Below are 288,358 nucleotides of genomic sequence, written 5' to 3'. Positions count from 1 at the left end.
AAAAGCTTATTCCGAAGAGTCAAGATAGGGTAAATAAAGTACCTGACATACACTAGGTACTCAGTAAAAATAGTTTTTAGTGCTCCTCAAACTTTATGCCTATGTTTCAATTGACCATATTTGGGGCATTCTGGGCCCAATCACCCGTTGACCAGGCACGGGTGCCGAAGCATTCTTTTGTCCCCTGACGATAGGATCCCACCCCAACTCCCACCAGTGTGCAGGACGGGGGAAGTACTCCGTATTATGTGGTATCTTAACTAAGAGTCCCATATTCTGATGAATACAGATCACGGAGGTCACTAGTAAGTGAAACAGTATGAAACAGGTAGTGATGGGAACTGGAGGTAAACCTGCCACTTGGTTCCAGCAAATTATTGCCCACAAAAATCAAAGATTTGGAGCATAGGACTTGCCTTACGCAAGTCCTATGCTCCAAATCTTTGATTTTTGAAAAGTGGGAATTGCAGATGTTTATGGGACACTTTTCTAGTTGAAGAATGTGTCCAAGAAACACCTCCATAGCGACACTCACAGGCACATACGTGGTCTGCAAGCACATGGGGAATGCACGAATTGCAAAGATGCAGTCAAGTGATCCCACGGGGTACGTGAGCACCTTCTATCTTCCCTCAGACAGGGAATTTCTACTAAAATTGTGTGTGCAAATGGGCATACATACGGTCACGCACAGCAGGTGGCTGTTAGGGTTCCATTTGTCTGACCAACAGTCCTCGGGCCAGCCTTCAGACCTCAGTCCTACAATCACCACCATCAAAGAAATGGCTTCAGGGACTGTGGCAAGGACTGGGGTAGGTATTTGTGTCATAATTTCAATGGTAGCATCAGCAGCAACAGAGAACATCGCCCCAACAGATCCCAGCTGACAGAGCAGAGGAGCAAACAGTGTGTGAGTTCACAGAACACATGTACACAAAGGATATGCTACTTCAAAGTCTGGGCACTTCCAAGTAAGAAATTTTAGGTGAGGGCAGAGCTAGAGAAGTCAAACTCTGAGTAAAACACACGTCACATTTTTAAAACATGCAAAATACACTATATAAATGATAATTACGTACATGTGGAGTAAAATCTCATGCATGGCCAAAGAAGATACAAACTTCAGGCTAGTGGTGTGACAAAGAAAAATGTGCTCAGGGAAGGGCATAAAGGAGACTTCCGTTATTATTTTTCATGACTTGCTCCTTAAAAGAAACCAAAAGACCTAAACAGAAAAATTAAGATCTCGGGAAACCTCTGTAATAAAAACAATAAAATCTAAACAAATGGGGAAAGACACCACCATTCTACAGCCACAACAGTCCCTCCCATCCCCACACTACTATGACATGGGAACACATTATGCAAAGGTAAAATCTCATTATCTAGTGGCATCTGCAATACACCTTTCTGGAGTTAAGAGATCAAGTATGGGATGGAAAGGGTTACTTACATATTTGAAAAAGTGTTGGAGACATTTATACCATTTACTACCTCAACAAAACGCACCAACATTACAAGACTCATACTCAGTAACAGGAGCCATCCTCTCTTATCACATCACTATGCAAACATTAGGATGAAGACACAAATTTTTAGCACTTTTAGTGTATAGTCCAATATACTTATCTCCCTGAAATTCCCATTCCACCCACAACTTATTTTACAAAGGAACCACCTTACCCAATTAATGTTAAAATACTTAAAATCCTTGTGATAGTGTAAAATCTTGCTAAGAAATGTCTTAAAACATATATAATGAAATTCTTCAACTGACAAATTTCATGGGAGTCTCAACGTGCAAGAGCATTTTTCCCTTGGGGAGATAATTCACTTATTTGATACACTAAATACCGTCAGTAAACTTCTAAAAGAAAATCTATTCTTAAGTTTTATTATTTAAGCAATCTCTACACCCCACGTGGGGCTTGAACTCATGACCCCAGTACCAAGAGTCGCACGTTCTTCTGACTGAGCCAGGTAGGAACCCCTAAAAGAAAACCTAAATTTTATTTCAATATGTTGTAAAATTTGCTTGATAGTAAACAAAAAGCATCCAAAATACTTTGCAACAAAATTTTCCTTTGATTCTTACAAGTTGAATTTCCCAAGCGAACAGCTTCCTAAATTTAATTCAAAGTAGCATGATACACACCCAACACCTTTATATTTATCTACATATTATACATTTAAGGATATACTTTCAATTAAAGTAACACAGAAGGAGCAAGTTTACACCCCCCCAAAAAAACCCATATTAACACCTTCATATGACTCCTAACAAATCTCTACTTCCTAAAACACGCAACATACTACAATAAGGGATTCTCATTGCTCAGGTAATGTAAAATAGATGTCAGTCCCTTGCAATTACAACTCACCACACTCTTTTAGAACATAGGTGTAACTTCTCACCCTCAAAAACATTTGGATTTCCCTCAGGAGTCTTAAGTATCTATATTACTTGACACCCTTTGTTCCTTGTAGAACAGCATTAAGAATTTATATAATTTATCAAAATTCAGATACTGAAATAATGGTTAAATCTCTTTTTTAAATAATGGTAAGGATCATATACAAGAGTGAAGTCATACTGTTCTCCAGCCTTGGTTACATAAACCATTCCTATAAATTCCTATAAATTCTATAGCCTCCTTCTTTAATGCATTGTTTAATAATGTTTCTATTGATTTTGAGTTGAGACTGTCAATGGGCAGACATTTTCTCTGCACTTCTTTGAGAGGTAAAGGCAAGAAAAGTCTTTGAATATTTAAGATCAAATGTTTTCACAAGGAAAGGTTAAGTACAGCCTTTAAAAAGGATCAAATGCATCACATAATTACCATATGAATTTTCTGTGGAGACAATATTGGACTTGGACCAGGGTACAAGTCGCTCCCTTTCCTTCTAAATTAACAATGGTTGAAAGAATGGGCTCTAGGATCAGACCCTCAGGATCGATGTCCTGTGCTGTTAAAGCTGTGTAAACCTCTCTGCAAACCTGTCTGCCCCAGCACACGATGCAGATATGAACAGTACCCTCTTCAAAGGTCCTGAGGACTTAATGAATTGACACACAGTACCTGGCACATATTCATAAGCACCTTGAAAACCATCTCATACTTCGAGAAATATAGGACAGGCAGAATCAACTTCCTAGTGAGTAAAGATAACCACTTGGGGTTATAAGCAAAGTGGTAATTAAAAATAATCCCATAAAATTTCTCAAATCATCTTTGCAGACAGCTCACATGTATTTACAGAATATTTGCTGGCATTTTACAATCCTAACTTCTACAAAGACAGTTCTCGCATTAAGCAATACCTAAAGGTGACTCCTGCAACTTAACTTTTTTAAGAGAAGTGGGGTTGGAAGAGCAGAGGGAGAGAGAGAATCAAGTAGGCTCCACACCCAGCATGTAAGCCCATGCAGGGTTCAATCTCACAACCTTGAGATCACGATCTGAGCCCAAATCAAGAGTTGGGACACTTAAACAACTGAGCCACCCAGAGATCCCCGCAACCTGTTTAAGATTAATATACAAAGAATCCTGAAAATACAACTGCCCTATATTTTAAGACTTAAATCTTACTTAAACATAATCTGTACCTGGCTTTGGCATATAAAAGCCTATGAAACAGCTGTCTGGCTGCTAATTAAAATGACTAGAGCTTTAAACAAATGACCATGCCAGGTATCTCCACTCCCGACCAATTAAGCCAGTATTGCAGTTCAAGCATCAGTATCTTTATTTTTTTAAGCTCTTCACATGAGTTAATGTACTACTGTAGTTGAATACCAATGCTATAAACAGAATAGTTATCTTAGTATTTCCCTGCACCTTTTTCCAAGATGCGCATTATATACCTCTTACACTGTTGGTAGGAATGCAAACTGCCGCAGCCACTCTGGAAGTTCCTCAAACTTAAAAACAAAACTACTCTACAACCCAGAACTACCCTACAACCCAAGAAGTGCACCAGTAGGTATTCACCCAAAGAATACAAAAAGATTCCAAGGGGTACATGCACCCAGATGTCTATAGCATTATCAATAGCCCAAACTACGGGAAGAGCCCAAATATCCATCTACTGACGGAATAGAGTGTGGTTTGTGTGTGTGTGTGTGTGTGTGTGTGTGTGTGTGTGTGTGTGTGTGATGGAATATTAGTCAGCCACCAAAAAGAATGAAATCTTATATCTGCAACGATGTGAATGGAGCTAGTGTATTACGCTAAGCCAAGGAAGACAAGAGAAAGACAAATACTATGATTTCACTCACGTGAAATTTAAGAAACAAAATAAATGAACATATCGGAAGGGGGTAAAAGAAACAAAGGAAAGGGAAGCAAACCTTAAGAGACTCTCAATGATAGCAAAGAGTTGTTTGCTACAAAGAGGATGGCCTAAATGAGTGATGGGCATTAAGGGCACTTGTTATGATGAGCAGTGGGTGTTGTGTCTATTTAAGTTATGAATTACTAAATCCTTCTAACTGAATAATATGCTGTATTATTAACTAGAATCTAAATAAAAATTCAAAAAGAAAAAGGATGGGTGATATATTAAGGAGCAACTGGAAAACAAGAGAGAGTTCTAGAACAAAGGAAATGAGGTAAGTAGGAGGACGTGCCTAACTAGAAGAGTAATCACCTGACCAATCAAGCTTTCTGTTACACATAAAACGTTCATCACCTTGTGGTCAAGAAAGTGATCGTAAACAAAGAAATCTGTCAACAACTTCTACTTGGTTTTCAATATACCACAAATGATTTTGTGACAACTATAGGATACAAAGTTGTATGCAAAATTATGCTTAAAAAGTATTATTAGAGGGAAATAAATCAAATGTTCATATAAACTGATAATGCTGGATGCATGATTTGCCATTACTTATCTTTTTATAATTTTATTTCTAAATTCCCTAAAAATTAACATATGAACATTCCTATAATCAGAAATGTGGAACGATAAAATTTCCTTTCCTTTAAGGATATTAATGTTCAAACTTCTTCACACCAATGCCTATCAGGCTGAGCATTTCCAAGAGGCCACTGCTCCAGCACAGAACTCTCCAGAAGCATGGCTTCTAACAGTGGGCTATCAAATGTGGAACTGAAAGACCCAGCTGTTCCCACTTCCATGCAAAGTACTTTACATCTAGGTCATTAAGCAAAAGACTAGAGCTGGTGAGTGACTGATTACTACTATTTAACCTAAACACACAAACCATCATAATCTGTTGAAATCAAATTCCTTTTTTTGTTTCTTGGAAAGGAAAATGACACTTCACCACATTTTTAAACAGTTTATTTATTCACGCAATAGTTTGATTTCCTTTGAAAGCTAGAAAATAAAGATCATTTATTTACCTTCTTATTTTTGTTGTTTTTCCATACGGTAAACATTGATCTTTCCCTAACTTCATAAAGGTGAATTTTTTAAAAATCTATGCACACACCAAAATCACTGAAAAGGAATGTGCAAAACTCTAGGAAAACTCACTTGAATGTTTTTAAAGTGGCAGAAGATCACAATTTGGGGATCTACCCTATTAAGAACTTTTTTTTTTAATCTTACCGATAGAACTTGTTTTCAAAGTGGCATATTTTGAATTATTATTATCCAAAAATAATCCCCACAACAGAAAATCTCAATTTTAGGAGAATTTCTGAGCTAATATACTTAAATGAGAAAATAAAAATACTGTTTTTCTTTGACCAGAACTTTTAAATTTGATACATACTTTTTTCCAAGTGTCATTTTTTTTTCTTTTTTTAAAGGTAACAAACCACACACTCAGAATACAATTCTTAAATTTGTTTCTTGTAAACACAAGAATGGGCAAAGTTAAGGTACATCAGTTATAGAATGAAATAAGGTAGTGCATTTAGCGTCACATATGAACTTAAGGCCTTAGTAACTTGATTGTGATTTCAGTATTAGCAACAGTGTATTTCCCTCATGCTTACATACACGAGTAAGCAGGCAGACAAAGCAAAAATTTCTAAACATGTAAGGAACGAAGACAAACAATTTAATCTATATATTATCAGTCAATTAATACAGTTGGACTCTTTCAAAGTAACCGCTGGTAGTAAAATAATCTGACCACATTTGATACAGCAATTAAAAGAATAGAAATTAGGTCTCCTATACAATCAGAGCACCTCCCGACGTGTAAAGCAGTTAAAAAGCCCATGTATACTTTATTTTGCAGATACTGCCCAGACTACAATCTACCCCAAAACCAACCTTTGCATAATGCATTTTGTAAAATGCCTACCTAAAAATACATTGTATTTCATAATATTACCAATACAGGGGGAGGGTTCTAACCTAAAACACTAAAACCAAATATACATGAGACTATTCAACAGTAGCCTGTGATACAATCTTAGGATAAGAAATTTCACATACATCTATTAAATAGCATCTTGTGTTCATAATTTCAGTCATGCCAAATTAGACTATTTTTTTTTCTACAAAGTTACCAAAAAAGACACTAAGCTAGAGTCAGGAGAGCAGATCTTCCTGTTCTAGCTCTACCTCTACCTGTAAAACACAGGACAAGTTCCCTTAATTCTCAGAAAGGCCTCAGATTCCTGAACTATAAAAAAAGGGGGCTGAAATAAATGAGTTCTAAGGAGCATTCCCATAAAACGGGATTCTGGTAAATTTTTGAGAACTCAAAATTTTCAAAAAATTTTAGCTATGAAATATCAAGCCTTGATACTTATCATCAATAATGCTGACTTTTATAGAGAGCTTTAAGCCAAGGAATTACTGATTTTGCATTTATGGGACAAAATGCAAGATATTTTTTCAGCATGCTTTTCCAGTTACCAGAAAGGGAGGGAAATTTTACGATGACTGTAAAGCATTGGAACAACAACAGTGAAAACACTACTTGTAATAGCATGCTAGTCATGGATAGGCATTACTTGTTTGCTTTTAGGAACTTTTGTGCACAAGGCAAGAGGTTTTATAAGATACCACAGAATACAATGACACACTACATGTGGCCTGACAAACTCAAAACACAGTCAAAATGAAAAGGCAACCAAAATAACTTTAAGGAGTATTTCACTTGTTTATAAAATGTATACAGAGACCTGGGCCTAACACACTTCACCGCATCAAGTCCCAAAGTCTAGTTTCCCTTTCAGAAAGAAGTGCATCTTTTACAAAACTAACACCTATTTTCAGGAATCAAGAGTCACTTACACTGGACTGCCCTTAGTAGAAAAACTGAATATACTGTCTCTGATTCCAAAGTTTTCTATGCTAGTACAAGTGAAATAAATGAAGACATAAGACCAAGTGCAAGAAAGAATCAGACCTCAAAATGCGTATTTATACTGAAAATGTTTCACATTAATAGGTAGATCTGCAAAGGATAAAGTCATTTTCCACAAAGAAAATTCCTAAGACTTACTTACTAATTCCAAATTTCCATAATAGAAATTTACTTTGAATGTCAGATTGAGCAGGAAAAACACCTACTTTTAAACTATTATTATGAAATGTCCTAAAATAAAAGTTCTTAGGCTGGTTAAAAAGCACTGGACTAGAACCAAGGAGAGTAAGTCTTCCTTGAGAATATACTAGAAGAATCAAATGCAACAGAGCCATAAGGCATACATATAAATGGACTAAAATTATAGTCTTTGTATTCTCATGGGATTTCTTTATATTATCTTGAAGACAAACTGTGATCTTCCAAAATATCAAAAGTAGCTTAAAATTTTATCAATCCCTTTCCTTAACAGAATGAGGATTTTTGGCTATAAATACTGTAACATATGAAAGGGTTTCAATGCAAAATAAAATTATGCATCAAAAATTTCAAATTACCATTCAGTGGACTCCCTGGAACCCCCGCCTAATGACACGACACACAAACAAGCTATCGAGCAAGAATCTGTTAACAGTTTTATTTTTTTTTTTATGTTAAATACCATGGGACAGGATTGTAAGGATGAAAAACTCAGTCAACTGCCTCACAAGGGATAAGAAAAATTCTGCCATGATATTAGCAAAGGTAAAGGAGAAAATTTACACTGTAAGAGGCACCATTTCCCCCACAGAATACCTCTTGGCATTTCCTGAATGAGTGGGATTAGCAATCTAAATAAATCATATTTCAAGAGGAAACAGCAACAGATAAAATTTAAAGGGATTATTAAAATAACATTTACAAGACTCTGAACAATTCTTGAACTCTTATTAAAACCACAAAGAAAGAACAATTCTTTATTTATGAATTTCATAAAGGACTGAATGTGCAACTGACATCTGCTAGTGATGATCTGGTAATATACAATTTGTCCAGGAGCCGAACAGTTTGTTTTATTGTGTTTTCTAACCGTAAGAGATCATTAAAGGCAAAGCCTATATGACGCTGTACACACAAAAAAAATGGTCACCGTGGGCCATACTACCAATGAAATGGTAGGTAAACAAATCTTTTTCTGGTCAAGAGAAAAAAAAAGAAATAGCACTCTGCATGCTTCACTCTACAAGATGAACTTCCCTAGAAAGAACCCGATGAAAATGGCTGCAATTACGACAAGAAGGGAAGGAAGAGGACTGGCGACATTATCTCTGAAGGATGCAGCTGAGGTTGATCCAGGTTTATCCGAATGTGCTACCTTTCTGAGCCTTAAGCCTTCATCCTGAAAAAAATATATGCACAAAAAGGTTTTAAAAACAAATATGCATACAGTCAAACTGCCAAGCTACAGCTCTATGGCCAGAAAGCAGATCAGCATGCACATGGCTGCAGTGGGAACAGGGATTAACTGCTAACCAGCATTAAGATGACTTTCTAGGCTGATGGAAACATTCAAACACTGGAGTCTAGTAATGGCTGCATGAGTCTACAAATTTACTAAAAATGACTGAATTGTACACTCACAATGGGTGCTTCAATGGAATATAAATTATACCTCAATGTCGATTCTAAAAACTAGAGCTGAAAAATGTACTCCTAAAAAAGTGAAAAATTGGATACAGATATAGTGACACAGAAGGGGAAAATGTCACTAAACTATATTAAGGAAGAGCTCTATGCATGCACTTATTTCCGTGGTGGCCCGTGGTATCTTTACACTGTTACCAAAGACCACCAGGAGCAAAGCTGTGGTCCAACAGGGTTATGGACACACTGCAACCAGGGTGCCCACACAGCACAGGCACAGGGAGTATCTGGCCTAAGGAAAAGACAGGAATTTTACAGGATCTGGAAGAAAAGGGAATTTCAGGATAAAATTTAAAAAGCAAGCGTATTGATGAGTTCAAAGCAGGAGGTCCATGTGTGGAAGGGTCGCACTGGGTCTCGACTACAAAGGAGATGCCTAATCCTACTTCTTCAGAAAAACAACAAACTACAACAGCTATAGAATGTTGTATACAGAAACTAGCCTCCCCACCCCCCCACCCCCCATCAGAGGCTATGCCCCTGGACTGGAAAGGGAGGCTGCTTCTCTGTGTCAGTGACTCAGATCCTCTAGACAAGAGTGGGCTGCTGCTCAGTTCTTACCAGTATGATTTCACACAGCAAAGTTTCTGACAGTGTGATTTTACGGGACAAAGTTTCTCAGTAAGAAAGCAATAGTCACTCAAAATAGAAGGTTGTTATGACACTTTACCAGTCACAGTGTGATCCTGGGGGAAATACAGATACCTATTACCTAGGCAACTGGCTTTACCTATGTCCAACATCCCAACCAGATGAAATGACAAGACAGATTTTTACTTCCTTAGTGCAAGCTCATTTTTATTTTCTCACACTGATTTCTCTAGTATGCTTCTAATGCCAAATGAATTAAAGAATCCACCTCAGGTCATACTTTTTTATTTCCAATTACTGGATTTTCTGAGGGTTGGTGGGGTTTTTTAGTCTCATTTTCCATTAGTCCTATGTGAAGGAAAAATTATTCTCAATCCCATCGAGAACTTTAAACAATACTCCTAGTGATTCTGATTTGCTGGGTCTGGAGAGGACCCGTATTTTTAAAAAGCTCACTAGGAGATTCAGATGAACAGTCTGAATTAAGAAACACAGGACTAAAGGAATAAAAAGGAACAGTGATAATTTATTATGGGTCTTGTGCATGAAATGTTAATAAAGCACCTGAAATTGATCCTATAGGCCAGTGGCCTTCAAGGTTCTTTTGTTTTTGTCTTGTAAATAGCAAAACACTCTTTCAAATAGTATCTCCTACAAAACATCAGCCAATAAATAAAAAGGAGATACCTGCACCCAAATCTCACCTCTCTCCCTGTCCACTCTTCTATATTCCAGCCCTGCCCTACTTACATCATTCCTACCATTTCCACTTCTCCCCCTCCTGCCAAGAAACAAACAGTGGCTTTTTGTCATGCTAAGAAGCCCATCTTTATCAAAGAACAGAACTGTGCCATGAAAGTCATGGTAGATAAAGTAGAAGTAACAAAAAGAGCATCCTTAAAAATCTATGGTGGATGGATATTAGTGTGAAATGAAGATAATCTTTCCACTATCCCAAGAGGTGCTGAGGGCCTCTGAGGGGTACTGTGAAATAGGAAGAGATAAACAATTTTTTCAACACAGATCAACTCAAGATACAGTGCCTGTGATTCAGAGTATATGTAGTTTCTACATACATTTAACAGATGGAAGAATCAAATGTAGATTAAGCCCCTTAATTTAGGTTATTTACTCATGTATATTTTTGTATCATCTACTTTGACGGCACTTTAAAGGTATTCGGGGTCTTGAAATAATTACTGTCAAGACAAATTATTAATAAACCCCACACGTATTCAATTAGTCCTCATTCACCAGTTCATCCATTTATTCACCCAAATGTATGAATGACTACTATACGCATGTACTATGAATGCAAAGATGAATGAGCACAGGTCCCTGCCTCTAAAGAACTACCGCCCACTAGAGGGAGAAAGACCTCCAACAGACAGGAGCAGTTAAGATGACAGAGGTTTCATGGAAACTAAGGAGAGAGCATTCCAAAACCATATTTCTTTTCTTCTGGGAGGAGAGAGCCCTAGAAAAGGTTATATTGAAAAGATGACAAGAACCAAGGAACCAAGAGACAATCATATATGTATAATGGGTTTATAAGGGTAGGAATGGGATTTCAAAGCGATCCAGTCAGAAGGAAGAACTCAAACTAAAGCAAAAAGAGATCATTAACAGAGGCCTCTTCAGGATACTCTAGTCCAAAACTGTCCAATATAAAAATAAGCTTCCAATGTGAGCCACCCATTTACTTTGAAATTTTCAAATAACACATTAAAAAGGTAAAAAGAAAATGGTAAAATTAATTCTAATAATAAAATTCAATCCAATATAACCAAAATATTATTTCAATATGTAATAATACAAAAAAAAGTATTTTTTTTGTACTGAGTCTAAGCAATCAATCGGGTGTTTTGCACTCACAATACATGTCACTTCAAACTTACATTTCAAGTGCTCAACAGCCACGTATGTCCCTACGCTATATAGGATAGCACCATTTAAGGCAAGACATATGACTAGGGCACAAAATGTAAAGGCTATAAAAATGTAAAAAATAAGAGAGGAAGCTAGCAATGCCACCAGCTAGCTCACAAAAAACTAGGGCATCTACTAGGAAAGGAACTTGCAGGCAAAGACATATCTTATGCCTTCATTTAAATCAACTTATCTTCAAAAACAACTTACTCTCAGGTGTCGATTTTCTTCTGATAGTTTCATCATTTCTCCCTGAAGTCTTTTACATTCTTCCATGAGTTTCCTTGTTTCGGTATCGTTGAGTGAAACACTATGTGGTTTTGGCATGGGTCCATCTTGTTTAGAGGCATTCAGTGGAACAGTTTTGCTAGGTTCCAGATCATTCTGTATTACAAAGATAGTGGCACTTTTTTAACTGATCAAATCTCCTTTAGATTTTAAACAAATTCAAGTTGAAACTCCATACCCTTCTTTTCCAAAAAATCATTTAAATAGAAATTTCTGAGGTTGTGATTTCATTAATAAGAACTTTTTAAAACTACCCAAGGTTACAGTCATCTGTGAACAATTTTAGCAGGACTAAATCAATAAAGGTCAGAAAGAGAAGTCAAAAAAAGCACCCCACTCCCTCTACTCCCAAAACCCTTCACACTTACCTCTACCATAGCACTTATCATATATCATACAATAATGTATTTCTGACGTTCTTTCCTACAGTATTTCAAATTCTGGGAAAGCAACAGTCATTCCTTTCTGTATTTATGGTTTGTGGATATAGGTGTGCTAAAAATCAGTGCCAAAACCCAGCACTTTGGCCAAGAGTAGTTATTCAATGAAAGTATGCTGAATGACACCAACCAAAATCCAAATATGATGGTCATTTTCAGTGCTCTGATTCTGTAATTCAAATGAGATTCTGTGGGGGTAGGGGGATATTATAGTAATAATTCCAATGATATTACAAGACTACCTAAGAAAAACTTAAAACCTAACTTCTATTAATGGGGAAAAATACCCAGGATATAAACATAGAAGGGAAATAATAAACATAAACATATCATGGTTTAAAAAAAAAAAAAAAAAGGAGGTGGTAAGGGAGTTAATTACATGTTCTTCAACTCATACATAAATAATTCTTTCAAATCACCAACACTGTTTGCTTTAATTCATGAAATTCCATAGAGAATCATGGTAATACTTGGACCCTTTTAAAATTGTGAGCCTTAAAACTGCAATTCTTACCAATACCCACCCAATATAGATAAATATCTAGGGCAGTGCCTAAGTAAGTGTCCCAGGGCCTGTGGTCTAAAGTGCTTCAATGTCCTTACCTGAATGTCATTTATACCAGCAACTACACCTTAACAGTATTAGTGCAACAAGTCATCTCTTCAACTAAAAATTTACTTGCTAGAAATTTAATGCTATTTTTAACTGCTTTATTCAGATATAAACTTCTAACAAAAACATTTCCAAAATCAACCTCATGGCATTCCACAGTACTCAATAATAGGTTACACATCTACCACACCATCTCAGGTCCCAAATTTATATTAAGTGTAAATAATTGTTAGTTCAAGGGGCAAAACTAGTACCTCTTATGAAGGGAATGTGATTTCATCATTATGCTTACACCCATGTAAAAACAGTAATGTTATAATGAGGTTCTAATGTACAACACTACACTATTTGACTGTCAACATTCAGATTTTTTCATTTTTCTTCAGAAGCTTCTCAGCTGTGAAGAGTTTTAAGAAGCCTGCTTCTAATTTCTTTCTCTGAGTTGTCCTCTTACTAGCTTTCTTGTTCTTCACCCTATCTTCCCCTATTCTGAGCAATTCCATCTCTATCCGTAAAGATCTGTTTCAAATATATTTTGCTCTCCATTAATATTCTTTCTTAATCCTTCTCTTAACAGTAATTAGAATTCATTTCAAAATGATTTTTCAAGTGTGTCCAATTCCAACCTAGAACAAGTCCAAATTTGTAAAAAAAGAGAGCAGCTCACGGTCTTTCTCTATAAAGATGAAAGCAGCAGTCAACAATATGGCAACTAAGGAATCCTCAGGTTCTGCTTATGAAATTGGAAAAAATATATACTCAAAACCAGAAAGCTGACTAAAAAATCAAGAGGCGATACATGAGGCCAACAAGTGAAGATAAAAAAAAACAAAAATGAAAAATCATCAAACTCCTCACAATTAGCTTATCTTTAAATGAACTCTTGAAATTCCAGAAAATTCAGAATTATCAGAGGGAAACTACCCATCTCATCAACCCAACCCAAGTGTTACTTATGTATTACTTTCAATATTTTCTCATATGCACATTTTATAAAATCAGCATACACTAACATTTTCTTCTTTATCCATTTGTATGTTCATCTTTTAATTATCATTTTAAGTGACATGGTATGTCATTAAATATTCTATTCTGTGTGTAAACAAAACTACTTAACAATCTCACTCTTTTTAGACATTTCATGGGTAGCTTCCCACTCTTTGGGATTTTAAATAACATGTCAACAAATCTTATGGTTGACAGAATTAGATTTTTCTTTTTCACTGAAATTTTTCTTAATGTTATATTCTTTATAACAAAAAGGAAATGTCATAACCAATTTGTGAAGCATAAACATAAATAAAGGCTAGAATGCAAAAGATACAGTGAAGCTTAAAAACACATTTCAACAGTGAGTCAAGCAAACATGAAACAAGTTACTTGGGAGTACACTTCTGTCAAGTACTATTTAGGCTCCCTACAAACCAGCCAACATACATAGCAGATGCAATGAAATCTAATTTATTTGTGTATATTTAAAGTATAAGCATATATAACCTAACTTAACTGGGGGATAAAAGAGGGAGTTCGGCAGGGGGCTGAGTCATGCATATAGTAACCATCTTTAAGTCTGCAGGGAACACTAAGGCTGCTAGGACTTTAAATGCATACTTCCATTCAGGAGCTCCGTTATTGGGGTTTGGCTCCAGGAAAACAGCTCCTTCTTGAGAGCTGCTTTAGGCTGGTCCAGAAAGAGGAAAGCAGTCGTTCTGAGAACCATGAAATAAGCAAACTGGAGGGATTCAACATGCTGTGACTCTTAAGAAAGTGATGAATAGTAACACTGTATTACATTAAATTTACACTGCAACTAGAGTAAATGGGAAGGTCAAGGCCACAATATCAATACAAAAAAATATTTCACAACTTGTACATTTTCCACTATTTTATATTATTTAGCCTATCTGCAATAATCCCTTTCCATCCATAAACTGAACTTACTTCTTTATTCTTCTTTAACAACCATCAGAATTTCAATTCCAATATTCTAAATTATCCCTGTTGGGGGTAATTAGGAAACAGAGCAAGGGATTGAAAACAGAAGGGACAAAGCAAAATGTAAGGCAAAACAGGTTTTTGCAATAATGTCTTGTGAAGGACAAGCCTTGAGCTAAGGAACAGAAGTATGAGGCTACATTCCTGTGACTATAATGAGTAAAGGATATAAATGAACATGAAGGCAGAGCAGCACCTGGTTGGCTCAGTCAGTGGAGCGTACTACTCTTGATCTTAAGACTGTGAGTTCAAGCCCCAAATTGGGTGGTAACTCAAAAATAAAATCTTCAAAAAAGATGTTTTAAAGTCTATAAAGGAAATTATGACTAAAACTAAGGGCTGCAGCATGAAATTTTTATAGGCATAATTAAGGCCTTGACCTGGGAAGAGATAGTATTTGAAAAACAAGGTTACTAGAGACTTCATTTCACTCTTAAAAAACCAATTTACTGTTTCTGTAGAATCATGAGTCCCAGAAATAAGTAACTAAAATGAAAGTATCAGACATTTAGATAAAGATCAAATTTTTTTAACCCTCAGTTACATATTCTCTGGAACACTAAATCAAAGTATAAGCAAACTGTTCAAACTGTAGGGTTCCTCAAGTATATAGTAAGCAAAAAAATGGTAAAGGGAATCATACAGCACCCATTACACCACCCAGAAGTCATTACTGACATGCTGTCATCTTAAGTGAATGTTAAGCACACACATGTACACGCATGTGCACATACATGCACATGCATATGCACTCACAAGTTCAACTATGACCTAAGACCTTTAGAGTTTAACCACATATTCTCCTACCCTGGGGCACTGTAAATAATAATTATAGTTAAAGAGGGGTTACCATTATCTGTGTTTGATAACAAAATAATAATTCCATTTATCTTTTTTAAAATATATATTAACAAATACTTGCCTGGAGATCAATGTTTGCCAGCTCCTACCTTTATTGCTATACCTGCTACTCTATTCAAATAAGCTCTTAACTCCTTTTTTAAAGAATGCTCCCAAAATCCCAATGACAGAAAAAAATCATACAAACTTCATAATGTTCACTCTTAATTTGTCCTGCTCACTGCTGAAATTTTTAAGTGCTCAATTTGCTTTTTTAGAACAGAGAATAGTGTCTGTGCCTGATTTTTAAGTGATCTGTGTTCTACTGTATTTTTTAAACACAGCTGAAAATTTCAATTCTATCTACTTCATATAATATACTCATAATATATGTGCTAGGTAAACTACATTAATATAACCAGTAACACTAGAAAACTCCTATAGCTGTTAGCTCCCTAAAACAAACCTTCTGCTTCTCCTGTTTGAACACACTGAGTCCCCTGGGATCATTCTTCGTATTAAAACTGCCAGTTGTTGGAACTGTGTTGTTGATGCTGCTTATTGAAGTGACAGCTGGAGAAGTCCCTGGTGGAGTTATACCCTGAGATGGCATGGGAAACATATTCTCAGATTCACATCAAACTGATTTCTCCTGCATGTACTGGGAATGACTAACATAGAAATCATTAGGCTCTTAGACATTCACATTTTATTCTATAAAAATATATTATATATAAGATATAACACTAATAATAACTATGTTAAAGCAAAAAGTACAAAAGTTTTCATAGCTTTTTATATTATTTCCCAAACAATATGCACTATGGTCAATTTGCATTATGCTAATTAATGTATAAATCTTATTAAATTTATGCTCACCTCATGCTGTCCTAAAATGAACATGTTCTAATTTTGTAGCTCTAATTTCTGTTGCTAATCAATGCTTGTCAATATCTAAAAGCAAGCACTTCATATTTTCTTACCTTTGGTAATACTCAACCTGAACAATTTTAAGTTAAATGAATTTTTCTCTCTTGAGATTCAACAAATACATTACTTTATAAGCCTCTCCTATACTCAACAACACCCACCCCCAAATGCAGACACACACCCACACACACACCACACACACACCACACACACAGACACCCTTTCCCAGGACCAATAAACTTAAAGATGCATGTAACATTCTAGTGTATCAGTTTCTCCATAGTTCTCTTCCTATCTTCGCAAATTCCTTTAATACAGGTGAAAATAATTGGATACCAAAATGTTGATACACCCTTTAAAATAACACTTAGTGATATTCAGGTCAATGTATATAAATTATGAGAACTCCATTTCACTTAATAAGGCACTGTCCCCAATCTGCTCCTTGTCTCAACACAAAACAATGCATATATTTAATCATAAAGGTTCTTTGTATACATAAGACCACTGAAATTCCTTGTTGACAACCCATCAATTAAGATAAATTGGTATTTTTTTCCTAGAAAATATGTCATCAACACACATTAGGATGGAGGGCATAAATGAAATGCAATATATTTTAAGAAATATGGAAAATTTCAAGTAGAACCGGAGGCCTCAAAATAAACCAAAAAAAAATTTTTTTAATTGAACACAAAGAATTAAACAGGTGATAAAACACCATAAAATAACAAGTTAATTAAAACCACATTCAATCCTGGAAAAAAACACTATCACTAAATACACATTAGATTTCATAATACAGAGTTGATAGTAACTAAAAAGAGCTAATAATTCCAAGAATACAACTTTGCAAAAATAGAGCAGTCAACACTTCAGTATCATCTGCCTCCAGCTCTCAACAGCCTAGGCAACACACTGAGCGGCACTTGTTACTAGTGCTGAACACAACTCAACTGAAGACTCTATAGGCCATTAATTTACTGACATATATCCAAAGATCTGCTGCTTCCCTAGGACAAGAGTGACCACGAATTTTAGTATGCTTAAGAACAGTATTAGTTAATGTTTGCTGTCTTGGAATAATTATTAATAGTACCTCCATTTATTTAAAAAAGGGGGGGGCTCCTGGAATCCTAGATCACTCCATCTATGATGCAAATCAAAGAATTATTTCCCAAAAAGAGCCCGCTCTAATGACAATTCAAAATGTTAGAACTGTTTTGGAAAAAAAAAAAAAGATTTCTTTAAATTATAAAAATTTTAAAAGAACTCAACCACTATACTTCTAGACCTGGCATCCTTTTTACCCTGACAACCACAAAACTTCAATGTTTTCTTTATATGTTCAGTATCAAGGTCCTGAAAACTTGAAGAATCAACAAAATAGTAACATATCCTTTTCTACAGTTCTTAAGGACATGTAAATACCTCAACACTAACAGCATACCTAAAAAGATCCAGAACCTCAAATAGGTTAAGATACACTTACCTAATGTAATTGAGTAACATGCCTATCTACTCCTTTTGTGGGGAAGATGGGTAAAGGAGGACCTGGGAGCAGGAGTGAGAGAGTGGGATGGGTGGTTAACATAAGCCCAATTTCTCTCAACACAAACATTATACCTAATAAACGTAAGAATGACAAAATAACATTACTCAATCCTAAATAAATTAATGAATCTAAACTACAGTTTCTCAGTTTTGACTGTATTGATGTTTGGGGCATATAATTCTTTATTGTGAGGGTTGTCTTACCCACTGCCAGTGCTGAGCAATATTCCTGGCCTCTACCAACCAGATGCCTTTAGAACCTCTCCCTCCTAGTTGTCACAACCAAAAATGTCCCCAGACGTTGACAAATGTACCCTCAAGGGCAAAATTACCCCTGGTTGACAACCACTCATTCACACACTGCACACCAATGATCACTAACTTCACCAAAAAAAAAAAACAAAAAGAAACAAAACAAAACAAAACAAAAAAAACCTTAACATCATATATTGAAAAGAATTTATCACCACCTACAAAGCAGTCTTGCCTCTCCCCTGCCTCCAGTGAAAATAAATCAAAATCTAATCCAACTTCTAGATCCAACTTTAGAATATACCAAAACAAAAAAAAATTAAATGACACCACAAGGATGTAATCAGCAAATCTAGTCTACAGGGAAAGTCTACAGGACAAACTTAGTTTCTTCAATAAAAATCTGAAAGAGAAAAACAGGGAATCTATCGATTAAGAGATTCAGGAAATGTATCATCCAAAAAGCAGTATGTGGACTTTATTCTGATCTCAATTCAAACGAACTGCAAAAAAAATCTTTAAATGACATCTGTGAGACAAATCTGAATCTGCCTACATAGTTTGATATTAATATTATAAGCTTTTAAAAGCTTGTTGGCAAGGATGCAGAGAAAGGGGAACCCTCTTACACTGTTGGTAGGAATGCAAAGTGCTACTGCCACTCTGGAAAACAGTACAGAGGTTCCTCAGAAAGTTAAAAATAGAGCTACCCTATGACCCAGCAATTGCACTACTGGGTATTTACCCTAAAGATACAAATGTAGTGATTCAAAAGGGCACATGCACCCCAATGTTCATAGCAGCAATGTCCACAACAGCCAAACAATAAAAAGAGCCCAGATGTCTATCGATAGATGAATGGATAAAGAAGATGTGGTGTATACACACACACACACACACACACACACACACACACACAAATGGACTATTACTCAGTCATCAAAAAAAAATAAAATAAAATCTTGCCATTTGCAACAACATGGATGGAACTAGAGGGTATTATGCTGAGCAAAATACGTCAATCAGAGAAAGACAATTATATGATTTCATTTATATGTGGCATTTAAGAAACAAAACAGAGGAGCACTGAGGAAGGGAAGGAAAAATAAAACCAAATGCAATCAGAGAGAGGGCCAAACTAAAAGAGACTATTAACCACAGGCAACAAACTGAAGGTTGCTGGAGGGAAGAAGGGGTAGACAGACGGGGCAACTGAGTGATGGGCATGAAGAGCACGTGGTGGAATGAGCACTTGGGAGTTATATAAACTGATGATTCACTGAAATCTGCCTCTCAAACTAATGATACACCATATGCTAATTAATTGAATGTAAATTAAAAATAAAAGGCTTAATTATAGTATTGTCAGTAATTTTTTCCTTTTTTCAAAGTTCTTATCTTTGAGTAATATATATCAAAACAATTCCAGATAAAATTGTATCTTGTTTTGCCTTACAACAATAAGTGAGATGAAAAGTGAGGGGGCTGGTTAGATGAATTAAGATTAACCATAAACTGATCATTATTAAAACTGGTCATGGGTTCACAGGAGTTCACTGTACTTTCCTAAGTGTTTAAAGGTCCTCCACATAAAATGTTTTTAAAAAATCATTATCTTTATTATATGTTTATAAAAAATAAAAATTTTTTAAAAATCATTATCTTTAACATTTATTCCTTACCATTTAATCAGGTAGTAACTACACCACAAGCCCAAGTAGTTCAATTAATGGAAATACACTCTGTAACTCGTTCATCTAGGCTCAGAATCAGTCTCTGGTGTACTCTGAAATTATACTGAACAGACTTTGGCTTCCTAATAATACTTGCTCTGAAAAGATTCCAGGGCCAAACTATTTCTGCTCATGCTCCATGGTATAGGACTCCAGAAACTCCATTCAGTATTTATTCAAGCCCGTCAGCAGACCCAAAACCGCTTTCATGGATTACTAGGTGCCATACCTGTATGTAGACACACCTGCTACTCTCCTCTATGGGGTGTTTAAAATGGCCAGGCACAACTATCATAGCAATATCATTTCCATAGACTTCCAGTTTGGTTTTTTTACTCTTAATCAATAATATCAGATACTTGGGTGAACCCTTTTCAGAGTATAATCTCAAATTGTCTGCTACACGGAGTATAACAGAAGTCCAGATGAAAGACAGTCACAGCTCTATCCATGTTAATTAAAGAAACGCAAAAGATGACATAACCCTAAGTGAGAAAACATCCAGATGTATTTCTACTCAATTTTACTTCACAGAATATATCCAAAGAAAATGAAAACACTACATCAAAGAGTTATCTGCATCCCCATATTCACCGCAGCACTATTTATAATAACCAAGACAAGGAAACAGCCTAAGTGGCCATGGACCAATGAATAAATACAGAAGTTCCGTTTTAGGAAATCCTGCCATCTGCGCCAATATGGATGAACCCCCAAAGGCACTATGCTAAATGAAGTTAAGTCAGAGAAAGACAAATACTGACAATCTCATTTATATGCAGAACCTAAAAAAAAAAAAAATAAATAAAAACAAACCCATGGAAAAGGAGATCAGATCTGTGGTTACCAGAGGCAAAGGAAAAGAACATGGGGGAACCGGCTGAAGGTGGTCAAAAGGTGTAATACTTCCAATCATGACACAAATTAAGTCCTGGGGATATAATGTACAACATGATACCTAACACAGGTATACGGTATATTTGAAAGTTAAGACAGTAAATACTCAGAGTTCGCATGCCAAGGAAAAAAAACATTTTTTCCCTTTTTTATATCTAAATGGCATACTTAACTAAACTAAGCAAGCTATTAGCTTTCTGGCAGCACAGGCAAAAGAGAAAGTAAACTCCAATTGGGAAGCATCAATATGCCAATGAACTCTCACTTTCTAGTAAGAACATATGCATTCACATTTTTTATTTTTGGCAAATTATTTCAACATTCCTTTAAAAGGGGATTGAAAGACACAATAAAAATTACCACTCAGGGACTCTTTCATTTCAGCTTATTCTAAAAGAATAACAAAATAATTGAGCACAGGTATTTATCTAATCTGTGAATTTCTTTTTCAACAGGGCAAATGGCTTCCAGATCAAGGCAACAGTCATGTCAGTGTAACCTAACTGTACTCACCATTTCTATTTACCTGTATTATTTTATATGTTAAGTCACCAAAAGGAAAAACCTACTTAGCTTTTTCAAGTCCCTCCAACAAACCATACAAAGATTAAAATCTGCATTGCAAAATAGGGTAAGTGACCACAACTCATTCTACACATTCACAGGCAACTTTCTGAACTGTACACATATATTCCTCAGTCTTCCAAATTGTATTTGCCTGACATTAATCAAAAAGCAACATAGAAATTATTTACTAAGAAATAAAATCAGATGGATTTTGACCAAAATCAACAGTAAACAAAATACCTGGGAATAGGCAAACTTGGAATAAACTGCTTATCTATGTAAATTAAATCTTTTGTCCCCAGGCTATGGGTATACAGTTGTCAAAAAGTGGTTTATGCCTATTATTTAATTATATTTATGCATGTGTGTGTCTCATTCTAAACAACTTGAACTTACTTAAAAGTGGCAAAAAAACTGGGAGAATTAAATAGTTCTTCTCCATCATGAAGACTGTATCTGAAAGTATTTTTCTTCTTGAGTGGACAAAATATTCTCAAATGAAGAAAGCACATCAAGTTTTTTTTTTTTAAACCTAAGTAAGCACTGTCTTAAAATGTGGAACAGCATTTTCACACATTCCCAAAAGGCCAAAAACAGAAGCAAAATTAATCTCAAAGTAAATGAGAACTTAATAGCTCCAATCTTCTCCCATTTTCCTACTTACCAATTTATCATTTTCATTGGGCATTTCAAATACACATCTCAATTTAGAATCCATTAATTCATCAGGTTTTGCCTCTTTCCACTAAAAACAAACAAAACCAACATGAGACAGAGAAAGTTTAACTGTGACAAATAGGTTTCACACCTCAAGGGACAACCAATAGGTTTCAATCAGGGGACTCTGAGGCTGTTTGGAGCAGAGGTGAAGTCTGTGGCTCAGGCAGGACACAGAGCAGCACTCTGAACTGACAACCCTACCCCTCTTATCTGGCAATACCACAGAACTTCGTATATAATCCTCAAGAAACCTACTATCACCATCTGTTAAAATCACACTAACATCTCTAGAGACTGAGGGCTTTCTTCCTCACAGCAGCATTTCTAAACTGTTTCTAAGAAATACTATTTCAAAATTCTTTCAATCTTGAAATTAAGTCAGAATTATCTATAATTAACAGATTGACATATTTTTTAATTAAAAATTAGCTTTCTCAAATAAGGACTGTACAAAACCCACATTTTCAACAACATCCCTCAAAATAAATTCCATTCCACCGCTATACTTACCACAGCTTCCATATCTGAAGTGTTTGGTGGAGCAAAAATTGTCTGTACCATAAACTTATGTTTACTCTTCTCATTGGGATCATAGTCAAAAGGCTGTAGCATTACTAAATAAGAAGAAAAAAACACATTGCTTTGTTTCTTCTGCATTTGCTTATCATCCCTACTGCTTAATTGACTAATATGCAAACTTATTAAAAATCCAGGATGGGTTCAAGAAACCTAATCCTGGACTGGTTACATTAAGGATCCAGAATCAACTTTATGGTTTCCAACTATTTTAACAACCCACAAAATAAACAGCTACTTAAAAAATAAATATAAATCTATGACTGCCTCCTCTAAATTAAAGTTTGGGAAAATTTTCAAAATGTTGCCAACATTAACTATTATCATACCTATAAACTCAGATTAAAATCTAGTAAACTATCTATTAAAACCAGTTATAAATACAAGGCTTCATTTGGTATTTAGTGATAATATCTTTTAGAATGACAACAGGGATACATAAAGGAGAATTTAAAAGTTAACTTCAAAACTCACTACATTTTAGTGTTCTAATAAAACTAACTTTTCAAAAATAGATTTTAAGTATTTATTCAAGAAGCTTATCAATCTGTTTAAATCTCATTCTAAGAAAACAAAGTATAGGGGCGCCTGAGTGGCTCCAGCTGTCAAGCATCTGCCTTCAGCTCAGGTCATGACCCCAGGATCCTGGGATCAAGCCCCACATTAGGCTCCCTGCTCAGCGGGAAGCCTGCTTCTCTCTCTCCCACTCCAGCTGTTCCCTCTCTCACTGTGTCTCTCTGTCAAATAAATAAATAAAATCTTTAAAAAAAAAATATATATATATATACAAGGAAGAGGTATACTCTGATCATTTCCAGAAATTTTCTAGCATCCCAGTAATTACATTCAAATTCTTCTAAGCACTCAAGATTTTCAGTAGCCTTTAAAAGAGGATTTTTAGGGGTTCCTTGTAACTAGAGGGGATACAAAACTTTTATTAAATTTATATTACAAAGACTATAAGAACAAATCTACAGTTACACAAAATATATATACATATGGTATTGTACAAATTATTCCCCTGCTAATACGTAAATTATTTCTAAGATATATCTTTTATACATGTACATCAACACTTTCAAAAAGACAAATGCAATTAAGCAAATGTGAGAAATAGCAATTACGTAAGAAAATCCTATTCTAAGTGTATCTGAGATGTCCATAACTCCCATCATGGCTAAAAAGATTTCTGAAGGGGCAAATACAAAGCAGAAAAAAATGCACAGGATAAATACTTCGGAATCCAAATGAAGGCCAGTGAATGTCCATTAATGCCCTTCACTAAGCCATCACTGCAGGGTCATCAGTAGGAATTGAATAAGAAGAAAAATTAAAACATGACTGATTGTGATTTTATGACAATTATATTCTAAGTTATTGCAGACCATGTAAGAATTAAACAATCTTAAAAATATATATAAATATGCCAAATTTAAAGAACCCACAAAACTAAGTGCTAAAGAGAGAAAGTTAAAAAGAAAGGAGTATGTAATAGAAAGTCAATCAAGGAAAAGTTGCTAGAGAAAGGAAGCACAGTTTGAGTGACTACTTATAAAGAAACTCAATACACTAAAAACTGAAGAGCTAAATGCTAACTGGAGAAGCATCTGTAGGCCGGCTATGGAAACAGTAACTAATGTGTCTGGGGATTTTAATATGGCAGATGCTCAACAAAAGGGATTTATGGAAGACAGTTTTGGAAAGTACAGGTTGACCTCTGTCCAACACAGGGACTTAACATGTAACATGCAGTTGAAAATCCACATGTAACTTCTGGCTCCCCCAAAACTTAAGTACTAATAGCCTATTGCTGACCAGAAGCCTTAATGATAACACAGACCACAGATTAACACATATTTTCCATACTGTACATATTACATACTGTGTTCTTACAATAAAGTAAGCTGAAAAGAAAATGTTAAGAAAATCATAAGAGAGACCATCTGGATGCCTCAGTTGGTTGACTGTCCAACTCTTGATTTGGGCTCAGATGTGCTCTCAGGGTCATGAGATCAAGCCCCATGTTGGGCTCCAGGCTCAGCAGGCAGTCTGCTCCTCTCTCTCCCTCTGCCCTTCTTCCCACCCACACACGTGCTCTCAAATAAATAAATCTTAAAAAACAAAAAAATAATGGAGAAGGGTGCCTGGATGGCTCAGTTGGCTGAGGTTCTTGGTTTCAGCTCAGGCCCTGATCTCAGAGTCTTAAGATCAAACCCTGCATTGGGCTCTGCACTCAGCAGGAATTCTGCTTGAGATTCTCTCCCTCCCCTGCTCAGGTACTCTCTTTCAAATTAATAAATAAATCTTTTAAAAAGAGAGAGAGAGGGGCACCTGGGTGGCTCAATCAGTTAAGTATCTGCCTTTGGCTCAGGTCATGATCCTGGGGGTCCTGGGATCGAGTTCCCTGCTCAGTGGGGAGTCTGCTTTTCCCTCTCCCTCTGCCCCCTCCTACCCCTGCTCATGTACATGCTAATAAAAAAATGAAAATAAATTTTAAAAATCGTAAGAGAAAATACACTTACAGTACTGTATAGTCTTTATCCCAAAAAAACCCACATCTAAGTGAACCTGCACAATTCAAACTTTTAAGAAATAATAATACAACAGAACTTCAGCAGTTTAGAAACTTCCAAGATAATGTCATTCTGAATAGTTTTATGGATTCCTAAGGGTCAAACTAGATGCACCAAGAAACTATTTTTAACCACACGGATAGAAATAATTCTATTTTCTTCCAACTTAGCTAAAAGGCTTAAAGATTTAGAAGGCAACTTCCAGAATGCATGTACTCATTGCTTTATCTTCCTTCCCATCCATCTTTCCCATGAACTTGGACAAACACAAACACATTCCTACCCGGCCACCATATCACGTTACTCACTAAAAACATCTCTTCTAGGGCCAACTAGCTCTCAGTTTTTGGCTAATCCTACTGACCCTGAGGATTCAGGGTCACAGAGAATCTTACAGTAAGTCCCTCAATACCTTTGCAGTCAAGTTCTGCTTCTAAGTACTCTCCCTGGGCTTGCTATAGGTTCTCACTCTTTATATAATTGTTTTTAATCTGCTGTGGATTTAAAAGCCACAAAACTGATAAAGAATTAGTTTCTTAGGAATACTTATCAGGATCATCCAGGCATTTTTTGTTGTTGTTGCTGTTGTTGTTTTAAACATATACATGGCTGGGGCCATGCCCCTAGAGATTCTGAGCTGAGAGAAGTCCATGTGTGTTCCTGCTCCACCTGTTATCAGGACATACAGTGAGTGGGAGATAAGAACAACTGCTAGAAAATTAAGAGTAAATGGTCTCTGTGGGAAGCCTAAGAAGTTCTCCCATAATTAAGATATGTTCTCATATGTGGTTGCTATTTCTCAGCTATATCAGAATATTGTTAAGAAGTACTGTCTTGGGAAGTGTGATGAAGAAAGAAGTTTATAGAGGGCATTAACTACAGCAACAGCACAGACCCCACAGCAGGGGTAAGCAATCCATACACAGAGTGAACCAAGCATATTCCCTGGACTACAAGTAAACCAAAAGGGAGCCAAAAAGCTAAACTTTGGCATTTATAATGAAAGGTAGAAACACTCATCTAATTTGCTACAATCAGCAAAAAATAGGCATTGTACATTTTTAAGACTTGGAATACACTTGTCTAGCTGCATGCAACATGTAACAATAGCTAGAGATCTGAAAAGAATGATCCATCACAAAAATGATGTCATATTTCAAAGATAAAATAATAAGGGCAGAGAATATGGTACTGAGTGGTAGAAATAAAGGATATAAAATATTTAAAATAACAACTATTGTTTACAAATTGACCACAGATACCCTCAACCACAAGATAAGGGTATGAAATGTTCTGCAACAGCTGGCATACAGGAAAAGAAAACCGAAGGACAGGACTAAGGCAAGCCAGAATAACTTAAAAACTATTTCCCTCCCTCCAGATGAAAACCTATTAATTAAAACCAAATTCAACATAAACATAAAAAGATCAGAATCCAATACCATTCAAATTCAGAACATGATTTGCTACCTGAAACAGTCACAGTCAACCCCGGGTCAATAATTCCACTGTTGGGCCTCACGCAGTACCGACGAGGTGCTGTAGTCTTCACTTTGAAACACACTTTTCTATCAGATGGATTTCGCAACTTAAGATTTGTAGTGACTACATCTGTGAAGGGGCCTGTAAGGTTTAAAAAACAAAAACAGAAAAAAATGTTAATTGGATTCACACATACAAACCAGGATTCAAAACTGAATATATATACCCTCAATTTTATTTAAAGTATATACTGAAGTCTGTGCCCCTAACTGTATCAAAAACTAACAGTATTTTTTTTTCAGGTGGTAGACTTACAAATAACTGTCATTTTCTTCTTCATTCCTTCTTATATTGTATAAAATTTCTATATGAACACGTATTATTGCTATCAAATAAAAAGTATTTTCAAAGTTTTGATTTATGAAGTAAGCCCACAACTATATTCTTAGAGTGTGCTTTTACGACATTATTGAAGAGAGGAGATTTTTCCAGTGGTCTGCAAACCAGTGCAGGTCTTCAAATCGATTTTACCAAGCAAATTCCATTTTACAGCAAAAATCTCTTTATCTAAAGATACTACATCTAGTGACAATAGTGTTCTTGCTTCACACCTCAATTAGGTCTAATTCATTCACTCATATATTTGTTAAGTGTTTCTTATAAGCACTATATCAAATGTTCTAGATACAAACTTTCTAAACTTTGGTGATATACCCAAACATGAGATTACGAAACAAAAAATCCAGAAGGATAATCTACTCCTACTTGAATTAAATCAGTCCTAACTAGTATAACCTCATTTTTTTTTAAAAGAGGGTAAAAGAAAGATTACAGCCACTTTTTATCTTGGCTGAAGAAAAGCCTGTAAGACATTATGTAAATTACTTTAGACAATAAAATTAGTATCTTTTACTTTGGGCAAAATACAAATTTAAAGGTATGCACCAAGAGGAAGCAGGGACTACACACTTCTAACTAACCCAAAAGCAATTTTAAATGGCTTTCAAAGCAATCAGTTTCAAGTTATATTTTTTAAAAGCAAAAAGGGTAAAATCAAAGACATTATAGAAACTATCTTTATTTAAATAAACAAAAATAAGCATGACTATAAGCAAACCTTACAGCATGGAACCCAGATTGAGAATATTCTTCAACTCTACCAGATAGTTTCCCATTTACCTGAATACTGGAAAATCGTCTAAGACAAAGATTTAGAAGGGGAAAAACAAATAACAGTCAAATGAAAAGAGGCATTCAGAAGAGTGCAGGAGATGAAAACAGATCTGCCAAGGAAAAAAGATTTCAAAGTTAAGGTCGTTAAAAGGTAATTATTCCAAGTCCTAAGGAATGAAATGATCTTACTCTACACTCAAAATTTAAATTGTGAAGTATTTTCCAACAAAGATTTGGAACTCTTAAGAGGGAGAAAACAACAGTAGAAAACACAAAGGCAGAGAAACCGCTACAAAAAAAACTAACGAAAAATAGCTGTTTAAATCAACAGGTGTGCATTTTTTTTAAAATATATATACAAAGTATGATCTTCTGAACAGGTTGCTTTAATTATATGGTAACATTAATCACTCAATTTGTGTATTATTTTACCCCCTTTACTTCTTCAATACCAAATGCTTGCATTTTTCCACAAGCGGCTAATTAGCAACCCCACCAATACAACAGCATAGGAGGTAAAAGGAACAGGGTAATCTGTTCATTCTGTACTCGAACCCACAATATCATTGGGTAGAGACATTATTTTAAACTACTGATGAAACTAGGAGTCTTAAAAGATATACAGATTCCATTTCTTAACATTCTCAAAATTCATAAATTACTAGAGATATTTAAGAACATGTAAATTTTTATAGGGCTATTTCAACATTAGCAGGAAGCATGGATAAGAAAACAGTTTCTTAGAAACATTACAAAAGAAACCTTTCTCAATACTTTAATTCTGAACAATCCTATTTTTCATAACATACTTATGTAAGATTTTTTAAATTCAATTTTTTAAATCACCTCAATTTGAGGAAAATACCAATTTTCCAAAATAAGGTAAAATAACAGACTTTTAAAAGTGATTTAGAAAATTACCATGTGTCAATTTCCAACAACATATGAATTCTGAAGTAGTACTTAAAATTTATATTGCCTGAGCTTATAAATCTTTAATAACAGATTGTGGCTGTGACACAAAAATGCGAACTATCTAAAAAAAAAGATAAAAGAGGCTTTTTTATTTAGCCTCTGATGAATATGTAAAGATATCTTTATTTTATATCTAATATCTAAATATCTAAAAAAGATATTTTTTAGCCTCTGATGAATACATAAAGATGAAGATATAAAAGGCTTTTTTTCTAAAGAAAAAAGCCCACAAATTTAAAACAAAGTTCTTAACTGAATATATTGACCTGACCAGTAAAATGTGAAACTACCCACCTAACAAATGAGTAGTAGCCCACCTAACATCTGAATTTGAAATTTTCAGCTCCATTGTGTCCCTCTACCAAAGCATCGTATGCGCTGCTATCCCAGCAAACAGCTCAGAGTCTGGGTCTATTTTCCAGGTTAAAATGGAAACTTAGCTCACACTTAAAGCATTCGCTTTAAGAATAACCAGATTTAACTGTTATAAGAAATCATGGAAAGAAACGTCTGATCCACTTCTGTGAGTCACAGAACCCCTTGAGAATCTGATGAAAGCTATATACTATACCTCAAAATAGCCAAATAATCACAAAAAATTTACATGGAATTGGGGGGGGCAAGGGTACAATAGAGAGGTTAGGACCGGTGTGGGGGGGCGGGTAGGCAGCGCAGGCTTTGTGAAGAAACCATTCATGACAAGAGTCTACCGGAACCTGGACAATGAAAGGAGCCTGGGCAAGCACTGTACAGTAAGATGCACACAGCTTCACCTTTACTTGATCAAGTCTCATCCGAGAGAGACTAGAGATCCTGTCTTCACTTTAAGAGCTCTTTATCAAGAATCTGGGTGGGAAAAGGAAGAATGGGTTGTCAAAGGGTTTGAAATTTTCTGCAGTATTAAGCTGACGTTTAATATAATAATATAATAAAGCTGGCGCTTGTTATTACTGAATAAGTAATAATAAAGAAAAATCTAACAACAGCAACAAAAAAGCTACCATATATCATAGATCCCTGAATCCTCAGGTTAAGAAGACCTGGCAAGGGGCACCTGGGTGGCTCAGTTGGTTAAGTGACTGCCTTGGGCTCAGGTCATGCTCCTGGAGTCCCAGGATCAAATCCCACATCAGGTTCCCTCCTGGGGGGTTGGGGGAAACAGACATTGGGGGGGGGGGTGCAGGGATGAACAGGATGTTAGACATTCTGCAATGCCTGGGCAGTCACATACAAGTAAGTATCATGCCCTCATCCTACGGAATTTTCAAATAACCCCTCCCAGGAATTCATATGAATGAAAATCTTTCCAGAAATATATCTATTGTGTGAAAAAGGAAAAATCTGTTTTCTTTCCTCCAAAACTTGAAAAGGTTAAGTTTACCATCACAGAAAATTACTGTACAAACTGCAATGCCACTCATGATACTTGAATCACAACACACTTCTATCAAGATTTGTGACACACACAATTCTACCCATATGCATAAACTTTCTTATTTTGCTCTTATTAAGTCAAAATGTTAAAGAAAACCAGTCAGCCCTATTCAGATAACTGTTGTGTTCTACTAAATCCAAACTTACTTGTTATTAGGAAGGTTACAAGTATCTGGCTACTTCATTCCCTCTTGTTGTAGTGATGCCCAAATATTTACACTGAAATGCTTATGTCATTAACAGTTTTCTTTTTATTTCTCCTTTATGTTATAATTAAGACATTATATTAAAATTTTAAAACCATATGCTGACAGGCAATATCATATATGAACTTTGACATAGTAAAGTGGGCATTAAAGAATTGGGACATCCTGTCCAATAGGGTTAAAAACCACTGCATTATATCAGTAATCTCCTGCTTGACTTAATGAAAACTTATCCTTTGCAAAGCTCTGGTTGTTAAACCATTAAGAAAAACAAGGAACTGTATAGGGACCAACTTTGCAGGGAAAGAGAGAGTAACTGGGAGGGTACAAGGAAGATTTTCAAAGATTTTATTTATTTGTCAGAGAGAGAGAGCGCGCAGAAACAGGCAGAGCGGCAGACAGAAATGGGGAAGCAGGCTCCATACTGAGCAAGGAGCCCGATGTGGGACTCAATCCCAGGACTCTGGGATCATGACCCCAGCCAAAGGCAGCAGCTTAACCGACTGAGCCACCCAGGCGCCCCTAAGGAAGATTTTTAAAATGATTAGCCAAGCTCTAGTTCTTGTCCCAGGCAGTGATTACATCGATATTTAACTTTTTGGTAACTCTATAAACCGTACACATTTTTCATTTATGCAAAACAACAATTTTTAGAAAAGCTGATTCTTCATGTATCCTTAAAAAAAAAAAAAAACCTGAAAAAAAGTGAGAAGCAGTTTTGATGAGAAAGTAAGTATCTGAAGCAATTTATATAAAAAACAAGTACTTTTTGAGGACATCTAAACCTTAATCCCTCTAAGCAGAGGAAAATCCTGCCAGCTGTCTAACGCAAATGCTTAATTTAACATTTAGAAACAATCACTGAAATAGTCCATTTTAAGATTACCTAATAGTATACTAGTCACCAGTTACCATTTCATACATACTTCCTAGGTTAGAGATGAAATCTCACTGTTTGTATATAATAGTATTCCACATAAGATAAGAAAATTCCATATGATACTTACTGTACTCATCAACAACAAAAAAACTATAATCAAACTAATCCTACCTTTTATAATTACATGGGTTGTTTCTTCCTTTAGCCTCACTTTTAGGCAGCCATAACATTTCCTGTCACTAAGTATTGTGTCCTAATTCCAACACAACTGCTATTGCCAATAAGCCAAAATCCCTATGCCCTGCCCCAAATTCGGAAAATCAGAAATGTAACAGACACAAATATGGTCTCTGTGGGAAAAAAAAAAAAAATCTGGACATAAATTTTAAAAAGCCTGCAAACTAAAATTTCAGAAATGTAGTAAAAGTTTAGGACAGCTACCTAGAAGGATGTGCCAGGTGGGACTAGTCTGCTTCCTTTATCTAAAAAATTTTCCTGCATGAAATGCCTTTTATACTCAGGCTATATACCTAAAATGCTAGCAAGCAGAAAAATGATTTCCTTCTAAAATCATTGGCTCACCTTCTAAAAATGGGATCCTTAATCTCCAAATCCCCAATTTTTTTTTTAAGACTTTATTTATCCATTTGACAGAGAGAGATCACAAGTAGGCAGAGAGGCAGGCAGAGAGAGAGAGAGAGAAGCAGGCTCCCTGCTGAGCAGAGAGCCCGATGCGGGCCTCCATCCCAGGACCCTGAGATCATGACCTGAGCGAAAGGCAGCGGCTTAACCCACTGAGCCACCCAGGCGCCCCGCAAATCCCCAATTTTAAAAAGAAGCTCATAACGCTTAAAAGAGCTGAAAGTAGAACCACACTGACAAGTTTTTGAAATGTTGTCATCTATCTACATTTTTATATGAATTGACACTCAAGTTTTCTTGAAATGCCAAGGTGAGTCTAGTTACAAAAACTGAGTTGGGAGAGAGAATAGAAGACAGCTGTTGGCTTGGCTTTTCCCCCAACATTTTATTGCAAATTTTCATACAAAGAAATTGAAATTGGGGCGCCGGGGTGGCTCAGCCCTTAAGCATCTGCCTTTGGCTCAGCTGGGGTAATGATCCCAGGGTTCTGGGATTGAGCCCCACATCAGGCTCCCTGCTCCATGGGAAGCTTGAATGAAGCAGGAATGCTCCTACTTCTCCCTCTCCCACTCCCCCTGCTTGTGTTCCCTTTCTCATTGTGTCTGTCAAATAAATAAATAAAATCCTTTAAAAAAAAAAAAAGAAAGAAATTGAAATCATTGTAAACAATCACGTATCTATTACCTAGATTGGACAATTAACATTTTGTTGTATTTGAGACTATCAACCTATTTATCCATCTCTGTCCATCCACCTTATTTTTGATGCAAAATAAGCTGAAGACATCAGTACACCCACTCCTAAACACCCCAACATGCATATCAATTTGAGTTCAGTATTTGCTTACTCTTAAAATCAAGTTTTAATTCACAATAAGCAGTAGTCTACAGCATAGAGCATTTCAGAAACTGAACAGGCCTCTGAGATGCAGCTTTAAGAATAAAAAGGCAATGTACATGAACATTAATTCATGAACTCTGAGACATCCATTTAGGCTAGCTACTCCGAGTCCAAATGGGAGATAATTCTCTACAGGTCTCCAGCATTTCTGCATGTTTTCAACGTGGAGGCACTGGAGCTTTCATCCAGATTATCTTGTCAAGGATGTATTTAAAGAGTGAATAGTCTTGGAAAACAATGCCTCTCTCCTGAGGAGAGAGCAGGCTTCTTACTGTCCTTTATAATAAAGATAAGGTCTTCCTCTAGGAAAAAAAGGACAAGTAAGTTTCCATGCAGCCCACTAGCAAAGACTCAGATTTCCTACACTCAACAGCTTCTCAGCTATGATGCAAACCCACTACATGAGAAGCATCTGTCTGAACTAAATCCATGTGTTGCCCCTGGAGGGGGCAAAGGAAATCAATGCAAATACAAAGCTCATGTTACATACACTGTCATGCATAATAAAGTCCTCGGTCTCTGAACCCAGGAATCTCATATATTCTACCAATATTCATAAAATTATAGTACACTCAATTTTCAGACCTTCAGTTCTTGACAAGGTCTTTCTGAGTTCTTGGCTATGGGGAACAGACTCAGTTAGTGGCCTCTGAATAATTAATAGTAGACAGTGCAATGAGCCAAGGCATGAACCTTGGAGAAGAAAGATGGCTGACCATACCATTCCCACAGCACATACTCTATACCTCTCTCAGAACACTTCTCACTTACTTTATTATGTACATGTTTTATCTCATCCAACTAAACTATACACTCCCTAAGAAGAAATAGTCAATTCATTCCTGAATGAAATGGAGTAATTAACACAGACTGTAAGTCATAACAGCTGCTTAATACTACTTGTTCGCTATACATGCAGTGAAGTATGCTTGAATAATCATCTGGATTCTTTCTAATGAACATGTAACAAAATAAAAAATATCAGAAATATGTATGAAATAACATTTTTACTCCTTCATCCTACCTTTATTGAAAGAGAATAGTAAAAATTCTAAAGAGGAAGACTGGATGCTTAGCTCAAACACATAAATAATGCAGCTGTAGCAAAGCAGGTGATGACTACACTTCCATGTTTCCATAGGTTTTAGCAAATTAACAGCTATATCAGATTATACAGTATTCTAGTTAGATAAAGATTACGATGGCTGAATACATGTCCTATTAAAATAATCATGCATGTGGAATATACACTGTACAGTATACAGAATATCTACTAAGATTCTCCACAATTATAGTAGCATGGCAGTAGCAGTAATAGTAGAAATAGTGCTAACAAGTGTTCATAACAGCAAGCCTTTATTGGACACTATGTATCAAGAACGCTGAACGAATTACGTCCCTCATAACAAGTTTACAAGTTAGACACTTTATTATCCCCATTTTACTGATAAGTCAACTCAGACTCAGAAAGGTTAAAATACTTGCCCAAGGCCATAAACTACCAAGCAGTGGAAGGTGGGGAAGTCAAATCAGGTGTGACTCCAGAGCTTGAACTCTCTTAAGTTCTGTATATATTTTATGCAAACTACCTAGCTACAGTTGTTTCCTAATTCATAAGCATTCCAGGCAGATTTCTAATAAGCCATGAAATGGCAGTCAAATCATAATATATGAAACAGATTTTTTTTTTAAAGATTTTATTTATTTATTTGACAGAGAGAGAGAGATCACAAGTAGGCAGAGAGGCAGGCAGAAAGAGAGGGGGAAGCAGGCTCCCCGCTGAGCAGAGAGCCCGATGCGGGGCTCAATCCCAGGACCCTGGGATCATGAGCTGAAGGCAGAGGCTTAACCCACTGAGCCACCCAGGCGCCCCTGAAACAGATTTTTCAATGGATATTTTATTTCCCTTTTTCCCCATACATAGGTCAACTTAGTATTTTCTTAAGTAAGCATCATAAACAGTAAAATAATATCTTATGTTTTACATCCAAGAAAGTCCTAACATTTTCATTAGAATTTTTAAAAACGAAGTCACCTTAATTTATTTGTGTTTTTTATTTTTATTTTTTCCAAATACACTGAAATTTCAGGCTTGAATGCAAGGTTCATGAAGACTGGGTCTTCGTTCTGTTTTCTACTGTATCCCCAACAGCTACAAAGAATCCCTGGCAAAGCAAGTAGTGAACATATATTGTATAAATGTATCTGTACAAATAAACAGAGTACTACTTTCTAGAAAATAAAAATGAGTCAATTCTACTCAAGGTTTCAAAAATACTAAACATACCTTGTTTTAAAGCTTCACTAACATTACTTATAAAAATATGGATCCTGAATCATGAATACATGATGAGAATATAGATAAAAAATCTCCAGGGGCGCCTGGGTGGCTCAGTGGGTTAAAGCCTCTGCTTTTGGCTCAGGTCATGATCCCAGGGTCCTGGGATCAAGCCCCGCATTGGGCTCTGCTCGGCAGGAAGCCTGCTTCCCTTCCTCTCTCTCTGCCTGCCCCTCTGCCTAACGTGATCTCTGTCAAATAAATAAATAAAATCTTTAAAAAAAAAAAATCTCCAAAATCCACTTAATACAGTAGTGTGTAGTCTTTCAAAACCAAAAAAAAAAAAAAAAAAAAAAACCAACTACTTTTCTCATCTAGAATGGGGCTTAAAGTCATAGTTAACAGAAGTTACCGACAGGCAGTAACCCTGTCTTATTTCTTTTGTACCAGTTTCAAAAAACGTAGTAGGGTTTTGATCATATAATATAGTTAAATACTCATCCATTAACTTTACATTGAAAAGCACCTAAGTCAAAAGTCAAAATATCTATTCTCTTCATTCCTTTAGAAGCCTTTTGGAGAGGGAGGGGCCAGTTTCTGTTATTGATGATATAATATGACATTTGTAAAAACTATAAAGTAGCACACTGAATTAGAGGTTTCAAATCTAAAACCATTTAGCTAGGTGAGTGACCTTGACCAAACCACCTGACTCTTCCAAGGACAGTCTAACTCCATGCATTTTAGCATCAGTAGACCAAAATGACCTCCAATGTTCCTCTGTGCTCTAAACTTATGTGACATTATGATCAACTTCACCTGCTTATGGCTTTAATTAAAGAATATCTTCTACTCTACGGCAAGATAGCAGAAAACTCAATCTTAAATTTTCACAGCTTTATTAACATTTTGTATTAAGTTACTGTAAACATTTTATAAGTGCTTTTTTAGAACTTCTGACACTCACTCTGCTAAACAATCCCATGACCGTCTTGAAAACATTAGGGAGAGAATAAAAAATAAACTGTCTTTTCACAGAAACAAAACATTTTGATTTGTAACTTTATATAAACTACATCCTTCCATTGTGTAACCTTCTACTAAAGAAAAATAAGACGTACACACACCTAAAAAACTATTTGAAGAACATTTCCATTCAAAGCTAAACATGAAGGATGCCTGATACTTAATTTAACATCTTTATTAAAACAGAGGTGGCTCCATATCTTAAGAGTTTAGGTGACTTTTTAAAATCTAATTAAGAAGGATGGTAGGGGGTGGGGGCGCTTGGGTGGCTCAGGTCATGATCGCAGGGTCCTGGGATCAAGCCCCCCACCAGGCTCTCTTCTCAGCAGGGAGCCTGCTTCCTTCTCTCTCTCTCTCTCTGCCTACTTGTGATCTCTGTCAAATAAATAAAATCTTAAAAAAAAAAAAAAAGGATGGTAGGAAACAAAAAAGGAAATGGTATTTGGGGAGAAATGGAAATAAGTTCTTAGCACCATTTACATATCTAAAACTTGTTAGATTAGAAGAAAATGATCATATTCCTAAGAAAATGATCACAATAATATTAACAAAAATACAGGAAAAAAGTGTGTACAATTATAGACAGAAAACATAAGACATACATCAAATGTTAACAGTCGTTATTTCTAGATGGTAACATTTCAGTAATTTTTATTTGCTTTACACCTTTCCATCCTTTTTCAATTCACTACATTAAGTATTCCAAACTTAGTGTCCAGAATTTTATGATCAGGAGGGCTTTTTAACATGTATACCTATTAGCTCAATTTGTTCATAAAGCCTTTTATTTGCGGGGGGGGGGGGTACTGAAATTTTTCAGAAAAACACACCTTCTGAGGATCAACTGTTAGTGAACGTTTTGGTTGTGGGAACAGTACTCAGAAAACAAGACCAAGTGCTTCACCTTCCCCCGTGTTATAAAAGTATCTCTGATTTTATAGAGAAAACAACTAAAGAGGAAACAAAGATACCCTATACCTTTAAGGCTATGGCAGTCACTCCAACTCATCAGATTATCCAAGTACCGGGGTAAATATTTCACACACATATATGTGTGTATATATATACACGCACACACACAGCTTCAAAATAAAAGCTGTCAAAATGTAGGGCCCTAAGAAACCTATCGAATTACACTGCAAGCTAAGTATTTTAAAGTCCTCTCATATTACCAATTCTTTTTAATTAACAACTCTATTTTTAAGAATGTTAACTGAATCCTTAGAAAGCTCTTTAAAATACACATTAACTAGACTCATTCGTTTAACCTGAATTTTGAAAATAGCACAAAATGTTCATGATTACTCTAAAGAACATTCCAAATTCCAAATAGAACAGCAGCTAAGCAAACTATGGTATATTAATGACAAGTAAGTCATCAAAAATAACTATGTGGATGTTTTTTCCATAAAAATTTAAGACACTGATCTAGATTATTTTCATAAAGTGAAATGTGTGACCATCACAAAGTTGAAAATGTTTTCACAAATTATGCAGTCCAATCTTGTTTAAGCAACGAATTGATTATGAAGAACAAAATCATACTTAAGAGTTTATTATAAAGATATAAGAAGTCTCAATGACACAGGAAATGAAGTATAACTGGCCTTAAAACACGAGGCCGCAGGGCACTGGGTGGCTTGGTTGAGCTATCCAACTGATCTCATGGATCAAGGGATTGAGCCTGGCAGTGTAGGTATCCCGCTCAGCAGGGCATCTGCTTGAGTCTCTCCCTCTGACCCTACTCCCACTCATGCACATGCTCTCTCCCTCCACTCATGCGCTCTCTAAAATAAGTAAATAAATATTAAAAAAAAAAAAAAAAAAAAAGGAGGCTTCATTCAAGAGAAACCGATTCCTGGGACTACCAGATCTCTGGCCAGCTTTTCTCCCCCTCTTCTCTCTCAACTAGTTGCTTCTGCTTAAGACTTGGCACAAATCAGCCTACTTTAAAGACCTAAAGCCTATCATCTACCTTTATGTGTGCTTAAAGGGGTGGTATCAAAATTCTCGCTGGTCAGTCATCAGCACATATATTGGCTGGCCTTGGGTTAGGTGCTTGCCACTGGACCAGTCAACACTGGGGGACAAGGGATCCTAAAAATTTACCTGCAGGAGCCTTTCTCAGATAAATAAATATCCCCAAACAAATCTCACTTTTCATATTTCTCACAAGAGAATATCAACCGATGCCAATAGTAAGAACTCAAAGAAACAACACATTTAATATACAGTTATGATTTGTAAATTATTACAGGATAGCTATAAATTAGATTTACTTTCAGATGCACATGGTTTTCTCTTTGTCTTTATATAACTTCATTTGTGAAATGTTACTGGAAGGTTGCAAACATACTTGTTTACCTATTTACCTTCCTATAACTTAACGTATTTTTTAAAAAAAATAAGACCTCAGACTGTAAAAGACTTAAATTAACAATTAAAAATAAAAGGAAGTAATACAGGAAGAACAAATGAGGACTTTGGGATCTAATCTTCTAAAGGTATTAAGACTGGTAAAATAATTTTGAGTTTTTCTCACTTATGAAAAGCAACACAGGGGAACCTGGGTGGCTCAGCCTGTTAAGGATCTGCTTTGGGCTCAGGTCATGACCTCAGGCTTCTGGGATCAAGCCCTGCTTTGGGCTCTCTGCTCAGCAGGGAGCCTGCTTCCCCCTCTCTCTCTGCCTGCCTCCCTACCTACTTGTGATCTCTCTCTGTTTATCAAATAAATAAATAAAATCTTTTTTTTTTTTTTTTTTTAAATGGCAATGCATGTTCAATGTGAAGTCCTGGAAAACAGAGAAAAGTAAAAATATAAAAACAAGACACCTGAATCCTAAAGCAGAGCTAACTGACAGTTAACATTTTCTTTCCAACCTCTTTTTTTGCACATATTACCAGAAACAGGCTCATATCTACGCAACTTTTCTATGAAGGCTGTTACCACAAATGAGCATCACTAAAACTGGGATAACCAGACATTATACCTGATGTGACAGAATTCCATCCAAGAAGTATTTTTACCAATAAATACTGAAACCTAAATCTAATCAAGCCTTCAAATCTAAATCCAAATTTACAGGAAACACATTTCAGACATATCTAGAATATCAGAAATTCTACTGAACAACCTGATCTTTCTCAATGAGTAAATAGTATGACAAGAAAAAGAAAAAAAAAGAGGTGGGAGAGGTGGTGTTTAAAAGTAAGACTTGGATACATGACAACCAAATGCAATACACAGAAGAATGAACAGCTAAAAACAAAAGTACAATTAGGGAAATTTCAACAGATTAAATATTAAATGGTATTAAATAATTATTTTTGGTTTTAAGATAATGACATTATAATTATGTAAAGAAAATGTCCCTTTATTAAAAAAGCAAGCTCAGGTACTTAGGTTTGAAATGTTTGACATCCACAATCCATTTAAAACCCAGTAGCAAACATACAAAAAATAAACAAACGTGATAAACTGCTGTGATTATTAAATTTAAGGATATGAAGTTATTAGATTTAAGTATAAAGGTTCATTACAGTATTTTTATGAATATTTGAAAGCTTTCATAAGAAGTTTTAAACTTTTGGGGCGCCTGGGTGGCTCAGTGGGTTAAGCCGCTGCCTTCGGCTCAGGTCATGATCTCAGGGTCCTGGGATCGAGTCCCGCGTCGGGTTCTCTGCTCAGCGGGGAGCCTGCTTCCCTTCCTCTCTCTCTCTGCCTGCCTCTCTGCCTACTTGTGATCTCTCTCTGTCGAATAAATAAATAAATCTTTAAAAAAAAAAAAAAGAAGTTTTAAACTTTTTATCTAGTAATTTGAGTCACATTTCAGTTAAAATAAACAAGCTTTTGCAAGTAAGAGCAACCCTCTTACATTTAATCTTCTTTTAAAACAACTTTTAACAGTTGAAAAGTAAGATTCATTCCATATTAACATTAACCACCCTCTCCTCTGAAAGGCAGCTAGCTAGGACTCCAATGAATAGTCCGTCAAGGTTAAGATCCAAAAGCACAGGAAAAAGAGAGGGCAGCAAGTGCCTCTGAGAAAATAAAAGGGTGCTTGCTAACAGACTCTCCTCACAGAACACCTCTGCATGGTGAAGGAAAGTCTTACCTAAAGGAAATTAAAAGGTAACTAATACAGTAAGCCAACAAAAAAATTACCAGCACTAACAATCACAAAATACCAAACTTCAAGAACAAATCAAGTTTTCCCAATTCCTTATATATATTTGTCCACTTACAGAAACATCTTGTTTTCTTTTTGTTCTCAGCTGTCACACATATTCAAAACCTTTAAGGCCAGAAAAACTATCCAGGAAATCACCTAGTCCTGCTTCACACTTCACAAACAAAAAAGGGTAAAGCACAATGATGAGAAAGATTCATGGTTAGTCAGCTTTTAACAAAATACCCTACAATCTCTTTTGGAACTAAAAAAAATTTGAAAACACAACTACCTGCAAAGACAGATGAAAACCCCACTGAAGAGATCCAAGATGAAAACCATGGAATTATAGGAGAAATCATCAGAGTCCTATAAACGCAATCAACATTTATTGGGCCATCATCCATGCCAGATCTTGTTACCATGGACATAAAAATAAAACAAGTATATCCTCAAGTAGTTAACCCTACAGTCTGGAAGAGAAAAAATACACAAGCATAAATACTATGTAATGTGATATTACAGATAAGCACAAGGTTCAATAGTGGCCTGCAGAAGAAGGAAGGTGACGACCAACATGGACCTCAAAATCAAAGACTTCACAAAGTGAAGACTGGACTGGAGACTGCTTGACAAATGTGAGGGAGAACAATACTCTGGACAGAGCCTTTACAAAGTCTTGCAACAGCTTAAAATGTTTGTTTCATGTAACCAGAGCTACGAAGAGAAATGAAGAGGTAGGCATTGGATTTTGGACTTTTTAATCTACATAATGGGAAAACATGCCAGGTTCTTTAACCAAAGGAGCAATAATACCGGGTTTGCATTTTACAAAGGGTAGTTCTAGCAGCAGTGTGACACTAGTGAAAAGCAGGCCTATTTACAGACTAGTAGAAAAAAGACAAGAGCTCATCACCCAAAATAAAGTAATTATCCAAACCCCAGACCTCTCCCTCAGTAACATATCCATATAACCAAAACCTACTAAGTTACCTTTTATTAATTATCTTGAAAGGACCTGAAAACATCTAACATACCTAATGAAATCAGGATCCTCCTCCTATCACTCTCCCAAACACCCCAAGTAAAACACATGTGGTCCTCATTCAAATATCCAGAGTTTCTTTTTTTAGCTCAGCACACAGCAACACCATTCCTCCAGTTACATAAGTCAGAAATCTTAGAGACATCCAAGATACCTTTACTCTGCATAAGCTTATCTAATAGACCACCAAGTCTCATTGGCTTGACCCTCTAACTTTTCACCATCTCCAATACCTCAGACCAAGCTGTCACTTCTTTCCTGGACCGGAACAATTGCCTAATTCATCTCTGTTTCCCCTCTAATATTATCTGATGTTGTCGCCAGAATTATGTCGGGCTTTTTTTAAAAAAATATGTATGTGATTATCACTCCATTCCCTCTACCTCTACCATTCCTCCCACTTAAAGTCCCTCAGTGGGTTAGGATAAAAACAAAACTCCTTACTCAACCAACAAACCAGCACAACACTCATGAAATGTTAGTTTAACATGTTAAGTAACATTAAATGTTTCATCCTCCCTCCTGCCACAGGATCTTTGCAAATACATGCAACTCCTACTGCATTTTCCTTTCTTCTTCACCCAGGAAACCGCTCATTCTTAGAAAATCTTAGACAATTATTCTCTTTCCAGACCAAAGTCTTCTATTTCACATTTTCATAGCACTACACACTACTTCATAGCTACATCTCCTGGTTCTGATAAACAGATTGGTGTCTATCTCTCCCACTGGAATTGCCTCATGAATAACAAAGATTCTGTTTTATTCAAAACTGTAGTTCTAACACTAATTCAACACTTATGACACATAGCAAAAACTCAAATCTTTACTGTATAATTTAATGAATTAAAATGAATATATTTAAAAGCAGAGTTGTTTTAAAAGAGATTCAAGAGTTATCTCTGGGATGCAGAAATACAGATTTTAATTAAAAGATATACAGAGTATCTCTGGTATAAGCAATCATGATACCACAGAATATTAAAAATATGGGAAGACTAGTAGGCTTGGGTTATAAAAAATCCATTTGGGATATAAAACTTTGATATGTCTGAGTTAAGGAGTGCCTGGGTGGCTCAGTCAGTTAAGAGCCCAACTCTTGATTTTGGCTCAGCTCGTCATCTCAGGGCTGTGAGATGAGCCCTGTGTAGGGCTCCTAGCCTACTTAAGATTCTCTCTCCCTCTGCCCCTCCCCCGCAAAAAGTCTTGAGTTAAAATTCAAATCCAGACAGTCAATAAGCAATTCTAAAACTGACTACTGTAAAGTCTCAATTAAAATATAAATTTGGGTGTGAACCAACATGGGAAAGAGAGAGCAAGGAAGAGAAGTCATCAAAACAATGAGACTGAACAAGGAGTTCAGAGATAAAAACCAAATCAGAATCTCAGAAACATTAGCAATTCAGAAAAAGCCCACAAATGAGACAATAAAGACAGCAAAGAAAATTAGAAGACAATTACACAGAAGTCAAAAGACTTAAATTTTTAAAAAGAAAAATTGTTAATAATGTCAAGTGCCAAAAAGAGAAGCACTGGAAATGCTCAATGCGATCAGCAATCAATAAGCAGTGAGGACAGAAGCAGTACTACAGTGGACAAAAGGTGAGAAAGTGGACAGTGAACAGGGACAATTTTCCAAGTCTGACTGCAAAGGAAATGAGGGAGAGAAAGGGACAAATATCAGAAGGAGCCAGGAGTCAAAGAAGTTATTTTGTTTGCTTATTTGTTTTTAAAATGAAAGACTTATGTGTATTTGTATGTTTTAAAGGAAGAAGCCAGTGGTTGAAATCATGAGAGGGAAAACGAGGAAACACGGTCTAAGTATGAGTCATGAGGGATTTTACCTTAACCAACAAAAAGAACAAACAAGCTTGAATATGAGAAGGGTTTTTCTTTCTCAGGGTGAAAAGTATGGATATGTGCAGATGAACAGGTGTTACAAGAGGAGACAGCATATCACCAAAGGGATTAAATGCCACACTAAAAAACAAAAAACAAAACAAAACAAAAAAACGGACTTTTATCCAGGGGGCAATCAAGAGCTACTCGAAAGCTTTTAAGGCATGAAGTAATAAGATGTCTGTAGCCCAGGAAAAGGCTGGGGAAATCATCCCTGGGATCTAATGAAGCCACTGCGAAACAGGAGCTGATCTGAAAGACCTAAAAGTGTGCCAAGAGTAGAACTCTACATCCTCACTTGGACTTCTTAGTAATGTGCTGCTAGTCAAAGATGCTCTGGCGGACACATAACAGTTTCTTGGTTCCTAAGAGAGCTTAATTTTCTTCATTGGCTCAATACTGCTATGGACCACCATCAACACAATGGTTTTAGTCTACTGTCCTTTCTCTGATTATTATGAGGAAGAATACTCTGACTTTATTTTAGCATTTTCTAAATTTCTTTCTTCCAACTACTCTCCAAAAGTACAATACTACTCTACAAATAAACTGTATAAATACAACTGGAAAAAATTTAATTATAATAAATTATAATGGGACAAAAAAAAATCTCAGATATAATATCAAATTTCAAATCTGAATTCTAGGTCAAATTACTGCCATGATTTAAACAGAATTTGAAAATATCTACCTCTTTTTCTTTACCAAAGCAACAAAAGAGCTACCTTAGAATTCATTACACCCTTATAAAACAACCTTCATATGCTGACAACTGTATAAAACAAAAAATTTTAATTAAAGTACTTATAAAAATGTATTAAACTGGTATCTGTTTCTCCATAGTTGTGCAAAGTGCTGATAATTCCTATCAAGATGACTGTTACGCATAGGACAGAAAAATTCACTACCTATTCTCAGAATGATTAAATGAGTCTCTCTTGGAGAAACCATCTTAGTCAAATGTTGAGTTCAAAAGAATTCAAATAAGCCTACTGAAAGGTAAGAGAATTTTGAAAACTATCCTTTAACAGACTTAAACTAAAATTACAGATGATTTAGGGCAAGTGAGTATGAAATGACTTTACATCATCATCAAACTAAGCATATGGAGTTTGTGGATTCTAAATGAGTCTCCTTACCTAGTGCTGAACGGTGCACTGGAATAGAGAGAGCTTTCCATCAAAGCAAATTATTTACCCTTGACTAGAAAAATAACATAAAGGAAGGAAGCAATCAAATGACACCAAAGGGCACCTCTCCTAATTCATCCTACCCTCCTGTTTCCCAATCCTCCCCATTATCCCCTCCTTAGAACAGAAGCACACAGCAAACCACTGAAGTATAAGCCACACATTCTTTTACATCAGTGGTTGAGTAAACTACCACTCCCTTGCCCAACCCTTTTCTCCTACTCCCTAAATGAAAATTGGCCTCTTTCAAGAAACGGGGGGGGGGGGGGGGGGGGGGGGGGCCGCGTCCTCTCTTCATACCAATCTGCCTCTGTTATAGCACCTACAAGCCTTTTAGGTCTCCCTCACTAGTCTCAAGAGCTCCTCAAGGGCAAAGCTAAAACCTAACTAAAATGTTTCACTGTTTTACTGGGTACTTTCCCCATTAAACTACAAACTGTAAATCTTTTCCCCCACCTTGTTTAGCACTGAATCCCCAAATATAAACCTATGATTGCTGAGTTACTCAGCTGTATAATCTTAATACAGGGATGGCATAAAGCTTTCAGTAAGTGTTCACTAAATAAGTGGCCCAACTGAGTATATCTCTATAAATTTTCAATGAATTATTTTTTGAAGTCAATTTTAAAAAGTGGTTATTGATGTCCAAACTTTTAAAAATGGTCCTTGGGAATTACTTTCATCCGTAACACAGGAAAAACCTGTTCTATAATCATGACTAATAACTCTACAATACCTAAAATAAGTGAAACATATGAATGTTATTGCGTAGGGTTCTGAGTTTTTTTTAGCTCGCTTCTCCACTACTATTAGTCTCTTACTCTGGCAACATCACAACTTTTCTAGGATGAAAACTTCAAGTTCCGTGGACATTTCCTGGCCTAAAACTGGTTTTAAAGGCTTCTAAGTCCCTAACGGCAATATACATACGGTTATCCAGTAGAGAAATTTCCTCTGTAAACTCAAGCTGTCAAAAAGTAAAAGTTCTTTTAACTTCTCAAAAGAACACAACCCATTATAGGGGTTACATTAAATTCCTCCAACCAAAGATCACGGCTATCTAAGGTAACTTCATGATTCCCCAAAGGTGTTTTTTTTTTTCCTTTCAGCTAAAACGATAATGAAATGCCACACACACAAACTTGTTACAATAAAATACATTTAGTGCCTCTCAAAATATCTGAGTTGTCTTAAAACTAAATCCTTACTGAAAAAGCAGGTCCCATTTCCATTCAAAGAATTTTGCAAATGTACTAAAAAGCTTGCAAAATAAACTATACACTATTACTCTAATGCCAGAAAACGGTATTTTAAAATTCCTAAAAACTATTTAAAACGTTGCCTATGGAAGGCAATGGTTTCTCCTTTGGACTCAATCTTCTACAACGATAAAGGATTTATTTTGTTGTAAAAGCACTGAAATGGTTACACATTTCACAAAAACTGCTCTCATCGTTAACTGCTGAAAATGAAATACAAGATAAGGAACCTTCCAAAAAGCGAATCATTTTACACTTGAAATGAAGACAGGAAGGATTCTTTCCATTCTGGATCGCCACACGCTTTCGGTATTCGTAAAAAGAAGCCAGTTTAACTCTCTTCCCTAAGGTACCCTACATACTGAAAAACAAATGGGCCAAAGAGCCCTTCAGGATTCCTGAGGGATCACCAAATCGGACTTATAATTTATCAGAGGCACTGCTACAAAGTAAATTAAGGGCGCTCGAGAGCTGAGTGACACCTCATCAACCTTCTCCGAAACCGCAAACGTAGAGGCAAAAGTCCTCAACACTGAAGATTCCGCAGCCAAAGAGCTAACTAAGCTCAAGAGCTAAACAAGAGCAAACACCAGGTCCGCCCGGCGCGGAAGGTGAGCTGAAATGTCATACGGGAGGACCAGGAAGACGTCTACTATTAACCTACTACTATCAATTCCCGGGCTGACGCATAGCTTTCCTGCCCGCACGCGCTTGGGTCTCTGCCAACACAACCGGGTAAGTCATAACCAGAGGACTTCACGGGCTTCTCCGCCTCCCTAACGCTCCTCGTACCTGACAGCCGAATTCTAAAACAAGGCAAAAAGGTAGGCAGCAACCCCCTCCGCAAGGGCCGGGGGCCGGCTCCACCCAGCCCCTGCTCGAGGCGGAGGGGTGGCTCGCGCTCGGAACCCAGTCCGGGGCCGCCGCACCGCCGCCTCGCCTTGCCTTGCCTCCCACCGCCGCTGACAGCCGGCTCCGGCGACCGACGCACTTGCGCCACCCCCAGACCCCCCCCCCCTTCCCGTCGCAGACCCGAGCACACGCTCTAAGGTCACCGCCCACCCACACCCTCTCAGACAACGCCCGACGGCCCCCGGGGGCCAAGGACGAGAGCCAGGCGCGGGCAGCAGCGCGGGCAGCACCCGGGAGGCGCCCCCGCGGGACCGCAAGATGGCGGCGGCGGCGCCAGGGCCGGGCCCCTCCGCCTCGCCTCGGCCGGCGCGCGCATCGAGCCGCCAGCGGGCGAGGGAGAGCCGGCCGGACGCGGGGCAGGCAGGCCGAGGGCCGGAGCGGGGAGCCGGGGCAGAATGGAAAGTGCCGGGGCGTGGGGGAGGGGACGTTCACTCGCGGCCCGCCGCCGACCTTCCCTCAGACCCCCCCCCACCCACCCTAAATCACGCCGTCCGCCCGCCCCACCGGGGCAGCAGCCCTCTCCCAGCCCACCTTTGAATTTGAGGTCTGTGGGCGGGTCGAGGACCAGGATCTGCTCGTGCTTCGCCATGGCCCCGGAGGCGGACGCCATCGGAGAGACAGCGCAGAGCGGGGGCGCGCCCGCGGCGGCGGTTTGCTGGCTGGGGGCGGGGAACGACGGCGGCGCCGGCTCGGCGGAGCTCTATGATGGGGCCAGCTCACGGCTCCCGAACCCCCGACGCCTGCCGCTCTGTGGCCGGGCCACTGGGCCGCCCGCTGGGTCAGCAGCTCTGGGTCTCACAACTGACTCAACCTCACACCAGCCGCCGCGGCCACGCGCACTGCGATCCTCGGCACCCCACGTGACGGCCTCTGCGTGCCTACGTGCGCGCCCCGGCGGCCGGGAGCCTCTTGCGCTCGTCCCGCCCTCGAGAGCTACCCTGCGCGGCGCCGGCTGCTGCGCCTGCGCGCTCCGGGCCTCGCGACCCCTCGGAGCTCGAGCTGTCAAGGGAAGGGGCGTGCACAGAGGGCGGAGCGAAGCTCGGTGGCACCGATGCGGTACGCACCGCAGGGCAGAAGGGCACAATCCTCGGTCACGTTTAGCTCCGACTACGAAACTGGAGAGCCTGCTGTAGCAGCGCATTACCGTCTTCCGAGTGGGAATGCCTAACAGAAGGAAAGAGTAGTCGAGCTCACTCACTACAACTCCCAGCATGCCAGTGGGACCTGGCCCTCTTGCGGCCCTGCGCGATGCTTGCTGGGAATTGTAGTAGTGACTGTTTGTGGGCGGGAAGGCTAATGAGGTCCGTTGAAGGCGAATGGGGTGGGGCGCGCTGACACTCCTTTTTGGCTTTCAGAGAGCGTCTTTTCTGCGCTGAAAAGGAAAAAAAAAAAAAAAAAACTTTTGAAAACTGACCTGAGGTCGCCCGCCTATATAAAATACACCCTGTGGAAAACAGGCCGGGATTTGGTCAATTTATTCTCCATCTAAAACTACCCATCCCTCTATTGGCAGGGCAGCATTCTCGGTCGTATTCCAATCCAACGTCTACTGCTTCCTGAATTCAATCCAGTGATGCAAAAGCAGATGAGGAAACACCCCTCGTTTAGGAAGCAAACCCGCCGTTGGGGAAATCTGACGAGCTGAAAATAGAAACCAAAATCTACCGCGTCTGTTCTTCGGCTTTATTAATGATAGACCCAAACCGAAACCGTTGTCACGTTCCCGTGTCGGACCTGAACCCCATCTGCATCATTTATGGATAGCGTGTAGTAAACCGAGCCGAATGAGGAAGATCTGTGAGCAAAGGTGCTGACAGACCTTTAACCGAGTGCCAGGGTACTCGGGGACAGGAACATCGAATGAAACAAATGAATGTGCCGTAAATAAACCTGTACCGTACTACTTGCATTTTAGTCCCTAGGACACACCACAAAAGGAAGGACATGCTGAGGCTGCTGCCATAAAGGAGCAGCGCGGTTTGTCTAGAAAATAAATGAGCAAGTGAACAGTAATCTAAGTGTAGGCACAAAGTCCCAAGTTCTCAAGCTCAGTCCATGCATGTCTCAGGGCCCATCTGGGGAGAGGTCTCCAGAACAGCTAACCCAGCGTCAGGGGAAGATTGTACTACACCGGAAGAATGTATCTCAAGCCGTGAAAAACCTCGGGGGATAGGAGTGCTTAAATAGTCGGGAAAAGTCGTTTCTAAATTTGTCTTTCCTTTGGTTTATTTTTATTCACAAAATTTATTTTGAAATTTCAATCACCATCAAAGGAGAATACAAAAACCGTATGCTTGTCAAGAGACGGCTTAAGGTTTAAAAAAAAAAAAAAAAAGTTAAGATTGACAGTCACTCCACAGGATAGTGTCTCACACATTCTTAGCTGTGAACTGACAGCCCTAAAGCTGTCACAAACTGCAATTTCTTTTTGCTTTTTTACTTGCCTAAGAACTGTTATCCATGGGCAAATTAATTAGCCTTGGCTGAATTGACTCCTCCACAGCTAGATGGACATTTCTCTTACCGGAAAGCATTTGGGAATCCCCAGTGAGGGGACAGCAATTAGCAAGTACAGCATGCTGGCGAAGTTCTCCCTCACTCCCAAACAGGACAATGGCTAGCCATTCACTATGAATTCAGTGGGAAGTCTGAACTGGATGTATTCCAGTTTTCCAGTCTATACAATGAAGAAACTTCTGCCCATCTTAAGTCATTACCTTTGAAATGTACTTTTTGTCTTTTCAATATTGCTTCAAATATCATATTGTCTTAGAACTATAGGAGAATTTAAATATCTGGTAATCTAAGAATCCATGAAACATCTTTGGAATAATTCCTCCATTACTGTTTTAGAACATCGCCTTAATAATGACTCAGAATTCTCCTGAATCATCTATTCCTCATTAAATAGTATGCTATTTTATGCTTTGGTATTTATTAATATCTTTCTTCTAGCAGTTCAGAGATCTTTACAAACATCATCACACTCTTCTCAGGACTACCAAATAACAGCAAGTTTTATTTTTGTTGTTAAATATGGGAAAGAAAAGACAGATGAGAGCATCTCATAGCAGGAACAGAGCTAAACTTTGGGGGATAGTTGCCCAGTTTTCCATCCCATGCATTTTTGTTTTTCCCAAAGCCACAATGAAATGATAACTAGAAGTGATTAAGACAATCTAAAATGTAATTGACTTAGGTATTGTTTAACATTTAAGTTAGGAATGGAGAAACATGGAGCCGAATATTCATTCTTCTTCCTATGCTGTATTAACAAATACACAGAGTACATATATACATATACAGTCATACACAGTGTGTGTGTATATATAGATATACATATATACATATATATTCATATATAAGTACATATATATCTATATACATATATATTCATATATATGTACATATATATCGATATACATATATCCATATATATGTACATATATATCTATATATAATCAAGCATATTTTTGTGGTTACTAAAAAGTTTTTATGAGTCTAAGAAGTATGAAGTCCTTGAATATTGTGTCAACCCACTGAATCACTAATACTATTCACCTTTGGACAGATTATCTCACAGGTTTGGCAAGGATTAAAAAAAAAGCTACCAGTACAAATGGTAACAAAGTATAACCATCTCCATAGTTAAACATGTTAAGCTTTCCTCTATAAAAGTACTCTGTAGTTTAGATGAATTTGTAGGGGATTAATCCACTGTGTAATACAACTCAGTCAACGTTGAAATGGGCATACTTGAAATAAACATTGAGGCAATAAAGCATATTGAGTAAGAGTCTGAACGCTGGGTTCAAGTCCTCTTTACCACTGTACAGTCTTAGCAAACTTACTTCACCTCTCTGTGCCTGTTCTACATCTGTAAACTAGGGAGAGTAATAATACCTACATCTGAGGTTTGTTGGGAGAATTCAATGAGTTAATGCACATGAAGAGCTTGGGGTAGTGCCCAGAGCCAGCACCATTTCCATGCACGTGTTGAACGTTAGATTATTGCTGTGTGCCTGGTACTGTGGAAGCTGCAGGTGGTTTAGTGAGGAGCCAATAGGCATGTTCTCTGCTCCCACAGGGCTACATTCAAGCAGGAGAGACAAACAGGAACTCTCTCCTTTGCAGTTAGGATTCTGTTCTTGAGAGTTTGAGTAGTGAGATACACTCAGATGAGACTTAAAAGTTAGACGCAAGACGGAGATCAACTTTCTGCACCTTCTGACTATTTTTATGTTGAGGCAAAATCCCCAAGACTTGAAGTTTTCAGCACCAGCATTCCAGCATCCATTTACTAGGTTCCTGGATATCAAGAGACATTCAGTTGTTGGAGGTCAACGAAAGCAGTGGCCCTTTCTTGGGTCCAGCTTCCTGACTCCTGGGTTGGAGGCAAGAGGTGCAGCCTCCAAGGTGGCAGCTGCCCAGGTGGGCCAGTTCAGTCCTGCCCTGGAGTCATTCCTGGGGAGCCTAGTCTAGAGCCTGCTCATCCACCCCTCCCCCCAATGTTATAAACACCTCATTCCCTTCATTGTGTTCTTGCAGCTTATGACGTCAGAGTACTGCAGAGTGAGGCATCAGGGAAGCCAAGAGTGGCTCAGGAAGGAAGTCGATAGGGCACAAATCTGCTGAGCTGTTCTAGAAGGCAAGGACTGCAAACCATTCTCCTGCCCGAGTAACAAGGATGCTGGGGGTCAAACAGGAATGAAGCAGAGTCACTGCACACCAAGAGATCTGTCTAAAACAGAGAGACACAACGGAGACTGATAACTCACTAAAAAATGGACGAGGCCAGGAGGTATCACAGGGATGCAACGTCACGTAAAGGGGGATTTGTAGGTGGCGCTTATTGAATGTAGCACATTTGTAAGACTTCAGTGAGAAATATAGATTCCAACAGAAAGCAGATGGGAGCTTCACCAGATAAAATCAAGGCTGGAAGAAGAGTTAGGAAAAAAAAAAAAAAAAAGACTTATCCTGGGGATTTTTCTTTTTATAACCATTTAAAGCAGTTAAAACTGTAAAATTAATCATCTTTGTTTACAAAGAATCATTTGAAGAATATGTGTTTTCTCAATTAATCTTTTATACTGTAAAAGCAATCTGTGCCATTGTAGCAGATGACATAATCCAAAAAAAGCAGATGGTCCAAAAGTTTCTTCCTACACCTCCCAATTTCTACTCCACTTAGGGTAACCAGTTTAACTGCCTGAGCTATGTATCACTCTCTAACCTTATCCATACTTACAAAAACAGAGCTAGTTGGCTTTTTGGGTTGTTTTGTTGTTGTTGTTGTTTTTAACACGAATTCTAACACATTACCAGACCATTGCTTGATTCACAGTATATTAACAATATCTGGCCAGGTCAATTGGTAAAAATCCAATTCAGTTTTTTAACAACTAAATCCATAGAATAGATAACCCTACTACAGAACCATTTGTCCCCTTATTGACGAACATGTAAATTGATCTAAGCTTTTCTCTCAACCAATAGCACTGAAATAAACATCCTTACACATGTATATTTATCATAGAATGCTTTTATTTCCAAAGGGAGATTTCCAGTGCTGGGACCACTGGATCAAAGATATTTCCTATTTCAGTATATATTGCATTCTTTTTTAATTGTAAGGTATTTATTTATTTTATTTTTAAAAATTGTATTTATTTATTTATTTCTCAGAGAGAGAGGGAGAGTACAAGCAGGGAAAGAAGCAGGCAGAGGGAGAAGTAGACTCCCGGATGAGCAAGGAGCCTGACACGAGGCTTGATCCCAGGACCCTAGAATTATGACCAGAGCCGAAGACAGATGCTTAAGCAAATGAGCCCCTGCAGGCATTGCTATATTGTGTACTTCTTGTCCAGTGGGTTGTAACAATTTAAACCTCCATCAGGAACATATTGAGGACATCTGTCTCCCTCATTGTCGTCAAGGGCTAGATTCCACTCCATGTCAGCTGCTGAAGACAATGCATATCTAAGTATCCTTGTACTGTTTGGATCAGTAATTTGGCCTCCAATATTGTACATTTTCATTAACTCCATTCTTGCTTACTGAACCATTTTCTTCTCTTGCTCATTTCATTTTCCTTCTCTAGATTGCAAAGGTGAGAGCACCTGTAAGCAACCAGATTCTTAGCAGTTCTGAATGTGTTTTCTCTCACAGATATAGTTATCCTTAAAGGCAACCACACAAGTAGAAATTAAAAGATGCCTGTGAACATAGAATCCACATTTGATACCTTGCCCGATTCTCATAGTCTCTGAACACACAGGCTTCTTCGTATAGTCCTAACAAAACCCAGAGTAGATGTGGGGTGAAGAACACAGATTTGGACATTAGACTGACTGGAATTTAGACTACATCACTGTGCAGTTAAACACTATAGCCTTGTCTATAGAATGGCAACAATACATCCTATATTTAATATTGTCTCTGAGTACTAATAATAGTACTGAGTACTAATAGTACTAATGATAGTACTGAGTTCTAATCGTCTCTGAGTACTGATAATCTGTATAAAGTGTTTAGCATAGTGTTTGGCATTTATTGATTATTATATGATTGTTCACAAAATTTGACATCTCCTTTGAAATATAAACCATAGAAATGTAAGTTGTTAAACATTTAAACCCATAGCCAAATGCCACGTTTGCCCAGTGACCCAACTGTTTATATGCATCTCACACTAGTTAATGTTAATAAAAACATTTTAATTAATAAATAAGTAAACCCACAGCCAAATGTTATCTTCTTAATGAAAAACTTGAAATTTAAACTGGAAATAATTTTTTCTTTTCCCTTTTTCCAGGTGTTGGTTGATGGCTTCTTTGGGGCCAAGTTCTGTGGTGTAGGCTTGGGCAGACACAAAGAAGGCTAATACTTAACTTCAGCCCTGAAGAAGTTAACAGTCTAAAACTTAAAAAAATTAAAAACTTAGACTTAAAAACTTAAACAAGTTAGACTTAAACAAGTCTAAAACTTAAAAACTTCAGCATAATCCAAGTGACATGTTTTAAGAGAAGGAACTGAAAGGAATTATGGAAGAATTGTAACAGGAGTGATTAAGTCCTGGAGAGTGGGGAAGTGCTTTGCAGATACCTGGCCATTTCAAGGTATCTTTTCACGTCCAGGTGCATATAAAGATACACACACACACACACACACACACACACACACACACCCCTTTCCAAGATTTTCTACTAAAACATTAATTTTTTCTTTTTTTTTAAAGATTTTATGTATTTATTTGAGAAAGAGAGAGAGAGCACGAGCAGTGGGGCAGGGAGCAGAAGGAGAGGGAGAAACAGACTCCCCACTGAGCAGGGATCTGTCAGGAGGCTTGATCCCAAGCCCTAGGATCATGACGTTTAACCCACTTTGTTTAACCCAGGTTGAGCCCCCCCAGGCGCCCCAACATTTGTTTTTTCTGAAGGCTGTTTTTTTGTTTTGGGGTAGATACCCACAGCAGAATATTATTCGGCCTTCATAAGGAAATTCTGACCACGTGCTACAATACGAATGAATCTGGAAGGCATTTTTTGCTAAGTGAAATAAAACAAACACAAAAGAACCAATACAGGGCGATTCTGCTTCTGTGAAGCCCCATTTCGTTAAGTGGTGAAAATCACAAAGACAGAAAGTAGGAAGGTGGTGGCTAGGGGCTGGGGGACGGCAGAATGGGGAGTCCGCGCTCTATGAGCACAGAGTTTCCACTTGCGAAGATGAAAAACTTCTGTGGATGGATGATGGTGACTGCGGAAAAACAGGGCGAATGTGCTTAATGTCCCTGAACTAGACCCTTAAAAATGGTTCAAATGGCAAATTTAATGGGAGGTATATTTTACCACAATGAAATAAAAGAATAAAAACATTTCTTTTTAGCACAGATGGTTGCTCATTGCATTCCATCACCATGTTCTTGCTGTCTCCTTGCATTTCGATAGCTTTTCTGACCTTACTTGTCATGGGCATTTTAAGCACTAGCTCAGGGATCAGAGCTCTGGCTTCCTCAAATCTGGGCTCAATTTTGTATCAACCATTTACATGGGGATAATAAAGCCATTTACCTCACAGGACTGCAGTGAAGCTAAATGAGATAATACTTGTAAATACCTGAACACAATATCTGACACATGTAAGTGCTCAATAAATTTTACAATTACGGGACGCCTGGGTGATTCAGTCGGTTAAGCATCTGCCTTTGGCTCGGGTCATGGTCTCAGAGTCCTGGGGTCAAGCCTGTGTCCAGCTCCCTGCTCAGGAGGGAATCTGATTCTCCCTCTCCTTCTCCCTCTGCTCCTCCCCTGCTCATTTTCTCTCCCATGCACTCACTCTCTCAAATAAATAAATAAATAAAATCTTTAACAAAAATAAATAAATTTTACCATTACTGTTCCCTCCTTCATAATGGCTTATTCATAGGCAGGCATGAATATCCATTTTTGGCTCCTTTTTTGGAAATTATATAGCTTGGGATAACTAGGATCGGACTTTGAAGAAAATAATGAATCGAGCAGTTGAATTGTCCCCCTGGAAACTCAATGAACAATCTGACAAATTACCGCCCCCGCTCAAAATTCTCTTGAGGCATTCCATTGAACTTGCTGCTGGTGCTGTCACATAAGTCTGGATTAAATTAAGTAAGCTCCTAATCAATATATTACAAAATAGAAATATTAATCTATTGGGGGATCCCTTTTCTGGTTGCAGAGGTTAAGGAAAACCAGTAGTTTAAACCCAGGGGCTGAAGGAAGGAGGGGGACCCAGTGATTAAATAGACACCCAACCTGAGACCTCCCAGGTCACCGGTCAGGAATCTGGAAGGTTCGTTATCAAGGCAACTATGATGTGTTCACTCAGTGCAACTGCTGCTAGCGTGAGGTGGAGAGAGGGGTGGCAGGCACGGAGTAAACAGTTCATTCAAGTCAGCCCAGAGGTGTGCCTGGACTTCACAGATTCATTCATTTAGACAGTTTGAGCCAAGAAATATGTCAGTCAAGCAGACAGTAGGATGTCTGTAGGGGAACTGTTCCATGCTGTAAATATCCTAGTGGTTTACTCAGGAGACTTTGTCAGTTTGCAACATGTCTGAAAGAAGTTGAAGCCAAGTATGCAGATTTCATTTCATTTAGCTGTAATTACATGGCCGAGGAAACTTGTTGAAGAAATTCATTGAGCTCCTTCCTTACCTTGAGTGCTCTATTTAGAATTAAAGGTAGTTCACCTGATTTTACTTTCTCCCTGGTGTGGTGAAAATGCTAGAACCCTTGGAAAAACACACACAATGCCCAATTTCTTTTCACATTCTATTTCTCTCCTCCCAGCTCCCTTTACATGACCGACCCACTGATGCTGGCACGTGCTGGGAAAGAATAAATCACATAAATATCAGAGCTCTGATTCCATCCTCATTTTTGGCCAGTTTCACTTTGGGGGTTTCCTCTAATCTCCCCACAATTGCAATCTGTGGTCAGGAACAAGAGTCAGCATTAGAACTGACCCACCGGGCTGCCCCCTGTCCTGTTTCCTCACCAAGGGATGGTGATTTGACACAATTCGGACAAATAAATTCAGCACAAAACTTCTGGGATAGAATTTATCCTATTTTTAATCTGGTTGAAAATCAACAGAATGACAGATTTCGAAAAACTGTAAAGCCAAAGGATGGAAATGAAGTCGAAATTCAGATGCAAGCCATGGATTTTAACATGTATGAATTGTTCTTGATGTTTCTATAGTGACACGAAGTACAATCCAGATAATGTGTGTTATATCACACATCAATCTTACCAGAGTGATTCAATTTCAGAAGAAATACATTAAACTGAAATTGGGCTGTGATCACCAAGAAGATGTAGTAATAATGCCATTATGGAAAGGAGTCTATCAGTTCCAGAACTGTTTGGCAATGTGGTAAACAACGCTTGGTCCTCGATTTTACATTCGCTTTTACAAAACCATTGTTCACTACTGTATCTTCAGCATCTGGAACAGGGCCTGGGATCCAGAAGGTACTCAATCTACATTTATTGCTTTCTAATTTTTACTTAATTTTACTTAATTAATTTTACTTTATTAATAATTACTTATGTAATTATTAATAATTATTTAATAATTTTAGACTTACAGAAAAGTTGCAAAAAGAGGTCAGAGAGTTCCACTTACACCTAGCTCTCCCCCAGCTTCCCCTGAAGTTAGTATCTTACAGAACCCTAGAACAATTACCCAAAACGGGAAAACGATATTGATTCAATATTGTTAACTAGCCCATAGACCTTAGAATTTCTCCAGTTTCCCCACTAATGTCCTCTGACTTGTCCAGGATACAATTAAGATCCCCAGCTTGCATTTAGTTGTGCTCTCTCCCTCGTCTAGGACAGTTTCTCAGTCTTTTTGTCTTTCATGGCCTTGATATTTTTGAAGGGCATTGGCCAGTTATATTACAATGCTCCACATTTGGGGTTTGTCCGATGTTTTCTCCCAATTGGATGGAGCTTCTGCATTTTTAGCAAGGATCCCACAGCGGTGATGTCTGGTTCTTCTCAATGCATTCTGTCAGATGTGCACAATGCCAATTTATTTCTGGTTTTGATAGCTTTGCTCACGTGGTTAAGGTGGTGTCTGCCAGGTTCCTTCCTGTAAAGTTGCTATCTTGTTATGAGATGCTTTGAGACACTGCAGATGCCGTTTCTAATCAAGCTCTCACTCAGGACCCTGGGACAGTGACCTAAGCCGAAGGCAGAGGCTTTAATCCACTGAGCCACCAATGTACCCGTCTATCTACTATCTTAAAAACAATGAGTTCATACTGATACCTTTCATTCCAATCTAACACCACAGAGTTCATTCTAGCCTTCTTCTCCCTTATTTGCAACTTCGTTCTCATGGGATAGTACGAAACCTTACTCTCATTACCCACAATAAATGTGCTTATTTGCTCAATCCTACAGTGCACATAGAGTAATCTCAGAATTGCTAACCCATACCTCTGTGAAAAACAGATTTACTGACCAGAGGTGGATATTTGTGACAGTTCATTTTGCCTTTTACTTTACAGATACAGTCAAAATACTGATTTTCAAGGTTACTTACCTAAGTGCTTTCCTTTCCCACTCCCTTCACTATGGTTATACTGTTCACTTGGAATACAATTAAATTCATTTTTTACTGTTTGTTTTCCATTTTGCTCCTCCTCTTTGCTTTATTTATTTATTTGGGGGCATATGTGAAACATTGATATGGTTCTAAGAGTCAAAAACATTCTTTTTCCCTCCTTGGCATAATGAACAGATGTATGTATACTTTCTTAGATCACCCTCATTTTTACTTGAAGGGTTACATATTATATTCTTTTTTGTACTTTGTTGTTTTCCACTTAACATATCCTGGAAATTACTCCATATTGGCTTCCTCACTCTTTTTTATAGCTGAATAGTACTCCAAATAATTCTGAAGAAATATTTTGCAATAAGCAACCAAGGCTTCAGTGAATAATCATTCATACATATACAGATAGATAGATACAGATATATAGATAGGGTATAGATATATTTTATATGTATGTTTATCTATATCTATATCTATATCTATATCTATATCTATATCTATATCTATCTATACCAGAAACCAAGGAGACATGCCAGGCACTGTTTCTCTCTTTGTGGGATGCAAAAACGAGAATTCATCTTTTATTTTATTTTTTATTTTTTTTATTTATTTTTATTTTTTTTAAATATTTTATTTATTTATTTGACAGACAGAGATCACAAGTAGACAGAGAGGCAGGCAGAGAGAGAGGGAGAAGCAGGCTCCCTGCTGAGCAGAGAGCCCGATGTGGGGCTCGATCCCAGGACCCTGAGATCATGACCTGAGCTGAAGGCAGAGGCTTAACCCACTGAGCCACCCAGGTGCCCCTATTTTATTTTTTTAAAGATTTTATTTATTTATTTGTCAGAGAGAGAGAGCGAGAGCGAGCACAGGCAGACAGAGTGGAAGGCAGAGTCAGAGAGAGAAGCAGGCTCCCCGCGGAGCAAGGAACCCGATGTGGGACTCGATGCCAGGACGCTGGAATCATGACCTGAGCCGAAGGCAGCCGCTCAACCAACTGAGCCACCCAGGGGTCCCGAGAATTCATCTTTTAATTTGGAGAAAGCATCTCAGCACACATCTGATCACTGGATCCCTGACATGTTTCCTGAACGGCAGGTCCCTGAATTTCCGCCATCCTGCCAAGGATACCGCTGTACTCTAGCTTCTGCTGTCCTCCTCGATTGTGTGATATCAAGTAATGTATCACTGTTACACAGGAGGTCCAGACGGTTCCTATTTTCTTCATACTATGTGATAACAAAAGATGGAAAATTTCGAAACACCTTGGAGCAAAACAGTAAGTGATTGTCGTTGTCTCTTCCGCCCGAAGACCAATTGTTTCTTTTCAGAATGGAAAAGAACATATTTGCCAAATCACTGGCCCCATAATATGTACCTGAAGCCTTATTAATCTGCTTTAGCAACCATATGGCTCTGTCCAGCAATTGCAAAGGGACTACAGCTTAGTTTAGCTTGTGACGTTCTACCATCCGTTTCCTGCAAGTGCCAGAACGGCTATTCAAATGAAGATGTGATAGGAGGGACCACGATCCTGTATCCTTTCAAGCTTTAAAGCCCAGTGAGCTACACTACTATACAGAGATATAGTAAGTGTACTGCTAGGGTGGCACTTAAACACTAAGATCTTGTCCATACTTGCCATGGCTCTTGAAGTCAAGGGGACCCAACTCTGCACTGCACCTCAGCCCCATTCACCAGTGGGTGTCCCAGGTGACCTCTTCCTCCATTTCCCACACCTTCCGCACATCGTCTCCCCTGAGCCCCCCCTTGTCTCCTTGCCAGGTAACCAGAGTCTGACTTTTACAACCACTGATCACCATCACTCCTACGGTTGAGGCAACTTCCATGGTCCCCTTCTGGCTTCTTGGGTCTCATTCTCAGTGCTTCATTTTTTGCTGTGTAGTCACATCTGCTGCCTGCACAAGAGACCCCTGCTCTCAGCCCTTGACTTTCAAGGAACTCCAACTCCCTATTGCTTTGCTGTTCAGCTCAAGTCCTTTTCCTCCCAGAGAGGGGCCATTTGGACATATTTCACTTGGACTGTGGGAAAGGTATCTCCTCTCCATCCAAGAGGAGAGACGAGGATCATCAAAAGCTCATATTTGAGCAAGTCAGTAAAGGATAGAAGAATCCTAAGAATTAAAAATCAGTTTGTTGATTTTAATTAAAAACAGGCATTTTCAGTTTCACAAGCACCTCTAAACTGTCTTCTCACAAGACAGCCTCTGGGCTCTGAATATTCCCTGCATCGAAAGCAGTTTATCTATTGGCTGTGGATAGAGTTCATTACTAACATGTGAACCTATCTTCCTGCTTTCAACTTCAATACCAGTGATAAACATGTATAGTATCTGACCTTCACATAATAAATCTCGGAGTGTGTGTGTGTGTGTGTGTGTGTGTGTGTTTTAAACCACAAAAAGAAAACAATCAGTACATGGATGGGTCCTGAGGAGGATGAGGGAAGGCAGTTGGTATCCAACCGATACAGCCACCAAATTTATTTTAGCATTTTTCTCTCAATAAACATACATGAAACTTGCAATCACAAATGAAGTAGGATTATAATTTAGACTTATAAATCCTTTTTTAAAAAAAACCTCAGGTGCCAAAGCAGAGATATTTGAAAGTAAGCATCTTTATCCTATGAGCAATTTCAAACTCACAGAAAGAGATCGAAATTATTCGGGAAATGAACATAGGGAGATTTAAGAAAGAACATTAATGCTGAATTGTTACACTGTTGCTGTACTAGCCGTTTCGTTGTTTCTGACAGCATGATAACACACTGTAGTCTTGCCAGTGTTAACTGGCCTGATTTAAGGGAAATCTTCTTTAAAGCTTTCCCTGGGAGGCTAGCCTCATTTGCCATTTCTAAACTAAGAATCATTGCAAACTGGTGAATTTCTTCTGTATCTTCCTAATGTCTGTAAAAGATATTGATCTATGAGTCATTACACTTGCATCTAGCTTTGCCTTTCAAACACCAAGGTTTTGTGGCCTTCCTGGGGCATGGGAGAGAGAAGCAGTCCTTCCCACCTTCTTCAAATTGCACTAGTGAGGTGGCTCTTAGAGGCCAGAGACCCTTCAGGAACATTTAGGGAAAACCAGCAATAAAGACTTGCAGAACTGTTCTGTGGGAGAACGGCCATGCCCTTCTCTGCTCCTCCCCAAGCCATGGTCCCCTTCTGGTTTCTTGGGTCTCATTCTCAGTGCTTCATTTGAAGCACTCTTTTTTTTTTTTTTTTTTTTTTGACAGACAGAGATCACAAGTAGGCAGAGAGGCAGGCAGAGAGAGGGGGGAAGCAGGCTCCCTGCTGAGCAGGGGCTCCATCCCAGGACCCTGGGATCATGACCTAAGCCAAAGGCAGAGGCTTTAACCCACTGAACCACCCAGGCGCCCCCTGAAATCACCATCTTAAGAGATGACTCTCAACTTGTATGAATAAAAGTAACACACTTCCAATCAATATATAATAGAATGATCATGTTTTTCTTTAGTGCTCACAATTCGCCTTTCTTCATTTCAATCACTGTTTGTCTTTACCACCCTTAACTTCTTCATGTTTATCATTTTCTAACATTGGCCCTTTCATTTTCAAATAAATCATCTTTTTTTTTCCACTCTGGAATTTGAAAATCCTGATTTTCCTAAACCTTGAAGCTACAGCCGTGGGCTTTCTCAGGCTCCCTGCTATCTGGATTCCACTATTTTTCATTGTTGCAATGGGTGACAACCTTGGCTATTGAAGGATCTCCTGATTAAAGTGCCACTATTTTAAAAAAAAATGTTTTTAAAGATTTTATTTATTTATTTATTTGAGAGAGAGAAAGAGAATGAGAGAGAGAACACAAGCAAGGGGAGCGGCAGAGGGAGAAGCAGACTTCCCTTCAATCAGGGAACCTATGTGGGGCTCAATCCCAGGACCCTGATATCATGACCCAGGCTGAAGGCAGATGCTTAACCGACTGAATCGGTTAAGAATCAAGCCACCCACCAACTTTTTTTTTTTTTTTTTTTTTTTTTTAAAGAGGGAGTGGTGGGTAGCTGAGTTGAGAGGTGGAAAACATCAGTGTCTTGGTGATATTCGTTGAACCTCCAAATACCCCTGAAACACTTTGTCCCCTTAGAATTTCCAGTCTCAAGATCCAACACATTCTCCATTTTTGCTGGATCAGGTTTGAGTTGGGTCTCTGTCCCTTGCCACCAAAACACAATTATACTGCCTTCCTTACAGCTTCTTCGACCACTTAGGCACTTCATCCTCAAGCAGAAGAACTTAGAGGATTTTGTCTCTAACACTATGGGTAACACAAAGTCAGGAAGGCCCAGAATGCTCAACCAGAACACAAAGCCTCAGGTGAAGTTCCACAGTTGAAGCATCCTTGGCCAGAAGCATCCTTGACCCTGAGCCATATGCTTGCTCCCTCTTATTTCAGTCCTCGCAGATTCTGTTTTAGCAGCTGGGTTCTCCCAAAACATTTCATTAACTGCTTTTGCTTTTCACTGTCTATGTAAGCAGCAAAAACAAACAAAAACAAGAATAGAATGAAAAAAAAAATATCCATACACAGAGAGCCAACAATACTTTATTCAATTTTTACAGAAAATAGGAATCATTCTGTTTTTAGTATTTTGACCATTTTACTCTTATTTTATTTTATTTTTTGATTGGTGAATCTAGAAGAGGAAACCACTCTTCTCATTCCCACCTGCTCTTCCATTGACAGGAGAAGGAGGACCATCCTTATAATAAGTGAAGCTCAGAAATTTGGCCAGTCTATTAAGAGGCGTTTAACAGAGTGACCTCACACCTCTGCTCTAGAATTCAGTGGGCTGAATTCCAGCCTTTGTTTAATTAATTAAATAGGGAGGCCTTTAGCCTGAGGTGACTCAAACTATGTAAACAATCGAAAATCTAAGCCTATAAATGCCTCAAGGTTAAGAAATCAAAACCTAAGGACAGGCGATCTCAAACAGCCCATTAGGCTTAAAGCTCTAGCCAATCAAATAATGTCCTTTCTTTGCTCACACACCTTGTCTACACCAAGTCTTCCCCTGACTCTTGTGGGCAGAACACATAGCCATTTTTGGTTTGGTACCTCCCTGAAGGAATCAATTTTTACTCAAATAAACTCACAGAAATTTTAATATGCCTCAGTTTATCTGATAATGCCCTGTAAACATGACTCGGCAACGAGCCTATTTTCTTATTCCTGTTAGAACCCATTATGTTCCTGTGGAACCAATCTGAGAGAGTGTGAAGGAAGGATGTTTGGTCTAATAATGTGAAGTCCTAATCCACTGGAAAAGAAGCAGCCTTGCAAATTATGGGGACAGGAAGAGGTTTCTGGGGAGCAAGTCCCTTGTGGGGTTAGGCAATTCAGTCACTGAGGTGGGATTATGTAGTGGAAACGTGTTTGTTCCAACAGTGATGTTCTGGATTATCAGAAAAATAAGGGGCATGCTAGTGAGGATTCCTGCCAACGGGGACATCTCCAAGGAGACTGAACCTGCTCAAGCCTAGCCTCTTGTATGGAACCTGGACAGCAAGGATCCCCCTTCTGTCCCCACCCCCTGACAGGGGTAGGGGCACAGGCCTCTCTCTAGCAGTGGTTTCCCAAACTGAATAACCGGACCTCAGGAAGGAAATGCTCTGGGAAGGGAACCCATCTGGGGATAAGACAACCCTACGGTGCACACAGGATGGGAGCTTGGGGGTGGGGTCGAGACTGAACTTGGACTATGGGGAGAGATTCCTGGACCCCGCCTACAACTACTGAAACTGATTTTACAAGTATGGAGGCCTAGAAACCTAATGTGGGTTTGTTTTTGTTTTTGTTTTTTAAAGATATATTTATTTATTTATTTGACACAGAGAAAGAAAGAGAGCGTGAACACTAGCAGGAGAAGCGGCAGAAGGAGAGAAAAAAGCAGGCTCCCCACTGAGCAGGGAGCCTGATGTGGGGCTGGATCCCAGGACCCTGGGATCATGACCTGAGCCGAAGGCAAGACTGAGCCACCCAGGGGTCCCAAGACACCTAATGTTTAACAATTTTTTTTAAATTACCCACTCACATTTGATCAAAGTGAAACATTTCTTTATTGATATATTACGATTTACATACTGAAGTCTGATTTTTGGTTACTGTTATGTTTCCTCTCTCTTCTTTCTCCATCAATACTTCTATTGGTATCCCTACACTTACTGTACACTTACTATACAGTTACTGGACTAATTATACATTCTACTATCTGATAGAGCAAATATCTCTTCATTACTTCTTAAAACTTTTTCCTATCTTTGAATTTTTAAGTATTTTGTCAGATTCTCCCAATGATCTCAACGAGATACTGCTTCGGATCACATTAAGTCTACTCAGGCGGAAAGACTCAACATTTTTCAATCTTTCTTTCCAATGCGGAAAGTAGACTGTGTCTCGCTTTATTCAGATCTATTTGTTGTTGTTGTTGTTTTAAAAAGATTTTATTTATTTATTTGACAGAGAGAGAGATCACAAGTAGGCAGAGAGTCAGGCAGAGAGAGAGGGGGAAGCAGGCTCTCTGCTCAGCAGGGATGCTGAGGCAGATGCGGGGCTCGATTCCAGGACCCTGAGATCATGACCTGAGCCAAAGGCAGCGGCTTAATCCACTGATCCACCCAGGCGCCTCTATTCAGATCTATTTGTATATGTCTCAAAATGTTTAGCGTTAGTCTTAAAAATCCTTACTGTTGTTAGGACTATTGCTAGGTGTTCTATTTTTTTTGTCACTGTTGTAAATGGAGACCTTTTTCCATAATGATTCTTAATCACTTATCAATGAATCAAAAGGAAGCTATTGATTTTTTTTGCAGATTACTTAGAATACTGCCGCTTTGTTAAGTTCTGGTTTTGCTTTGTTTGGTGTTTTTTTTTTTTTTCATTTTGGTTTTAAGAGAGAGAACATGCGTGCAGGGGGAGAGGGGCAAAGAGGAAGGAAGAGAGAGAATCTTAAGCAGGCCCAACGCCACAACCCTGAGATTGTGACCTGAGCCGAAAGCAAGAGTCAGACACTCAACTGACTGAGCCACCCAGGCGCCCCTGTTGAGTTTTCTTATCAAAGCAAACAGGTATTCTATTGATTCTGGTTAGGGCTCCTGTTAGATTATCATCATGCACAGCCAATCTGATTATCTGGAATCTTCTTTCTCATTAGACATGATTCTTATTTCTCCTTCATGTTCAATCTTAGAGGTGATGACAATTGCTTGGTTCATTTTTTCTAAGTGCATGATTCTTTTTTTTTTATACATTTTTTTTCATATATCTATTATTTTATTTGACAGAGAGAGAGAGAGATCACAAGTAGGCAGAGAGGCAGGCGGAGAGAGAGGAGGAAGCAGTCTCCCTGCCGAGCAGAGAGCCCGATGTGGGGCTCGATCCCAGGACCCTGAGACCATGACCTGAGCCAAAAGCAGAGGCTTTAACCCACTGAGCCACCCAGGCGCCCCTAAGTGCATGATTCTTAACCAGCAAAACAGAATGCCTATACTTATGCTTTATGCCAGAGAACGTAACTTTGACCTGGCTACTGTTTAACCATTATCCAAACAGTCCAAAGAAATGGTGGGTAGTCTGAAGGACATGAATCAATTCTCTGCTTGTTTAGATTTTAATCCCTGGATCGAATTAGATTGTCAGAGAGCCCCACATTTTCTCTGCATTGTGTTGGCCCTACAGAACTACCTTTGCAAAGCTGTGCTTTGCCTTCCTCCCTTGATTTACATCAGGAATGGCTTAAAATCACCTGAAAAATCTATCATGACTGTTTTCAGGGGTTTTCTTTAGGTCATCATCCATGTTATCACTTAGTAACCTCAACATAAAGAAAGACCTATGATAAAAAAAAAAAAAAAGACACCTACAATACTACAGTCCCAGAAATAGCTATTGGTGTAACTCACTAATATTAGATTTTGGGGTCCCTTGTCCTCCAAATTACAGAGTCTAAAGTGGTGTGGGGCTAGGCTGTCCAAATGGGGCTCTGGTGCCAGAAGGGTTGGGTTCATTCTTAAATGTCTAAGCAGATAAAGTTATATTAAAACCAGCCTGTTCAATATGGAAAACAAGAACACAGCAGAGTGAAAAAAGTCAGAGGAAGGTCTCTCTACAGAGGAAAAGAACAGGTATATGGATCATTAATGGAAGTCCATTTATATGAAAATCAAGAGCTACATACTTGTACACCCTGAATCCCAAATCCTCTCATTGAAGAGTGGCTTATGATCGTAGCTTTGGTTTTTATGAGAGATTATTACTAGAAATAGCTATATGAGAATTGTTTCTGAATTTCTCATAAAAAATACTGTCAAGGACCTCATCCAGAAGTGTCCAGATGAAAATTTCCTTTCAAGAATTTAGTTACAAGAAATCATGGGCTCGTTTTTCCAATTCCAGCGTTTTCTCCTCTTAGGGTAATGACATCTGGTTATTATGGGGTTTCCCCTTCTCTCACACCAGCACCCTCACCCTCCGCCCCATCCAGACTGCTGAGAAACTCAGAACAAAATGTGCCACTGAAACAGAGTGATTATATGAGCCTCAGTTGATATCTTACTCATTTTCACGAATTTGTTAGCCTTATCATTAATACTTCACGTAGGTCATCCCAAATGTTTTTGGACGAAAGTCCAGGTATGCATGGCATTTTGTTTCTATTCTTAGGTGGTTATTTTTCCTGGCTCAGACGAGGTCTATCATTGAGCTAGAGCACACAGTAGGAGTCCCTGGTGCAGCCCCCTCCTGCGGTTAACTGAGGCATTACAACTCAGCTGCGTGAAAGTGGTCAGCCCGGTTTCTCACCACCAATGGGAGGCAGTGCCACGGAGCCTCTAAGATTAGACTGGTTTCTTGAGGGGATGCAAGCCCAGATCGCCCAGTTTTACAGTTTTTCAAGAAAAGCTGGAATTCAAGGTTTTAAAGGGAATCCTGTTCTTTGAAATGTTGACAACTAGTTCAAATTCTTTAAAAGACTGGACCAGCAGAAGACAGGATGATGGCTGACCAAGGAATAGGGCGGGAAATGAAGAGTCGTTGCTCATTGGGTACAGGTTTCGGTTCTCTGGAATGGCTGTCTTAGAGATTTGCTGTACAACAGAGTTGGCCTGTCATTGGCAACACAGTATTGTGTGTTTAAAATGTTAAGAGGTCAGATCTCCAGTGAAGTGCTCTTACCACTGCCACCACCACCACAATGACAAAAGAGAGGACATACAAGGAAACTCTGGAGATGACGGGTATGGTTTATTACCTTGACTGTGGTAATGATGGGTGTATGCATATGTCCAAATTCATCAAACTGCATACATTAGACACATGCTGTTATACGTGCGTGTATCACATATACATTTTTTTTTTTTAATGCAAAAGCTCTGGACCAAGCCACCATCTGTGACCCTGACCTAAGCCTTTGGGATCTGAGACATCTGGGAGCAGGTTTCAGAAACCCCATTACCAGAAGACAAAGTAGGAGCTCTGTCACCAGGGAGCTGATGTCATAATGGCATTGAAGATCACCCTGACTTTGACCTGAATCATAAAGCTCTTGATTTGAGAAATCAGAAGCTGGGAGCTCTGTATCAGATTTTGTGGGCATGATTAGTAGAAAGAGGCCTGCACTTGAGATCTGGGAACACAGCCTTGATCTCGGCTCTGCCACCAAGGAATTCCATGCGGGCTTGGTGAGCCCATGGGATGTTCTGAGGCCTCCAGAGCATTCCCTGCACTTAGAGAAGGTTAGGTAGGTTATGAGAATCTTTCCAATTCTTTATTTCCCAAAACATCTTATCAGAAACCCCAAATGAGAAAAGAAGTCTCCACTCATCTATAAATCCTATGCTTTTACAAAACTGTCTAAACGTCCAACGTTGCCACTAACACCAAGTGAACTGAATTTTCAAGGGTGAGTTCCAAAAAAGATCATCATCAAAAAAATAGGAGACAAAAAAAAAAAAATAGGAGACAGGTGCGCTCTCAAACTCCACCAAAGGAAATTCTAATATCACACTTTCTACCAAGGAGAACATGGTCACAAGATGCTTTAGTGCTTTACTGATTTTTGAGAAGGTGGAGTTAATACTTGATCACTTATGAGCAGACACTTTATGTCTCATCTCTTGATAAATAAATTAAAAAAAAAACCCATAGACTATAACCAGGTGACTGTTAACAGTGCTTTCAGAGTCCACAATTACTTTAATTCTGCAATGATTGCTTCGAGTTTTTCCTTAACGGCACCACAAAATTCTCCCACCTTTTCTTTGTTTTTATAAAACTGGAAGGTTGGGATGCAAATGATCTCCAGGTCCCTCAGCAGCTCCTCACACTCATCAGCATCCACTTCCAGGAACACCACATCCTCATACTTCAATGACAGGGACCGGAAAAGGGGCTTGATGGTCCTGCAAGGCCCACACCAGGTGGCAGAGAAGTCCACGGCTACCAGTCTCTCCCCAGCCTCCTTGAGTGCCAACTCAAATTCCTCCTTGCTCAGGATCGCTTTCACCAAGTCCACCTCCAGGAGTTCCATTGTCTGTGACAGCTCCAAGACATTACCTTCTGTGGGCTGGATGGCTTCTTGTGAGGGCTTGGGAATGTCATCCTCCTTGGACAGGATGGTTTCTTTTGAGGACTGGACGAGGTCACCCTCCTTGGGGTGGATGGTGTTTTCTGAGGACTTGATGTCAACCTGTCTGGGCAGGATGCTTTCCTCTAAGGACATAAGGATGTCTCCCTCCTTGGGGTGGATGGTATCTTCTGATGACTTGGTGTCACTATCCCTAAGCAGGATGCTTTCATCTGAGGACTTGGAAGTGTGGCTGTGCTTGGACAGGATGGATTTTGCTAAGACCTTGGGGCTGATGACCTGCTTAGACTGGGAAGTTCTTGCTGACAACTTGGGGGCGTTGGCCCCTTTGGGCAAAATGGATTTTGCTAAGAACTTGTGGCTACTGGCCTGCTTAGGCAGGATGGATTTTGCTGGGGAATTGGTGTCACCCTTCTTGGGTGGAATGTGTTGTTCTGAAGAAGTAGACATGCCATCCTCCTTTGGCAGGATGATTTTTTCTGAGGAATTGGGGAGGTCATCTTGCTTGGGTGGGATATTTTTTTCTGAAGAATGGAGGGTGTCAGCCTGCTTGGGTGGGATGATTTTTGCTGAAAAATTAGGGGTGTCAGACTTCTTGAGTGGGATGGTTTTTGCTGGGGAATTGAGGCTATCAGTCTGTTTGTATGGGGTGGTTTTAGTTGGGGAATTGAGTGTATTGCCCTGCTTGGGTGGGGTGATTTTTGCTAAGAAACTGGAAGTTTCAACATGTTTGGGTGATATGGGTTTTGTTGAGGAATTGAAGATGTCCGTCTGCTTGAGCGGGATAATTTTTTCTGGGGAGTTGGGGGTATCAGCCTGCTTGGGTGGCATTGTTGCTGCTGAAAAACTGGGGATGTCGGCCTGCTTGGGCTGTATGGTTTTTGCTGAAAAATTGGAGATGTTACTGCCCCGTTCAGGTGGGAATATGTCCTTGGGCTGTGGACCTTTGGGCTCCACTGCAGGCAAGTATTGTATATTGTTGTCCTCTTGGGCCAAGGCCTCCTCCTGGATATGTGCTGGATCCAAAAATTCTGGGACCAACGGAGTCACATGGCTGGACAGACCCTGTATTAGTGGACTTTCTGAACAAAAAAATAAATAAATAAAAATACAGAAGAAACACACACACAAACACACACACACACACACACACACACACACACACACAAATTCTTATCACATACTCCAGGGAAGACTCACGTCGTTCGCAGAGCTCACAAATGTAGTTTTATGAATGATGTATCAACTTGCATAATCACATTCAACAGAAGGCCGGCAGTATGTGATTACACATATCTTTATATAAAGCTGTTTTTCTTTAAACACTACAACTTTTCTCTGCTTCAATCCTGTTGCCTCCTCCCTAAGCATGTGGATGCCTAAGGTGACCCTCCTTCCTCCCACTCACCATTAGCATCACCTTGACTGGCTTCTTCTTGTTTCTCCGGACTCATTTCTGGTTCTTCCGGGGCTCCCGCTCTATCACTTTCCACTTCCAGCTCCTTGTCCATACCCACTCATACTTCACGCATGCCTCACAGTGAAGACGAGGTGGTACCCTTCAACTTCTTCCAACCTCGCCAGCCTACATCACACAACGAGGAACAACTTACAGGCGGATGGCGCTTACAACTGGTCTTCCCTAGTAGTTGAGAGTTTCATGACAGCCTTGGTTCTGGAGGCCGAGCTGGGTGTTGGCCTTGCCCGGTGCCTGCTGTGTGTTCACAGGCATTATTTCCTATAACACACCACTGAGGTAAGTACCATTATGATCCTCACTTTACAAATAAGAAAGCTGAGCCTTGAGCAAGTTATGTAACTTGCTCAAGCTCACAAAGCCAGTAGATGGGTGGGTTCCAAGCATGCCCTCTGCATACTACACTGAACTCTTCTGTTTGCCAAAGGATTGTAACTCAAAACCAACTTTCCTACAGCCTCCCTCTAGGATTCTTCAGCCCCAGCTTTCTTTCTGACTCATCACTCTAACCATCATAGTGTCTCCTCCTAATCATGTTACTCTCCTCTACAAAGTCCTGCCTGCCTGTCAGGTGTCCTATTGAGCTATTTGGAAGGGAGTAGATGATAACATGGAGAGATTCCCTAACTGAGAAGAAGTGAAAACATCACACCTTCCATCCAAATAGATGGGAATCTGAGAGAACAGGTACCTGTGTCCTGGACTCCCCTCTGCAAGAATGAAACCTCAGCATGGACCCAGGTTAGATGTGTTCAGAGGAAAGCTGACAGCAGAGGAGTATTTGCCTGGGTTCCATTTTGGAGGCCAGGAAGAGCTCACGTCTTTGTGGACTCCAAACCAACATGGCAGCTATGGGCCCCTGGCAGAGGGCATGACTGGGTTCTTTGGCCTGGGGCAGGCTCCTGGCCGCATAGCCTGCTATGTGCAAGCCAAAGATCTGGAAATCCTGCACAGCCTGGAGTGGGGCTGTGAGAGTCCTGGGAAGACCAGCTGACCTACAGAGACCTCAAGGAAGAAGAAAGAAGCCACCATGAAAGGGGATTTTGGACCAGAGGCAAGAACTGGAATCGCAAGCTCAACCAGTGGGTAAGATTATGGCGGCCCACCTCCTCGATGGGACCAGTGGTCTTCAGCAGTCCTCAGTCTAGGGACCAGGCAAGACTAGCCACTTGACATGGGAAACAAGAGGCAGATGGCTGGGCCACAACCAGGCCCCATGACCCTGTGCACCCAAATATTATGGAGAAAGTGGAGGAATCGGAAAGACTGAGCTGCTACCAGAATGAGAAAGTGTTCTTCAGGCTGAAATTTAACAAATAGGCAGATTAAATCCCACCCCTCAACATTCCCGCACAAATTCCCTAGACCTAGGGCTCATGGAGAAAGTAGATCCACTGTAGAACAATTTTTTTTTTTTAAGATTTTATTTATTTGACAGACAAATCACAAGGAGGCAGAGAGGCAGACGGGGGGCGGGGGGAAGCAGGCTCCCGGCTGAGCAGAGAGCCCAATGCGGGGCTCAATCCCAGGACCCCGAGATCACGACCCGAGCTGAAGGCAGAGGCATCAACCCACTGAGCCACCCAGGCACCCCCACTGTAGAACAGTTTTAAAGCCACATTCTATTTGCACATCTTCATAAAAGTGAGGGAATCTATGACCCTGTTGTGCTTAAATCTGGGGGATCTAAGCTATGTTTTAGATTTGGCAGAATGGTTCCAGTCATTTCTACTCTTCATTCTGCAATTCAGATGCATTTCAAGCAACCTGAAATATCGATGCCTCTGAATAGTCTTCATTCGACTTGTCATAAAATTATATTCTCTTGAAAATACCTTTTTTCCCCTTTTAGCACAAGCCTGTCCCCAAATTGCTCACAAACCCTTATGTCAGTTGTGGCTCTGTAATGGAGACAATAAGTCAGCAATTTTTAGGCATAGAAGGATTCATCTAATTATAAAATAGCTGGAAAGCCCACCTTTGGGCTAGGTGTCCTGGAATAATTTTTAGAACAATGAGCAGCATCACAGAACTGGGCTGCCAGAAGGTTGCAGTCTGCATGATATCAGGAAGGCAGGGAATCAGAAAGTTGTTGACTCCAAGAACTTCCTGCTCTAGCTGCAGTCCAGGAGGGAGAAAACCACTACCCCAAACCCCCTCTTAGCTCAGAGCTAGAGCTGAACTCTGGCAGAGAGGGATGAATCTGCAAGGTGATGGCTTTCTTCTCATCCAGGTCCATCTACTGGTACAATCTATTTTGAACTCAAAACCCCTGGAGGGTAGGGGAAAGGTGCACAAAAAGTATGGCTTTCAGGTTTCCAGACTCTGCAATGCAGGGAAACACACAAGAAGTTGGAATAAATCCCGTGTGGAAATTCATTTCTACCCTGAGCTTACAAAGACAACATGGTGGTCTAATCTTTTCACACATTATGCTGGTGTAAGTTTTTTGGTTTTATAATTACAAAAATAATACATGTTCATAATAGAAACATTAGGAACAGAAGTTGAGAGAAAATAAGGATTATTCCAAGTGCCCGTCTTCAAGGATCACCACTATTAATATGGTGATGTATATCCTTTGCTTTTCTCATATTTACACACAGATATTTTCAAATGAGATAATTTTCCAGAAGGTACTTTTGCAATCCTTTTCACTGAGGAGTATATTCTGAATCTTCTCCACAGCAAAACCTATAGCAGGGGTTTGCAAACTTCTGCTGAAAAGGGACAGCTTTAGACATTGCAGATCTCATGGTCTTGGTCACAGCCACTCAACTCTCCATTTGTAGCTTGCTAACAGCTGTTGCAGATTGAACGATGTCCTCCCAAAATTCCCATGCTGCCATCTTAACCCCTAATACCTCCAAATGTGACCTTTTCTGGAAATAGGGTCATTGCAGATGTAATTAGTTAAGATGAGGTCATGCTGGATTAGGATGGGCTCCTCATCAAATCTCACTAGCCTTCTTAGAGAAAGGGGGCATTTGGACACAGACAAGTATAGAGATAAGACACTGCAAAGATGCAGAAGATGGACATCGACAAAGCAAGGAGAGAGGCCTGAAACAGATCTTTTCCTCATGGTGTTCAGAAAAAACATCCCCTGTGGACACCTTGACTTTGGATTTTTAACATCCAGAACAGTGAGAAAATACATTTCTGTGGTTTAAGTCACCCAGTCAGTTGTATGACAGCTCTAGCAAGCTAATATGGCAGCCATACAAATGGGCATGGCTATGTCCTAATAAAACTTTATTTACAAAAACAGGCAGCTGGCCAATGGACACAGTTAGCCAATCCCGGACCTACATAATCATTTTAATGACTGATGAATGTTCCTTTAAATGGACAACCTACAATTTAGACAGTTTCCTATCGATGGACATAAAGGCTATTTTTATTATTTGCTGTTATAACCAATATAAAAAGAAACATTTATGGATAAATGTCTTCAATTAATTTTTTTATTTTTTTATTTCTTTTCAGTGTAACACTATTCATTGTTTTTGCACCACACCCAGTGCTCCATGCAATATGTGCCCTCCTTAATACCCACCACCTGGTTCCCCCAACCTCCCACCCCCCCACCCCTTCAAAACCCCCAGGTTGTTTTTCAGAGTCTTCAATTATTCTTAATTATTTTCTTAGAATAAAATTCTAGAAATTGAATCCCTAAATCAACTGGTAGACATTTTAAAGACTTCTGTTTCAATCTGTAACTATCAGCAAGGTATGAAAGTACAATTTGATGGACAAAGAAAGTGTTCAGAAAAAACATCCCCTGTGGACACCTTGACTTTGGATTTTTAACATCCAGAACAGTGAGAAAATACATTTCTGTGGTTTAAGTCACCCAGTCAGTTGTATGACAGCTCTAGCAAGCTGTCATAGTATCTTAATTTGCATTTCCTTGAATTTGTGTACGTTTTTATCATTAACTTACATTTCTTCCTTTGCAAACTGTGGTATCACAGCCTCCAGCCTTACTTAATCATTCTTTTTTTTTTTTAATTTTTTAATACTTAATCATTCTTAATGGGGAGGTCACTCCATACATGCCCATTCCCTTAACATTTTGCCAGTTATCACAGTCTTTCTCTGTGTGTCTTTTAAATGTTTTTGTGATTTTTTTGGAACAACATATAGGTGCTTCCATTTTTGTGTGGTTAAATCCATCAGTTTTGTCTTTTATGATTTTCACTTCTCGTGGTATATTTGTTTATAAAATACTGAGCGCCTGATTCTAAGACTGCCTCCTCCACAGTCTCAAATGATAATAACAATATTACCCATAACAATAATAGTGCTAAAAACTTTCCAAGATTTAATTCAATGAGAATCCCAATAATTTGGAGAGAAGTCAGTCTGTAGGTCATTCCTTTGGCTAACTTATTGAAAAGTTAGCCATCTCAGACAGATGGTAAAAAGAATCATGTATAAACACTTAGAGCTATAATTTTTCTTCCTTCCTTTTTTTTTCTTTTCCTTTTCTTTTCTTTTTTCTTTCTTTTTTTTTTTTTTTTGAGAAAGTAGTGAGGTATGGAGGGAGAAGGAGAGAATATTAAGCAGGCTCCACACCCAGTGGAGCCAGATGCAGAGTTCAATCTCACGGCCTTGAGATCATGACCTGAGCTGAAATCAAGAGTCAGACGCTTAACCGACTGAGCCACCCAGGTGTGCCAGAGTTTTAATTTTTTTATACACTGCATGTATCAAACTGACCACCAACTTACTATGGAATAATAAAAAACATTTTCCCTATATTCAGACTCTTTTAGTTATTTATCATATCATTAATGGATAGGTGACAGAAAGTGAGGAAATTTAGTATGAATCAACACTAAAACATCATAAGATCCAAAATAAGATGTTTTGTGCAATTTTGGAAGAACTGCTAGAAATCATATTTTCAATATAAGATTTGGATGTAAAAGATTCTCTCTATTAATCACAAGATCTCTATACAATCACAGTAAAAACTGGAGCATGAGAGGGTTCTCTGTGTCTTTTTTTTCCCCCCCCAAAGATCCTATTTATTTATTTATTTATTTAAGACAGAGAGACAGACAGAGATAACGAGAGAGAGCGGGAGCAGGAAGGAGAGGGAAAAGCAATTTCCCCACAGGAGAGGGAACCTGATGTGGGGCTCGATCCCAGGACCCTTGGGATCATGACAGGGCCCAAAGGCGGATGCTCAACCTACTGAGCCATCCAGGAGCCCCAGTTCTCTGCATCTTTACCTCTTATATACTTTCTGATTTTTATTCCAGGAGAGAAGACAGTCTTCTCACACAAGAATGCATTTTTATATAAATTTTAAATTTTATAATAGATTTATATCTTTAGAAAACTTGCCAAGGTTGTGCAGAGGGTTCTCACATACTCCACACCAAGTTTCCCTTATTAACCTCTTACATGACCTTTGTCACAACTAAGAACAAATACTGATATGTTATTGTTAACTAAAGGGCTATGCTTGATTCAGATTTCATTGGCTTTTCCCTCCTTTTCTATGCTCTGGGATCCCACAGTGCATTTGGTTGTCATGTCCCCTTGGGCTCCTCTGGGCTGTAACAGTTTCTCAGACTTTCTTTTTCTTCATGACCTTGGAAGGTTTGAGGAAGTACTGGTCATGTATTTTGGACAATGTCCCTCAATCTGGGATTTGTCTAGAGTTCTTCTCAGACCAGGGTTATATGTTTTGGCTTGGAAAGGAAGACCACAGAGGTAAAGTACCATTTTAATCACTTTATTATTAATTAAGCATATCTAGGGATAATATTTCAAAGTGTTATCAGGGTGACATATCACTGATGATGTTAACCTTGATTGCCTGGCTAAGGTAGTGATTGTCAGGTTCCTCTGCTATAAAATTACTCTCTCTCCACTTTCCTTAGTGTACTCTTGCGGAAGAAAGTCACTGTGTAAAGCCCAAACTCAAGGCATGCCCCATCTCCTTGAGGGAGGAGAATCTATATAAATTATTGAGAATTTTTCTGTTTGAGAGATTTGTCTCTCTCATCCTCCATTTATTTGTTCAATCATTTATTTATACTAGTATGGACTCATGGACATTTATTTTATTTTTATTTATTTATTTTGTTGAGAGGCAGTGGGCAGGGGAGGGACAGAGGTAAGGAAGAGAGAGAATCTTAAGCAGGCTCAACACCCAGCGAGAGCCCACCGCAGGGCTCAACTTCACGACCCTGAAATACTGACCTGAACTGAAATCAGGAGTTGGAAGCTTAACCTACCGAGCCACCCAGGTGCCCTGGACACTTATTTTATACTTGGATCATAACTAAGTACTATGAAATTTATTTTTTGCTCAAATCGTTCCAGCTTTGGCCATTGAGAACTCTTTCAGATGGCTCCTGTGTCCTTTTATTATACACATGCCTGTGGTTTGGTCTGTTGAGCACTTCCTTACTTTGGGGCACTACAAGATGCTCTGGCTCATTCTATAGATTCCCAGCCATAACCCTAGAATCACCCATTTATGTAATAAGCCCTGCTTCCTCTTTTTGGAGAATGGTATTTAGAAAACAAAATCTGAGCCAAGTGTGCTCATTGATACTGGGTGCTATTACCTTTAGAGTTAGTGAGCATAACTAGGAACTATATACAGATATAGCTAACCTGTACATACACACACATATGCAGTTATTTCTATGTCAGTATCTGTATTAAGCTAAATATGAGTTGACTTTGATTCAGTCCCACATGGTCCACTGTAGCATTTCCTCCAAGCTTGTCTGTTAACTTCTCTTCCAAAAGCTACTTGGTTCCTACTGGCTGTTATTCATTTACTTGTTCGTTCAGTTCCAGCACATAGGTAGAATGGTTTCAGATAATTAACCTGTCCCTCCACGATTAATAACTGCATCACCTTGAGCACATTCCTTACATACAGTTCTTTTTGTCTTTGGGCTTATTATTTCTAGTCATTTCTGAAGTTATTTAGGTCAAGTCTCTCTGTTCCCCCATCCCTTTAGTGAAATTATACCATACATTTGTAATAGGTAATAGGTATATTCTTTTGTCACATTCTGCATTTCACTCTGGGATCCCCTGCCATCTGAGTCGTTGTCCCCCCCCCCAAATTTGCATACATTAAGTTCGCTCTGTGCTGCGAAGTCCTATAGGTTTGACAAATGGGTAGTATTATTATTCATCCCTACAGTACCATACAGAATAGCTTCACAGCTCTAAAAAAAAGTCCTGTGCTTCACCTAGTCAACTCCCACCCTACTGCAAATTCCTGGCAGTCACTGACTTGTCTCTATAGTCTTGCCTTTTTCAGAATATCATATAAATGGGATCCTATCATATACAGCTTTCTCAGATCGACTCCTTTCACTTAGCAATATACATGTAAGATCCCCCATGTTGATTTTTGTGTCAAAGGTTCCTTTTGATCACTGAATAGATAATAATACATTTTGACAAAACTGTGAGAAGCAGATCTAAGACTTTGACTGCAGGTAGCTTATTTGGAAGGTGAACTCAGGAGACACTGGTGGGGCGGTGGGGAGGGAATTAAGCCAGCTGTCACTGTGACCATTAAGGGTCACTCCCTCTGGGGACTCCCTCTGGGGACTGGAGGAGATCACAGACCATATCTCAAGGGATAATTCCTTCATTCCTTCTGAGTACTTTTTCCAGGGGCATTAAGTCAGCACTTCTCCTTTCCATGTGCACCTGCTTCACCTGTCCCTGAGAGAAAAGCAGGTGTTTGTAGGAAGTGGTCATTTGAGAATAGAGGTGGGTGTTGACAGGCTGTGGGTGGAGCCTGGTGTCAGCAGTGTCTCTTACAAGAGATGATAGGTTTGAGCAGAAGAAAGTTTTGTTTGTAGAGTCTTCAGTCCTAACCAAGGGTTGCCCTGGGCACCCCTCTGGGATGGAGTTAGGAGCACTGGTCTACACTGACTTCGTGACTGTTTTTGCAAGAAAGAACTGGTAATCTGGGGAAGTGAGACAGGAAGAAAGACCCCTTCCACTCTCCTGTACAGCTGGAAGGGGACCCTGCACAAAGCAGCTTAACTGAGGAATCAACAGGAAGGAGTAGGGAGACGGAGTTTTCCTCTACAGTGGGGTTCACGCTGTCTTTTCTGAGCATTTAGAGCTCCAGAGAGTGGGCACTCAGAAAGAATCAGCTAGATGGTCTTACCACGGTGCCTCTGGGGGCCATAATGGTAGAAGGCAATCTTGGCAGACTCCCAAGGGTCTTAGGTGCCTAGGCTCAGATGGTCAGAGGGGGCTAGAACAAGACAAGGGAGGGGAAAAGTGGATAGGCATGTGAAAGGGACAGGGCATATAGAAGTAGGAAGGAAGGAGCTAGAAGAAGGAGCTCCGTGGCCAGAGAAATGTTATTTGAACTCTTCTGGGGATCTGGGTGCATGCGTGTGTGTGCGTGTGTGTGTGTGTGTGTGTGTGTGTGCATGCACGCGCGCCTGTGTGTGTGCATGTGTGTGTACCTACCATAGTGAAAATACCAATGAATGCCACTTCATAATATTTCATAATATACCGGCAGATACTAGTCAGTTCAACAACATTTGTTGAATATTTACACAGGATACAAATGAGGTTACACATCGGGGATAAAAAGGTGAGCAGACCCTGTGGCTACCTCCTTAGGGCTTTTATCGTAAGGAGGAAAACACATGCCATAAAATGGGCTTTCCAGTCCAAGATGGAAGCAATACAATTTATTTAGATAGACAGACATATCTGTATACATGCATTTATATGTGCAAATGTACAAAATAAAGGGAAAACTTGGCTCACAGGCTATCTACAACACTCACTATACTAATTGCTTTGAGTGGGTGAAAGGAGAAGGGAAATAGGTCTGGAAAGATTAAAAGGGACTTGAGCTTTTCTTGTTATATTCAATTTCATTTTACTTAATTAAATATGTGTGAGCGTGTCTATCACCAATGCTTATAAATAAAGTGTTAATATTTGCTAACTCTGGATGGTGGGCACACACACATGGGTTTGCTGCATAAATCTTTGAGATGTTCTATATTTGTAAGACTTTACATAAAAGAGGTGGGACAGCGACTGGACGAGGGCCTCGGTGGGTGGTGACAATGGCGTCCCTGGTGCAGGTGTCTCATGCTGCACTGACATGTCAGCCCCTGAAGAACAGACACCTCTGCAGGGATTTAACTGGAAGCTTCAACTACAGTTTTATGTGGTTCTAATAACGTACTTATTAACTGATAGAGAATATCGCTTTAAGAGAGAAGTGTTCGTCACAGAGTCACTCTTCATTAAGAGACAAACCATGAGAGACTGTGAACTCTGAGAAACAAACTGGGGGTTTTGGAGGGGAGATGGGTGGGGGGTTGGGTGAGCCTGGTGGTGGGTATTAAGGAGGGCACCTATTGCATGGAGCATGGGGTGTGGTGCACAAACAATGAATTTTGGAACACACACACAAAAATTAAATTAAATTCGAAAAATAAAATATGTCAAACAGTCCCCCCAAAAAGAATTTTTTTAAAGATTTTATTTATTTATTTGACAGAGAAAGGGAGAGAGAGAGTCCAAGTAGGGGGAATGGTAGAAAGAGGGAGAGGGAGAAGCAGACTCCCTGCTGAGTAGGGAGCCTGATGCAGGGCTGGATCCCAGGACCCCGAGATCATGACCTGAGCCAAAAGCAGATGCTTAACTGACTGAACCACCCAGGTGCCCAAAGAATTATTTTGTAATCAGATCAACAGAGTGTGGTTGTGGGCTCACCACTAAAATTTAAGAATACTTATCTTCATAGAAGCCTTTATTTCAGCACGGATTGCTCTGAGTGTAAAGTTATCTACATTTCACATTTCCATCCTATTTTTTTTTTTTTTTTGTCATTGATGTGACCACCGTTTAAGTATTTTTTACGACGGAGATCAGAAATCAATCAGTTGGGCAAGTCATTACACAGAGCTAGACTCAGTTTCTCTTCAGTTTCATTAGGTTCAGCTACCATATCCTACTTTCCTTTAGACAATCCCCCCAAATCTGAAAGATGTTATTGTGGACTCACGTAAAACAAATAGAGCCATAAATCCATTTGAACATCTATTAGAAAATTATTTTTTACCTAGCTTGTCAGTGACATAATAAAAAACACTAACAAACTCCTAAAACATACTAAGTGCTTTGGGGGCGCCTGGCTGGCTCAGTATGAGCTGGCTCAGTGGAGTATGTGACGCTGGATCTCAGGTTGTGAGATCAACACCCACTTTGGGTGTAAAGATTACATAGAAAAATAAAATCTTAAAAAAAAAGTTCTAAGTGACTTGAATGTCTTGCTAGACTGATAAATTGCTCACAATACCTTCTACTTCTCTAGATTACCCAAAAAGCCAAGAATGGACATTTTTAATGGGAAAAAGCTTTATTTTTTAAAAAAATTCAATGTGAATGCTCTTCTTTTCCACCTCCAAATGACTGGTCACACAGAGGTTCTGTCACGAACAATCAGAATTTTATCTAAGTTGTGGATCTCATGCCCTTGTACCTGGTTCTCTGAGTTCAGTACGCTACTCATTCCTCATCAGCTCTAAGCACATTGATACCAATGTTTTGCTCACAGAAGAGTGGGTTAGTGACTTCACTCAGTCCCTTTGTCCTAATATTTAACCTCCAACATTTTTTGTGGTTAGAAAGACTTCTGGTATAATATTTAAAGCTCTCCTGTATGAATATTTACTAGAAAAGTGTTCAGAGATGTTTTGGTAAGATTCAGGTGAGTTGTCAATTTGATGGTGTTTTTAACAATCGGTTGCTAAAGAAATTTTAAAAATGCACATGACCCAGCTCCTCACTCATAGTGCAGGAACTTTGCTCTCTGCCCTTGGTTCCTTGACTCTCCCAACGCCCACCTGCTAGAGACAAGCAGGTTAGCAGACCCCAGAGCATAGCTGTAAAAATAACACCCCCAGCATAACAGAGCAAAGCAACCATTTCCATTGAACATGTCTTGGCACATGAATTGTGGCTTTGATGCTCAGGGTCACAGCGCTGACCTTCCTGGGAAGGACTGAAGCTCATTGTCACCATACGTGACTGTGGCATTCCAGGGGCACTCAGTGAATGGATGTATAAAAGCACGAATGGATTTCAGCATGTATAGTAAGAAACCACTGAAGAAGGTTTTACATGAAAACCATTAACTTAAAAAAAAGATTTTTGCTAAAATTATCTTTACTAGCAACTGGCAGACCATCATCCTTGCCTTGGCCTCTGAATAAAGAAACAGGAGAGTGGTAAAAGGAACTATTCCTATAAGACTTTCCCAAACCATCCATACCACATACAAAATCAAAACCTGGAAAATAAATGTTTAAATGAAAAAAGATTTAGAATGTCACACCCCACACTTTATCCTGGCCACCCAGCCCTTCCTGTCAGCACCACACATTGAGTGAAATGATGTCATGTGGCATAAATCCATAAATCCTGCCTAATCCAAGTGTAAACTTCTTAAAGATAAGAGAGATTGCCTTGGCCTCTCCTGTCTTTGGCCTGGTGTGCAATGTACCAAACACTCAAGGAAAACTCGCCTGTGAGTTTATCTCCTTTCCCTTTTTTTTTTTTTTTAAATTTTTAAAAATCTTATTTAAATTCAATTAATCATCAAACAGTGTATCATGAGTTTCAGAGGCAGAGTTCAGAGATTGATCAGTTGCATATAATACAGAGTGATCATTATACCATGTGTTTACCAAGAGCAAGCACAGCTTGACTTTAACTTACAGGCTAACCTGGTACCCCAAACTCCAGAGAGAAGAAGGGCTGTTACTCGCTGGTGGGGGAGCTGAGAGAAAGCTCCTAGAAGCCAGGAGAGAGGAGCAGATGGGGATTCCCCCACCCCCCAGGAGAGCCACCCAGCAACCATGTAGTGAAGCAGGAGGGAGCCACCCCAGCCCCTGCTGGGGAGAAACTGAGGCCCAGCTCAAACAGAGCACTATTTCAGCACAGCTCACACACTAGGGATTTTCATTGTATTTGCAGTAGGGACTTACAGAAAGTTCTGAGGGGATGCCGTAATCTGATCTGTACTTCAGCAAATTCTCAGTCAGCATCTTCAACAACAGACCTGTGGGCCAAAGACCTCAGTGATCAGCTAAGGAGCCATGTCAATAGTTAAGACAGAATATATCAAAAGCCCCCCACCCCCAGAGGGGAAAGAGGGTTCAAAATGTTCGAGAAATTCCAGAAATAGAATTTCCATCCTTTGACAAATGCCTAGGAGAAGCTGACACATTTCTCACATTTGAAGTCTGAGCCCCCGAGGGACTGCAGCTTGGGCAGCGACAGGCAACCAGGCTGAGGACACTCCTGGCGGCCCGATGGGGGTGAGGGGGAGGGACCTGGGGCGGGGCACCCACCTGTGCCCCCACCTGGCCGCTGGGAGTCAAGTTCCCGTCTCCGGAAAGAAGCCAGGCCAGACCACAGTTTGAAAGTCCGACACCTAGAAGCAGTAGTCGAAATCATCAGACTGGATGAGATCATAAAAAGGGGGATGATCTGAGAGGTATCGGGAGCCTGTTTGCAGGACCTACCTGCAGTTAAGCAGCTAGGAGTCTAAAAAGATTGAGCAAAGGGAAATGAACAGGTGCGTGAAGGAAGTTACCGGAAGCACAGAGCCCAGGCAGGAGAAGGAGGGAACCGCAGGAGGGGGGCAAGGGGACGAAGCCTCAAGTTCCTGCAGGGATGCAGGGAGAGAATGAGGAGATAGAGGCAAGTAGGGAGGTGGCCCCTCCGTATACCTATCCCTTTGAAAGTGCAGAAGGACGGATAGAGGCCCAATTCTAAATTCAGGTGAGGAGTGAATGAATAGATGATCAAGATTCTCTTGTAAGGATTTCATCAGTGTGGAGGAGAGAGGGAGGAGTTTGAGGGGGGAGGAAATGGAGGGCAGCTGAGCACCTCTAGAAGAGGTTTATGGGTATGTGTCAGTTGACATCGGGTGGGAATCGGCACAGGAGGACTTTCAGACGGAAGAAAGAAAAATTGTGGGACGTGCTTTAGAAGCCAGTTGGGATCCTTTTCCAAAGGACAAGGAAAGGAGAGTGAATTAGGTACCCATCGAGAGAAAATGCGAGGTGAGGGAACGCAGAGGAGGCTGGTCGCCCTCGGGTCACCCAGGCTTGGCGCCGGGTCCTCGGGCGCATGTTCTGCCGCAGCAAAATTGCGGGACCCTGATGCCAGAGTCATTTCAAAAAGCCCGTTAAGAACTTCGGTCAGGGCTGAGCAAATGGTGTCAACATCAAGGTCAGGGATACGGAGAAGATCCATCAAGCTGCCGGAGCAGTGGGTCAAGGAGAGTCCCACGTGCACTTTGGGACCAGATAATAGTTCCTTGAAACCAGCACATCTCGCTAATGGAGTGATTCAGCCCTTCTGGCCTGAACGGCTTAACCCAGAGCTGCCCAGCCCCCCACTTCCTCCTGAGAGCCCGGCCTCCACAGGGATAGAAGTTCCTTGCCAGGAACCACAAGATTGAGAGTCAGCAAAGCGCCCCGTGTTCCTTCCACACAGAGGAGAACAACAGTGCAGCAACCACCCCACCCCCGCCACTCCCCCGCACCAGATTTGTTTTATGGCTGAAATGAGATACAACTTGGAAGTATTTAGCTCACGGCATGTATTCAATGAAGGTAGAACTCCTTTCCTTCGTGCGTTGTATTTACAGTGCTTCTAATGAGAGCAGAGAAAGGAGAAGACAGAAGGAGATCAAAAGCTAAAAATCCCAGTTGTAAAAGAAGTAAGTCCAGAGCATATCAGGTATAACGCGGTGACTATAGTTTATGTGCTGGATCATGAATTTGAAAGTCGCTAAGACGAGGCATCCTGGGGGGTGGTCCACCCGTTCAGAGTCTAGCTTTGGGCTCTGGTCATGATCTCAGCGTGCTGAGATGGAGCTCCTTGCCCAGCGGGGAGTTGGCTTCCTCCAAGGAGAGGAACCAAAATAAGCAAGTTGCAACTAGGAGGTCACATCGCAAATCGAGGGCAAAGGTCCAAGCCAATGGCATAACTGTGGCCCCGAGGTTGTCCAGGCTAAGCGCCTCATACAACAATTTTGCTTAATGTTGACATCAAACCTGTGATGTGGGCACTATCCCCATTTGACAGGTGAAAACTGAGGCTCAGAGAAACCAGGTAACTTGTTCAGGATCTTATGATGGGTGAGGGGTGGACTGATTCCTACTGATGTGGTCACTGGGCCCCTCCCAGTCAGGCTGACCTGTCTACCCCTAAAGGAACATCTCCTTCTCATTCCTGCCATTCGTGGCTCTTTTGTCTTTTCCCTTATGTTTGTTTCATCCTTTGTAAGCTTGAAAATTGCATACATCTGCTGGGGCACAGAAGGTTCATTCAGCACTGGCTCATAGTGACCCTCAACAAATGCTGCTTTTTTTTTTTTTTTTTTTAAGATTTTGTTTATTTGACAGAGAGGCAAGCAGAGGGAGAGAGAGAGAAAGAGAGAGAGAGAGGAGGAAGCAGGCTCCCTGCCTAGCAGAGAGCCCGATGCAGGACTCAATCCCAGGACCCTGAAATCATGACCTGAGCTGAAGGCAAAGGCTTAACCCACTGAGCCACCCAGGCAGCCCCAACAAATGCTTCTTGAATGGATGGATGGATCATTGACTTTACCAAGACAGCTACGATGAGCTACTTATGCAGGAACGGAGTTTTCCGCCCCACCTCTCGAACACCACCTTCCACTTTGCTACATGGGTAAGAGCTGGACCAGAATGACCGTATGTCCTGGTGTTCCTGAGACTATGCAACTTAATCCTCTTGTTCCAGCTTGATAGTAACCACATCCCCTTCACTCTCAAAGGCACCCCAGTGAGGACAATGAAGTCTGCGTGTATGCAAGGGATTTTGGAACTCAAAAAGGCAAGCCCTGACAAAGCTAGGATGAATTTATGGCCCGCCTCTCCCCACTCCTATAGCCACTGGAGTATGGGAAGTTGAGAAGCTCGCATGCAGGCACGACCTGGGTAAGGTGGGCCTAGCACTAGCCTCCCACCAGCCTCCCAGAAAGAGGACTGAGAACTGTACCCTGCCCCAGGCTGTCATCAGGGAACCCCAACAATAGAGGAACACCTCTGCTGACAGAGCACCCCCATTCCAGCCCGGGCTGCTGTCCTACCCATCTCTGAGGATCCCAGAAGAGCTCATGCTCCCATCCATAATCTTCCCAGGAGTTTTATATGAGGTACAGAAACAGACTTGAGGGGGCTGAGGCCCAAGACAAGGGAGACAGAGAAAGACCACTGGGTGGGCCAGGCAATGAGACCCAGGAACACTACAGCGGTCCTCCAGAAGCTTCGATGTCTTCTGGCCACCCCTTCAGCCACCCCCTGGGAGAAAAGGAAGGTTCAAACCTGAGAGTACACTAAAGCCCACAGTGATGGAAGCTGCTGAGTTGATGAGGTCAGACCAGCTGGGAGACCACATCCAGCTTTCCACACTACACAGAAAGGGGGCTCAAGGTAGAAAGGAAGATATGGCAGAAAAAAGAAGAGAGTAAATTTTCATACCTCGGACCCTTATGGCCAATACCACTGACTTTAAATACTGTCATATTAATGATTACGGTATTCTATTTTGTGGTTCTATTATAATTTATTTATTTAATCTTTTATTTAATTTATTATTTTTATTTTTAGTTAACTTCCTATTATAGATCATTTGGATTATCCCAGGCTTTCATTATTATAAATGATACTGGGACAAACACCTTAGCATATGCGTGTCACTAATTAATAAATCTACGCTAGCCAGCTCGCATGACATGATGTCAGTTGAGCAGGGTATGGAGAGAGCCCCCCACCAGGGCAAGGAAATGGGACGTCCTGTCAAGAGCCGCGTGAGGGAGGCGGTCAAGTCTTCAGTTGCTGCAATCAATCGACATCCCCAATTCACCTTGTTAAAGACCTCACACCGGAGCCACCCTGCTAAACTGTTCCCAAATTCTGCCCCTGGAAACCGTAAGACACAGGTATTCATGGTTTTAAGACACTAAGTTCTGGTTGAATATGTACTCAGTAATAGGTAATGTGTATGTATATTATATGTATGACATATCATATATACCCATATATATACACACACAAGCACACACAATAATTCCTACAAATAGAAAACCGGGATTCATGTAGTCTTTTCAGACGTCTCAGATACACGTTATCAAGCCACTTTCTAGAAAGATGGTGGATTTGCGCTCTGACCAGCACGTACAAGAGCGCCCATCTTCAGTATGCCAACCAGTGCTTGGGATTCTCTGTCTGTTGTCTCCATAAACACTGGGATGGAGAAAAGGATGCTTCACGGGTGTACCAGAAGCCAGGGGAACCAGACGGGGCTGTGTTCTCAAAACTTCGGAGACGTCGCTCCTGGACACGAATGCTCATGAAGTTAGCATCTTCTGACCGGCAAGCCTAGCTCTTGGGACAGCACTTGCCTGAGCAGGAAATGTTTAATGACTACTTAGAACAGTCACAGGCAGTCCTCACTGGTCAAACTGAATAAAGCTCTGGGCTTTTTGCTGTGTTTTTCCAGAGCCCATAAGTCAACCAGAGTTGTTTTGTAAAAACATGTGAGGTGCCTCAGTGCACAACTCCTCAGACCCTGGGTCCTACAAAATAAACCCCCCAGCTGGGATGGAGCCGGACAGAGAGACAGAGGAGAGGTTGGAGCAGCTATATAGAATGCTACTGACAGGGATGCCTGGGTGGCTCAGTTGGTTGGACGACTGCCTTCGGCTCAGGTCATGATCCCGGAGTCCCGGGATCAAGTCCCACATCGGGCTCCCAGCTCCATGGGGAGTCTGCTTCTCCCTCTGACCTTCTCCTCGCTCATGCTCTCTCTCACTGTCTTTCTCTCAAATAAATAAATAAAATCTTAAAAAAAAAAAAAAAAAAAAAGAATGCTACTGACAAGGAAGGCTGGGCTGGCTAAATCCAGCAATCCATTGGGCTGTTCTAAAACATTTCCCCATCTCGCCGTAAATAGGTTACCACTTCCCAGGAGATGCAAAAGAAAGGCTTGTGTTCTCACAAAATCGGAATACCGGGTCTCTTGGAGAGGATGTTTTTCATTTTGTTTCTTGTTTGATTATGTACTGCACGTGGCTTCGCAGCACGGGGGTGACTAGAATGCTGAGAACACGAGGCTCTGCCTCTTCCTCCCTCTACACACTCTTCCAGGTCCATCTACGCATCAAGTATGCACAGAAGTACCAGACGCACAGGTGTGTGAGAGAAAGTCCGCGCGTGTCAGTGGGCAGGCGGGAGTAGCAGGGATGACGAAAGGGTGCGCCAAGTCAGCCTGGTAAAATTTACTGAGAGCATGAAGCTGGCAACTACACTTCTGAATTCTTTCTAGCACATTTACGATGTCAGCTTCATCCTTCATCGCTTGTTTCCATTGTCTCCTCTCTTTGAAATAACTTAATATGGCAAAAATGCATTGACTAATAAAGCACATACCTTGAAATTACCAAATGCTCTCATTTTGTCATGTTGGCTTCAGATTTTTAAATCATGAAATAAATACCAATCACTGCCAGTTAAATGCCCTTTGTTCCCCTCCCTGATCCTGTCTACTTGCTGCTGTCTCTGCCTCCCCAGAGGTGAGCGCTATCATGGAAGTTGATGTTTTGCCTTCTAATTCCACCTTTTACACACTCACACGTTCAACAACATACGTGATTGTTTTTGTGTAAATGTGTGTGCTTCTGTACTTCTTCAACTTGTTTTATTCGCTCATTCAGGCCACAGCTCTGTTGCTCAGGCTGTGCACTGCATAGCTCCTGAGGTTCTATTCACACAGGCCACTAGGAGAGTAGCTCCCTTGGGGGTGGGCAGTATGTACCCCTGCGTGTTTTGAGATACGTCGGTGGTGCACGAGAGATCCTGCATTCGTTTTAATTACCCTATGGTTTTCATCATGTGGCTGTGCCACATTTTATTACTGATTTCCTTAGGGGAAGACATTTTGCTTTTGTAAACAGCGCCAGGGAACAGCCCCACACGTATCTCTGTATGTAGTCCGTATGTATAAATATCTCTGGAGGATCACCTTGCTTTATTCTGAGTAACTGTGATTTAAAAAAAAAAATGATCCTACTGAACATTATAAGAAAAAGACCAACTTGGTGAAACTTACAATATTTATTAGTACAAATCAGTGTGTGTTAAACCCCAAATAACATACACAATGGGGTGATGTTGAGGGCAGCGCCTTGCTATAGAATACAAGGTGGAAAGGTCCTAATTGTCTGCAGCAGCGTCTTCTATACGTGAGAACTGGGTCCAGCCCAGCCAGAAGCCCTTTATAGAAACATGAGAGAAAGGAACGGTTTTCGCGACAGAGCACGGACATTGGATCCCTGGGTCTGCTTTCAACAAGGATGGCTGAAAAAGTAGACTTGATGCTGAATGGATCTGAATACAGCTCAGAGCCCTTTAGTTTCTAAGCTAGCTTGAAATTCAGCTGGCTGCGAGCATTGCAGCGAGCGGAGTCCCATAAGAGGAGCTCGGCTTCAGCCCTCATACGCCATAGTCCTTGACCGTAAAGGAATTGTTCCCATCATCCAAACCTCCCTCGGCCCATGAATTCAGTTCTCCTTGGGGCACAGCCCTTCCGTTGGCTGAAATAGTTTCAGGTCTTCAACCTTCTATAGTCTGCAAGGTAATGTCATCTCAGCACCCTAATGTACCATTTCAAGTATAAAATGGCAAGTCAATTACGTACCAACCTAAAATGCGTGCGTGTGACTCCAGCGCCACCGTAGGGGTTCCCAAGGGGAAATGACCCCCAGGAGAACCCAGGCCTACGCTGCACATCACATAGGCACGAGCTAGGCTCAGCCAGTGAAATGCATTACATGTCGGTGTCACAAATACAAAATCCTATTTACACATATACACGTGCGTGGAAAGAAAGAGAACGGAGGGGGCAAAAAAGCAAAGGTTGGAAAATGATGGGAAGGATTTACATCACATGAAACTACTTGACATTCTGGAGCAACAGTCATTTCCAGGCCTTTATGTGGTATTATGTGGTTGGAGTTCAACAACGATCAGAACAGCCAGGAGGTAACTGCAAGGCAATATAAAGGAAGGAAGGAAGCTTCCTCGCAGATGAGACCGAAGCGTCTATCTGAAGAGGAGACTCCACGTTTCTATGAATGCATGTGTGCCCAAGTGCTGTGTTCTCTTTTCCCCAGTTGCTCTGAGTAGTGATTATAAACATATTGTCATCTGACCGGCTGGAAGAGTTAAGGCAGTATGGAAAGGTAAAAGAGTGTTTCACAGCCTCAATGAGATCCTGAAATAAGACCTCGGGCTTATTCGCAGGTTGCTCCCAACATGTGATTAGTATCAGCTCTTGCAGGCAAGATGCAGTCACTAAGGACCCCGCCCAGGGCTGGGAACCTCGAGGGGACATGGCCTGCCCTAGCTGGGCATCCTGAGTGGCTATCCAGAGAGAGGCCCAGGTTCTCGGGGACAGCCGGATGAGGAAAGCTTCCACAATGAGGCTTCATGTCCCCCGCAAAGAGGTCATTCTATTTGCAGCCCCAATTTTTTAACCTTCAGAAGAGGCATGATCATCCCTTGGCCTAGAAGCAGCATCATGCCAGCTGCTAGTGAAGTTGACAATGTGGGGAGAACCCTAAAAAGCCCAGAAAAGACTCTGCCAAGACTTTCCAAATGCCACTTGTTGGAGTTTTTGAGTGTCTTAGAGAGCTAAGAGGCACTCTTGAACCAAAAATAAGTGTTTCTGGCCTGCACATCCTACGATTGTCAGACTATTCTAGCAAGCTGAGTGGAGCAGTGGAGATATCCGATTGACAACATATTCTTGAGTTTTTCTAGAAAGAAAAGAACAATCCCTAAATCTGTGATTTCCACCTGTTTTCTTGATCGCAGTCCCCATAAATGAGGGTCAACTTGGCTGTGACTCTCTCAAAGACCCCAGCTTTTCCTTGATGGTCATCTCAGTGTTCCTACCCATCAAGGGCAGGGTGGGCACAGCCTCGAGAGAATCACACTGAGTTACTGGGGTCTTGAGGTCTTTTGTCGGCTCACCATCTCTTCCCAGGCTTTTGTGTTATAGGTTTTCTATTAATGTTTGCTGGGCCTTGAATGTTCCTAGCAAAAAAGGTACCATCTGGCCCTGTTCCCACACTGCCTGATTAACCATTCCTGAGACCAGCCAGTCTTGATAGTTTCCTAGTCCTCACAGGAGGCACGGATCCAAATATCCTTTAGGAATTTCCCCCCAGTATAAGCCCTACTAGGAAACCAACTGCACTTTGATCCCAGGTATTTACGGAAGTTAGAGTGGTAATAAGATTTGGATTTCTAGTGGAAATAGCTTTTATCCCCTTCTGTGTGTTCTTTCCTTTTCCTTCCATTAGATTCAGACACCTTTAATTAATTGAGCAGATGGGGAATCTAGAACAGAAGGTTTTCTGGAAGTCTACATGCAGCTAACAGGCATTCCAGGGTTGGACCTCTGGTGAGCCCTAACGCAAGCTGCCCAAGCTTGGCATCTTCTAAAACACTCTCTTCAGTTTTGTAATTTGCCAGGGGTGGGGGTGGGATGGGGGTGTCTCGAATCTTAAGGTGCCATTGCTTCCTCCGGCTGGTTTTCCTGTAACCTACTGATGGATAATATTAGAAGTTTGCCCTATGATTTAGATTCAAACACCCTCCGGTTAATTTTCCCCCTAGATATGACACCATGACATACTGTCTTAGTAAAACCCTACTCTGTGAATTAACCTTCTGTAAGAGAGTGGGAATTTATAACTCTGGAGATGATGTATCCCAGGCAGTTTCTGGAAAAATATTTATACCCGACATCTGTCACCATTTATACAGTAACTACTCAAATGACTCTTTCAAACTGGGCCTCCCAAGCCCCAAATTGCATGAAATATTTTAGTCAGATCTGGTTTGTTTGTTTATATATGACCAAAATGTAGAAAAACAGGCATCAAGTAGAAGTCAAAGATGTAGACAACAGTTTCTAATACATCTTTCTCTGCTTTTCATAATGGCTCAAGTGTCTAGCTTGAGTGATGATTCAATTACACTCCACTGAAAGGTAAATGAAATGAAATGACCCTTTCAGTGAAGGCTGGTCAGGTAACAGAGGCAGTGGCACCGGGTAATTTGCCAGAACTGGGCTGAGGAACCCAGGAAGTCAGAGGGAAAGGCCACCTCAGAATCCCACACACAGATAAGCCAGTGAGACTGCTCTACAAATTGAAAAGTAGCTTAAGGTTTTTAACAACAACAAAAAACTCAACTATACTTATTACCTAACATCTGTTCCCTCTCATGTGCATTTCATGTACCAAAGGCCATTTTGTGACAGTATGGCAGATTTTTCTGGAGTGTTCTAAAAGCCTTTTCCAGGGACATTCCCTGCCCCATCGTGGCAGGTCTTCCAGGATGCCAAGCCAGCATCTCTCTTCTCCCTACGTGGGGTGCCAGGCCGCCGAGAATGGGAGGTCGACTCTGGCTTCTTCAAGTACAGCGGACCATGGCCCCTGGGTCAGCAGCACCGCCGGCCGGCTTGCGTGGTTTGCTTCCCAAGTTTGATTGCTCCGTTGTTTCCATTCTCATGGGGGTCCAAGGGTGGGATCTGGCGACCTGGAACAAAGAGGAGGCCAGTATTGATTTCCTTTTTTCCAGTCGACACCACATATAGACTGTCACCCCGCTTCAACACCTCCACTGAAAGTTTGGGGGATACAGGAAGTGGGAGGGGCCAGGAATGGCTCTTTTCCCTCATCCCTTCCTCCCTCCCTCCCTCCTTCCTGCCTTGCTCTGAGGCCTGAAGTCAAGCTTCTGTTTGGAAAGTGAAGGTAAAGTAAAAGCAGCTTCCTGACCACGAATTTTTCTGGATTTGGAACCTCACGCTCCTAAGTAAAGGGGCAAGTCCCCAGCCACCTTTTGTTCATCAGCATCAGTCCAGGTGCTACCTCCCAAGGGTTGGCCCCAGTGCTGTGAGCTGCTTCATGGCCTCAGGGCTTCCGTGGTAACCATGAGGACTCATCTTTCTGCTTCTTCAAATAAAGCTATAATCTTCCTAGTAATACCATTTGTGAACATGTAGCTCCTCATTCCCCATCCTGCCGTGCACGAGTCAGCTTATTTTTTTTTTAATGTAATTTAAAAAATTGTCCTAGAGTCTCCGTAAATAAACACAAAGTACAAATTAAGAAGGCAAGCCTAGGGGGTAGAGAAGGGGGAGCTAAAAGGTACATGGTTTCTGAGATGATAGAGATATTCTAAAACTGTGTTGATGAACAGCTCTGTAAATGTACTAAAAACCATGGAATTGGACACTTCAAATGGATAAAATGGACAGTAGGTGAGTTTTATCTCAAAAAAAGCTTTCTTTGGAAAAGGCAGTGGGATCTGGAAGTAACGAATATGTGTTTAGGACCTCACAGTTTTCAAAGATGTTCCCGGGCACTCTCTTCACATAAGGCTGTGAGGTCGGTGTGATGGTTTCTGCTGTCGTCATTTGACTAAGTCTCAGAGAGCTCAGGTCATAGCCTGTAGGTCATGTCCACAGCAAAATGGCACAGGTGGTTCTTGGATTATCTTGATTTTCTGATGGGTCCCAAAGCCCGTGTCCTTCCCACTGGACCATGTCTGCTCTCTCTGCTGCATTTCTACCCCCCATAAAAAGACATGCAACACTAGCTCTAATATAAAGGTTGTTAAAATCATCTCATCGGTGTATCAGTTTGCTAAGTAACCAGTCATTAGAGATGGAAAGGAAATAAGTTCCAAAAACAAAGACCTTCAGTGCAGGTGGAGGTTACCACCAGACTATACCAAGAGTCAAATCATCCCGGGAGAGGTACATCTTCCCCAGGGGCAGAAATAGTTAATGACAAAGGTATGGTACACTGTGTACCTTGGGTGCCATGGGAACTCATCAAAGCTCAGGCATAGAGGTTAAGGTCATTGGCGATTGCCCCAAATCCAAAATTAATGGTAGAGCTCTTCATTTGATGATAAAGCAGATGAGAAGGTTATAACAATTTCTGAAGCCACTATTCGGGCCACTATCAGGAAGCGAAAAGCTAAGCAGAGCTGTCACTCATCGTTCTCAAAACAGTTCAGTCCTGACCCAGAATCAAATGAGAACGGAAGTACAGGTACTTTCCTCTTTTGGACATGCTGCATTTTTTTTTATTAGTCATAATTAAAAGGAAGTAAACAAAATGCCTCTTCTACTTTGTCAATCTTAAGCAATGAATAGAGGGGGGAGCTTGGAACGACTACCAGTGCTGATTTATTTAGGTTTCATCTTGCCAATCGAGTTTTACTTACTCCTCCAGAGCAGGGGCTGTGTTTTGGAGGGATGATGGTGTAACACTATATCAGTATTTAAATCTGTAAGACCTCAGGTGTCTCCTGACTGTGTTAGCTGCTCCAACAGGGTCTTTGGCTTTTGCCTCCGAAATGCTCTGGGACAAAATTATAATTCTGATGTGGCCCTAGTTAACAAAGACAAGTACTGTCCACTGATAGGTAGTTTTGACAATTTCAAAATCAACATCCTATACTAACATCCACTTTGTGCTCTTATTGTGGTGTTAGCTCTAGAGTTAGCCAAAGAGTGGGGTGCCTGGGTGGCTCAGTCAGTTAAGCATCTTCCTTTGGCTCAGGTCATGATCCCAGGATTCTGGGATGGAGCCCCACGTCAGGCTCCCTGCTCAGCGGAAAGCCTACTTCTCCCTTCCGCTCTGCCACTCCACCTGCTTGTGCGCACCCTCTCTCTCAAATTCATAAATAAATAAAATCTTTTAAAAAAAAGTTTGTGGAAGAACATTATGCCTTTAGCCCTCTTATCTGTGACTCATTCTCCATGCTTCATGTGGTAAGATCTTTCCTAGGAAACGTACGCCAAATACACCAAATGCTTCTGCATACAATACACACTGAAGTCACAAAGGTCAAGTGAAAATCTAGAAATCAAGGGGCCATGGAAAGCACAATGGGAATGTCAGCAACCCTCCTTGCCATGCCTGTCCTCTTCCCTCTTTCCAGCCTCCCACGTATCTCCTCTGTGGACAATAAGGAAGACCGTATTTAGGTTGCAAGATCCAGTAGACCCAAGTCAGGCCTCGCGAAGACTCCTTTCTTATTTGTTTTAAACTGTTAGCCGTGTTTTTGAAACAGTTTTCAAATCTGGCTTCTTAGTGACACCAGATCAGTCCTGTTTCTCTTCAGAATATTCAAAATCTCACTTATTAGAACAATGTGTTTCTCAAAGAGGGAGTTACAGCAGTTTCTTTAGACTTTGCTTTTCTCCTCTAGTACAAGGGTTCTGAGATCTGAGAATCAGTGTTGCAGTTGAGTGAACTTGGACAAGCTACTCAGTATCTCTAAGATGGCCTTTCCTCACTGATAAAAAGACTATGAGAAAGTCACCAGACAGCCACTTTGCCATATCATCTGCAGCTCTCACCAAGATGGAAGGAATCATCGATGATGAACAGGTCCTGGGAGTGTCTCAAGTGGAGTTTGCCTGGGGACAAGGGTTCAGGTACTAGGATGGGGACCCATCCTACTCTTCTACAAAGCACAACCTGGGATCCCCACTTCAAAGTGAGGAGAAAGGAAACTCTTCCACTTTAAGGCAGAGGTGGAGGAAGGCCGGTCGTAACAATGAGGCAAGCACCTTTAAACCAGAAGGAAGCCAACAGTGCTGTGAAAACACAACGAGCCCTGATCTTGTGATCTGAGTTATTTGGAACTCACAGAGAGGTTAAGTGTACTTAGACAAAGGAATGGTTCTGGAAAATGGCCAAGGCGTTTTGTACCAAGGCGATCACACAATTGAATCTGTATTAATTACAGAGGCACAGAATAGGACAAATACACACACACACACACACACACACACACACACACACACACAAACATCTGAAAGGCTCTGGGCATTATTTTCTGCAGGTTTCTACTCTTACAAACTATCCCTTCAGTACACAATCTCCATAACAAGTCATCCTGGGGTCGAAATCCAAGGTTAGGGTGTTTATTTTAATAAGGTTGGGATTGTGTAAGATTCTGCTTGGGAAAAGTTAAAGGACTTTTTTTTTGAAATTCAGTTTTCCTCAAAGTTGACAGCCTTGAGAAAAAGCAGGTTTTATAAATGATGCCTCAGGAATGCAATATGTGAAAAAAAAAAAATTCCAAGCCTATAAATTTGATCATGGCTCTGGACCGAGGGCTGTAGTGCTTCCACACACAACAAAAATAAAACAGCGAGCTTGGCTGCAGCTGTTCTTTTTCCTTGTGTGGAGGATGGGCCATTCCCCGTGTGAGCCTGGAGGCCTCCCTGAGATTTCTGCTGTTCAGACTCTTCTCCCCTTTCCCTGCAGGTCTGGATTTACTCGGCTCAGCTACTTTCTGTTGGGCATTAGAAGCGTGGTAGTTACTGTGTAACTTTATTTCTTGATCCCGATTTTCTGAACCATCCCAATTAGTAAACTGACCAATAGGACTTGGCAGTATTTACTCCTGATAATGGCCTTTAAGCGTCTTCATTTGCGAGTAGGGGAGGTTTTCTGTGGAACATGGCAGTGGCTCACAATCAGGGAACACTGCCCTTAGAGTACAGAACAGGAGTGGGGGCAGGAGGCCGGGCATGCCACTTGAGTCATTCCCTGAACTGTCCTTTTGCTGCTGTAGAGGAGATAATACTGGAATTAGTAGATGACCTTGAACATTAGAGTCTAGACCTGAGAAATGAGCTAGCATTCTTTTTGGGACCAGAATGGCTTAGGAGACACAGAATGAATGATGCTACGAGGCCTGCAGGAAGTCCATCAGGGACAAGGAAAGCCTTGATCTGGACGCCAGGAAGAGAAGCAGAAAACAAAGATGGGAAGGACTACGGAAGACACCTGACAGAAAGACAGATAAAGCAAAGAGAGGGACAAAGAAAAGCAAAGATCAAAGCCTAGGTTGCTGAAGGCATGGTGATGCCCACAGAGAGGAAAGAATGGAGAGGTCACCACGGGCTGTTAGTCCCAAATGCCAGAGGTCTTCAATATGGACGGGCTCAAGCTACTCTAAAATCATTACTGAACCTTACTGTTCAAGGGCATCTCTTTCATTTTTCTTTTTAAATGAATAGGCTTTATTTATTTATCTATTTACGGAGCAGTTGTAGGTTTACAGAAAAAGTTGAGCACAAAGGACAGAAGCTCCTAATATCCTCATCCCCAACTTCCCCTGTTTTAATGACTAGCACAGCTGTGGAAGATTCATTACGAGTGATAGGCCATCATCGATTGTTATGAACAGAAGTCCTTAGTTTATATTAGGGCTCATTCTTGGGTGTTGTATATCGTTTGGATTTTGATAAAATGTATAATATTAGGCATCCTCCATTACAACACCATACAGAAGAGTTTCACTGCCCTAAAAATCCTCTGTGCTCCCCGATTCATCCCTCCCTCCTTCCTACGATGAGCCTCTGGTGACCACTGACTTTTCCACCGTCCCTCTAAGTTTGCCTTTTCTAGAATGTCTCATAGTTGGGATCATATAATGTAACATAGTCTTTTTTGATTGGCTTCTTTCACTTAGCAATACACATTTAACGTTATACCATGTCCTTTCATGGCCTGACAGCTCATTTCTTTTTATTGTTGTATAATATTCCCTTGAATGGATATGTCCCTTTCATTTTTCTATTTTAACATTTAAAAATTATAAGACACAAAAAACACTCGCCACAAGGGGAAAATCTAACAAGACAGATTTCATCAAAATTAAGAACTTCTGCTCTTCAAAAGACATTGTCAAGAAAATGAAAAGGCAAGTCACAGCCTGAGAGAAAATACTCGAAAAAACCAAATATCTGATAAAAACACATGTATCCAGAATATATAAAAAATTTGATAATACGAAAGCAAACAACTCAACACGAAACAGGCAAAATTTGAAACAACATTTTGCCAAATGAGACACAGGAATTGCACATAAGCATATAAAAAAGCAGACATTATTAGTCACCAGGAAGATGAACATTAAAATTACAAGGAGATACCACCAAAACCCCATCTGAATGACTGCAATTTTATCAACTGACCAAAACAAGTGTTGATGAGGATGTGAAGCTACTAGAGCTCTCCCACATTTGTGACAGCAATATAAAATGCCAAAAACACTTTGGAAAACTATTTGCAGTCCCTTAAAACGTTAAACATTACCGAGTAGATAAGCCAGCCATTCCACGCCGAGGTAGTTATCCACACAGACTCGTATGTGAATGTTCACAGCAAACTTACTTATAATTGCCAAAAGCTGAAAACACCCCAAATGTTAAGTGAACGAATTAACACATTTTTCCTTATGCAATGGAATACTACTGAGCAACCCGGGAACCCACCCAGCAAAGTCCATACTGTGTTAGGCAACGGACTGATCTCATTTCTTGAATAAAGAAATTACGTGCGGGAACAAAGGGAGCAAGATGGAGAGGGACTCTCTGGCTTACGAGAGGCTTAAGAGACGTATCCACTGATCACTGTGTGGAATTCATTTGCATCCTGATTCAAACGGTAAAACGCAAACAGAGAAACCATTTAGGGCAAACGAGACATTTGGAAATTTGAACACTGACTATTTGATGATATTGATAGGATAACAGCATTATTATTACTAAAGTAATAATGAAATTGTTGCTACATAAAAAACATTACATTCTTTTTTAATTGGGTTGTATTTTATTAACATATAATGTAAAAAAGCTACACTCTGAAAACATTTACAGATGAAATCATGTCTGGAATTCCCTTCGAAATGATTCTGGTGGGGGGTGAGGGGAGTGCGGCGTAGAGATGAAACAGCCTGGTTATGTGTGCATGCTGGTTCACTGGGTTATTTGGTTTACTGGTGTGCATTTTTAAAATTTTCCAAAATAAAGCCTGTTTTTGTTTTTTAGTTCCCTGGAACTTTACCACCATGAAACAACCACTGTTAACATTCCAAGTGTATTATGTATCCTTCCAAACTTCGCCCGGAAGAATGTATTATTTACCAATATATATTATATGGTGCATATTTTTACAAAATCAAGATACTCTACAAACCAGTCCGTAACTCCTGTTTCACAGTCAGCCATTTACCTTTCCACGTCAGGAATACAGATTTACATCATTGTTTTTAAACACTAGTTTATAGTGTGAGAGCATGGCTTTTTTAAAAAACCATTTCCCAACTTTTGGACCATTAAGTCATTTCCTGTTTTTTTCTTGTTTTTTTTTTGTTTTGTTTTGTTTTTTGTTTTTACTATCATGAATAACGTTACCATAAGCTGCCATAGGCAATGGGCAGTGAGACAGACTAGAAATTCCAGAGCGTCCTGCCAGGCTTCTAATACAGGCTACTCACTTACCAGCTCTGTGACCTAGACAAACCTCTTCATGCCTCAGCTTCCCCTTATGTAAAATAGGGATGATAACAGTGCTTATTTCTCAGCAAAAAATGGTGCACAAAATGAGTTAATAAACCTTTAAGCAATTGCAACAATGGGACAGAATGAGAGCTGTGCTGTGTGCTAAACATTCCTGCTACATTTTGCACACCTGACCAATTTCTGCTTTGGAATCATTGGGATAAAAGATATGCAGGTTTAGGGCTTTTGATAACCCACTTGTACCTATTCTGAAAATGAAATTATTTCATGGACATCCTTTTTATTGTAGTCCCTAAATTAACTTTTTCAGTGTCAGAAAGTAGACAGGCTTTGTCTTTGTCCTTCCTGTCCCTTGGTGGCTTAGCTAAACCTACTTTCATTTGACAGCTAACTGCACTACTATAAAATTTGCAAACACTTCCTTTTGTTTCTAAATCTTCTCCAAACAAAAAGTAACTACTGGAGAATTGTCAAAATCCAGGGCACTTAACAAAGCTAACACTGTGCAAAGAATTATAAAACAAGAGCTGATCCCTGCCCACAAGTTGTAACTTTCTGCCTGTCGTAGGAACACTCTAGTCTAATTTTTCCAAACCAATACGCTTGTACCTAATTATACTCACTTGAAAAAATATCTCTCACCTTGTTCCCAAACTACCAACAAACAAAAAAACCTAGTTTAATGTCCACAGTGTCTCCAGATGTGATTTTCAGAAGAAAGCCCTGTGTTCTCTTCTCCATAGTCAGCATTCAAATTAACTGGAACAAAAGCACAGCTGTCTGGCAGAGGTCCCACCCCGAAACAGACATTTTTCTGGTGAGCCTGCAGCTCCATTTCTTTTTGCTCTTAGGGAGAGGTTTTTAAAAAAACCCAAACGGTATTTAAGTTGGAAAATTAAAATCCACAAACCCAAACCTGTGCTTCTCATGCTCCAGAATGCAGTCTGGTAGGCTCCCTTCAGATGCAGCCCCAAGACAGCCTTCATGGGCCAGGAAAGGGGACCTAGAGAACGAGGATTGGCTTGTACCACTCTCTCCCTAGGTCCCCACGCCCTGCCTGTTTCCCGTGTTCCTGATTCCACTTCCAAAAGATTTCCGAAATTCACGTCCACGTTCGTCCACCCCGTCCACCCTCCCTCCTTCTGCACGAGAGCAACAGCGCCCTGCCTGGGGAGCGACATCCCCCCACCTGTCACTATCCCCATGGTCCTGTTCTTTTGCTTCAAAGCATTTATAACAATGTGTAATTATACATGCACAGTCTACTCTGTGCCGATAGGCTGTCTCCGGCCTTGACGGCCAGCTTTGTTCATCTTGGTGTCCTCGATGTCTAGCAAGGCACCTGACCCACAGATGAGTACAGGATGTGTTTATTAAACACATGTATGAAGACGTACCAGGCCTGTCCAATGGACTGGGATCATCCATCATTAAGTTCCCATAGTAGGACAGCTGCATTTCTCTTGATCTAGCAATCACACTGAAATATTGCCTCTGGTACATTATTAGGGAGGATGAAGATCCAAACTCAAAAATCTGAATTCAGCCCTATCCTATTTACTCATCTTAGCATTACAGAGAATATGACAGTAAGATCTGCTCACAGAGACCTTGTTGTAGGTATACACCTAAAGCATCTGGAGAACCATTTAAAGTATTCATTTAACATGTTCATTTAATTTCATCATTTACATGTGTTCAAATGTCAGAATGATGGGGAAGCCATAAGGAACCTTGGGAACCACCCAAAAGAGTTGGGGCCAATGACATTTCCATAAGGAAAAAGATAGGAACTGCACCCTTCAAGGCATTGTGATTGGCCGGGAGGAAGGAGGAGAATCACATTCAGGGTCTCAGACGGCAGATGTGTGATGGAGGAGGTAAAGAAGAAGCGTGATGGGGAGCAGACACGAGACCTCCGAACTCCACCTGCCAAGACCAGAGTCCAGCAGAGAGAGGAGTTTCACAAGGAAAACCATCAGGAGTTTGGTTTTGATATGTAACACCATCAAGAGTAAATAGCAACAGAGTATCTTTGTGCTTTCATACACTGGTCCAAACGCTCAAATGTATCAAAATTTTCTTGGCCAAGAATAGTTCTTTATCTTTCAGCTCAAGGAGGAAAGCCTCAATGTTCCAAATAAAGGTATAAGATCTCAAGAAAGAGAAAGGAACAACCTTGGGGAGAAATGCATGGAGGAGAACGAGCCATAGACAGCGGGGTAAAGGAGCTCCAAAACCAGGATTGGGAAAAGGGTACGTGGAGGAATGCCAACCAGAGGATACCACGTGAGGACAGGCTGTGCCCAGCTCCCCACCCCCCAAAACAGGGCAGTACCCAAATCCTTTACAAGGTAGCTTCAGCCTTCACAAACAGATAATAGTTCTCTAAACAATTTCCAGTTCATAAGTACATTAACTCATGCCTAGGAAACATGGTTGTCTCTTTCTGGTTTATGAACACTCTGGGAATATAGAAGAGAATCATCTGTCTCTTCCTCCAAGTCAGTATGAATTAATTTCGTTTAAGCACACCTTTTCAAAGGGCCTTTATTCTCACCACTTTTTTTTTTTTATTGCATCTTTTCTCCTGGGCACGTTTGTCTCTGGAACATTGCTTTGGGGAGTGTACAAGTCAGCAATATCCCGTTCTATTTTGAGCTCAGGGAGGAGCGCATGTAATACAAGTAGGAACAGGGAAAAGGAAAATAAACGAAATGTCTGCCGCAGTGTATTTAGGTGTACTTGGTACTGCATTTTAAATTAACCTGTAATTAGGCTACAACACTGTTCTGAAGAAATTCACCTGAAGGAGTAAAGAGGCACCAGCGCTTACAGGATACACGCGGCTAGAGGTCTTGCGGCAGGCCGTGTATAATGCGAGAGAAATAATTGTTTATTTGACATAGAAGATGAGGTGGTACATCTACTCTATGGCTTATATAGGAATTAATTATTTGAAGCCATAATTACCCAGTGCTTTAAACAAAACACATGCTCCCTCTTTCTTTTTCTTTCTTTCTTTCTTTTTTTATTTTTTATTTATTTATTTATTTATTTATCTTTAATTTGACAGAGAGAGATCACAAATAGGCAGAGAGAGAGAGAGGAGGAAGCAGGCTCCCCGCAGAGCAGAGAGCCCGATGCGGGACCCGATCCCAGGACCTGAGATCATGACCTGAGCTGAAGGCAGCGGCCCAACCCACTGAGCCACCCAGGCGCCCTCTCTTTCTTTTTTTAAAGATTTTATCTGTTTATTTGAGAGAGAGAGAGAGAGAGACCATGACTGGGGGAGGTGTACAGGGAGAAGCAGATTCCCCGCTTAGCCAGGAGCGGGAGGCTCGATCCCGGGACTCCGGGATCATTACCGGAGCGGAACGCAGACCCTTAACAAACTGGGCCACCCAGGCACTGCAAACATGTGCTTTTTCTCCAGTGAAGAAGACCACCAAGATCTTGGGAATTCCTTACTCAATGTCATCATCACCTTGAGCCATAAAGACCTCATGTGGGTGAAGAGATGCATCATACAAAGAGGTATATTTCTGGTAAGATATCAATACTTGCCACTTGGGCTTATTTTCTTCTTTACGGTTCCTATTTCCCCCTTTATTTTAATCATGATCTGTGCACACCTTGGAAAGTCTCCTAGCTCGGGCAGAAACCTCAAGCTGAATTCCAAGGGTGCAGAGCACTGTGCTTCCTTCCCTGGCCGCTGCCGTCTGCACCACCTGCCTGCCAGGGGCTTGTGCTGGGGAGAGGGTTCCAGAACGCATAAGGAGCTGCATGAAGGAAAGGGGTCAATGTCATAGTCCTCAGGAGCTATCTGGCTCCACTAATTAAAACCTTTAATCAAAACAAAATGTTGAATACTTGCCTAACATACCAGAAAAGCCGAACGCCCCTGGAAAAGAGTTTGACAGGAGGGAAAATGAGGTTAATGGAATGAGTTCAGGACAAAAGCTCTAAGATGTCACCCAGCGTTCCACAGAAACAGAGGGCAGGCAGCTGAGCAGTCCCTTCACAGCCGAGCATTGTGGTCACGGCCCATTTTCAGGAAGGAGCAGGAGTCTGGGGATCCAGGGTTTCCAACATAAAATGACAGCCTAGCATTCTGGAGTTCAACTGCTAAGGTCAATGAATTTAGAGAACATCGTTCTATTGCGAGTGTACAATAACAGCAGAAACACGACGCCTCTGAAGGAGGATGGGAGGAAAGGTAATGTGGACCCCAGTGAACAATAAGACTGGGGCTGTGTGTGTTTTTGTGTATTTCTGTATCATGTAAGTAGCCCATGTCGGAGTTCCCCCTCTCCAAGTGAAATTCCCCATCAAGCCAAGAGAAACAAACAAAATAATCCCTGCTACGTGTTCTTGGAGCCTAGTGTAATGAACCAAAACCGGTTAAAAGGAAATCAGATCAGTTCTGGGAAGTGACAGCCCCTCTAACTTTGAGTGCCCCGCCAACAATGACCGCAGGCAGAAGAGAGATCAAACCATCAGTTTCCCTCTGGAATTCCCTTCTGGAATTATCTGGAACCAGATAAGACCTTTGAGAACAACTGCCAACTGTTCAGGGATTCGACTCTTCCTAAGGCGGGTACCCCAGGCCTCGGAGTCCCAGCCCATCAGGAAAGGTTGATACTTGGGTGAAGTCCCCTGTTATGCTCTGGGGACATCCCAGGACAGTCTCCCAAGACAGCGGGCAGCAGGAAGCTCTCTGAGGGGACCCAATGCAGAACATTTTTACCAAAGAAGTTGTGAAGGGGAAATCTGGCCATCAGCTGGAGCACAGGTCCTAGATAAAGGTTATTTATGGGGAACAGCATAAAGAAAGGGAATGATAATGTGACCCAGAACAGGAGACAAAAGAAGGGGCCACCTTCCCTGCCATTAACTGGCTAATTAGAAATGAGAAGAATTGACCGTCCGCCTAATTCCCAATTTCAGTTCTTGTGGGATGGAGACTCATTTTTTCTGACGACCATCAGGCGAAAGGAATTACCAAAAGTTTCCTTTATTTTGTTTACCTAGAATCATTACGTTTAACACGTGACTTGAATTTCCTACACCTTGTGAATTTCCTACACCTTGTCTGTTGTATTTCTCTCACCCTCAACATACTAACACAACATGCTACAAAACACACACCATGGGGCGCCTGGGTGGCTCAGTCATTAAGCGTCTGCCTTCAGCGCAGGTCATGATCCCAGAGTCCTGAGATCGAGCCCTGCATCAGGCTCCATGCTTAGTGGGAGGCCTGCTTCTCCCTCTCCCACTCCCCCTGCTTGTGTTCCCTCTCTCGCTATGTCTCTCTCTGTCAAATAGATAAATAAAATCTAAAAAAAAAAAAAAAAACCCCACATACACTTTTCTAATCATGATCACTTCTTTTGCAACACACTTATTTCATTTTGATTCATAAAACAGAGAATCGACAGGTTAAGGCACAAGAACTATGGAGATTCCTAATCTCCGTACATAGGTCAGGAGTAACAAGTGCAGACTCCAAGTTCTATATCCATGGCACCAGACAGAGTCCCACAGAGGGAAAGCTCTTAGGTGGCACCCCGGGATTGTATCCTGTGACTCTCAGAAGCATACAAATGTAAGCAAAGCCAAAAACGCAGTTCAGGTACTTACTGATTCCTTGAAAGAGCTCTTCGATATTAATAGCATTTTTCGCGCTTGTTTCAACCACAACAGCACCTATGGATTCAGCATATTCCTTAGCGTCCTTCAAGGGAACTTCCCTAGAAAAGAGGTCACACCCAGACAGAAATGAATGCTCATTTGTATAATACAAAACCCCAAAAAACCAAACAGGAAGCTCATGCAGAAACAGCTCCTTTATCTAAGTCTTGTTGAATAACCACTCGGTCTCTTGGCAAATACTGAGAGCTAGTATTTGTGAAAATGGTGAAAGTTTAAAACCTGGTCACTGGTATCCATGGAATTACAAGACCTTCCCCACCCTCCATATGTAAAATGCTGTGCCCGGTTCCACTGAAGGAAAGAATTCTAGAACATTAGAAAAACTCGTTAGGAAGATGGCCACATCCATTTCAGCTTGCAGAGTTCGGGCTGATTTCAATTCTTTTCCCATAAAAAAATGACTCGTAGTTTTTTTTAACTTGTCTGTGTGTATGTGCACGTACACACGTGTGCACGGTCCTGCAACACACATGCTCTTGCAGAACTTTGTGCATTTTGTCTTTCACATGTCAGCGAGAATATGCGACAGGATGTGAATGTCTGGAAATGACCATGGTTATAGCTAAAGGCTGTGATGCAATAGGACCAAACCAGACTTTTTCCTATAAAAGTCTGTTCCTGCAAAGATGTTAGGACATGAACTCTATTTAAATGAATAACCTAGAAAGACATTTATTGACCTATTTTTAATAGGAAGATGCTGTGGTGGCTCCGAAGATTAAAAAGACACCGTTCCTGTTCCCCCAGAAGTTTAGTCATTTATTCAACAAATATTTATTGAGTGGTTATTATACGCCAGTCTCTCTTGTAGGTGCTAGAGAAAACAGTAATCCCTGCCTTCTGGAACCTACTCTTGAGAGCAAAGACAAACATCCATGGTTACTCTAACTCACAACATTGTAACATTTGCAATATGAGGATAATAAAGGCAATAAAGCACTTGGAATGACAGGAAGTACAGAAGTACCAAAAGTACAGAAGTACAGGAAGGTACAGAAGTACAGAAAGTGTACAGATGTACAGGAAGTGTACACAAGTAGTACAGAAAGTGTACAGAAGTATATGAATATAGGTAGTTTATAGAAGTATAGGAAGTATACAGAGTACAGAAAGTGTACAGAGTACAGGAAGTATACGGATTCACAACGGAATGATACGGCATCAGAATGGAGAGAAGGTCAGTATGGAGCTGAGAAGGGAGGGGGTCGCCAGCAGCAATCCCGGCAAAGAGGCCGGCAGACACCCCCGACACCTGTCTCATGCCCAGCGGCCACTAAAGAACAAGACGGCAACAGGGTCAGCCCCACATTCTAGGGGAAAACGGTACACCACAGAGACAGGAGTGGGGAGGGAGGAGAAGAATTTGGAAGCTCTCGAAGGCTGTGGGCGGGGGAGAATACAACGCTGGACTAGACAGATGGCTACAGGAAAAGCAGAAAGGCGGACTGAAAATCAAAACTGGGAGCGGGGTAAAGAGACTGTATCCCCCTCCCAACTCCTTCCCTTCTCTCCAGCCCTCCAAATGCCTCCAAAAAGGCTATAACTGGATTATAAAGTTACTGGGGAAATCCATCCTTGGCATTTAAATTCATTATAGACCCCAAATCAAATGAGAGGAGGACTTTTCAGGAGTTTGGTGGAAAAGGGCTCAAGGAGAGGCTACCATAGTAAAGGCAGGGGCCCCAGGATTCCAAACCAGAGAAAAGAAGTCTCCTGAGTTCTGTCAGTTACAATCTGTACCGCCATCATCTTTCTTACCAAAGACCCTCTGGGAAAAGCTATGCTCCTTAAGCTGCCCTCTCTACTGTTTCCAACAGACAAACCACAGGCCTCTCACAAAGATTGAAGGGAGGAAAAAAAGAAACTTGAATTTTTTGGTGGCAATGAATTTTACATTTGAAACACCCTAGAAAAGGGTTTTTCGATGTTCAATTGGGCATGTTACCCTACTTTTTATTTCTTCCCGGCAGTCTTTATCAAAGCACAGATAGAAGGGTGGGGCTCATCTCTACCCAAATGAGGTTCAGGTAAGACAGGGTGTGCCTTGCTAATCTCCACCTGGGGGTAGGGGCGAGTCTGCCATCAAGGAGGCCTTGTAGACCCCTCAGGTTGAGAGCAGATTACAGTCACATGCTTCCCTAGCCCACCTCTCCTTAGTCCCTTTGTGAGACAAAGAGGAGTGAAGTAGGTTTTGCCAAGATTAAGGCAAGAACAAAGTCACTTGCTATAGAGTCCAAAATGTCCATCCTAGCATAACTGTAAGCCTGGGGGCGGGAGGCTCACCGTCTCACAGTCTACACGCTGCACCCGGAAATGGACAGATAAGAAAAGCATGTCCTCACACTTCTTCCGTGCTTAGAGACAGTCTTATGAAATAAATTATTTTCCCAAAATGACACAGTGAGTCTGGGCTGGAGGCAGGGTCTAAGACCCTCTGGCTCTGCCCCCTTTGCTCCCATCAGACCTTGACACCCAATTGGCACCCACATTCCAGAGGCCATTCTTTGGATCTTTATAGACAGAAAAAATGTGGGGTTCGAAAGATCCTCAAACTGTAAGATACTGGAGTCAGGGGAGGAGGCAAGGGAAGGGCATATCCCATCCTCTGAAGAACAGGTTCTTACTCAGCCTGGAGGGCCAGTGGAAGTCCCTCTAACAACGAACTGAAATCAGAAGGACCAACTCCCGAGTCTGTCAAAACAGGTTCCCTCTACTGTGGTATAAAAAGAAATAGGTATTTCCTTTCTCCTTGCTCCTTGGCACAGAGTTCCTGAAACCACGAAGTTACCTAGGTAATAGGTGTGTCCTTTGTTATTCGTAAAGAGCTCTAATATGCCAAACCTGAGTTTTTTTTATAGGTACAGGCCCCTACTGAGCTTCAGATAGGGATTGGTTGCCAGAGGACCCAACCCCGTGATTAGAGAGTTGAAATTTTCAGCCCCACTCTCCAACCCTGGGGACAGGAGAATTGGAGATTTAATTAATCATGACTAAGTAAGGAAACCTCCGTGAAAACTCTTGAGCTCAGGGCTTGGAGGGTTGGACTCGGTGAACATACGGAGGGGCTGGGAGCCCCTTGCTCTATGCATCTCTTCCCTTTGCCTGGTCCTGACTTGTATTCTTTAGAGGAAACCTATAATCCTAAATCTAGTGCTTTCCTGAGTGCATAGAACTCTGTTCTACTGAATTATCGAACCTTCTGTGGAGGGGACCTAAGAGCCCCCTAAACTGGTAGTCTGCTGGGAAGAAGTGAGGTTAACTTGGGGATACCCAAGACCTTCATCTGGCATCTGAAGTGGAGGGAGGGACAGTCTTGAAGGGCTGAGACCTTAATCTGTGGGATCTGTGCTGACTCCGTGTAGTAACTATCGGAATTTAAGCACCAGACGCCTGGTGGCATCGGCAAATTATCATTGGAACAAACAGGCACAACTACACACAACTAGTCTGAAGGAAGAGCCTTAAAAAGGTGAGAATTTCCTTCCTTGGGACCTCTTGCAGGTAAAATAGAAACCACTGGGAACGCCCCCAGCAGCATGTCAGGGTAGGCCCGCCACCCACAGCTAGAAGGAGGCCATCACTGGTCTTCTGTCATTAGGCTTGCATGAGACTATGGCATCTAATGGCTTTCGTTCATTTTTTTTTCAACAAACATTTACCAAGTGTCTGCCATATACTGGACATTGTGCTAGGCATTGGAACAGGTAGATTGAAACTAATTTTCCCAAGCCAGAGCGTAAACACAGCTAATCAATTTTGATGGGAAAAACGGTTTTTCGACTTTCTAGACAAACCTGTGTACAGAATTCTGGACTCCCAGAAATAACCCAGAGGAGTAACTGCCAGGGGCACCTGGGTGACTCGGTTAAGCCTCTGTCTTTGGCTCAGGTCATGAACCAGGGTCCTGGGATCGAAGTCCTAGTCAGGCTTCCTACTCAGCAAGGAGTCTGCTTCTCCCTCTCCCTCTGCCCCAGCCCCTGCTCGTTCTCTCTCTGTCTCAAATAAATAAAATCTTAAAAAAAAAAAAAAAAAAGAAAAACGACTTACTGCCAACCAGCCAGGAAGTGCAAGAAGTGTAGATGGGGCATCCTTCTCCCTTGGCACCCTTCCCACAACTGCCCCTTCAGCCCCTACCTTACATATCAGCGTCACCGAGGGTTTCTTTCTTTCTTTCTTTCTTTTTTTAAAATATTTATTTATTTGATAGACAGAGATTACAGGTAGTCAGAAAGGCAGGCAGAGAGAGAGAGGAGGAAGCAGGCTCCCCGCTGAGCAGAGAGCCTGATGCAGGGCTCTATCCCAGGACCCTGAGACCATGACCTGAGCTGAAGGCAGAGGCTTTAACCCACTGAGCCACCCAGGCGCCCCTGAGGGTTTCTTTCTTAACTGTCTGACGTCCTACCCCCCACCGGAAAGCAGCCACAGGCAGGCACAGTGGCCAGGATGCAGAGCCAACGGAAGACATGAAAGGCAGAGAAAGTGGGAAAGCTGGAGATCGGGGGAGGCTACCATCCCTTCCCCAGGAAAACACTAAATTCAAGGGACATCAGAAGAGACCAGAGTCAGGGTCGGGACCAAGAGCAGAGTGATGGGGAGAGAGAGCAATATGGCTCAGGCTTAGGGTGGAAACACACAGAAGGGGAGTCTTCTTTTAACCCAGGTCTGATGTTAATCAGCTTATACTTCGGCGTGGCCCACACAGTGGCCTGTCACGTGTCTCAGACCCAGGCAGAGGCCGGAGCAGGCTACAGCACTCGGAGGCTCTCCATAGGGGAGGAGGTCACAAAACAGCATTCTTGTGGGCTCCAGAGTTTTCAACGGCTGCACTGCCCAGCAAGGGTCCTTGTTTCGTTGTTCAAGAGGTAACCTGGTAACATGGCAGCTGACTCATTCTAATTTCAAAGGTGTTTAATTCTCCGTGATCCTCCCCCATTGATGGCAGAGGAAGAGGAGGGCAACCACCCCAAGAAGGAATTCCTGAAGCCCTACCTGAGAGGGAGGGCATTCAAAGCTTAAGGTAGACTAAAGGCAGAATGATGCTGTCCCCCCTAGGGGTTCATCAGGAAGGTTCAGTTCCATGGGTTCCTCCTGGAAGTCAATAGAGATAGGTGACTCCCACGGTACTTCCCCTGCCCCAGGTCTTATGCCCCTCATTCTACTAGATGGGATGAATGCTTTATAGCAATTCTACATGTTAAGAAATTTGATATTATAAAGTGCTCAAAACAATACTCAGAACTTAATCAGTGCTATATCAGTGTTTCTTTAATCAGTTGCTGCAAAGCTATATCAGCAAGGATGGTGGCATGGCACCATTTTCTTACAGAATGCCCCCAGAAAGACTGAGGAAATGATGCAGATGGAGGAAACAAGTGAACAGGAGGCTCAGACTAACTGTTTCAGAATCTGAAGGTCCTTCACAGGTTTATGTGACTCAACCCCTTCATTTTATGGTCCAAGAAAGCTTGCGGGCCACTCATTGCTATTCCACAGAAGAATGAGTGAATACAGGCTACATCAGCCAACTCATTAAATACATTAATTTTGATAAATTACCCCAAAGTTAAATTGCCTCGTATTTTGAAGTCTTTGTCTATGAAAAAATCTGACATTAATTCTGAGTAACTTGTATTCAAAGTAATAACTTTTCTTTTCTTTTTTTTTTTTTTTTAAAGATTTTATTTTTTTATTTGACAGAGAGAGACAGAGACAGTGAGAGAGGGAACACAAGCAGGGGGAGAGGGAGAGGGAGAGGGAGAAGCAGGCTTTCCACTGAACAGGGAGCCTGATGTGGGGCTTGATTCCAGGACCCCGGGATCATGACCTGAACCAAAGGCAGATGCCTAATGACTGAGCCACCCAGGTGCCCCTAAAAATGGTAACTTTTCATAAGCATGAATATATCTTACTCTGTGACATTTTATGCATGTTCTTTAACTACTTTGGTTCACATGATTTGAATTTTTTTCTTATTTATTTGTAAATGCTCTTTGCATATTAAGAAACCTAGTCCTTTGTAACATATTTTCCACATTTCTTCAGCTTATCTTTTGTGTTCAGATCTTTGCCACATGGAAGTTTTTATGTAGTCAGACTTTCTATTATTTTCCTCTATGTTTTCTGAGTTTTATGTCATGATTAGACAGTTCATTCTAACTTCCAAGATTATTTTTAACAGTCATCTGCTTTCTGTAACTTTTATGGTTTTGTTATTTTACATTTAAATCCTCGTCCCACTTTCAATTTATTTTTTCTCATTTTCTCCATGACTAGTTAATTATTCCAAGACCATTTATTGAACTATCCCTTTTTATACTTATTTAAAAATTATCTTTATCATATACTAAATTTCTCTATGTATTTCACCCTGTTTCTTGATTGTCTCATCTATTTAATGATTTTCTGTGCAATTCTGTGACAATGCTATATTGTTTTCTTACTCAATCATTAAAATAGATATCAATATCTGTTGGGATTTGTCCCTTCAATACTATTTCTACCTATTTATTATTATTTTTTTAAAAGATTGATTGATTGATTTTAGAGAAAAGAACAGGGGAAAGGGCTGAGGGACAGGGAGAAAGAATCCCAAGCAGACTCTGCGCAGTATGGAGCCTGACCTGGGTCTCGATATCACGACTCCAAGATTATGACCTCAGCTGACATGAAGAGTCGGATGCTCAACCAAATGAGCCAACCCAGGTGCCCCTCTGTTTATTTTTCTAGATGAATTTTAGGATCATTTTGTAAAACTCTTTTTAAATGTCTTTTTGGTAATTTGAGTGGAATCTCAGTGAATTTGTGGTTTAATTTAGAGCAAACTGACATTTTTACAATACTGAGTTTTCCTATCCAAGGAAAAGTATACCTTTTCATTGATTTAAATGTTTTGTGTCCTACCACAGCTTGTATGTTTTATCTATATAGTTCTTGCTCATTATTTGCTAAATTCATTCCTAGGATTTAAAATATTTCAAAATTTAAAAAGGACACACACACCAGAAAAGCTTATTTCTAGGTATTTGAGGTTTGTATTGCTATTATAAAGTGGGTTTTAACATTGATTTGATTGGTTTTCTAGTTGGTTAGTATCTGTAGATAGGTGAAGAATAATTGTGCACTAGACAACCTTGGTTTTCCTGGTCCTGCTAACAATTCAAACACCTCCCATGAAAATGAGGATCACGTGATTCATATATCAGATTGCCAAAGATGAAAAAGTTTAGTATCTGCAGTGTTAGAGCCCAGAGAGAGAGGAAAAGTGATGCTCACACACTGTTGGCAGAATGACCATGTATTCCAAAGAGCTCATGGAAGTTTAAATGCAGAACAATCATAATCTCTAAGAAGTTTCCAGAACTTAAACACATTAAGTTGAAAGAAAAAAACAAACAAAAAAAACCCAACCACATAAGTTGATGCTAAAAACAAAGACAAAATGAGGACAAACGTTCAAGATTCCTATAGTCGGTCACAGAGCAATCATAATTCAGCCTTCTCTAGACAACCTCAGAAGATGCCCATGAATTCTCTCAGGGACTCATCTCTCAGGTGTGTTCTACAGACCACTGTCTTCATGATTATTCTGGACTCATTACAAAAGAAGATCCTTTCTGAACCAGAAAGGCCCATTAGGCAAGTCCCAGAAATAGGTATTCGGACAACGTCCCAACGGCTTCTTATGCATTCTATGGCTTGAGCATAACTCTTCTAAGGGGTAGACTGTAAAACACTGAGTTTGTTATTTCTGCAGTCTATCCAATTCACAATCTGATACTACGAAGTCATGAGTTTGGAAATCTGTATTAAGATGACTACATCTGGGGTGCCTGGGTGGCTCAGTGGGTTAAAGCCTCTGCCTTCGGCTCCGGTCATGATCCCAGTGTCCTGGGATCAAGCCCTGCATCAGGCTCTCTGCTCGGCAGAGAGCCTGCTCCACCTCACCTCTCTGCCTGCCTCTCTGCCTACTTGTGATCTCTCTGTCAAATAAATAAATGAAATCTTAAAAAAAAAAAAAAAAAGATGACTACACCTAGGACATAATCAAATACACAGGTCTCAGGCAATATTTTACAAGTGATAAAATAAAAGAAGAGTGGCCCCATGAGCTCTTCCCAAAAGAAACTTTCTGGTGGCCTGGGTCTGTTCTAGAAGGTATATTCTATTTCTAAACCACCGGAACAGCAATAACCAAGCATTTCATATTCTGCCAAACTCCTGGAATAAAGCAGTTAACATTTCACTTAAAAAGTTTTGCCCTATCAAGATGCCTAGATGGCTCAGTCAGTTAAGCGTCTGCCTTTGGCTCAGGTCCTGGGATCGAACCCTGCCTTGGGGGTGGGAGTGGGGATCCCTGATCTGCAGGGACCCTGCTTTTCTCTCTCCCTCTGCTCCTCCCGCCATTCGTGCTCGCTCATATTATCTCTTTCAAATGAATAAAGGAAATCTTTTAAAAAGCAAGTTTTGCCCTATATTGTTCCTCTCTCCCCCAGCCACAGCCCCCTTCCAAGGTCAAGCTTAGAAGACCAACTAAGCAGGCTAGGAGGAAGTGGCAAGGTTACAGTGAGCAGGATGCGGTTGTTCAATGTCTGGTGGAATTCTTTTTTGTCAAAACCATCCAACATGTTTAAGGTATTCTTGCCAAAAGCAGTAGCAATCATTCACAACATTCTGTCAGAACCATGCGGAGGAGGGCTGCTGTCTGCAAAGGCTGCCGTGAGCCACGAAATGGTCTCAGCCCTCAGCCCTCCCCACTCCCTCAAGCAGCCACTGAATGAATAAGCAGGGCAAGTTGTGTCACATTAGCTCACACTTTCTCTAACTGTGCAAGAGGTCTGTGTACCAATTTGACGAGGCCACCAGTTTAGCAATAATTAAAGCAGCAAAATTTAAAATGTTTAAAATGCTCATTCTTATAGACAACCAGATTGGTTTCCCTGTGAGGTGGAACTAAAACCAAATGAACTTTAAAAAAAAAAAAAAAAAAGTGTAATTACCACCTTTGCAGCAAAGACCTGATGGGTCTTTCATTTACAATGAGATAAGTGCTTACGGTTAAAGCCCTCACCATGTGCACCCTGGGAAGTGTTTCTGTTCCCATGGGACCTTGCTTACTTATTCATGTGTGTCCATAACTGCTATTCACCTGGGGCCACATTCCTGGTGTCGAGTTCAAACAAGCAGTGTCAGGTTCTCGCCACAGACTTAAATGGATTGTTTCTCATGGAAAATGTCAGCCTTTGAACTGAATGAGAACGGAGAACGGAGCAGAAAACACAGGTTCTTTAGGGAGACCTGGCCATTCCTTTGCTTCTTAAGACCCCTTTCTCCAGACAGAAGTTGAAGCTAGTCCTAAGAAGGCCGGAGAGAACCACAGGAAAGAGTTTCAAACCCTCTGAGGAGAAGCTGATCGGCTGCCATCTTCCCTCGGTCATTTGGAAAGGATTCTCCCTCATGGATTGTGTTTGTCCTTTTTATAAGATGCAATAGAGCATGATGGTCAAGAACACGGGCTCCGGGACAGATGGGCAGGTGTAAAGCTGTACCAACACCCTTTTAGGTACAAGACCTGACACAAGCACCTTAGCCTCCATGTCTCAATTTCCTCATCAAGGCGGGAGAAGGAGAGAGACTCTTTTACAGGATTGTGAAGATTATCGTGAACTACTTATAATAGCATGTGGCACATAGGAAGAATGACCACTACCTACATGAACAGTATAAAAATAGAAGTAATTATTGTGCTGCTTCAAAGAAATCATTGAAGAGGCTATAATCCATAATAGAAGTGACATTCTGAAACTCTGAAACTTTGGGCAGCATGGAAAGTGCAAGGAAAAAGATTACTGTATCCTCTGGGATGCCTGGCTGGCTCAGTCGGTAGAGCATATGACTTTTGATCTCGGGGTTGTGAGTTGAGTCCCAGGATGGGTGTGGAGATTACTTAAAAATAAAATCTTAAAAAAAAAAAAAAGATTATTGAATCTTCTAAGAAAATCTCTAAGAACAAAAATCTTGCCACTCTGCTTTATAACACATCTGTTGATGACTTTACACTTGGTCTTCGCCAAAAGGCTGAAAAGCGATTACATCTGTTGATGACTTCAGAAAACATCCTTCCCCTGCCCCCTAAAGAAGGTTAAAATGAACTATGTGCTTCTGATTTTAGAATCCAGAGGCATCAAAATGAACTTATGTTTATCTCACTATAGATGCAGATGGATAGATGTAGAAATAATTACAGTTGACTTTTGAGCAACATGATTCGAGGGGCACAGGTCTATGTACATAAATACTATACTGTACTCATAAATGTATTTTCTCTTATGATTTCCTTAATAACATTTTCTCTTCTCTAATTTGCTTTGTTATAAGAATATAGTATATAATACATATAACATATGAAATATGTGCTGATGACCTGTTTCTATTATCAATAAGGCTTCTAGATATATTTTTGGAAAGTCAAAATTATACCCAGACTTCAGGTGGAATGGGGGGTCAGCACCACTGACCCCCCATGTTGTCCAAGGGCCAACTGACAAAAATGCATGCACACTTGAGCAAGTATACATACTGCATTTCCTAGCTCCGCTTGCTCTAAGGTCCTAGAACCAGTGACACCCCAGTGTCAATGAGCCAATACAGCCCATATTTTGGCTTTTAAATACCATTCTTCAATAAGAAGAACTAGAGCTCCTTGGAGAAATGGCTGATTCTAGGGCCGAAGCCCAAAATATGCAGGATGAGTCCGTAACATCTTGTTATGCCAGAAAGGAAGGAAGTGCCTAAAAATCCAAATGATAAGCATATGTTAAAGGGACACAGGAGCCAAAAGAAAGAACTCCCAGTGGCCAAAGCTGGAACCGTTGGAACAACAGATGAGATAACACAGTACTGCAGTATAACCTAAAGCATAAAATAAACATCTGTGAGTCCATTCTGATATAAATAAATGGCTGAATAAACTAGTTAAGTGGGTAGAAGTGACAAATTTCATCTGCAGAAGAATTCTGAATAATGTATGTGGATATTCCTCTCTCTCTTTCTTTTAAAGATTTTATTTATTTATTTATTTGAAAGAAAGAGAGAGCACAAGCAGGGGGAGGAGCAGCCAGAGGGAAAAGCAGGCTCCCTGCTGAGCAAGGAGCCCCATGCAGGATAGATCCCAGGACCCTGGGATCATGACCTGAGCCAAAGGCAGACGTTTAACTGACTGAGCCATCCAGGCATCCCTAGATCTGTCTCTCCAGGAGGGGGAGCGTAATCCCTACCCTTTGAGTGTGCACATAGACTTCCTTCCAAGAGAGCAGTAGGGAAAGTAGGGGGAAGTAAATGTATGGTGCGGAAACCTGACAAACACTACCTCAGCTGGGTAACCAAGGTCAGCATCACCAGTGGTAATTAGTAAGTAATGAAAATAGCACTTTACCACTGTGGTCTTCCTCACCCAAACCCATAACCCCAGTTTAATCATGAGAACAATGTCAGACAAACTCTAATTGAGAGATATTCTCCAAAATACCCAACCAGGACCCGTAAAACTATTGAGGTCATCAGAAAAAAAGAAAGTCTGAGAAACTATCACAGCCCAGAGGAGCCTGGAGAGTCATGTCAACTAAGTGTATTATGATACTCAATATTCCGGATGGGATCTTAGAACTAAAACAAAGGACATCAGAGAAAAATTGATGAAATCTGAATAAAGTATGAACTTTAGTTAATAATGAAGTATCAATATCAGCTCCTTAGTTGTGACAAATGTCCTACTGTAATATAAGATGCTAATAGTAGGGGAAAATTGGGGCATCTGTGTGGCATAGTTGTTTGGGTATCTGACTCTTGGTTTCAGCTCAGATTGGGTCTCAGGGCTGTGGGATTGAGACCCCCTGTCGAGCTCCATGCTCAGCAAGGAGTCTGCTTGGTACTCTCCCTCCCTCTCCTTTTGCCTCTCCCTGCCTCTAAAATAAATAAATAAATAAATAAATAGATCTTTAAAAATTATATGGGAACTCTTCATACTACATTTTCAACGTTTCTATAAATGCAAAACTATTCTGTTTTTTTTTTTAAGATTTTTATTTTATTTATTTATTTGACAAAGAGAGACACAGCAAGAGAGGAGTGGGGGAGGGAGAAGCAGGCTCCCCGCTGAACACGAGTCCTATGTGGGACTCAATTCCAGGACCCCGGGATCATGACCTGAGCTGAAGGCAGATGCCTAAAAACTGAGAAACCCAGGCACCCCAATGCAAAACCAAAACAAAAGGTCTACTTAATTTTTTTAAATTAGCCATAAAAATAAATACACATACACCCAGCATACACATTACCACATGTAGGTTTCAGTCCTAACACTCCCCCCACTTTCACCAGACCACAACATATCCACTTCCAAACCATACACACTTTTGATATCTTCTCCGGGGCCAACTAGGAATATTAGTTAAAGTGATTACAGACCATTTATCAGAATCTCTGATAAAGCTATACGAATTCAGACATGTAGTATTGGCACATAGATGGATAGACAGGCCAATGGAACAGAATAAAGAGCCCCGTTCATAAATGATATGTGACATATGAATGAGATTGTGTACGTCTGTGGGGAAAGTATGGACTTTACAACCAACACAGCTAACCATCTGGACAGCTATCAGGGAAACCTTAGACAGCAGATATAAAAATCAATTTCCAGTGATCTAAAGACAGATAGGGACATAAAACTGTAAGGTTTTAGAAAGATAATCAGCATAGGAATATCTTCATGATCTCAGGGGCGTGGAAAGTCTTCTTAAATAAGACTCTTTCCGCAGCCAAAAAATATATAAATAAATAAACACCCAAAGCACAAAGGGAAAACATCAATAAATTCTATTACATAGGAATTAAGGACTTCTGATAATGCAAAGACAAAAATAAAGATCAGGAAGCTGAAACATAAATTTGAAGAAAATATTTCAATACATACATATGTTTAGGGAATACACACACACACACACACACACACACACACACACACATATTTTAAATCCTTTAAATATACAAGATTAGGGTAAACAACCCAACAGAAAAAGTGGCAAGACTTGAACAGGCTCTTCACATAAGAGGAAACTGAAGGGACCCCTAAACATGTAGGAAGATGCCAACTTTCTTGGTAACTGGGGAAAGGCGAGTGGAAATTACTCTCAGATGTAATTTCTTACACCCTCACATCTTATGGTACTAAGACTGAGGGAAGTAGAGCAGCAGGAGGTCCCACACACCACTGGTCCCCACTGCAGAAAGCATTGGTGTTACCTAGGAGAACTGAGTGTGTGCTCACCCTGCGGCTCAGCAATTAAACTCTTACCCACTGGAGTTCGAAAAATGTGTACACACAGCACTTCAAGACGTATGAGACTATCCAAGAAGCCATAGTCACAGTAAGGCCACGCCAGAAATAACTCAAATACCCCTCATGAAGGATGAGTAAACTGTGTCATGCTCATAAAGAATAGTATACAGCAATGAAAATGAACAAAATCCAGCTAACATTCATCAGGATGAATCTCCCAGAAATGTTAAGTGCAAGAGACAAGTCATCACGTAATAGGTACAGTCATATTCCAATGAAAATAAAATTCAAAAACTGGCAAACCTAAATCTTTTATTTAGTAATGCAAATGTGAGTCGTAAAGCATAGAAGAAGCAAAGAAACGATGATCCCAGAAGTCAGGGTTATTTCTGGGGGGAGATGGGGGATAGGGTTGAGAAGGAAGGCTTACTCACTGATACATGGTCATTTGTTTTATTCTTTAAAATTCCCATGATCCTTTAAAATATACATCAATGTTTTATATATTCTTCATTAAGAATATTTTACAAGGGGAAAAAAAAGGAAAATTCCAGACATCCTCGCTGGGCTCCCTCCCGGAGCTCAGACTTCAGTTCCTTCCGTCCCATGTCCATACCAGCATCAGATACGGGTTTACCCGCTGGCACAGCATCAGAAGGAAAAGCGCATCTCGGACCACAAAACGCACACTTAGCAGCACACACTTGACTCATCTCACATACAGAAAACACCGTGTGCATTTTAATACTGGCCATGATATTTACAGACCTTCCGTGGTGGCTTTTGATGTTCCTTGGCTTTTGGGCTTTAGTATTTGGAATAAGCTGGATTTTCGCGATCCAGCATCTCGAGTTCCATTACTTGGTTTGTATCATATTAAACAAACTCTTATACTCCTTTTTGGCCCACCATCAAGATGGGACTGAGATTTGGAGGCATATATAAGAAATAAAAGCAATGTATGTATACTTAGCAAAAAAAAAAAAAAAAAAAAAACCCACACCAAAAAACATTTATTTCCAGATGTATCTTTATCTGCTAAAGGCCTCAGGTTGATCCAAAAAATTGAAACAACCAATGCCTGGTGATTGCAGACGTGGTCGGTGTATTTGTGGGAAAGCTGTAGGAGGATCATCCTGGCTGCCAAGTCCAGGTCTCCCTCCAGCTCTCACACAGGAGATTGTACCAATCGCTTGCTCAAGGATCTAGAATGGCTCCCACAGCCCTTGCCTTGAGGCTGGCAAGTACATTTCATCTCCTTAACTGGTGATAACCACAGGAAGCATTGTTACAAAGGAGCCTGAGGCCACATAGGCTCAGGAGACAATAGGGCCATGACTGGCAGGTAAAGAATGGTGTCAGGGGTACAAGAGATGGGCACGTAGGAGGAAGAAGCCCCAGCTCCACTCACTCACTCTTCATTCTTTTAAGCCAGGCATAAACTATCCCCTCAGTATCCTTGTATCTCCCGCCATTCCGCAGGCAAATGGCAAGGTAAGTAAGTGTTCTTCAGGATCTCTCCTCCATAATACATGCCGAACTCCCTCCCACCTCCATGCCTCTGTCCATTACCTTCCCTTCCTGGAATTTCCTCCTACCTGACTGATCCCTGACAGGGCAGCTGAGGGCACACTTCATCCGTAAGCCTTTCCAAATCACTCCAGATGACTACAGACTTCCCTTTTCCTGAATTCTTTTGTCTCTTCTGCACCATGACATTTGGAGCTTTATTAAATATAGTCTTGTATTTACTCGTTAGATCGTTTCCTCCTATGCGTACTACTCTTGGCTTTCCAAATAGACGCAAATAGCTCTATGGAAAATACTTTCCTCTCTTTTCTTGTACTTCCCATAGAATGTTGCTGCACACACACAAAAACTACCAAAAATTACTTGTTAATTTTAGTTAAACACTGAGAGGACCAATTTCCTTCCTTCTACTATAACCGAGTTCCACTTAGACCTCGAATGTTCTTTTCTTGGACTATCACCTCTTCACTTCAGGGAGTGTCTTGCCCCACTGGGAGCAGCTCCTCCAATCTCTCTCAGTGTTGTGCTAAGAGATACCAGAGCCTGGAGACCCTGATTCCAAGAGGGGCGTGAGGACACTTGGTCCCTGGTTAACTCCTGGGTGATATCTACAGGGGATGGGAGGAACCTTAGGCAGAGGGAGCTAGTGATAAAGGAGCCATTTCCAGTTCTTGTAAGAGCCCACCACCCCCCTGAGTAGAAGCTCCCTTCCAATCTCCAAGCCCTTGTCTCCATCATCAGTTGGGTTGGGTAACTTCCTACGGCTACCATTTGCAAGATAAAATATCTTAAGCTTGAGGGGAGTTCTCCTATCAGCACTTCTCCTCCACGATCCCTCCCTCACACTTTCTGATTTGTTTACAGCTCTAACCTACCAGTGAGGTGTGGGATTCCAAAAAAAAAGCCAGTGGGACACACCTAAGCTTGAAGAGCAGGTCAAATTAGAATCCATTACAAGAAATCCAATGTCCAAATGATGAAGAAAGGCAAGAAGAGTTTGGGGGAGTCCAAGGGGATTTGTAGACAAGGCCAAGAGTTCAAAATAAGGAAAAGAAGATCAAGCCAAAGAAACAGGCCTGGGATCTACACGAGGTAGGACAAGGGTAGAAGTAATTTCTACCAAGAAAGTACTTACAATGATGGCTACAGGTCAAGGCTTGTTTGCTAGGCTGATGGGGAAATTTGAAGGGGTGGGGGTGGGGGTGGGGGTTCTGGCCAGGAGAGGATAGGATCTCCTTTCCTTCCTCTGACACCTGAAGGATCTTTCCCCCATTGCCAACTACAACAGACGATTCTTCCTGAGCAGGCTTTCTTGTGAAAATACCACAGCCACGTGACCCTAATACCTTGCCCAAGCTAAAGGCAGCCAATAAAGGCTGGATATGAAAAAGTCCCAGTGTTCCAGGAGGCACAAGGTGCTGGCCTAAGCAGGAGCCTGATATTAATTAGATGGAGATAAACCCACCACATCTTTCCTTCTGGCAACTCTCAGTGTGAGATGCAAAAGAGAGGGGGCCAGAGTATGGGAACGGCTTCTAAAGGGGTGACAGGGTGATGGGTCAGGGGTGCTGGATCCTGAAAGCTGGAGAGCCACTGTTTCCATTCTCCCTAAGGGCAGGATGGTGGGAGGGAGGCCCCAGAAGGTATGGCCCACGCAAGCCTGGGTCTATGTCCAAGTTTTCTGCACTACCTCATTCTTCCCCATCATCAACTCCTATCACCTAACATAGTGCTTTTTCAAGGATGGCCCTTGGAGGTTTGCAAAAGGACCACTTTACAAAATTCACCTATCCCCAGCCTGCCACTGCCCGTTGGATCAGAATCTCGGGACCTAGGTTTCTGGAATCGGCATGAGTCTCATGTTCATGGAACTTTCCAAACTACTGAAGCAAGGTGACCTACTTCTCTTTTTCTTTTCAAGACTCATCTGCTCCAATTCTCTGCCAGACCCAGGACAAGGCTGGGCAGTCTCTTGTGGGCTCCCAGACTTCCTGAAAAGAAGGTTTCTTTTCTCTCTAGACCCCAGGCCAAAGCTGCCCTCCTTAGAGCCACCTGGAATGAGCCCCATGCCACACATTACTTGTTCGAAAGTCCAATGACCCACCACCGCTTGGCACTGATGCCAGCGTCTTCTGCCACTGAAGCGACACAAATCACACAGCTTCTCCTGTGTGCTCTGGGCTGCCCCTCCCTTCTAGTCCACGGGCCTCTCAGGTCCTACACGATCAATCCAGTGGAAGTTCTGCTACTTTCTTTCAATTCTGTATTTCCCTAGAATGTCCCCAACTTGGCAATGGAGCAGTGGGGAGGGAGATGGAACCTTGTTTCTCAGGCCCCATCAGGAACTGCATACTCTCCTGCCCGGGCAGTGGGCATCGGAACTTTTCTCAAAGGCACATCTTCACTGCCAGGAAGAAAAGTGACAATGATGAGCACCTACAGTGTGTTGTATCTCCTGGGACAGAGCTACATACAGTGGGGCCGATTCCAGTTTGCCTCCAGGCCGCAGATTTCACAGTCACTTGGGCACAAGGACATTTTGTCGAGAACTCAAGAGAGTCAGAGAAATACCACAAAGATCAGGTACCTAATAAAACAAGCCAGAAGTCCTGAATTCACCCGACCAGGAGATTTTGAATGCCTTTGACTCTGCATCGTGTGCTCAGACCTACATCCATCTTTGAGAACATGGAAGCATATAAAACACAGTGATGGGATGTTAGGACGTGTCCTCCATGAAGCACTTCTGTATGCGCATGCCTCAAGTGGGCTGCGTCAAGTTCAAAGAGTTAATTCCATTTAAATTCCAGTACACTCTCCAAACAGGCCAGGCATACCTCTTCTTACTGACCTACGAGCTTCCAGAACCGAAGTTCGTTAGAGGACACTGCCTCCACCTGTGGCCATGGTTACACGTGCACGTCAGATCTACACCCTCTCCAAGCCCCAAGGAAAAATAAAATACAGCTTTCTGGCAACTACAGAAGGGCAAAATGTTTTAGAATTAAAGTAAAAGAAGGTCAAGCTCTAAATAAGGTCTGGAGTAAAGAGGTTTGGCTAACTCCCCAGAAAAATCATACCAGCGGGCACAATCTGGAGCAGACAGATCGGCTGACCGAGAACTTGATTCCACAGCCATGGAAAGGAGTCAACGGCAGATGCCCACTAGGCCCTATCATTTACTGGACTATTCCAGTCTAGCAGCCGGCAGTTTATACAAGGACTAATACACCCGGCTTCCCCTTCCCTGCTTTCCTAGATGGGGGTTTTAATATAGTTATCCTGTTTTTCTTTTGCACATTGGGTTTGTTGGGGATGGTGAAATTCATCATCTGGCCCAGTGTGTTTATAAAACTTCTGTCGATCATATATAATGCATATATAACATTTAGATATAGGGGTGTGGATGTCTCTGTAATATATACATATATATCCACATATATGCCACTGTTCTAATATTTACTTATTACCTAAATCAACCTTTTGTTCATTAAATTTTTTTATTGAGATCATTGTAGACCCACCTACAGTTATAAGAAATAGATTTCTTGTACACTTTGTCCAGGTTCCCCAAATTATAACATTTTGCAAAACCATGGTATGATATCACAAATAGGATACTGACACTGGTATACTGTCTTATTTAGATTTCCTGCCTTACTGGTACTCATCTGTGTGTGTGTGTGTGTGTGTGTGTGTGTGTGTGTTAGGCTCTATTTTAACCCTTGTGTAGGTTCATGTCTCCACCACCACAGAGAAGACACCAAATAGTTCCAACATCACAAGGATCCCTGCTCTTGCCCTTTTAGAGCCACACCCACTTTCCTCCCCTTCACGTGCCCACCACGTCACCCCTAAACAGACCCCCTGGCAACCACGAATAAGTCTTCTATTTCTAAAATATTTTCAACTCAAAATCTCATATAAATGAAATAATATACAATGAACCCTCTGAGATCAGCTTTATTTGCTCAGCATAATTGCCCTGGAGGTTCGATCCAGGTTGCCTGTAGCCATGGTTTGTTCCTTTTTACTGCTGCATACTATTCCATGGCATGGATGTGCCACAGTGTGCTGAGTCATTCACCTTTAAGAGGATATCTGGGCTGATTGCAGTTTGGGGCTACTATTTAAAAAAAAGAAGCCTCCATGAATATTCATGTGCAGGTTTTATATGAACATAAATTTTCATTTCTCTGTAATAAGTGCCCAAAGTATGATTGCTGGGCATATGGTAATTGCATATTTAGCTTTAAAAGAAACTGCCAGACTGTTTTCCAGGATGTACTATTTTACACGCATACTGGCAACATATGAATGTGCTAGTCTGTCCACATCCTTGCCAGCATTAGGTGTTATAACTCTTTTATTTCAGCGATTCTGACAGGTCTGCTTATGATGCTTAAACACCTTTTCATGCCTATGCTTACCATCTTGATACTCTTCAGGGTGAAATATACTTTGCTCATTTTCGAATTAGATTTTTTTAACCATTAAGTTGTAAGTGTTCTTTGTATAGCCTACATGCTTATCCTTTGTCAGATATATGGTTTGCAAATAGTTTTGCCCAGCCTGCAGCTTGCTTTTTAAGCTCTTTACACGGGCTTTCACAGAGCAATGTGTTTTCAGTTTTGATGAGGTCCAGTTTATCAATCTTTCCTTTATATGGAGTGAGCTTTTGCTGTCAAGTCTCACGACTCTTTACCTAGCTGCAAATCCTCAAGATTTTCTCGTAGTTTTTCTAAAAGTTTTACAGTTTTACCTTTGACATTAAGCCCTTGTGATTTTTTTTCTAGAGTAATTGTTATAAAGTGTGAGGTTTAGGTTGCAGTCTTCTCCCTTCTATGGATGTCCAATTACTTCAGTACCATTCATTGAAAACTAGGGGAAAAGGAGCAAAGCAAAACCAAAGCACAGAAGAAAGGAAATGGTGCACAGAGAGAAAATAAAAGGAATAGAAGAAGAGTGGAAAGAAATCAGTGAAACTGAATGTTGGTTCTTTGCAAAGATCAACAAAACTGACAAACCTTCAGCTACAGAAGAAAGTTAAAATTTCTAAAATCTGGAATGGAAGAGTAGACATCCCTGCTGACCTTACAGAAAAGAAAAGGATTACAAGAGAACACTGTGCACTACACAAACAAATGAGAGAACTTAGGTTCCTAAAAATGTATAAACTATTCTAACTCAAGAAATAATAGAAAACTTGAATATACCTATAGCAAGTAAAGGAATTGGATTAGTATATAAAATCTTTCCACAAAAGAAAAGCCTGGGTCCAGATGGCTTCACCCATGATTTTATCACTTAAGGAAGTTAAAACCAATCTTTCAGGAACTCTTCTGGGCAATAGAAAAGAAGGGAACACTTTTCAATTCACTCTACAAAACCTACTGCATTGATATACCAACATCAAACAAAGACAACACACACACACACACACAAAATGAAAACTACAGACCAATATCCTCATGAATACAGATATAAACCCTCAGCAAAATGAGTAAACAGAATTCAGAAACATATAAAAAGGATTATGCATCATGGCTAAGTGGGATTTGTCCCGGGAATGCAGGTGGTTTAAATTAGAAAATCAATTAATGTAATACGTTATATTAAGAAAAAAGAACAAAAACCACATGATTACCTCAGAAGATGCAGAAAAAAAGCTGTTGGCAAAATTAAACATTCATTCATGATTTAAAAAAAAAAAACAAAACACCCAGCAGACTAGGAATAAAAGGCAACTTCATGACACTGATAAAGAAGATCTACATAACACGCCTGCCAACATCATAGTAAGAATGACTAAATGCTTTGCCCTTAAGATCAGCAAGATTATAATGTCTGCTTTCACCATTTCTATTCCAATTGTATTGGAAGTTCTATACAGGGTAATTAGATAAGAAAAAGAAATAAAAGGAACCCAGACTGGAAAGGAAGAAGTAAAATGGTTTTCACGGACAACAGAATCCCGTATGCACTAAAAACAAACATACCATAAACGAAATTAACAAAACAATCCCATTCACAATAGCATCAAGAAAGATCAAACACTTAGGAACAAGTATAGGAAAAGAAATGCAAAACTTGTACGCTGACAACTATAAGATATGAGCAAAAGAAACTAAAGAAGACCTAAATAAAATGGAAAGGATATTTCCATTCATATCTCATATTCATGGATCAGAAAACAATATTGGTAAGATGCCAATAATCCCCACATTGTCCTAAAGAGTCAACATATTTCCTATTAAAATCTCAGTAACTTTTTTTTTGGTAGAAATTGAGAAGAGGATCCTAATGTTCATAAAGAAATCAAATGGAAATGCAAAAGGCCCACAGTAGTCAAACAGTCAAACAATCTTGAAAAAGAAAAACTAAATTGGGGGCCTTATAATTCCCAACTTCAAACTTATAAAACTACAACAATCAAAATCATGGGGCATTAACAGAAGGATGTGTAGATCAACTGAATAGAATTAAGAGCCCAAAATAAGACTTAAACTTACGGTCAACTAATTTTTGACTAAAAGTTCAAAAAAAAAATTCAATGGGAAAAGGGTTGTCTTTTCAACAAACGGCACTGGGAATTAGATATCCACACAGGCAAAGATTAATTTGGACCCTTACCTTATAACACACACAATAATTAACTCTAAATATAAATATAAATGTAAATACAAATATAAATGTAAGCTCTAAAATTATAAAACTCTGAGAAAACATCCAAGTAATCTCTGTGATTTGAATTAACCAGTCACTTGAGCATAACAGATAAAAAGGGAAAAAATCACAAATTGGACATTACGATTTTGCACTTCAAGAGACATAATAAAGATTTTAAGGAGAGCTCATGAAAAGGAAGGAATACTTGCAAATCATGTATCTGATAAAGAACTTGTATTCAGAATACATAAAGAATACTTACAACTCAATAATAAAAAGACAAATAACTCAATTAAAAATTGGGCAGAGGATTTGAAGAGACATGTCTCCAAAGAAGATAAATGAATGACCAATAAGCATAAGAGAAGGTGTTTAACATCATTAGTCATTAGAAAAATACAAACCCAAATCACATCAATACAACTTCACACCCACTAGGATGGCAATAATGCAAAAGCCTGGTAATAATGGTGTTGGTTGAGAATATAGAGAAAATTAGAACTTCGTACATTGCCAGTAGGCATACAAAGTGGTGCAGCCACTGTGGAAAACCATTGGGCAGTTCTTCAAATTGTTAAACACAGAGTTTCCGCATGACCCAGAGATTTCATTTCTCATAACACACCCAAGAGAAATGAAAACATATGTCCACACTAAATTTGTCCATGATTGTTTGCAGCAGCACTTCTTAAAGTGGCCAAAAAGTGGAAACAACTGAAATTTGAGGTTTCATTCAACTAGTGAGTGGGAAAATCAAACATGGTATATTCATATGATGAGCTATTATTCTGCCATAAAAATGAAGGAAGGCATTTCAAAAACCTTATGCTCAGTGAAAGACGCCAGTCACAAAAGACCACGTAAGTGTAAGATTTGTTTTCTACAAAATGTGCAGCAAAAGCAAATTTATAAAGACAAGAAAGTATGTTACTGGTTGCCAGGGCTGGAAGGAGTTGGACATTGGGAGTGACCAAATTGGCATGTTCTTTGTAGGGTGATGGAAATGTTCTAAAATTAGATGTGATGATGACTGTACAACCCTAGAACTGTACAAAAATTTATTGACCTGTACACTTCAAACAGGTGGATTTTATGGTCTTTAAATGAGTTCAGTGAAAGATATTTATAAATAACTTAAAATTTTAAATGATCTATTAATAAATATTTTAAAATTAAAAATCTACTAACATGCAGGGGTGCCTGGGTGGCTCAATGGAGTAAGCTTCTGCCTTTGGCTCAGGTCATGATCTCAGGGTCCTGGGATCAAGCCTGGCATCCGGCTCTCTGCTCAGATGGGAGCCTGCTTCCCCCTCCCCCTCTGCCTGCCTTTCTGCCTACTTGTGATTTCTTTCTCTTTCTCTGTCAAATAAATAAATAAAATCTTTAAAAATTTACTAACGTCCAACTGGTCTTTCTCTTTGACCTAAGCAAACTGGTCTTTTTCACTGAGGATGGAAAGAGAATTGCAAAGGGAGTCATTTCTTTGCCGCATGATTCAGTAACAAGTGGCATCTAACACAACTTTGTGGGTAACAAAAGATATACACTCCACACTTTAAACCACAGGATCTTGAGAAGTCGCGTGCAGACCTCACTGAGGCCAAACTAGAGAAGAAAGGGCACGATGCAGAAACATGAACTAGTGGGACAGCGGCCCCATGATGTGGCCACTGGAAGCAGCACCTAGATTGTCTCCCACTGGGGATAGAGGAGCTGTGTGTGAATCTACGGTTGAAATGGAGTTGGATGGACAACGTTAGCTGGGGCATCTTGAAAACTATACATAAAGGCTTGGCACAAAGCAGAATGACTGCCGAGGAAGAATGCAATACCAGTGCATGGAAGGCAAATTTCACCCCAAAACACGTGTTCGTCTGTCCTCAGCTATCTGTGGCCAAGCCAACATGTCACAGACATGTTTTATCAGGCCAGGCTGTACTCTTCTAGGAATGCCCCCCTCTTCAAGACTATCTACGTTCCCACTCTCATCATGTCGATGGTGGGAACAATCCTCTTAAGCCACCCTAATCCCCTCTCTTGGCCACAAATGCCTTGTCATGGTCTGAGAAAACCCTTCCATGGCCATTTAAACTGAAACAGAGAGAGTGCCAGAAACTAAATATGGAACATATCAAATGCCAGTCAGGCAATCCTGCTTTTTAGTTCCCTTTTTCCCAAAAATAATTGAAGTGGGATTTAGTTCCATGTCACCAAGAATCCCAATTCCAGTCAACTTTACAGCATTGTCTGCTTAAATTCTAGCCCATCAGTTCTGTCACAATACGGAAGGCTTAGTACCTTCACAGTCACACCTTCAGTACAATCCAGGGGTGTCAGATGACTGTGCCCGCATTCAGCCAAGAGTGTTCCTACCCTCCCACCCCCACCCCCACTTCTGACGACAACAGTTAAAGTGATTCTTTTGCAATTCTAGACAAACAACCTGTTTCAGGGTTACAGTAAAGAACGTAGAGATCTGAGCTAAGTCTGGGGAGTTTAAAGATGTGTCCAGCCCCCGGGAGAACAAATGATTAAGTGGTGTTTATGGCTGGTTATCATAAACCGATCTGATGCAATGTGATACAAAGCTTTTGAAATCCCAAAGAAACAGAGCAATTTGTCAAAGGCCATGTTAAGAGCTTTTGCAAGATCTGTTTCCATTGTTTATCAAACTTCAGCTTAATCGTACTTGGATGTGCAAAGCCTGAAGCATGACGTCGTTGTCTTTATGAAGACCCACGACTGGAATTGCAGAGAGTTAAATTAACCAGGGGGATGGAGATGATGTAAATTCACTATTCCTTTTTCATTGCATTTTCATTTAGTAAAAACACCTAGCTTCTCAGGCTGCATAAAAAAAATCTCTAGTCCCTGCGGACTGGCTCCCTGTAAACCTTGGTCCAGGTAAAGAAAGATCAACAATCCATTGTCTCTGAGGGAAACCAAAGTGCTTCTATACAATAGGTCACCTTCAGATCCTACAACAAAATAGTGAGATTTTATAGACCCAACTACACCCTTAAGTTAAAGTTAGAACTGAAACAAACACGGGTGCTATGGGAAATGTTACAAATCCTAGCTCTCCTTACCATACGAGAGTGTTATTAAAATGGCCATCGTTGTAATAATGTCGATAAATAACAAAGAAGGGGACAACAATAGTAATAAAAGCATTTAGCCCAAAGACCTCTAGAGTCAGGGATGTGACCGTGCTCAGTAGAGGAGATTAGGTTTTAATATGCAGTCCTAGGTGATCCATCCAATTTGCATCTCATTATTTTCCCCTACATCTACTCTGGTTGAACATGTACTACCCAGACCACAAGTGGATGGCCGTCGATTAAATCATTACACTGAGAACAGACTTAACAACACCGGCTTGACAGCTTTTTACATGTGGACATTCAGAGATGGAGATGTTTACGACACCAAAAAAATTTTTAATGCATCTTACCTAATATCTGAGAGATCACACTTGTTTCCAGCAATAGCCATTACAATGTTTTCTGGACCATGTTCCTTCAGTTCTTTTACCCATTTCTTCAGGGTATGAAATGAATCCTAAATCCAAAATGTAAATCGATCAATCACTGTAAAGACCCACCAACACAAGATTTCAACCAAGTAGAAATATAAACCCAACCCAATGTAACAAAGGAAAATATTTTTAGGAAACTCACATACATTAACATCCTACCTCCCTCTTGGCATAAGACTTAATATTAGCTAAGTTACACTTAAATAGCTGTAAAAGTTTCCTTTTCTGAAACCGAGACTTGACAAAGTTAAGAAAATCATGCCAGTAATTTTCTTCTATAAATAACATTAATTTAAGATGATAGCTTTGATTCAACATGAAAATGACTGAAGTCATAGAACTAGACATGTTCATGCTTATTTCAGGGAAGAAAGAGAAAGAATACAGATATACATTATCTCTGTCTCTGTCTCTGTCTCTTTCTCTCTCCCCGTTTCCCCCTCCCTTTCTTTCTCTTTTCCTCTCATCCTATCTTCCTTTCCGCTCTTCACTCAAAACCCTCCCTCAGCAAACCAGTCAAGGTAGACACCACATTTAGGTAGAAGAGTTCAAGATCCCATAGGTGGTAACGGTGATGGGTGATTGAACCTGCAGTCCTGTGCGCTGAGTCAGCACTCCAGGAGTGGAAAAAAACAGCCAGCAAACACTGCAGTTCCTTGACGGATATCCTAGATCCTCAACGTGATAACTAAAAATATGGTATACTATATATATGCAAATACACGACACATACATAAACATTATCCCTGACATTTTAAGTAGTGTGATTGAAACACTAATAGAAAATCAGCATTCCATAATTACAAAACATGCAGGACTTAAAAATAATTTCCCTCTTCCTGAAAAGCTGACGTTTCACAGAGCTGTACTGGCAGGCATGACCTTGCCTCTATGACGAACAGTCAATTTTAAAAATAAATGATCATTGTTGTTTATTTAATTTGGCCGATAAATCTGAAATGCTCCGCTGCATAGAGGTTGATAAACTCAATATATGGTGATTACCTCTGCCTACCATGCTATGATATCCCACTCCAGGCTACTGGCAAGACTCAGGCCATCAAGCCTCCGCTTCGGTCTTTCTAAGACAGAGAATCAACATACAGGGCATCAAAATTTTAAAGGGCTTTTATTTTCTTACCTGTTTGGTAATATCATATACTATGACAGCGGCAGCAGAACCACGATAGTACATGGGAGCCAGTGAATGAAACTGTTTAAGAACAATGCATAGTTTTAGGCCAAAGTCAACACATTTTATGCAACCCCAAATTAAATATAAGATTTTCCTGCTACATTATCCCTACAGGATCCCCGAATTCTCCCTAGAATTTTCCCAGGAACCCTGTTGGGCAATAAATTCTCCTCCTCCACCACACATGTGCTTGTGGCCAACAGACTGTGAAATTCACTTTTGGGCAAAGGCCAAGAATAAATTTTATTTTAAATGTTCCTCTTCTATGAATTTTATTTTCTCTGCTGCTCATTACTTATCTAATACGACTGACCCAGGGCAATCTCATTAGAATTATTCACTGGTAAGAAAAAGATGTTTGCCAAGGGGAGGACAAAAGGAGACTGACACAGATCACAAGACCCTCACTGAGTCCTTAATGAGGGCCACTGAGCAAGGGCGACTCCGAAACCCGCCCTCAGCCTGCACGGCTGCTGTCCCTCAAAGGCACACAGTGACACAGACAAGCTCCATTCCAGAATGTGAGCAAAGCACGGCTCACTGGTCACTAAAAGGCTCACCAGTCACTTTTGGGATAGAATCCTTTATCCCAAAAGAGGATAGATAATTAAGCTGAGAATACATAGACATTCTATGTCTATTTTGAAGAATAGCTCTTTGAATGCATTTGAAGACTATATCGTGGAAAGGTTTTGAAAGCTGAGAAGTAAGAGATAGCCCAACAGACAAATAGACAAAGGATAGACATAGATAAATCTCCAGGGAAGAGACGTAAATTACCAATAAATATTTTAAAACATTCAATTATGCTAAAAGAAATGAAAATAAAAGCAATGAAGAGGCATGTATTAATTTATTAAATATCAAATAGATTTATTATATCTATTGCTGGTTTGGATTTGGGCAGGGGGCCACTCCCACATGTTACATGGGAATGTGTTTTAAGACCTTCTTTGGGCACCTGGGTGGCTCAGTTGGTTAAATGTCTGCCTTTGGCTCAGGTCATGATCTCATGGTCTTGGGTTCAAGCCCCGGGTCAGGATCCCTGCTCAGTGGGGAGCCTGCTTCTCTCTGCCCCTCCCCCTACTTGTGCATGTTCTCTCTCTCTCTCAAGCTCTCTGCCTCTCTCAAATAAATAAAATCTTTTTTTTTAAAAAACCTTCTTATAAAAAGATGCTCAACATCACTAATCTTCAGAGAAATACAAATCAGAATCACAATGAGATATCACACCTGTTAGGATGGCTATTACCAAAAAGACAAAAGATAACAAATATTGGTGAAAAAAGGAAACCCCGATGCACCATTGGGAATATAAATTGGTGGAGCCACTGTAGAAAAGAGTACAAAGGGTCCACAAAAAACACAACTATATGATCCAGAAATTCCCTTTTTGGGTATATACTTAAAAGAAATGAAATCAAGTACTTCAAAAAGATGTCTGCACTTCCACATGCATCACAGCCTTATTCACAATGCACAAGACATGGAAACAACCTAAGTGCCTACTAATGAATGAATGAATGAAGAAAGTGCGGTGTGTGTCCATATATACAATGGAATACAACCCAGCACTTAAAAAGGAAATCCTGCCGTTTGCAGCAACATGGATGAATCTAAAATATATTAAGCCAAATGAAAGAAGCCAGGTGTAGAAAGAAAAAAACTGCATGATCTCACTTATAGATGGAATCTTAAAAAGTCAAATACACAGAAGGAGAGAGTAGAAGGGTGGTCAACAGGAGTAGGGAAGGGAAGGAATTGCAGAAATGTTGGTGAAAGGGTACAAAGTTGCAGTTACAAAGGGTGAATAAGTTCTAGAAACAACACACACAGTGACTGGTTAATCATATTGTATTGATTCTGGAAATTTGCCAAAAGAGTAGATTTCAGGTGCTTCGGTCATTTACAAAAGGGAAAAGATAATTGTGAGAAGGTATGTTAACTAGTTTGACTCTAGTAATAATTTCACTATATCTATGTACATCAAGCCATCATGTTGTACACTTTAAATATATCACTTTTTCTTTTAAAAAAGAAAGACTTGGGCGCCTGGGTGGCTCAGTGGGTTAAGCCGCTGCCTTCGGCTCAGGTCATGATCTCAGGGTCCTGGGATCGAGTCCCGCATCGGGCTCTCTGCTCAGCAGGGAGCCTGCTTCCTCCTCTCTCTCTCTGCCTGCCTCTCTGCCTTCTCTCTCTCTGTCAAATAAATAAATAAAATCTTTAAAAAAAAAATAAAAAAATAAAAAAATAAAAAATAAAAAAGAAAGACTTTCTTTAAAAGCCACTGTTGATAATATATATCAAAAGTTTAAATGTGCATATTGTTTGACCCAGCAATTCCACTTACAGGAACGTATACTGAAGTGATCGTCACACACACCAAGAACCTCATCCCTGTGTTATACGTGGGAGCAAATATTTGAAAACCCCCTAACGGTTCACCATAGAGAATCCATTAATGGTCTCTGGGTATAATGGAATAGCCTGCAATAATTAAAACGATGGTGGGGATTTTCATGTACAGGAAAAGGTTACATACTGTTGAAGGAATAAAAAACATCTCAAAGCAGCCTATGGAGTATGCTATGATTTAGGGTAAAATGTGAGTGGGTTTGCCTGTGTGTACAGTTACAATGTTTCTCAAAATATTCATGTGGGATTTCTAGTGATATGCACAATTTTCTTAAAAGAGCACTATACATAGCATTATACATTGCACAAATGTTTACAATGTTTTTTTTTAATTAAATAAGTTTTCAAGTTAAAAAAGCAAAAGCAGCCATTTTTATTGGAGTAAGATAAGGAGCAGGGGGGTAAGGAAGGATGGATCCTGAAGCTTTCCCAGCGAACAACAGAACCACCGTTCATTCATGTTTATTTCTCCCGGAATACTGATCACCGAATAAAGACCTGGCAAACTGAAATGATCCTATTTGGAAATGTGAAGCACATCGGTTCCCACAATTTCCCTTTTAATGCACTGAGGAAGGCTAGTGGCGCACTCTCAAGAGTGTGGAAGGAAGCAGGCTCTTTCTTAACTCCTAGCCCTTGTCTGCCTTGAGCAGAAATCTTCCTGGTGCCTCTGTGGTTTTCATAAAAGGGGATGGGTTGGATGGGGCTCAGGATGAACCCAGGAGTTCCCAGCTGACGGCCCTTGGCCTCTTGCCAGGACTCACTGGAGGACAGCAGGCCATTTACCATGCTTGCCTTGCATATTCACTACCCAACACTATGTGTTTGTTGTAATTGTTAGGCATCAATAAATCTATTTTTAATCCGTCCTTTGGCAATCCACTCCACATATAGAAAATAAAATCAGAATTCTTGCCCAAAGGGAGGAAAAAGCAATGTATTTTTGAAACATTCCTGCTTTGCTAAGGGTAAGGAATGCATATAAAGTGTCCTTCAGCCCAATTACATAAAATGCCCATTTTTTTTTTCAAAATAGCTTCCATATAAGAAAGGTCCACTTAAACACAGCACATAGGTACAAAATTTACATCTCAAAAATCAAGATACTCGTGGACTCAAGCACAGAGAAGAGTAAATTGTGAACATCTTCTTAAGACAAAGTCATTTTCAGCTATAATACCATGAGCTGAATCTGAAATGGCCACTGGTGTGCAGGACTCATGGATTATTGAATAGATCTTTGTATATAATGCATTACTTGTTCCTTCCTTCCTCCAAATGGAATCATTCTGAAATAAATCTGTTGGTGAAGCCACTTAAATGACTTTATTGCCGGGGACTTGGGGTTTTAACGAGTTGAAAGTTCATCTCTAGTCCAAAACCCAGTAATGCACTGACCAAAGGATAATATTTGTGGAGGACAAAAAGATAAATCACTTCTAGTTTACAATGTGTATACTCTTCCCCACACAAACATAAAAACAAAAGCACCACAACTGACTTCAATACTCAACATGACGTAATTCAATTTCCGTAGAGCCCAAATTAAGACTGATGAAAACACTCACCTAAAAGATTCTTCTAGAAACACAGTTTTACAATCACAGGAGGTTGCTGTAATTTTTAAATCTCACCTTGAAGAGTTCTTCAAAACTTAGCAGGACAGACATCAATTCAAAATTCCTTCTTCTCTAACTACCCAACAAAATATCTAGAATACTAAAAATTAGAGTACTCAGATGACTCTCAAGTGACATTTAAGTATTTAGAAAAAGCACAGGGAATTGTGACAAGCAAATCTGACGCTCAAAAGAAATGGCTGTTCGTGTACTTGGTGTTGTGCAACTGTGTATTTTCAAAGATTGCATGTCTACAGAATAAAAGAGAAGGGAACAGTCTCATTCGACCTTCTCAGACTTCTCAGCTTTTACAGATGGATGCTAAGCCTGTCCCCACTACAGGAACTGGGAGACAGAGGCATAACCTTTCTGGAAAGCAACAAAACAATGAATAGCAAGAGCAAGAAAATGTTCATACACCGATTCAAGGATTGCGCTTCTGAAGGGAATGGTCAGAGATGGTCACAAAGTAACCAGATTTCACTCCAGAACTATCAGTCATGCTGAAAAACTGGAACCTATTTCAATGTCTAGCCATCAGGGACCAGAAAAGTAAATTTGTCTAGACTCCCTCTGAGTCTACGTCTCTTCATCCTTTGCCCTTAGCCATGCGATGGACTGACAGGCAGCAGTGAAACTCACGTTTCTGAAAAATAAGAGACGGCATGAGACATAAGGGGCACAGTCTGGTATTTCCCAAGGGTCTTCTACTAAACCCTACGTTCATGAGGTACTTTTTGGAACAAAAACATTTCTTAGCCAAATAAGTTTCAGAAACACTTTACCTAATAATGTCCCCCTAGAGATTTGTGAAGTCTTATTAGTGTATTAAAGACTCTGAAAATTTCTGTAGTGAAGAAATCTATTTGTTTTGGTTTTAACTCAGACGTCTCCATTGATTTTTTTTTTTTTAACCTTTGTTCAAGTAATATTTATTAACATCTTGAGACCTAGTATGCTCAGAACCCACATTAAAGGCAAAGCATGAAGAGATCTAGGGAGTCTAATAGAGCCTGGCTCTATTCTGGTAAAATGCAGGTAGTGATGTGGGAAACAAAAGCAAAAGAAAAAGAAAAAAATTCTATCTCCTTACAATTTACACACGTCCTTGAGACAGGCAGAGTGACCTTCCTCTAAGGACTCAACGGTCTGGGTGTTAATAATTTAGCTTAACATTAGCCTGACCTCCAGGATCCTGTAAGTCTCCTTTCACATATAAAAATTCCTTTGGAAATTTCCTTTATGTCTACACCCCCCCAAAGTATGTGTTAGCAATCATCCTCTAAGCATATGGCCCACTGATACACATCTGAAGGGACCCATGACTAAAGTGTCACTAGTAGTAAATGACCTTTTCCTAAGAACAGCTAACCCTCCAAGGTCCTTGCTTCCAAATTCCTTAGAGACTGATGCTATCCCTAACCCACTTCCAACTTAAAAGTATATAAACAACCACTCTTCCTGACCCCAGTTCATTTCTTTCTGCCTATAGGTCTTGTCCCGTGTTTTAATAAAACCACCCTGTTTACATCGAAGATGCCTCAAGAATTCATTCTTGACCATTGGCTGCAAACCCCAATATTTTCAGATCAGATAACAGTGGAGGTGGGGTGAGTGGTGGTAACTAAGGTTTTTCCAGCTCTGTGATGTTACTCATGGCCAAGGTAAGGGAGACTTCAAATGGAACCTCTTTTTCCTTCGCCCTGCACTTGATTCCTCCAAGTGCATTACCTACAACAGAGGTCTCCTTTCTTTGCATCCCATGCACACACTGTTCAGCACACAGTGGAAAGTCTTATTCCAGGAAATATCTGAATCCTCCAGACCACCCAGTCTGCTTCAGGCAAAATTCCTTAAATGCAGGTTTGTGGCATCATAAATTCCATAGCAGCAAAAATTCTGCATGTCAAGAAGGAGCAGTAGTGGAAAACTCACGAATTTTCCAAACAAGGGCAGGCTCCAGCTGAGCTCTGCCTCCCCACAGGAGAATTATCCAAGCCAGGCCACTCTTGCATCAAGTCCAGGAACGTGTAGGAATGGGTCACGTGTAACGATTTTCAGACAGCGCTGTCCCTGGTGAGTCGCTTGTATGCAGCCTGGGAGAACCCAGGCTGGTCTGTATCCAGTGCCAGCACACAGTGAAATTCTCACATCCTGCAGAACCCTGAGCCTATGGGCAGTCAAGGGCAGAAGCCGAAATATATCCCGTGGTTCCACAGGATTCAAACAAAGAGGGAAGTGGTAGAGGAAAATTCTTGACATTCCCAACATTCTCAGCTGGCAAAAGCTGAATGGAAAAACCATTACTGAATGTTCTTTCTGTGCCATTCAGAAGAACGTTTCTGGTGTCTACACAGACCCTCTCTTTCCACGGAGAAGCAGAAGTCCTATTTAATAGACCCATTCAGATGTCCTAAAATCCAATAGTAGGTAGAGGTCAAGAGAAAAGGGGCTGGGACTATTAACAGTTATTTCTGAATAATACCGTGATAGGCAGAGCACCACTTATTATAATATGTCCAGATTGTTTTAAAAAACATTTTAATAGGATACACTACTTTAGAGTGAGAAAAGATTTTGACACACACACACACACACCCCTTCTTTCTTCTTTCAATTTGCTAATTAAAGACAAAGAGTTTCCTTGGCATTCAGGGGTCAGGGCATGGAAGCAAAAGCACCAGGAGAAAGCTGGGTTTTAGAGGTAACTTGACCTCCGGTGGACTCCTTTTTTGACAAGAAACAGTGCAAACCTCCTTGGGGAGACGATGATACAACACAAATCCAAACATCCTTCCACAACATAAGGTGTTGGTGGGAAGGGCACAGATTTGTGTTTTGAGAAAAGACGAGGTAATGAACTGGCGTATTCTCATCCTCAGAATAATGTGTAAGACAAAAGTCAAGGTTTTGAAATGAGGTAGAAATACATTTCTTCCCACCCACGTAATACCCAACTACAGAGAATCTCAACTCTTATTCCTGTCTGCTAGCAAGCCAGAGGAATTGCCTCCAAGTCCAGAACTCTGCCCCACCCCAACCAGAAGCTTTCTGCGTTTCTCATCGCACACAGTCCCCATTCACGGGAAGGAAATGCCATGAGGGTTGGTCATGAGTCTCCCTCTCTCCATACTCTGCTCAGGTAGGTTTGATCTCTCCCATCTGCATACAGCCCTCCTGTTCACAGTAAACATCCCGTCCTCGAGAGAGTCTCCCTGCAGAATGGGACTGCAAAACAAACATCGCCTGGGATTACTCCCAGAGCAGGACAGACTTTGGCCCATAGGCCTCAAAGCAGAGGCCTGACCCAGTGCTCCCCGGCGGTGGTACCCCTTCGTCCTACAGCCCCGCCAGCATGGTGCCCCCAGGAAAGCCTGCCTTCCTGGGCACCCACAAGGAGTTCCTTGAGTCTGTGAAAGCAGCTTGCTGGGAAGAGATCAGAGTCACACAAAACACATTCTCAGGCGTGTGGTTTCATTCACCCCCCAAAGTGCCATGCACCCAGGCCTCTGTGCCATGTTCACCGAGAGCAGCCTACAGACCCATCTTTCCTTTGACTGGCTATCTGGAAGTTTCCACTGGAGTACTTGATACGGTAGTGGCCACACAGCAGCCAGAAGGTTCCTGTTTTTAACTTGTGAGTTATGTTATTTACACATAACATAGAATCTATTTTTGACTTTTTAATTGTGGAAATTTTCAACCATACGCACAAGAAGAGAGTACGGTACAACGCGCGCCCATGCTCTCATCTCCTAGTCTCAAGATCAGCCCGAACACATGGTCCCTGGCATGTTTCCACCTCCCTCCCACCCCACCCCCGCCACTGGAATCCTCAGAAGCAAACACTTGATGTCATATTCTGTTAACTGTAAAGCAGAGTGATTTTTTTCTTCCAACAAAGTCAAATGGTGTCATTTTTCAAAATCCTTCTAACTTACGAGGCAGAAAATCCAAAGTCTGTCCAATGGTGTCATCCGGGCACTCGGCCCGGCCTCCCTCCCTCTCTCCCCAGCGCCTGGCCTCCTCCCCGCTCCCTGAACACCCAGCCACATGGAGCCCTCAGGGTTGTCCCATAGGCCTTCTCCAGACGAGACCCACCTCCGCTAGACATCCTCATGCCCACCTTTCATTCACACATTTTTCAACAGCCATGTCCTCTGAGATCCCTTCCTAACCCCCACTCTGGGCCACAGCCTCAAGAAACACATAAGGGCGGAACACACGTGATGAATCAATAACGCTGAAGGCAGGTGAGCTAGGTAAAACTGTTCCCATTTTACAGATGAGAAACTGGGCTCCAAATGGTTCAGTAAATTGCCCACAGACACACAGCTCTTAAAGGCTATAACCAGCCCTTGAACACAGCTCTTCTGACTCCAAATTCCATACTGTTTCCATTCCTCAGTTGCTTCCCCAAAATGAAATGCTGCATAAATTGATGTAATGCTGATACGGTCTTATACTAAACATATTCAGTCATTCAATAAGTACCTCTTGATCACCCGGTACATGATGGGAACTATTCTAGGGCGGTGGAAGGTAGAACAGCAATCCCCAAAGATGTCCATATCTTAATCCCTGAGACCCATAAATACGTTATGCTCCATGGCAAGGGGGCATTGAGGTTGCTCATGGAATTAAGAGTGCTGACAGCTGTGGGATGTTGACAGTGGGAAAAGCTATGTATGTGTGGGGGCAAGGGTATATGGTAAATCTTTATATTTTCCCCTTCAATTTTGCTGTGGCCTAAAACTGCTTTAAACAATAAAGTTTATTAATTTTTAAGTGATTTCTTTCTGGGGAAAATTAAATGAAAGGAGGCAAGTGGGTCTTTTTCAGATAGTATAAATGTCTTATATCTTGATTGGGATTGTGGTTGCATAGATACATACAATTGTCGAAACTCAACAAACTTATAATTAATGTCTACAATTTGTGCATTTTATTCTGTTAAAAGTATATGTCAGTAAAAAGTTAAGAAAAGATTTAAAAAAAAAAAAGAGTGCTGACAGCTGACCTTGAGATGGGAAGATTATCGTACAGTGTCCAACAGCAGCATCAGGGTCTTCACAAACGGCAGAGGGAGGCAAGAGAGTCAGAGAGCTTGGAAGATGGCTCTGCGGCTGGCCTTGAGGACGGAGGGAGGAATGCGGGCACAAACTAGGGAATGCGGGCAGCCTCTGAGAAAGGCCAGAAACGGATTCTATCCCAAAGCCTCCAGAAAGGAACACAGCACTACCTATGTCTTGCTCTTGGCCTGGTAAGGCCTACTCGGACTCCTGACTTTCAGAACTGGGAGGGAGCTGTGAGGGATCTGTTGGAGCCGCCCCAGGAGACAAACAGAAGGTGCAGAAGAGGAGTGGAGTCAGGCCGCCTTCAAAGGGGCCGCTCTGGGGATAACCGTTTCCCAACAGCGAGCTCTGTGTTCTAAGGACACTCCAGCTGTTCCTGCTTAGACACGTCCTTTGGCACCTCAGGAGCACGCTCTTTTGTTATTAAACGAAGTCCGTGTGCCTAATTCCCTTGTCACGAATGACATTCACGGGCTTGGTCTGTATTTGAACCAGACTGAGGAAATTAGATGCAAGAAAGTAAAAAGCGGAGGGGGGAGGAGTGGGGGGGGTGGGGGGGCAGGGGAGAGAGGGGAGAAAAACACAACCAGATAAAGTGCTTCTTAGCTGCTTCTTCCTCAGCGCAAGTCTTTGCCCGCAGAGAGTAGGAGAACGGAAACTGGCCTCAACCCAGGAGGCACAGACAATGCTTCATAATTAGAAGCTACTTAGGCCGTCCCACCAAAATACACACCAGGAAAATGTCATTGCCTGACTTGTGAAGGATCTTCCCCTGGTGGCATGGCCCTCCCTCCCAGAACACTCCTGCCACCGTCCACCCTCCCCCCACCGCCCAGTGGGGCAGTGCAGGCAGGCCTGGAGGAGGGGAGACCTACCGGGGCATGAAGGACCACAGTGGGGTCGACTGTGACAGAGAGGGAGCTACGGGACCAAGGGGCCGGGGCCACTTGTGAGCAGGAGAAGCTCATTCTTGCTGTGTAAGACTTGACGCTCGAGGCTACCCTCTCTGCTGTTCCTGTCTGTCCACTCCTCATTTCCTCTTCCTCACTTCCGGCCTTCCCATGGCACAGGCTTGAGGGCACTAGTGCTTGGGGTTTCCCTTAGGACTTACTAAATTTATTTCAATACATGGCCATGTCCTTCCTCTTTCTTTCCCGCCAGTGGCATTCTCCCCCCATCTCCTAATTTCCTAAATGACGCCAACACCCCCCCAACAGGACACCTCTGGGAACCGGGCCTGCCCACAGTGGTTACTCTGGACCCTGCTGCCATCGGACACCCCAACCCGAATGCCACAGTCACCCTTTCCTTCCGCAGCTTCTGTCACCGAGTTTTAAAGATCCCTGGACCTCTTTGGCTGTAGGGGATTCCTGAGGCTTCTTCTAAAAGGAGATGACGGGGCACAGTCCTATCCGAGGAACTGTTTACCTCATTTTTAACAGCTTTTACCAGATTCGCAGGCTTCTGTGTGTCTCCTTACTACACAGTCTTCATCGGGTTTTCCTTTTGAGGGGGAGTGACAAGAGTGGAGTGTGGCGAGGAGGAATATTTTCCCAATCAGGACGTCAACGTGTACTGATTAAAAGCAGCATTCTCAGGCGCCTGGGTGGTTCAGTGGGTTAAAGCCTCTGCCTTCAGCTCAGGTCATGGCCTCGGGGTCCTGGGATGGAGTCCCCGGCTCTCTGCTCAGCAGGGAGCCTGCTTCCTCCCTCTCTGCCTGCCTCTCTGCCTACTTGCGATCTGTCTGTCAAGTAAATAAATAAAATCTTTTAAAAATCAATCAATCAATAAAAGCAGTGTTCTCTTGTGATAGGCGGAGAAGGAAAGCAAAACCAGGGACTGACCCTCTTCCACTGAAGGTAAATTCTCTCGTGGGTGTGGGAAAGGTTTAAGGGCGAAGTAATTTCCCTCCAGCCATGGGTGAGGAGCAGAGTCTGCCTGTGCTTTTTGCTGCCGCCGCTTGGAGCCAGGCCTGTATTGCCAGAGGCCGCAGGGCAAGCAAGAAGGAAACAAAGAAGAGCTCATTCTGAGTTTCTAACAGGCCCCATTCTTCAAGGACATCCAAAGGTCAAAATTTCCTCTGACTTTGGTCACAGTTGATGAAAAGAGAACCACTCTCTTGACTACAGAGTCTGGGGCCCCGAAGAAAGAAGGAAAGAAAGCCAAAAAAAGTTTCTTTTGATGTTTGTCAAGCCCCAACTTGACCTCAGCTATCTGCTGCCTTAGTTCTCTTTTCTTTCTCAGGGACCCACGGGGGCATTTCAGCCTCAGCCTGGCTTGGCAGCCTCTCAGCTGTCTCTGCATATGTCGTCCTGTCCCTGTAGGAGCCTGGGAGGGCTTGCAAATTAAGGACGAACGGGACGAACACCAGCATGGTTCCACAACCCACTAAGCCGTTGGCTTCTGGAGGGCATCAGTGGGAGTTTGCCTTCTTCGGGTACCCAGCTCCCAGGAAAATTCCTTTTTTTTTTTTTTCGAGACTTTATTTATTTATTTGACAGAGAGCACGCTCAAGCAGGGGGAGTGGCAGGCAGAGGGAGAAGCAGGCTGTCCACTGAGCAGGGAGCCCCCATGTGGGACTCGATCCCCGGACTCCGGGATCATGACCTGAGCTGAAGACAGATGTTTCACCAGCTGAGTCACCCAGGCGTCCCAACCAGGAACAAGCAAAGAGTAAACAAATCTTTGTGGTGTTAATATACTTATCATATTATTTTCTGGAGTGCATGAAACATCTTAAAATTGGAGGGGAGGAAGTCTGTACACTCACTACGAGAGTCACTATAAGCCTTTGAATCAATGGATTTCAGCATATTGTCACACTGTCTTGAATAGTATCTATTAAAGTAATAAAGTCTGGTCCTGGATTAGATAATACTGCTGAAAAAAACTAAGTCAGCGGCAATTAATATTATTTTGAAGATAGGTTCATTTTTTTAAAAATACATAATTCAGTCAAGTATCATGCAGTTCAAATCGAGTAATATTTTGGTAAATTGTAAGTGATCACTTCACAAATATAACCTTATTTAGAGTTCTATATGAATTTGTTACAGGAAACACATTTTAACATTTCAAAGATTTAACGTGTATTCAGAATTTTTTCTTTAGGTACCATTCTGAGGTCAAGGCTATGCTTCCGGTCCACAATTAAAGATGAAAACAGCTTGCAACTTGCTTACCACTTATAACTTAAAGGCTTAAGGAATAGGTGACTTCATATTCATCTATAGATTTAACATAATCACTAACAAATACATCTGGAGTTTTTGCAAAAATGTAAACTCCCATCCTAAAATTCCTGTGAAATGAAAGGGACGCAGAATAGCCGAAACAATCTTGGTAAAGGACAAAGGTAGAGGACTCATACTTCCTAATTTTCAAACTTGCTGCAAAGCCTGCAGCAATCAGGGCACCGTGGTATTGGCAGAAGGGTAAAAATTAGATCAAAGAAAGAGAACTGAGTCCAAAATTAAACCACACATTCGTGGTCAACTGATTATCACATCAACAAAGGTGCCAAGAAAATCAATTTGGGCAAAGAATAATCTTGTCAACAAACTGTGTTGGGACAAATGATTTTGTATGATAGCAAGACATGGAGAGTAAAGTTGAATCCCCTCCTTCTAAGATATGCAAAAATTATAACAAATGAATCATAGAGCTAAAGGCAAGAGCTGAAACTATGAAGTTCTTAGAAGAACATAAAGGAATAACCCTGAGTCTGGCAAAGACAAGTGCTGGTGGGAATGCAGAACCTTGTACATTGTGGGTAGGGTTATAAAATGGTGCAGTGACTTTGGAGAAGTTTGGTGGATCTTCAAAATACTAAACATAGAATTACTAGAAGACCCATCAATTTCAGTCCCAGATATATTCCCAAGAGATTAAAGAACAAATAAAGCTATCTAAATAAAAACTTGTATGTAAATGCTTAAAGCAGCATTACTCTTAAGAGCCCAAATGTGGAAGCGATCTAAATGTCCATCACTTGATAAATGGATAAACAAAATGTATGGCATCCATAAAATGGAGTATTAGTCAGCCATGAAAAAGAGAGAAGCACTGATTCAAGTTACAGTGTGGATGAACATTGGTAACATTATGGTAAGTGTAAGAAGCCAGTCCTCAAAACACCCAGCATGATTCCATTTATATGAAATGTCCAAAGGAGGTGAATCTAGAGGCAGAAAGCAGCCAAGGGCTGGGGGACTTAGGAAGAAATGGGCAATGACTATTAGTGGGTTTAAAATTAATTGTGGCAACAGTTTTACAATCTTAACATACTAGAGTCCACTGAACTGTACCCTTTAAGTGAGTCAATTGTATGGTCTGTGAATTATATCTCATTAAAGGTGGGTTTGTATTTTTTTTTTAAAGATTTTATTTATTTACTTGACAGAGAGAGATCCCAAGTAGGCGGGGTGGGAAGCAGGCTCCTGCTGAGCAAGGAGTCCAATGCGGGGCTCAATCCCAGGACCTGAGATCATGACCTGAGCTGAAGGCAGAGGCTTAACCTACTGAGCCACCCAGGTGCCCCTGTTTTTCTCCCTCCCCCCCTTTTTTTTTTTTTAAAGATTTCATTTATTTATTTGAGAAAGAACATGAGCATCAGGGAAAGGGAGAAGCAGGCTTCCTGCTGAGCAGGGAGCCTGACTCAGGGCTTGATCCCAGGACCCTGGGATCATGACCTGAGCTGAAGGCAGACACTTCAGACACCCAGGCATCCCTCAATAAAGCTGTTTCTCCAAAAGAGAGGTAATACCCTACACGCTGATAAGCCCCACAGAAACAAATGCAGACAAAAGCATTTATAAGTTCATTTTATTTCCAACCACTAAGACTCCAGGATGGATTATCCAAAAAAGAGGAAAGCATGGCTCAGCTGCTTCGCAGGTGAAACAGGGAATGAAAACAAAAAGCTGATGAGATCGAAGCTTCAAGCAAGTCTAGAACGTGTGCAGGAGTGGACAGGAAAAGAGTTCCCCTGTCAAGGAACAGGTAAATAGAGAATTTCACACCACAGCTACCTTCACTGGCTCTTTTCAGAAACATGGGGAAGGACCATCTCAGGGACCAGGAAGTAATGAATATACTACAGTGGACCCTTGAACATGGGTTTGAACTGCACAAATCCACTTAAAGGCAGATTTTTTTTTTTAAGTCCAGTACTGTAAACCCATTTTCTGTTACGATTTTCTAATAACATTTTCTTTTCCAGAGCTGGCTTTATGGTAGGAGTACAGTGTATGACATGCATCACACACAATATGTGTTCTCAGGAAGGCTTCTTGGCAACAGTAGGTACCAGTAATTATGTTTTGGGGAGGGTCCAAAGTTGTACATGGATTTTCAGCTATGTAGAGGGTCAGCACCCCTAACCCTCACGTTGTTCCAGGATCCGCTGTATCTCAAAAGCCACAGGAGGGCAAACATTATCTCTACAGTTTCAGATTTCTTCACAAGAAATTCATTTTGGATGAAACATTATAGAGTGGGTAAAAGTAGAACTCAGTGGGGAAAGACTGAGGTAGGCTCTGAAAAGACGTTCAAGAACGCACAAAGTGGAGCCTCCAAAGTACACAGATTGAGAGAATCCAGTAGTAGCCTGTGGCAGACGACATTATGACCAACAATTAAGTGCTCACCTCTGCGTGAACCGCTGTTTATGCCAGTGTAGTTTCTCACTTCCTCTAAAGGCCATGTGTCGCTGTCACTTGATTTTGGGCTGAGCCACATGCCTTGCCTCGGCCAGTGGAAGATAGGCCATGTGTCATGGGCTCAGTCGGACCCTAGCATTAAAAGGCCTTGCGTCTGTGCCTCGCTGCTTGTGCTTCTGCATCGACTGAGGAGAGCTTCCTCAGGTACTACTGCCTCTCTAACCCCAGGATGAACAAGCAAGCCTCTGCCACCCCACAGAAACATCCATAGCTTGAGGCAGAGCCACTTAAACTAGAGAGTTCTGTGATATTTTTTTTAAAGCTTTTATTTATTTGACAGGCAGAGATCACAAGTAGGCAGAGAGACAGGCAGAGAGAGACAGGGAAGTAGACTCCCTGCTGATCAGAGAGCCTGATGCGGGGCTCGATCCCAGGACCCTGAGATCATGACCTGAGCCGAAGTCAGCAGCTTTAATCCACTGAGCCACCCAGGCGACCCGAGCTCTGTGATATTTTTATAAATTTTCTGTAGGTATAAAAGTCTTTGTTTTTGTTTCATACCCATTGTGGAGCCCAACATGGCACTTGAACTCACAACCCTCAGATCGAGACCTGAGTGGAGATCAAGAGTCAGCCATTTAACTGACTGAGCCACCCAGGCACCCCAGTATAAGAGTACTTTTAAATAAAAAGATTTTAAAAAGGAAGAAAAATTAACACGCACAACCATTATTAACTAAACACCTGAAATAGTTAATAATAGTATTCTAAATTCTAAATAATTATATTCTAAATTCTAAATAGTCTTGTTTATTTAAGATCATATGCAGAATTCAACAACAGTCCATCTTTTATAAGATCATACAGGTCCTCTACAGTATTCAATATTGTTCTTATTTAGCATTTCTTGCATTTTCAGTGTTCCATCAATTTTTTAAATACCCCAAAAAAGACAGTCGTTAAAAATTATATACCTTCTTACACAAATCTTTGCATCATGTCATTTTTACCATTAAGTTCAAAACTCCATAATTCCTACTAAGTATTGGAGGGGGTGGGGCTATTTTTTAATCTGCACATGTGTTCTCCAATTTCATCTTTAAAAAGTATTTAATGATGAGGGGCACCTGGGTGGCTCAGTGGGTTAAGCCTCTGCCTTCGGCTCAGGTCATGATCCCAGGGTCCTGGGATTGAGCCCTGCATTGGGCTCTCTGCTCACCAGGGAGCTTGCTTCCTCCTCTCTCTCCGCCTGCCTGTCTGCCTACTTGTGATCTCTATCTGTCAAATAAATAAATAAAATCTTTTTTTAAAAAAATTTTTTTAAAAAGTATATAATGATGAACTTGATTTCAGAAGTCAATCTAGTCGACTCCAGATATGTTAGAGTCAGAGGAGAGCTTTTATTCTAACCAAAGAACCATCAACTCACCTTTGTGGAATTTGTGGCTGTGGTGCATTTGAAACCCAAATTTTATAAATACAACAATTCTTTCTGAGGCAGTAGGGCAGATAGACAGCCATAACACTGACTTCAACCCAAGTGAAACAAGGTAATGAGATGATGTTCATATTTGTTCATGTTAGATTCTTAGAATAATATTGTTCTCACAGATCAGACCAAGAAAATGAAGCATGGAATTCTTTCAAGATATGAACATTTTAATGGACATATCCTATGAATTGCAATTGTGTTTTTTTTTTAAGATTTTATTTACTTATTTGACAGACAGAGATCACAAGTAGGCAGACAGGCAGGCAGGGCTGGGGGAAGCAGGCTCCCTGCTGAGCAGAGAGCCCAATGCGGGGCTCGATCCCAGAACCCTGAGATCATGACCTGAGCCAAAGGCAGAGGCTCAACCCACTGAACCACACAGGAGCCCCTGTAATTTTGTTTTAAAGCAAAAACAGAATGATTTGGAAGCACACATCTAGAATGTGGAGACTGCAATTCCTATTGATGAGACTTTCTTTTCCGGGGGAGGGCCAAGGGGGAGAGAGAATCCCAAGCAGGCTCCACGCTCAGCACGGAGCCTGATGTGGGACTTGATCTCATAACCCCGAGACTGTGACCGGAGCCAAAATCAGGAGTCAGCCACTTAACCGACTGAGCCACCCGGGTGCCCCCAAACATTTTTAATAACAATGAAAATATTCTAGACCCCAGTTTATGTGGAAAAGCAAAGAAGGGAGTGAAAAGGAAACCCAAAGGGAAAGATGGATGTGTTGACACAGTAGGACAGAAGTCTCATCTCCCCATTACAAACCTTGGTCAGTGGGAGACAGAAGGACAAAGCTGAGCAGATAAATTCCTTTCTCTCCCCTGGGACCATTTTGAGCTCCTCTGAGCTCACAGGAGTCATCTGCTGACCTACTGCTGAGTTCTCCTCATACATCACAAAGCAGTACAACAACTCATTACAAGAGGACAGGATAAAAACCCCCCAAAGCTCACACCAACACTACAACATGGGCACTCCAATGGCACTCTTGCCCCCACTCCACCCGTCTTGACAGCAAAAAACTGAATATACAAATCTCGAAAACGGTAAGCTCCTAAAAAATTGGATTCAACAATCACTTGGTTAACTGAAAATGGTTGAATCTGAAAACACTTTTTTACAGAGGTGATTTATGGATTACTGTTTGCCATTGAAAGGATCACAGGATGTCCGCCATATATAGTTGAATGAAAAGCCTAATTAAGACAGCACATCAAGAATGAACACTCTCTTCTATGAGAGAGGGAGGAAGAGAGAGAGGGCTCCTTTTATATTTCCCGTACTCAGATAGAAGAGTGATTTTTCCAGACTATGAATTTGTGCCACAAATGTAGTCCAGAATTAATATCGTGTACGCTAGGCAGAAGTGTTTCGATAGTTCCACAAATAAACAAATACTGAGTAATTAACACATGCAAAGCACTGTACTGAACATTACCCCCCTTTGAGGACACAGAAGCGATGTCTTCATCTTATCAAATCATAAATCCAAGGAGATTTTGTTTGTTTAAAAGTGTGAAGACTAAGAAGTACAGGAGCCAATTTCTACAAGGATATGGAGGGATAATGGAGCGCGCTGGACTCCAACAATTAATGAGACAGAACAAACAGCATAAGGCACACGCAGCAGCCGGGAAGGTATTTTTAGCTCCAACATTAGGCAACGTCATTACAAGCACGATTAAATCCAGCAACAAGCCACTAGCACGGCAGAGAAAATGCCATCACTGGAGAGATGCAAGACAGCATGGAAGGATAGCAGACAAGGACGGCCTGAGGATAACTAAACCAGGCCTTCCAGGGTTAGAGGGTTCGATGACCACAAAGGCTGTGCAGGCATTTCTCGCACACTCTCCACAAATCAAAATTCTAAAAAGCATCCCCCTGAAGTTATCACCCAAAAGTCAGTCCCTCCTCCCTAAAGCACAAGTGTGTACTTGGCCTTCCACACATAACACTAATAATTACAAAAATAGATACTAGTAAGAATATATATAACTCTGATACAATAACACAATAAATAGTACGTGATACAATATGTACAATATAATAACATATATAATACTAAGCTTTTAAAAATTACATACATTGCAACATAGGCACAGATGTCTATCATCTCCAACCATCAAATTTCAGGAAAAGCAATTAGAATAATTAGAAATCTGGTCATACGGAAGATTTTCTATTGCTGTTTTGCTTTGAGATGGTCAGAGAGCAAGCTACAAACTATAGCAGTTACTTTAGAGGACCGAATTTCATCAAAAGCAGTCACCTACTCGAATTATATCAAAATAGGTAAAGACATGTCAAATACTCCGTTTAGCTTATACAGAAATCTCTCTTCAGGAACACCATTATTACCAAGTGAAAATGGCAGGTTATAAAGAACCCTGAACGCTTTGAGATGCCTGGGTGGCTCAGTGGGTTAAGCAGCTGCCTTTGGCTCAGGTCATGATCCCACGGTCCCGGGATCGAGTCCTGTGTCCGGCTCCTTGCTCAGTGGGGAGCCTGCTTCTCTCTCTGCCTCTGCCTGCTTGTGCGCGCACACTCTCGCTCTCTCTCGCTCTCTCTCTGACAAATAAATAAAATCTTAAAATTAAAAAAAGAAAAAAAGAACCCTGAGCGTTTTGGTATGAAGTTACCAACACATGCAAAGTGTGAGAGCTGCAGAATGGTCACTAATGTCAATAGTGGAAACTAGACTTATTGCGGGGATCATTTCATAATGTATAAGAATATCAGATCACTATGATGTACACCTGAAGCTAATATTGTAATGTCAATTATCCTTCAATGTAAAAACTAAGTTTAAAAAACAGTGGAGAGGGCGCCTGGGTGGCTCAGTGGGTTAAGCCGCTGCCTTCGGCTCAGGTCACGATCTCAGGGTTCTGGGATCGAGTCCCGCATCGGGCTCTCTGCTCAGCAGGGAGCCTGCTTCCCTCTCTCTCTCTCTCTCTGCCTGCCTCTCCATCTACTTGTGATTTCTCTCTGTCAAATAAATAAATAAAATCTTTAAAAAAAAAAAAAAAAAAAAAAAAAACAGTGGAGATATCTGGGTGGTGGGATTTTTGGATAATTTTACTCTTGGCTGCATGGCTCTTGTGTGATTTTTAAAGCAGAACAAAACTACAAAGCAAAGCTCAGGACCCAGACTGCTGGATCCAGATTTCAGCTTTCCACCTAATGGGCTGTGTGACCTTGAGCAAGTGATTTAACCTCTCTGTCCCTCTGTGACCTCACATATAAAGAGGGATAAAATAGTCCCCACTTCAGAGTGCTGGATCCAGATTTCAGCTTTCCACCTAATGGGCTGTGTGACCTTGAGCAAGTGATTTAACCTCTCTGTCCCTCTGTGACTTCACATATAAAGAGGGATAAAATAGTCCCCACTTCAGAGTGCTGCGAGAGGACTAAGTGTGTTTGTTAGTACATGGAAGGCATGCGAACAGTGCATGGAATGCAGCTAGCCCTCGGGAAATAACCACCAATAGTAGAAGCATTAGTATGGCTAAGTCTTTGGGTAAAACTGACTGACATTCATTAAAAGTGGCTGCAAAAGCAGCTACTTCATGGCCAAAAGTAAAAACGGGAGCAAGAAAGCTTCTCTGCTTAAGTTTAAATTAATAACCAAAAAACCAAACCCCAGCCCCCCAAACCCTAGCAGATCTACATACTACAAATATATGTACAAAGTAGATAAAAAGGAAGCTATGTAAAGACGAGATCCCTGAGTAGATATTTTCTCCTAGCATCCATCCTCTCATTTCAGAGGTCAGCAGGCACAGCGGACTAACAGAGAGGTGCTCTAGGTAACGACTTCGTGGGTGCATATCTGTGCTCTCAACTTAGCAGCGAAACAGAAGACATTCTAATGAGGTTAGCGTTTGTAGGCCAGAAGATTCGTCCTGATTAAGGAGAAAAACATCTTTAAAACTCTAGTAGCCTTAATCTACAAATGCTGGAGTTGGGAGTTATATAAAATTAAAGTCACAGAAACACACACTTGACTAGTTAGGAGCCGATAATGAAAAGGATGCTTTATCCCTGGGTTCTCTTGCGTTGAGGGATAGATAATCAAAAATGGAATTCAGTAGCCTATTACAAGGTGGTAAGAGCTGTGGAGAAAAAGGAAGTGAGTGGAGCAAGGGTGGGAAAAGGGTAAGTGTTGACCTTTGAATAGGATAGGTCGGTGGAGAAGGTGACACGTGATTTTGAATCCGACAAGCTCAACCTAGTTTACTCCATAATTGTTAGCTCTGATGAAAGTTTTTTTTTTTAAGAATTTATTTATTGGGACGCCTGGGTGGCTCAGTTGGTTAAGCAGCTGCCTTCGGCTCAGGTCATGATCCCAGCGTCCTGGGATCGAGTCCCACATCAGGCTCCTAGCTCAGCAGGGAGCCTGCTTCTCCCTCTGCCTCTGCCTGCCATTCTGTCTGCCTGTGCTCCCTCTCTCCCCCTCTCTCTCTCTGATAAATAAATAAAATTTAAAAAAAAAGAATTTATTTATTTATTGGACAGAGAGAGGGAGCGATCACAAATAGGGAAAGAGGCAGGCAGAGAGAGATGGGGAAGCAGGCTCCCCCCTGAGCAGAGAGCCTAATGTGGGGCTCCATTCCAGGACCCTGAGATCATGACCTGAGCCAAAGGCAGAGGCTTAACCCACTGAGCCACCCAGGCACCCTTCTCTTATGAAAGTTTTGAGCAGGATGGAAGCTCCCGTGGAAGACAAGCTAGTGGTTATCCCTGTCACTTATCTAGACCCCTTTCAACTTTGATAATACACACTCCAGTGCTTACACTGTCCTACTATAGACAATCTGTGTTGGTAACCATTTCACTTTTTAAAATCTAAAAACATGAGCTCCTTAAATAATCTTCTCCATCAACATTTTTGGCAAATCAAAGGAATTAGGAATGAGACAAGTCATTGGATGTTTCTGGTAACCCAATGTCCATTGTCCCATTTTCCAGTAAAAGAACCCAGATTTTCCTTGGGTAACTAAGTCTACAGGACTTCCCACTGGTGTGGCTCAGATGGGGCTGATGGCAGCCCCTACCTCTAGGGGTAGTGTATTACTGGGCCCTACAAATAGGAGTGCCAAATCCCCCTTGAACACTACTACAGAGTGTCAGGTTCAGGAGTGGAACATGTGACCAAACCAGGCAATGAGACACGGGGCATAACTTGGAGAAAAGAGGAGCTGTTGTCTGTGGGACTCCTCAGGAGGCAGAATGCGGGCCTGGGGTCACAGATGGAGACATCCTTGCCACCCTTAGGGAAGAAAAGGATGTGAGTCTGCCTAAAAATGAAGCCAGTCTAGAAGGAAGCAAGCAGAGAAACAGGGACAGAGCAGGGTGCCTCTGACAATACATTTGGAGGACTTGAACTTGGCCCTGACTCAAGAGGGCGACCCCATACATTTTTCACACAGTGGAAGAGCACATTTCCTTTTCTGATTAAATCACTGAAGCTGGGTTCCTCTCACTTGCAACCAAGTGTCTTGCCAAATACAAAAAAACCTTCCTTTGGAGACCAGGCTCAGTATTTTCCCTAGAAAGCCAACAACCCATACACTTACCCGTTCCTGCCCAGCAGTGTCCCAGATGAGGAACTTATGAAGCTCATTTCCACAAGGCACGGTTTTGGTCATAAAAGATGCCCTGAAAAAGAGAATCAACATCTCCACGTTACCAGGCGCCCCTAAAATCTTCACAAAGACTCCTGTTTCACCCAAGTTCCTCTTGCCTCAGCAAGACTCCCCAAGGTCCGTCCTGGGGGGGGCCTCTAAGAGGAAAGAAGGGCTGCTAGAATCCCATCACCCAAAAGAAAATATTCTTCATATTCTGTTAGTCCAAATGGAGGCTTAAGGAAGGAAATTGTTTTTAAAAAGCCAAGAATGCGGGGCAACTGTGTGACTCAGTGGGTTAAGCCTCTGCCTTTGGCTCAGGTCATGATCTCAGGATCCTGGGATAGAGCCCTGCATCAGGCTCTCTGCTCAGAAGGGAACCTGCTTCTCCCTCTCTCTCTGCCTGCCTCTCTACCTACTTGTGATCTCTGTCTGTCAAATAAATAAATAAAATCTTAAAAAAAAGAAAGAAAGAAAGAAAGAAAGCCAAGAATGCATTCAAAGCCCCGGCCTTCCAAAAACAAGGTCCTGAGAGAGTATGCTCAATAGTTCTCAGATAATATGCCCCAAATCTCAGGAAAGAAAATAAAACCTAAGATTAAAAAATGTATTATTACAACAGTGAAGAATGGACAGGGCAGCTAGTCTCTGAGCAAGTCACAGTATGTAGGCTAGGCACCCAACACTAGTAGCAATACCATATCTCATCCCCACCCTGCTTTTATACATGCAGGGGTAAAGGTTGGTGGTTCACCAAATATTTACATTTTCTCCCTTAAAAAAAAAAAAAAGGAAGGATTTGAAACCCTCAGCAGATAATGAAACACTTGATAGTTTCTTTTTTGCATATTTCCTGTTAACAAACCTTTTCTTTGCGTTCATGAAAGACATAAAGATACAGCACGTGGAAAGTTTATACCCTTGACTTTTTTTGTTTTCTGTGAGATAAAGCTTTCCATTCATGAAAATGTAGTGAGTCTCCCCAACAATGGGACAACCAGACAAGAGAAGACTCCTCATGTGATGGAATTAAGAAGCGGATACAACCCCTGAGCAGCATTCCGGCCAAAACCAGTTCACCTGAATGTAATCCTAAGAAACCAGTAAGGCAACTCCAGAATGTGGAGCATTCTACAAGACAACTGGCCCAAATGCTTCAAGTAAATCAACGTCATGAAAAGCAAACAAGACAAAAGGCAGGAAGATTGTTCTAGAATCTAAATTAAGAGAGAAGAAAGAGATAAAACAACCAAATGACCCTTGGCTGAATCTGGAATTAGGAGGGAAATAACTTTTTAAAAGACATTTTGAAGACAACTAGAGAAATTTAAATTTAGATTTTATGTCAGATATTATCATTGAATCAGTATTAATTTTTCTAGGGGCGCATGGGTGGCTCAGTCAGTTAAGCATCTGACTCTTGCTTTTAGCTCAGGCCGTGATCTCAGGGTCATGGGATCAAGCCCCTCACTGGGCTCCACACTCAGCATGGAGTCTGCTTGTCCCTTTTCCTCTGCTCCTCCCCCACCCTTTCTCTCCTCTCTCTCTCTTTCAAATAAATAAATAAAAACATTTTTTAAAAAATTAATTTTCGGGGTGCCTGGGTGGCTCAGTGGGTTAAAACCTCTGCCTTCAGCTCAGGTCCTGATCCCAGGGTCCTGGGACAGAGCCCCACATCGGGCTCTCTGCTCAGCAGGGACCCTGCTTCCCTTCCTCTCTCTCTGCCTGCCTCTCTGCCTATTTGTGATCTCTCTCTGTCAAATAAATAAATAAAATCTTTTAAAAAAATTAATTTTCTGTGTGTGATAATGGTATCCTCATTATGTTATTCTCAGGAGAGGCAAAGTAGAGTTTTTAGGGGTAAGGTGTCAGGCTGTCTACCCTGCTTCCTATGGCCCAGCAGACCCACCCAGTGGACCCAGCCCACTGTCCAGCCCTACGTCACTCAGCACTCACCCCAATAATGTCTCCTCAACTTTTCCTACTTTTCCTCAACACTAAGAGGCAAACTACACAAGTCCCAAGTAGAAAAGCATATGTTCCTGCAATTTCCACACACTCCTCAAAACATACACAAAGCCAAAAGTTAACAGTTTTATTTATCAAATGATGATTGTACTAAATGGAAATTCTAAGTATTTTTCTAAGTGATACGACCCAATATTATCAAAACCACAACTGTCCCATGATGCTTTATTTCTTTTAAAGTGCTTAAAATATACACAGACTACTGATAAGAGTAAATATATTCCAAAAATGGAAATGTCTTTATTATTTTTCTCATTACAAAAGCAATAGACGGACATACCAAAAAAGAAAGTCAAAAAATGAAAGCACAGGAGAAATAGAAATTAATCGTCACGTCACCACTGAGTCACAATCACTGTTGGTGTATGTCCTTCTGAATTATTTTTATACAATGATTACACCCATAATTGCTCATAGTCTGCATACACTTTGTTTTCCCTCCACTCGATGTTATCATGGACATCTTTCCATTTACATAACTATAGATCAACATCTTCATCCAAAATGACTAAATATATTACACCATGTTATGGCTTTACTACCCCACTGATGGATATTTTGGTCACCTATTTTCCACTGTTATGACAATGATTAAATGGATATCTTTGTACTTATATCTTTGTGTCCTTGTGCAACTATTTCCTTAGAAACACTCATGCCACACTGGGTGGGACCAGCCTATATGCCAATGATGACAATGTTGGAGATGCCCTTCTCCCCAGTCAATCCTGATCTTTCAAATCTTTTCCAGTAGGATAAGGAGAAATGATACATCATTCCCATTTTTATTGTGCTTCTTACAACTTTGAACATCATTTTAGTGTTTACTGTTCACTTGCATTTTTCTTTAGTAAATATTTAGCTCATGACCTTTGCCTACTTTTTCGCTGGGGTGGCTCCTCTTTTTCTTCTTCACTTCTTGAGTATTTTACACTAACATTTGTAATAGTAGGTTTTAAATTATTTTTTTTTTAGATTTTATTTATTTATTTGACAGAGATTACAAGTAGACAGAGAGGCAGGCAGAGAGAGAGAGAGAGAGAGGGAAGCAGGCTCCCTGCTGAGCAGAGAGCCCGATACGGGACTCGATCCCAGGACCCTGAGATCATGACCTGAGCCGAAGGCAGCGGCTTAACCCACTGAGCCACCCAGGCGCCCCTGTAATAGTAGGTTTTAAATAATATTTTTTTCTGGTTTAACCTTTGGCCTTTAACTTTATTTAGAGAATTTTTCCATAAATACCTTGGGTTTTGTTTTTACTTTGATGTAAGCCAGATTTTCATTTGTTCTTCAATAAACTCTAGGCACTGGGATAAATAATACACCAACCGGGCCCTTAAAAAGTTCTCAGGCTTAGAAAACCAAGTTCATGCCTTTAAAAATCTTGGAACCAGAGATTTTTAGAGATGGAAAAAACATGCAATACCCAGGCCAACCTCTTCAGTCTACAGATCAGGGGATAAAATCCGAGTCGTGAGAGACTGCCTTGCCCATGGTCAAAGAGTCTACCAGCACAGTCAGGAACAAAACACAGAGGCCTGCCCTCTTTTCCAGAAAAGTAGAATGAGCGGTTAGATAGCCCCTCAGTTTCCCCATCTGAGAAACAGAGCCAATATCTACTTTGCATATCTGGGGGATATGAGGGAATGACATCTGCAAAATTCCTGCTTGACACACAGTAAGCCTTCGAGGAACAGCTTTGTTATAGCTGTCATGCTGATCACACACACACACACACACACACACACACACACACTCATGTACACACCCCTCTCTCTTCCTCATTTCCTGCCACTAAAAAAAGACTACTGATATTTGAAATGATGACTGACAATCCTTGTTCTTTTGGTTGGTTGGGTTGTTGGTTTTTTTTTTTTTTCTTTTAACAGCTTTGCTCACATTCCATCTTAAAAAGCTCAAGCATCTTTTCTTCTCGTTAGATTATCTTCCAGACTGGTCGGGGGTGGGGAGCCTTGGCAATGCTGAATGGACTTCATTATCTGTGGGAACCAAAATCTGGCAGAGAAGTAACACAATTACCTTGTAAAAGTCGAAACAGAAAGGGAGACACACACATCCACACACACACACACATCCACACACATATATGTTCAAGATGTCAACACAATCTGCTTGAATAGCAAAGCCAAGATTTTTCATTGTGAGTCACAGAAGATGATAAGAATGAACTCTTTCGATGCTGAAACAATGACATTTTACGGCCTTTCCCCAGTGGTAGTTTGATCACAGTGGGAAGACAAGGGTAGACTTCGAAAGTGGACTCACTTGGTCGGAGTCATCAGTTCATTGCTCACACACCGAGTGTGCCTCAACGAGTCACCCGGCTGCCCTGATTCTTGAGGCCAGCAGCGTTAAGAGTGAGAAAGGCCCTGGGCCAGGGGCCTGAACTCAAATGTCTCCAGGACCAGGCAGCAACCATACAAATGAACCAAGGGGACTAGGTGTAAAATTAATACTGATAAAAATAATAGTAACAGTAAACAGCAGAAGCGCTGTGGAAAGGAGAGTCCGCCCACCCACACAGCACGCAAGGCTCAGGGACAGTGGTTTCTGCCACGTCGACATGGGTACCCGGTACACCAAGGCTACTGATTTTTTAAAAGAAGCCAGAAATGCAGTTTATTATGCAAAAATCTCCTAATTCTTCATTAGTGACTTAAAAATGTTAAAGCACTGGGCAGGCTGAACAAAACACAGGGCTAAGCCAGAGTCCCAGCGCACCAAACCCAGCAGCTAGACCATGAGCACAGCGGTCTGTGTATAACACCATCCAAGAAAGGCATTTGTTCCTGCTAGCTTTAGTTTTCCGAAGCTGGGGTGTGGGAACACTTTTTTCAAAATCATAAGAGAACGTAAATTTTGAGTGGGTTTTTTAATTGGGCAATAGAACTATGTCAGGAAAGGACAACAGATAAGAATGGTAGGGCCCATCTCAACCTTGACTCCAGAAGAAAAGTGAGGAATGTAGATAGAAACCAAAACAGCCCAGAATTTACAGTCACTTAATATTATGTTTATGAAGAAATCTTAGGGTATGAGAAAATGTTTCAGTTTGAAGTTTAGCAGAAAACAGCAATTCAAAATCATATATACAAAAATGTTTTAAGAGGGACACCTGGGTGGCTCAGTTAGTTAAGCCGCTGCCTTTGGCTCGGGTCATGATCCCAGAGTCCTGGGATCGAGTCCCACATCAGGCTCCTTGCTCAGCGGGGAGTCTGCTTCTTCCTCTGCCTCTGCCTGCCTCTCTGCCTGCTTGTGCTCTCTCTCTCTCTCTCTGAGACAAATAAATAAATAAAATCTTTAAAAAAAAAATGTAAAAAAAAAAAAAAATGTTTTAAGACCTAAGCTGGTAAGTGTACAGGAAAATAAGGACAACCTTTCTGAAAAAAAATTTGGCAATATCTAGCAAGACCCTTAAGAGTGTTCATATTCTGGGGCACCTGGGTGGCTCAGTGGATTAAACCTCTGCCTTCGGCCGAGGTCATGATCTCAGGGTCCTGGGATCGAGCCCTGCATCGGGCTCTCTGCCCGGCAGAGAGCCTGCTTCTCCCTCTCTCTCTGCCTGCCTCTCTGCCTACTTGTGAACTCTTTCTCTCTCAAATAAATAAATAAAATTAATTAAAAAAAAAGAGTGTTCATATTCTTTGACTGAATTATTCCCATTGCTATGAATTTAACTTAATGAAATAATCAGAGGTACCTGAAATATTTATACCCCAGGATATACATCATACATTATTTTACAAGTTGGGTGCCTGGGTGGCTCAGTGGGTTAAGCCTCTGCCTTTGGCTCAGGTCATGATCCCAGTGTCCTGGGATCGAGCCCTGTATCGGGCTCTCTGCTCGGCGGGAAACCTGCTTCCCCCCCACCTGCCTGCCTCTCTGCCTACTTGTGATCTCTGTCTGTCGAATAAATAAATAAAATCTAAAAAAAAAAATGTTTTAAAAAATGATAACCTCAATGCCTTAAATGGAAAATGCAATCATTAAAAATCATTTTTTTAAAGTTTTTATGTATTTATTTATTTGAGAGAGAGAGAGAGAGATGTTGAGGAGAGAGAGAGGGCAGGGAGGAGCAGAGGGGGAGAGACAAGCAGCTCCATGCTGAAAGCAGAGGCTAACACAGGGCTCGATCCCATGGCCCTGAGATCATGACCTGAGCTGAAACCAAGAGTCAGACGCTTAACTGACTGAGCCACCCAGGTGCCCCAGATCACTGCTTTTTTATACAATGATGGGTCAATTATTTCTCCATAAAACTGGGGAAACTTGTTTTTAAAGACCATTTAGTAAAGTGGAATTCATAATACAATGTTAAATTACTAAAGATTTTATATACATCTAGCAAAAACACTAAAAGAACATGTATTAGATATTTATGGTAGCTACTCCAGAAGGCAAATTATGGGTTAGATTTTTTTTCAAGATTTTGTTTATTTATTTGAGAGAGAGAGAGCAAGAAATAGAACACACACCAAAAAAAAAAAAGAGAGAGAGAGAGAGAGAGCACAAGCAGGAGGGAGAAGGAGAAGCAGGCTCCCCAACACAGGGCTCCATCCCAGCACCCAGGATCTTGATCTGAGCCCAATGCAAACATTTAACCAACTGAACCACCCAGGTGCCCCAGATTATGGGTGGTTTTTATATTTTCTTCACAGTTTTCTTCATTTTCAATTTTTTATGAATATATAATAAGAGAAAATAGTATTTCCATCATGTTTCTAAAGATTACATGGTATTATAGGAAAATGTTCTAAATATATTAAGAAGAAAAGAGGATAAAAAATGGTATGTGCACTATGATTATAAATTCTGTAGTTTTTTTAGAATGAACATGAAATTTATAATCAGAAAAATTAGACTTTAATCTTGACTCCGTCAAAGAACTATATAGACAGCATGTAAGTGTTCCATTTATTTTGTCTTCTAAGAAATTTGTATTTATGAAAGAAAAATAAGGCAGAAGATGGAGAATGCATGTTGTGCCATGTCAGGTAGTATGTAGTATCATTTTTGGTTTTAGAAATTATGTATTTGTTCATCTGCATAGACACAGAAAACACTTATAAGAAGTATGTTAAATGTACACTTTAGACTAAATATTGGTAATATAAATTGAAGAAAATGGGATCAGAGAGCTAGTGAAATTCTCTGATTTCAAGTTTTATTTTACATTTCTATGTATGGTCTGAATTTTTCATAATAAGCCTTATAATTTGAGGAATGAATACATAATGTTTTAATTAATAGACTTTTTTAACGAAGTATTGGGTTTACAGAAAAAGTAAGGGTAAAGTACAGAGAGTTTCCATATAATACATAATTTTTTTAAAAACCCGAAATTTGTTACACAAAGCAGAGTCAACAGAGTTTGACTTCTCTCCAAAATGGATACCAGTGGTCCATACCAATCTCCATTAGAATGTTGCCCCTCCCACCATGAGGGGGGATTTACTTCTCCTCCCTTGAATCTGAGCTGGCATTATGACTTGCTTCACCCAAGATACTGTGACCCAAATGATCTACCATTTATAAGCACAACGATGCTTATACCTATGTGTAAAAGTCATGCATGGCACTTACCTAAATCTTTGGTAAGAACATGCATTGCCTTTTTATTTAGAAAAATCATTACAAAAAGAAAACAGATTTGTTATTAAAAACGAATATTTTTAAGTCTAGAAAGGAGAAGATGAGAGTCTCCACCATTTTTTAAAACCACTCTTCAGCTCTTCAGACTTAATCACTCTTAGAGGTTCCACTTCTACTAAACACACAAAAGGGAAAATTAAGGAAAATACAAGGACATCACAGAGAAGAGTGAAAAGAACTTCATCTATAAAACTGTTTTGGAGGGCCTGGGTGGCTCCTTCAGTTAAGGGTCTGCCTTCAGCTCAGGTCATGATCTCAGGATCCTGAGATCAAGCCCCACCTTGGGCTCCCTGCTAAGCAGGGAGCCTGCTTCTCCCTCTCCCTCTGTCCCTTCCCCCTCCAACCCTCCACACCCAGCTCGTGTGCTCTCTAGCTTTACTCTCTCTCCCAAATAAACAAACAAAATCTTTAAAAGTAAGTAAGTAAATAAATAAATAATAAATCTTTTCCTGAGGGGGAGCCTCAGGGCTCAGTTGGTTCAGTGCCCAACTCTTGATTTTCACTCACCAGGGAGTATGCTTTAAGATTCTCTCCCTCTGCCCCGCCCCATGCTCAAATTTTTTAAAAAAAGATCTTTTAAAAAACAATGTCAGCGCCTGGGTGGCTCAGTTGGTTAAGCAATTGCCTTTGGCTCGGTCATGATCCTGGAGTCCTAGGATCGAGTCCTACATCCGGCTCCTGACCCTTTCCCCTCTCATGCTCTCTCTCATTCTCTCTCAGATGAATACATAAAATCTTAAAATAAAAAAAAAATGCCCCCAATCCATGGAAGTGCCTATTGAGAGCCAACATCCACGGTTCTCTCTTATTGTGCATACCTTGCAAGCAGAGACACAGTCTTTCTCCCAGACTGTGTTTTCAAGAATATTTGCATAGCAAATAGTCTTGGAAGAGAAAAACAAGGTCTCACTCTAGAGGGAAGCACAGACTTGCATACTTCCCATTATAAAAGATTTGAGTTCCCTAAACTCGGGGGTCCTCTCTCAGAACCCAACTCACTGCATATAGTATTTTGTCTGATTCTCTTCACATAACCTGACAGGAAATTAGCGTTCCAAGAACCAATAAAAAATGAGAACACTGCCAATTACTACTGCTTCCCCTGTGTCTGATCCAGGAATCGTGTGTCCTCTGCGGACATCTGTGCAAGCTTGTTAGCTTGACATCATGGGTCTTGGTGCATATTTTCACAAACATGTTTCTTAAGCCATTTTAAATGTAGTGGATTTTCTCACCTACCTCACTCCAACTACTGACCTATCAATCAACTGCTGGAGCATCTACTTTTACCCTGCTATGAATCTTCTCCAGTTATAAGTGACAGAGACAATCACCCCTGTTCTCATCAATCCTACAGTGTTCCAAAAACACAGACACACATTCTTTCCCTTCTGAAGGAGACAAAACATTTGCCCTCTGCGAAGAGCATGATATCTTCAGGGAGAAAATTTAATGCGGCCAATTTCAAAGAGAGTGAGAAAGTAAGCACGTACAAAACGGTACAGCAAAGCACATCTGGCAAAAGCATCTGTAGAAAGGGGAAAATGGAATAGGAAAACGCTCCTATATTCTAAGGTTGGGGGTCTCAGACGTAAACAATCTATCTCCCCTCCCCAAGCATAAGAATGGAAATGCTAACACTTGATTAATCCAGAAAGGAAAATCCATCTGCCCCCCAGACTATGGACAACTGTGCTGTGTGAGTGGACTGTGTTTCCAGGCTTACTGGCAGGCAACTCAAAGCGGGACCTTCGGGGATTTGTCCTGTGTTATCTTCCATCTGGAAATAAAGCTGACGTGATTTGCAGAGTAATGCTCTTGGAGATCAAGGAGATGGTCTTAGGCTGAAGCCCAAGAGGACAGTCGGCTAGGAAAAAGGAATTATTGGCAGGGACAGTAAGCCCGGACATCCTGCCTAGAAGTCACTGCATTTCTGTCAAAGTCTTTACAGTTGGGATTGATTCTTGCAAGCTGGGGTGAAGACTGCTTGAAGGTGCAGGCAACAAAGTGACCTCTCTGAGTGCTTTGGAAGGAAGAAATGTGACAAAGAAGAAGATACCTGAACTTACCCAATGGTAGGGCTGATGTTGTGGTCAAAATGATCCTGGACAAATCGGCACACAATGCTGGATTTCCCAACCCCGGTATCCTGGAAAAGAATAAGGACACAGCCATGAAGACCAAGGGTATCAGTTCTGACCTAGTATAAATGTAGAACCAGAGGACAGGAGAGATTATTTCTCATTGGTGGGAGTAGGAGAAGAGGATATTTTCTTCTATCTCTCACCAGTATTTTCTAAAAGGAAATTGGTTTTGCTTTTGTAGAAAGAAAGAAGTATGGTAAAAATAAGCTTTAGAAACATGGCCCACATCTATACAATAATTAACCTAGAATTCACATGTTCACAATATATGTATCTCCAAAAATTTGAAAAAAATTTTTAAAAGGGTCTAGAGGAGAAATATGGTAAGGCATGGCATTGCTTTGGTAGAGATAGACCTGGTTTTGTGCAAAACCATAGCTCCCAAAAACTACATAATCTATTTTTGTAGGTATCACCCTGTAAGACATAGGAGTTCTAATTTCTGCATTTCTAACATTTGTTCTTCAGAATCTAACGGGAGCATAGTAAACTCCAGGTCTGCATGTATAGAAAGGTCTCATCTCAATGCTCTCTCTTTTAAATAATTCTTTAAAGCTGATTAGGACAGAGGTCCATTATACGTCGGAAATCGAATCATGCATTTTTATCCACTCCCTCCAATCATCTTTGTCAAATGGCTTAAGGAACAAAAGACACAAATTCACAAGGTCAGACAGTTAGGAGACGAGACACCAGACAAGTGATGTCAACGAAAAGCATGTGGTCTAGTGGTCACTGAGAAAGAAGAGGTTGGAAACTCATGGGCCACCAGGGAGGAGAGCCACTGAGAAAGAAGACAAATCATGTCACAGAATTTACCCTGAACATATTAAGAATTGGAAGACAAGGCTGAAAGCAGCAGTAACAGTTGAAATTCTGCACAAAAACATACCCTTGGTGTTCCTGGCCACAAAACCAGAGGACGGACTCTCCTGCCTTCCAGGAGGAGGTGGAAGCTGAGCCTCCAGGAAACCTGTATCAGACAGGGCCAGGCTTGGGGCCTTGAGATGCTGCTCAGGGAACCCCATGTGACCCCATTGCCCCATGTGAAGCCAGGCAGAAGGAGTGGGGAGTCCCCTCTGGGTAGAGGGGAAATCCTGCAGATTCTGATATGTGGAGTCCCCCAACAAAAAGCCATCGTGCACCAGTCTACAAGCCCCAGTGCTAACAGACCTTTCAGGACACATTTTAATCTATCAAAAATACACGCTCAGCTAAGAAATGCCACATGTTTATACCCACACACACACAAGAGCAGGATGTTATTTTAGAAGACTATTCAGAGAATAAGATTGACCTTAGAAATTAAAAATATGATGGTAGAAATGGAAATTTCAAAGGAAGAGCTGTAAGATAAAGTCAGGAGACTTCCTAGGAAGTAGAAGATACTAGAACAAAGCAGCTGGTCTCAGTTGCCAGTCACTGCTCTTCCAAGAGGGGCGGTTGGGCAAGGAGGCATACGATTCACAGACAATTGAGACACAGAGACGTCCTCCTGTACATATGTTCATCAGAAGGGATCAGGGTGATGTTCTGAGATCTATATGTAAACGGGAAACAAGACATAGTTAGCCCAAGAAGAAAAGAGTAGTGATGTGGTTCTCTTCTTTTAAAGGTGTCTGAAAGCCTAAAGGTCAAGGAAGAAATGTTGAAGAAGAGAGATGTGCTTTTCTTTACACTGAAAGACAAAATGAGACTTGAAATACCAACTGGAAATCGGAATTATTTTTACTCCTTCCCGTCTCCTGTGCTTAGAGGACAGTTCCCACAAACATGAAGCAAGAGGGGCCCTGGCTGGTGACATTCGTCAGAACGTCACTCTCCAGAAGGTCTCCTATCCCAGGGCAAGTGGCCTTCACTGGTTGTGAGCCATAATGAAACAAAAGCACCAAAGACCATTTATCTGCAGAGCGCACATCGATGTGAGGAGTACAAGGAGACGGCGACAGAATTAAAACACCAGCTCTCGGATTCCAGATCAATATGCCGCTGTTATTTCCGAGACGAACCTTCAGGATGGATTCCGGCTAATGTACCTCACATTTCCCCCCAGCCCCACAAGTTGGTTCTTCTAATCTCAGTTGCTTTGAACTCCCTCTGCCCCATGGCCCCACGGATGGGTGGCTCTTGTCACCCTCTAGTCCACGCAACCCCCAGAGACCCTGAAAACCACAGGACGGCGCTGCCCTACTCTTGAAGAGAAAGAAAACGCGCTCTTCTTGCAAAGAGAGCTGCTCTCTGCAAACGGTTCCAGTGCGCAGGGCGGGGACCCATTTGTACTTTTATACATTTTTATGTCACCGAGCTCATAACGTGCAACTCTTCCCATAGAAGCTCTCAAGTTCATTTTCCCACAAGAAATGCTAAACGATTCATCTTTGCTGCCTGTGCACCCCCAGAAGCCAATCCTGAGATGGGGAGGCAGGGCGGATGCGAGTGCCTGTCTTGTCCATCCCTGGGGCCTCTCATCCCCAGTATAGGAATGAATGCTCTCTCTCGGGCTGACCACTGGGCCAGCAGGCGGTCAGCAAGCCCTGCCCTCCCTGAGCCCAGAGTGGGCAAACCCAGACCGGCAGGACATTAGAGCCCCCCACTTCCACAGCTGGGAGAGGCGCCTGGAGGAGGGGATACCACACTCACAGGCGGGCTGGGTCGTTTGCTCAGGGCTTGGCAGACAAATCCACACCTCCCGAGTTTTGTCCCTTCTGGGCCCCCTTTAGTGTCCTTTCAGCTTACACCCAGGCTCCCCCTGCTTCCAAGCTGAGAAAATCAGCCCTCTGGAATCACAGTAGCCCCCAGAGGCCCTTCCCCTGTAGGCACCATGGCTCTTAACTCTCTGTGAGTGAGGGGCCCCTGGGGTACAGGCTTTGGCGAGACCATGTGCCTCATGATGAGGCCTCTGCTCTAGGAAGCACATTCTGGGTCTCTCCTTTCATCCCACGCAAGGACTCTGCTCTGAACACCAGCTCCAGATCCCCAAAACAACCCAACACAACCTGCAAGGCCCACCCTCAAAATGCCCTTGAGAATGAAAAATTCAAAAGCCATCTGGAAGCGATTCCTTTCAACTCATCATCTTCCACAGATAACTCGGGCTTAAAATACCAGCTTTTCTGAATAGTTAAGGCAGCAAGCCTACTCAAATTTAGACTGAACAATTCATCCCTTCAGCCAAACTATGCTCCGTGTTTCTTTTCTTTTTACATTTCCCCTCTCGAAGTTTCTTTTTCTCTGTCATCTATGTGACAGGAAGAAAATAAAAAAGAAAAAAAAAAGGAAAGGCAAAATTTAAGTCTGTCTCAGAAAACACAATATTCTCAACAAAGAACTGCTTCAAATCACCTTCTGTGGCCCGTGGCTTTGCGCGATTCCAGAAATGACCTTAGGGGGCGACTGCAGTTCCCCCGCTGGCCACCAGGGGAAGGCCCTGCTCTAGGATTGTGAGGGAGCCTGCCTCTGGGAGACAAGGCGCTTTTCCGGACTCTCCAGCCTTTGTGAGTTCGTGAGTTCCTCTTCCTGCAGGAACCCCGTTCACCCTGTGACACATACCCCAGAGGGAAGCGCCACTGAGTCAGGCCTCAAGCACGCAAAAACATACAGGGTTAAATCAGGAAAAGCTGAAAGCCCGACTGAGTGAAGAAAGTCGACCGTGAGGAAAGAGAGGACAAGGTGGGGGAGGCCGCAGCTGCCCACTGTTCTCTAAAAGGCAATTTTATTTTTAGTGGGCTTACAGGGACGGAAGGAAACTCCTCTCTGCCGATATTTTTCCGTTTCACAAGATTATGAGACTCTCAGAGTCCATCTTGTCCAGGCTCCTAGTTTTTCAAAAGAGGAAGCTGTGGGACTTCCTCAGGGTCACACAGCTGGCTGGTCGAGTCAGAACCTAATTTTCTGACTTCCGGTGAGATCCTCTTAAGGTGCTCGCCAGGTTAAATCAATCTCCTTGCCAAATGTAAATTTCTTCCCCCAAAAGTCCGTCTTCTAGAACTCCCAAGGAGTATTTGTATTCCTGGATCACTGCCTTCCATTGTAGCATCCTGTGTCCTTGAAAGAGATCTGCTGGGGTATTGCATGTAATGAAAGGCAGACATACTACCAGCTACTGGAAAGGGACTAGAATAAAACAAATTCTGATTCCACAAACCAGGATGAAAGTTCTGTAGAATCATCCCTGGGGGGTAATCAATGTGTTATTGTATTCTCATTTGTGTGGTTGGTATCAAACCCACGCTGAGGCCCAGCGATCGGTTCCATCTACTCACAGGAAAATGGATGCCTTCAGTGATATGCCTTCCATATAAGTCACTATCTGGGGCTAAGAACGCAATCCTCTGAGAACCACCACTTACTCTGACATGACAATATCTGCTATTTGAACAGTCACATTTATTAATCACGTGTAAATCTGTGATTATGAAATCACAAACCGCAGACTTGCAGCTGCTATCCTCAAACACAAGGCATCCCTTGGTTCCCTCGTGGACACTGTGACGGGCTTCAGGGAGGTGCTCCTACCTCTCAACATAAAGAACAACAGGTCCTAGGCAAATATACCACCCCTACCTCACCTGTTTTCATGGAAGACATCACTCATCAGTTGAGAATATAAACCTTTGCAATTCAGCTCTGCAGACAGTCGGCATGACTCAAGCATTGTGTGTTCCCAGAACAAATGACCATCCTTTACCACTGCCTTACTCTTCCCAACAGTCATCATGCTTCTACCATCTCCTCCTCTCGAAACTCACAGAGCACATTATAAGCCAAAGTGCTTCCTGTGGAAAGGAAATGACAAGCTAGACCAAGAATCACAGACTCAGGAATTCCATTCCTAGGAATGTAGTTAAAAGAAGAAAAAAAAATAATAAGCACAAAAGTTCATGGAAGTATTATTTACAGAAATCAGAAATGGCCTCCCAAAACCACTATAAATTAAATAACTTGTGGCACAGACAGGAATCTCTTAAGCTTCAATTTCATGCCAATCAAAATGTCAAAGAAGCAGAAGATGATTTGCCCATCATGTGAACTATGGAAATGATCATTTCAGCATCTGTCCCTGGTCTAGGAATCTGAGACAACCCACATGACAAGAGGTTTTTTCCAGGCATCCACTAATTTGAGTGTTTAGGCTTATGCACTTCTGAAAAGTCTTAAGTGCTTACACATTGATAAGGAGTTAAGTTAGGAATTTAGGAGGACCGTTGAGGCCAGCCAGATTTTATGGATGGAGGAAAACAATAAAGAGAGACACTGGCAGAACCATTGGATGGTGAGTGGCTTGATCTTCGAACCCCAAAGTACAGAAAGCTGAGAACACTGCAGAGTCTGACCCAGTGGAGCAAAGGTCTCTTCAAGGACACTGGACATGCCCTTCCGCATGCACGGGATGGCCTTGTGGAGATAACAGCAGGCACAGGTGAAGAGCAGTGACTAGTGATTTGGGACAGTGTTGTGTGTGCCTGCTTATTAGTTCCACTTGGGGGTAGATGGGGAAGAAACGTCTAGAGGAAGTGTGTGCTGCTGTTGAAGAGATGAGGTCATGGAAGAGATGATTTCTGTTTCCTGTGGCTATAGGGTGCCTGGGTCAGGGCCTCACCACCACGCCCTGTGTCAGCTGGCCAGGTCTCCGCCACCCCGGCCAGGACTCCTCAATGGCACCACCTGTCCTTCCCCAAACCCTGGAACCACCCAGAAGAGAAAGCAGAACAGTAGTGACCTAAATGAATACGCTCTGTCAAGCATATTCCAATCCTAGAAGCTCTGCAGTCTGCACCTAATTCGGAAGAAACCCCACAGAAAGGTGGCACAAATTCCATATTAACCCACCAAGTATCTTCTTTTTAAAGCTTTGGCTAAGGGGGAGAAGATACACACCCCCATTCCACTCCTCTGCTTGGAATTTATGACAAAGCAACGGGCAGAATATTCCAATCACACAGTCGAGCCGTTGCTTCTGAGGGACCTCAATTGGCCAGACTAAGGAATCAAGGTCAAAACACCGCACGTCACCCCCCAGAGCTGCCAGTAAGCTCCGTGGAGAACTCCCAGCATCACCTCGGTTCTGTCTCTGCAACACCCTTTCCACAGGGGAACTGAAGTACTTTGTTCCTGGATGACATTTAAAGGCTTATTGGAATTACAGACTTAATGGGCCTGTTTGCCCCTGAGCCCAAAATATCTTTGGCACTGAAATGAAAAGGGTTCGATATTTACAAATCACAGTTACCACTACCAAAAAAAAAAAAAAAATAGTAAGTGCCATGAAAGCAAAAAAATGATTAAATTTGAATCTATAATGTGTTTGTTTTATTATCACGCATTCTACAAGATTTCCTTCGGTGGGGTGAGACCACTGTCCAAACAGAATAAATTTCAGCCTTCACGCTCCGTTCTGGGAAAAATTTGAACTAGCAAGGCAAGAAAATCCAACTGTAGACATCTCACTGTATTTAGGAAAGCACGCCACAAAATTATTTGAGGAAAATCCAATATAAATTAAAAGCCCCTGAGCATTCCCACAGACAACTTTGCTGTGCCTTTGTCATGGTTATTTTGAAACATGTCAATGGTGTGCATTAAAACAAACGTCTCAAAATCAATTTACAAAGGGAACCTAACTAAGTATGTGACAAAAGGAAACTGAATTGTCTCATATTGAAAAAGGTGGGTTCTGCACCGACTCTGAGAGTCACTCTTTTCTCTATCTACCTCATGGGGACAAAAATGCTTAGAGACATTGTAAGCATGTAAATAGCATAAGTGCGTTTTTAGAAAGATTTTATTTATTTACTTGAGAAAGAGAGAGAGAAGCATGAGCAGGGGGAAGGGCAGAGGGAGAAGCAGGATCCCCGCTGAGCAGGGAGCTGGACAGAACTAGGGCTTGATCCCAGGATCCCGGGATCATGACCTGAGCCAAAAGCAGACACTTAACCGACTGAGCCTCCCAGGTGCCCCAACAGCATAAATGAATTCATGTATGTAAATCAATGCCCCTTGGGTAGTAATGAACAAAGCCTGTAAACATCCACAGTTCTCTAGATGTATATGAGAATAATGTGAAGTCCACATACAGAGAATAAGAGGTCATTGTTTGGAGTGCAAAAGGTGACCAAGAAATATATAAAAATATCCCCCAGGGTAGAAAGAAATAAGCAGAAATGAGGAGCGGGAAAGCCACAAGAAGGAGATAATTAAATGGCTCCAAAGGGAACAGAAACACATGTATTCACTTACTCTCTCTCACTGAGTCCTCACAACAGCCCTTTGTAAAGCAGAGGACAGAAGGCATTGTCCACAGTTCCCATGTAAGGAAACCATGGTCTATGGTCCTAAAACTAGTAAAAGCATCATCAAGGTTCAGACATCCCCTTCCTCACACCCAGGGCTCTATTCACCAGCCAAACCAACTCTCTCCAGAAGACATGCCTCCATCCTCATCCACTGCCTGTTCCGTCAGCAATATGCAAGGACGGGAGATGAGAAAATTAAGCCCAATTCCTGCAGTCAGGACACTTAGGCTCAGACCTAAACTTCACAACCGAATCAAAGACAGGAGGTTAGAGTGATCGCACCGAGGTCATTGTTCAGAAAATGGCTGATACATCAGATGCACGACCAATGGCCATCTTCCAACAACGCATTTGCTGGCTCATCATTTGAAATTCAGAGAGCATTTTTCTGTTGAAATAATTCTGTGAATAAATAATGATTATTTCCCAAACTTGCCACTGAACTATAGCACTCTACTTTGGAGGAATCTGATCTCTGTTTATATCTAGAGGGTAACTTACTGTTTCCATGAGAAAACTTACTCTAATTTCCAACTGGGGATTGTAGCCAGTGAGAACCAGATGCTCAGGCTTTCAGTGCAAGCAGAACACCCTGGGAGACTAAAGAGATCTTTGTTGAACAAATGGTCTAGCAGATTTGGACTCCGGCAATATTGCCAATAGCACAAATCTTCCATAGGAACAGAATCGAGCAAAATAGTAATATGGACAATAAGAAAAGCTGACATTTACTGAGCACATAAAAAGGTCCAGGCACCTAGCTAGGCATTTCCTATGGAAAGTATCTGTTATTATCTCTCTTAGTATTGCTTCTGCTCTGTTCTCTCTTCTCTCCTTCTGGGATGCTAGATAATGCTCATACTCAACTTTTTCACCTTTTTCTATATACCTCTTATATTCTTTTCTCTATTTTCCATATTTCTCTATTTTCCATATTCAATATAAGTTTGGAGATCTTCTGATCTAATTTCTAGTTCTTTGTACCCATGTATCTAACCTGATAGTAATCCCATTTATTGATCAGTTATTGTATTTTTTGTCATAAAATTTTCCTTTTTTAGTTTTCGATTGCTTGATAAATCTTGGGATTGTGATTTTATTTCCTTGAACATATTAAACATATTTATATTTTACATATTTTAAAGTCCACATCTGATCATTCCATTATCCACGTCCTCTGTAGGTCTGTTTCTATTGTCTGTGGAAAAGTTAAACGGCCTTTTCTCCTCATATCTCCGGTCACATTGGATTAAACCTTAGCATCCTCCCGTTATAGGAAAGAATTGCAGGAACCAGAATAAGGTAAGGATGTGGGTGTTGAGGCTAAGACTCCACCCAGGATCTTTTATGACTCTTAGGTTAAGTGTTTAATTTTTTTTTTTTTAAGATTTTATTTATCTGACAGAGAGAGAGATCACAAGTAGACAGAGCAGAAAGCAGAGAGGGGAAAGCAGGCTCCATGCTGAGCAGAGAGCCTGATACGGGGCTCGATCCCAGGACCCTGAGATCATGACCTGAGCCGACGGCAGAGGCTTAACCCACTGAGCCACCCAGGCGCCCCTTAGGTAAGTGTTTAAAAAGAAGAGATGGTCATGCTTCTGGGACATCATCCAACCCCAAAGAAACCAATGCTAGGAAGAAAATATTTATGATATTTAAAACTGCCATCCCCTTTCTACTGTTGTTAAATTTGTCTCTCGCTCTTCCAGGGTTGGCAGATCTTGTGGATTCTGAAGTTTAGACATCTTTCAGGCACGGATGTTCTGGTCCCAGTGGTGGAGTGGAGTGCCTGTTGGAGTCTCAGGGAAGCCAAAGACATGGCCGTAGTGGAGATGAGGAAAGAAGAGTACCAGGGCCTCCGTCCCTCTACTTCCCCAGCTCCTAAAGCAGTCCTCTCGGTCACCATCTCTCCTCCTGCCTTACTTCGCAGATAAGCTGAAGAAGGAAGACACTCTTTCAAAGAGGAAGGGCAGTTCCCTAGTTCCTTTACTTCTGTTATTCTTATAACAGCCCCCCTGCTTCATGGCATATCTCAGAGAGCAGTTTGTCCTCGTGTACAAACTCTGGGCAGCTAAGCAGAAATTTCAGTTTATCTAATGAATCTTAGAAGGTGTGACCTTAACCACTTAAATTAAAAAAAAAAAAAGTTAACACAATCTTTTACTTAAATTGTACTTCCTGCCCAAGGAGCCAACTGTTTCTTGTCCACCTTTCTTTCCTCATAAGTGACCTATGTGTGGGCTCTCAGGTGGGCAAGACAGTCACTGGACAAATGACAATGGCATAGGCTCCCCTCTTCATAGAGGGACAATACACTGATCTCATGAAATACTTGGGCTACACAGGCACCAAGCACCAAACATCAGATTTTATTATATTCTGGAATTTTTCTGACAAAACACTCAATATTTGCTATTCTCAATTTGCAGATAAAGATAAGTAATGGTCATAATTGTAGTAGCCAGCTTCTAAAATCGTTCCCAATGATCCCCATCCCCCCTCTTTTGCCCCCATATTTGGTTCCCTGTATGTGGTCTGGACCTAATGATTTGCTTTGAAAAAACAAAATACGAAAAAAAAGAGACAGTCATTCCTGGGGTTAGGTTACAAAAATTGCCCTCTTTCTGACACTCCTGAGGAAGCAAGCCACCACGCCTGGGGGGACCACGACACAGGAACTGAAAGAGGATTGAGCCCAGAGCGGCTGCCAAAGCCTCAGAGCAGGTCTGCAGGGGGTCTCGGTGCCAGGAACCACCAACAGAGCTTGGAAGAAGACCCTGCCCCCGTCCCATTCCAAGGTGACTACAGCCCCAGCTGAAACCTGACTGCAGCCTTCTAAGCGACCCTGAGCTGGAGGACCCATGAAGCTGAGCCCAGATTCCTGACCTACAAAATGATGAGATATTCAGTGCATGCTGTCTCAAGCTGTTAAATTTTGGTGCAACTTGTTACACGGCAGTGGACCGCTAAGACAGATGTAGCAGACTGCATATATTAAGCACAGACTCTGAACCAAATTTATTTCATCCAAGCAGCAACCCTGATGAAGGAGAGCTATGCCTCCTTTGCAGAGTGGGAAGCGAAGGTTGAGGGCAGGTCAGGAGTATGAGAGGGTGACCCAGACACATGATGACAGCAAAGCTACACGGGACTCACGAGGCTCTGCCCCGAGAGGAGCGATTCCGAGTCCTCCTCCAGGAGCCCTGTCTCAGGCCCGTGAGAGAGAGAAAGAGACTACGTGACTTTAATTGACAAAGCCTATTTTTAGCATGACTTAAGCCACAACAGTAAATCCAAAGTCAGCAAATACAGTTATGGGAGATAAAGACCTACAATGTAAAGCAATAATTCAATCTCAAGGGTAAACCTCTAGGGAAAAGATCGCAGCATGGAAAATCAGAAAGCAGAGAATGGGAGCTTTCAGAATTTGCTTTTAAGATCTCATTCTAGACATTTCAGAGTTGCTTTGAGCAACCATTCACACAGCTTCCTGTGTAGGGCTGCATTATTTTATTGAGTGCCCTTTCATGTCATTAGAAATGTTCTCCTTCATTTAGGATCATTTCCACACAGTGAGTCAGCAGGGACTCGGGCACCAGTGGGTGGGGCGGGAGCTGTTTCGGTTCTTCCCCTCTTCCTCCATCCACACGCCCTCACTATTGTCCTTAGGAGCCATAACAAGACACTTGAGGGGAAGTGTAGGAATGTTCTCCTACCCAACCGTCAGACCAAGGCCTCGATGGTTGGTGCTCAAGAGTGGGAAGACCTAAGGAAAAAGGAAGTGTGAAGGACACATCCGGGGGCCTGGTTTCCTCATTTCTGGGCCTTCAGAACATGACTGTTCTGAAGAACGGCTCATTAAATCAATCCTAAATCTCGGTGGAGAAAATGTGTAATGGTAAGTCTCAGATAAAAGGCAAGGCAAATATAGGCACAACCTCCCCTCTACAGCCAGGGGGCTTCTCACACACACACACACACACACACACACACACACACGCACACACACTATCTTAACAACAGACACGTCAACACATCAGAGCACACCAGAGCTGCAGCACCCGAAGACTGGCCAGGGCACTATGTCCTTGTCAGAATCTGATGGCCTCGTGTTATTTTCCCTACCTCTGTAACCAGGCCAAAGTCAAGTTGCAGCTCGGTGAGGGCACAGCTGTAATCTGAAAGAGTGAGCCTCTCCTCTCTGCCCACCGCTGCTTGACCCCAGATGAGCACATTGTCTCTTCACTCCTGTCACCCTTTTGCAGCATGAGTCATGAGTGTCAAGCATCTGACACCCCCAAAATCACACATTACCTTTGCGGGTAGGTAAGCGTTTTCTGGTGAGAAGGTCCCTCATCAGATTCTCACTGTTACTTATGACCTAAATATTCGTAAGTTCTGCTGAATCCATAGATGCCCCCAACTCTCTGCCATTTTGAACACTGAGCATCTCCGTTTCAGGCTATGCCCCTCCCCTTCTCTGAATGCCTGTATTCAAGGCAACACTGGATCCAGAACGTAGAAAGAACAAAGCTACCACTGATTGTCCATCTCAAATCTGCACACTGCTTGATTTCAAGACCAGTGCTGCTTAATTTCCTACCACCTTGCTTCCTGTTCCCACCCACCCAAACAATCTGGTGATCTCTGAAGATGTTGTAAGGTGCACTGTCCTGAGGTCTCACACCCCATGCTCCACTTTCAAAGCAGAGGTCCTACCAATGGTGGGTCAACTGGTCAGCCCCACGGGGGCTGGATGAACCATTCACACACACACAGACACACACAGACACACATAGACACACACACAGAGTGGTGGTCAACTGGTCAACCCCACAGGGGAATGAATGAACCATTCACACAGACACACACACACACACACAGACACACACACACAGTGGTGGTCAACTGGTCAACCCATGGGGAAATGGATGAACCATTCACACACACACACACACACACACACACACACACAGAGTGGTGGTCAACTGGTCAACCCCACAGGGGAATGGATGAACCATTCACACACGCACCCACACACACACACACACAAGCATGCATGCATGCTCACACACACAGCTTAGAACCTAGAATCAGAAAGGCCAGCCCTTATCACCTGTATGACATCAGGAAGGGAATAAATGGTGCTTGCTGGTAAGTCCCAACAAGATCATCTGTCCCTACCCACTCCACCCGGCCCCACCCCGAACTCCTGGTCCACGGAAGAAGAGACAAGTAAAGTGGAGAGTATCACATACCGTACATGGTAAGTGCTCGGATGAGGAACCAAAGGGACATCGAACCCACATTTGAGAGCTCAGGGAAGGCTTTCTGGAGGCAGGGACATTAAGTCTGAAACCAAAAGGATGCATCGCCAGGCAAGTCAGGGAGTAGGATTGGAGAACGGAGGAAGAGAGGTGGGGGAGCTGAGTTCTAGCAACAGGAGCAGAGAAGGGAGAAAGTAAGTTTGTCCAAAAGCTGAATTTAGTGGAGGTTTGAGGGTTTTTTTCCCCCTGGAAGGCAAAGATGCCAGCAGCTCCCATGACCATGTGGATGGAGAGCCCAGGGACTAGCAGAAGCCCCTTCTGCCCCTTCCTCTGGCCTTTCCTGCCCATCCTGCTCTGACTACAACCCAGTCGGAAGCTTAAAGAATGTCTCTAATACAGAGGCTCTAGCTCCATGCTTCTGATATTCTCACACATTTTTCTGCAGGGGACCTGAAGCACAGCTGTGCCCGTGACACACGCACCGTACACCCGCACCCATGCATGCGTGTGCATGCGTACAAACATGCACATCGGCACATGCATCCACACCCCACACAGGCTCTGTTACACCGGTCTGCTCTGCACTGTGCTGGATCATCCTACTGGCTAAAGCAGGGATGACATTTCCCAGGATCCCTTTCTCCATAGGGTTCTGAGTTTAAACTGGCCAAAAGGGGAATTTGCCAGAAGCGGAGAATTGCTGTTGCACCACTGAAGGTCTTCAGCACACAGGTGGAAAAAGATTCCCAGCAGAGCTCACTTCTGTATCCACCTCTTCTCCTGCCTGTGGCCCCAAGGCCTCCCACCAGATGTAGGCGAGAGGCAGCAGCTGTCCACAGACAGCGAGCTGCGGGCCACTTGCTCTTGGCTGTGTCAGCTTCTCAGAGTTTCTGTGACAGCCCCTCCCGATCACCATGCTGTCACTTCTCTGCTTCGAGTGGTTTCCTCTGATTTTCAAGCTCCTTCTTCCAGGTATCGGTATCAAGTGTGACAATCACCATGAATCCTTTCCACAACACAGTAGCTCTGCGTCTCTGAAGGAACACTTCAGTTAACCTTTCAGTTAATGCTGACACAACCACCAGAAAGAAGTACCTGGAAACAGGTGCAGGAGAATGCAAGCAAATGTTCCACAGGCTGGAGAGAGGTCAGGCCAGCAGGAGCAACATCATGATGATGGAACCACTAGCATAAAGAGCGTCACTCCAGCAGAACAGACCCCGGGATACTCACAGGCCAAGGACATTGTCCTAACCTCAGTAAGGAGTCCAAAATTTGTCTGAGGACAACCAGTAAAAGCCACCCAGTTGCGGAGCTTGATGAGGACTGGAGGGAAACCCAAGGAGGAAACAAAGGCCATTTAGAAGGCTGCTCTTTCATTGGCTGCATTTTTACTGAGAACCTACTATGCGCCATCATAGGTGATGAAGCACAGAGTCTATCATGTCAATGCTAAGACTCTAGAAGACCTTGGCCTGCACCCTAGGTTCAATTCTGCAGGGCAGACAGAAGAAAGAGTTCATACATCTCAAATATAGTCACCTTGAAAAGTCAGCACCCTGGGCCACCTCACTCATATGAATGAACACTCAGCGCTTCTTGGATCACCCTGCCGAGATTTGGTGTAATACAGCCACCAGTAGTGATCCCTTAATCAAGACAGTAGCTGACAGTAAGTATGATTTAATCAAACAAGATGCACACATGCTTACAGGCTGCATTAGCAGCAGCCGGGAAGATGACCGCCTGCTCACAACCAAGCCACCATCCTTATCCTATCATAGTTCCAACAAAAGAACAGTCTGGACCCACGATGTATTAGGAAACATCCTGTACTTATGAAGTTCAAATATATCGAGTCTAGGCCTCAATTAGCACATTTGAGACAGGAAAGGCACTTGCAAGAAAGGAAGGGAGTGTGTCAGAGGAAGGGCGGTTGGCCTTTGGAGTGTGAGCAGAAACACCCCCCATCACTAGCTACTATGCTAGCCTGACTTTCTCATGGCTTAGATTCTGGTTTTGATTCATCTCACTTCCACACGTGCTTAAGAGACTTTACAAAATACAAATAAAAGTCATCGATGCATTACTACCACCCTCACTTTGGGTCTATGCTCTTTGGAGATAAATGCTAAAATAGTATCCTTAGTTTAAGAATGTGACCAGGAAACACGAAACTGCCTACAGCACGGCTTCCTGAAGACTCCACCGCATATAGCATCCTCTAAGCAGAGGTCAGCAGAAACCCCCACCTCCCTACCATTGCCCAAGCTGCCAAGATCAAAGATGAGGCACCTCTGTTCTATTATCATCCAAATGAGAGAGAGTGAGTGTGTCTGCAGATAAAGACAGACACTCAGATGTGGACAAATTTCCCAGGAACAACCTGAGTGGGTGTGATGTTGATAATAAGCAGGAAAGCCATGGAAATATACTCCAAATGCAATTTGCTCTCCTGGACCGTGTCCTCAACTGCTCCCAGCCAAAGACCAGCCAAAGGTCATGAAGAAAGCAAGTAACTGCCGATCTGCCCTTCACTGCTGTGCTGGATATTAAATTGTGGAGACAACCTCAAGTCCTTAATGCTATGGTACAACCGTGATCTTAAAAAAAAATAACACCCGCAACCCCTCTGGCATGGAAAACTAATATAAAACCTTGCCAGAGGGTAAGAAGTTCCCACCGGGGGGCGCCTGGGTGGCTCAGGTGGTGAAATGTCTGCCTTCAGCTCAGGCCATGATCACAGGGTCCTGGTATGGAGTCCCACACTGAGCTCTCTACTCAGCAGGGAGCCTTCTTCTTCCCTCCCTGTGCCTGCCACTCCCCCTACTTGTGCTCTTTCTGTGTCAAATAAATAAATAAAATCTTTAAAAAAAAAGAAGAAGAAGAAGAAGAAGAAGTTCCCACTGACAGAGATTAATATCAAGGGCACTGAAGTGAGCCTGCCCTAAAAAGTCAGTGCTCTGGTCCAGGTAAGTGGAAATTGGCATCGCCAACAAAAATGGTGACTAAGGGAAAATTAAATGGAGGACAGTTAAAGACATCAAGGCAAAAATGGAGCTTCTGGGCTTCCAAGTTCCAAATCACAATATCAATGAGCTTTTAATAATGGTGATCCTGTTATTCATAATGACAATGATGATAGTTGACATTGTGTTAGGCTAGACTCTGTGCTGTTCCCCTGCATCATCTCATTTAATCTTCAACCCAATTCAATGAGAGCTGTGCTATTATCACCCCTCCCAGTTGGGAAACAGGCTTAGCAACTGAACAGGCCCATGCCTCAGAAACCCTAGCTCTTGACCTCCATCCCAACCTACTGCCTCTTGATTTAACACCGTCTGGGTTCCCAATCCTATGACAAGCCCAGAGATGCAAACAGGTATGATGATCATTCTTCTGCTGCTCTAAGCATCCTGCATGCCTAAGTCATATCCAGCCCTGTGTCAGGCACTGGAGATTCAAGAGGATATCTCTTTTTTTTTTTAAAGATTTTAATTATTTATTTGAGAGACAGAGAAAGAGAGAGAGAGAGAGAGAACTCTAGCAGGGTAAGGGTCAGAGGGAGAAGCAAACTCCCCACTACGCAGCGAGCCCAAGGCAGGGCTAGAGCCCAGGACTCAGGGATCATGACCTGAGCCAAAGGCAGATGCCCAACCAACTGAGCCACCCAGGTGTCCCTCAGTGGGACAGCTCTTATCTCATAAGTGCACAGGTTACACAATGGGAACAAGAAATGGAGGCAGACTTCAAGGCCTTAGCAGCCCAGAAGAGGTGGGCTTTCGTCCTGAATTCATCCTCACGACACAGAGAGACAAGTAATAGTTCCCATACATGGGAACGCTCTCTCTCCACCCTAGGGTATGACTTCTCAGAGCCAGTGTTGAGTTCCTTGGCACCCCACAATTCCCCAAAGGCATGATGTGTAAAAATATGCCCTTTGTCAACAGCTCAGGAGGAGCTAAAACAATGGCCTCTCTTTACCTTAATCTACACTCTAAAGGCTCTGTGGTTCTTAGAGCACACTAGGATTTACTACTGAATTTGACCTTCATAGTGACTCTGAGGTCATTATTCCCATTTTATGGATGTAGAACTTGAGGACCGGCATAATTCACAGTCATGCTGGAATGGAGTAAGGCCAATTCCAGGCCTCTATGTCCTGGTAATTTCCTTCCCTATCACTAAGCCGTCTTCAGGCCACATCTGAGCCCTAAGATGGCAATAAAACCTTATAGAACCTCAGCATGTGGGACCTTCAAACGCTGGGGAAGAACAAGTCCAGAGCTGAGAAACCTCAAAGTGAAGTAACAGGCAGTCTGTAACTTATAAACCAACAACTTAGGTCAACTTTGATATTAAAAAAATAATTTAATACAAATAAGAACAGACAATGGGATAATCTCACAGCACAGGCCACCTTCCTGCTCATGATAATCTAAGGGATCAGTGCGTATTTGAACTTCATATACCAGCACTGCAATCATTGCATGCATCCTCTAATATGTGTATATTTACTTACACCCTGTGTACATGTGCTACTGTACTCAGATATTACACAACATAAGAAATGTATACAGAAACACAACTTTAAAAGAATGACATGTCCATCAGGATCTTCTCAATACTATGCCACCAAAGCCCAGAGATCTACTGGATGCTGAAGCTGGTGAACTGATTTCACATTTCTGTTCATCAAAAAAACCCCAATGACACCACAGAGAGATTTCTAATAACCACAAGCAAACACTTGGGAAGGGAGTCTCAGTGTGTCCTTCCACACAGAGGCCAGGAGATACAAAGAGACAAAGCTTCCGGAAGCTACAACTGTGTCACGTGAGGCAGAAGCTGGGAGCGGCCATCTTTTCTCTCCCTCAGAAGGAAGAAGGAAGGAAGCACCCCCGAGACAACATGCTCAGGGCTACTACTAACCGCAGGAGGTTCCTTATCTTCCTGAGGCCTTGGTACAGCAGTGGGTTACCCCATCTGAAGTTACTTACACACACACACACACACACACACACACACACACACACACGGGGAAACATCCCTAAGAACTTTCCAGATAAGCCCTGGTGACCTTACATCATCACCAATCCCCTCTCCACTTGACTCCTTCACTTCTTTGTCACATCGTCACACACAGTTTTTTTACACGCACTCGCTCAAGTCAGTTTCTTGCACAAATATTATGTATTACAACCCAACCATAACTTAATAATGTGCTGCTCTATCAAAGTGGCTGGAGAATGATACATCAGAATACTGATTTCTCTTACCCAGAGAGAGTCGATACGCAAAGCCTGGAAAAGACCTCCACCGCCTGATGTCCAGCCATGCCAACAGCGAAGTCACCTGTCTCTGGCCGGAGCCTCAGGAGGGCTCACTTGGCCACATTTTAAACCTGAGCGTATTTCACCCACATTGTGGGCCACAGACATGATTGCTACGCATGTACTCAGAATCCAAGTATGGAAAGTGATGTGCCTCATCTAATTTGCCAGTGAATGTTCATTTCTATACTCTAGCTTTATGAAAATACAACCGATTGACTTTATTGAAAAGAGAGAGAAAGAGAGAAGAGGGGTGCCTGGTTGCTTCAGTCAGAAGAGCATGCAATTCTGGATCTCAAGGTCATGAGATGGAGCCCCATATTGAGAGTAGAGATTACATAAATAATTTTTTTTTTAAAAGAAACTTGAAAAAAAAATAAATGTGCTAGGAAAAACAGGAGTGAAGTCATCCTCTGGTTTCCATTTGGACTCCGTGCCCATTCACGTTTTGACTCTGGGGACCAACGATACTCTGCCCCCACTTCCCCCACGGGATTGACTCTCAACCAGGCAGGAAGATTACAGCTCGAATTGAAGCAACCAGGCCAAAAGTTTACAGATAGTAATTTGCTCAGATGAGCCAAAGGAAGTATGTTTCTTCACTTAGTGGTTTGGACAACTCTGGAGATCAAGAAAGATATTGCAGACCTTCTCTGAACTCAGAGCACAAACTTCTGCTCCTCTGTGACCTAACCATATGACCTTAGCAGCTACTTCCTAACTGGGTTTTCTACCTGTAAATCAGGTGCCTTTCCCACAGTGGCACAAAACAGACTCCCGAATGTACAATGCTGCCCAGAGTCCCTATTTCATGTGCCTGCCCTCTCGCTCAAAAAGATCAATCTACTTCAGAATGAGTTCCCAGAGTTCCCAAGACTGCCAAGCCTACACTTCTACCACAAGACGGGATCCTTTTCTGTTAAATGGATCTAAATGGCAGACTGTATCTGCGGGGGCCAAGAACGTAGGGTCAGCCAGGACACACAGACGGCAGGAGCATCCTGTCATTTTGCTGACCAAGGGAAAAAAATGGGGAGCTTGATTTTTCTATTACATTTTTTCTTGATTCTTGATCCAAACTAGCTAGCTGTGCGTGCTCCTGTAAGACAGTAGACAGTAGCAGAAAGGCTGGCGGGCGTCACGATGCTATTTTCTTCTTTCTCCACAAAAGCCAAAACATAAATCCCCAGTATTGGTGCCAACATACATCTCCAAAATGTGCCCTTGTGTATTAATGTGCCACAAATTCATAAAGCACCCCTACCCTCCCCACTCTGACCTGTTCAAGTCAAGCCAGTTTGTTGGATGAGCTAGAGGCTACATTTCGATCTGGAGACACAGTGGCCTTGTAGGAAGAAAATAAATAGGCAATGGCCCACTAGCCCAAGGGTCAAGCACTTCCGCCGCCCACCCTTTTATTCTGGGGCCTAGTCATACCATCTGGGTGGGTTTCCCTGTGGTGTCCCAAATGAATAACTAGGACCTGCGCCCCCTACAGGTGAGAAGAGCACTCGCTAAAGATTTCTTCTAGTACGCCCATCACACTGTAAAAATTATACACTCTCTTTTCCAGGCCAAGAAATCAAGTCCTGCTAGCCATGCTTGGGAAAAAAAAATTTGGAAATCTTTATCATAATTGGCTTACTCTTCATGGTTATTCCCCAGCTCTTTTAATAGGAGAAAGACAACATTTCGAGAACTCCAATAAAACACAGACCCCTGGGCGCCTGGGTGGCTCAGGTCACAATCTCAGGATCCTGGGATAGAGTCCCACATCGGTATCTCTGCTCAGCAGGGAGCCTACTTCCCCCACCCCACCCCCACTGCCTGTCTCTCTGCCTACTTGTGTTTGCTCTCTGTCAAATAAATAAACAAAATCTTTCAAAAAAAAAAAAGAAAAGAAAACACAGATCCCCAAGAGGTCATGGCCTGGAGGGTGAGATAGCAGTGCACATTTCAGAGAACAGTCTGACAAATGGGCAACAGAAAACAATCAAGGAGTAGAATGCATGAAAGCTGTAAATGATGATAAAACCCAGTTCCCAGGATCCTAGGATCAAATCCCACATCAGGCTCCTTGCTCAGCAGGGAGTCTGCCTCTCTCTCTGCCTACTGTTTTCTCTGCTGGTGCTCTCTCTCTGACAAATAAATAAATATAATCTTAAAAAAAACATCACAAGAACATAGAGAAACCTTCCTTTTTCATTCTGTACCTTCCTGTGTCACTTGAATTTCATAATTCTATACAAAGTATTCTTTGTATATATTTTAAATAGGAACAGATGTAATCTCGGTGGAGAGATTAGGATATCTATTTTGTATTCTTCCTTAAATGTTTCTTTTGTTGTTGTTGTTGTTGTTGTTAAGATGTTTTAATTATTTATTTTTGCAAAGGAGAGAGAGAGCGTGAGGGCTCATGTGCACAAGCGGGGTGGGGGGGCGGGCAGAGGGAGAAGCAGACGCCATGCCAAGCAGGGAGTGCAATACGGACTGAATCCCAGGACCCCAAAATCATGACCTGAGCCACCCAGGTGGCCTCCTTAAAATTTTCTTAATAAACATAACATTTTACACTAACATTTCTCCCCATCCTCCTGTCTTACCCTCCACCTTCACATGTTCAAAACTTAAAGTGAGCATCACCTAAGTCGCAGATTCTTGACTCTGTGAGATATGCCATGAGTAATCTGTAACGAAGCTGGTAAAGTGGGATTACAGGAAACTCACTGGAAATTGCACATAATCCTGAGAACCCCTGGGAGGGTGCTTCCTATCTCAATGCCATTGGCCAGAGGTGTCCTTTGTGGTTTGGGTGGGAAAATATTAATACTGCCAATGTAAACCCTCTTCCTCTTGGGAACTAATTCCTCACATTTAAACTATATCGAACATGTAAATTATCTACCCTCGTCTTTTCCAGTGGCAGTTGTTGTTGAGGTAGTAATTAGTAATTCACAATATTGTGCTATCAGGACCTCTGTTCAGTTCCAAGGTTATTTTCTTCATCCCAAAATAACCCCATGCTCATTAAGCAATTACTCTCCCATTGTCTTCTCCGCATAGCCCCTGGCAATCACAGATCTTTGTCTCTGGATTTACCTGTTCCAGATATTTCATATAAATGGGATCATACAATATGTGACCTCTTGTGACCTGCTTCTTTCAATTAGCATAGTGTTTTCCAGGTTCATCCATAGTGTACCAGGATTTCACTCCTTTTTATTTTTTTTTCTAAGATTTTCTTTTATTTATCTGACAGACACAGATCACAAGTAGGCAGAGAGGCAGGCAGAGAGATAGGGGGAAGCAGGCTCATTGTTGAGCAGAGACTGATGTGGGGCTTGATTCCAGGACCCGGGGATCATGACCTGAGCTGAAGGCAGAGGCTTAACCCACTGAGCCACCCAGGTGTCCCTTCACTCCTTTTTGAAGGTAATGTTTCATCATATGTATAAATCACAATTTGTTTCTCCATTCATCCATCCAAACTACGTCCGTCGTTTCCACCTTCTGGCTAGTGTGAATAATGCTGTTATGAACATTCATGTACATATTTGTTTGAGTACCTGTTTTCAATTGTTTGTGTATATACCTCAGAGGGAAACTTCTGGGTCATATGGTAGATCTGTTTAACTTTTTGAGAAATGGCCAAACTTCTGTTTTCCGCAGCAGCTGTACCATTTTACATTTCCTCCAGCTACATATGAAGGTTCCAAAATTTCCCCACATCCTTAACATTTATCATTTTCCTTTTTTTTTTTTTTTAATTACAGCCATCCTAGTTGGTGTGAAGTGGTATTTCACTGCGGTTTTAATTTGCATTTTCCTAATGACTAATGATGTCAAGCATCTTTTCAAGCACTCTTGGCTATTTGTAGATTGTCTTTGGAGAAATGTCTATTCAAATCCGTTGTCTGTTTTTAAATTGGGTTATCTGTCTTTTTGTTTTTGATTTGTAAGTCTATTTTACATATCTGGATATTAGATTCTTACTTGACATCGGATTTGCAAATATCTCTTCTTCCTATTGTGTAAGTTGTCTTTTTACTTTCCTTTGATGCACATAATTTTTTTATTTTAAATGGAATCCAACATATGCATTTTTTTTTCTTTTCTTGCTTACTCTTTTGTTGTCATGTGTAAGAATCTATCGGCAAATCCGAAGTCATGAAAATTTAACCCTGTTTTCCATTAGGAACTTAATAGATTTAGACCTTATATTTCAATCATTGATCCAATTTGAGTTAATTTTTGTATATGGTATGAAGTAGGGTTCCATTGAAACAAGTGGCTATCCAGGTGTCCCAGCACAATATGTTTAAGAGACTACTGTCCTCTTATTAAATGATCTCAGCACTCTTGTCAAAAATTGATTGTCCATATGTAAGGGCCTATTTAGCCAGAGCGATTCCATCTTGGTTAAACAGTGATTTTGTTGTTTATGCAGTAAAACTTAAACTGACCCTGCCCCCCGCCCCAGGGGAACTTACTTAAAAGCAAGTCGGGGAAACCAGTAAAATATGGTCGTCCAGTCCCTGATAACAGAGCCCAGAATGCAAGGACAAGTCAGGCCAGGTGGAGACATCCAATCACTATCTCCCTAAAGAATGTGGGCCCCACCTTTTGGGGGCCTTTGGGCACCAATTCTGACCAAGGTGATAGGCTAGTTCAAATAGCTATTATGGGGTGAACTGTAATTCAATTGGCCACCCGTGTGTGAGCTAGCATGACTATGCAACTTTCTCTGTGTGTTACAATCTCATTGGCCACCTGTGTGTGGCTAGGATCAACCACATGGCCTTTGCTCTATAAGTTAGTCTGTGAGGCTGGGGGTCGTTGCTCTCTCTGTAAGAGACGGCCCCAACCAGTCGGTTTGATTCTCGATGCTTGGCGTGAAATAAAGCTTTGCTTGTATTTGCTTGTATAAAGCTTTGTATCAGTCTCACTCCTTTGATCACAGTCACTAACACATAGATGTATGAGTTTATTTCTGGAATCTCAATTCTATTCCTTCGGTCTACATTCCTTACACCAGTACCACACTGTTTAGCTTACTGACGATTTGTAGTGAGTTTTGAAATCAGAAGTTTGAGTCCTCCAACTTTGTTCTTTTTTTTCAAGATTATTTTAGCTACTTGGAGCCCCTTGCGAATCCATATGAATTTAAAGACTGGCTTTTCCACTTCTGCAAAAAACAAAGCCATTGGAATTCTGCACTGAATCTGTTTATCACTTTGGGCATTATTGCCATCTTAACAATAATAAGTCTTCCACGGCCTCTTCAACAAATGGTTGAAGAGGAAAATTAGACAGCAACAATGCCAAAGAATGAAACTGGATCGCTTTCTTACACCATACACAAAAATTAATTCAAAATGGATTGAACACCTAAATGTGAGATATGAAATCCTAGAAAAGAACACAGGCAGTAACTTCTTTGACATTGGCCATAGCAACTTCTTTCTAGATATGTCTCCTGAGACAGAGAAATAAAAGCAAAAATTCAAAGGAAACACTGGTACTGATGAGTATATGGTGTTAGAATGAAAGTGTTGAATCACTATATTGTACACATGAAACTAATATAACACAACACTGTATGTTGACTAACTGGAATTAAAATAAAATTAAATAAATTAAAATAAAAAATTTTACGGGCACCTGGGTGACCCAGTCAGTAAACGACAGCCTTTGGGTCAGGTCATGATCTCAGGGTCCTGGGATTGAGCCCCGCATTGGGTTCCCTGCTTCCCCCTCTCTCTCTGCCACTCCACCTGCTTATGTACTCTATCAAATAAATGATACTCTATCTCAAATACTCTCTCTCTCTCTCAAATAAATGAATAAAATAGTTTACAAAAATAAGTAAAATAAAAAACTTAAAGAAAAAATATAAAATTCTGAATAAAGATAAAAATTATGATAATCTGACTTGTTAAACTTTTTATCTTATTGGATGGATTTTTAGAGATTTATTTAAAAGTGCCACTGAGTACGGACTTTGTTAAACTTTTCTCTTTATGAAAAAAATAAAAACAAAAACAAAAACACTTTACCTTTAAAAAATAATAATAAGTCTTCTAGTCCATAATTGTGAGGTATATATCTATTTATATTTACTTAGGTCTTCTTTGATTTATTTCAGCAATGTTTTTAATTCTCAGTGTATAAGTTTCACCTCTTTGATTAAATTTATTTCTATGTATTTCATACTTTTGGATCCTACTATAAATGAAACCATTATGTTAATTTCCTTTTCAGATTGTTCACTGCTGGTATACAGAAACATGACTAATTTTTGTGTGTTTATTTTGAACTTTGTGAATTCCTATGAATTTAACTTTGTCAAATTCATTTTTTAGCTCTTGTAGTCAGTGTGTGTGTGTGTGTGTGTGTGTGTGTGTGTGTGTGTGTGTGTATTCTTTGACATGTTTTATATCTATGATCATCTGCAAACAGTTTTACTTCTTCCTTTTCAATTTGGGTATCTTTTCAACTTGCCTAATTGCTCTGACTAGAACTTCTAGCACAGGCACAAAAGTGGGCATCCTTGCCTTATTCCTTGTCTTCAAAGGAAAGCTTTCAGTCTTTCACCACTGAAAATGGTGGGTTTTTCATAATGCCTTTTCTCATGTGGAGGTATTTCCTTCTATTTCTCAATTTTTTAATGTTTTTATTATGAAACGGTGCTGGAATTTGTCAAATACTTTTTCTGATTGAGATGCTCATGTGGGTCTTATTTCTTCATTCATGTGGTGTAGTACATTGATTCAACTTCTGTGGAACTACTTGCACTCCTGGGATAAATCCCATTTGGTTATGGTGGATAATCCTTTTAATATGCTGCTGAATTTCATTTGCTAGTATTTTGTTGAGGATTTTTGCATCGGTATCATACGGAATCTTGGTTAGTAGTTTTCTTATCTTGACGTTGGTATCAGGACAATAATAGCCTCATAAAATGAGAGAGAAAGTATTCCCTTCTTTTCTATTTTTTTGTAAGAGTTTGAGAGAGATTGATGCTATTCTGCTTTGGGTTTTTTTTTTTAAGGTTTTATTTATTTATTTGACAGAGAGAGAAAGCGAGAGAGGGAATACAAGCAGGAAGAGTGGGAGAGGGAGAAGCATGCTTCCCGCTGGGCAGGAAGCCACATGCCGAGCTGGATCCCAGGATCCCGAGATCATGACCCAAGTGGAAGGGAGGCGATTAACGACTGAGCCACTCAGGTGGCCCAACACTGATGCTATTCTTTAAATGTTAATAGAATTCACCAATAAGGCCACCTGGTCCTGAACTTTTTAATGACTGATTCAATCTCTGGTTATAGATCTGTTCAGATTTTCTATTTTTCGGTGGGACAGTTTTGGCAGTATGTAGATAGATTTTTAGGAATTGTTCCATTTAATCTAGATTATCTAATTTGGGGGCATACAACTGCTCCTGGTATCTTCCCATACTTCTTTTCATTTCTATGAGGTCAGCAGTAACACTCTCACATTCTTAATTCAGTTATTTGTTCCTCTATTTTTCTTAGCAATCTAGCTAAAGGCTGATCAATTTTGTGGATCTTTGAAGAACCAACTTTTGGGGGGGTGCCTGGGTGGCTCACCTGGTTAACTGTAAGACTCTTGATTTCAGCTCAGGTCATGATCTCAGGGTTCTGAGATCAAGCCCCACATTGGAATCCACACTGGGTACAGAGTCTGCTAGAGATTTTTCTCATCTCCCTCTCCTGCTGCCCCTCCCCCCACTCAGGCTCACTCTCTCGCTTTCTCTTTCAAATAAATAAATAAATAAAATATCTTTAAAAAAAACAACCAACTTTTGGTTTCATTAATTTTCCCTCTGATTTTTCTAATCTCTGTTCCATTTAAGTTGGGTTATTGATTTAAAATCTTTTTAATGCTTGCTTTTAAAGCTATAAATTTCCCTCTGAGCACTGCTTTTACAACATCCCCTAATTTGACTGTGCTGTTTTCATTTTAATTCATCTCAAATTGTTTTCTAAATTCCACTATCATTTCTTCTTTAACCCATTGATTGTTTATGAGTCTATACTCATTTTTACAATATTAGAGAGAAAACCTTCCAATGTTTTGAACCCCTTAGGATTAGTTAGTTCTTCTACTTTTTGGATCCAAGTTCCTCTTACTAGGGTCCATTTCTGTCACTGGTTAAAAAAAGCACACCACCTTTGTTATTTTTAATAGAGACCATAAAATGTTATGTTAAACAATAATTACCAAAGGTAAAACCATGACCCTCATAAGATACAATATAAACATATGTTAAAGATTTAATTGACCTCATCATTAATGAGGGTGTTAGTAAAATATTACAATCAGTTCAAAGGAGAAGTCAGAGAAGCACAAATTTATATAGATTAAAGGAATGACTGAATTAATGGTTGAAACAAATTTACAGATGACAAACTGGCTTTTTCTTTATAATGGGGAGGGATAGTCATTTTAACCACACAAAAAGCTTTTTTCCATGTCTATACACAGTAACTATTTCGCCCTGCTACCAGTTACCTACAACTTATAGAGCTGTAAAACATATCAAAGGCAAGGAAAAGGCCAGAATCAGATACCTTGGAAGGGTGCTCTCTACACAAGACAGTTTTCCACTGGGGGAAACACCCAGTAATCTTTTCTGCTTATGCCAACTATCCTCACAATAGGACACAGAAAATAAAAAGAGAAAAATTAAAGGTGTGAATGAGAAAAGGAACGAGCAGAGGCAACTCCATCGTGGAACAAAAATGAGAAACGAACTGAAAAAAGCTTAATGGGCCCAGGTACCATGAGGCCCCACGCCTGCAGTGTTGTTGGGAGTGGGGGAGGCAGCAGAGAGAGGCCCAGGCACTGCCAGGGAAGTAAGCCCGCTTCCCCGCAGGCACTGACCACCCCAGGCCACAGGAGTCCACAGTAGAGAATCCGTGGGCCACCATCCCGATCCCTCTGCAAACAAAGACCCACACCTCCAAGGGAGAGGCCCCAAAAGCCCTGGGCACAAGACCAAAAAACCCGATTTGGACTGCAAGATGGCCACACCTGGTGGGGCAGCTGTCACCAACCAGGCCCCAAGACCCGACTTTTACAGCCCACCTGCCTGTACTTGCAACTCATGGTCTTACACTTTTTCTTAAGCTCTTCTTTCTGGCTTACCTCTTAACTCAGGAAAATGGAAAGCGACACACCCCTCAAGTGATAGTGACTGCCCAGACCACCCAGACCCTTTGAGCTAAAACTCCTGACTACCGCCCATGCAGCTGGAGTGACCCCTGAAATAACCCACAGTTGCCTTTCCCTTATTCTAATACGAAAATCTCCACCCAAGGAGGAACACCAGCCTCACTTACGTGCATACAGTATATGTATAAACACCTTTCCTTAAAGCCCGTGAGCAACCTTAAAGCCCACCTCTACATACCATCCAAGGCTTCCTTATCTAAATATTCATCCGAACCCTAAACCGAAGGAACCCATGTGCCCTCTCTCAGGGAGTCACGCCTTTAGACACCATTCCCTGTGATCTCCTTATATGCTGCAAAGAAAGTTTTTCTTTGTGTGACACTCAGCCTGGTGCGGTTTCTGACTCATTGAGAACGGGCTCACGTTGGGTCGGTGACACAGTGGCTGACACTGCTTCCTGGGGCGCTGTGGGGACTCAGAGCGTGTCATGGATGACTAACCAAACAGGTCCTGCATGGGCGCCCGGAAGGGAGGTGCCCTGGAGCCCAGAGGCAGGGCACACACGTGGGCGGTGAAGACCTGGGACTTTTCCCACCCAGGATCCAACTCCACAACCAACCATCTGTAAGTTGGGATAAAGATCGGGTGGGTGTCAATCCTTAAACCAATCATCAGCACCTGGATGAACCAGCACTCCTAGATGTCACGAAAATAATCCCTAAGTTTCAAATACTTTTCAGATACGCACTGTGTAAGCATTCAGGTTTTATGGTAACAGAAGGCAATACTTCATGGTCAGGTAAGCAAGATGGATAATTCAGATGTTTAGGTATATCCTGTTGATTTTCAGTAACAATTGTTTTATAGCTTTCAAACCTATTTTCAAGCACATACGTTATTTGCCCATCTGTTAGGCCTTCTCCTCAAATGCCAGTAATGCCTGCATAGGGAAACTTACCAGACACAACTGAAAAAAAAAAAAAAATCACAAAATCAAGGAAAACAATGATTGCAAACAAAACTGTACCAAAAGGAGGTCTGGGCGCTATCATAGGTCCTCATTGTGCTGGTAAGCGTGCCAGGGCGTGTTTGCAAGAACTTTAGAAATAGTCATTTATCCCATCTACGTTTATGAATAAAAACATATCTTTTATTAGAAGACAAAAGGCTGTGAAGAAAACACTGAGAATGAATGTCCTCACCGGGTACACTTGCCCCCTCCAGGCTACTTCAACAGGACTTGGCTGTCACTCCACTACATTAGCATTTCTTTACCCTTCCTGCCCAGACAAATGGGATGATTGTTCCCACAGGAACTTCCCAGAAGGCCTGTGGACTCTTCAGTGGGACACAGCAACAGAGAGTTCGCAAACCCCCTCCTCGGGATTCTTTGAACCCCTCAAAAACGCTGTCTTGATCTTGCCTTTGCTACCAATCCTGCAGTGTGATATCATGATATCGTGATTCTTCCCAATCCTATTCAAATTCCTCTTTCGGAAACACCACCTTAACTCGAACTTCTAATTCCCCATCGTCGGCCTGTGTCTCCCCGCTCCAAGAGGCTGCTGACGCTCTGGCTTCACCAGGTGCTCAACAAGGGGGTCAACTCTGTGACCAACAGGCTGTTGAGTGAGTTCTGAGGTCAGCTCTGGACAGGAAAGAGGGTGGCGAGCTGGAGGCCCCAGGACACCCCAGGCCTGGAAGCCACTGATTCCCTTTCCCGGCCTGTCCCAAGGACCCATGGAGCGTCAGGAGGCCTGCGGGCACTGACCGAGGGATAGGTTCCCTTCATAAAAGACAAAGGAGCCATGGGGAAGAGCAAGGTGAGTGTTTCCGAATACAATCCGCATCCCCCAAGATGGTGATCTCGGGGTTCCTATGGAAAGCTGCCACACAGAGGGAGCTAAGAGGCTCCTGCCACTTCCCAGCAGGGGCTGCCAGCACTCCGTGAGGCAGACCACGAGAGCCTGCCTGCCCTGCAGCTGCAAGACTCCCAGACCGGGAGGCACGGCCCATGGGGCACCCTCAAAACCCTCCAGAACGCTGTCTGTGCACGTACAGGTGAGCACTCCGGCTGCGGAGGGGTGCCCGCACACACACGGACAGTAGTGATGTGGAGGAGTGTGGCTTCACGTGGCCTGCCTGGGAGGCCGTGCATCCCTGCTGGGCTGCTTCACAGGGCAGGGAAAGGAAAACCCACTGGACAAATTACCAGCCATTCCCAGTGCCAAACAAAACAAAACAAAAGAAAAACCTCAACTGAGTGAATTTTAAAGATCTTACTGGCTTTACTCAACAACTGATGAAGCAGACAGCAGATAGAGAGAAGCTCCAAAAAGCTGTATAAAATGAGAGGCTTTCATAGGCAGAGGAGGGTAGAAAAAGGAAGTTTCTAGAAAAGTGTGGGTTGTTTCAGGAAAGGTCACCTTCCTGTTGAGGACCAAAGGGGTGTCACAAGTGGATGACCTCACGAGCGCTGACCAGGTACCTCCAGATTGTCTGCTTAGAGGCTAAAAGTCCTGTTTCGGAGGCTGAAACTTCCAGGAGATCAGGTATGAGGTCTTAGTTTGCTGACCTAGGTTTAACACAAGTGACTCCATTGTGGGCCTGTCATCTCTTTTTTAACACCAGGAAAGCCTCATAAATTTGGGCTCTACCACTTCAGTTCTTGTGATGGTCTCTCTCACTTAGCGCTGGCACCCGGTTCTGGAGCCACATCCCAAGGGGGCCGTTAACCACCTCTCACGTTTCACCGTGCACAGTGCTCCAACAGACTCTCACCTCCTCGAAGCAGCACCTGCCAGGGGCCTGCCCGGGACCACAGACTAGAGTCCACAAAGAACCTGCTCTGTGGTAAGTGCTCTGGTGGCCTCAAAGCCTCATCTGAGGCCACTAGCTGCCCCTCAGATCCCTGTGAGGCGATGTCACACATCACTCCCCCAAGGAAACCTACTCTTCTGTTTACCCCTTTTATACTATATATTGATACACTTGTAGCATTGGTGTGTCAGGACCCGAAGAAGATGTGTCTTGGTGCCATGAGTTGCCTCTGGGTGAACACCAACCCATCAACAGAACTTTAAAATTTGCATTTGGAAGAGTAAAAATACCTTTCCTGTAAAGTGATGTAACCCTTGTGCAATAATGCAAATTAAATTAAGTCTCTGAGCGAACCAACTTGTTCATCTAGAAGCATTCGGGAAGTTGGTGACATCTACAATTCTAGATGAACTAACTTTTACCGGGAACTCAGCACATGACAGACATGTTCCTGGATGTTCTCATTTTACTTCTGTTATCACAACATCTCTGTGAAGCAGACATCGTTGGCCACATTCTACAGTGAAGGATCTGAGTCCCAGAGAGGCTCAACAGCACAACGTAAGGTCATAAGCAAGTGACAGAGTCAGGATTCGGTCAGTGGGTCTCACTGGAACTATCTGCTCTTCCACGACCCCATCTTGCTTCTCTCTCTTTCAAGTCCAAAGTCTAAGAGAAGCATCAATTCAAAGTTCCAGTCAAGGCCTGAACTCGTATTCTTTGAATTCGTAATGTGGCAAGGACCTGGCAGGAACGTAACAGGTGTTGAAGGAGGAACCTGTCTCCATGACCCCCACTCTCCCCTCATCTGTTAGACACAGAACACTGAGTTTCAGCTGGGTACTCGGTCATCCTTGTTGGTAGAAGCAGCCATGGGTCTCGGTTCCAGCAAACAGGATGGAAGCAGAGACAACATGTTGACCTTGTAAGCCACCAAACCCACCTTCAACCAGCTACCAGGAATAACAGAGAAGAAAGAAGTGATTTCCATCCTGCCTCAGTCGCTACATATTGAAGTCTCTTGTTTCAGCGACTTCGCCCAGGTCCTAATCAACGCAGCTCATCTAAGAAACTTAAAAAGATGAGGCTAAATTCTTAGCCTGAAGAGGATAAGAACTATCCTTACAGCTTGTTGAACCTATTCATTTGCTTTGCACCCCACTTCCTTAGAAGGGATACAAGACAAATTCACCCTGTGCCCTGGGTCTCAATTCTCACAAATTCTAAATCCTAATTTAGGAGATGAAGATTGATTCGTATAGTATGACACTACACTGATATCACAATCCTCTTCTTTAAACCCATAGTCCTCCCAATGTCCTTACTTGGAAAATGCCACCCACCCGTATTTAGCCATGGGGCGGGGGACCACTATGGCTTCCCAACGGCCCAGGCTGGCGTGACATCTTTCGAACCAAGGCCATGTTCACTGGTCTGCTGGGCTGCCCATCTTCAGCAGCTGCATCTGCTTACACCCGCGGAAGGCCAGGTGTTGTTGCCACGGCAATGAACATCACTGCAATGCTGGTAGGCTGGCTGCCTGCTGGGACCAGGTTGTTGGTAATCCCATCTTGTTGGACAGACAAGACATTAGGATAGACAAAACTCTTCTTAAGACCATTCAGTAATAAGAGCTTTTAAAAGAAGCGGAAGGGAGTAGAGTATCTGGTAGAACCCTCTAACCTATTTAGAGACCCTGGCTTGGATGCTTTCTGCAATGTAGTATTTCAGGCCCTCCCAGTATAACCGGCCATGATTACTTGAGATTATATAATAGGTATGGGTCCATGTGTTCCAGCCTGCCATTTTCTGCCTTCGTGACCACCTATTACCAATCCAAGACTGATTTGCTGTGATACCTGCTACTATCCCATGACTAGAATAATAAACACAAGCAAATTACTTTGGCCATTACATTCCTGGTGAAGAGCTACAGTAGATGATGACATATGCCTGCTCATTAGAAGTAACACACAATTAACAACATTATGTAGCCACCCCATACCAAGCTATTTAGGTTGTAGTAGAGACTGAGGGGTTGGTTGGTAGAGTATCTCTAATTCAGTATCTAGAGGATGCTGCTGCTTTCCCTTTATGAAACACTTTGTATCTATTCATATTCTATAGTATAAGGAATTATATGACATTACATATATTACCTGCTTCAAACGCATGACTGAGGCTAATCTTAAATTGAAACAGATGGAATCGCAGACAAAAAGACGACTACAGAATTAAACTGACATATGGAACTGTGCTTTCTATGGCATTTGATTGGGATTTTTATGTGCTTGACCTTGTCACAGTAGCAGAATCCATCATCCATGGAAAGTCATAAAACTGAGTGTCACCTTGGCACACTATTCAAAACTAATTAACTGAACCTGTTAGGCGCATAAATCCATTGATCCATTCTCACCACTGGGACATAAAATATTTATAAGGAAAATAAGGTACTAAATTTCAATAGGTATTTGAAAGAGTGGGCTAGAGATATCACAGATTTAAAACAAAAATAATGAGCCCTTGCCCACTTCCATGCAACAGTAATTCAAAATGCTGCCCCTGAAACCTTCCTAGCGTTAGGAGAAAACTTGGAAAGTTAAGTATAATAAACAAGTATTGTGCTTTCAAAATAAATCAGTGTATTCTAACACAAATTACATACAATTTGAAAGCAAGTTAATTACCACCATGGTCTGGAAGCCTTTTAGAAGCTGAAAGCATAACCCACTTAGGACTTCCCCTGTCTTTGGCAAATCTAATTATTAACAAACATTTCCCGAATTGGCTTCGGATGTGGGATATCACATTAACACAAACAACAAGTATTTATAAAAAAAAATTCCCAGGATGAATGCCACTGTTCTGATGTTTTGAGCCATCAAGAAATTTATAAGTGAACAAATACAAACTCACGGACAGAAGGAAATGTCAGCTCTACCAGTCAACAAATGAATAAGAGGGAAGCGGGAGGGTAGGATGCCCCCTCAGTAACAAAGAAAGCCCCTTCACACAGTCTCCAGAGTCCTGAATGTCACCTATGAGGAGGCCCTGGGCAGCTCTGGTCCTATACTGTCCCCCAGGGAGAAATGACCCATGTTAAAAGATCAGTAACGGCAGTGGAGAGCACACTTCTAGAGTGTAAGTTCTAGGTTTACAATCTAGAATAAAAATTAAATGTTTTAATAATGACAAAGAAGGTATTAACTTACCACATCAAGAAGGTTAAGAGTGAGGAAAACACACCACTCTTTTTTAAAAGAAGAAATAGATGTTGATGGAATAAAATCACATACAACACGTCTAGCACACAATGTTGAGGTGAAAGAGATCAGCTTTTTTTATTTGTTTGTTTTTTAATTAATATCTAACGTATTATTTGCTTCAGGGTTACAGGTCTGTGAATCATCAGTCACACAATACACAGCACTCACCATAGCACATATACTCCCCAATGTCCATCACCCAGCCTCCCCAACCCTCCCACACCCCTCCCCTCCAGAAACTCTCAGTTTCTTTCCAAGATTAAGAGTCTTATGGTTTGTCTCCCTCCCCAGTCCCATCTTATTTCATTTTTTTCCCCTCCCTTCCCATGACAAGCCCCCGCCCTGTCTCTCAAATTCCTCGTATCAGGGAGATCATATGATAATTGTGTTTCTCTAATTGACTTATTTCGCTTAGCATAATACCCTCTAGTTTCATCCACGTTGTTGCAAATGGCAAGATTTCACTTTTTGATGGCTGCATTGTATTCATATATATATATATATATATATATATATATATATATATATACACACATACACACACACACATACCACATCCGCTTTATCCGTTCATCTGTTGATGGACATCTATGTTCTTTCCATAGTTTGACTACTGTGGACATTGCTGCTATAAACATTCAGGTGCATGTGCCCCTTCAGATCACTACATTTGTATCTTCAGGGTAAATACCCAGTAGTGTGATTGCTGGGTCATAGGGTAGCTCTATATTCAACTTCTTAGGAACATCCACACTGTTTTCCAGAGTGGTTGCACCAGCTTGCATTCCCACCAACAGTGTAGAAGAGTTCTCCTTAAGAGACAGGCTTTTGATCACCTGGTGAGTCATTCCCTTCCTGAGGCTCATGGACACAGTGATTTGGTCCTGGAGCCAAAGGTGGCCACCTCTGGAAGCTTCTGGTGGCCAGAGCCAAGGACAGCCTCCCAGTGCCCCTTCTGACTTAAGACTCTGTCATCCCCTGGCCGTGTCCACCATCTCTTATGCACCAGTCTCCCAAGCCAGCCCTGCAAGGGCTATGTGACCTCCAGGCCCTAAACATCTTCACCTGTCCAATCCCTTATCCCTACACAGGCTGGCTGGGCCCACAGAGCTGGATGGGAACCAAGACCAGGTTGAGGTGTTATGTGGTTAAGCCTTCCACAGAGACGATTTTCTGGACCTCCTTGGTCTTTCTTATCTGGGATCCTTTCCCCACCCCCACCCTGCCTCGCCTTTCCTCCTGCTCCTCAGGAACTTCCTTCACTTAATAGGACTCACTGCTCGACTCTTCCCCGCTGCCGACCTGAATTGCTGGTTGCACCTCTTCAAGTCCATGGTCACATGGCCTGACAAAATCACCACACCCTAAAGTTAGCGTTGGAGGCTGAAGTGGTGTCTTGAAGCAGAAAGGAAATCTACAGGAAAAAATTCTAGCAGAGAAATGAAAAGACACACAATGAACATAACAAAATGGTCAGAGCTCCGTGGAGGGCCTGGAGTGGAGTAAAGAAGAACAAATTAATTAGAGCTAAAATATAAGGAAGGCTGCACGTGGGCCTGGGATAACAATGCGATATGAACTGAGGAGTCTGGTTCGTTGAAGCCTCCGCACCTGAAGGACACCAGTATGGGTGAGAAACCATAATGCTGGTTAACTCAATGGGGTTTTCAGAAACTGGAGACCCCAGCTGGGGAACAGATTTTGGTGCGAGCCAAAATCACCCCCACGATGTCAGGCTGGCAAAGCAAGTCTGCTGGACACGGTTCCCCCGTGGCCTGCCTGCTGGGGTTACTGCCATTCCCAGACAACACATCCTCCCCCATCCCAGCTCCCTGGGTCCAGCCCCCCGGGGCAGAGGCCAGGACGCATGAATCTGATTGGTCGGACGAGGTCATGTGCCGGTGCTGGCGGTGGGGGCATGGGGGAGCGCAGAGGTTCCTGCCTTCTGAGCCTCTGCTGGGAAGGCAGGAACGGCTTCCCCGGGGAATCAATGCCAAGAGGAGTTGCCTAAAGTAAAAGACCAAGGTCTACCACATTCCTTTGGTCGAATTTTGTGGTTTGTACACCTCAGACCTGCTGTGGCACCCACCTCCAGAAAATAACTGTTCAGTGCCAAGGGAGAAGCCGTTCTTGGCTCGGACGCCTTTCAGGGAGGTGTTCTGAGAAATGTTCTCTGCATGTGATCTGGAAACTAAGCCAACGAAGTCTCCTGTCCCATGATACCTGAGGCCTGGAGGCAACGAAAACATGGACATTCCAGCTAAGCTGAGGCCGTCGACTCCAAGAGCAATGACACGTCATATGTGCGCAATGTCACCGCTGACCAGCAAGAGTTCACACGCGAATGGGAAACTGAGTGGGGCCGCGTGGGGATCCACCTTAGCGCGGAGTAACACACGTACCAGCTCACTATGACTCCATTTCCCTACCCCTTTACAGAAGAGAGTACCTCATCAAAAAATAAAAGTACTCTCCCAATAGATCCTCAGCAACCAGAACGGGAAGGCGAAGACCCTAACCCCAGTCCCTCACTGCAGCAGGTGGGGGCCTGTGGGATCGCTGTACACGAGCATTTCGTTCGGACCCTTACTGATTTGTCTTTCTGGTCTCACACACTTACACTTAAACTGGCTCTTATAAAAGATCCAGCTATTTCGAACTATTCTTTTCAACAAACTTGAACAAGTGTATGCAGTTTAAAAAAGAATGCTGCAGAATACTTTCAATGTCTCATTTCAATACGTAGTGGCCTAATTCCTCTATGAGGGCAGCATGGGGAACGCAGGCAATGACTTCCACTTAAGGCCAAAAGGATGAGTGGCGGCCAGGGCCTCTCCTTCCTCAGCAGCCACTCGAAGGTTCCTGGCAGACGTGTCCCTGCCCAGAACCATGGTCTTCCTTCTTCCACCAGCAACCAGAAACGTGCCTGTGCAAAATGCTATCCTGAGGGACGCCTGGGTGACTCAGTCGGTTAGGCGGCTGCCTTCAGCTCAGGTCATGATCCCAGCATCCTGGGATCGAGTCCCACATCAGGCTCCTTGCTCGGCAGGGAGCCTGCTTTTCCCTCTGCCTCTGCTGCCACTCTTCCTACCTGTGCTTGCTCATTCTCTTTCTCTCTCTCTCTGGCAAATAAATAAATAAAATCTTGTAAAAAAAAATGCTATCCTGAGCCTCTGAAAATACCTAGTGAGCATGTCTGTGCCCCCACGTGTGGTCCCCCAGCTCTGTTTCAACACCTCTTGAGACAAAGAAAAATCCTTTCAGCCATTCTTCAAATGTCACCACCGAAGTCACCTTCATATAGATAGGCTCCATGCTGCACGAAACTGCAGACTTGGGAGTAGACACAACCCCTCCGCTAAAACCACTGGTCCAGAGACGAGGGCTTCCCCCTTCCTCCCTGAGGATGAGCATGTCAATAACCAAACCTGGCCGTGGATCAACCTTGGTTACTGTCATCTTTGAAGCCAATGTGGAGCTTAATCGCAATGTACGTAGCAAACTTTGACCACACTCCCAGCATGAGTCACCTCATCCTGCCCCTTTACGGGAGGCAGTTAGCATGGTGATTCAACAGCAGTTTCTGGAGTGGCCTAGAGGTGAACATCAGTCCTGCTGCTAACTGACCAAATGGCCCGAAGCAAGTTGGTAACTTCTTTGGGCTTCCATTTCATCTGCACAGTGATGCTAATAAGAGGTTCACCTTACTGGGTTGGGGTAAGATGGTACAGGGCATCTGCCCAGTGCCCAGCGTAGGTGGTTGGATAGATACTGACAGTTGACCCTTGAACAAATCAGAGGTTAGGGGTGCCGATCTCCTGCCCAGGTGAAAATCTGCATATAACTTCTGACTCCTCCCCAAACTTAACTAATAGCCTACTAATGACCAAAAGCCTTACTGATGACACAAACCGTGGATTAACACGTGTTTTGTATGTTATAAATATTACATCCTACATTCTTACAATAAAGTAAGTAAGAGAAAAGAAAAGGTTAAGAAAATCGTAAGGAAAATCATTTCTGGGGCACCTGGGTGGCTCAGTGGGTTAAAGCTTCTGCCTTCGGCTCAGGTCATGATCTCAGGGTCCTGGGATCTAGCCCTGCATCGGGCTCTCTGCTCAGCAGGGAGCCTGCTTCCCCCTCTCTCTGACTGCCTCTCTGCCTACCTGTGCTCTCTGCCAAATAAATAAATAAAATCTTAAAAAAAAAAAAAAGGAAAAAATCATTTCTACAATACGGTATTTACTGAAAAAAAAAAAAACCCATGTATAAGTAAAAGTGTGTAGTTCAAACCCCTGTTATTCGAGGGTCATCTGTATTTACTTTCTACAACGAGTCTGAGGGGTCCGAGTGCTTCACCTTGTCTTATCCCTTCCTCCTTCCCCCGTCTTTAGTCCCATGGAACAGGCACAGGTCCCCTGCTACACAGCAATCCTCTCCATAAAATAGAACACACTCTTTTTCCCCTCTACATTTTCATACACTGCTCTCTTCTCAGGGAGAATTAGACACACATCAGCAGCATTCACCTATTTTTGTGCCTAAGTATAAGAAACAGAAACCTGTCTTTAAATAATTTATATAATTTTTTAAAATAGTAACTTCACTTTGCCAACCACCCTTCCCCACTGGGGCGGGGGGGGGGGGTGCGGAGTGCTTCTCTAGTTGCTTCTTTCTGATAGCTGCCACCTCCAACTTCAGGGACCTAATTTATCTTGATGAACACCAGAAGACCATTCGGAGGCTCTCTCAGTCTGGGAGGGAGGGTGGGCCAGAGTCTAAAAACTAATGGAGAGGCCAGCTGCTGAAGGGCTGGGAGTTGTGCCAGCGGGCGCCTGGATCTGACCAATAGGACAACAAGGAGAGGCAGGGAGCTAGGAGCCCACCACCGTCTACCATCCCAGGAGTTCTGGCCACACCCACTTTGGGCTGACTCCTGGAGGTAATGACAGCCCAGGAAGATGGGACAGGGCTTGGGGTTTGGCTGAAACTGTAGGCATACAGTGGGAATCAAAATTCTAAGCTAACCTAGTAATCAGAATAAAGGAGAAGCTGTGCCCCTAGGATGGCTATTGATACTGAAGAATGGGACAGCTCTGGTCATAGAAAGTGTCATCTTCCTGGAAGCCACCTATCCCCGGTGTGACTCGCCACAAGCAGCACTGGACCTCACCGCAGTGTGGGGTCATCGTTTCATCCACCAGAGCATGTCCCCTATAGTCCGTACATGACGTGCATCAGAAACCTGGTGTCCCAATGACCCCAGAACCGCTCACTATTTGGGGGAGACGAAGAATGAATGAAGACGCTTTTAAGTGGACTGCGTTACATGTTAAGCTCATTTTATCCCCAATTCTTAGACTCAAAATTCCCACTGACATAGCAATTTCTGGACTAACTCCAATGGAAGGAATCCTGCTCGCTCTGAAGTGGAAAAAAAATAAAGATTTACACCATGGAAAATACCCAAGGGCTGTAGATGGTGGAAAGTGCAACTCATCACTCTGCTTGCTTATTTTTCTACCACCGATCCAAACACATGGGCCACCACACTTCAGAGCCAGGCCCACCCCAGCTAAGACTCAGCTCCCAACAGCACTCTTTCCATTTAGCTACCCTAAATTTTTCACTCATTGAAGTATCTTCCAGTAACCACCAAATGAATTGAATAAACAGAGTGTTCCAGATTACTATTCTCAGTGAGATGTGTAGTGTCATAAACAATCAAAACTCACCATACCCTTAGCACCTAGCAAAATCTTGCATGTTAGTAGTGGCTAATAGTGTTAAAAGGGGCGGCATAAATATCTGTTGAATGAGCAAATCAATTAACTCGTTTCAGCTTATAGCCCTGGATGTTCAGGTTCATAACAGACTTATGCTGTTCAGCTACCATAAACCAATTCCTTTATACTATTTCTAAATTTTCCTGAATATGATTGATTCAGAAATTAATGGATTTTTAATAGAACAATATGGAATATAGAAATAGACCCACATACACATGGGGGTTTTGTTTATAACACAAATAGCATATCAGATCAGTAAAAAAGATGAATTAATCAGTAAACTGAGACATTTGAAAAAAGAAAAAAATAAAAAATAACAAAACAAGGGACGCCTGGGTGGCTCAGTTGGTTAAGCAGCTGCCTTTGGCTCGGGTCATGATCCCAGCGTCCTGGGATCGAGTCCCACATCGGGCTCCTTGCCCTGCAGGGAACCTGCCTCTCCCTCTGACTCTGCCTGCCACTCTGCCTGTGCTCTCTCTCTCTCTCAGACAAATAAATAAATAAAATCTTTAAAAAAATAAAAAAATAAAAAAAATAACAAAACAAATCCCAACCTGGCTTTTGGTACCAAAATAAATTCCATTTAATCAAAAAAAAGTTTAATTTAAAAAAAGCACACTATAAAAGTACTAGAGCAAAATAAAAATATAGGTAAAGATTTTTATAATATTAGAGTATGGAAGGATTTTCAAAGCAAGACATAAAACACCAAAACCATTAAAGAAAAGACAGTCATATTTGGCTAAGTAAAGGTTTTTAAATATTTGGTATGTTTTTTTAAAATATTGTAAACAAAGTAATATAGAAACCAACAAACTGAGGAAAAAGACGTGTAATATAAATGACAAAGGTTTGGTTTCTGAATATGCAAAGAGTTCTCACAAATCAATAAGAAAAACAACCCAATTAAAAAGGGGTAAATGATGCAACTTGGAAAACTGCAGAATAAAATAGTCAATAAATATATGAAAAGATATTCATTATTTAAGAAGGGCAAACAAGAACAGATTATCAGATTATCACTTTTAACCTATAATATTAGCAGAGATAAAAAATCTCGGTGATATTCATTATGAGTAAATGTGTGGAAAATCATACTCTAAACACTTAAAAGGAAGTAAGTTAGTTAGTACAGTATTTTGGAAATTAATTTTACAATATCTTTTTAAAGATATAAACTTCATGTATCTCTGACCCAAAACTCTATTTCTGGGAATTATCCTACAGATGTATTTTACACACATACATTAAAATTTGGATACAAACACTTTATTGCAAATTATTTATAAAAACCAAAATTGGAATTATCCAAATATCTGTCATTAGGGCACCAATTAAGTGAATCATGGTATATTGTTGTGAGAGAATTCTATGTCACTCTTAAAATAAAGGAGGTAAATCATATAGCAACATGAAAAGATAGTCAAGGTTTACCTCTAGGTGAAAGATACAGGGAAAGAACACTTGCATATGTACAGACCACATCTAGAAAACTACATAAGAACCATAAGACAGGGGCGCCTGGGTGGCTCAGTGGGTTAAGCCGCTGCCTTCGGCTCAGGTCATGATCTCAGGGTCCTGGGATCGAGTCCCACATCGGGCTCTCTGCTCGGCAGGGAGCCTGCTTTCTCCTCTCTCTCTCTCTGCCTGCCTCTCTGCCTACTTGTGATCTCTCTCTGTCAAATAAATAAATAAAATCTTTAAAAAAAAAAAAAAAAGAACCATAAGACATTACCAGATGAAGGTGGTCTCTGCACTTTTCATTTTGGAACGTTTCTGTACCATTTGTATTCTTTACAAGTATGTATTAACTCCAGTCATTAAAAAGAACTTTAAGAAAGGGGCGTCCAGGTGACTCAGCTGGTTAAGCATCTGACTCTTGATTTTGGCTCAGGTCATGATCTCAGGATTGTGAGATCAAACCCCACGTTGGACTCACACTGAGCATAGAGCCTGCTTAAGATTCTCTCTCTCCCTCTCCCTTTACCCCTCCCACACCACCTGTGCACGTGCCTTCTCTCTACAACCCCCCCAAAAAAAGAAGATGAAGAAGAAGAACTTTGAGGAAGAAGGGTCTTCACAATGGTTTTCTTCATAGAAAGGTCTTCTTCATTAAAAATAGGCACAGTATTTTTAATACTTGATGGAATTGCTTTCAAACACCCTTGAACACTTTAAAAAAGCTTATTTATCTACAACTAATAATGCTTCCTATTTAATTAATTGATGAAAATAGGCCTCCATTGCTTTCCAATCTCCCTCATATCCCACCATACACGGAAAATACTACACTATTTGTCTAGCACAGGACACAGTGGACACAGTGGACACAGGTGGCTGCAGCCTGCTCACCCCCACCAGCCAAGGCTGGCGCCTGAGTCCCTACCCCCTGTGGCATGAAGGCAGCCCACACCCACCACCTGGGAGGCTCCTCTTCTAGGAGCTTCTATTAAACACCACCACTTTAGTATATACTTTAAAATAATGAAGATCCTTTAGTAAGTATAATTTTAAAACAAGCGAAATCGGGTGCTTGGGTGGCTCAGTCAGTTAAGAACCTGCCTTCGGCTAAGGTCATGATCCTCGGGTTCTGGGATCAAGCCCCGTCCCTGCTCAGAAGGGAGTCTGCTTCTTCCTCTCCCTCTGCCCCTTACCCCCATTTGCTCTCTCTCTGAAATAAATTTTAAAAATTTTTTTTTAATTTAAAATTTAAAAAATTAAAAACTAGCAAAAATATAGTTGACCCTTGAACAACAGGTTTGAACCACAGGGGTCCATTCACACACAGATTTTCTTCAATGAATACACAGTAGTACTGTAAATGTATTTTCTTTATAATTTTCTTAATAACATTTTTTCTCTGAAGTTAGAGAAAACTTCATTATTGTGATAATGCATTATATAATATATACAAAATAGATGTTAATTAACTTTATGTTATTGGTAAGGCTTCTGTCAATAATAGGCTATCAGTAGTTAAGTTTCCAGAGGTGTTAACAGTTATACATGAATTTTCAACAGTGCAGGTGGTCAACCCCCTAATCCCCGCATTGTTCAAGGGTCCACTATAATAGCATAGTGTTAGAAGTCAGAAGAATAGCTTAGTTTTCTTTCTTTTTTGCTTTTCTTTTCTTCTTTCTTTCTTTTTGAAGGCTAGTGCCAGGAAGGAGAAACAGGGTGGGCTTCTGACGGACTGGTCACTTTCTGGACCTGCGCGTTTGTGGTTATACAGGTCTGCTCATTTTGGTGAAGATCCATTTTGCACCACATTTAACATCTGTGCAGGGTTTTTTTATACGAATATTATACCTCAACATTAAAGTTTAAAGAGTATGTTATAAATTTGGTCGAGTTAGTAAAAATAATGAAGTTCGACAATACAGAGTAAATCAAAAACTATTATTAGCACATACGTCTTGCAGATCCCGTAGCAGAGAAGATTAAATAAAACTTCTAAATTGGAATCCTCTCGTAGAACCATCTATTCAAACTCCCCTAAAGCCTTTTGAGGTTATCAGGATGTAAAATGGTTCATGGCGGGAGAGTAAGAGAATTTTCTGACTATGATTTCCCAGGCAGGATTCCCTGGTAGAAGTCACGTGTGTTAGTTAAGTGGCGAAGACAGAAGAGGTCCTCCCGTGTCCCTGCCCAGAGGTTTATCCAGGCTGGCACGGCTGTGGCGACAGTCACACCAGCAGACATCTCACAGGCCCCACCCATCTTACAGGCTGGTGGTCCTGACGGATGGCTCACAACTTGCAAACTGACATTCCTGACATAGCGCTTAACAGGCAGCCCAGGGGAGAGTAACGGACTGAAAGGACCAAAGTAAAACCCTGCTTCCTGCACACGTGAGCCGGGAAATGGGGAAGGGCGAGAAAGCCGGGGCTCCGGGCCGCTCCCCCCACACACAGGCTCTGGACCTGGAGCAAAACAGTCAACACCCCAAGCTCAGTGTCTCGCACCTGCAAATCGGGGACAGGAAGTGCACCCTGTAGGTGGACCGCGCACTACAACCATACAGAGTGCTGCTGCTTTGCTGTCGTTGTCATCGTGCATTAGAGCCCGTGGGGACATGTTAGGACCTCCCCACTGTCATCAGGATCCTGATGCTGTACTTTGCCTCTTCATATGTACTACATTCCCAGAACTGAGAATCAGCCGTCTTGTGTCCTGAAACACCTGCCAGCGACCCTAACAGGCTGGGAATTTTGCCTCCTTTTTTCCATGGACATACTTCAAACCTGGTTCAGTGGTTATTATTTTTTAAACACGGGACCTTCTATTTTTTTTTTTAAGATTTTATTTATTTATTTGTCAGAGAGAGAGAGAGCACAAGCAGGCAGAGTGGCAAGCAGAGGCAGAGAGAGAAGCAGGCTCCCGGCTTAGCAAGGAGCCCCATGTGGGACTTGATCCCAGGACCCTGGAATCATGACCTGAGCCGAAGGCAGTGGCTTAACCAACTGAGCCACCCAGGCGTCCCAACCTTTTATTTTTTAATAATCCCATTCTATCGAACCATTACTGCATGCCAGCTGTGCTCAAGTGACCTGGGACCAATAACGATCAAGTTTTGCGGCACAGCAAAGTAGTTTAGTGCATTGTGTCCTGGAGTCAAACAAAGCTAGTTCCAATCCACGAATCCTCCCTTCTTAGTAGTCAGTGTTTGTGCCTGTCCCTAATCCCTAAGCTTCAGTCTGCTCATCAGCAAGCTGGAGACAATAACAGAACCCCCGTAATGCCATAAGGTATATAAAGCACTTACTCAGTTGGGGGAGATTAAATATGGCCACCAATTCTTGGCATTCCTCCCATTAAGAGGTGGAGCGTAAATCTCCTCCCTTTGCTTCTGGGCTGGCCTCAGTGACTTCCTCCATCAATCACACCTGACAGATATGCCATTCTGGGCTCTTCCACTCACTCTGGAAACAGCCAGACCCCAGATGACAAGTCTCCCTCCCCTGAGACTCCACGCTACGAAGAAACCCATACTAACTGCAGGGAGAGACCACATGGAGAGAGACACCTGCTTAGCCCCGGCTGGCCCAGCCACCCCAGCAGAAGCACCAGATGTGTGAGTGGCACAGTCCGCAGAGGGTGCCCACCCCAGCCAGCACCGACCAGCGATCGGCAAGGAAACCCAGGCAAGAGCTACCCTCAGAGCCCAGTCAAACCACAGAACTGGGAGAATAAAAAACAATGCCTTGTTCTTTGAAACTACTCGGGGTGGATGGCTTGTTACACAGCAGTGGTAACTGACATACTCAGACGGTGCCTGGCGCACGAGTCAGACTCAGCACATGTCCGCTGTTAGGATTACGGAGATACTCACAAACTAGCCTGAGTTCAAGTTCATCTATGCAGTGACACCCTTCTTAATCAGAGGCATTCGGAAGCACCCTGTTGATTGGGGAAGAACGGGGTATGTTTTAGTTTCGGTTCCAAGACTGTGCACCGATCTTTCCCAACCAACTATCGAGGACCCTGCTGGGTTAGAGGTAGGGGCAATTAGAAACCCATTGTAGTGCTTCTGAGGAAGAAGCCAAGGATGTCTGAAGACACAGGCAGAGTGTCCATAACTATGTTGCTGGAAAACAAGAACAAGGATGTGCACATCTGGTTAGCGGTGACACAACAGTGGTGATTCACAAATCAGAAGCGCGGGGCTGACAGAAGTGAAATGTGCAGTAACCCGATTCACATTGACAGCAGCAACGCACTCAAATCAGTAAATCATACAGCCAAACTTTTAACAACAATATTTTTTAAATATTTCCATTTTTATTGTGCAACAGTACAGATTAGGTTATGTTACTAAGATTAACCTACGAGGAGGTCTACAAACAATACAACTCGTCTGTTTAAATAGGGATCTTTCGGGGTGTCTGGGTGGTTTAGTCGTCAAGCAATTGCCTTTGGCCGGTGCTGGGATCGAGTCCCGCGTTGGGCTCTTTGCTCAGCGGGAAGCCTCCTTCTCCCTCTCCCACTCGTACTATTTGTGTTCCCTCTCTTGCTGTCTCTGTCTCTCTCTGCGTCAAATAAAAAAATAAAATCTTTAAAAAATAAACTAATTAATAATTAATTAATTAAACAGGGATCTTTTTTTTTAATCTATAGACAAAAAAAATCTATAAACCCTATTTATTACTAGTTCCTTTTAAACTGAATTATTCTGGAAGATCTATAAATCTGAGTTTGTGATCCTCAAGCTTATATGAATAATGCTTTATGAGAAGAACATTCTTTTAAAAGCCTAATGCATTCTTTGGCCACATACACAACAGAATCCAGGTATCCCTATGAGAGGGTCTCGGATTTCCAAGGCTGTCCATGAGCTGCATCACACCAGAAAAAGTAGCAAGACTGTACGGTTGAGGCCTACTCCTCTGGGAATAGCATCCTGGGCCAGCACTTGGCATTGCCAAGAACATACCTCCACATTGCAGCGGACCCTGATTTCTAGAATACAGCCTCCTCTCCCACGGTCCTGCCAGCATCAGACACTTCATGAGGGACAAGAGTGCCATTAACCCAAGGACAACCTTAATGGTCAGAGCGGTGTTTCTCAGGCTCTTTTAAGCCTCCATAGGCTTTTTTTTTTTTTTTTAAAGATTTTATTTATTTATTTGACAGACAGAGATCACAAGTAGGCAGAGAGGCAGGCAGGCAGAGAGAGAGAGGAGGAAGCAGGCCCTCCGCGGAGCAGAGAGCCCCATGCGGGGCTCGATCCCAGGACCCTGGGATCATGACCTGAGCCGAAGGCAGAGGCTTAACCCACTGAGCCACCCAGGCACCCCTCCATAGGCTTTTTTAAGGGGAAAAGCAATCCCATCCATGGATCCCAATGTAGACATTAATGGCAGTCTAAATAAATGCAAATGATTAAAGGACACACAAACTGCTTATGAAACTATAAACATAAATGTATTAATTAAATGCAAAGTGAAGTACAAAACCAACAACATTCAGATGAGTATCAGTCTGCTGTGATGTATCGTGTTGCTCTGCTAAACTGAAATAGCCCAGGGCTGCGGAGCACTCAGAGGTCAGCATGCTGTCACCATGTGACGGTATGGTTCCCTCCCACTCCATACGTGATCTGTCAGCAAAGTATTCACTTCTACCTTCAAACAGCCAAAGCGGGACCCCACTCACAGCCTAGGCTGCTACCCTGTGGTAGAAATCACCGTGCCCTGGCCTTCCACCAGTTCCCCTGCCTGTGATCTACCCTCCACAGCTGCGGGAGCCATCTGCCGAAAAGAGAGGTCAGACCATTGCTACTCTTCTGCCCCAAACCTCCAACAGCGCTCCCACCCCTTCCTTGCCCCCAGCTTTCTCTCCGCCGCAGACATCCCCAGGACTCGGTATTTAAGAGCGGTGATCACTCTTGCTGCAATGTCAGCTCCACGAGGTCAGGACTGTGGGTCCGATTTGTCACCCGCTGTATGCCCACGCCCTGGCACAGTGCCTGGTAAATATCCGGGACGTGCCACAGGATCACTGGATCTTCACGTGGTCCCCTGCGTTATTTCTGTCCAAACTGTGCCTGGGCTCTTGTCCCATGAGCCAGTTCTTATGGGCATTGAAGTTGACGCACTTCTGTCACACAGCGATCACCCTGAAGATCCAGGAGGTAATTTTCTTTCCTTTTTAAAGAACAGCCTCGAAAACAAACAGGCACAAAAAGCAACGGACCCTGTGGGGCAGAATGCCAGACCCACAACTTTCCAAAACCCCATTTTGAGAAAGACTAGCTTTGAGAGCGCTGGGGAAGCCAGAGCAGTCACGAGGAGACCTAACAGTGACACGCAGGAATAAGAACATAGCATCCTGATGAGCCCTTCCAGCGGGCTTGTGTCCTGCTGAGGACAGACCTGGCCTCCCGTGGCCTGTAGGCATAACCTTCACGGTTTCAAGGACCTCTCAAGGTCTCACCCAATTACTTTCCAGTTTTAGTGTCAAATTATCAGTCATTACCAGTAACAACCAAAGGGAATCTCTCCTTGTCAAACGTCTCCTTGGCCTTGCAGCAAATTTTTACAGGTTTTAAATGACTGACACAAGCAACCGTGTGTGCTCATTAAATAAACCAAAGAAGAGAAGAGTAAGTCATATTTAAGTGCAAATTAGGCCCCACCCCCACAGGGATCACCACTTGGACAAATGAGTCTTTTTAGAATTTTTTCCTGTCAGTGAATGCCCATGTAAGCAACGCCTCTCCCACTCACTCCCTCCGCACTTCCCTCCTCTGCCCTGGGCCTACGTGGTTCAGCAGCAGACACCCACACGGCCTCCCTGACCTCTCCCAAACTCCCCGGCCCTTCCCTGGGAACATGGGGCAATGAAGTATCACGTGACACCCCAGAGTCACCAGGGGTTGATTCCCATGTGTGCCCCATCACACCAAGGACACGGCTGGACTATAAACCTCAAAGACATTGTCCCCTCCTCTCTGGGAAACTGTTCTACGCGCTACAGCCCAGCCCAGCAGCCACGTAGCGCATCTCCCAGTGAGTAGCTCCATTCCTCGCTAAAGGCACACGCAGCCCTCAGTTAAACCTTCATCCACTTTACACAGACCCCTGTTGTCCTGCGTTACTCTCCAAAGGGTAAGCCTGGTTGGGGGTTCTGGTCTGTACTGGCATCAGGAGGGAAGGTCACCAGGCTCAGCTCAGCACGCACTCCCCCACTCAGCAGTGGGGAAGCCCTTGAAGAACAGACTAGAAACCCTCCCCCTAAGACCTAAGCCCAATGCCTCTTTCAGGGAGGACAGTCTGATGATCCGTTGATGAGAAGTGGGGAGAATAAGAAAACAAATTAAACGGATGGAAGAAAATGATCCTGCGGGGCAAGAAAGAACAGAGACGACAATAACAACAACAACAAAACAGTAGAGCAAGACCGTGAACTTGATGTTGACCAGAAAATTAAGAGCGGTCATCTAAATGTAACACCAGAGACAAGGAGAGAAGAGGGGCTACAAAAAGGAGAACCAGGGCGTTGAGGAAGGCAGGTAGGCTGATTTCTTCATACCCACAGGATTTTCAGCTAACAAGAGGAAACAAGACTGTGGCAAGTTTGTACAATCCTATGTCATTATAAAGAAACAAGGCTGAAGGTATCATCCTGGATCCCTCAGTCTTTGTGGTCTCAAATGGAAATCAGAATCTCAGTCATTGCCCCCTCCCCATAATTAGATTCAAAATTTAATTAAGATGAGCATGTGTTACTTTACAACAACAACAAAAAAATAGCTTCAGAAGATCATTATGAAAAAATTTAGAAAGGGGCTCCTGGGTGGAGCCCCACACAGGTCTCTCTGCTCAGCGGGGAACCTGCTTCCTCCTCTCTGTCTCTGCCTGCCTCTCTGCCTACTTGTGATCTCTCTCTGTCAAATAAATAAATAAAATCTTAAACAAAATTTAGAAAGTATTTTAGCTCCTGAAATGAAAGATAAGTCTATGAAGTATGGAGTATTGATGCTAGGCGCTTTTTTTTTTCTTTAAAAAAAAAAAAAAAGACTTTCTTAATTAAGCTTACCATAAGTGTAAATGCCGTGGCCAATAGTTTGACCAGAAAACAAACCAACCAACAAAAACCCATGGAAACACTTGGCTCTTTCCCTTTGCCAGCAGAGGGCAAGTGGGCAACTTCTACATGACAGTCTCCAGGCACAGGGACACTCACATTCCTCTCTCTCTCCTTCTCTTTCCCTCTTTTTCTCCCTTTCTTCCCCCCAGCCCTTCTCCCCTTTTCTTGTCTTCCTTTCTCTCCCCTCCCCCTCTCTCTCCCCTCTCAGGAAAGTCTCTGACAGAGGCCCCTTTTCGGACTATGCTTTCTACCAGCAGATCTCAGTCAGAAGATCTCCTGCATTCCAGGAGAGCAGAAAGGAAGTGATAGTGGATAAAGCAGGTATCTTTTTCTTCTAGAAAAACAAATACTATCAACGAAAAGGGATCCAGCTCTCTGCCACTTTGATCGAAGTTGAGAACATAGGAGGGAAGTGATTTCCCCTGGGTTCTGCTTTGCTCTCCCGCAGGTTCCCCCAGGTGCCTCTGGGGGAACTGAAAGCCGCCTGGGGCTGCCTTTTGGGCTAAATCTTGAGCAAGCAGAAGTTGAGTTCATGACCTCCAGAGAAGGCAAGGCAGGTCTGAGGCCACAGGAGCAAGGAAACAGGTCCGAAAAAGATTCACCGCAACAGAAGATTCCACAGTGAGAAACCCATTCAGTGATCCTGATGTTAAATCCCTCCTTTTCTTTTCCTTATTTCTGCTGAGAAAGTGAGGCAACAAGAAGCACAGCTATTTCCTCAGGAGCTACATGCCTCTCTGCAGCTCAGTGGTTAGGCCATGCGACCGAAGCTGCAAAACCAAAGTCAACCCCTGGGTAAAGCAGAGGGCTGGGCTGGTCTCCGAGGGAGACTGAGCACTCTCACCCACCAACCTACCTATGTGCTCCCCACCTGCCAGAGCTCCTGTGTCCCTCCCCCAGCTCTGGCCCAGGTCTGTTTCTCCACAGAGAACACTGACCACCTTCTAACCAGCCATAGAATCTGCTTTCCCACCTTCTGTTCAGATGGAGTAAGCTCCACAAGGGACATGAGCAACTAAAAAATAAGGCATCTCAACACCTTGAGAGGTGTCTCCTCACCGAAATGCATAACCCAGAAGAAGCAAGGAGGTAGCAACCAGACAAATGGAGATCTTGGGACTTTCTACAAGACAAAGGGTCTGGATTCGTAGAATCCAGAAAAAAAGAAAGAAAAAGAGGGAAGAAAAAGAGGGGAATGGTTTAAATGACAGACATGACAAACAAATGTAGTTCAAGGTCTCTTACTGTGGATTTTTAAAACAGCTATAAAGGACATGGGGGACAATTGGGAAATCTAAATATGAACGATGAATGATATTCTTGATACCATTATATCTGTGTTCAATGCTGGGGGTATTACAGATGTGCAGGAGAACGTCTTTTCTCCGAAAAGATACATACTTAAGTATTTAGGGTTTAAACGGTATAATGTCCACAACTGACTTTCCGATGGTTTAAGAAAGAGAAATAGTATTATTTAATACATTAGAGAAAAAAGAGATAAAGCAAGACTGGCAAAATGTCACCCCCACTGAATACAGGTGAGAGACCCACATTCATTGCACTACTCTTTCTAACGTTTTGTGAGTTTGAGACTTTTCAACATAAAACAAGGGAAAAGGGGAGTTAAAAATAAAATACCCCATGCTAGGGAGATAGTGGGGTCAACAGGACAGTGGTCAGCCGAGGAGTGGAAGGGCTGTGCCCCCTGTCTACCACACCCTCCAACCACCTCAACACTCCACTTGCTCTCCCCAGTGCCTAGGGTGGTCCACACCCACCTCTCCATTCTTGTCAAAGCCCTGGGTGTCCTCTGGGGCTTTCCCAGATTGTTCGTTTCCAAGCCCTCCTGTGCTCAATTTCACTTCCGTGGCTCCCACTAAACCACGTGACACCTCCAGAGCCCCTCACCTTCATCCCTGTGGCCGGGAATGCTAGTTCCTGTGCACGTGCCTGTCTTTCCTGCCCGACCAGGAACCTCTCCATCACCAGCAGCTACTAGAAGCCTGCCTTCCCTGTTTTCTGTCTCCGGCAGAGATAGCCCAGCAACAAAAATTTTCTGTCCCTCACCTGTCCTCACTTCTAATAAGACGGATGACAGTCAGTATTTATCATCATCTTACTCTTCTGCCATGCACGGCTCTGTGGCAGGTGGTGTCACAGGAATCCAAGCGATGTCACTTAGTACACCGCTGATCTGTCCCCATCCCAGAACAGCAGATTACTTCAAAAGATAAGGATCATCGAGGCTGTCCTGTCTACCTACAGCCACCCACAGCTCCTGGCATGAAAGGAGCACCAGATAAACGGTGAGTGGTTGAGTATTCGAACGCCTCTTAATGTTCAGGCACATATTAGAAATTATAAAAGCAAAGATAAATGAAGGGCACCTGGGTGGCTCAAGTCCGTTGAGCAGCTGAGCTGCCGACTCTTGGTTTCGGTCCAGGTCATGATCTCAGGGTTGAGTTGAAGGGATGAAGCCCTGTTAGTTGCTCCGGCTCAGCAGGAAGTCTGCTTGAGAGTCTCTCTCTCTCTCTCCCTCTGCCCCTCCCCCTTCATGCTCCCGTGCACTTGCACACTCCCTCTTTAAAATAAATAAGCAAATCTTAAAAAAAAAAAAAGGATAAACTAAAGTATAATATTTTCATAGACATTTAAGCACTAAAAGTAGCCTCGCTTGTTGGACACAAGTCTGAAGACCTTTTCTAATTCATGAGCTTAAAATCTTTTCATGTCTTAGCATCTCAAAATGCAAAGTTTTGTATTTTCTAATGGCCATGGACTTGGAGCAGTGCTGAAGGACTCACACTCACGAGAACAGGGACACTGGGCCAGGGGAAGGCATGGGGACCACATGCCTGACAAGGGTCGGGGAGGGACCATGAGAAGTTTGAAAATGCTTTACGAGCGACTCCAACGCATACCCAGACATGAGCTGAGTTCTGGAAGCAGAGGGAGACACGCAGCCACGCTGACCCTGAACAAAAGAGGAACAAACAGCCTGGTGGGTTCTACCCGCCTGGCCTGGGTGCTCCGTATTACTGTGTGTTGAGCGCTCCTGGGAACACGTCCCACTGTGTCATTTATATTTATTTTCAAGGCTGAACCACACTTCCCACAAAGGGCCCAATTTAATAGGGGAATCAAGTTTGATAAGAGAGAAATTAGGTTGGGGTGCGTGGGTGGCTCAGTCAGTGGAGCGTCTGCCTCCGGCTCAGGTCATGATCCCAGGGTCCTGGGTGCAGCAGGGACTCTGATTCTCCCTCTCCCTGTGCCCCCTACTCATGTTCTCTCTCTCTCAAATAAATAAATAAAATCTTAAAAAGGAAAAAAAGAAAGAAAGAAAGAAATGAGGTTTCTAGCCTGTCTGCACCCTCCCCAGCAGCCCCCACCCATGAAATGCTGGTTTCTGGGAACAACTGAAAACGACCATGTTAGACTCTCAGACTGGGAAAGCAGTTCTGATGACTGCCTGGCCCAATCCTCCCCCATCCCACCCACTCCTTCCTTCCACAGTGACCCTCACAGATTCATACAGCCCTATGAATACTTCTGGCAGCGGGACGTTCCCTATCACCCAAAGCAGCCCATCTGAGGTTCCACAGCTCTGACTGATCTGCTTACTGGGAGCAGAAATCTGTCCCACCCTCGGGTCCTAGAGCCTCTGGGGATCACACAGCCCCATCCTGCCAAGGCCTTGTACACCTCTGAAGTCTTCACTGTCCAGATGTCACACCACATCCCGGGGGGTCTGCTCCATGAAGAACCACCACACAGATTCTAAGAAAGGCCAGAAGGATGGGCATCCCCAAGCTCCTTACCAAAATCAGGACACCCCTGGTTGTCTTTTAACCTTGCCACTCAGCTGTTGAGGAAGTGGCAGAATCTCTAAACTGTCGTCAAGACAACCGAAGTCCAAATATAAATGTCTTTGGGATTCCATCCGGAAGCAGTTGTTAAGTGTACACACCCAGAGGAAATAATAAAATAAAAGAAAGCTCCTCTCCTCCCCCCGCCCCCCTGCCCCTCCTCCCCCCGCCCCCCGCCCCTCCTCCTACTCCTCCTCTTCTCCCTTGTCTCCCTCTCTCTCTCCCCTTGCTTTTTGCCACGTGGTGATGTGTGTTAAAAATGCATACTGGGAAGCTTTCCACCTTTGGGGTTGGAACAGCTGCTGCCTCAATATTGTTTTTGTTAGTTTTTTTTTTAACATACTTTGCTGTTTTTAAGGGGGTTGTTTTTAAGCTACGTGTTTCATAATACTAGTTCAGATTACAAAGTGGGACAATTGGCACTTTATTGACAAGAACAAGACTCCTGGGTCCCAGGTGTTTAATAAGGATCCTATCCCAGTGTGGGACCCTGTCCTGCATGGCTGGCTTCCACGGGTGGCCTTCCTTCCCCCAGGAAAGGGCATTCACAGAGGCCTAGAAAAGACATGAGAAAGTCCACCCATGAAAATAATGAGAGCCAACAATTTATAATAAGTAGCCTAAATAAATCCAAAACTCTGAAGTCCTTAGTTTTTCTAAGAGCACAAAACATTCGGAGAATGTCCCACAGACTGCAGTGGATTCCACTTGGGAGCACTTCTGGCTCCCTCTGGTTTCCACCTGTTGCAAATGACCCTCCTGTCGGGAACCTCCAACCGCACAGCAGAGATTGCAGACTACAGTGAAGAGGGATCAAAGTCTGCACTGCCCTCGCCTCCGACAACCTTGTGCCACAAACAGGAAGTGCATCCATGCGGGTAACCATGGAGCGATCAAGGCAAACAGCTAGGCACAAAAACACCAGCCCCTCACAGTCCCCAGAGAGACAGCCAGACTTCAGCTAGGAGGGCCGCATCCTCGATCACCTTCTCAAAGAGGCCCGAAAACAAGTGACAGGAACAGAGGGCATGGCTTGTAGGATCTCAGTCATACTGAGACTTCAGGCAGATGTGGTAGTGGCTGAAAAACAGGAAGCTGAGTGCTAGCCCCATGCAAGACTTCATCCAAAAAACTGGACCTCCCAACAGAGAGAACCAAAGGAGCTCAGGACTTCTGGTAAAATTTTGAGGGCCCATTCAGACATGGCATTGATCCCTTCTTTTAGTCACTGACCCACAAGGTTCTTTCTCAAATCGAGCAAACCTCACCTTTAACCCAAGGTGGTTAAAGTGGCTTTGACCTCCCTCAAACGCTATCTCACTCACACAAGCCCCCCTATATGATGAGCCGCTAAGAATACAGCCCTATCACTCACAGCTTGCCCAGGACAGGCCCGGCCCAAGTATAGGACTTAAGAAATTCTACTCAGTGTGGGCAACAAGGTCATTGGCCCTCTGACCTAAACAAGACAAAAACCTGGAGCCACTCTAAAAAAACCGAAGGCTGAGGATACGGTATTACGTGGGTGAACAGGCAAGCCTCCATCTGCTCAGAAATACATTCTTGCTCTGGCAGAGTTCTTTCCTCGCAAGCCAATCCCCTACCAACAGAGCCATTGTAAAGACCCAGCAAACAAGGGTGAGGCACTGTCTTCAGGAAGCCACTAAAAGAGTGTGCTTCGCTCTGAGAGATCAAAGAAAAGAAGCGAAGGGACTTCTCCAGCTATCTCATCGCCCCGCCTTGCTAATTGTCACCCTGGAATCACAGGTTAGCAGGAAATGGCACCGTGTGTCTTAGCAGATCATCTGCTATATAATCCTCTGCCTTAAAAGGGAAGATGTTATGATGTCCATTTTCTAGAAGAGTCAACTGAAGTCCTTGCCCAGAAATGCACAGCGAGTGATCTGTTTCCTTGTAAAAGGATACAGAGACTCTTCCCTGAGCAGTGTGAAGATAAGTCATGGGATGTGTAGGGCCTGTGCCACCTATGTAGGGGAGAGGAGGCAAAACATTTCCTACTTTTTTACTCCCGAGGCCAATCTCCATGCACACAGCACACGTCAAAGTTGCTCTTGATTCCTTGGGACACGACATTCCTTCCAAGTCTCTGAAAGCCTTCCATGAGGCTGAAATGACCCCCCGCAAGTAAAACACAAGATGCCCGAAATTTATGTCAGGACTATGTTGGAGAGCCTAGCTGAGAGTGAAACTCACCCCGGCAACACTCACAAAAGTCAACAGAGGAAGACCAGGACGGGAGCCTTTGCAGATCCCAGCTGTGGTTGAGCAAGCCAGGAGGGCGGGCACACCAGGGAGTTTGTGACCAGGCTAACAGCAAAGGGAGGGCCTTTGCCAGGTTTTCTGGAATTCTAACCCAACAGGACGATCTAGTGTAAATGACAGTTCTGGCAAAAGACAGGGACGGGAGACAGTCAAGAACATTGTCCAGAGATTCCAGAAGGGCCTAGATGGAGCCCAGACACTTGGCTGGTCTGGCACAATTCAATCCTAACCTGGAATTATTTCCTCATTATAGGAGTCTCTCCATCTCTCCTGACCAGTTAGCATTTCTTGTAAATAACAATGGGTTTCCCTTTTTGCTACCCTTTTTGTAGGAAATAGTTTTCTTGGGAGACCGGATTTGCCAGAGGCAGTACCCTCTGGAGTCCTTGCCAAAGGCTGCCGGAAACACGGCTTAAAACCAGCTCCTTCAAAAGAACAAACTCTGGAATTTGACGTGGGCACCCAAAAGGAAATGACCCGTAGTATTATCTGAGCTCTCTGCGGCCAGTTTCCAGAGACTGTCCTGCATCCCCTGACGGGTCGGCCGAGGCGAGGGGCTGGGGTATCTGTTTCTATCTGTTTCTTGGCTTCTTTCCTATTTCCTCAGACTCAGAAAGACCCACTTGGGGAGGCGAAGCGGTGATCCGGGGAGACTTTCCATCCTGCCTTCTTGCTCCGGAGCACGGAAGTTTCCGAGGCGCTAAGCTCTCCAACACTTACCCTTCACCTTCCAGCCAGGGCATCCCCTCGCGTTCGCTCGCCTTTGGCTGGGCTTTCTTTCCCACCCACTTCCCCGCCACCTCCCCGAAAAGTGAATAAACCAATTGCCCCAGAGAGGCAGAAAGGATCTGGAGCCTGGCCTGAGTAACCTAAAGTTTCCGCCGGAAGGAAATTATCAAAGGCGAAGGAGAAAGCCCTCGGAGGCCGGAGGGACCGCGGCGGCGGCGGCCAGGAGCCCCGGCCGCTCCGCCTGTCCCCGCCGAGGGTCCCGCGGCCCGGCCCCAGCGCTGCGGGGCCAGCGCGGATCCCGGGGAGACGCGGCAGCCGGTGAACGAGCGAGCAGCTCCCGCGCAGGCTCGCACCCGACCGCCGCCGGGCTGGGAAGAGGGGCGCACGGACGCGGGGGGTGCGCAGTGAACGGCGGGGGGACGCACGGCCCGGGGTGTCCCCGGCGGATGGCGGCGCAGGACTCACCCCGAGAAGACACACTTTGAGCTCCCGTATCGCCATCATGTGCTCGGGGCCGGACCAGGCAGGGGCTCAGCATCCTCCGGGGCCGGGGCCGCGCCGCGCCCGCGCCCAGCCAGCGGCCTCCAGTCTCCGCCTTTCGCTCGCGGCAGCCCGCGGGCGGGACCGCGGCTGCTGCTATTTCTGGGCCGCCGGCCCCGCCGCGGTTGGTCACGTGGCCGCCGGCCGGCTCCTCCCGGGGCTTCGGGTCTAACCTCGGCGGCCCCGAGCTCCCAGGAACGTCCCCCCTCCAACGGCGTCAGCCACCCCGGGGCAGCCACCCCCTCCCCCGGGACCTGCGGCGTTCCTGGCAGCGTGCCTCCTCCCTCAGACCCGCTCAGCGGCCGGACCCCGCTCTGCCAAGTTCCCTCCGGCATCTGCCTCGCCAGTCCCTCCCGGCCGCAGTGCCCCACGGGGTGTAAATAGAACAGGATCTCCCCGTGGGTGGGGGGAGACCCCGCGGTGGTTGCGTCCCTGAGGATTCCATTCCTCACCTCCGAGTGGCTGCTGTCAGCTGAGGTCCTTTATGGGGGAGCACTCGGAAGTCCCCCAGCAGTCCCATCGTTATAGGACGCTCTAGGATTGTCGCAGAAATGAAGCCAGAACGCAAATGTGAGGATGAGAAGGAACAGTGAACTTTGCAACACACCTTCTCCTCCTGCAGTTCCTAATGCGAGGGTTTCCACGAACTCCCATGTAGTTCTTCACCCTCAGCCCTGAGTTCATTCTTCCGTGTGTACTTGGAAACGGTTCTCGAAGCAGGGGTCTATAACTCCCTCCAAAACAGATGTGTCCCTGTCTGAAAAAGGGAATGCACATGGCCGAGAGGAAGCTGCCTTGCTCAGTACAGAAAATGCTATAATTTGCCTGGGCGGACACCCACCCTCAGAAACATAGCTAGAAATATGTAGCTCCCAGAATGGACCATCCTTCCTTAACCAGCAAATAAAAAGAGGTTCAGGCTGGAGACAGTCAAGGAAGTCTTGTGGAACTGTCCTCTCTTCTCCATCCACAGCCCAGTAAACCTTGTCCACTGAGATGACTTCTCTTCTTGATACTACAGACATGTCACCTTTTTAGACACATCCACCTGAGTAATCCACGGGCATTTCAGATGGGAAATAACATGATTTTGTCTGTTTGTTTTTTAAGATTTTATTTATTTATTTGACAGAGACATAGTGAGAGAGCGAACACAAGTAGGAGGAGTGGGAAAGGGAGAAGCAAGCTTCCTTGCCAAGCAGGGCGCCCAATGCGGGGCTCTATCCCAGGACCGGACCGTGGGATCATGACCTGAGCCGAAGGCAGATGCTTAACAACTGAGCCACCCAGGCGCCCCATAAGATCCTTTTTCTTAAACTTCATCCCTCATCCCGAACTCTTAGGCCTCTCTCCTGACTTGCCAATTTTGGTCAATGACATTTCCATTCCCCCAGTGGACCACCCACTTTCGTCATCTGACTTTGTTTCTATTGCAGCCATGTTGAAGCAACCTCGCACCCTCATGACACCGCCTCCCCCATCCAGTGGAAGCTTCAGAATCAAGACCTCCAGAGAGAAGAATCCTGGAGCTCTAGAATCAAGACAGGCCCCCAAACTGACAGTTGGCATTTAAATTCCCCAGAGCAAGTAGGGTCTTCGGTGGCCAGGTACAGGCTTCTGGAGGGTTACTCACACAAATCTGGACTACGTGGTTCAAAAGACAGCCATGGACAAGACACGAGTCTTGTTCAACATGGAGATTATTGTATCAGCATCTGTCCTTGGTTCAGTATCCAAAGCAAGGACAGTCTTTTATGTGAGCAGTGAGAAAAGGTCCGCCTAGAATTACGCAGCCCTGGTCACAATACTTCCCTGTCCTCAGATTTGCTGAGCAGAGAGCAAGGGCAACACTGTTGCAGAGACATATGGTGGTAGAGTGGCTCTGTGGCCAATGCCTGCAGCCCCCTTCCCTAACACCTCCCCTCTCCCTGATAGTATGACATGAGTCTCCGTGTACAGTCACTTGCCTTTGGCCTTTTCTCTCATTTTCCGAAAGCCCATCAGACCAGAATGGAAGCCTTTCTGTGTTTTCCACCCTCTGGAATGAGTGGGAATTTGTAAACTACTGTGGGTGACCGAGGGCAGGACCATTCCCATACAAAAATGAGCTGACAAAATTTCTCTTCCATTCCCTTACCCTTTTTCATGATTCTTCTCCTTCCGTGCTCTTCTCCATTAGCCTAGGTGTTTGGGGTGCTTGTTTGGTTTCTAGGCTCTCCCCAAACAATCCCTTACCCACATCTCCTGGCCCTACGCCCCCAGAATCACTCAGATCTGTTTATCCTTCTTCCCACCCCCAGCTCCAGTAAAAAATCACAGCATTTAGGGCACTTGAGGGGCTCAGTTGGTTAAGCAATTCCCACTCTCGATTTGGGCTCAAGTCATGATCTGTCTTTGAGAAATCGAGCCCTGTGGGGTTCCATGCTAGGCATGAAGAATGCTGAAGATTCTCTCTCTCCCTCTTCCTCTTACCCTCCCCCCACCTCCACCTCCCCTCCCTGCCCCTGCTCTAAAAAACAAAAACAAAAAAACCCCACCTCATTTGTGCCAAATTCTGGTCAGCTTTACAAAGTAGCAATCCTAATCTGTCAACTGGACCCCCTTCATGGGTATATACCCCTTCCTCAGCCTCGGAAACTTAAAATTGGCCTCCTGAAAAACCTGGTCTGCGTGGCCATCCCAAGGTGATGCATAACCTTCTCGCCCAGGAAGAAGGGGTGATGATGATACCATGACACATATTTTGGGAATGACAAGATCCCGGGTAGCTCTCAACTTTTAAAGATATAATGTTCTCTGTGAATGTTATTATTATACTCTTTGATTACTGTGCTAAGCACCTGTCCTGACTCCTGCAGGATTTTCTGTGTAGGAAGATGTTCTGATATAACTGAAGCAGGGATCAACATTCAGTAATACATAACTGAGAACTTACGAAATTAAATAAAATAGAACAAGCAAGTTTTCTTAATGAGACCTCTGTTAAAGTAAAAGTCACTGTATTAACTCAGACTCCTGCCTTTCTGCTGCTTTAAGGTCTTCAGTGATGGGACGCCTGGGTGGCTGAGTCCACTGAACGTCTGCCTTCGGCTCAGGTCATGATCTCAGGGTCCTGAGATCAAGTCCCATATCGGGCTCCCTGCTCAGCGGGGAGTCTGCTTCTCCCTCTTACTCTCCCTCTGCGTTCTCTCTCTCTCTCTCTCTCTCTCTCTCTCAAATAAATACGTAAAATCTTTAAAAATAAGCAAATGAAGCCTTCAATGGCACCAAATGAAATGAACTCCCAAGCTGTTCGGGACATCTTGCCATACCCTCCCCAAGCCAGCCTCTCCTCTGCCCACCTGGTAAAACCCGTCATTGTTCAGAGACCCTCTCAGATTTCACCCCTCACCTCTTAGCATTTTTTCAACACAAATAAAGGAATTAACAACTAAATCCCCTTTATAACAAGTCAGCCTCCAAACAGATTAGCTGATGGAATTACCCATCTCTATGAAAGGTATCCATAAAAAAAAAGAAAGAAAGAAAGGTATCCATAGTTTATACCAAGGATCATCTCTGTTTTACTAGGGTTTATACCAAGGATCATCTCTGTTTTACTAGAGTTTAAAAAGGACAAACAATGTCTTAAGAAGAAAAGTGACTAGGAATGAATGGTTTTTCACCTCAGCTAGGACGTTTCTCCATCAGGATCTTTGACCTCTCAGGCTATTCAAATAAGACTACTGTTTCAGGGGTAATGCGTGACGAGGCCCTACGATCCCGGGGCTACACACAGAATGGATGCTTGAGCACAGATACTCATCCTTGGATGACTTCTCAGAAGCTTCCACATGTGATACCCTTTCAAAGAAAAGAGGAATTCTCCGACAAGTACTTAGAGTAATTCTACCGAGTGACCAGAAAGTGACTGGGAAAACCGCCTCATGCTTTCTGTAAAAATCTAGCAAAAGCCAATAAAAGCCATAAAACTGGTCACGTTTTTTGATCCAGCAAATCTGTTTTTGGACAGTCACCTGTCCAAATAAGCACAAATAGTGACCCAATACAAAGCCTGCCTGTTTGCACCCAAACATGTGTACAAGAAACAAAGAAACATGTGAGAGGAACAGAAAAATCAGCTCTGCCGAGATAAAGGGAGTGGAGCTACATCCACGGCAAGTGAAGGGCCGAGACAATAGACCTCCCTTCACTCTCAGGGGGCTAGTAAGCAAAGGACAATGCTTCTCTGGGATATGCTTAATGGTGCGCAGCGGCACGTGTCACCTAGGTGGCAAAAGCTATGTGTATGCTGGGATACTTACAGAGAAATTTCCTGATCGAAGGCCAGTTAAGGGAAAATTAAAATGTTTCTGAACCTTGTTTTTAATAATTGTTTCTTTTCTTTTTGGAACTTTGGTGTCTGAGATATCGTTTAAATAGCCTTTTAATATATCTCATTTTCTGATCCCCTTCTTCTTTTCTCCCTACTTTCCTTCTTTCCTTCCCTGCTTCCTTCCTTCCTTCCTTCCCTCCTTTCTTTCTTTCTTAAGTTTCAGATATTTTCTGACAAGCACATGCCGCTCTCTCTTATCTGCAATTCAGACCCTTTAAATACACTTTGAGAAGCTAAACTCCTGAATATACCAGTTAAGCCAGAGGTTGGAGGGATTTTAGGAACGCGGAAGTGAAAGGGCCCCACGATTCACCCACAGACTCAGAGAAGGAGAAAGTAGCCTAAAGGGGATTCTGAGTGGCTGAGAATCCTGGGAACAGAAGGAGCCTCCATCGTGGGAAGGAGGATGGTCCCCATGCCCCTGGAATAAGGCAGCATGGAGAAGGGCATGGTAGGTAAGTGGATACACATTCCTCTGTGAGGGACTGTTCTCCCTTAGCCACTCTGGTTGTCTTCATCTTCACGTGGAAAGGATGGTGGCATCTCTTAGAAGCTCAGGAAGGGCAACTAAAGATGGTAGTGAGCTGTCAGCTCTTGAGATAATGGATGGAGGAGGGTCAAGACCCATTTTCTTCATTGTCTCCATTACCACCTGAATGAGAGTACTCAGAAATGTTCAAGAACGAACAGATCACCCAAAATTAAAACAATGGAGGACTCCGTTGGGCTCTCACAAAGGATTGGCAATAAGTAGCAATGTTTAGATTTTCCAGGCATACCTCCCTGGGTCTCCACACTGAGCACCTCTTTACCTAATGACCTCTTCATGGACACTCCTGCCCACTGGCCCGTAAAGTCTTTCCAATCCCTGGTTGAGCTCAGACGGTTGAGTTAGAAGAAGATACAAGATGCATATTAACACCTCCCACAAAATATAAATGAATGGATTCAGCAGGGAGACCACCACTCCAAACCCATAAACAGTATGTAACACAGTCAGTCCTCTTCTCTCCTCGCTTATTTGTAAAATTGAGAAATGAAATTATAATGATGCAGCCCAAAGTCAACCCAACTCAGTTTCATTTCTTAGGCCATCAGTAGGTTGCCCTTTCCCACCATTCATGTCAGTTTCACTGTCATTGCTTAGAGTAATGCTAGGAATTTAGGATATACTTTTTTCTTAAAGGAGATTGTGTGTGACTCTTTTTTTGTTGTTGTTCTTTGACATTTGTTATCAAACTAGAACACCGATTTTTAGATGCTGGAAACAACTCTCATATCTTCAGGAATTTTTGTTTTTAATTGTTGACATAGCCATTCAGCAAATGACAGATGCTGACTATGGGCTAGACACTGGGCGTGGAACCAAGTGAGACAGAGAACATCCACTGGCGCGGAGCCCACAATGGAAACAGGCAAACAAATAAACCAGCAATTCTCCTACGCTGTTACATGTCTGAAGTTCAGTACTTCTGTTTTATGTTTTATTTTTCTTACTCTTCTGATTGAGAACATGAGATAACTTCCAGAGTCAGCAAACCTTGAATGCAATAAAACCCAGTCTCCAAGGTAAGGGAGACGATGATCAAGAAGGATAGAGTTTGAACCTAGTTATTCAGGAGGTGAGTGTGTGTGTGTGTGTGTGTGTGTGTGTGTGTGTGTGTGTCAAGAGACACACACATCTTTGTGCTGTCTGAATTCCCCAACACTGCCCTAGGCTAGGAAGAGCCTAATGCTAACAATCCCCTAATTCCAAGTGCCTCTCAGAAGACCTAAGTACCTAGTTTCATGGTTAACTGAGTTGTCTTCAGGGTTTAATTACACTGGAACGCTCACATTTTGTGTTTCTATGATAGTGGTTATTGTTGAACTATCACTCTCATTGTTATTCATTGACTTGCTTGATTTGCCAGTGTGACAGAGCCTGTCATAATCGTCTGTAATCGCTCCTTAGAGCAGCACATATTTGGCGCTCTGAAGGGGTTTGAGTGAGTCGATGAGTGAGTGAGTTGTGTGTCCCCTCCACGTATAATCTCCAGAGTGGTGGGGCAGAAAGAGCACCTGACAGCAGGTGGAAGGAGGTTTACTTCAAGGGTCCTTCATCCCCTGTTTGTGTGAACTTAGGGAAATTCCCGAATCTCTTAGACCTGCAGTTTCATATTCTGTTAGGGTGGTTATAGAAGAACTGTTGCATTATTTGGGGGAAGATTACATTAGGTGTGTGTGCATGTGTGTGTGTATGACTAGCAAACCTGGATGACTGACTGTCCCAGTTTGCATGGGACTGTCCAAGTTTTAATACTGAAAATCCTGAATCCCTGGGAAACCCTCAGTCCCATGCAAAAAGGACCGGTTGGCCATCCTATTCACTTCCTGAAGCTTGTAAGACTTTCTGGGTTGCTATTATCCTTAAAAAGGAAGTGTGAACTTCCAACCAGCCCCACTTCCTTCCTCAGTTTTACAGCTCTGAATATAGAAAGGACTCTAGTTTAGAAAGCAGCACCAAAACTTTACACAGACCCATCAACATCTAAATTACCTATAAGCTTTCATCATTTTACACCCGGTTCACATGGAAGACTTAAATATGCAAATTATAACTTCAGCTAAATGACAGTTATTTCACTGAATGACATACTAGGTTTTTAAAAACAGGAACTTGGAAAAGATTACTTAGTTTTCCAGGCCCCTGGTAAGGCCCCTTTCCCCCTTTCGGTGGTTTATACTTTACTCTGTCTCTCATTTCTGATGCCCACTCCCTATCTTCCCACACATACATCTCAAATGTTGTATTCTTCTACTGAACTAAAATTTTCTGTCAGAACCCATCATAGCTCTGGTGGAAGGGATTTTTAAGGCAAAAAATCCTTTCTTGGGTAAATATTCTGGGAAGTTGAGTTTCCTCCAAATACTTACGCCCTTAGCCCACATGTGGTTTCCTGAGTTTCAAGCTATGGCACCTCTCTTGATTCTGCCATCAGCGGTTGTTAGGAAATAGTGTGCAAAAGTCATCCGGTGGGGTGCTGTGGAGGCTGAGGTGGGAGGGCTTTGGCTCTATTTCTCCTAAATGGAGAAAGGAAAATTCAGATTTACTTTCAGAAATCACAAGGAGACAGATTGATAGAGTTGAACACATAAAAGTTAACTCCTTCTTTATGCAGGAAATATTATAAACATAATTTTTAAACTGCAATCTAAAAGAATATTTGGCATAAGTATGACTCAGTTAGTGATCATAATATGGAAAGCATTAATATGTTAAAAAAGAAAGAAACTAAGATCCCATTAGGAAAAAAAATGAACAGACACTAAGATTAGATATAAGGCAAAGATATTCCCTCTCACCACTACTTTTCAACATCAAACTGGATGTTGCTAGTTTCTTGCTAATGCAATAAAACAAGAAAAGGAAATTAAAATGTATACATATTTTAAAGGAAGGCACAGAACTTCCTTTGCTATCAGATGACATTATCGTCTATGTAGAAAATCTGGAAGAATTAATTAAAAAAAAAAAAGCAAACCTGAAACTAATAAGCAATTATACCTAGGTTGCAGGATACAAGCTTCATACACAAAAGTCAATCACTTTCTTGTAACTAGCAATGAACAAGTAGAATTTGAAATTAAAAACACAATACTATTTACATTATCACCTCAAAAATTGAAATACTTAGGTATAAATCTAACAAAATAAGTGTAAGATCTACATGAAGAAAACTATGAATCTCTGATGAATGAAATCAAAGAAGATACATGTTCATAGATAGGAACACTAAATCTTATCAGTTCTCCCAAATTGATCTACAGATTCAACACAATGGATGTTTGTGGATGTTGACAAGCATTCTAAAGTTTATATGGAGAGGCAGAAGACCCAGAACAGCCAACCTGATATTAAAGGAGAAGAAGAACAAATATGGAGGACTGACACTACTTGACCTTAAGACTCACTATAAAGTTATAGTAATCAAAACAGTATGGTATTGATGAAACACTAAACAAATAGATCAATGGAACAAAATAAAGAGGCTGGAAATAAACCCCCATAAATATAGTCAACTGATCTTTGACAAAGGCTCACAGGTAATACAATGAAGCAAAACTAGTCTTTCAACAGATAGTGGTAGAACAACAAATCCCTGGGTTGTATGGTAGAATTACCAGTAGGTAATTCTATTAGAATTACCGAAATCCAGAACACTGACCACACCAAATGCAGTGAAGATGAAGCAACAGGAACTCTCTTTCATCGCTCTTGGGGAACTCAAAATGGTATGACCACTTTGGAAGACAGATTGGCAGTTTCTTATAAAGCTAAAAATAATCTCACCATATAATTCAACATCATCCTCCTTAGTATTAACTCAAAGGAGTTGAAAAAGTAATATTTATACAAAAACTTGCACATAGACATTTATAGCAGTTATTCATAATTGTCAAAAGTTGGAAGCAACCAAGATGTCCTTCAGTATGTGAATAGATTTACTGTGGTACATCCAGGCAATGAAATATAATTCAGTCCTAATTAGAAATGAGCTATCAAGCCATAAAAGACATGGAGGATTATTATATGCATATTACTAGGTGAAAGAAGCCAGTCTGAAAAGGCTACACCCTGAATGATTCCAACTATATGACATTCTGGAGACTAAGAACAGTGATTTCCAAGGGTTAGGGGTCAAGGGAAGAGATGACAGAGTGGAGCACAGGGATTTCCAGGGTAGTGAAAATACTTTGCATGATACTGTAATGAAGGATACAGATCATCATACATTTGTCTACACCCATAGAATACACAACACTAAGAGTGAACTCCTAATGTAAACTATGGACTCTGATTCTAATGTCCCAACACAGGTCATCAATTTTAAAAACCATACCCTCTGGTGAGGGATTTTTATAATAGAGGAAGCTATGCATGTGTGGGGCCAGAAGGAATATGGGAAATCTCTCTACCATAGTTCCTCCCTTAACCACAGTTTTGCTTTCTGAGATTCCAGTTACCCATGGTCAGCTGTGGTCCAGAAGCAGATGATCATCCTTCTGACATATCATCAGAAAGTCAACAGTGGCCTAAAGCTATGTCACAATGCCTAGGTCATTCACCTCACTTCATCTCCTCATGTAGGCTCTTCATCATCATGAAGGGTAAGTACAATAAGTTCTTTAGAGGGAGACCACATTCACGCTTTTATTACAGTGTATTGCTATAATTGTTCTATCTCATTATTAGTTGTCATTATTCATCTCTTATTGCCTAATTTATAAACCAAACTCTATCACAGGTATGTGTGCATAGGAGAAAACATAATATATACAGGGTTCAGTCTGATCTGTGGTTTCAGGCATGCACTGCTGGTCTTGGAATGCATGCCCGTGGATAAGGGGAGGCTATTGTACCCTCCTCACAACTTTGCTGTGAACCTAAAACTCATCTAGAAAAATCATCTTTTAAAAATGAGCAGACACGACCAGGAAATCCCCAAGTAGGAAATGAATGGACAAAGAAAGTGTTCAATTTCATAAGTAAAAATAAAAATGAACCATCCAGAAACTATTATCTGCTTATCAAATGATCAGTCATAAAACCTAAAGTTCCATGCTGCTGTGAGTGGGGTAGAAAGTGAAATGGTCATTCAGGGTGTCCTGAGGGTAAGCTGGCTTGACCTCTTTGGAATTACACATTGTTTCTTCCTTTTTGTATTTTTAAATGAAGTATAGTTGATATTCGATATTATATTAGTTTCAGATATACAACATAGCAATTCGACATTGATATGTTAATATCCTCACAGCCACTCTCTCATGTGGATACCTTCACCCATCGTTTCTCTGTTGCAACATCGATTTGTTTTCTCAGTGAGCAAAATTATACTTTCGTCAAGCTTACTTTGGGGTTCTGATGAGAAGGGAGATAAAGGATCTGAAAATTTTCTGCTCTTTGCCAAATACATATTTGCATATAGAAGATAAGGAGGGGAGGGAAAGGGACCTTGAGGATTTAGGTCAGGACAACTGGGAAAACACTCCTCTTTTGAATATGAAAACCCCTGGATGGGAGGAAGACTCTAACAAGAGTGAACACTAGCCGAGTGTTGATGGCAACTGGATACCAGGTACCACTCTACCAACTATCTTTTATCAATTTTGTCACTGTATTCCTGACTAGAATAAGGTGCAATTGTTCTTGAAATGGAGGCAGAGAGGTCTCTGGAAAGATCTGCTTTTATGGCCCACTGCCAGGATTCAAGCCCAGACATTGCTACTATTCAATGAGCCCTTTACTTGGTTTCTAGTTTGTTTCTAGTTTCTAGGTGTTGGCAAGGATATGCAGGTAAAATGATGAGCTAAGGCAAAGTAAAATATTCAAGCTAGACATGGAGAGTCTGGAGTGTGCTGCAAAGATGAGAGAGTTGGGGGCACCTGGGTGGCTCAGTGAGTTAAGTCGCTGCCTTCGGCTCAGGTCGTGATCTCAGGGTCCTGGGATCGAGTCCCGCATCGGGCTCTCTGCTCAGCAGAGAGCCTGCTTCCCTCTCTCTCTGTCTCTGCCTACTTGTGATCTCTGTCTGTCAAATGAATAAATAAAATCTTTAAAAAAAAAAAAAAAGATGAGAGAGTTGGTGCTGGCACGCACACACACACACAAACTGCTTTTTGGACAGATACCATTCCTCCCTGTTAACTGGAAGCTTCTAGGGGTCCAGGATGGTATCATGAACATTTTGGTTATCTTTACAGGGCCAAGGAGTCTCCCCAGAGTGTAAAAATAATAAATATTTGTGAAACACATGAGACCGTGTCTATGAAACACGGAATTTTCCACTCATAGTATTATTCTTGATGCCCTAAATTTCTTACCAAAGAGCAAACAATAAACCCAATAGTATTTGTGATGGTGAACTTCATGTGTTAACTTGGCTTGCCCATGATACCCAGATATTTGGTCAAATATTATTCTAGATGTTTCTGTGAAGATATTTCTAGATAAGATGAACATTTAAATTACAAGACTTTGGGTAAAGCAGATTACCCTTCATAATGTGGGTAGGAGTCCTCCAATCAGTTGAAGGTCTTTGTAGAAAGAGACTGACATCCGCAAAGTAAAAGGGAATTCTGCTAACAGACAGCCTTCAGACTCGAACTGTGACTGCACCCTGAGTCTCTAGCCAGCTGGCCTCACTACAGAGTTTGGACTTGCCAGCCCCCAGAATCGCATGAGTCAATTCCTTAAAATAAATATCTTTTTATATATGTATATATACACACGTTATACACATCCTATCAGTTTTGTTTCTCCAGTGAACCCTAACTAATACAATATTTACCTGGTTCTTTCTTTGTCCTGAATCTGCTACCCACTATGCATACACACTACTCGTGACTCTATTTCCCCAATATTAACCAGACACCCACTATGTGGCCAGGAGCTAGAGTTGCAAAAGGTCAACTAAGAGGCATCAAGAAACCCGCAGTCTGAACTTGCCTTTGACCATGACCCTTTGAAGAAATAGACTGCTTCTCAAACCTCTATAGTCATGGCCACACCATGAGAATTCACGAACATAAATGTAAGTTTGGGTCACCTCCGTGTTGTGAGGAGAGGACCATGATGACTTAAAAATAAAAATACAAAGTGGAGGAGCTTCCGGGTGGCATATGTTGGTAGGCAGCACACTGGGAGATGGTGTGCAATCTCCAGCTCTTTCCCACCCTGTGCATCTCTTCCATTTGGCTGTTCCTGGGTTATAGCCTCATCATAAACCAGCAATCTAGAGCAAGATGGCAGAAGAGTAGGAGACCTAAATATTGTCAGGTCCCCAGACTTCAGTTAGTTAGTTATCAAACCATTCTGAACACCTACAAACTCAACAGGAGATTGAAAAGAAGAAGAGCAGCAATTCTAGGAACAGAAAAATGATGATTTTCTGGAAGGTAAGATATGCGGAGAAGTGAATCTGAGGTGATATATGGGAAGATAGACCACAGGGGGAGGGGCAAGCAGTGGAGCAGCAGAGCACAAAATCAGAACTTTTAGAAGCCTGCTCCACTGAGGGACATCGCTCTAGAGGATAAGCAGTGGGTAGAATCCTTGCAGGGACAGTATGGTCTCAGGACCCTTGGGTACACAAAAAGACCAGGGGTGTCTGAGTGCGGGAGAGCTCCCAGTATTGGAGCAGGGAAGCCAGTGCAGAAACAGAGCTAAGGAGGGGCTCTCAGCTTGGGGTTACCATAAACTGTGATTCAAGGCACAGTCAGACCACTGCTCTTCAAACAGGGACCCCACAAGTGGCAGATCTGGGGAGACTCACCTTCCTTCTCTGGGAGGAGCAGCACAGAAGCACATGGCACGAATCTGCTGGGTTTGGAAACTCCAGATGGGGCTGTGCGCCACAGATAGAAATGCTTGGTCACAGGCTGGGTGAGCATGGAGTGCAGCAGACACAAGGGAGATGGGAGAGATTGACTGCTTTTCTCTGAGGGCACACTGAGAAGTGGGGCCTTGAGCTCTTGGCTCCTCCAGGGCCAGAGACTGGGAGGCTGCATCTTCATTCTTCTCCTCCAAAGCTGTAAGAAAAGCATTCAGGGAACAAAAGATACTGAGAGTGAACCTGAGCAGATTACTTATCCTGGCCCCTGGAAAGGGTGGTGCAAGTCTGCCTTAGGTAAAGACATTTGAGAATCACAGCAACAGGTGCCTTCCCCAGAAGATCAGCAAGAACATCCAGCCAAGACCAAGTTTGCTGATCAATGAGAACTGTGGAACTCCAGAGCTACAGGAATGCAGCACACAGAATTCATGACTCTTTTCCCATGATTTTTTAGTCTTTCAAAGTTAAATTTTTTTCTTATTCTATTTTTTAAGTTTTTTCCTTTTTCCTAACTTAACCTTTTAAAAATATTTTATCTTATCAATACCTTTTTTTAAAAATCTTTTTAAATTTTCATTGTTATAGTCATATCCTATCCCTTCATTGTATTTAACCTTCTTTTTTTGTATACATATAGGTTTTTCTTCCTTTAAAATTTTAGGATAGAGTTTCTTCTAACAGATCAAAATATACCCTAAATTTAGCACATGGCTTTGTTCTAGTATGCAGCCTGATCACATTCCTTCCTCTTCTTTTTTTTTTCTTTTTTCAACCAACTTCTTATCTTATCAATTCCTTTTTAGATTTAGAATCCTTTTTAATTTTCACCTTTACAGTCATATGCCATCCCTTCATCATGTTTACCCTTATTTTTGTATATATATAAGTTTTCTTTCTTTAAAATTTTGGGAGACAGTTTCTTCTAACAGACCAAAAATCAAGTGTGTGGTTCTGTTATATTCACCAGTCTAATAAATATAATTTTTAAAATTTTTCTTTCTCCTTTCTTCTCCCCCTGGTTTTGGGTCTATTCCGATTTGGTTATTGTATATTTTTCTGGGGTTGTTGCTACCCTTTTAGTATTTTGTTCTCTCATTCATCTATTCTTTTCTGGACAAAATGACAAAACAAAACAAGAGGCAGTATTGATGGCTAGGGACCTAATCAATACAGACATTAGTAAGATGTCAGAACTGGAATTAAGAATGATAACTATAAAGATGCTAGCTGGACTCAAAAAAAAGCATGGCACATACTAGAGAATCCCTTTCTGTAGAAACAAAAGAACTAAAAGCTAACCAAGTTGCAGTCAAAACTATTAATGAGGTGTAATCAAAACTGGAGGTTCTTACTGTTAGGATAAATGAGATAAAAGACAGAATGAGATAAAAGAGAGAATTAGTGATATAGGACACGAAATGATGGAGAATAAAGCAGCTGAGAAAAAGAGAGACAAACAACTACTGAACCATGAAAGGAGAATTTGAGAGATAAGTGACACCATAAGATGAAGCAATATTAGAATAATTGGGATCCGAGAAGAAGAAGAAAGAGAAAGAGGGGGCAGAAGGTATATTGGAGCAAATTATAGCAGAGAATTTCCTTAATTTGGTGAAGGGAACAAGCATCAAAATCCAGGAGGCACAGAGAATCCCCCTCAAAAGCAATAAAAATAGATCCACACCTCATCACCTAATAGTAAAACTTACAAGTCTCAGTGACAAAGAGAAAACCCTGAAAGCTGCTTGGGACAAGAGGTCTGTAGCATACAATATTATTAGATAAAATATTAGATTGGCAACAGACCTATCCACAGAGACCTGGCAGGCAAAAAAGGACTAGCATGATATAGTCAAAGCACTAAACAAGAAAAATATACAGCCAAGAATACTATATCCAGCTAGGCTGTCACTAAAAATAGAAAGAGAGATAAAAAGCTTCCAGGACAAACAAAAACTAAAAGAATTTACAAACACCAACCCAGCCCTACAGGAAAAATTGAAAGAGGTCCTCTAAGCAAAGAGAGAACCTAAACGTAATAGACCAGAAAGGAACAGAGACAATATACAGTAACAGTCACCTTGTAGGCAATACAATGGCACTAAATTTTTCTCTCTTGTTAGTTACCCTGAATGTAAATGGGTTATCCGACACAGGGTATCAGAATGGATAAAAAACAAACAAACATCAATATGCTGTCTGCAATAGACTCATTTAGACCCAAAGACACCTCCAGATTTAAAGTGAGGGGGTGGAAAACAATTTACTGTGCTAGGGGACACCAAAGAAAGCTGGGTGGCAATCCTTATATCAGATAAATTAGATTTTAAGCCAAAGACTATAATAAGAGATGAGGAAGGACATTATATCCTACTTAAAGGGTCTGTCCAACAAGAAGATCTAGCAATTTTAATTATCTATGCCCCTAACATGGGAGCAGCCAATTATATAGATCAATTAATAACCAAATCAAAGAAACACATTGACAATAATACAAAAACAGTAGGGAATTTTAACACCTCCATCACTGAAATGGACAGATCATCCATGCAAAACATCAACAAGGAAATATAGGCTTTAAATGACACACTGCACCAGATGGACCTCACAGATATATTCAGAACATTCCACCCCAAAGCGACAGAATACACATACTTCCCTAGTGCACATGGAACATTCTGCAGAATAGATCATGTCCTGGGTCACAAATCAGGTCCCAACTAGTACCAAAAGACTGGCATCATTCCCTGCCTATTTTCAGAAGACAATGCTTTGAAACTAGAACTCAACCACAAGAGGAAAATTGGAAATAACTCAAATATATGGAGGCTAAAGAGCATCCTACTAAAGAATGAATGGGTCAACCAGGAAATTAAATAATTTTTAAAAATTCATGGAAACAAATTAAAATTAAAACACAACTGTTCAAAATCTTTGGGACAGGGGCGCCTGGGTGGCTCAGTGGGTTAAGCCGCTGCCTTCGGCTCAGGTCATGATCTCAGGGTCCTGGGATCGAGTCCCGCATCGGGCTCTCTGCTGGGCAGGGAGCCTGCTTCCCTCTCTCTCTCTCTCTGCCTGCCTCTCCATCTACTTGTGATTTCTCTCTGTCAAATAAATAAATAAAATCTTTAAAAAAAAAAAAAAATCTTTGGGACACAACAAAGGCAATCCTGAGAGGAAAGTATATAGCAATACAAGACTTTCTCAAGAAAAAAGAAAGGTCTTAAATACACAACCTAACCCTACACCTAAAGGAGCTGGAGAAAGAACAGCAAAGAAAGCCTAAACCCAGCAGGAGAAGAGAAATAATAAAGATCAAAGCAGAAATCAATGAAATAGAAACCAAAAGAAGAGTTGAACAAATCAACAAAACTAGGAGCTGGTTCTTTGAAATAATTAATAAGACTGATAAATCACTGGCCAGACCTAACAGAAATTAAAGAGAAAGGACCCAAATTAATAAAATCATGAATGAAAGGGGAGAGATCACAACCAATACCAAAGAAATACAAACAATTGTAAGACCATATTATGAGCAACTATACACCAGCAAATTTGACAATCTGGAAGAAATGGATGCATTCCTAGAGACATGCAAATTACAAAAACTGAACCAGGAAGAAATAGAAAACCTGAACAGACCCTTTACCAGGAAGGAAATTGAAGCAGTATTCAAAAATCTCCCAATAAACAAGAACCCAGGGTCAGATGGGTAATTCTACCAAACATTTAAAGAAGAATTAATACCTATTCTCCTGAAACTGTTCCAAAAAACAGAAATGGAAACAAAAGTTCCAAACTCATTTTATGAGGCCAGCATTACCTTGATTCCAAAAGCAGACAAAGAACCCATCAAAGGAGAATTACAGACCAATATCCTTGATGGATGCCAAAATTCTTACCAAAATATTAGCCAATAAGATCCAATAGTACAATAAAAAGATTATTCACCAGGACCAAGTGGGATTTATTCCTGGGCTGCAGGTTTGGTTCAACATCCCAAATCAATCAATGTGATACACTACATAAATCAAAGAAATGACAAGAACAATATCATCCTCTCAAGAGATGCAGAAAAAGCATTGACAAAATACAACACCTTTCTTGATTAAAACTCTTCAGAGTGTAGGGATAGAGGGTATATACCTCAATATCATAAAAGCCATCCTGAAAAAACCGACAGCAAATATCATTCTCAATGGGAAAAAAACTGTGAGCTTTTCCCCTAAGGTCAGGAACATGGCAGAGCTGTCCACTATTACCACTGCTATTCAACATAGTACTAGAAGTCCTAGCCTCAGCAATCAGACAACAAAAAGAAATAAAAGGCATCCAAATAAGCAATGAAGAAGTCAAACTCTCACTATTTGCAGATGATATGATACTTTATGTGGATAACCCAAAAGACTCCACTCCAAATCTGCAGAACTCATACGGGAATTCAGTAAAGTGTCAGGATATAAAATCAATGCACAGAAATCAGTTGCATTTCCATACACCAACAACAAGACAGAAGAAAGAAATTAAGGAGTCAATCCCATTTATAACTGCATCCAGAACCATAAGATACCTAGGGAAAAAACCTAACTAAAGAGGCAAAGAAGCTATACTCAGGAGACTATAAAGTACTCATGAAAGAAATTGGAGACACAAAGAAATGGAAAAACGAGCTATGCTCATGTATTGGAAGAACAAATATGGTGAAAATGTCTATTCTACTTAGTTAAATGTCTATCTACACATTTAATTCAATCCCTATCAAAACACCATAAATTTTTTTCAAAGAAATGAAACAAATAATCTTAAAATTTATATGGAACCAGAAAAGACCCTGAATAGCCAAGGGAATGTTGAAAAGGAAAACCTGAGTTGGCAGCATCACAATTCCAGAATTAAAGCTCTATTACAAAGCTGTCACCATCAAGACAGTATGGTACTGGCACAAAAACAGACACATAGATCAATGGAACAGAATAGAGAGCCCAGAAATGGACCCTCATCTCTATGGTCAACTAATTTTTGACAAAGCAGGAAAGAATGTCCAGTGGAAAAGAGACAGTCTCTTCAACAAATGGTGTTGGGAAAATTGGACAGCCACATGCAGAAGAATGAAACTGGACCATTTACTTACACCACACACAAAAATAGACTCAAATGGATGAAAGACCTCAATGTGAGACAGGAAGCCATCAAAATCCTAGAGGAGAACATAGGCTTCAGCCTCTTTAACCTCATCCTCAGCAACTTCTTCCTAGAAACATGGCCAAAGGCAAGGGAACCAAGGGCAAGAATGAACTATTGGGACTTCATCAAGATCAAAAGCTTTTGCACAGCAAAGGAAACAGTCAACAAAACCAAAAGACAACTGACAGAATGGGAGAAGATATTCACAAATGACATATCAGATAAAGGGCTAGTATCCAAAATCTATAAAGAACTTATCAAACTCAACAGCGGAAGAACAAATAATCTAATCAAGAAATGGGGAGAAGACGTGAACATACATTTCTGCAAAGAAGACATCCATATGGTCAACAGACACATGAAAAAGTGCTCAACATCACTTGGCATCAGGGAAATACAAATCAAAACCACAGTGAGATACCATCTCACACCAGTAAGAATAGCTAAAATTAACAAGTCAGGAAACAGTAAATGTTGGCGAGGTTGTGGAGAAAGGGGAGCCCTCCTACACTTTTGGTGGGAATGCAAGCTGGTGTTGCCACTGTGGAAAACAGAATGGAGGTTCCTCAAAAAGCTGAAAATAGAGCTACCCTATGACCCAGCAATCGCACTACTGGGTATTTACTCAATTTGTATTGAGATACAAATGTAGTGATCTGAAGGGGCACGTGCACCTGAATGTTTATAGCAGCAATGTCCACAACAGTCAAACTATGGAAAGAGCCAGATGTCCATTGACAGATGAATGGATAAAGAAGATGTGGTACATATATACAATGGAATACTATGCAGCCATCAAAAATGATCTCTTGCTATTTGCAATAATGTGGATGGAACTAGAGGGTATTAAACTAAGTGAAGTAAGTCAATCAGAGAAGGATAATTATCATATGATCTCTCTGATATGAGGAATTTGAGAGGCAGAGCGGGAATGGAGAGAAAAAATAAAACAAGATGAGACTGGGGAGGGAGACAAGCCATAAGAGTGAGACTCTTAATCTTGGGAAACAAACTGAGAGTTCTTGGGGGGGTTGGGGGGTGGGTAGAGATAGGGCCACTGGGTTATGGACACTGGGGAAGGTATGTGCTATGGTGAGTGCTGTGAATTGTGTAAGACTGATGATTCACAGTCTCATACCCCTGAAGCAAATAATACATTGTGTGTTAATAAAATAAAATAATATATGTTAATAAAATGAAATGAAATAAAATAAATGCAGAGTGGAGATAATAGATCCAGGTCTAAAGCAGAAAAAAAGCATAGCCTATAAGATTTAAGCTAGGGACAAAGAAGTGGCAAGAGTAGAGAAAAGAAGCTGGTAGAGAAGCAGAGATGAGTCAAAGCTGACGAGGCTAGCTCAGAATAATGTAAAAGGGCTATCACATAGAAGGGTTGGATCCAAGGAGGACAAGGCACCATTTGGGGATGATGTTACTGACCAGGCCACCAGGATGTCCAGAACCTCATCTGGACTGCAATATCTAGCCTGAACTCAAGGGCACAATCCAGAGAAGTGAAACAGAAAAGACATGATTACTTCTTCACTATCTAGGGGAATTGAGAGAGGAGGTTGCAGCTTGGACCAGGAATAGAAAAGAGTTGTTTAGAAAATGAAAGAGACAAGCAATATAAAATTCTATGGTGTTAAACCAGAGCCAGCTGGTGAGAATAAGACTGCAACTTAGCTACATGGGTAAAGTATTGGGGCACATAGTAGATGCTCAACAAATATTTGCTGGGAAAAATGAATGGATGAACCAGTGAAATCCTTGAGATATGGGGCCAGCTGAATGAAAGAGGAAAACCAAAAGAAAGTAGAAAGAAGGGCTGGATGCCAAGGAGGAGACCTCTAGATGGTGAGTGGTGGGAAGTTACCACTTCTGCTGGGGACTTTCTGCTGGGGACTGCTTGCTTCCTCATGCTGGTCCCGTCCTGTGTTGCTCAGGTCAGTCTGACTTCTCAGTCCCAGCATCTGGGACACACATCTGTCCCAAAGCTCAGGCTCAATCCTGCATTTGCAGATAACACTCAGGTATTCTTGAAGTTATCCAGAGCTGGTACTCTCCTTTTTCTCTTTTTTTAAGATTTATTTATTTGTTTGACAGAGAGAGACAGCACAAGCAGGGTGAGCAGCAAGCAGAGGAAGAGGGAGAATCTGGCTCCCCACTGAGCAGGGAACCCAATGTGGGTCTTGATCCCAAGGCCCTGTGACCATGACCTGAGCCAAGGGCAGATGCTTAACCGAAGAGACACCCAGGCACTCCCTTTTTCTCCTTTTCTGAAGCAGTTTTGTAATTATGTAAGTAATATCTGGTCATTTATTGAAAATTAAGAAACACTATCACAAAGGAGAAATCACATTATTTTTACCATCCAAAACTCAAACACACACACACACACACACACACATACACACAACTAATAGTAAGTTATTTCTGATCATTTTTCTATATGTAAAGTTACATCCTGAAATGGTTATGACCATTCTACATATGTAACTTTGTATTTTTTTACCTATTAACATTACATCTAAAACAGTCTCATGTGCCATAATCTGATTATGTAAGAAATATGATGTTGAGGGGTTTTTTATTATAATAAAATACACAGGACATAAAATTTTCCATTAGTGACATTTAGTGTACCCCAAGATTATGTTCCTATCACCACTATCCAGTTCTAGAACATTTTCATCGCCTCAAAAAGAAACCTTCTACCATTAAGCAGTCATTGTCCACAGTCCCCTCTCCCCAGCCCCCAGCACTCACTGATCTGCTTTCTGTCTCTATGGATTTGTCAACTCACATAAATGGAATCATACAATTCATGGTCCTTTGTGACTGACTTCCTTGGCTTAGCATAGTCTTCAAGGTCCATCCACATTGTGGCATGTGTTAGCACTTCATTCCTTATTATGTGATACTGTTTTAAATTCAACTCTTTGGCTCAAAACTCTTGTATGGCTCCCGATTGCCTATCCAAATCAAGTTGAGCTCCCTCACATGGCACTCACTATTCTACAAAATCCGGTCTGCCCCTCTTACCTGCACCAACCTACACTACTTGCTGGCCTCTGCACCTGTGCCTAAGCCCCAGTCTCTGCAGCTCTAAACCCATGGTTCTCAAAGTATGGTCCCCAGAGCAGCCGCAGGAACATCACCACTTGGGAAACTGTCATACTAACTGAGAGACCCAGTTCTATGGGTTGATTCTGATGAATATTAAGTTTGAGAGCCATGGGTCTAAATCACAACAGCCCTCAAAGTCTGGCGCATATGCTGTGTCCCTAAAACCTCGGCTTTCTCTCTCCTCTTACTTCCCATTGGACATTTTCCTACCTGTTTGAGGGGATTTTTCACTTTTTACACTACGTTGTAGTCATATCTCCACCACCAGAAAGCATTGCGTTATTTAGTTTATCTTAACACTGAGAAGAGGTCTGGAGAAGATGATTTTGAAGGTTGTCTCCCACTGAGATTTCTGGAATGAACTCTCAAGGGCAGGTCTAGAACTTCCATACATCTTCCGTTGCACATTGTAGCTGAAAGTGTGGCTCCCCCACAGTATGGGACAGACTTCTGTCAACCTGCAGCAAAATGAGAAGAGAAAAAAAGATAAAGTAATAAGCTTCCTTTACACCAAATGTATCCAAGTATATTATCCTGAAGTTATAACTTTCCTGTTTTGCAGGTATTAAAATGTCCTTTCTTTTTTCAAGTAGGCTCCATGCCCAGCATGGAGCCCAATGCAGGGTTTGAACTCACGATCCTAAGATCAAGACCGAAGCCAAGAGATCACGAGTTGGACGCTTAACCAACTAAGCCACCCAGATGCCCCCAAATGCTTTCTCTTATGAATAATACCAGTCATAGAGGGGATGTTTGGACTTCGGGGGTCTTATCTGGGTTTCTGTTGTATTTGCTTACAAGTCTATTATCAGATATCAGGTGTTCTCATTGTATTGCTTTGTCTGGAAACCCATGGTCTATCAAGATGTTGGGCATGGGAGGAGTCAGCCAGAGAGGTGTTTGGAAGGACCGCTCTGGAACCATCTGGGAATGCCAGGCTTCTACACAGTTTAGGAGCCCTCACTGAGCCATATTCAGCTTCAAAACTGCTCTCCCATACCGAGTCAGTGCCTGCTGTAAATGTGTCAGAGCCGTAACTCTCAGAGATCACAGAACTCAGCTAAGAAAGAGATAAGGCAGAGGGAAACCCACTGCTGGGTGATAAGGGTCTTCAACATGCATGATGGAAAGCAGTTTGAAGGAAAGCAAACCTCCTACATTCCAGCCTTGTAGGTTTATGCATGTGCACACACACATACACACACACTAACTAGAGCTATAAAAACAGTTGATGAGTACTTAAAATCTGAACTTTGAGGAACTGCAGATGGAATGTCTATGAAAGTCCTGAGTTGGTTTTTTTTTTAATATCCTACTCCATGGTCCATATCAACAGAGCAGCACATTAAACCCCAGCAGATATTAAGTAAGCAGGAGAAAAGTTCAGAATGAGCAGGATGAGACAGGACAGACATCATTCTCCCAGTCGTAATTGGCAAGAGAGTGATAGATAGTATTCATGTTTCAGCTGAGTGGTGATAAACTCAACCCAGCTCACTCAGAAATGAGTTCAGTTCTTCTCATTTTATTATTATTGCCATATTTATAAAGTCTTCAGTAGATTAAAGAATCCTCTACCAGACTATTTTTTAGAAATTCTGCCCAGTTTGGAAAGACACTTTCTTCTACGGAATGCTCCTTCTACCAAAAAAATAAAATAAAATGAAGTGGGCTTTAGGGGTGGGAGGGCCCAGTAGTGACTGTTTTACTACCTACCCAACTTCCTGACCGATGACTGGACCACAGGTAGGCATAGGTGGATATCCGACTGAAAACAGACCAACGAAATTCTCTCACAGGGATTTGGAATTGAGGCCCTGAGATTCTATTCAGTCTCCACATGCATCTGGAACAAAGGTGCTAGAAACCCAGGTGATATAACAGGAGTCACATAGAAGAGGGTGTATATAGATATCCATAGATATAACATGAGCATGAGGTAGAAGAGGGTGTGAAGCCAGGTTGTAGAGAGACAAATGGGTTTTGACCATGTTTCAAGAGGAAGAGAGAGTCTAGGAAATGACGGACAGGGTTCCAGTCAGCCCTCCGGTTCCTGGGTCAGGCTTCTCCTGAGAGATCCACATTCCGTGACTTGGATCTCTGAACTACCCATGAAACGTACCACAGTCCCCTTCTTGACTCATGTGAGCAGGAAGTGAAGTTCCATTTCTTAGAGCCCAAAGAAATTCAGTGAGGACCTTCCAGCCAAACCCAACCCCAAATAACAATGCCACTCAAGATTCTGTTGTCGCAGGAGAGCAAACAGGCACCCTTGACGAGAAGGGAACCTCACAGGACCACAGACACACTGGCACGACACCAATCCTAGCAACCAGGGAAAGTTCAAGAAATAACAAATCAATCAAGCAACCAACGAACAGCTTAGAAAGGGTATTTGAAAGACTGGTGCATTACAACTAGTGATGAGTTAAGACAAGACAGCCACCTTCAAATAACAAAAGCATATTCAAAAAGAGGGGGAAAGACTGGCACCCATTTTCTTTCTTTTTGGACTCATACCTCACCTCATTGGAGGGGAAAAAATTTATCTGGCTAAATTCTGATGTCCTCCAGATGGCAAAGCAGCCATCAAAGAGGAAAAGCCACAGAGTGGCCCATTTCTGCTCATCTACAAGAGAGACTTACTCTTCAAGGAATTGTTCAAGGTGGCATATGATCTGGAGCAAGGATATAACGGTCCTCCTGTCTCTCCTGGAGACTCAAAGCAAAACCAAATGGCAGGTGTGACTCCCTGCTGGGAAGTGGTAGGACTCCGTGGCAGTCCCCAGTGCCTATCCAGCGACTCCCAGCAGCCTGTCACATCTTTGCTTGTCCACCCTGAACAAGAACAATGTGTGCGTTCACGTGGCTGAATGCAGCTGGTTTTTAAAAAACTTTCCACCCTGACTGCCTTTTTTCTTTGAGGTCTTTATTTCATTAAAATGACATTTTTAGTGACACGTGTGTGATAACAGATGGAATATGGGTGAACTTTTAATTTTTTATTCCAGTCTTCTCTAGACAAAATATGGAGTTAGCAACTTTACATCAGCTCCTCCCAATGTTTTGCTTTGTTCTTCTATGTGCACATGTGTGCGTGTTGTTTATATGTTTGTTTATACTGCTCCAGAAATCCAAGAGACTGGAACTACCCCCCTTTCTCAACTTCTGCCATGACATATTCATGTATGAACTATATGACCTTAAGCCCCCATCCAACCATGGATCCTAGACTCTAGGATTGAACTTTATTTGTAACAAACCTTGCAATCTGTCCTAACACTCAATGTGGACAAGCAGAAGAAAGCAACATGTCTCCCTCTAGAATCGCTCTTGACTTGCCTCAACTTTCTAGCCTGGATTTTCTAGCTAAGGAGCTGCTGCCAAATGGGGAAATTTATAGTGTTACACTGAAAGAGACATTGGAGTTTTGCCTCAAACTTCCTGTTTTAAAAGTTTTTGAGTCTACCAAAATGTTAAAAGAATTGAACAAATCATTCAGATATCCTTCACTGTCACCATATATATAAACCATATATATATAGTTATATATATTTAGTTATATATATGGTTTATATATATTTATCAATATATATTTTCATTTATATATTATATATGTAATAATATAAATATTAAAATATTAATAACTATAAAATTTATGTTTATAAATATATATGTGCTGTGTATATATATATTTATATATATATATATATGAGACACTTTTTTTGGCTGTACCATTTGAAAGTAAATGAGACTTATCACATTTCACCCTTAAGTACTTCAGCATATATCTCCCCAAAACAAAAACATTCTCATATAAAACTATAATAACATTATCATTCTCAATATATTTAACTTTGAGAAACAATTAATAATATTGTTACGTTAATAGTTATTATAATAATTTGTCATTGTATTCGTTAATTAATATGAAATATATAACCCAGTTTCATGCCTTGTTCTACCTTTCATGATTTCTGACATTTTTGAAAAGCTAGTTGTCTGGTAGAATGTCTTCTATATTCGGACTTGTCTGATTGTTTTCCCTAAATTAGAGGCAGGTTGAGCATTTTGGCAAGAATACTACAAAGGTGGTATTGTATTCTTCTCCCTCACATCAGAGCAGGGGGCTCGGTTGCAAATGTATCCCATTACTGGTGATCTTAATTCAATTAAGATGGTATCTACCAGATTTCTCATTGTAAAGGTAATTTTCCCTCTCTAGTGAGTAAGTAATCTGACACAGTAAGGGTTTCAGATTCACCTTTCACTTTTCCTGCCCCAGACCTGCAAGTCAGCTATTTCTCTAAAGATCCCTGATTTTTTTAAACATCAAGATTTTGGTGCTAAGTATTTCAGTGACATTGGAAAGAGCATATAGTTTCTTTCAATGGGTTCGATTAAAGGAACAAAGAAAGATGAGTTCATACTAATACAACCACAGCTCTTCTTTCTCACCTCCCCACCATGACTTATTTTCCCCTTCCCTGGTTCCAAACAACGCAAAACATCTATCCTACAACGTAGAGAAAACAGTTCCAATGTAGGTAAACCAGTACCACTTCCTACAATAAAACTACTAAGCAAATCCAGGTTTTCTCAACAGTTCCTTTTGTCCTCAAATCCACTAAGATCTACAACCAGAGCACATAATTTAAAAGTTAATTGCATTGTTTTTTTTCTCTGTGGTCACATAATTTGATATACAGTTAGGTTTGTTTGTTTCTATTTATATTCAATTTTAGGTAGATGTCATTTTGTGTTATGGACTGAATTGCCCCCCTCCAAGTTCATATGTTAAAACCCTAATTCCACTAATTTGTTATTATTATTTAGACATAGGGCCCATAGAAAGGGTAATTATAGTTAAACAAAGTCATAAGGGTAAGGCCCTGATCTGATAGGATTATTGTCCTTAGAAGGAGAGACCCCACAGAGCCTCCTCACTCTCTCTCTCTCTCTCTATCTCTGTGGGTGTGCACTGAAGGTGAGGATAGAACAAGTAAGGGGTCGTCTGCGAGCCAGAAAGAGAGCCCTCCTCAGAAACTGAATCCGCCAAACCCTGGTATCACTTCTGGCCTCCAGAACTGTGAGAAGATAAATTTCTGTTGTTTCAGCCACCCAAGATTATATTTTATGATGTCAGCCTTTGCCTTGTTCTTCTACTTACTGTTGATTTCTTACAGGACTCTGGGACACCTGCCTCTTTGGAACAGTAGGATTGTGGCCAGAATGAACATACAGATGAAAAAAAAATAATAATTGGCAAGTCTATATGCTTCAGATGTCTCTACGTAGATTACAGTTATTAATACAAGACTCCTAGAACAAATCAGACAGTGACTGAGATAATTTTTTAGGGAAACCAAGCCTAAATGGGAGGTTAGCCTGAAATATCATCTGGTCAATGATAAAACCAAGATTGAAAGCCATACTTTCTCTAGATCCAAAGCTTGTGTTTTAATATCATGTTATAGAGTCTGTGACATGAGGAGCTGAGAGTGAGAACCACCCACTTACAGTGGCCGGTTCGGTGGTCAAGGCAATGCCCAAAGCCAAGGGGAAGACCAGGAGACAGAAGTTCAGTTACAATGTTAACAAGAAGCGCCTGAATGTTCAATGGAAAGCGGCGTCATGGGTCGAGTGCTCCCACATCCACCATGCCTGGAACCACGCCAAATCCGTGCAACAGAACCTGATCGAGATGGGGTTGGCTATGGACCCCAACAAGGCGGTTCCCCTCTGTAAGAGAAAGGTGAAGGCCATGGATGTGGACGTAGAGGAAAGGCCTATGGAGCTTGTGCGGAAGCCCTATGTACTAAACGACCTGGAGGCAGAACCCAGCCTTCCAGAAAAGAAAGGAAACACACTTTCTCGAGAACTCATTGACTATGTGTGCTACATGGTGGAGAAGCATGGAGACGACTACAAGGCTATGGCCCAGGATGAGAAGAATTACTATCCACATACCCTGCAAACAGATTCGGAATAAGATCAACATCTGTAAGCGTTTTTACCCAGTGGAGTGGCAAACCTTCATTGATTCTTTGCAGAAGAATAAGAGGGAGGTTGAGTGATTGGCTTATGCCTGCCCCAGGCTGAGGTCTCCTTCTGGATCAGAGAAGCTCAAAGCCCTGGGTTAAGGCAAGGAGGGGGATGTGGCTAAATGAGGCTGGTCAAACCCCAGGGAATCAGAAGGTTACACACACATGCACACGCACGCACACATACTCCCCTTTCTGAAGGGAAGGAACGGTCTCCAAAAGGCTTCTGAGGGCCCTGAGAAAAGCCAGAACCTATTGTTTTCAGCATGAGTGGTTTGTTTACATATAGTCTGTACATAATAAAAAGACCATTTTATAAATAAATAAATAAATATTGTGCTATATACTATAAGGAATAATAAAGAGTTAATAAAGGTTGGGGCACCTGGGTGACTCAGTCGTTAAGCATCTGCCTTTGGCTCAGGTCATGATTTCAGGGTCCTGGAATCGAGCCCTGCATCAGCCTCCCTGCTCAGCGGGAAGCCTGCCTCTCCCTCTCCCACTCCCCCGCTTGTGTTCCCTCTCTTGCTGCGTCTCTCTCTGTCGAATAAATAAAATCTTTAAAATAAAGAGTTAATAAAGATTAATAAGAGTTTTGGAGATTATAATGAGCCTGTGGAAAAAACTATTCATTATGCATTTATAAATAATAGATAAATATATACATATGTAAATATTTTTCTCATGTGCATAAAGAAAAACGAACAGGTTTACTTGGATTTATCTGAATAAGAGTGGGGAGCATGACTGAATGCACTGGGATTGTGGCCAACCTCCAATACCAGGACACCCCAAATGTACCCCTAACTTAGTCTCTCAGCAATGCATCTTTTGACATAAAACTCACCCTTAGGGAACAAAGAACTGCTGCATCCAAGTCAGTCCAAGAAAGCTCAAAGTTGCTTCCATTTCTCCCATTCCAGAGAGGTGGGAAAGAACTGTGATGACCATGCCACACCCATAGTAGAGGAAAAGAGAGATTGCATGAGGTCAAGCTTTACCATTGGGAAACATAGTCGGGTGGCATGAAAACTTTCAAAAGAGAGAGCATTTACAATTAAGATTTTAAACCTAGAGAGCATCATTTGGGTCCCTTTCTTGGTATGTATTTTAGAAGAGTTAGAAGTGCCAACATTGACCGAAGAGACAGAGAGATTTAGCGTGTCTGAGTCCAGGGTTGTGGTTATCCCCAAGAGCAGATCATCTCTGCTTTGCCTGAACCTGGCAACAAGAGCCAATAAATCCCCTGTTGTGGTTTAGGCAAGGTGCAGTTTCACTTGCAAACCAAGACCCCTGACTAGTACATACATCACCATTAACCCTCACAATGGTCTGTAGGGAAACTAGGAACACTTTTGTAATGAGAAAACTAAATTTCACATACTGTAATTAACTTATCAAAGGTAGTATACTTAGCAAGTGGCCAGTAGGATTTGAACCAAGGTTCTCTGAGGCTGAAGCACTTTTCACTAGATTACATTATGGAAAACACTGTACATTCAACAACTCTATTAACACAAAGTTTATTTATTAAAAAAATATAGATTGTAACATGTGTTTTTTCCCCTTCTCAGTTATCATGAAAGAAACAAGGAGAATGTTATTGAGCACACACCAATGCTAAATTCTTTCGAATATGTGAGATCATTATCCCCCGCAGCAAACCAGTGAATCATCCCCATGGACAGATGAGGATACAGAGCTGCAGAAAGTATAATTAGTAATTATCCATTTACTAATCCATTAACTAATTATCCTGTTATTCAGTAAGTAACAGGACTAAAGTACAATGTCTTCTGAACAGAATTCTGAGATTTTCTTAACGCTATCAAATTCCTTCTTCATAGTGTAGGATTTGATTGTTTTACCCCAGTTCCACAATTCAAGGTGCTAACAATCACTGAGTGGCCTTTACTCCCTCCTCCAGGGAGTAAATGAGGGTTTATGAGAAACTAACCAGGTCAATGGACGACTTTCCATGTTCAACCCAGTTTCAGTGGTAAAAACTGGTAAAAACCATCATAGCATTTCTGGGCAATTACCTCAAGCTCAGCTGACTTTAGTATGCATCAACAATAACAAATTTACAAAACCCAGAGTGAGTGTCCAGGCAAATAAATTACCTCATTTATATGTTCTTGTCCTGGCTAATAAAGTTTACATTGATAAGAACCAACAGTGGAAGCCAGCTTGGAAAACCAAATGTTTTCACTCATGACCATTAAATATCCTAGACCATTTCTGAAACATTTTTATCATCCTATGACCATCAGTTAAGTTTTTCTTCATAACAGTATTAGGTTCCAAGTTAAAACATCAGCACTTTAAATGTTTAACATGTTTTTATTAACAGTTTCCTTTGCTCTTATAATGGCCCAGAGACTCACTCTTTCAGGCACTGAAGAGATGGTAAAAGAGCTTTACTACTTCCTTTTGGAGGATTCCAAACAGATTTATCTTTTTCTTTCTTAATGCATTTTTTAATGTATTCGGGTATAAACGTGCATACAGAAAAGCTCAGAAACCATAAAGTGAACACTTTGGTGAATCGCCCACATTGAGCGCACTCATCTAACCAACACCCAGATCAGGAAATACCAGAACCTTAGAATCATCCCCATTTTGGTCCTCCTCCAAGTAACTACCTCTCTCCAAAGGTAATGACTATCCTGGCTTTTAATGCAATAGATTTGTTTTGCCTGTTGAACTTAATGTAAATAGAATCATAAAGTCCTATGCATCAGCCTGTAGGGTACTTACCCTGGAATTGTGGAATTGCTAGATCATAAAACATGAATACATTCAGTTTGGGTTGATGCCACTGGTTTTGCAAGTTGGTTGCATGAATTTACATGCTCCCCAGTAGAGTATGAGCATTCTGATGGCTACAGTTGTCCAAGTGGTTTGTTGGAATTTACTGTTCCCTTGCAGAGTATGAGCATTCCGGTTGCTCCAGATCCTTGTCAATATTTGATGTTTCTCTTTTTCAAGAATTTTAACCATTCTGGTTGATATGCAGTAGTATTTCATAGTGGTTTTAACCTGAATTTCTCCAATGACTGATGAGATTGAGCCTCTCTCATTAGGTTTTATGATGGTTTGATTAGTCTTTTCTACCAGCCATTAAATGAGGGAAATCCTCAAAATCTTGGTCTTAAGTATTCTCTTCTCATCTCATTCTCATACTATTTCAATAACTAATGTTTATCTGCAGCTTGAATTACTTGTCATTTTCTTTCATTCTTTATTCATTTAATGTACATTTACTCAGGGCTCCTGGGTGGCTCAGCCAGTTAAGCATCTGCTTTTGGTTCAGGTCATGATCTCAGGGTCCTGGGATCAAGCCCCGTGTCTGGCTCCCTGCTCTGTAAGGGGTCTGTTTCTCTCTCCACCTCTCACCCTTCCCCCCAACTTGTGCTCTCTCACTCTCAAATAAATAAATAAAATCTTTTTTTAAAAATGTACACACCTCACCTAAGAAGATGACTACATATGGAAAGATTCTCAACATCATATATTATCAGGGAATTGCAAATTAAAGTAATTAGATATTACTAAAAATAGCAGTCGAAATTCAAAGCACTGTCAATGCCAAATGCTGGCAAGGGTGTGAAACAAGATGAACTCTCATTCATTGTTGGTGAAAATAGAAAATGGGACGGCCACTTTGGAAAACAGTTGGGTGACATCTTAAAAACAAAGCATTCTTTTACCATATTATCCAGCAGTTACACTCCTTAATATTTACCCAGAGGAGCTGAAAACACACCCACACAAAATCTGGGTATTTAGAGCAATTTTATTCATACTTGTCAAAATTTGGAAGCAACTAAGATGTTCTACAATAGGTGAATATGTAAGTAATCTCTGGCACATCCAGACAATGGAATATTATTCAGCACTAAAAAGAAATGCACTCTCAAGCCATAAAGAAACATGGAGGAATCTTAAACACACGTTGCTAAGTGAAGAAAGCCAAATGAAAAGTCTGCCCATTGTAAAATGCCAACTGTATAACATCCTGCTAAAGACAAAACTATGATGACATGGAAAACATCAGTGATTGCCAGGGGTTGGGGAGAGAGAAGAATGAATGGGTGAGATAGAGCACAAAGGATTTTTAGGGCAGTGAAACTATTCTGTATGATATTCTGTATGATACTGTAATCGTGGATACATGTCATTACACATTGTCTAAGCCCAAAAGATGTGCAATGCCTAGAGTGAATCCTAATACAAACTATGTACTCTGGGGGATAACGATGTTCATTCAGTGATTATAACAAAGGCACCACTCAGGAGCAGGACACTGATAGTGGGAAGCATGTGTGTGGTGAGGGGGCAAGGTATGTATAGGAGCTCTTTGCACTTTCTGCTCAATTTTTCCATGAATGTAAAACTGCCCCCCAAGAAATAAAGCCAATCTAATGAAAAAGAAAAGAAAAAAAAGGAAAGGGAAGGGAAGGAGAGGAAAAGTAAAGGAAGGAAAGGAGAGGAGAGGAAAGGAAAGAAAAGGACACGACAAGACCTCTTTCTGTTCTTCTATTCTAGTGACAGAAGCAGTCGTTAATCAAAAAAGAATGCAAATAAATGTAAAACCACAATTGGTAATTTCTCCAAGTGCCACAAAGGTGAGATAGATATATGGTGCTGTTGGGGGAGGGGGTTATTATAGGCATGGGGGTCAGGAAAGTTAACCCTGAGAAAGTGACAGTTAATCTGGAATCAAGAAAAAGTAGGGGGTCACTATGCAAAGGGGAAGGGGAGAAGTATTGGGGACAGATGGAATAACATATGCAAAGGTATGTCACATCAAGCATGACATCTCTGAGGAAGTGAAGGCCAGGAAGGCACAGATGATTTCAAAATCATCTTCGTGGCCAAGTAAAATTCCACATACCACATCTTCTTTGTCCATTCATCACTGGATATTTGGGCTGTCTCCAAGTTTGACTATTTTTGGTTATGCTGCTGTAAGTTTGGAGTGTATGTACCCTTTCATATCCCTTCGGTAAATACCTGTGCAATTGCTGGATTGTAGCAAAACATTCTATTTTTAACTTTTTGAGAAACCTCCATACTGTTCTCCAGAGTGGCGGCACCAGTTTGAATTCCCACCAACAATGTAAGAAGGTTCCCCTTTCTCCTCACCCTTGCCAACACCTGTTGTTTTTTGTGTTGTAAATTTAACCATTCTGACAGGTGTGAGGCGGTAGCTCATCATGGTTTTGGTTCGCATTTCCCTGATGTTGAGTGATGTTGAGCATCTTATCATGTGTCTGCTGGCCATCTGGATGTCTTCTTTGGAAAAGTGTCTACTCGTGCCTTCTGCCCATTTCTTAACTAGGTTATTTGTTCTTTGGGTGTTGAGCTTGGTAAATTCTTTATATTTTGGATAGTAACCCTTTATCAGATATGTCATTTGCAAATATCTTCTATTCTGTGGGCTGTCTTTTAGTTTTGTTGATTGTTTTTTTCACTGTGCCCATGATTTTGAACTTGATGAATTCCCAATAGCTCATTTTTGCCTTTGTTTCCCTTGCCTTTGATGATATTTCTAGCAAGAAGTTGCTGCAGCTGAGCTCAAAGAGGTTGCTGCCTGTGTCCTCCTCTAGGATTTTGATAGTTTCACATCTGACATTTAGGTCTTTCACCCATTTTCAGTCTATTTTTTGTGTGGTGTAAAAAAGTGGTCCATCCAGTTTCATTCTTCTACATGTGGTTGTCCAGTTTTCCCAACACCATTTGTTGAAGAGACTGTGTCTTTTCCATTGGACATTCTTTCCTGCTTTGTCGAGAATTAAGTGACCATATAGTTGTGGGTCCATTTCTGGGTTCTCTGTTCTGTTCCATTGATCTGTATGTCTGTTGCTGTGCCGGTACCATGTTGTCTTGATGACGACAGCTTCAAATCCAGAATCTTGATGCCTCCAGTTTTGTTTCTTGTCTTCATGATTGCTTTGGCTATTTGGGGTCTTTTGTGGTTCCATACAAATTTAGCTCTGTGAAAAATGCTGGTTGTGTTTTCATAGGGATTGCACTGAATGTGTAGATTCCTATACAGCCATCAAAAAGAATGAAATCTTGCCATTTGCAATGAAGTGGTTGGAGCTAGAGAGTGTTATGCAAAGTAACATAAGTCAGACAAATACCACACTATCTCACTCATATGTGAAATTTAAGAAAGAGAATACATGAACATATGGGAAGAGGGGAAGGGAAAAAAGGAGAGAGGGAAACAAACCATAAGAGATTCTTTTTTTTTTTTAATTAATTTTTTATTTTTTATAAACATATATTTTTATCCCCAGGGGTACAGGTCTGTGAAGCACCAGGTTTACACACTTCACAGCACTCACCAAAGCACATACCCTCCCCAATGTCCATAATCCCACCCCCTTCTCCCAAACCCCCTCCCCCCAGCAACCCTCAGTTTGTTTTGTGAGATCAAGAGTCACTTATGGTTTGTCTCCCTCCCAATCCCATCTTGTTTCATTTATTCTTCTCCTACCCACTTAAGCCCCCATGTTGCATCACCACTTCCTTATATCAGGGAGATCATATGATAGTTGTCTTTCTCTGCTTGACTTATTTCGCTAAGCATGATACGCTCTAGTTCCATCCATGTTGTCGCAAATGGCAAGATTTCATGTCTTTTGATGGCTGCATAGTATTCCATTGTGTATATACACCACATCTTCTTGATCCATTCATCTGTTGATGGACATCAGAGATTCTTAATGATAGAGAACAAATCAAGGGTTGATGGAGGGAGGTGAGTGATGAATGGACTAGATAGTTGATGGGTATTAAGGAGGGCACTTGTTGTGATAAGCCCTGGTATTATACATAAGTGATGAATCACTGAATTCTACTCCAGAAACTAATATTGCACTGTATGTTAACTAACTAGACTTGTAATTTAAAAAAAAAATCATCTTCTGTGTTGACCTTTCCTCTGAGCTCCAGATTCCTTTATCTAACCAGCTACCTGAGATTTTACCTTACATGTCTTTAGGATATCTAAACCCTACATAATCCTCTCTCCAACTCTGGTCTCCTTTATTCTTGTCCCTGCACAATGTTTGGAAGCTTCTCCTAATCCCCTCTACAAAGATCTGTCTCTTTTACCTTCTAGACATATTTCAAGGTTGTCCACTTCTCTGCATCTCTATTGTCTCTCCTGGGATGTGAGCCACCATGGTCTCCTGTTAGGATTCTTGCACTAGCATCCTGAGCCATCTACTCACAGACGCCTCTTGCCCTCCTCAGGATACTTTCCACACCGTAATTGGAATGACTTTTCAAAACTGAAACTCAATTACATCCTATCCCTTGCTTAAAACCCAACAATGATTTCCAATTGCTCTTAGGATAAAGACTGATATTTGTAACCATGGTCTAATACACCATGTAAGATCTGGCCTTAAATCTCTGCCCCACATTGCACCACCGTCATCCAACCCACACTTCAATCCCAGAGGTCGTCTCCTACCCCAAAGTGCATACCATGCTCCTGTTGTCTTTGCACATACTTTCTCTTCTACTGGGATGGTTCCCTCACTGTGTGGTCTGTAAACACCTACACGTCTTTCAGATCTCAGCTTAAACATCCCTGTCTGAAAGAAGCTTTCCCCAACTCCACCCTAGATCAAGTCCCAGGATCTGCTCTCATCACTCTGACTTCCTTTCCTCCAGAGCACTTATATCTGCACTATTCTGACAAATGTATCTCTCCTTCAGGAGACAGTAATATCCAAGAACCTAGAAAATGTTTGTTTTTACAATTTCAGGTCTTAGCATAGTCCTAAATAATAGAAACGCAATTGGAAATTTTTGACTCAATAAGGAGCACCCTCCTTGCTATCCTGTTACCTTCTTGGTTTTGGAAGTCCCCTCTCATTAGACAGCTAACCTTATGAAAGAGTAGAGGTGAATTCCTTTGCACTGTAGTACATAGGAAGGTTACCCTTGGGCCCCACTTCCCCTGAAATAATGTCTATGAGCTCACTATGGTATTTTATTTTATTAATATTTTATCTATATCTTTACCTGAGAAGAGCATGCAAGTGGGTAGAGAAGCAGAAGGAGAGAGACAAGCCAACTCCATGCTGACTGCAGAGTACAACTTGGGGCTCCATCTCATGAGCCCGAGATCATGACCTGAGCCTAAATGAAGAGTCAGATGCTTAACCGACTGAGCCATCCATAGAGCCATTCCCATTAGGTAAAGCCAACAGAGTGGTCCAATTACCACTAGCCACGTGCAGTTGTTGAGCGTGTGAAATGTGGCTGATAAAACGGAGATGGGCTGTAAGCATGAAATTCAATCCACAAAATTTTGAGGACTTGGTATGAGAAAAGGAGTTCAAAATATCTCATTAACTTTTTTATCAATTGCAGGTTAAATGATAATATCTTGGATATAGTGGGTTAAATAAATATATTATTAAAATTAATTTAACCTGTTTCTTTGTACTTTTTCAAACATAGCTACTAGATAATTTAATGTGGTTCACATTATATATCTATTGGACAATACCTTTCTAGCACGTAACTTTCAAAATAGAAAAATCACTACATCATTCATGTCCCCCAATGAATTAGCATAATTTTTTTAAAAATTTCACTGGAGTGAAACAGATCTGGGAGCCATTTTGTGTCATGTAATAGGAGATAGCTTTGGAGCTCACTTAGGTCTGAAAAAAATGGTAATTAGAGGGAGATATCAATTGAACAGCTTCAAGGATAGCCAACGGAAAACACATGTAAGACTCAGGAAGGGAATGAACTTGAAGAGCAACGTCATCTGGACCTTCCATTTTGCTTCTGTCAGCACATCGAACTTCTTCTTTTGGTCTACAGGCTGCTGGGTGTCTCTGCCTGGTCCACCCACGTGGCAGGTCCTGATCAACGCACTATCCCTGAACCCCACCTACTAAAGTGATATTCACACACAAACCTCAACTGCCCCTGCACTGCAGGCTAACTGTGCTGGAATGGGACATCAGCCTCTAGAATAGGTTACTTACAGCAGAGAGCACCAAGACATGGAGACAATAGAAGAGGAATCCCAAACTACAACACAAAGGGAAGGGAACAGTCTGTCTACTTAACAGCTCTGTCTCAGCTTGAATTGGGTCATCATGGAAAGAACCAGGGGAGACCAAATTTTTCTGGACATAGTTGGGAAGGAATAAGGAGCCAGATTAAGACCTTCAGGAAATCAGGCAGACCAGTGAGAACTCAAAAGTACAATCAGCAGAGGTAGGAAGAGAATTGACATTGTGACATGTGGCCTTCATGACCTCTGAAGAAGAGAAACAGATAGAGAACAAATGAACAGACATGAAATAGTTAAATTGGACTCCTAAGCCTTTCTTTTCCAGGAACTGACCTAAATTCTGTTTGTCTGCCTACATGGAGTTGTGGTTAGGAACACATTTCTGAGGGATTGGTGTGGTTTCAATGTTTTCCAGTGTCTGGTGAAAACAGAACTATGAAAGTTGAATGTTCAGGGACTTTTGTTTGGGTTTTGAAACAGGAACATTTTTGAAATACTGAATATGTTATTCTTTCATTTTATTATTTTACTTAAAAAGGTACTCTTTATGTAAAACCAAATGTTCAGCCACTAACATAAACACATCAACTAGTTCCCCTTTTTGTTCTAAAGGCAGTTCCAGATATTATAATTTTAGAGGGAGGGAGGCAGGGTATGGGGTGGATGGAAGGATGGAGAGAAGGAGAGAGATAGAGAAAGAGAAAGAGAGAGAACATAACAAGTGAAAAGGACATTTAGGACAGTTATGGATGTTCTTCTGAATGTTCTAGCTAATCACTACATCCCTTTTCTTACTTTGACTGGGCAGATCTTTCTATGGAGTGTAACCTATTGGGAAAAGTTAGAATTTACCTGAGGCAGCCATTAGCACTTGACTTTTAATATCTTTAAATAATATGTATGACCAGATGCTTTCACTACTTACACATAAAGGAAGTTCACTATGTTTGCTTTTTTATTTTCTTATTGGAATGTAGATCTAATATAGTTTCATTTACTAGATTTAGAAAAAAATATAGAAACTAAAAAGGGGGTCCTAGATTTCTGTTTCTGGCCAAAATGGAGTAACAGATACCTGATTTATATTCCTGCCTTGAAACAACCCCTTGTCCCCACCCCCCAAAAAAAGCTAGATCAAGAAAAGTTTCAAGACCCTGGATTCAGGCAATGAATGATACCAGCTAGGCAAGAAGCTGGTTAAAATCAGATTCCCAGGCCCCAACCCAGATTCTTGTCTCTACATTTCTGTATTATGGCTTATATGTATTTTATTTTCATAATTTTTTTACTTATTTTAATGTATATCTTACACATACTAAAAATATAAATGGTAGCAAAATGTTAGTAACCACTGAAGCTGGGTAATGGATATATGGCGATTTACTATACTGTTCTCTCTATTTTTCTATACTCTGAAATTTTTTATAATAATTTTTTTAAGGTTTAAAAAAAACCTCAAACTGATGCCGAGTAGAAATTTGGATCTACATAAAGGAATGAAGAACACCAAGTATGGTTTATTATATGGTAAATCTCTGATGTTTTCTTACTGTTTAAATATATTTTAAAGATCATTGGCTGCACAAAAATGGGAACAGTGTGTTATAGAGAATATAACATATAGAAAAGCAAAATGTGTGATAACAACAGCACAAAAGTTGAGACGGGAGAAATAGAAGTACAATATTATAATACTATACATCCAGTGTTATAATATCACTTAAAGGTAGATTGTGATAAGTTAAAAACATATCCTATAAACTCCAAAGCAATTACTTAAATAATACAAGAGTTACAGGTAATAAGTCAAGAAAAGGTATAAGATGGAATGATAAAAAAAAAAATACTCAGTTAATTCAAAGGAACGAAGAAGAGAAAGGGGAAGGAACACAGAAAAATGAGTCATATAGAAAACAAATAGCAAGAAAATACATCTCTCTAAAGCATTTCAATAATCATTAAATGTGAATGGTCTAAACACTCTAATTAAAAGGCACTCTAAAGGAAACAGTTAACAAAACCAAAAGACAACTGACAGAATGGGAGAAGATATTTGCAAAAGACATATCAGATAAAGGGCTAGTATCCAAAATCTATAAAGAGTTTAGCAAACTCAACACCCAAAGAACAAATAATCCAATCAAGAAATGGGCAGAGGATATGAACACACATTTCTGCAAAGAAGACATCCAGTTGGCCAACATGAAAATATCACTCGGCATCAGAGAAATACAAATCAAAACCACAATGAGATACCACTTCACACCAGTCAGAATGGCTAAAATTAACAAGTCAGGAAATGACGGATGTTGGCGAGGATGTGGAGAAAGGGGAACCCTCCTACACTGTTGGTGGGAATGCAAGCTGGTGCAACCACTCTGGAAAACAGCATGGAGGTTCCTCAAAAAGTTAAAAGTAGAGCTACCCTATGACCCAGCAATTGCACTACTGGGTATTTACTCTAAAGATACAAAAGTAGTGATCCAAAGGGGCACGTGCACCCGAATGTTTATAGCAGCAATGTCCACCACAGCCAAACTATGGAAAGAACCTAGATGTCCACCAACAGATGAATGGATAAAGATGATGCATATATACACACAATGGAATACTATGCAGCCATCAAAAGAAATGAAATCTTGCCATTTGCAACAATGTGGATGGAACTAGAGGGTATTATGCTTAGGGAAATAAGTCAATCGGAGAAAGACAACTATCATATGATCTCCCTGATATGAGGAAATGGAGATGCAACTTGGGGAGATTGGAGAGTAGGAAAAGAATAAATGAAACAAGATGGGATCGGGAGGGAGACAAACCATAAGAGACTTTTAATCTTACAAAATAAACTGAAGGTTGCTGGGGGGAGGGGGGGAGGGAGAGGATGGTGGGGTTATGGACATTGGGGAGGGTATGTGCTATGGTGAGTGCTGTGAAGTGTATAAACCTGGCAATTCACAGACCTGTACCCCTGGGGCTAATAATACATTATATGTTTATAAAAAAATTTAAAAATTAAGAAAAAACAGAGCTCTGAAAGGCAAAAGAATTTTTTTTAAAAAGGCACTCTAATTTTCAGGTTGGATTAAAAAAATGAAATACAGCTGCATGCTGCCCATAACACACTTTTTCAAAAAAAGATTTTATTTTCTTATTTGAGAGAGAGAACAAACAGGGGAGAGAGGCAGAGAGTGAGAGAGAAGCAGACTCTCCACTGAGCAGGGAGCCCGCTATGGGACTCAATCCCAGGACCCTGAGACCATGACCTGAACTGAAGGCAGATGCTTAACCAACTGAGCCACCCAGGTTCCCCCACAAACACACTTTAAATATAAAAACACAGAGCGTTAAAAGTAAAATAATGGAAAAATATATGCTATGCTCATCAAAAGAAAGATAGAGTGGCTATATCAACATCAAAGTAGATTTAGAGCAAAGAATATTACCAGTGAAAAAAGAAGGTCATTTCATAATGATAAAGGGGTCATTTCATAAGGAGGCCAGAATAATCTTAAATGTTTAGGCACATAATAACTGAGCTGAAAAATACATGAAAAAGAAACTGACAGAATTGCAAGGGGAAACATGAACCTATAATTATAGTCAGAGATTCCAACAATCCTCAATAATTGGTGGTAGAAGAATTAAATAGAAAATCATTAAGGATACGGAAAACCTGAGAAACATAGTCAAATCATAGTCCATATTTTTATCTCATCATAGTCCACCTTCAAATAATAATATATCATATCCATTTCTGAAAAAAACAAATTCTTGGTAAACTAGAAATAGAAAGAAATATCATCAACCTGATAAAAATACATCTACATAAACTTACAGCTAACATCATACTTAATGGTGGAAGACTGAAGTCTGTCGGCCTAAGATTAAGGACAAAACAAGGACTTATGCTTTTACTACTTTTTTTCAACAAACATATTGAGATTCAAGCCAGTGTGATAAAAGAAAAATATAAAATAAGAATAAGCATAGCCAGATTGAGAAGGAATAAGTAAAACTCTTTCTTTACAGATGATTTGATCATCTGTTTAGAAAATTACAAGAAATCTACTAAAACTGGTAAATATGTTTATCAGGATTGCAAGATGCAAAATCAATAGTAGAAAATCCATTCCAAGGGCACCTGGGTGACTCATTTGGTTAAGCGTCTGCCTTCGGTTCAGGCCGCAATCCCAGGGTTCTGGGATCAAGCTCCGAATCTAGCCCCGCATTGGGCTGCTTGCTCAGTGGGGAGACTGCTTCTTTCTCTGCCTGCCACTCCCCCTGCTTATGCTCTCTCTCTCTCTCTCTAAAAAAATAAATAAATAATTTAAAAAATATAGCATTTATAATAACATCAAAAATTGTGAAATTCTTAAGAATAAATCGGACAAAAGATGTGCAAGACCTATACACAAAACTATAAAACATTGCTGAAGGAAATTAAATAAGACTTAAATAAAAGGAGACATACACTTTATTTGCTGACTGACTCAATATTGTTAAGATGTCAATCCTCCATAAATTGATTTCTAGTTTTAACATAATCTGAATCCAAATCTCAACAGGCTTTTTTGTGGAAACTGACAAGATGATTCTAAAATTCACATGGAAACACAAAGAACCCACATAGACAAAACACCTTTGGAAAAGAAAAGATATTGAAACAGTTGAATATTCATATGAAAAAAAGAACTTTTTTCATACATACATGCATGTTTGCATGGTTCATACATGCAAAAATGAACTCAAAATAGGCCTTTGACCTATATATAAAAGCTAAAATTACTGAACATCTAGGAACAAACAGAAGAAAACTTTTGTGCCCTTGGGTTAATTGAAGGTTTTGTGATACCACCCCCAAAAGCATGACGTACTAAAGAAAAATTGATTTTTTTTTTCAAAATTAAAAGCTTCTGTTCTTCAAAAGACACTATGGAGCAAATGAAAAGACAAGCCATAGAATGGGGGAAAATATTTGCAAATCATGTATCTGATAAATGACTCGTATGTAGCATACATGAAGAACTCTGAAAACTCAATAATAAGAAAACAAACAATTTTAGAATGGCAAAAGATCTGAATAAACATTCACCAAAGAAGATCTGAATAGCAAATTTTCACACTGAAAGATATGTAACATCATTACATGTTAGGGAAGTGAAAATTAAAACCCTGGTAAGATACCTCTACTCACCTAATAGACTGACTCAAATTAAGACTGATCATTTCAAGGGGCGGTGAACCCCTCATACACTACTGGTGGGAAGAAAAGTTTTGCAGTTTCTTAAAAACATAAACATTTATGTATCTTATGAAACAGACATTTTATTCTTTTATTCTTAAACACCAAAAGGAATGAAAACATACGTTTATGGCACTTTGGTATTTTTTTAAAGATTTTAAAATTTATTTTAGAGAAAGAGAATGTGCAAGAGGTAGAGGGCTGCTGAGGGAGAGGGAGTGAGAAAGAATCTCAAGCAGACTCCCACTGAGCACAGAGCCCCACCTGGGGCCTGATCCCATGACTCTGAGATCATGACGTGAGCGAAAACCAAGATATTCAACAGACTGAGCCACCCAGGTGCCCCTTATAACACTTTATTGATAATTGCCTCAAATTGGAAATAGTCCTAAGTCCATCGACAGGTGAATGGATAAACAAATTGTAGTTGTGATGTTGTGATTTATAATAAGAAATATATATTTGATCTTTGTCCCTATTCTTGGCACAGAGCTTCTAAAACCCTTCAAATTTCTTAAGTAATAAGAGCTATAAAGATAAGAATCTTCTGTTAGATCCTTCTGGTTGACCCTTTCCACCGCATCTGAGTTTATGTTAGTGAGGCAAATTTTGGAAAGCCCCTAGATAACCAACCACAGGATAGGGCTGGTTGCCAGGGGAACCAACCATGCCCTTAGAGGGGTGAAACATTCAGGAGCCGGAGGTTGACTTAAGAAATGGCACCGATGGCCAATGATTTAATCAACCATGCTTTTGTAATGAAACTTCCATAAAACCTCAAAGACCAGGGTTCCTCAGAGTTTCTGGGGCAAGGCACTGTGCCTGAAGAAGGCATGGAAACTCTGTGCCTCTTCCCCCATATATTACCCTCCACCTATCTTCCATCTGGATGTTCATTTGTATCCTTTGAAATATTCTTTGTAATAAATCAATACTAAGGACAGAGTTTTGCGAGCCATTTTAGTGAATGATCAAACCCCAGAGGTCATCATAGGCACCTCTGATACAGAAACGATAGGTCAGAAGCACAAAGTGACAATCTGGACTTATGGTCGGCATCCAAAGTTGGGACAATCTTACAAGACCGAGCTCGTCACCTGTGGGATCTGATGCTGTCTCCAGAAGATAGAGTCAGAATTCAGTTACACTGTAGGACACCCAGCTGGTGAGAGAAACACCCATATGTTTGGTGACCAGAAGTTGTCAGAAGCGAAGCAGCATTGAGAGTACAGAAGTATTCTGAGGTTAGAATTTCAAGGAGGCACAGTAGAGATTTTCCCACTGGGTGGTATATTTGCCAAATCCACTGCCCACGACACCCATCCCTGCTGCAGGGACCAGGAACCGAGACTGATTATCCATCTGATAGAAACATGAGGCACCGGCAATGTCCAGTCAGACCATAAATGAGTCGCATATTATTTTAGAATTTCATCTCTGTGGAAAAAGAAGATACTCAAACAGAATCAGGTGAGCACTTTGAGTAAGCAATCTGAGGAGAAGTTAGTAGTCAAAAGCTATTTCAAGTCCCCCTGGACCACACTCCCAGTTCTCATTTCAGATGGACTTGTATCCTTTTCTGGCAACTAAAACTCCCCTTTACAGCTGGAATTTTTTCGCCCCACGTATTTTCAGTAGACAGTGGTCTTACCTATTATTTTGAAGGAGAAAAGTTGAGACCCAAAAATTCCACTGATCTTGATCAGGGCTTTCAAATGTTCTAAAAGTTCATTTTAGAACTTTTAGGAACCCCAAGGTAAAAACACTGCCCCCCCCCCCCAGATATTGAAAATCTTTTGCTGACCTAATATTGGCACTGCGAGAGGAGCATAGGAAATAAAATTAATGGACCACAGCTCAATTTATTTAAAGCTTTGGTTAAAAATAAGTTTGCTGCATGTCCACAATAGCTAAACTATGGAAAGAACCTAGATGTCCATCAACAGATGAATGGATAAAGAAGATGTGGTCTATATACACAATGGAAGACCATGCAGCCATCAAAAGAAACGAAACTTTGCCATTTGCGACAACGTGGATGGAACTAGAGGGTATTAAGCTTAGCAAAATAAGTCAGTCAGAGAAAGACAACTATCATATGATCTCCCTGATATGAAGAAGTGGAGATGCAACGTGGGGGGTTTGGGGAGTAGGAAAAGAATAAATGAAACAAGATGGGATTGGGAGTGAGACAAACCATAAGAGACTCTTAATCTCACAAAACAAACTGAGGGTTGCTGGGGGGAGGGGGTTCAGGAAAGGATGGTGGGGTTATGGGCATTGGGGAGGGTATGTGCTATGGTGAATGCTGTGAAGTGTGTAAACCTGGTGATTCACAGACCTGAACCCCTGGGGCTAATAATACATTATACATTTATTTAAAAATTAAAAAAAAAAATTTTGCTGCTTTGAATTGTTTCCAGAGAAATCACCAAGATGATGTCCAGTTGTGGAAGAAAACAGTTGCACGGGAGGGCACTAAGCCCCCTAGAATCTTCGATAACCCACAAAGTTCTATTTTTCAAATGGATCTTTGTCGCAATAGCATATACAGTGAATAAAATCTATGCCACCATAAATGATGTGCACAGAGATATGATACGTAAGTAAAAAGTGGGAGTTTACCATGACATACTGCTCCGATTTCACCCAGATGACTGACTGCTAACATTTCTCAAGTGGAAATGCTGTGGCCAGTCCATTGGTTTCACACGATAAGTTAAAAGTTCTTAAAGTTCTGCAAATCAAAACTTCTCTATTTTCTCTAACATCTAATTCTAGGAATCTAGGGACACTACGACTGGTGAAGTGTTGAAGATCCCAGGTATTCAGTTGTTTATGATTGCTGTAAAAATTTCAGAATGGGGTGCACCAGTGACTACATTCGGTGGGATATACCAGTGACCACACTCGGTGCTTTCTGTGCGTTACCCCCTCTAGTCCTCACAATGATAGTATCGCCCACTGCTCTGATCGCCCTGCTTTTGCAGAGGAGGGAATGAGACCTTACAGGAAGAGCAGGCTGGAACCACCCTCTTGCCCAAATTCCCCCCTGTCCTTGGGCAGTTCCCTGACTCTTCCGCTGCAGCAGGGTTAGACCCGCCTCTGTGTGGTTTCTAACCTCTGACATTAGATGGCAGTGACTGGAAGCTGAACAGGTCCTTCCAGGTCCGCTGTTCTCGTAGGAAGCAATGAAAGGGAAACATCTGTGTTACGGAAACTCAGTGAGGAATGGAACATCTTTTACTGCTCTGGCATGAAATTTTATTTCTGGCTGACATCCATTTACTATGCATGAGAAAAATGATTAAATCGCTTCAAGAAGTATATACTAAATCGCATGATGCTCACACAGGCGCAAGAGAGTACCATTTGGGTGAGAGGTATGTATTTGTTGATATCTAACTACCTTTTGCGGGTAGCCAGAGGATCACGTGACTTGCGGGAGTCTAAGACCTCCCCACTCACAAGGGCGTGGTTTAGAGGGGGTGGGGGCCCCCAGCCACCGGTGTGAGAGAGCCATGACTAAGGCCTCTTAGAACAATACCTGTAAAGTATTAGCTCCAGTTCTAAGAACTCTGTTATTCCATTAAAGGTAGAGACATCATAACTGGGGAGCCCACCCAGGGGATGATGAATGGAACCAGAGAAAAGGCAGGGCCTGCCAGTTCAGGTTTGGAATTTCTAGAAAAGCATCCTTGTGAATCTGATGGCATTTACATGCTGGAGTATTTCTATTTCACTATAAAAAGGCTATTTCAGTTTCCTCTTGTCTAGCATCTAATTCAGAATATTGAATTTTAGGGGCGCCTGGGTGGCTCAGTGGGTTAAGCAACCACCTTAGACTCAGGTCATGATCCCAGAGTCCTGAGATCAAGTTCAGCATTGTCTCCCTGCTCAGCAGGTCTCCCGTCCCTTTGCACCCTCCCTCTACCCCTTCAACCAACCCCTCCTCCCTGCTCCTGCGCTCTCTCTCAAATAAATAAATAAAATCTTTCAAAAAATTAAATTTTATTTAGTGAATGAATGAAAAAATAATTTTTCTTTAGATTGCACAGATATTTCTCATACACGATCACTTCTTCTTCTAATTTCTTTTTCTCTAAGGAGAACAAAGGAAGGAAATTATATAGTCAAAAGCAAACATGAGTTTTGGAAAACATAAAACTATACATTTGATAGACAAATGCAAGAGCTCTGAAAGAAACAAAGAAGTTGTAGGGCATCTGGGTGGCTCAGTCAGTTAGACGTCTGCCTTCCACTAGGGTCATGATCAAGTCCAGGCCCTGGGATCAAGTCCCATATCAGACTCCCTGCTCAGCAGGGAGTCTGCTTCTCCTTCTACCACTCCCCCTGCTATCTCTCTCTCAAAAAAAAGATAAAAAAAAAACTTAAAAAGAAAGGAATTTGTGGATGGATGTAAACAAAACATCATTTGAACATCATTTCACTAAGACAGAATCAGGGACTATAACCATGGTTAATATGTGAGATTTCTGTGAAAAAAAAAATTTTTTTACATTATGACATAATTTTCTTAGAAAACATAAATGATCAAAACTTATATAAACAATAAAAATACTAACAGGATTATTTAAAAGTAAACTATCTGATTCTAAATTTCATAGGAAAGACAAACAATAATGGTTGGAAAAATCTGAAAAACTAAAAAAAATAATTGAGAGGAGGGTGGTCCTATCAGATATTAAAATGTATTTTTAGACTATAGCAATTAAAGTTGTGTGGTACTGACACTCGAATAAAGATCTCAACGGACTGGAACCTCATGAAGTCCAGACTAGACTTAAAGAAATAGGAAAATTTAGTGTAGGACACTAGGGGCATTTCAAATCATGGAGGAAAGACATGTTATTCAATACATAAGTTTTTTAAAGATTCTATATATTCATTTGAGAGAGATTGAGAGCACAAGCAGAGGAGAGATGCGGAGGGACAAGCAGACTCCCCACTGAACAGAGAGCCCGACCTGGGGTAAGATAGTAGGATATATATCCATAGATGCTTATACACATATGCATATACATGTAACTACATACGTATGCTGTGTGTACACATGTACCAGTAAGGAATCCATCAGAGAAGCAGAACCCCTAGAAATGCTGTAGAATAAAGAATTCACATCTAGGAACTGGACCTTACACAACTGTGGGAGCTGATTAACCAGCCTCAATTCAACTCTTTATTCTGCACCTGGTTTTAAACCTGATGTCACAGGACTGTGGTCAGGCAAGAAAAACACATGGGAAATGGGAGGGAATTAAGGACTCACTCCAACCCTCTTCCCCTCCCACCTGGTACCCAGACAGATTCCCCTAGGCTCCGGAAGACTCTGCCGGTAAAAGATGAGCTGGCAGATAGCAATAAACGTGCTGGAGCTCCAACACGGCCTGTTCTATACTGAATGTCAGAGAGTAAGCCTGACTACTTCAAATTTTCTTGCAAATTTCTCCTATGTCCAACCTTGGGCTGAGAGCTACTGGGAAGGGAATTCTGGGAAATGTAGTTCTGTTTAGCCACATTGCCATATTATTAAGCCGTATATGTCTATAAAGTATGTATTTGTATACATATGTATATATAACACAATTTACGTTAATTAGGAATCCAGCTGTTTGATATAAGAGGGAGAAGATACAAATATAAAAACCTAGACGTGAAGTCCATGAGGTACTTAATTTGAATTGAGAGGTAAGTGTGAACTCATGATGTATTTCTCTTTGGGAAAAAAAGGAATTAGTATGCCTTTCCTAGCTCAAAACTGGGAAGGCCTTGAAGCAATGAAGACAGTAGCATTGAGGATACCTGTGGCCTCCAGAGACCATTTCTCACTAAAAGGAACAAGGGCTTCTTAGAGAAATGGCTGTTTACAGGCCCCAGGGGCAGGGAAAGTACAGGGGGGACAACAACTGAGCAAGGAAACAATCAGCGACGTGGAGGTTAATGTCAAAGACTGAGGAACCAACTTCAAGGGAAGATTGAAATATATAGGATCTACAAAAACTCATCAACTCATCATTATACTGAAAGAGGAAAAGAAAAACACACGTGTGCACACTCAACAACTCATCAATAAACCAGTGGCTGGAGAATGGTCTCTACACTGGTACTTTAACCCTGAGTTTCCGCAAAGATGGGAGACGTCACCGTTCACTCTATGAAGGTGTCCTAAGCCTGATGTGAAAAGCTGACAAAGCAGCACAGAGAAGTAAACGGCCATCAAACATCCTTTGTGATAGAAGCAGAGCATGAATAAAATATGAACAAATGGAATGCAGTCACATCAGAAGACGAATAGGAATCTATTACCCTTAGAGAATCCTGCCACATTTTTAAGGTTACAAAAACAATCTTCCCTGGTTTCTTCCAGGGCTTTTTGGTCTCAGTTTTTATAGATAAGATTTATTGATCCCAGGGTAGGATGTGAGGAATGTAACCCATTTCCCCCAAAGTCATGTTTATTGTCAAAATATTCAAACATACACAAAAGTTGACTTTACATGCAGGATAGAATGACTTCCTGTCCTCCAGCTTTAACTGTTATATTTGATGATTTCTGATTTAGCAATACCCCTCACACCCATCTCCTCCAACTCAACTATGTTATAGCTGTGAAGTCGGGATTTCATAATGTTCTAGTCCACGGATGTGTCTAGTCAAGTGCTAGCACCACATAATTTTAACTGCTGTCACTTTCAATACATTTTATTGTTTTATGGAAAACATAACCTTCTGCCTGAAATACTCCAGATTACTTTAAGAGATTAAAAATTGAATTATTTTCTTTTTTTAAACATAACCACAACATATTTAGTATCTTCTCTTTAAAAAAAAAAGTTGCTTTAATATTATCAAATAAAAAGTCAGTGTTTAAATTTTCCCAACTGTTGGGGCACCTTGGTGGCTCACTTGGTTAAGCATCAGGTTCTTTGTTTCAGTTCAGGTCATGATCTCAGGGTCGTGGGATCAAGTCCTGTGTGTGTCTCCACGCTCAGCACAGAGCCTGCCTGAGATTCTTTTCCTCCCCCTCTCCCTTCTCCTTTGCCCCTCCTCCCCCCTGTACTCACATGCACTCTCTCTCTCTCTCTGAAAAGAAATAAGTAAAATCTTAAAAAAAAAAAAAAAAAAATTCACAACTGTCTTCCCAATGTCTTTTCCCCATCAGTTTGCTCAAAGGAGGGTTCAAACTAGGTCCAAAAACAAAACATTTGCTAAGTCTCAAGGCTCTTTTAGACTTCAACAATTTACCTACCCTCTCCATTTTATTCCTACCATTTATCTGTTGAAGATGTTGGGACAATTTCCCCATAGAATTTCTCGCCATCTGATTTTGGTATATGGAACCCTTGTTGCTCATTTAGTATTTAATATACTCCCATATTACTTGTAAACTGATGGTTAGATCCAAAAACTTGTTGATATTCAGAACAGTTAGGTTGAAGGCAGAAATACTTCCAAGGTAAGGCTGTCTATTTCCTAGAGCATCTCATGAGGAAGAACACTCAGGTCCGTTTGTCTGACCCTTAGTCACACCAAGATTGAACCGTGATTCAGGTGTGGTCAGCCCGACCATCCCCCCCTATCAACTCTTTCCCTGCTGGCTTTAGAGGTCATTCTTCATTGCCTGCATCCATTATTTGATTAAAAGAGACACACTGTGATTTTCCAACTGTATCTCTCTCCCTGCGATCATTAACTTTGCTCCCTCTCTAAAGAAGAACTTGTCCCATCAACTATTATCTACTGTGAAGCAACCCACCCCGCCAAGGAAGCAGAATAAATGCTTCACCTTTTCCCTTTATGTCCCAATTTTGGAAAAAGTTGATCAGTGCCTTATCAAACCTGGAGTGGTCTCACGTCTTGTTCTCTCCAGTCCCCTCTTCACCTGAGTCAGCTTTTGTCCGTCCTTTAGAGGAATTCCTTGGGGATGTGATTATACCCCCACTATCGGCTTTCAGGACTATTCTTCTAGAACAATTAGAACTCTTTTGGTTGCTAGTAACAGAACGCAGTTTGGAAAAGCTTAAGAAAAAAACATGTAATTTCTTGGCAAGATACTAGTTATCGCAGAATCCTTGGAAGATCTAATCCAGGAGGAGAGGGAGTCAGGCCAAGCTTTGAACACCTCGGCAGAAGGCATTTGTAGACCTTCTCTTTAGAGAGTCATCCCTTGTGTGTCTCAGAGTCAGCAACACTGACTTCCAGAGCCTGAATGCAGGAATTTAGTCCACTGTCCAATTAGAAAGAACAGTTCCCACAAGTTCCTTCCTTCTAATATCAGTTGCAATATCAATTGCAAGTTGGAGAGGTTCCCAAAACCACCTTCAGTGTTTATAATACTGATAGTTTTGGTTTATTACAGAGAAAAAAATACAGATTAAAATCAGGCAAGGGCAGGGACACATGGGGCAGAGTCCAGGAGGTCCCAGACATAGAGCTGCTATCTGGTCATCTTCTCCAGATTTGCTGTGGTTGATGTTAACCTCTCTCAGCCACGATGGGACAATATGTATGGAGACCTGCCAACCAGGAAAGCTGACTAGAGCCTTTGGTGTCCGGGGTTTTTATTGGGGCTTGATCACATACTTCCCACATGGCTGGACTCTAGCCTCCAACCCCTGAAGATCTGGCCAATACCTTTTATCTCTAGTTCCTTCCAAAAGCAGAACTTATACCATGTAGCCCAAAGTCCCATCATAAATCACATTGTAAGACTGTCCAGTGGACCAAGCTCCTGGGCAAACAAAGACACTCCCACCAGGCAGGACATTCCAGAGCCAGGAGATCACCTCCCAGGAGCTGAGGACAAAGGCCAGACTTCCTTTTGGGTCAGGTTAATTCTTCACTGCACATTGGGTCCATCACAAGTTTAAAATTACACAAGAGACAGAAATGGATTAGTCCAGTTTCTACAAAAATCACATAGTTCAGACATAGCCACTAGAAAAAGACCTTCTCTATTTTATGTGTGTACTTCTTCCCCTATCCATCTAGAGATGCTCCTGTCTAAAACAACTGAGCTAATCTATCATGCATCCTTCTTTCCCCAGAGGACATGACCCAAGTTAAATTCAACAGCTGCCTGCGAAAGCCATTTCAGGGAGCCACATTCCCCAGGGTCAGAAATCTCAGGCCAGGCCCACACTTCTCTAGTTCTGCTGAGATCCCCTTTCAATGTTCTGCACCTTAGGGACATGGGCCCATTCTAGCGACAATACCACATTCAATATCAAGTAGAAGAGAGAGAGGAAAAAAAGGACAAATTATAATAACTTCTTTTAAAAAGGGAAAAGGGTGGTAATTAGTTGACACTGGCAATCAGTCGTAAAATACAGATGGAAGCACTTTATTTGTTTTTCTATAGCTGGTTTCAAGGTTGGGCTGGTGTCACAAGTTGAATTATGTCCCCTTCAAAAGATACAATGTATCAGAATGTGACTGGATTTGGAAAGAGGGTCTTTACAAAGGTAGTTAAGTTAAAACAGGGTCATTGGGGTGGGCCCTAATCCAATATGGCCGATGCCCTTATAAAAAGGGGAAATTTGCACACAGAGACAGGCATGTACAGAGGCAAGATGATGTGAAGAGATGCAGAAAAAGATGGCCATCTACAAGTCAAAAAGACAGACCTGGAACGGATCCTCCCCTAGCATCCTCAGAGAGAGCATGGTTTTGCTGACAAATTGATTTCAGACTTCTGGCCTCCAGAGCTTCAAGACAATCAATGTCTGCTGTTCTGAACCAACTCAGCCTGTGGTGCTTTGTACCAGTAACCCTAGAAAACTAACCCAGCTGGCATTCATGACTTCCCTCTTCCACAGTGTCATCTATCTGGTGGCTGTGGCCCACCCTTACTCACTGGGTTACTTGTCTGGGTGAGGAGGCCCAAACCTTACTCAGGATCTAGCTCTTCAGCCAAAACTAGGATGCCCTTAGTCATAAAGAGCCTCAGAAAGCCCTGTGGCCATTTCATCTTCTAATTCAAAGGAACCATCATGGCATCCTTGCCACAAACTCCAAGCTCACTGTCTGGTGGTGTAACAGTTAAGGACTTATTGCCTAGCTTCACAACTAACCTCATTCCAGGGTTGTTTTCTTTGAAAGGAGGAACATCACTCACTGCAGATTTCAGAGCGTAGGTTTGGTACACCTGTCTTTGATGTTCCAGTTCTCACGAGATGCAGAGGGAGACAAAGGGAAAGATAGCCCAAGAATGGAGTTTAGAGGAACAACATCTCACTCTTCAGGCAGGTCCATTCCATTGGCTGAAGGTCTCCAGGTCCTTGCCGCATATCTGTGACTGGCTGTGAGCAGACACAACAGAAACAACCCTGGGTGAGTCATTGTCCTGTTGTCTCAGGCTTCCCCAAAGAGATGGCCACTGTGGGGCCCTCCCTTATATGGGCTGGTTGGGTCTAGGACTGACTCTTCTTCAAGAGGAGACAAGCATTCAGAAGCCAGCATTAGGACAAATATCCCACATATATTTTAACTCTATTTTAATCATAGTGTCAAAACCCAATATTGTACTATAACTATAGGTCGCATCATGTAGATTTATCTCTAACGCCATTAAGATTCTCATCACCAGAGGACAGTCTAGGGACCAAAGAAAGAAAGATGAGGTAAGCATCCTAGTGTGTTTCTACAAACACACAAACTTTTCAGAAAGATGCATGATTAAGTGCTAAGCAGGAGGTACTGGGATGAAGGCAAAAGATAAAGAGGAGTAAAAGACTTTTGCTTTTTATTTTATGATTTTCTCAATTGTTTGAATTTCTAAACATAAATATGTATTAGTGTTACAATTTAACAAAAGGGCTTCTCCGTGGATGGATAGATGGATGGATGGGTGGATGGATGGATGGATGGATGAAGAAAATGTGGTCTATACATACAGTGGACTATTAGTCAGCCTTAAAAAGAAGGGACATCCTGACACAGGGTACAACATGGATGAACCTTGAGGATATCATGCTAAGTGAAATAAACCAGTCACCAAAAAAAGAAATACTATATGTTTCCACTTATATGAGGAAACTAGAGCAGTCAAATTCATACAGACAAAAGGTAGACTGATGGTTGCCATAGGTCAGGGGAGGCAGGAATGGGGAGTTATTGCTTAACAGATGAAGAATTTCAGTTTTGAATGATGGTGAGAGTTCTGGAGAGGGACAGTGGTTGTGGGTGCACAATGTGGATATAATTGATGTCGTTGGACTGTATACTTAGGAATGGTTAAAATGGTAAATTTTGTATTATACAATTTATGTATTATACATTATATCACAATTTACTAAATTACCTTCTTTTTGTATTCTCTTAGGAATTATCTTTTGTTCTTTACCATTAGTCCATTTATTTGCATGAAGTCTTTATGCATTAGAAGATATTAACCTTGTTTCATTTGCATTTACTTAGCATATATCTCAAAATTTGTCATTTATTTCCTTTTCTATTTGGAAAATTGGATTATTTTAAGGTAAAAAAGAAAGAGTGAAAAAAAGAGAGAGTGAGAGAGAGCACAAGTTGAGAAGCAGGCTCCCCACTGAAGGGGGAGACCGAGGCAGGGCTCAATCCCATAACCCTGGGAGCATGACCAGAGCTTGACTGAGCCACCCAGGTGTCCCAGGAAAATGGGATTTTTGTTAACTTAGAAGTTTTTCATAATTATTTAGTCACTTAAAAATCTTTTCCTTTGGGATTTCCCTTACAACTTCAAGCTTCCGAAGCTGCCTACCCTTAGTGTTTTGATATTTTTTCAGTTTTTTCTTTTTTTACACTTAATTCTTTAACTCATCAGTTTTGAAACATAAGTAATTGAATAATTTCTCATTCCTACTAAGTTGAGATGATTATTTAATCATATATTAAAATTTAAATATAATAAATCCAGTCATTTGACTTTCTATTTTATGCCATCGATGAGTGTGTTTTATTTTACGTTGCTACAACCCTATTGAATTATTGCAGTTTTGTGTGGCAGCTTACATTTTGCAAAAAAAAAAAAAAAATGGCTGCAATGGTATTTCCCATCCCCCGTGGTCTTCTAGAAATTTGCATTCCTCTATAAGATCTGGAAGCTGTGTTCCCTCGCCTTAAACCCTTGTTTAAACCCTGTATGGACCCTTGTAACTGCCTCTAGGAATATGATGCAGTGAAGCTGACTACGGGTGACACTGGCTGCGGGGGTCCTGAGTCATATCCAAGAAGTGTTGCTACCCCAGTCCACCATATTGGAGAGAGCATGTGGAACAGAGAGATGACCGGGAGCCCCATAGGTCCAGCCTTAGCAATTTGAGTCTTCTTCGCCCAAGTACCTACCAGGTCTGGGAGTGAGCAGCTTTGTTATTATTTTTTTTAAGAGTTTATTTATTTCGGGGTGCTGGGTGACTCAGTGGGTTAAAGCCTCTGCCTTCGGCTCAGGTCATGATCCCAGGGTTCTGGGATCAAGCCCTACATCGGGCTCTCTGCTCAGTGGGGAGCCTGCCTCCTCCTCCTCCTCCTCTCTCTCTCTGCCTGCCTCTCTGCCTGTCTCTCTGCCTACTTGTGATCTCTGTCTGTCAAATAAATAAATAAAATCTTTGAAAAAGAAAAAAAAGAGTGCTTCCCTCTAAAAAAAAAAAAAGAGTTTATTATTTTTTTTTCCTTGAGAGAGAGAGAGCATAAGCAGGTAGAAACAGACTCCCCAGTAAGCAGGGAGCCCAACCTGGGGCTCGATCCCAGGATCCCAGAATCATGACCTGATCCAAAGGCAGATGCTTAACTGACTGAACCACCCAGGCACCCGTGGGAGTAACCATTTGTTTAGACATCTCCAGGCACCACCATCTGACTCTAATGCCACGTGGACTCCCAGGTAGGAACCCCATAGCTGAGTCCTGTCAATGCCCAGATTGATGAGAGATGGTGATGAAATGATTATTGTTATTTAAGCCACTGAATTTGGGGTGATTTTTATATAGCAATAGATCACCAGAACAGTTTATAAATATGTATTAGAGTAGTGCTGCCAACTTTTCAAAATTGTCATTACTATTGGCATACATTTATTCTGCCCTTGAATTTTAAAATTATTTAGTTCCATTCCTTCTTCCTTCAAGTTTTTTTTCTTACAATCTGTTACAGTTGTAACCCTATCTATATAGAATCCCACTATCTTTTTAAATAACATGTCTAAAACATTTTCTCCATAGCTACACAGCTTCATAATTATATTTACTCAAATTTTGTCTTTATCATTGGACATTAAAGTTATGCCATCTTTTTTTTTCATATTTATAAAGAATGCTGTAACAAATACCTTCACGCATGTGGTCTTTTCAAATAATGAACTATCTCTTTAAGGTAATTTCTTTGAGGTGTGTCAAAGAAGTTGGGGCATTTTGGGGGTTGATATAGAACACCAAACTGCTTTCCAAAAAGGCTGTAACAATTTGCACTCCTCATCAGTCATTCCTACAGGTAGCACCACAATTCCTCTAGAACTGGCTATTATATTTTGTATATTTTAATTTTGGTAAAGATAGTTTTATCATTTTTTGTTTGACTTGTATTTCTTTTTCTTTGCAATTTTACTTATTTATTTGAAAGTGAGAGAGAGAGACAGAGAGAGAGCATGAGCAGAGGGGAGAGGCAGAGGGAGAGAGAGAATCAGACACCCCGCTGAGCAAGGAGCCCTATGCGGGGCTCTATACCAGGACCCCAAGATCATGACCCGAGCTGAAGACAGATCCTTAACTGACTGAGCCACCCTGGCACCCTTGATTTGTATTTCTTTGATTCCTAGTGATGTTGGACATTTTCCCATTCATGAACTGTGGATTGTCTATTCATTTCCTTTGTTAATTTCTATCTTGGAATCATAGTTTTTCCTATTAACACTGTGAGTTTTTTAGGGTTTAGCTCTACTTTATAGTGAATGCTATGGGTGTGTTAACCTTAAAAATAAAACTGCCAGTCATTTTGCCAGCAAAAATAAGTTTATACAGGAATAGCAGAGAATTGCAGCTCAGAACTTGCAAGCCACAGCAAAACTACAGACAAGCCCAGGGAACAAAGAAAGGGGAGGAATGCTCTTTGCTCTTTTATAGAGGAAAGAGAGACATGAGGAGGGGTTGTTAAAAGCAAGTCCATTGGGCTAAACTGGGAGTTCAAAGTGTGGTGGCTTTTCTTTGGCTGAGCTGTGACATTCTCTCACTGGCTGGGCTGTTGTGGGGGCGAGGAGAAAACCCTTCTTCCTCCAGCTGGGGTAGTAAAACAGCATTGACTTGCAAGGTCCATCTCTTCCTGTTTGGGTCTGCAATGGACAAAGAATGGTAGGGTGAGAGAGCTCCCCCTTCTGGCTTCCCAATTCCATTTTAAATGAGATTTCCCTTTATTTCACAGTTGCCACTTAGAACCCCCTTGAAGACGGGGTGCTCTCACTGCCCCACTGTCACGCAGACTAGCTGTGGACATTTCGAAACCGCTTCCCTCTCTGATAATTGTCTTCAGGGAAGGGAACACCTTGCTCAAGGTTAGACCCCCTCTCTGGGGACACCCATAGATGAGTCCCCTAGAAACTAGACCCCTTGACTCGATGTGAAACAATTCTGCGAGGCCATCTGAAGCCTCGGCTGCGGCTGAATCACTGCTCAGCCTCTCCCTCCGCCAGCTCTGCTGCCCTCCCTCACTCACGAGGCTGTTTCTAGAACCCTCTCCAATAAACTTTCAGCCTTACTGAAGTATAATTGACAATTAAATTGTAAGATATTTAAACTATGACTGTGATGATTTGATATATATCTATAAATATATACATTGTGAAAAAATGTTCCCATTGAGTTAATTAACTTATTCATCACCTCACATATTTACCTCTTTTTATTTTTTTCTCACATCCAAGTTCTACTGTTAGCAAACTTCAATTATATAGTAGAGTGTTGTCAGCTATAATCGCCAAGTCATATAGCAGATTCTCAGATCTCATTCCTCATATCTGAAAGTTTATCACCTTTTACCAACCTCTCCTTATTTCTCCCATTCCCAGCCCCTCGTAACCACCATTCTACTCTCCATGAGTTCAGCTATTTCTTTTTTTATTATTATTATTTTATTTATTTATTTGAAAGAGAGAGAGGGAGAGGGGGAGGGAACATGAGCAGGGGGAGTGGCAGAGGGAGAAGCAGACTCTCCACTGAGCAGGGAACCTGTTGCGGGACTCAATCCCAGGACCCTGGGATCATATGACCTGAGCCGAAGGCAGGTGCTTAACCAACTAAGTCACCCAGGTGCCTGAGTTTGACTTTTTTAAAGATTCCACACACAAGAGATACGGTGAAATATTTGTGTTTCTCTGTCCGGCTGATTTCAGTTTGCACAATGCCCTCCAGGTTCAGCCACATTGTCACAAATGACGGGACTTCCTTCATTTTTAAGGCTGAATAGTAAACATTTTGCTAGATAAATCCAGCACATTTCTTGATCCATTCATCTGTTGACAGAAACTTAGAGCCAAAAAAAAAAGTTGTATACCAAAGCTGCATCTGAGCCTGTTGCCAGGGAACCTGATCTAAGGCAACAATTAATCACTTGTTTCTTATTGACCTGTGCTATTTCCCCATCTTTTAATTTTTTCACCTTTTTTGTTACTTGCAGATACCAAATTTCAAAAGATGCATTCACATTCTTTCTTTGCTATGTGATTTCTTCTAAACTTAAAAGGCTTCCTCACATCCACACGCCCAAGGGCTGATTGCTATTCCGTTATTTTTTCTTCCAGTCTTCCTACCACTGCCATTTTATTCTTAGCTTCTACTTGTAATGAACTTAATTTTAGCAAAGGATTTGAAGCGAACGAGTAAATGCCATTTGTTGACTATGCCTCTCTTTCTTCGTTTGTGATGCTTCCATTTTACCGTAGTGGAGGCTGTGATCTTACTATATTCTGCAGCTCCAAGAAGGGTTCTGAAGAAATACTGCTTGGAAATGATTATCAATGCTGTCAACAACTTCCTCCCCGTGCCTAGACTTCTCAAAGATTCTGGTCCTATTGATGAAGTGCTCTGGCCAACCTCCCCTCTCTGCTCCCCTTCAGCAAGGCCAAGCACATTACCATGTTTAAGAAGAAGGTTGGATCCCAACACTGGCCCTCTTTCACTTTCCAAGAAACTTGCCCATGCATTAACGAACTGGTAATTTTGCTCTCAAATACCAAATGGAACTTTGTATTCAATACAGATGTGTATGGCCAAATTGCCAAAAAAACTTTCACAATTTCACTTCTTAATTAAGCCAAATATTGTAAATGGGGCGGGGGGGGAACGGGTATTAAGTTAAGGTCAGAATTTTATTGTCCAGTAAGCACACTTCTTGTGTGTATTGCCAAATGAAGATAATATGCCCTTTTAATACACAGTCAGCACATTCAGGTTCTGCCAAACAGGCATGAGGCTTATTTCAAAAGATCCTAGTGTATTTTGTGCCAACCAAGAAGTTTTTATTCAGATCCGTCAGCAGAGCCTCAGCCAATGGATGTGTTTTCACTTGTGTGTTTTTTCCTCATAAGCGTTCATGAGAAACCTATTTATAACGTTTCCCAAACTAGAATTTCTGAACAAATCTGAATGGAATTCACACGTTCAAAGCTGAGGTGCAGTCAACAAAACCCCTGAAATGAAAGGAAGGGCCATGATATTCGGAGAGCTGGGTCTCCCACAAAGCCCCCTTGATGAGCTGTGCGCACCCGTGCGACCGACCCACAGAGCATCTCCTCAGCATTCTTGGGTTGGGGGGAGTAGGGAGGTGGGTGTCCCATGCATTCATACACATCACACAGGACTCCAGCTGCTCAAGGTCTCCAGCATTAGAACTGCCCAAACTTCCCTTAAAAGGGATTCACTGGGTAAACCCACTTTCTTCCCATTGCCATTTGCCTTTCTGATTTCTTTTCTTCTCCCCAAATTCCTGCCTCCTCCCCTTTCTTGGCAGCACTCTATGTCTCCTCCCTTGCTCCCAGATGTTAGCAGATCCCGAACATTCTGTGGCATCTTAGAGATTTTCCCAGCCCCCTCCTCGAGTTGGAAATCAAAGCTATTCTCATTTCTGCTGTATCTGCTAAAGAGAGGAAGGGTACAAACACAGGAGCCCAAGGTTACACAGAGTGGGGAGGAAGGGGCTTTGGGTGATTCTCCACCACCCAGATGGAAGTTGGGTTTTTGCTTTTTGGTGACTGTTTCCAAGTATACATGTTTTGAATTATATATAGTTCACACTGACAGATTTAATCTCTTTATCATGGCCCTCTTTGGGTTTTCACATGGACTCAAATCTCCATCCCAAGCCTTGCTGGCATGTGTGAATTTACTGCAAAGAAAGAGTATTGGTTCCACTCACGGAGAAGCCTCGTCCATCATCATGGCTGTGGTAGGAACCAGGCCAATGTACACTTCCCTAATTCCTGAGTAACACAGCCACAAAGTTTTGGTACTATCTACGTATTTCCACTGATAGACATGTTCTCACTTCTTCCCACCTCATTATCTGCTCCCCTCTGTAACTGCTGTTTTAAATGTGTGGAGTGCAGAAATTGGGGCAGCTGACTCAGAAGCCCACAGATGTCTTTGGGCAACCACTGTACCCAATCTGAGAAGTGGGTAATGCCACACTCAGGGATGACCCAAGAGGGTTGGTTGAGACACTGTGACAACTTCCTGGAAAGGTTTCAACACATTTTTTGTTAATCTTGTTGAAGATGAAGGGCCACGCAAGGTATTCACAAAGGCATGAGTCAGGCTACCTTGCATGGATACCTTCTTCCCCAAGACCTGAATAAAACTGCCCTACTCACTCTTGGGTCATGCCCTTACTCACTGACACATCTCAGGTAGCATGTCTCATCTATCCATTGTTGGACCTGATCAATCTTTGCGTTTGCCTGAAGGGCAAGCTCAGCATGAGGGCTAGAAACCAAGGCCTGATTTGACCTGAAGAGATTTCCCCAGGCCCAGCCATCTTTTGCCAGAAGTCAGGACGGGGCAGCTAGGTGATTTACCAGTTCCTCACGCTGGGGAAAAGTGTGTTTATGTGGCTGGGAAAGCCTGTCCCACCAAAAAATCGCGGGAGCCATCAAACATCTTGTGGTGGAGACTGCCAGTTGTCCAAATCCGGTATTCTTTATTCAGAGAGTTTAGACGGAGCACATGGTTGCCCAGTGAAGACTACATTTCCCAGACACCCGGGAGGCTAGGCATGGCCCAGTGACTAAGTAAGTGACTAAGCAATGAGCAACTTCCTCATTGCTTGAAAGGAAATTGCTCCTCCTAAACTTCTGCTTTTTGTCCTTCCCTAAAGTGGGAAACAAAGTGCCCAAGGTTGAACAGACCTTTGACCAGGCCGTAGTTGGACCGCAACTGTGATCTAATACAGGGTTCTTAGAACCTTCTGTGCCGTGGAACCTTAGAGGCTGGTGACACCTGGAATACCTTCTCAGGAAAATAAGTGTGTAAAAAAAAAAAAAAATACATCACAAAACACCCAAAAGAGTACCTAAAGTTTCAAAGACAGATAACCCCTTATATTTGTGAGAACATGGGACAACTGGAGCTATTATACATTGCTTGTTAACAGGAGTATAATCTCATTCAGCCATTTTGAAAAATAGTTTGGCAGTATCCCCTCAAGCTAAACACATGTTTACCCATGACCCGGCAATCCCACCCATACGATTATATCCAAGAGAAGTGAGCGCACATATATACTCAAAATATATATCGGGACGCCTGCATGGTAAACACCAGTTGAGCGTCTGACTCTTGTTTATGGCTCAGGTTGAAGTCTCCTGGTTGTGAAATTGAGCCCTGAGTCAGGCTCCACATTCAGCACAGAGTCTGCTTGCATTTCTCTCTCCCTCTCCCTCTGCCTCTCACCATGCACGTGCTCTCTTTCTCTCTAAAATAAATAAATAAATCTTAAAAAATAAAATACATGTATATAAGAATGTTCATAGTAGCTTTATTTATGTCAAAAAAACAAGAAGTAACTTATGTCTATCAACAGAAGAATAGACAAATCAATTGTTTCTATTCATAAAATGAAATGCTACATAAAATATAGGGAATGGGTTAAAATACACACAAAAACTTGGATGAATTTAAAGACATTATGTTGAGTTGAAAGAAGCCAATACAAAAGTGTATACACACTTACTAGATAGACTCTGTGGTTATCATTTTGCAATAGATAGAAATAGCAAATCCTCATGTTACACCTTTGAAATTAATATAATTTTATGGGCCAATTATGTCCCAATAAAAAAATATTCCAGGGACGCCTGGGTGGCTCAGTTGGTTAAGCAGCTGCCTTCGGCTCAGGTCATGATCCCAGCGTCCTGGGATCGAGTCCCGCATCCTTGCTCGGCAGGGAGCCTGCTTCTCCCTCTGCCTCTGCCTGCCATTCTGTCTGCCTGTGCTCGCTCTCTCCCCGTCTCTCTGATAAATAAATAAAATCTTTAAAAAAAAAATATTCCAGAGTCACAGAGAGAGATGAATAGGCAGAGCACAGGTGTTTTTAGGGCAGTGAAACTATTCTGTATGATATTATAATAACAGATATACATCATGAGCATTTGTCCAAATCCAACACCAAGACAGTCCAACACCAAGAGGGAACCCAAAAGTAGACTATGGACTGGGTGATTATGACCTGTCAATGTAAGTTCATTCTAATTTTTAAAAAGTGTACCATTCTGGAAAGTTGTTAATGAATGGAGACTGTGCATGTGTGGGAACAGGGCCAATATGGGAAATCTCTGTACTTCCCTCTTAGTTTTGTTGTAAACCAAAAACTGCCCCCCAAAAAATTAAGTCTTAAAAAAAGTATACTTTGAACATAATAAATAAATAAATAAATTTGAACATAATAAATAAATAAACATACTATATAATTTCATTTATATGAATGTTAAGAACAGATAACACTAATTAATGATAATGGAAGTCTGAATAATCATTACCTTCACAAGAGAGGCACGGCAAAAGGACCAAGGAAGTATCTGGGATAATGAAAAATTTCTATATTTTCGTACCATTAAAATGTATATTTTTCCTGCTCTTACAAGGTTTGTGTTTATTTTATTCACTTTACTGTATATATTAAAACAGTGAAAAAGTAGAATACATACATACATAAAATATACAATTCTTGTATTCTATATCAAGAATATACAATTCTGGGGCACCTGGGTGGCTCAATTAAGCATCTGTCTTCAGCTCAGGTCATGATCTTAGGGTCCTGGGATCGATCCCCACATCAGGCTCCCTGCTCAGTGGGGAATTCTGCCTTTCCCTCTCTATCTGCCTCTCTCCCTGCTCATGGTCTCTCTCTAAAATGAATAGATAAAATATTAAAGAAGAAGAAGAAGAATATACAATTCTTGGGGCACCTGGCTGGCTCAGTTGGTAGAGCACACAACTCTTGATCTTGGGGTCATGAGTTCCAGCCTCATGTTGGAGGTAGAGTTGACTTTAAAAAAAAACTTTAAAAATTTAAAGAAATCATATTCGAATACACTATTAAAATATCATAAATGTTTGAAAAACTGATTTGTATATAGTAGCACATATGTTTCTTTAGCGATTCATCACAGAGTAAGTAGCAACAAATCTAATAACTACCACAATTTCAAAGTGATGAATGTGATATTTGAAGACAATTGAAATTGATGTAAAGTATTTTTTATTTGTATTGGTGATAAATTTATAAGTATTGCTAATAATACTATGTTTCATTGCCTATATTCGTAATTGAAAGAAATGCTGAATTAAAACAGAGACTTAATTTTTTTTCCTTTCAAATTTATGGTGCTTCTGAACTCTATCCATGGAGTCTTTGGAGGTACAAGAACCCCAGTTTAGTAGCCTTGAGGGATGGTAGAGCAACAGTAGGGGGGTACCAGGGTCCCACAGTGGCCATGTGGAGCAGAGCCTATGATGATCTGGCCCATTTTCCATAGGGCTATTAAGCAAAAGACAAATAAAGTTCTATTTTTGATGAGTCATCCTATGCTCTTTGTCACAGCAGCTTAGCCTTTGCCCCTCACTAATACACACCCCTATTCAGTAAATTCATGAACCTATGACCCTCTTTCACCAAATCCAAGTAGAGAACTACTTCTTAGACCCTGGTTATGTGGCATCTATTGTCCCTACAGGGAAATCCATAATGGAAACCCATTATGTTTATCCTCTCCTACAAGATACATTTATCAGGTGAGAGCCCTAGTGTCCGGCCCCCCTCCCCCAGTTTCAATCCCCAGGCCTTTAAATGGAAAAGCATGTTAAAGGGCTCTGGCTTAGAATTACAATATCACTTCCCTATGTCTTAAATTATTTCCAAAAAAGATAAAATATGTGTAATTTCAAAAAATTAAAACCCTGCCTACTTACTACCCTGCGGTGCCTAGATGGGGTGGTTGGGAAACACAGCCCCACTGGGAGCCTGGGTATGCAGGTCGTGGGCTTCTGGTCTCAGCAGTGGTCATTATCTCAGGCCACATGAGGGCTGCCGCCTAGGAGCTCTAGTAAAAACTCTAAACCCTAATAGGTACATAACAACTAAAACTCGTCTTCAGCCTATCCCATCTGTTAGTATCACCTTCCAAAACTCGGACTGATAAGCAAGGAGAAAATTTCCTCCCTGAGACAAGTTAGAATTGTCCAAAATGTTTAAGAAAATCAAATCGGGGCACGGAGGTGGCTCAGTCAAATAAGTGTCTGACTCTTAACTTCTGCTCAAGTCATGAACTCAAGATCCTGGGATGGAGCCCCTTATCTGGCTCTCTGTTCAGTGAGGAGTCTGCTTCTTCCTCTCCCTCTGTGCCTCCCCACTCGAGCTCTCTCTCTTTCTCTCTGGAATAAATAAATAAATCTTACTTTTCTTTTTATGTAGTTTCTTTCTTTCTTTTTTTCTTTTTTAAGATTATTTATTTATTTGACAGAGACAGTGAGAGAGGGAATAGAAGCAGGAGGAGTAGGAAAGGGAGAAACAGGCTTCCCACGGAGCAGGGAGCCCAATGTGGGGCTGGATCCCAGGACCCTGAAATCATGACCTGAGCTGAAGGCCGATGCTTAAGGACTGAGCCACCCACGTGCCCAATAAATATATCTTTAAAAAAAAAAAGAAAAGAAAAGAAAATCAAACCTCCAGCATTTAATAAATGGATTTTTGTGTTGTGGAATTTGTGAATTTGAAATTTATATGCTTGCAAAGTTTTTAATGATTGACTTATCAGAGTCAGAGAAGTTAGGGCAGTGATTCAAATTTGAAATGTGTAATTATTTGATTTGTGATTATTTCATTGAAATCTCATCATGCTTTTATACTGTTAGAATGCCAAAGAGAATGAAAGTTCAAGTTTTCATGTTTTATTAGCTACTTAGGAACCTGAGGGTCTTCTGAGTGATGCAGTCGGTTAAGCGCCAACTCTTGGTTTCAGCTCAGGTCGTGCAAGGTCATGAGCTCGAGCCCTACTTCCAGCTCTGCACTCTGCAGAAAGTCTGCTTAAGTTTCTGATTCTTTCTCTCTCCCTCTGTCCCCCACCACCATTAAAATAAATCTTAAAAAAAAAAAAAAAGAACTTGAGAAAGTTTTTAAGTTTGAGATGCTTAAAAATATCAAGCATATTATAATGATAGTTTGAAACATCTAAGGGAACTTAAGTTGTAAAAATTCCTCTGAAAGGAATGGCCAGAGGTATCAAATTAATAAATAGACTAAGAAAGCTGAATTGAGGACAAATGCTTAAGAAAGAATTAAGTTTTGACTATTTTTAGGTAATTGTGATTTATTTTCAACCTTAAAATAAACCTCTAAACAATCAAGAAAAACTCTTCTTTATAGACCAAAACCAGACTTAGACACCTGACAACCACCTAACCAGAAACCCTTGTTTGTGAGAGTCTCAGGCTGGTCCTGGGACCCCTGGTAAAATATGAACTTCTCAGCCTCCACTCCAGACTAAATCAGGAATTGGGGTGAAGTCTGGGAGCTGTGGGTTTCCCCTTCATGTGCCAGAGATGAGGACACTACTAGCGCATTGAAGTCTATTTGATATTAATGTCATGCTTCCAGTGAGGAATTTAAAATGCTTTCATACAATATCCAATAATATCTGAATGTGTGGTAATCGTTAACTCCAGGCAGAGTGGACTTAAAAATGTCTCCATGGTGACGGTTAGCTCTCTGGTCTCCATGGTGAGGCTTATAAGGGCCCTCCCATTCGCTTTATTTTAAATGCTAGATTATTTTGCTGTTGATCAGGCCCACATAAAGAGCTGGGTTTTTCAAAATAACTCTAGCCCCATTTCAGGAGTACTATTTTTTAAAAAAGAAAATAGGAGACTATTAGCAATAAATCAGTCTCTCTCATGAAAGCTCATTTTAAACAGCAATGAATTAGAATATCGAGGTCAAATGATGTGAAACTGAATTAAATAGCCTATTTTTTTTAACCTGACATCTATTTGTCAGAGATCATTTTGTATTATTTAATACATAAAAGGATTCATTGTTCAACCAGACATCATTTTAGGCATTAAAAATGTATAAATCATCTCTGTATCCTTGATGCAGGAAACATAGTTCTCCCCGTCTAAACAGCTTACCCAGATGTCTGATCACGGGAGAACCCATTGACAAATTGCTGTTGCATCAAACCTCCAGTCCGTGATTGGGAGAAGACCTCACAATTAAAGTCACCGTCTAACACGAGTTGTCCCTTCAAAACTGTTGCAAAGCGTACCCTGTTTTCCCCTTTGTTAAGGTCTGGCTTCATTTGAGAACTGAACTGCCAAATAAGGAAGCACTCTGTACATTCCAACCTCCGGGCCCCAAAGAGCAATAAACATCTATTGATTGATTGATTGCCTGCGGAAGGGTAGAAACTAGTCACTGGAAGGGCTGAAATGAACAGATTGTCAGTGGTCTGTTCAACGCTGACCATGTTTTCCAGGGGAGGATGAAATAGACCCGAGCAACACAACAGACGTACTTTCCTCTTTAGAAAAGAGAGCTGCCTCTGTTCTAGGGGGTCCAGCCTCTCTCGGGGTACCCGTCTGAGGGCCTTTGCTCGGGGCTCCCATTCTGCCCACTCACACACTTCTAGCTGCGCTGCCTCCGAAGGTGCGTTCAGCTCGGTGGTGGTGGGAAAGTTTCATCCTTCCAACAGCTTAGCTGGACGGGAGGCTCCGTGGAGTCACCCCCCGCGGGAGTGTTGGTCGCTTCATTCCCTCCGTCCCTGCTTCTCTGGCTCTCAGAGCCAAGTCTACTACCGATTTGTTGATTGAGAATGAATGAATGATCATGAATGAATGAGTGGTTCCAGAGGGCACGAGCAAGGGCACAGGGAGAGAAGTACTTCATGGCGGGGGGTGGGGGGACACTGTTGCCTTGGACCCGCCCAGTCCACGAGTGCTGGGGTGCAGCGGGCCTCAGTAGTCCCCCTCACACACCCCACCCCCTGGGGTGGTAACACGCAACCCTCTCTGACCCCGCCTCCCAGGTCCTTCTGCGCGCGAGCTCCACGCTTATCTTCACTGCGTTCCTTTCTTCACTTTATTCCACCACATCTCATCTCACTTTAATCTCATCTCACTTTACTTTTGGAACAAAGGCCTTTCATTCTTCTCACGGCGCTCTAGTCCCTTCCCCTATTCATGCATTAAGCTTCCTGTTAAAAACAAGTATTCTTCTGAAAGTATCATAGAGGTTACCTGTGCCGATTTAAGGGGGAAACCACGGTAGGCTCTGTTTAGCCCCTCAAAAGTCTGCTTCGGGTTCTGGTCTCCAACACTACAAAACGTCTTTTTAAATTCACCCAGCATCCTGGGCCCCTCGTTTTCTCCATCCCTAAGATAAGCTGAAAAACACAGACCGTTTCTGGGTTCCCTTTTAGGTCAGGATTCTCTTCTTTGCCTCTGTGCCCATGACAGGGTCAGGCGTGTTGGACACTGAGGTCATGTCCCCAGGACACGCGCCCTCATGTAGCACAGCTGGGGGCCCTGGGGCAAAGCAGAGACCAAGTCCAGGTCTCTGTCCTGGGCCAACAGAGATAAATGATACTTGCACGCCATTCATTCTGCTATCCTAAAGACAGCGAATGTCCTTTCTGGAACTCTGGAGCTTATGGGAAGCTGAGTTGGAAACCGATGGTGTTGGGAGCCTGAGTTCAGCAGTTTATTTATTTATTTTTTAAAAATAGATTTTATTTATTTGTGGGAGAAAGAGCGAGAGAGAAAGCACAAGAAGGAGAAACAGCAGGTAGAGGGAGAAGGAGAAGCAGGTTCCCTGTCACGACCTGAGCCAAAGGCAGATGCTTGTCTGACTGAGCCACCCAAGTGTTCCAATCAGCAGTTTATTCAGACAAACTTAACAGAACAGTATCTTGGTCATCTGTATGGTTTTTATTAAATGAGCTTCTTCATTCTTGGGATAACTTTTGCCCTGGATCTCCTTAAAGTGAGGTTCAATCTCTACTATGGTATGTAGGCAGAATAAGCGCCCTCCCTCTCCCCTCCCGGCAAAGATATTCCCACACTAATCCCTGGAACCCATGTGTATGTTAGGTTACATGGCAAGGGGGAATTAAGGTTACAGATGGAATTAAGATGGTTTTAAAGAGATTCTTCTGGATCACCCAGGGAGGTCCAGTATAATCGCAAATATTTTAAAACAGAAGAGGGGGCGCCTGGGTGGTTCAGTAGTTAGGTGTCTGCCTTGGGTTCAGGTCATGATCTCAGGGTCCTGGGATCAAGCCCCGCATTGGGCTCCCTGCTCAGCGGGAAGACTGCTTCTCCCTCTCCCACTCCCCCTGCTGTGTTGCCTCTCTTGCTTTGTCTCTCTGTCAAATAAATAAATAAAATCTTTAAAAGTTAATTAATTAATTAATTAAAAAGAGGAAGGCAGGAGGGGTCAGAGTCAAGGAGGATACTTGAGGACACCAGCTGCTGGCATTGAAGATGGAAGAAGGAGACAAGAGCCCACAATGCAGGGAGTTCCCAGAGGTAGAAAAACTCAAGGAAACAGGTTCTGCCTTAGAGCCCCCAGACCAACACCTTGTTTTTCACTCAGTAAGAGCCTTATCAGACTTCTGACCTCCAGAAGTGTAAGAGAACAAATGTCATTTTAAAGCCGCTAATTATGTGGAAATTTATACCAGCAACGATGGGAAACTCTTAGAAGGTATGTATCTTCACACTTCAGAAATGTACTATAATGATTTCATTTAGATGGCTGAAAATTGATCCACTTAAAGCAAAAGAAAGAGTCCATTAAAAACTCCAGAATAAAACCACAAGGAAATGAAATGCACATTATTCTTCTGAGTTGAAAAAAATAGACGTGTTCCATCTTTCATTGTCATTGTGTGAGCTGCGAGTACCAACTGGTCATGGCAGTAGGAACTGAGGGGAAGGAAGGGTGGGGAATCAGCACGAGGTAGGAAACTGGGCTGGACCTGGAAGGTGCTCAAACACCAGGTTTCAGATTCAAAAGAAAAGTCAGAATGTTGGAACCCTGGATAGCAGAGATCTCAGCAGGACCACAGACTAGGTAGGTGTTGGGGACCCCAGAGGTGTCCCGACATTCAAGGCGGGGTTAGAAGCTGGAAAGAAGATAATGACAGCAGACATAGGGTACCCCAATGGGGAAACCTTTAAAATAAGGGAGAATCAACATCAGCCAAGACACATCATACACACTTCCTGATGAGCCCAGAGCCATTCTGAGGCAGGACCAGGTGAGATGTGTTTAGGTGATGCCTGTTGACAGAGCGTGGAAACACAGCAAAGGACACATTTTGACATGTGCCCAATTATAGAAGAAGTGGTTTTACTTATCTGGTCATTCTTTAAAGTTTGTACTATGAAAAATTTCATGTGCATACCTAAGAAGACAGATGGCCCATTTGATCTGCACCCCCAACTGCTTGCCTCCTGGGGAACCCAGTCCCAGACATCGTATCACTTCACCTCGAATGTTTCAGCACGTGTCTCTAAAAGGTAAGGACTCTACCTGCCAAGCGTTTAATAAAAATACTCATGCTAAATTGTTTTAGCTCGACCGGCTTGCCCGACCTGCTTCTCTGGTCCCCACCCTCCCACCAGTCTGATTATCTTCATCCTTTGGGAATACTGTAATTGGCTAGCAGCTGGGAAATCTGGGAACCATCGCTGACAGCCACACTCCTATCAACACTATATCCCAGGTGCATTGGAATTTGCAATCGGTAAAGGACTGACACACATGTACGTCCAACTGTCCAGAATGCTTCGCATTCTAGCCGACGCTGGCAACATCTCTAGCAGTCCTTTCTGCCTTTCAAGTGTAGGGACAAGTAAACTGGAATTATAGGCAGGAAAGTGGGCTTTTGCAAAGCTGTTTGAAACAGGTAGCATCACAATTCCCCCATAACTCATCCCTCCATGTTATCAGACTCTGGGGGAAAGCCAGGGAGTTGGCAAAGTATTTCAAATGTGTTGTGTCATTGAAAAACCATCCTCTGGAGTTGGCACTGTTACAAAGTATAATGGCACTTTCCCCCTTTTTACAAATAAGAAATCTCAAGTATCAGGAAGGTGAGGGCGCTTGTTCAGGATCAACTCTGGAACACTCTGGAATACTGGGCCAGGTCTGCCTGGCTCCTACACTGGGCAGTGATTGGCCACACCACACCCCAGCCCTGCCCTGCCCAGCCTTCCTGCAGCCTCACTGTCACCCACTCCCTCTTCCCCAAGGGCAGCAAAGGAGTTGGCTGCTGGAGCTCTAGATCCTTTACCCCCAATGCTAAATATTTTGGTATGTTTTAGTGAAGAAAGGAAAATAAAGAGATCACTCGTCTCCAAGCACCTCAAATCCTAGAGTTCCACTTTCCAGAAGGTTTAATGAAACTGAAACTTCAGGGTCTCTTGCTTGCTGCGACTCCTTCAGGCGCCCTACTAATATGTTCACACAGTCTTAGGTTTTCGTAAAATTGGCAAAAGTCAGTGATTTTTATATTATTATTTTTTAAAGACAGGCCCCAAAGTTCTGGAAGCTGTCTGCCCTATAGCTTGGATACCCGCCCCACCACCACCACCAATCTCCCCAATCCCAGAAGCCTTGACCACCCTTGTGATGTTGGCTTGAGACCTGGAGGGGGAAGTGGAGGAGGGAACCCTGGTCCCACGTCCCGTGGCGGGGCAGCAGGAAGCTGTGTGTCTATCTCCGAACATTTGAACAGCCTGAACTTTCCCATAGGAACCCTGACACTGTATCTATGTGTAGTTGAAAGAATGTATTTGTAATATTTCTCAAGTACATTGTGGGCTACATGAGCTTTTGTGGGCAGACCAGGGACACCAAAGACCAGATAGAACATTGTTTCTATGCACAATACGTTCCAAATACCAATGGTCAACATAAAAAGAAATTGTACACCACCAACAGAAATTTGTTAGTTGCACGTGTACGGATCCTGCCCGTTCCTCAAGGCTCAATCTGAATATCTGCTTTACAAGCCTTCCTAGATTGGCTCTAACCTGA

At 41.7% G+C, this 288,358-nt stretch overlaps 3 protein-coding genes, 1 long non-coding RNA gene and 1 pseudogene across 6 annotated transcripts; 2 read left to right on the top strand and 3 right to left on the bottom strand.

Annotated features, from left to right (window-relative positions):
* Positions 1-5,293: 5,293 nt before the first annotated feature.
* VAPA (VAMP associated protein A) lies at positions 5,294-47,586 on the bottom strand. 2 transcript variants are annotated; one of them, XM_032309222.1, is made up of 7 exons: positions 47,483-47,586; positions 26,952-27,104; positions 22,843-22,946; positions 22,277-22,357; positions 16,146-16,280; positions 11,714-11,887; positions 5,294-8,678 (listed from the first exon to the last, which is right to left on the bottom strand). In XM_032309222.1, exons 1-7 carry the CDS (start codon positions 47,559-47,561, stop codon positions 8,520-8,522), a joined length of 885 nt encoding a protein of 294 aa, XP_032165113.1. In that variant the 5' UTR covers positions 47,562-47,586; the 3' UTR covers positions 5,294-8,519. The 2 variants fall into 2 exon arrangements, with proteins under 2 accessions (XP_032165113.1, XP_032165115.1); XM_032309224.1 differs by lacking the exon at positions 16,146-16,280.
* Positions 46,613-49,294, top strand: LOC116571377. The gene is made up of 2 exons (XR_004277867.1): positions 46,613-46,863; positions 48,465-49,294. It is a non-coding gene; the product is annotated as an uncharacterized LOC116571377 (long non-coding RNA).
* Positions 49,295-67,859: 18,565 nt separating this feature from the next.
* On the bottom strand, positions 67,860-71,077 carry TXNDC2 (thioredoxin domain containing 2). 2 transcript variants are annotated; one of them, XM_032311265.1, is made up of 2 exons: positions 70,117-70,447; positions 67,860-69,778 (listed from the first exon to the last, which is right to left on the bottom strand). In XM_032311265.1, exons 1-2 carry the CDS (start codon positions 70,205-70,207, stop codon positions 68,301-68,303), a joined length of 1,569 nt encoding a protein of 522 aa, XP_032167156.1. In that variant the 5' UTR covers positions 70,208-70,447; the 3' UTR covers positions 67,860-68,300. The 2 variants fall into 2 exon arrangements, 1 of the variants encoding a protein (XP_032167156.1); XR_004278240.1 differs by having other exon boundaries at positions 69,688-69,778; positions 70,310-71,077.
* A 17,274-nt stretch (positions 71,078-88,351) lies between these two features.
* Positions 88,352-218,707, bottom strand: RAB31 (RAB31, member RAS oncogene family). Its single transcript, XM_032309492.1, has 7 exons — positions 218,296-218,707; positions 162,316-162,395; positions 152,498-152,579; positions 130,597-130,668; positions 129,372-129,478; positions 104,311-104,420; positions 88,352-91,865 (listed from the first exon to the last, which is right to left on the bottom strand). The coding sequence occupies exons 1-7, from the start codon at positions 218,332-218,334 to the stop codon at positions 91,768-91,770; spliced, it is 588 nt and encodes a 195-aa protein (XP_032165383.1). The 5' UTR covers positions 218,335-218,707; the 3' UTR covers positions 88,352-91,767.
* A 26,268-nt stretch (positions 218,708-244,975) lies between these two features.
* On the top strand, positions 244,976-245,507 carry LOC116572289 (annotated as a pseudogene).
* Positions 245,508-288,358: the final 42,851 nt, after the last annotated feature.

This window comes from Mustela erminea, chromosome 13 (assembly GCF_009829155.1).
Source record: "Mustela erminea isolate mMusErm1 chromosome 13, mMusErm1.Pri, whole genome shotgun sequence".
Lineage (NCBI taxonomy): Eukaryota > Metazoa > Chordata > Mammalia > Carnivora > Mustelidae > Mustela > Mustela erminea.
This window is presented reverse-complemented; position numbering and strand designations above follow the sequence as displayed.

What these genes read in the sequence shown, in the direction of transcription:
- VAPA (XM_032309222.1), bottom strand. Translation starts at nt 47,561, where the DNA reads ATGGCGTCCGCCTCCGGGGCCATGGCGAAGCACGAGCAGATCCTGGTC. An exon ending in CTTCAGATATGGAAGCTGTG is followed by an intron (nt 22,358 to 22,842) that starts GTAAGTATAGCG and finishes GTTTGTTTTTAG; the next exon opens with TGGAAAGAGGCAAAACCTGA. An exon ending in TCAAACAGGAGAAGCAGAAG is followed by an intron (nt 11,888 to 16,145) that starts GTTTGTTTTAGG and finishes TTTGTAATACAG; the next exon opens with AATGATCTGGAACCTAGCAA.
- TXNDC2 (XM_032311265.1), bottom strand. Translation starts at nt 70,207, where the DNA reads ATGGACAAGGAGCTGGAAGTGGAAAGTGATAGAGCGGGAGCCCCGGAA. An exon ending in ACAAGAAGAAGCCAGTCAAG is followed by an intron (nt 69,779 to 70,116) that starts GTGATGCTAATG and finishes TTTTTTGTTCAG; the next exon opens with AAAGTCCACTAATACAGGGT.
- RAB31 (XM_032309492.1), bottom strand. Translation starts at nt 218,334, where the DNA reads ATGATGGCGATACGGGAGCTCAAAGTGTGTCTTCTCGGG. An exon ending in AACATCAGCCCTACCATTGG is followed by an intron (nt 152,580 to 162,315) that starts GTAAGTTCAGGT and finishes TCTCTTTTTCAG; the next exon opens with GGCATCTTTTATGACCAAAA. An exon ending in ACACTGCTGGGCAGGAACGG is followed by an intron (nt 130,669 to 152,497) that starts GTAAGTGTATGG and finishes GTTCTTAAACAG; the next exon opens with TTTCATTCACTGGCTCCCAT.